The sequence below is a fragment of the Podarcis gaigeae genome (assembly GCF_964106915.1).
Source record: "Podarcis gaigeae genome assembly, chromosome: 9".
In the NCBI taxonomy this organism is placed as follows: Eukaryota; Metazoa; Chordata; class Lepidosauria; order Squamata; family Lacertidae; genus Podarcis; species Podarcis gaigeae.
Genome location: NC_139685.1, coordinates 33,662,741 through 33,951,098, shown reverse-complemented (window position 1 = coordinate 33,951,098; position 288,358 = coordinate 33,662,741). Strand labels below are relative to the sequence as shown.

General features: G+C 42.6%; 5 protein-coding genes and 4 long non-coding RNA genes across 22 annotated transcripts in view; 3 read left to right on the top strand and 6 right to left on the bottom strand.

Moving 5' to 3' along the window:
* Positions 1-3,912, bottom strand: part of LOC310852536 — an 84,198-nt gene extending 80,286 nt beyond the window's left edge. For both annotated transcript variants that reach the window (XR_014568226.1, XR_014568227.1), the window contains exon 1: positions 3,793-3,912. This is a non-coding gene — a long non-coding RNA (uncharacterized lncRNA). The remainder of the gene's footprint in view (positions 1-3,792) is intronic.
* Positions 3,913-4,601: 689 nt separating this feature from the next.
* On the top strand, positions 4,602-49,423 carry GALNT7 (polypeptide N-acetylgalactosaminyltransferase 7). 6 transcript variants are annotated; one of them, XR_014568067.1, is made up of 13 exons: positions 4,602-4,905; positions 28,057-28,517; positions 33,963-34,129; positions 35,843-35,973; positions 36,220-36,299; positions 38,320-38,502; positions 39,603-39,720; positions 41,197-41,319; positions 41,917-42,135; positions 43,248-43,346; positions 44,961-45,089; positions 46,661-47,647; positions 47,685-49,423. XR_014568067.1 is itself a non-coding variant. In XM_083755715.1 (12 exons), the coding sequence occupies exons 1-12, from the start codon at positions 4,780-4,782 to the stop codon at positions 46,796-46,798; spliced, it is 1,974 nt and encodes a 657-aa protein (XP_083611841.1). In that variant the 5' UTR covers positions 4,772-4,779; the 3' UTR covers positions 46,799-49,423. The 6 variants fall into 6 exon arrangements, 3 of the variants coding, with proteins under 3 accessions (XP_083611841.1, XP_083611842.1, XP_083611843.1); XR_014568068.1 differs by lacking the exon at positions 38,320-38,502 and adding an exon at positions 37,981-38,163 and having other exon boundaries at positions 4,772-4,905; XR_014568069.1 differs by lacking the exons at positions 4,602-4,905; positions 38,320-38,502 and adding exons at positions 4,947-5,234; positions 37,981-38,163.
* A 2,484-nt stretch (positions 49,424-51,907) lies between these two features.
* HMGB2 (high mobility group box 2) lies at positions 51,908-56,048 on the bottom strand. 2 transcript variants are annotated; one of them, XM_083757256.1, is made up of 5 exons: positions 55,805-56,048; positions 55,200-55,383; positions 53,814-53,956; positions 53,507-53,681; positions 51,908-53,016 (listed from the first exon to the last, which is right to left on the bottom strand). In XM_083757256.1, exons 2-5 carry the CDS (start codon positions 55,347-55,349, stop codon positions 52,849-52,851), a joined length of 636 nt encoding a protein of 211 aa, XP_083613382.1. In that variant the 5' UTR covers positions 55,350-55,383; positions 55,805-56,048; the 3' UTR covers positions 51,908-52,848. The 2 variants fall into 2 exon arrangements, with proteins under 2 accessions (XP_083613382.1, XP_083613383.1); XM_083757257.1 differs by having other exon boundaries at positions 55,907-56,004.
* Positions 56,049-66,354: 10,306 nt separating this feature from the next.
* SAP30 (Sin3A associated protein 30) lies at positions 66,355-73,332 on the top strand. The gene is made up of 4 exons (XM_083756047.1): positions 66,355-67,334; positions 69,487-69,609; positions 71,248-71,346; positions 73,039-73,332. Exons 1-4 carry the CDS (start codon positions 66,996-66,998, stop codon positions 73,159-73,161), a joined length of 684 nt encoding a protein of 227 aa, XP_083612173.1. The 5' UTR covers positions 66,355-66,995; the 3' UTR covers positions 73,162-73,332.
* A 5,244-nt stretch (positions 73,333-78,576) lies between these two features.
* On the bottom strand, positions 78,577-153,889 carry SCRG1 (stimulator of chondrogenesis 1). Of its 4 annotated transcripts, XM_083756124.1 has the most exons (6): positions 153,554-153,884; positions 130,143-130,396; positions 126,675-126,823; positions 85,997-86,210; positions 82,164-82,434; positions 78,577-79,149 (listed from the first exon to the last, which is right to left on the bottom strand). In XM_083756124.1, exons 5-6 carry the CDS (start codon positions 82,397-82,399, stop codon positions 79,095-79,097), a joined length of 291 nt encoding a protein of 96 aa, XP_083612250.1. In that variant the 5' UTR covers positions 82,400-82,434; positions 85,997-86,210; positions 126,675-126,823; positions 130,143-130,396; positions 153,554-153,884; the 3' UTR covers positions 78,577-79,094. The 4 variants fall into 4 exon arrangements, 3 of the variants coding, with proteins under 3 accessions (XP_083612250.1, XP_083612248.1, XP_083612249.1); XM_083756122.1 differs by lacking the exon at positions 85,997-86,210 and having other exon boundaries at positions 126,675-129,425; positions 153,554-153,889; XM_083756123.1 differs by lacking the exon at positions 85,997-86,210 and having other exon boundaries at positions 153,554-153,887.
* A 4,041-nt stretch (positions 153,890-157,930) lies between these two features.
* LOC310852586 lies at positions 157,931-166,987 on the bottom strand. Its single transcript, XR_014568292.1, has 3 exons — positions 166,496-166,987; positions 164,769-164,858; positions 157,931-157,983 (listed from the first exon to the last, which is right to left on the bottom strand). It is a non-coding gene; the product is annotated as an uncharacterized lncRNA (long non-coding RNA).
* A 3,169-nt stretch (positions 166,988-170,156) lies between these two features.
* On the bottom strand, positions 170,157-175,239 carry HAND2 (heart and neural crest derivatives expressed 2). Of its 2 annotated transcripts, XR_014567965.1 has the most exons (3): positions 174,656-175,239; positions 170,642-170,990; positions 170,157-170,538 (listed from the first exon to the last, which is right to left on the bottom strand). XR_014567965.1 is itself a non-coding variant. In XM_083754766.1 (2 exons), the coding sequence occupies exons 1-2, from the start codon at positions 175,235-175,237 to the stop codon at positions 170,892-170,894; spliced, it is 681 nt and encodes a 226-aa protein (XP_083610892.1). In that variant the 5' UTR covers positions 175,238-175,239; the 3' UTR covers positions 170,157-170,891. The 2 variants fall into 2 exon arrangements, 1 of the variants encoding a protein (XP_083610892.1); XM_083754766.1 differs by having other exon boundaries at positions 170,157-170,990.
* An 822-nt stretch (positions 175,240-176,061) lies between these two features.
* Positions 176,062-183,325, top strand: LOC310852054. Of its 3 annotated transcripts, none has more exons than XR_014567966.1 (4): positions 176,062-176,179; positions 176,916-176,978; positions 180,314-180,466; positions 182,343-183,325. It is a non-coding gene; the product is annotated as an uncharacterized lncRNA (long non-coding RNA). The 3 variants fall into 3 exon arrangements; XR_014567967.1 differs by having other exon boundaries at positions 176,064-176,179; positions 176,913-176,978; XR_014567968.1 differs by lacking the exon at positions 176,062-176,179 and adding an exon at positions 176,180-176,262 and having other exon boundaries at positions 176,913-176,978.
* Positions 183,326-268,853: 85,528 nt separating this feature from the next.
* The window catches only part of LOC310852042, a 25,292-nt gene continuing 5,787 nt past the window's right edge, over positions 268,854-288,358 (bottom strand). Inside the window, exons 3-4 of the long non-coding RNA XR_014567961.1 lie at positions 275,160-275,277; positions 268,854-269,042 (exon numbers count right to left, since the gene is read on the bottom strand). This is a non-coding gene — a long non-coding RNA (uncharacterized lncRNA). The remainder of the gene's footprint in view (positions 269,043-275,159; positions 275,278-288,358) is intronic.

The window sequence follows — 288,358 nt, the reverse complement described above, 5'->3', positions numbered from 1 at the left end:
CAACCTCGTACTTGGTGTCACTCCAGAATGCCAAGAAACCAAAAATAAGTGCAGTTTTGAAAGTTTCAGTCCATCATTCAAAAGGTGTCCAATTGTATCCACAGACACCACTGATCTCAGGAACAGTACTGCAAAATTTGGGTTGCCATATTTCAAAAAGTGGAAATCGGCACACACAAAATGTTGAGCTTTTCTAGTTTTGCCCCAAGTTATGGAGCTTTTTTGCTTATGGATTTTCCCAGACATTTCAGCTATTTCTACCCAGGCGCTGTTTACAAGGGCTAAATGTCTAGGAAATTCCAGACGTTTAGCAACCCTCGGTTACGTTATCTTACGAGGTGTCAAAATGTACAGAAAACAGCTTTCGAAAATATTTAGTAGATTGGTAACCAATGGATTGCTTCCCAAATATATCATAAATTGAAAACAATACCAAGTTAGGGTTTGGACAGTTAGCCTAGATAGCTAGTTTAAGGCTGCAGTCCTAAACCTGCTTCTTTGTGACTAAGCCCAACCATGTAGCTTTACAACGTTAAGGACAAGCCAGGCCTGTGATCAACACATGGCATCCCTGTCCGGGGCTTTGTGCCATAGCAAGGCCCATGACTTGCTGAAGCCAGCCCTTTGGTCCACTTTCAAACCATTTCCTCCCCAGTGGTCAGTGGCACAATCAGGAGCCCCAAATTTAATTTCCCCAATGCAGTGTTTCTCTACTTTACCAAGGGCATCATGGGAAATTTATATGGCAGCCGCCGAACTGCCACTAGGGATACCCAACGCTGACTAGAATAATGTTTCTACTGCTGCAACTAGGTTAGCCTGTTGGATCATTTGCCTCTGGTGTCAAACTAAGCTGAGCAGTCTTGGATAGCATGCACCTTGACCTGAGCAGGGTGGGGAAACACCAGTTCCTGCTCCATCTTAGGCAACAAAAGGTATTGGGCCAAACCTTTACATGATGTCAGACAGCTACTAATGCCAAACCTGATTTTTTTAAAGCTATACAACAGAGGCTGAGGGTAACACACAGCTCTGGATATGGCAAAGGCAGATAATCTCCCATAACAAGTGGGACCTACAGCAAAATATTGCAATGTAATCTCACCTCCTAATAGGAGTGGTCCTGTTTAAGATTTTATATATATAGAATACATATTGGGTTGAGATGACAACGTATCTTAGCACAGCATTATCTATTGAATGAATAGATAGATAGATAGATAGATGATAGATTTTCAATAGATAATGCTGTGCTGATACAATTGTCATGGACTGCTGAGTAAAATTACAGTGAGAGAAACTGAATCAGGAATAATTTGATGTGCACTGCAATACAATCATATTTACTTGAAAGCAAGTCCCATTATACTCTGGGGCTTACTCAATAGTAAGTGTGCTTATTAAGACTGCAGCCTTAGCCAAGTATTGTCTTTAGACGAAGCCTGTGAAGATTTATACTTTTATAATCTATCTCAATATTCAATAATCTGTACTCTCAATAAACTCATGTAAAGATGATCACCTGCAATATCTGGGGTATTTGTACTCTGTGGAGAACTTTACAGCAGCTTAAACCTTTTATGGAGAGATACACAGCAATTTTTACAGACAGCAGAAATAGCTCCCATTGCTGGCAGAGCTCAGCCAGATTTGGAAAACAAATTAAGATTTTGCTTTTCAGATGTGTCAAGCTGAAGCTCTTACAGGGCATATTGTTCTTCACACAAAACTTACTCTGGTTTTAAAATAAAATATAACCTGGAAGGGATTTCCAGGTGTATCAGATACCACAGATTTCTGCAAGGTGCATAAGATTTAAAAGTACAGCACATACTCTACCCCTCTACTAATGCAAGCTAAATATATTACTCCAAAAAACACAGAAGCAACAGAGCAATAATAATAAGTTGGCATAGCTACATTTCTGAAAATAGATTTTTCTAAAATACTGCCTATGAATTATTGGGGAGATTGCTACCAAAATGCCAAGAATAAGTATCAGGTTAATCTACAAAAGAAAAAAAAAGTAGTCTATAATAAAAGAAGTGAGCAATGGTTTAATTTTGCTTCAGCCTGAGCTTGCTGAGTTTTGACGCCACGCTGCTGTATTGTAAAGACTGCAAATATTAAGTTAATGGGGGAGGGATTAGTTGGATCCCCAGGACCATCAGCAGGAAACTGAAGAGTTGTAAGGTTCAATAATATACAGCACAATCCTATACAGAAATAAAACACAGTGATATCAGTAAGGTTTAATCCCAGGTCAAAGTGCTTGCAGCTGGAACCTGTAAAATTTGTTAACTCCATGGCACAGAACCACAATGCTGACCTTGATGCCATAAAAACACTTTCACACTGGCCAGATCCATCTGTAATGCAAGTTGTATCCAATATACAATTGCATCATGGGCAGGGCTGGATTTAGGTTTGATAAGGCCCTAAGCTACTGAAGGTAATGGGGCCCTTTATATGTCCAGCTGTCCTTTGTCAACAACAAATTGTCACTGTTTTTGTGTTGAATATATGCTATATGGTAATTTATGGACCTAATAGGTATCTAAAGCCATTTGCACATAAAAAATATGTATTTTATCAAAGTAATGGTTGAACTGAAATACAATTAAGAAGTACCGGTATATTAATAGTGAAATTATTAAGCTCTAACTGTATGTAGGTTTTATTTTGTTTATGATCTTATATTTTGGAAAATGTACATCCAGTGGTTTTTTTTCCTTTAAATTTTTTTGGGGGCCCCAAAAGCTATAGCTTGTTTAGCTTATATGTAAATCCAGCACTGATCATGGGAGCCGGGTAACTGTTCCTTAGCACAACTTTAACATATACAAATCCAATCTGCCTATTTGCATTACTACAGCACAGATATTTCAAGCACCAAAACAATTTATTGACAAATTGTTACCACCTCACTCAGCAGTTTACAGGTATTTGACCAAAAAATTGTCTCAGATGTAAGTCACACACATAAAAAAGGGACAAGGATGGAAACAGAGGAAGGAACCCACAGCAGTTTTGAATGCTATTCTTTATTATGATGGGTTGCCTTCCTACGATCATAGCATCATAGAATTATAGAGTTGGAAGGGACCCTGAGGATCATCTAGTCCAACCACCTGCAATGCAGAAATATGCAGCTGTCCCGTATCGGGAACGAACCTGCTACCTTGGTGTTACCATTCTAACCAACTGATGCTGTCAATTTTACATCCATGATCAGTATTGGGATGACGGCTTGCAGATGTTTAAAGAACAGAAGTAGAGCACAAGGCCAGATGACCAGATGAAACTTACCACCTGCAAATGTCCTAATATATTATTTGTTCTGGACCTGCATATAAAGCTCACCCTTCTGAGCTGAAAGACAGCCTGTGTAGGAGAATCCTTACTGATGGTTTACACCAGTTCAAGGGGAGTAAAGATCCATTTTGGGCAGCTGCCTTTTTACTATATATGGTAAGACCACATCTTACATGCACATTCAGCTGTACACGCTTGGCAAATTTAAAAAAGGAAAAAAAGAAAAAGGAGCAAACACCTGAGAAAAAGACTTTGGCAATACCACCCGCCATTGAACCCAATGTGTTTTGACTATATGAGATTTTGGCTTTAGGCACGATTTTGGGGCTTACTGTATTCTCCCATAGGCATTGCTGTGTGACAAAAAAAGGTATACATTCGGGAGGCAGATCAAACGCATTATGAGCTAATTTTAAGGTGACTTTACCTTCTTCCTTTGAGACAGAGGCATGCATGCATTCATACATGCAAGCACACCACAAAGAGATCTTGGGCTTTCTGTGACGGCCATCGCCGTTGTGCTAAAGGTATCACGGGGCATTGCTACTCTTTCCCACGTTGCAATTCTTGATCACACCTTTTACCGCTGGATTTGCTCCTGTGCCAGTCCAAAGACGAGCAGAGAGAGACAGAGAGAGCAAGCAAACCCACACTGATCCTCGTTTCCACCTTGCCAAAGCCAGGAGCCAAGCAAGCAAGCCTCGTATTTGCATAGCTTCTGCTGGGTTTGCTCTTCGAAAGCTACCTCCGGATGGGGACGAATCAATCTCTCTCACACACACACACACTCACACCCACCCACACGAAAAGCCGCCTCTAAAGTCAACCTGAAGCAACCCTTCGGGCTGTAAAGCAGCCACGTGGAGCCTTTGCTTCTGGGGGTGGCGGCGGCGGCGGCCGTGGCGACTTCCTGCTTCATTTTAGCAAGCTGGGCTGAACATTAGCAAGGAAGAAGAGAGCGGTGGAAAAAAGGGGGGGGGGAGTGAAGACTCAACACGGGAGATACAAAGAGAACAGGAAAAACCAGAAAGCGGGGCGTGTTGGAGGGGGAGAGGAAAAAGAGGTTCTTTTAAAAAAAGAAAAAGTTTCTTTGGGGGGGTTTGCAAGGAGAGAGCAGAGCAAGCAGGAGTCGAGGAAGGAGAGGAGGAGGAGGCGGCGGCAGCAGCAGCAGCTCGAAAAAGGCTGAGGGGAGGAGTGAGGAGGAGAAGCGAAGCTGCAGGGAGGGAGCGCGAGTACAAGCGAGGCTCGGCGCCAGGCGCCTGCTGCCTCAGAGAGAGAAGGAGAAAGGCGGCAGTACAGTAGTGAAAGAGGGAGGAGGGGAGGGAGGGAAGCCACGCAGAGCGCAGCTCGGCACAAGTGAGGAGCAACAACAGCAGTCGCCGGGAGGGGGGTGGGAACGGCAGCGAGGAGCCCGGCGGCTTCGGCGGCGGCTTCGGGGAGCTCGTCGGGGGGCTGGCGCTGAGGATGCGGCTGAAGCTGGGCTTCCTCCTGCGCGCGGTGCTGCTGCTCGGCTCCTTCCTGGGGCTGCTGCTGCTCTGGTCGTCGCTCTCGCCCCGCGCCGAAGACCCCAGCCCGGGGGACAGGATCCGGGTGAGTCGCTGCTTCCCGGCCGAGGGAGGGCAGAGGGGGCGGGCGGACCCCCAACCCCCGGCGGCCCTTCTTCCCTCGCTGCCTGCAGCCCGGGCCGAAGCCCTCTTTCTCGCTGCCTGTGTGCCTTCCTCTTCAGCCTGGGCCGGCGGGCCGGGAGGGGGCGGCGGCGGTGGCGGCTGTCCCTGCCCAGGCTGAGGCCTGTGGCGTTGGCGAGGCCTGAGAAAGGGGGGCTCGGGCGGCTTCGGACGGGGGGTCTGCCGTAAGCCGCGGGCGCCCCCTCGCCGCCTGCTGGTAGGGGAAGAGCTGCCTGGCGCCGGCTCCCCAAGCAGGTGGGCAGGCACACGCCGTAAGTTAGTCCCGGCTCCTTCAGGTGCGCTGCCGCTGCGCCCCAGACCTTTGACCTCTCAATTGCGCTTAATTGCGCCCTCCTGTGTGAGCTGGTTGTGAGGAGGCGAGCGGTGAACTCTGGGCTGGGACCGGCCCCCCAACTGCCTCACCCACTCGCAGTAGAAGGTGGCTGGGGCGAGATGTGGGCATTTCTATAGGTCTAGGAGTGTGTACCGTTTGCCCATGGAGTAGGGTGGTGGTGGTGGAGGTCCGGTTTTCACATTAATGTCTACTTTATATTCTGTTTTCTCTGTGTTTATTTTACTCCCCAAAAGATGCATAATCCCGATAACTATCACGGATTAGGAGCTCCACTATAACTACCGCAAGGATAGTTGAAACTTCTTGGACTAACTGTGGTGTGAAGCCCTGTGTAAATGCCATACCTGGCAGATAAGAGGAACAGAACATGGCATGCATCAGTAGCTCATTTAAACCAGGTCATCTCACCTGCTTGTGTACTTGCAGCATGTTGGGAATTTGAACTCAGCAGGTGTTATGTTGGCACCAAACACTGCCAGCTGGCAGTCCAGTCCTGTGCACTTGTTCAGAAGTCTACATGAGTTCAATGGGACTTTTAGGTGTTTGTGTGCATTTGTAGTGGTTTAGAGCCTGGTCCAAATGAGACAAGGCAGATGTGCAAGGCTTCACAGCTAAGTTCTTCTCGTGTGGTGTCACGTTTAAACTGAGCCTGCGTAAGCAGGCCTGGTGGTGTTAAGTATCAGTGAATATAAATTTTGTAATGCCAACACTGTAGAGTTGCTACTCATTTTACAAGTCCTGCATCTGCTCCTTTTATTGCTGCCGAAATCAGGGAAAAAAATAGCTAGTGAAGTTTATTGCAATGTGTTTTTCAAAGTCAGAAAAAGTTCCACGGTTGAATTTCTGTGTGTTGGGTTGCTGTTAAAGGCATACAGTAAGGGCCATAAAACAAGATAGTAACCATGTTTAAGTTTGGGTAATGTTGTAGATGCAGTTCTCTCCTTACATTGTGACTTTGCATGATATGGTTGAAGAAAACGTTCCTTCTTGAATCAAGTAGTAGAAGCAGTGCACTTCCTTAACTGTGCTTGGTTATTTCCACATCAGCTAGATTTAGCCTTCTTCACATTAGTTACTAGGTGGCAGTGTGTGTTTATTTTTAAACTTAATGGCAAGGCGCTGACTCAAGTACATACAGTCAACATAATTAACACAACATTTAACTGCTAATGGTATACACTCTCATACATCAGCCCCAGGGTTGCTTTCCATCACCTCTAGAATATGCTCCCTCTGGAAATGTATATAAGTGCCCAAGTTTAGAAGGGTTCTGTAAATCATCACTTTCTCTTGTCTGGCCTTTTTCCAATTGACTCCTTAATGATTTAAGCTTGCTTTGTTTTCAGATTAGTGTATAATGTCTCAGTGAAGACTTATATTTAACTGTATCATAAACCTAGAGCAGAAATACAGATTTAATAACACACACACACATTAGTAGCACATCATTTATGAGAATATAGGAGCAACTATACATGTGCAGTGCTCTGATGCCACATGAGCCACAATGCTTTTGACCTTGTATTGTGAGGCATTTCATTTTCAATAAACAGTTCTTCCTGAAGTGCCAGCTGTGGAGAATTTCCTTCCACCAACAAAATATTCTAGTTCAGGGATAGCCAAAGTAGTGCTCTCCTGATGAAGATGGATTTGAAATTGCTTTGCTAGTGGGGAGAGGAAATTCAATAACAGGTCTTTCTCTGGCATTGGAGCGGCTCAAGGGACCATAGAACTGCAGGGCCCATCTTTTTATTTGCTCTTTGACTTATAGTGGATGAATTTTTAAGCTTTTGACTAATGAGATCTGCAAACTTACCTGAAAACCCAGAGTCATAGGATTCTAAAGACTAAAGTTTCATAGGTCACATTTGTTTGAGCAGTGACTTTAGTTTTATAAACTCCTGTACTGTTTTTGCTGGCAGAATAATTATATTGAGGAGGTGCTTCCATTGCCTCATTATTCAGACTGAAGGTGCTAAGGGACAGAAGAAAAACCTAAGGCTTTCTCCATATGCTCTTGCACTCATATTTGGCCTCACTGCCTGTTAGTCCCTAAAGAAGTACTTAGCAGTGTTTAGTTTTGTTTGCTTGAGTGAACCCAGCCGGATATTGCTGCAAATGACAATGCTGCATTTACAGCATAGAACAGTTAAAGTGAGGTCACACTTAATGAGCTCTAGGGTTGAAGTAAGTATGGAAATCAGTTTCTAGAGAATATTGCATGCAAAAATTTATAGGTGCCATTGTTTATCGTGTACTGTTCCTTAAAAACAATTTGGACGTTAAATGTGATTTTCACAACCCTTAACATCATAGATCAGTGGAATTTTTAAAAAATTGGGCATGGGTCCTCAATATAAACATGTTCTTGCTTTTAAAGCCAATAAATGTTCTGACTTTCTGTTTTCAAAATGTTAAAGGCTCCTTTTAACCATTGCAAAAACCATGATCTTTATAAAGTTCTGCCTTTATAATACTGAAAGACCTATAGGGTAGAGAGCAAGGGCTTGAATTGCCAGGCTTCTGTCTTCTTTGCTCTGTGCCAAACTGTACTGTACTGTGGTACCTCGGAAGTCGAATTGAATCCGTTCCAGAGGCCGTTTGACTTCCATAATGTTCAGAAGCTGCGTCGGACATTCAGGTTCCAAATAAGGTTCGCAAACCGGAACACTCAATTTCGGGTTTGCAGCATTCGGGAGCCAAAACGTTCAACTCTCAAGGTGTTCAGGATCCAAGGTGTGACTGTGTAAAATGCAGCAGGACAGTGAAAGGCAAATAGGAACATAGGAAGCTGCCTTGTATTGAGTCAGGCCAAGTAGTCCATCTAACTCAGTATTTTCTGCACAGACTGGCAGCAGCTGTCCAGGGTTTCAGACTGCTGTATTTTCCCTAGCCCTGCCTGGAGATGCCAAGGATTGAATCTGGGACCCTCTGCATGTATGAATGTTACAAAAACTATAATTTGAACATTCTGCAGAGAAACTTCCTTTTATTGTTGTTGATTGTAGTTGCAATCCTACACAATAGGGTTTTATCCGAATACTGGACTGTAGTCTGTGCTGGACTATAGACTTTGTGTAAAGAAGCATTCGGTGCTACAAGGCTGTTTTCTAAAAAATGATTGTTTAGCAGTGAACTGTCTGCTTTTGGGGCAGTGTGCCATGAAATTGGTTTACATGTAGTTCACTGAAAAAATAACATCCTCACCAATGTGTTATACATATGGACAGAGCACAGATTGTTAAAGTGAGAGGTGCAATTCCAGCTGTATATGGAAAATATTGCTGATAGAATATGAAAAAATGGAAGGAAGAACAAGCCTCAAACACGGCCATAAATCACAGCTTTCTGACACTTGTATGGCTTGTGAAATCCTGGACAGCTGAATACCTTGGTTGCAGAATTTCCTCTTAAACATGTGTTGCCGGTAGCTTGTAAAAAATAGTATTCTGTGAGGCCAGGCCAAAGAAACAGATTTGCAGGTTCAACAACTCTGTGAACTTTTATAGAGAATCTCTGTAGTTTAGAATCTATATTAAACTAAGCCAGTTCATTGTAAGCAAGAAATGAGCTATTTCACCATAGTGACTGGATGTTGTAGGCGCTGCCTCAGGTAAGTTAGGGTTCAGAGTAGAAAATGTCGTTTAAAATAAAATTGCAAGTTGTGAGAACACGGAAAGGAAGAATAATAAAGCAGCTACCACATTAAAAGGCTGATACTGTTGATCCACCTAATCGTGCCGTTAAGGGGGATTGTGGAAGGGCTGCTGAAGGGGGAGAGGGTTTGGCATAAGGAAACTCCAGCATGTTTTGTGCATGAATTCATGTTTCAAACCCTAGGGGATCTTGCTTTATCTCTGTTCCCCTCAGTGTGAAGATCTGTTCCTGTAAACTCATGACATTTCCATTTAAAGTAGCTGAAATCTGTTTCTATAATAGGGCTTATTAAAAGTGTTAGTAAGTTGTACTGTGTGGGGGGAAAAGAAATTATGATCTCTGCCAATGATATTAAGTAGGTGTAATGTCTTCTGAGTAAAAAGTGTTTCTCGGAAAGCTATCTGTGGCTCTGAAAGTAAGCTTATGACTAGTGCTCAGGGCAAAGTGAATGTTACCATGGGAATTTCATATTTGGAGTTCCCCACAGATTTTTCCCTTTAAAAAAATCAAAAAGATGCAGAGAAGTAAAGGGTAATTTCATCTCTGTGTGTTAACCCTTTGCCCCATAGTGATTCTTTGACTTAATTCCCCTTCTACTCTGAAGCTGCATAAAATCTAGGTTGGCTCCTTCCTCCTTTATGGGTGACTAGCAAAAATGGCTTTTTTAGGATCAGTCAGAGAAATTTTTGCAAACTGAAAAAAAAAAGAATTGGCGCTATTTTTCTTGAAGGTAGATCATGTGCCATGAAAGGTGTATCATAGATATGTGTGGGCAGACAAGGTGCTAAGCATTTTTACGGAATTATTTGCAAGGCTAGAATGAGGTTTATTAGAGGTGTAAGGTAATATATGCTAATTTATGTCCATATACTACACATTATAGAGAAGAAAATACAGGATTGTAGTATTTTCATAAGTGTCATATTTGCTATAACAGCCTTCAGTATTCATTACATTTTCTCTATAAAAGTGATCTGTCAGCTAAAAATCGAGTGGTGAGGGGTTGTATACTTTGGGGGATGATAACACTGATTATGAAACACTGAAAAGTCTTTTTAACTTCAGCATCAGGGCTGTAATAAATTTGAGTGCCAGGCAGAAAAGCAGCAGGGTTACTGATGTGTTTCCTTGAATGCACACTTTCAGCTTCATTCAAGCAGTGAAAGCCATATCGGGTCATTTGTAAGAAGTCTCGTGTGACAACTACTCATAGCTGAGATTTCTTTTTTCTTACAAAACCTGTAAGAACAGGTCATAAATGAGAAGCAGTCCTTATGCATTTTTTCCTGGTTACTTATAGGGTGTATACATCATTGCCTTCTGGTTGCTTGAATAATTTGATTTAGCCATAGGATGAAAAACTCTCTTCATTTCTTAGAAGGGTGGTAGCATTGGATTGTCCACATCAAATTCTCAAATGGATTAGCCATGGTTGGCAACTAGATTTCAGGAGTTCAAGCTGCCCCTTTGACACATGTCTGTCCTTTCTCTCAGCCTCCTTGGAAGTGAATCTGGACATGGGAGGAAAAGAGGAAAAGGAAGGACAAAGAACGTTATGTCATAAAACTAAATTCCAGGGTGGATTAAAATCTTTTCTTTAAAAAAAAAGTAATGATGAGATTGCCTTTAAATAATCAGGTTAATACTAAATAATATTGATATAAGCATGTTAGCCCTGCAGTTAATCTCTACACTGGCTCATTGCTTCTCCCAGATACATTGAGGGTGTTGAGCAATCCTAACTTTAGCCCCAGAAAATTGCAAGCTTAACTTGCTCATGCTGCCCAGAGCAGGTGGTAGGTTTCCTGATTTTTTTCAACTAATCTGGTTCCAGTCTGGTATGGCTGAGAGGCCCAAGGATCTGACCTCTTGGGGGGTTCATGGGGCTTTAGATCCAGCCAGTCCAAAGCATCTGACACCCATCCATCAACACCCCATTGAAGGATTTTCTGCTGCCTACTTCCAGCAGAAGAAATGTTGGTGGTAGCTTGCCACCTGAATGGGCAAAGCTAGGCCTCCTCTGTGGTCTTTCTGCCTCTCTGCGAGTGGTAGTCAGCAGAGAGCAGACAACACAGTATCCAAACCCCCCCCCCCAGCCATTGACACTGGGTATGCGTAGATTAGGATTGCATAGCTAAAGGTTTTTCTACGCAAAGGAATCAATTTGAGCACTTCTCAGATGTAAGTATATTTACTTTTCCTACCAAACATAGCCATTACATTTCACCTGATGAAAATAAAGTGAGTGCTCTAGTCTGGCCAGCAGCTGTCAGACTTTGCTGCGACCTTGTCAGTCACAGTCATTTCGTTCTTGTTTGCCACTTATTTTGAGGAGGGTGGGGCTAGACCAAGGCAGAATTGCACAGAAAGGAGCCATGCTACGTAAAACAAAAAGAGGAAATTCTCCAGTGCACAAGTTTATGGTCCCCCCCCCCCCCCGCTTAACCATACAAACTGCCATGTGTATGAAAAACAATAAACGAATGTTTTAGACATTCCATTTATAGGTCTAAAGAAAGAGCAAGTTGGAAACTGTAAACAGTGCAACAAAAAGATGCAAGACCTGGTTATAAGAATGAAACAACAGTATAAATCATACGCTTCTTAGTTGTGCAGTAAAGTAACATTGTGGTTAATTTGTGCCATTGTTTTAGGAAAATATGACGTATCTGTGGGAAACTTCAGTTAAATCACAGCTTTAAATTAGTGGTTTTTTTCCTTGCAGATTAAAAACATTCTTTATGCCTTAATCAACCCACCCTAATAAATGCACTGGGTGTTAGTGGAATAGAATTCTGAGATCTGTATGCAAATCTCCAACCTGTCCGCCATGGCCTAACCTTGGGCTAGTCACAATCCCTCCAAATAACCTACAGGCAGCAAATATTTTGCACAGGAGTTCCGTTCCTGACCCCTGTACATGGTGGCAGAGCACACATAAGTCCGTTCCGCCTGCTCCATGTTTGGGCCACTTCTGGGTCAGCAGCGATGGGTATGTGCATAGTTGCACATCAATTGGACATGTGTAAAATGGTTGCTGCCTGTATTTTACATGTTGTTGTGATAATAACTTCAGGGGAATAAGGAAATCTAGTATCCAGTTTCCAAAAGTTCCATGGAGGGATACAAATTGGCTTTTGATATTTTAGGAGCACCTGCATATGACCTAATTACATTAGATCAGGGGTGTCAAACTCAAATTCATTGGGGGCCGCATCAGCAGTTTGGTCACCCTCAAAGGGCCGGTTGTATCGGCCTAAAATATTTGAGCAGGCTGAGACCCCCGAAATTGATGGGCTTTGAAATTTAAATGGGGTGTGTGTGGCAGGTGATAAACTATGTGAGGTTCGAGCTGGTCTTTGACCAGTAATAAATTATGGTGGTGGTGGTGGTGGTGATGTGAGGTGGGGCCTACCTGCCCCCCCTCAATATTTTATTCAGGCTGACACCCCTGTTATGAAAGATTACTAAAGTCTGCCCCTGTGGTGATGTATCATAATATTGTGCAGGCCCAGTCTGGGGGCACCTTTACCGGACTGCGTTTTGTGGCTGGGGCTTGTCTGCGCCTTCTCTTCCTTCTCCGCCTGTTGCTGCCTCCTCCCTGTGCCAGGCGCTGGGGGGGGGGAGATGTGCCGGTTGCACCCCAGTTTCTGACGGGGGCCAATGCTGCTTGCTCCTCCCTCTGCTTTTCAACACTGCAATATATCGCTACCGTATCACAACATCACTATCACAATGTTGAAAAGTTGGTATCGTCTGCTTTTAGGGGCTGAGGGGCTTACTCAGTAGGGACAGGGGCACTCCTAGGAATTTATTGGATTTCAAATCCCTGGATTTCAAATCCCATTGGGGGGGGGCAGGGGCGGACTTTGGTAATATGGCACCCACCCTGAGTGAGGACAAAATTTGGTGCCCCCCCAATAGAATAAATAGGCATCGTTATCATTATTTTGTGCTCCCTTGGCTCGGGGCGCCTGCACGGCCCCCAAATCTGGCGCTGGTGGAGGAAGCACATTTTCACGACGGGCCGAGCTGCCCCGTGGATCCTGCTGCCTGAGGCAGCCGCCTCCCCTTGCCCTCCGTGGCAAGCCAAGGCTGAGGGGGACGTTCGCTTGCCCAGGTACCGGGCTCCCGTCCACTTGCTCCGGTGCGGCCGATGCAACCTTGCTGCAAGCAGCCGTCGGGGAAGGCAGCCAGCCGGGCTCCGGGGCTCGGTGGGGCCCACCGGCAGAAGGCAGCGCTGCGCCTCGCCTGGGTGCGGAAGCCCTGCTGGCACATTGTTTCCAACGCCGTGCTCCCACCTCCATCTTGGCTCACCTACGCACCTCATCTGCCAGATTCGCATCCCTGCCCGGCGGCGCAGCGGAGGCTGAGCATGGCACCAGCAGCGGCTGCCGGGGCGCGTGGAGGAGCGTCCGGCCGGGCAGCTCCGTTCCGCTTGCTGCTGCTACTTGCGCTGGGCGGCACGGCCGCCGGACCGGAGCGGCCGCCAGAGACGCGGCAGCCCGCGGGACGAGGCGGGCGGCCTGCGGGGTCGCGCTGGCGGGGGACCTCCGGAGGCGGCCTCTCTGCTCACCACCTCCTTCGTGCTGAAAGGCGACACGGCGCACAACCAGGCGATGGTGCACTGGACGCACGAGCACAGCAACGAGAACGGCGGCAACACGGGCCACATGACGAGGTCTGGCGGGCCGGATTCGGCCCGCGAGCCTTGTGTTTGACACCCGTGCATTAGATGTTGCTCAAGAAGCCTTGTACATGAGAATACTGAAGTTTCTTAATTTTACAAATAATCCAGAAAAATACCTTTGAGGTATTTGAATAGTAAGTCCAATTCTAACTGCTTCTGTTTATTTTGGACTATATAGCAAAACATCATTTGTGAGCTTTACAAAATCAGTAACAGTGAATCTTAATTGTGTCAGATATCACTTGGACTATTGAAGAAATGTCTGATACTCCTGGAACTGCATGCATGCCATTTCCATCACATATCATAATACATTGGAACATACTAATTAAATATGTTCCCAATATATTTGTTATGTAAAGAAAACAGTTTGCTGTTCTAGAGCTACATTGTTTATGTAGGTTATCACTCCATCTAAAAGTGAATTCAAGAGGTGTGCACTTACAGAATTGTAGCAGACAAGAAACAAAAGCACATTCAAGAAGACTCCAAATTTTACAAAAATACAAATAAAACTTTTAAATAAACCCCCATAAGAAGGAACACACCCACAAAAAGCCTAATGTGTCAGTGCTGGAGCTCCAGAAGCTGTGAACTGTTGCATGTCAGATTGAAAAGTAAAACCAAGGTTGGGGGAGTTGGCTTGCTAGAATATCTAGTAGCTCATAGGGTCCAGAGGATGGCATGACTGTCTGGGTTGAACCTTGAACAGGTGCAGGCGTGGTTGTGAGTAAAGGATATACTGCATTACAGGCAGCAACCATTTTAGGCACATCCAGTTCACACATGATTGCCAACATGCATGTCCTTTTGGACCCGGAAGAAGGCAAAATGGTGCGGGGCACACATAGACGCACTCTACTGATGTGCACAGGGGCTAGAAAAAGAAACCCTGAACAAAATGGTAGCCACCTGTATTTTCTTGCAGGTCTCAAATTTTTTTGCTTGGACTGCACAATAATTATTTGGATGCCCCAAACAAGCAGTCAAATACACTGAAGTGTATCTGGCTGTTGATTTATTTTTTTAAAAGTAAAAACTTGGAATAGTAGACGTGGCTCTTGATGCAATAGATTTCATATGCAAAGATGAAGCCTGACCAAGAGGAATGGTGAAACAAAGACAAAATGCATTGTGCTACTTCTGAAGTAGGTAACAAAATGAGGAAAGTAAAAGTGATTATTTAATAATATTACTTAGTATTGATATATTACTTCCCCTAAAATCCTGCAGTATTACATGTTCTCCAATTAATCCTTGCAACAGGCCATCATAACTGTCACCATATTAAAGCTGGACTTCTGAAGCAGAGAGATAGTGGCTTGCCAAAGGCCATCCAGCGAGTTCATGGCTGAGGTCAGATTTGAACTAGGTCAGACTTAAAAACATTGGTAAAATGCTGGGCCACAGCTCATTTCCAGAAGTTTTCCTTTAGAGTAGGCACTCAGTTATTTTATTAAAGTTACTATTTACATTCTATAAACCCATCCCTATTAGCATAGCAACCAGGCTAAACTCATTCTAATTTTACAGGCTCATCTTAAAGCTTATTTAAAATTTGGTAAAAGAGGACACAGATCCTGTTTTGTGTTAAGAAGCGCTAGCTCAGTTCAGTAAACTTGTGACTTGCAAATAGGCAGCAAAAGTTACTTAATGTATTATCCTTCCACTACTGTACTATGATGCTAGACTATTATGCAAGGCATTGGTTTCATGCAACTTCCCTCTCTCTGAGAGTAGCAGTCCCTATAGATCAAACTACTGTATTGACATTATAAAGTTTGTTAGACACACAAAATGTGAATTATATTAAGTTTCACGACATTATACATAAGTTAAAGGTAATATTTTCAAAGGACATTGAGAGCATTTGGAAGAAACAGCAACCTTCTTTTCACTGGATGCTGAGAAAGGTTAAGGAATCCACAGGCACCTTTCTGTTCTTCTGAAGTTGCTGCCAAGTGTCCATTTATAAGCTCTTTAGCACTGTGTTTTAAAATGTCAGAGCAGAGAATGATGAAACTCGCCCTAGAAAGCTTTTCATTTGCTTTTGCGAGATTTGTTTATATGCCCTGTTTCACAATCAGTGAAGAATTCTTATTGAACTTAAAATATTGGTTTCGATATTTTTTGGGGGGGAAATCACCAACATTTTGCCTTTTAGAAACAATTGAATGCTAGATAATGCAGAAAGGTAATTCTTTTTTACAGTGAGATTTGAGTAATGCTATGTGGAACAAAATGTGATTTATTTATTCTGTTGTATTACTAGCTTTTTAATACAGTTTCTGAACAGTTCTGCAGCCCCGTCTTTTTATCTGTCTGACTCTGTAGGTATTGCATTTAGCTGTTGTATATGACCTTGGGCTGTTAATACTGCGTTGTTGGCACCTGTCTATCTTGAGAGAAAATGGAGTGTGGCTTTGGGGGTGAAGTTAGAACTGCTACGTTAGCAGCACCAAAGTGACCTCCCCAGGACGCAAACCTGGGCAGTGTGTATGGAGGTCCTGGGCCGCCCAGACAATACTGCCCTCTCGGGATCTTGGATGTGGTCCAATGGAAAGCAGAGCAATATGTTTGGCACCAGCTTGGCTGCAGGACTTGCCAGAAGTAGGCATACAAGGCACCATCCAACCATCTTAGAGACTCCACCCCAGATTTGTGTAGGGTTTACTTCTTAGGCAAGGCAATGAGTATGGCTTTTTCCTTGAGTTTTCTCCCAAAGCCTTTCTCACGGATGAGTATAGCCAGAAGACAGCAAAGGTTTAGGACCAGAGTGTTCCTTCTGCTAGATGTGCTGTCTTCCCAGGTTGATGAGCCTCATCTGCCCCTTACTTCCCTTTGCACCTTCCTGACCGTTGGACCCACTATTGGTCTCGTTCACTCAGTCCACCAGAGCCAGTCTTTGAATGCAGGGGAAATCCCAAACTCACTGAAGGTTTGAGACCCCTTACCTGGTTTATCCATCCAGTCAAAGCTCTTCCTGGGGGGGTGGACACGGTTGCATGCTGGCAGCTTCTAGGAATCAGGTGAGAGCTGAATGCAGGGTGGGAACCAAAGCTGGACAAACTACCCCAGAAGGAGCACAACATGTCCCCCCACCAGAGGTAATGCCCTCCCCTTTACACCTTAGTTTAATACTCAGTATAAGAGAATTCCATTATGTCCTAAAATCCCTGCCTTTGATGTAGAATGATGAGTTATGCTTAATATTTTTTATGTGAGGCAAATAAGTGACCGTCAACCTTCTTCAGCCTGATGCCTTTCAGATGATTCGGACTGCGGCAGCTTTGCTAGAAGGAGCTGATGGGAGTCCAAAATGGTTTGGAGCACATCAGGTTGAGAGTGTTGTATGAAAGGGGAAACATTGTGAGGATTTGAGGCTGCAATCCTAAACACAACATTATGTTGCTCTGTGTTTCTCCCCCGTGCCCACTCAGTCCTTTGACCCTGTTGTAAGATTCAACCATTTAGCCTGGTCAGGTTTTGTACATGGAATGGGGGAGGTGTCGTCATGACTTCCATCTTAGGCCATCGTGTCTTGGGCTGACCCTGGTAGTAATAGTCACTGATAGACGTGTCCTCTGTAAATGCGAGTGGTTTTCCTCACATCCTCTTTGCAGCGAATTCTGTATATTAAATATGTGCTGTTTGACAGACTGAGTTCTTTTGTCTGTCTTCAGTCTAATGTTATCTGATATTGGATGACCTTGAGCTGCTGTATTCTATCCGCTTTCTCCACCCTATGCATAACTTTATCTATTTTCACTAATTAGTTCTGCCAGGTCCCCATCGAAAACTTGCATCGAAACTTGCATTAAACAAATTACTTGCTGATTATGCATATCATTAATTGTGCATTTTATACCAACATTTTTTTTTTCTTCCCCCAGCAAGTACCACATAAAGATGGGAAAGGAGCAATGGAATGATCTTCTTACCAGCCCATTCACGCATAGGCCCAGGAAGCAGTAGATCTTTAATCTCTGCCCTGTCTGCATGTTGCAAGGGGGTGCATATTCCTTTCCTTGATTCTGATGCTCCAGTAGCTTGTAAATAGCATTACCTTTTCTCCTCAGTTAATATGGGAAGTTGACATTTCAAATATTAGAGGGACCTGCTTGTGTTAATCCTGAACCCCACTTGTAGCTGAGTAAAATCTTATAGTAAAACTTTGTTTTTAGTAGTAGAGTTAGAATGACATGTGCACATAGTTTGCAGAAATGAGTCCTAAAAATAAAAATGCTGCTTGAAAGTAAGTCCTGTTGATTTCAATGAGGTTTTATTAATTTCAGAATATACAAAACATGTGCTAAAGATCAGTAAATGGAAGATAATCCAAAGAATCAAAAGCAGATCTTTCTGAGCCCAGTGCACAGTTCACCTCCAGCCTCATCAACCTCAGCAGTTTTGAGTAAGACTCAGCTTGGCACCTGTAAAATGGAAATAATGGATACTGCACAGTTTTGTTATGATACTGTAATAAATATGGTGAATCCTGGTAAAATGCACAGCTTAGTTTCAAACTGAGCACTACAAATCAGAATATGTGTATATACGATTGTACACAAAAGTAGAGTCAGTTATGCAGAGCATTGAAACAAAACAAAAAACTGCACTGGAAAGAACCCAGTTTATTAACATCCAGGAGAATGGGATTTGACTCTATCTGTATACTGCAACAACTGGAAATGTCACTACTTTTGAGATAAATGGGCACTGTAATTTTCAAGCCTGGTGTATTTTTAAATAGTCTGAACACTTTGCATTCCCAGGATTGGGAGAAAGAACAGAAATTTCAAAAACTAGAGCAAAAGGCAAATCTAAAATTCAAATACGTGTATAAATAAGAAACCAGAAATGATGCATGCATGCATGCCGCAGAATATGTGTTAGTGGAATCAGTCCTGGTTTGCAATCTGTTGGAAGGGATTACTCAAATTCCAGCTTGCTGGTTCAAATGTCAGAGCAAACTGGTTTGATGAACCAGAATTTTTTTTCCTATTAAATTGGATGCATAAGAGTGGGCATGTTTTCTGGTTCTACAGTACAGACAAGAATGACAAACCTCAGTCATGTATTTCTCTTAGAAGGCATAAATCTAGGTCAAACTGCATGTGAAGTGTATTAAAGTAGAAATTGATTATTTCTTCTGCAATCCTTGAGCATGACTGCACACAGTTTTCTCAGTTGCTTGTTGTCTAGTCTACCATTCTAACTTTTCATGAAGTTACATAAAGTAGGTTGGTTGACTGATTTGAAATCTGAATTCTGTTGGGGGGGGAGTCCCATTTTTGCCCTTATCAGTATTGCCTTAATTAACTGACTGTTCTCCAGCTCACCGCCTCCAACCCCACTGGTGTAGAGCTATCAAAACGTCTTATCGCACATGGAAGATTGTAGAAGGGGTGGTGTATTTTCAGGAGGAGACTGAAACCTCCACAAGTATTTCTCACACAAATAGATATTTTAAGTTATGTATTTGAAAACAGACAGAAAACACATTACTTAACAATAAATTAATCTCCACTGATGGAAGACTGCCCAAGAATCATATGTAAGCTGCATTGAGTTCTGTAGAAGAAAGGCAAGATATAAAATGACCTGCATAATTATGATGCTTCATATATAGTCATTAGTAGTCATCAAAAGTATTCATAGAATCATAAGTTAGGGAGACCCTCATAGGCCATCTAATTTAACCCTCTGCTGGATGCAAGAAATTAAGAGTTGAGTATACTCAAGAGATGGCTGTGCAGCTGCTGCTTCAAGATCTCCAGTGAAGGAGAGAGACCCCACCCCCAAGTAATTCAGTCATGAAGACTTCCATGTGGTATGAAATATTTCTGTAAGGGTTGGAGAATTTAATACTTATCCAGAACACCATAAACGTATTTCTGGAAGACGATTTGGGAATTGGATCTGATTCTAATATAGCTGCATTCTATTGTAACCTTATGATTTCACAGACACTTTCTTCTTTCTACTGCCCAAGGTTATCTGTGACCTGTACTGTAAATAATACGCAGGATAAGTAGATCACTTTTGTTACATCATATTTCATATGGGTTGCTATTGCTATCTCAATCTCTTCCTTTATGGTACTAAAGTCTGGGAAGCTACATTAGAGTTGGCAGCTGCCTGTGATGTGCAAAACTAGTGGCTTGCAGTTTTATATCTAAGGTGTCAGGATTCTACTCTGCTCTAAAATTACATGAATTAATTAGTTGAAGGGTAAGCCTTTTGAGCATGTACAACTTTGAAATCTCGCACAACTTGCTTTAGTCTTCGGATGACAAATGGATTGTTATAGGTCACATTCATTAAATATGTGCTCTATGTTCCCCATAATGTTTTCAATAGTACTGCCGAAAGGAAAGCTTAAGATGCAAATTCTAGCAGCTGCCTTAAGAGAGCGGCTGAAAAATGAGCAAAAATAATGTCAGGGCAGTCTTTTGGAGAGATGAGACACAAAATCATACGCCTTTTTTTTCTTTTTTTGACAGGCAAGTGCTGAAGAGTTGAGTAATAAGCCTCTTCCTTGCAGGCAAATAGATAGTAGCAAGCAATGATATGTTTGACTTATTGGCACCAACCAACTCTCCCAAGGCTAGAATCTACAAAACCTCATGAAGTAAGACAGGAAAAGAACAAAGCTTAAGGCTGTAGTCTTGAATACACTTACAAGGAAGCAAGCACAGAGGAACTTATATTGAGTAAACTGCACTGTTTGAGGGTTTTTTTTAAAAAATCTCTACAAATTAATTTGCATGTTCTGTTGGATTACTTGTTAAAGTGTTGCACAGAGGGTTCCTAGTTTGCTTTCCAGCAAATATGTTTCCCAAGCTTCAGCTTGAAAGAATATGTAGCCTGCAAACAACAGGGAACAGACAAACCTCAACATTTAAATAAAATATCCGCAAATATATTTCTGAGGCGTATGTAAAAAGGAATGGCAATTTGATTGGGGAGGGAGAGCTTGATGCAAAGGAAAGCCAGAATATGAATGAGTGTTTATATTTTGTTAATACTAGTTTTGCCAACTCAGCATGATGAAAGTGGCTTATTTGTGGAAGAACTGGGATTTTCTGATTCCTGCCTTCAGTTCTGCAATAACACGTCTAACACAGTAAAGAAGTCTCTTCCCACCATGCAATATAAGCCATTTTGAAGCGGAGAAAGATCTTAAAAACAGATAAAGCCATGAAATGCACCAAATAGTCAGTTCCAGGTAGTAATAATAATAATAATAATAATAATAATAGTAATAATAATAATAATAATAGTAATAATAATATTATACCCCGCCCATCTGGCTGGGTCTCCTCAGCCACTCTGGGTGGCTTCCAACAAAATATTAAATTTCATAAAATTTATACACAACTTGATTATTTAAGAAAACCAAGAAAAAACCACAACCATACTATGCAACATACAAAAGTTATAACACTAAAACAGATTAAAATTACCTCAACTTTCTAAGCATCTGGGTAGGCTTGTCTAAGCAATAATGTTTTTAGCACTGAAAAGAGTACAGTGAAGGCGCCTGCTAGATCTCAACAGTAAGGGAGTTCCAAAGTGTAGGCGCTGTTCTTATATGCTGTTATATTCTGACAAGGCCTCACTCCTGTCAGCAGTCGTGCTTCGGAATCAAGCACAGGGGAAGCCCCACATAGAGCACATTGCAGCAATCCAATCTTGAAATAACCAACACATGAACTACTGTGGCAAGGCTTTCCTGGTTAAAGAATGACTGTATCTGTCTACCAGTTGCAGTTGGTAAAAGGCACTTCTAGCTACTGAGCCTCCAGTGACAATCTCCGTGACTTATATGAGTGACCCAGTATAACTGGTAATATATCTACACTGGCACAATGATCTTTAAAGGGTAAAGGGGACCCCTGACTATTAGGTCCAGTCGTGACCGACTCTGGGGTTGCGGCGCTCATCTCGCTTTATTGGCCAAGGGAGCCAGCATACAGTTTCCGGGTCATGTGGCCAGCATGACTAAGCCGCTTCTGGCGAACCAGAGCAGCACACGGAAACACAGTTTACCTTCCCGCCGGAGCGGTACCTATTGATCTACTTGCACTTTGACGTGTTTTCAAACTGCTAGGTTGGCAGGAGCAGGGACCGAGCAACGGGAGCTCACCCCGTCATGGGGATTTGAACTGCCAACCTTCTGATCGGCAAGTCCTAGGCTCTGTGGTTTAACCCACAGCTCCACCCGCACCACAAGGATCTTTATACCCATTTAATTGCTGGCAATGCAGATATTACAATCAGTATCAGAAGCAACGTGGTTAAAATCTGTTTTCCTAATCTCGCATGGTAGTTACTTCTGCCCAGTAAAATAGCTTGCTGGCCAGTGCCTCCCATATTCAGAGCCTTTATTTCAGAACAAATGCTTTGATGTGCATGTCTAAAGATGTTTCCTTTACATCTTTACGTGTTAGATTATTCAAAATGGCTCTGCGTATTTTATAATAATAATAATAATAATAATTTATTATTTATACCCCGCCCATCTGGCTGGGCCTCCCCAGCCACTCTGGGCGGCTTCCATAAAAACCAAAAATACAGTAAAATATCACACGTTAAAAACTTCCCTGAACAGGGCTGCCTTAAGATGTCTTCTGAATGTCAGGTAGTTGTTTATTGCTTTGACATCTGCTGGAAGGGCGTTCCACAGGGTGGGCGCCACTACCGAGAAGGCCCTCTGCCTGGTTCCCTGTAGCTTTGCTTCTCGCAATGAGGGAACCTCCAGAAGGCCCTCGGCGCTGGACCTCAGCATCCGGGCAGAATGATGGGGGAGGAGACGCTCCTTCAGGTATACTGGACCGAGGCCGTTTAGGGCTTTAAAGGTCAGCACCAACACTTTGAATTGTGCTCGGAAACATACTGGGAGCCAATGTAGGTCTTTCAAGACCGGTGTTATATGGTCTCGGCGGCCGCTCCCAGTCACCAGTCTAGCTGCCGCATTCTGGATTAGTTGTAGTTTCCGAGTCACCTTTAAAGGTAGCCCCACGTAGAGTGCATTGCAGTAGTCCAAGCGGGAGATAACTAGAGCATGCACCACTCTGGCGAGACAGTCCGCAGGCAGATAGGGTCTCAGCCTACGTACCAGATGGAGCTGGTAAACAGCTGCCCTGGACACAGATTTGACCTGTGCCTCCATGGACAGCTGTGAGTCCAAAATGACTCCCAGGCTGCGCACCTGGTCCTTCAGGGGCACAGTTACCCCATTCAGGACCAGGGAATCCTCCACACCTGCCCGCCTCCTGTCCCCCAGAAACAGTATTTCTGTCTTGTCAGGATTCAACCTCAATCTGTTAGCCGCCATCTATCCTCCAACCGCCTCCAGACACTCACACAGGACCTTCACTGCCCTCACTGGTTCTGATTTAAAAGAGAGGTAGAGCTGGGTATCATCTGCATACTGATGAACACCCAGCCCAAACCTCCTGATGATCTCTCCCAGCGGCTGCATGTAGATGTTGAAAAGCATGGGGGAGAGGACAGAACCCTGGGGCACCCCACAAGTGAGAGCCCAGGGGTCTGAACACTCATCCCCCACCACCACTTTCTGAACACGGCCCAGGAGGAAGGAGCGGAACCACTGTAGGACAGTGCCCCCAGCTCCCAGCCCCTCAAGACGGTCCAGAAGGATGTTATGGTCGATGGTATCAAACGCCGCTGAGAGATCCAGCAGAACTAGGAAACAGCTCTCACCTTTGTCCCTAGCCTGCCGGAGATCATCAACCAGTGCGACCAAGGCAGTTTCAGTCCCATGATGAGGCCTGAATCCCGACTGGAAGGGATCCAAATGGTCCGCTTCTTCCAGGCGTGCCTGGAGTTGTTCGGCAACCGCTCGCTCTATCACCTTGCCCAAGAATGGAAGATTTGAGACTGGGCGATAGTTGGCCATTGTGGCCGCATCTAAAGATGTTTTTTTAAGAAGCGGTTTAATAACCGCCTCTTTCAGTGGGTTTTAATTACTTGCTGTATGCTCTACCATGTTGCTGTCTGTATATCAAACAGCAACAACTCTTGTGAAGAAACTAATACTCATCCATTAAGATGATGATTCTATTTTTTTTCTGTATTGCTACTTCAGAAGTGTAACAGAGAGGCTTCTGTGAAGCACTTCCCTCAGTCGAGATAAGAATGAAATACATGACATGAAGTGATTTTCTTTTACAAATTTGTAAGAACTCAGTTCTCACTTGGACAGTCTTGGGAATCATCATAAGCCTGGGAATCAAACCAGTCAAACAAACAAGTGATTTATGATTCATTGCTCTTCCTGATGAGTGTGCTAATGTTAATGTAAAATTATTACAGCCCAAGTTATTAAATACTGTAGCTCAGTATCATATCAAATAAAAGTGAAATTGTACTCTTATAAATTAAAAATCTTAACAAGAACATCAAAGGTATAAAAGCTTTTCCTATGATCACAAGGGAATGTATAGATGGTTTTTGTATTTCTAATTCATAGGATCCATTCAGCTGTGCCTACGATTTCCACACAAGACTTTACTGGGAGATTTGGCTGGCCTGTGTGGAGGATGGCAAAATATACTGGCTTGTCTACATTGCTGCCTGCCCCAATTTTAATTTTGTCGTTTTGCATTCATATTTTATCCAGGCATTGTCTTTGGGAATGTTTTACCATTCATATTTTAAGTCTGATAATTCAGCTTGGCCATTCCTTTATTTAAAAATTTACACCCTGCTTTTAAAAAAAACAAAACTCCAAAACAGCTTCAGAAAAAACTGTGAAATGCATAAAATAGCAGGGTGCCCCAAGGAATATGGATTATGCAGAACTCATTCTCCCCAGCAAAGGGAGATCTGCTGGATCCCAAGCCCTCCTGTTCTTTTGGCATGCCTCCAGCATTGAAGGATTTTCCCTCTTCCCATTGGAACAGGGGGGAATTATTATTATCATTAATATTTTAAGAAAAGGAAATGCAGTCCCCCTTCCCCCAGATTGACAGTTCATCCGAAGTGGCCTCTCCTGACATGATAGGATTGCTCTGTACATTAAATGCTATGAAAGTTTTATGCTGCAAGTGAAATTCCCACTATTGCAGTTGTGTGTGCTGAGTAGATTCTCGTATATATCTGTTGATCATGATCATATTGTTCTACATTCTTGCCATACTTGGTTGTCTCTTATTTTTATGTTTTTGATGAGTTGAGAGCTATATCATAACCTCTGGAGTTGTCATGAAGTTCAGCAGCTAACTATGTAAGGAGCAGTAACATTATGTTCTTAGCTTTAAGACACCTAGTGAAAATTATTGTTATTAATTGATTGATTCGTTAGTATACAGCAGGCATAGGCAAACTCGGCCCTCCAGATGTTTTGGGACTACAACTCCCATCATCCTTGACCACTGGTCCTGTTAGTTAGGGATAATGGGAGTTGTAGTCCCAAAACGTCTGGAGGGCCGAGTTTGCCTATGCCTGGTATACTGCCTTCCATCTGTAAATCTCAGGGCAATTCACAACATAAAAATACAAGATAAAAAAGCACAAAATACACAATAAAAACAAACCAATAACCCCCTCCAAATTCCTTTTGTTGAATAGATAAACATTCCCAGATACAATCTAGATACCTTTGTTTATGTTACCACACTGTTTGTGCTGCAGTTAATGAAATCTGAAAGTACAAACTGGCCCACATAGTATCCGTATCTTCATTATCCATCACTGATTGAAATACAGATTGTAATATGCTGTGTGAATGAAAAAAAAGACAACTGCTATCTTTTCAGTTTGGGGTGATAAAAAAATCAAGAATGCCCATGGGCCAACATTCTAGTCTGTATTTTATTGTGGTTTGAAAGGTTTGGTTTAGGAAGAAGTAACTTGATCAGTATTCAATTGTATGCTAGCTTGCATAGCATAGCATGTTAGAATATGGCATCTGTCTTGCATGTTCATGGATGATAGTCTGCATTTCGTCTCTTGTATTCAAGGCAATATACCTCTGAACACCATTTGCTGAAAATCACAAGTAGGGAGAGTGCTATTGCTATCAGGTGTTGCTTGCAGGCTTACCATAGGCATATATGGTTGACCACTATGAAAACAAGATACTAGATTAGACTGGCCCTTTGTCTGATCTATCAAAGCTTTATTCAGTTCTTTTAATCTAAAGTATCTAACACATTGATCCTCACAATTCCTACCATAGAGGTTGCCCAGCTAAACAGGTGTCAAAGGGCATCAAAAGATTGGATGTGATGTGACATTTATTCTGTGATTGAAGGGATATAGCTAAGAACAGTGAGATGGAGGGAAAAGGGAAGGATGATGGAGTTTTCTGTTAAGTTTTTTTACTGTGTTCTGAACTTTTGATATAAGTCATTTTTAATTATGAAGGTGCTAGAGCAAACAATAATAACTCTTCGGGGCTCACCATTTTGGGGTTTTGAACAGAGTGCGCAATGAATCCTCTCGATATGGCATGCTTTATTTTCTCGATTCAGGAAATAATGCTGAGAGCCAGTGTGGTGTAGTGGTTAAGAGCAGTAGACTCGTAATCTGGTGAACCAGGTTCGCGTCTCTGCTCCCCCACATGCAGCAGCTGCTGGGTGACCTTGGGCTAGTCACACTCAGCCCCATTCACCTCACAGAGTGTTTGTTGTGGGGGAGGAAGGGAAAGGAGAATGTTAGCAGCTTTGAGACTCCTTCGGGTAGTGATAAAGTGGGATATCAAATCCAAACTCTTCTTCTTTATCTAGTACACAATAGCTTCATGTAGGCTGGTCTCTCCGAAGCCACTCAAAGGTGCAGATTCTGTTAATCTTAGTTCTGTTCTTAATGCTCATTTCCATTGTGTTGTGGAAATGTCTCATTCTGAATGAGTTTTAAAATACCTTCCCTCAATGGTTTCAGTGCTTTACCTCAGTCCTCAGACAGTTCTTTTTTAATTAGAGCAACTAAAGCTGCTGTGTCACATGAAGTTTGTGGCCTCTCTGTTGTTTTTCACTGCATTGAGCCCTGGCAGCCATTTTGGAAATGGCTCTGGCCTGCTTGGGATTCCCTGATGATCTGAGCCAGAAGTGAAAATTAGTCATTCAGAGTGCTGCTTTGTGATTCTCTAATTCTGCAGCTCACAGCCCACTTGGAACTGTTAAAAGTTTGAACAAGACTTCATTTTGGAGCAAGCTTAGCTATTTTTGATTTTGGGAAGGAAGGAGCAGCAGATGATAACACCATATTGCCTCGGTGGTGATGTCGCCACCCCCTTGACTGTTTGAATTTTAGTTGCAGAGATTGCATTGGCAGTGTAGATCATTTTAATCGGGTCGGTGAGACCCACTTCACCAATTGCAGTTTTCTATTTTCAAGTGACATGGCCGAAATGATTAGTAAACAGTAGCGATATCTTGGTTCTTAATAATGCCTTAACCTCCCTTGAAAACCAACTGCAGTTTCTCCTTCTCAGCTGTTCATCAAACACTGCCTTGCGTGTTATTTTTCATTTTCAGTAGTAGTTCTGGCTTGTGAGAAAGTGTGATAATTCAGCATCATGTGTTGCTGCCCCCCAATGTTCAAAATCATTAGCTAGACATTCAAGTATGAGACACTTTAGTTTTCATAACTTCCAGTTTAAGAATTTTTGTGTTTGATTCAGAACCAAAAATCTTTTTTAAAGGCATCTGCTTATGTATGTATTTTTTTTTCTTTTAAGGAAATAGAGCTTTTCAGGGCTCCAGATCATATTTGGCTTCATAAGTCTTAAATTTTCCATCTGCTACTGGTGCTATATGACGTCCTCCTGATGCCTCTCTTGTTCACAGACATGTCGTAAAATTTGTGTGTGTTGATGATGTGTGTGGACTTTGTTTATCACAAAAGTTGCAAATCATAATATTCAGTTAATTTATGGAATTTGGTGCCCACCTTTTGTAGGGTGCCTTTTTTGATGTGTAATATTTAATTATGTTGTTTTTAATGTATTTTTAGTACAGTGGTTTCATATTTTATAATGGAGAAAGGTAGGGTTAGATGGAAGGCCACATGGTGAGCAAAGAGTGAGGAGGAGGATCAGTTCCATAAATAAATCAGAAATGCAACCTTTTTATATGTAAGTACTAGCCAGCAAGACTCAAATGTAACAGTATTAGCAGCTGCACAGGTGGGTTTCAAATATTGACATTTGTTTTTAACCTTACATTTACAGATAAATTTATTAAATGTTTCAACTTGCTTAAAGAATACATTGACTTGAACAAATTCCACAGAGATTAGAGTTACACAATTGTTAGTAAAAGGGGCATAGAAAGCTGAAGTTGGGCCAGCAGCTCTTCCAGTTTCTTTGTTTTATAATTTTATCTCTCCCTCTTATGTAGGATAACAAGGAAAACAGCAATCTTTTGCCAAACAATGGAGACCATGGCCTGGTTCCTGGAAATGACAAATTCAAGCCTGTGTTACCCTGGCCTCACGTCGAAGGTGTGGAAGTAGACTTGGAATCAATTCGGCGGAGGAATAAGGCCAAAAATGAAGGGAATCCTCTTGGTGGCAATAATGATCAGCAGAACATCATGCAGCGACAGTATCTCACATTTAAGCCACAGACACTGATCTACCGTGATCCCGTATTACGACCTGGAATTCTTGGTAATTTTGAACCCAAAGAACCTGAGCCTCATGGAGTTGTTGGTGGTCCTGGTGAGGAAGCCAAGCCATATGTTTTAGGACCAGAGTATAAAGAATCTGTTCAAAGCAGCATTAAGGAGTTTGGGTTTAACATGGTAGCAAGTGATATGATCTCACTAGATCGAAGCATTAATGACTTGCGTCAAGAAGAGTAAGTACCTGATCTGCCTCTTCTTTCCCCCTCTTTTAATTGTGTTTTTGTTATGCGATCTGTACACTGTGACAATCATCTTATATGAATATATATTAGCGATAGTAAAGGAAAACAATTCAGCACTTCTTTTTAAAATGAGCTTTCCTTTTTCTTTTTAGCAGAGATGTAATCATGTGCATAACACTCCTGCTGAAATTAGCAGAACTTAAAAAATGCATAACTATAGCTTGGTTAGTTCCCAGAAGTATTCTAGCAGGCATTCAGATAATGAGTAATAAATTACAGTTGCTTAAACCTTGATCACATTTGATAAGAAATCATTTTTCTGTGGTGGGTAGATAGGATTTAGCCTGATATTCAAAAGGCTTATGCAATTTTCCTACCCCCTTTGATCTGCTGGGTCTTTGATATATGACCCTTAACTCTCCAATAAGGCATGATGCCAGGTTCAGATGACCATATTGCCTTCATCTGAACCAATGTGTGTTAGCTGTTGCAACTGAGCTGTTTGTCTGAGGCAGGCTTTCCACTATGTGATCTGTGAACAGAACTCACCAGCTTGTACTTCTGCTTGTTTTTGTTCTTTGCATTTACTGTCTGTTACAGAATGTGTTCTTTCTGAGTGAATTCAAGGGAGAACAGTACAATGGCTCCTTTTAACAGTTATGAAAAAACATTCTTCCCTCCATGTTTCTGTGGTAACTACTAAAATGTAATTGTGTTGTGCAAAGATTTTGTACAGAGTTCTCATTTTGTGTTCTCTGTGTGCGAGTGTTTGATGTAAACCATCAGGTTTCCCCCACTTTCTCTTACCATCAGTAACTTAAGAGCCTTAGAATTGGAGTTATTTGCTTCTCTACCCTTAAAATGCATAAAACCTAAGAGAGACGGGGTTTGTTGGCAAGGGGAGAAAACCCTATCCTCAGAAGATGTGATTTCCATATCGCTTTTACTGTGCATAATTGTCTGTGAGAATTCTGTGCCCTCTATATCTTATTTCTGTCATTACTTTAGAACTTTTTGGAAGTAATAAGAAGGATCAGTACATTTTCATGATCAGTTTCTTTGACTACATAAAAGGTGCTTATGATGTTGGCATTAATGTGATTTGATTGTGGTATCAATAAGGTTTTTTTTTCTGTAGATAGCATGATCTTGGCTTTACATCTAGATGGGTTGATTAAAGCAACCTTTGTTGCCTCTGCCGAAATATCTTACAATACCTTTGTACTCTATTCTCAGTCAATTTTATTTGCAGGTACAATCCTTTTCAGCAGTGTGTTTTGTATATCTATGAAGCACAGGTGGTAAATATTATTTATTCCATATCAGAACTGTCCCACTGCTTCTAATTCTAACAATGCTGCAGACCCTGAAGCACATTTGATGATTAAATAAGCAAGCAAGACCATGGCAGCTGTTCCTGAAATATTTGGCTGATTTCCCAAGCATATGGGCTTTCCCCCCTTTGAAATAACATGGCAAACATTTTATGGAGCTCAGGTAACATGAGAAACGAAAACAGTCCTTTAATGCTAGAAGAAGTTGAGAACCCTTTCATTTCTTGCAAAGTCCATTTTGAGAAACCTGTTAGAAACAGCTGACTTGATCCAGTTAGCCCATGGTTCCAACTAGCCTAGTGTAAAAGGGAAAGGTACTCCTGACCATTAGGTCCAGTCATGGATGACTCTGGGGTTGCAGCGCTCATCTCGCTCTATAGGCCGAGGGAGCCAGCATTTGTCTGCAGATAGCTTCCGGGTCATGTGGCCAGCAGGACTAAGCCACTTCTGGCGAACCAGAGCAGCACACGGAAATGCCGTTTACCTTCCCGCCGGAGCGGTACCTATTTATCTACTTGCACTTGACGTGCTTTCGAACTGCTAGGTGGGCAGGAGCTGGGGCCAAACAATGGGAGCTCACCCCGTTACAGGGATTCGAACCACTGAGCTTCTGATCGGCAAGCCCTAGGCTCTGTGGTTTAGACCACAGCGCCACCTGCGTCGCCCTAGCCTGGTGTAGCTTTCTATAATTAGGAGCAGCTCTCACGTAAAGAGAGACGCTCTGCTACCTAAGGTACTAATAAACTTGAAATGACGGGATTGAAGCTGGCACCTTATATACACACACTTCATGTGTTCTGACACATAGCATTGACACTTCCCCATCAAAATATTAAAATAATAGTAAACGCTGTATAGAGGAGCATGCTCAGATATGTGTGACTTGATCTGCTTCAGGATTATGTGCAAACGTGGTGTCCTCTCACTTTTGGGGGCAGATTAAACTGGTTAATTGGGGGTAATGCCATAGCTCAGTGATAAAGTACATACTTTGCAAATGAAGTTCCTGTTTCAATCCCAGTTATCTCCGTCTAGGACTGGAAAAGACTCGCTAGCTAAGGCTGAAAGCCTGGACGGTCATTGTCAAGTGTATAGACCAGGCGTGGGGGAACCTCAGCCTCAAGCATCAAATGCAGCCCACCAGAACTGTCTTTCTTGCCCTCAAGACTCTTCCCAGGCCACGTGCCCCCTCTTCAGTCCTAATCTACACCCCTCTTAAGTACTCTTACATTATTGGAATGTGTCCTTGTACTGTAATGTCTCTTGGTTGCCTTTAGGGAAGATGAAGAGATGTGTGCTTTGCACATGTGTACGTAGAAACCTCTGAATTTTGTGTGGCAGGATACTGCCTGCAGAAGTAGTCACATCCATTGTCCCACTTTTGCTTCTGACCATGCCCCCCCCCGGCCCCCATCATATGGTCCCCAGTAGTTTCCCTATATGAGGGAAAGCGGTTGTCAGGCTGAAAAACGTTTCCCATTTCTAATGCTAGGTAGTCTAATTGTCTGAATCCGCACAAGACAGCTTCCTATACATACAAACTTAATTTTTACATATCAAAAATGTTTTGTTGGGTACACTGTTTTGTGTTGGTGGGGCAGTGAAGGGTTCCAGGCTATGGGTCTTATTCAACTAAGCTTTAGGACCATTTAAATCATGATTAAGTTAATTTCAATGGCTCTACTCTTGAGTAAAACTGGCTGAATACCATCCAATGATAGCTGCAGTTTTAGAGGGTTGCTAGGCTAGGATCAGCTATGATTCGTACCATTATATGTGTGGTGAGAGACTGTGATTGAAGCTTTCTTTTTTACTATGGTATCTTAACGTGACCTATATAACAAAATGAAAGAGGTATCTGGTGTGCAGATGTTCTCATCTTCTCAGAGTTGCAAAACAGCAACAACAACAACACAGATGCTGTATGGAGACAGGAATATCTGATAATGTCTTTGCTCTGGCAGCTATAAAGATAAGAGCTAAAGTGCTGCTAAATCGGCAGCTTTGCGATATCAAGTAGAAGTACAAAAAAATCAAGTAGAAACACTAGGTGGCAGGATGCATTTAGCTTTAAAGCAAAACACAATTTTAAAATGTATCTTATATATATCAAGGCTTCCTTGTTTGCAATTAGAATCACTGCCGTTTTCATACAACTTAAATAGTTATTAACACTGTACAAGATATATTGGAAGTACTTTGAGAATTTTCACTACTGACCAATAACGTTTAATATATTTTCTGAAGCTTGAACCCAATCCAAAACACAAAAATGGGGTCCATCTTCAGAAAATCTTTTCTGAGTCCTTTAGCACCTGCAGTAAATAATAGTGAATAGCATCAGCATCTTAAAATTCTGCTGTAACACTGCTCACAAGGGCAGAGATTGTCTACACTTGGTAGCTCAGTATTGTTCCCAATATCAGACAATGTGCTCTATAAACTACCCTTGTTCCCACTGCCCAGTGTGCAATTTTTTAAAAGCAAGAGCGAGAGTGGCAGCCCTGGAAAACATAATTTATCATCATTTTTAATACTGAAATTGTTCAGTCTGAAACATACAGTAACTGAGCTTCCAGCATCTTATTTTTCAGTCTTAAACTCTACCTTATTTAGATTAAGGTATATTAAATGATGACTAACAATTACCTTATTTCTATATCTTTAGTGGACAAGTTGCTAATTAATTTTATAGTACAGTGCTTAGTTGATATTTAATATTTGCTTGCTGGTGTTAGTTAGTGAACCACTGGATGTCACTATTGTTCTTTGCAATAGCACTTGGTGTTTTATCTGGTAAGTTATCTATCTGCTTGGGAACGTATTTTGGAACAACAGTAGGTCATAGCAATTACAATGGTACCTCAGGTTAAGTACTTAATTCGTTCCGGAGGTCCATTCTTAACCTGAAACTGTTCTTAACCCAAAGCACCACTTTAGCTAATGGGGCCTCCTGCTGCTGCCACGCTGCCAGGGCACGATTTCTGTTCTCATCCTGAAGCAAAGTTCTTAACCTGAGGTACTATTTGTGGGTTAGCAGAGTATATGGTATACAGAAAGCTAAGACTAGTTGATGCGACAGAAGCACCTGGTACTGCAAGTTGGCAGAAAATCATATCGGCCATGGGCTGAAAGAGTCATGCAAATTGGCCCCAATTCTACAGTTAAACTTAGAAAGCAGTTAGGAGCAGAATGGGTATCATAATGTGATTGCAGGTTATTGAGAGGGTGTTGCAACAGAGGGGAGGCTTATGACAATTCAGAAGAGTGAACATTCTGACAAATTATAGTTTTCTCTGTTGTGATTATAACAACCATGTGATAACCTTTCCTTCTGAAAAACTACATGAAGGAGAAGGCTGCAGAGATTGCTGGCTATATGATGTGAAAACATTGGGATTGGTTTTTTCCCCCTAGAAGGTACAGTGGTACCTCGGGTTACATACGCTTCAGGCTACATATGCTTCAGGTTACAGACTCCACTAACCCAGAAATATTACCTCAGGTTAAGAACTTTGCTTCAGGATGAGAACAGAAATTGTGCTCTGGCGGTGCGGCTCCATTAGCTAAAGTGCTTCAGGTTAAGAACAGTTTCAGGTTAAGAACGGACCTCCGGAACGAATTTAGTACTTAACCTGAGGTACCACTGTACAATGTAACATCAAAATGTTTAAATTACATACAACTTTCATGTTTGTCCTTGTGGACTTAGGTTTTGTTTTTTCATGGAACAAAAGAATGTCTTAAACATGGTTTTCATTCTGAAAACTGCTTCAAGATCCTTCAAAAAGTAAGAAGCAGCAATCATTACCGTCCAATCATTACTGTAAGCTTAGCTTCTAAACTAGCTTCATAATCATGCTCTATCCTGAGTACTGTGTATATTTTAAGTCCTCTCTTGGGGGTGGGGAGCACTTTAATTAACTAGGTGGTACAAAAGGGGTATTATAAGAGAATTTTCTCCAAATGGTCTTATTTATTGCAGCCATAACTAGTGCTCTAGTTAATTCTGTTTTTTCACTGATAGTGGTTCTGATAACAACCATGTTCTGATTGTAGATATTTCAAAAATGTTAAAATATAACACACATATCTGTTGCAGGTGCAAGTACTGGCATTATGATGAAAACCTGCTCACCTCCAGCGTTATCATTGTCTTCCATAATGAAGGGTGGTCCACACTCATGAGGACAGTTCACAGTGTAATTAAAAGAACTCCAAGGAAATACCTGGCTGAAATTGTATTAATTGATGACTTTAGTAATAAAGGTAAATACATTGAATATCAATATTAAACCCAGTAAGAGCTGAATTTGCCGTTCTACAGGGAAGTTGAACCAACATAAAGAAATACTGTGCTGATAATGCAGTGGTTTCTGCTCTTAATAAGAAACCAGCCTGCAGATTTAAGAATATTGATCTGTGGATAGAGTCGGTAGCATGGTTTTCATTATAGATCAGTTTTTTTAAAAAAAAAGTTTGTGAATTGATGTAGTTTGTTCTAGCCTATTGAATGAAGAAGCGTAAGTGCTATCACATTCAGCAAATATCTGTCTTTCTGTTTCTTTCAATGGAGACTTCGCAGAAAAATTCAATCCTTCTCAAAGAGTAATCATGACTCAAATCTTCATTCAAGGCTACATCTGTTCAGAGATAATGCAAGGGTTCCCTTGAACAGGAATCAACACTCCTTTCCAACATATGGGTTTTTTTGACTGAAGGGTTTGTCAAAATGGATAGTGTAGGAAACTTCACCTTTGCCTCTGTAGGTACTTCATCTGCCAGCATTGGATTTTCATTGCATTAAATGCTTATTACAGTAGCAGAGACTTTAGATATAGTGTGAAATCTGACCCCCTGCTCACGCAAATTGTTCCGCACACTTACGGAAAGTTTGAGACGATGAAGTGCTTAAGCTGAAATATGGGTAGGGGGTTGGATTCCTAACAGATAAAGTTAATGTAGATACAAATGAAGGAGCAGATAATCAGGGTAATATGTAATGCAAATGAACCAATATTCCTTCTATTCTGTGCTATCTTCCCCTTTATTTCTGATGTATATAGAGAGAATGCTACTGTCCCTTATTTTCCTTTACAGCACCTATGGCAGAATGTAATAGAGTTGCAGATGAGCATCTTAAACGTGTGTGTGTGTGTGTGTGTGTGTGTGTGTGTGTTGCATAGTCCTAAAATAGCATAATGCTGAGAAAATGCTATAATCCACAGCAGTGTTTTCCTGCCACATTTGACTGTGGTAGCCTTAAATGTTAATAAAAGTCATGAGTGTTTTCTTGAAGATATTTCATAATCCTTTTTTGCATCCACATCTGTCTTCAAATTCAGACATTACTAATATTTATTGTGGAGAGTGAATGCTACATCTCCTGCACCACCTCCTGGATTTTGTTGCCTATAAATGTTGACATTTTATTATGTGAGTTTAAAGACTTGATTATATTCATTTTTGGCATGTCAGGGAAGAGCTGTGAATGTGTCACTCACCCACAGTTAGTAAAGCAATAAGGAATACACAGGGAAAAACTGGAACACTTATGACACCAGGACAACTTCCATTGTTACATTTCCTTACTCATGTTATAAAACTATGGGGGGAAGTGAGTGGAAAAATTACTGGAGGTTTGTGCCTTTCTGTTGTCAAAAGAGTCTATAGTACGAGTTCTGAACTTTTCCACTTTCTTAGGTCTGACCTTTCCAACATTAGAAGGGCACACATCTTTTCTACTTCCATACATGTATTTTAAAAATCCAAGTATTGTTGGTGGTAGTTTTGAAGTGAGGTTACAGTTGTTATCAGCAAATATGCCAGGCAGTGATTTATGTAATATCCTTAACTTCTGAGTATTTAGATATTAAGTCAATTATATTTAGTTTGTTTTTAATATAGATTTAGTTTGTGTTGTAAGCTCTAAGCTAAATATTTTATAACAAATATGGAAACTTCTTTTTTATTATTTGATAGCACACTTAAAAGAAAGACTAGAGGATTATATTAAGCAGTGGAATGGCCTTGTAAAGATTTTTCGAAATGAAAGGAGAGAAGGTTTAATTCAAGCTAGAAGCATTGGAGCCCAGAAGGCTAAACTTGGACAGGTAGAAAACCATTTGCTAAATAAAACCCTTCTTTCCCTACAGTCTGAATTTTGCTTTTAACAGATCTTAAACCACTTGATTATTTCAAGTATAGTTCTTAATTGCAAAATGGCATATGTAGTCTTTTAAAAGATAGCTATAAACTGATGTCAACGTACAATGCAAAAAGCTCAATTAAATCAATGTGTTGTTTGTGTAAGGAAATCTCAAAATGAGTTGAAATCTCCTTTCCTCTTTGTTTTAAAGGTTTTAATTTACCTTGATGCCCACTGTGAGGTGGCAGTAAACTGGTATGCAGCACTAATTGCTCCTATAGCTAAAGACAGGTAATAATAATCTGCTTACTTTTATAACTCAGAAAGCCTTTAACAGTAGCCTTTACAGTTAGTAATTCACCCAGGGCAAGTAGCAGCTCTTTCTGGGTGAGTAACTTTTTAGCTCAGGGTGGTACAACATTCAGTCTGGGGGTCACACATGGCCCTTGGTGCCTTTTTTGGTGACTCCCAGCCCACATGCTGCCTTCCCAAAGCCAGGTAAGTGAGACGCTAGTTAGCCTAGTTAGTACTTTCTCAGCTTTGGGAAGGAGGTGGGAGAGCTCTAGGATCCTGCCAGAGCTTTGTGCTTCCTTCCCAAAGCTTTGCTTAGCTGGCTTTGGACAGGCAGTGCAAGGGCTAGAGGGGTCAAATTTTGGCATTGCTCTCCCCCCCCCCCTCTTCCACAATAAGTCGTGTGCGGCCTACAGGTTCCATGTCAAAGTACGCTTGTGGCCCACTTGGTATGAAAAGTTGGGCCGCATCGTTCTAGCTCATTCTCCAGGCTGCCTGAATAGGCATGATAAAAACTTGCCTGCAGTGCTGTTCTAGTGAGAAAAAGAACTGCATTAAGAAACTTGATTTGTTTTTTAAGCAGTAAAACCAGTGTAAACATCTGCCAAGGTTTGAAAACACTAAATGCACAGCAGATTACACTTACTATGCAAAGTTTTTAATCAGAAAAGTTTTAGGGGGTTTGGTCAACTTGGTAAATTGAAAAGGAACAAAGTCTGGAACAGTATACTTTGGGGTTCCCCCCCTCCCCTTATGACTTTAAGGTGTTGTGGATTGTTAATGTGACCATATAAGCAAATCAAAGATACTTAAAACAAGGTATAAAATAATAAACGTCTGTTATGATAAATGTCTACATATGAGGATTTCCTCTCAAAAGTACAAACCAGAACAGTATTAAAAAAGTAAATTCTAGCATATGATGTTCTAACATACTCTTGGTTCTATTCCCCCCCCCCCCTTCCCCTTTTTAAATAATAGAGAATTGTAGTTCGGGTCCTACAGTAGGAGAGCTGATTCTGGCTTTGCCACCTTGCAAGCAAGAAAAGCAGACACCTTCATTTGTGAAATGTTGAAACACATGCAAAATTAAAATGGTTTATTGCCTGGTTTTAAATCATACCTGGCCTTTCAAAAACTCTTTCCCGTGGATTGAAACCAGTGATTGCCAAACTTGGCCCTCCAGCTGTTTTGGGACTATAACTCCCAACATCCCTAGCTATAACAGGACCAGTGGTCAGGGATGATGGGAATTGTAATCCCAAAACAGCTGGAGGGCCAAGTTTGGCCATCACTGGTTTAAAACAAGCCTTCTGTAAACAAGACGACAGTCCTCCTTACTCTCAAAGCTTAGGAGAGACAAATATATTCATATTTGCAAAAAGTGAAACACATAGCTTCCATCATTCACCTTGATATTTTGTTATCAGAAATCTTTGAAGGAAGAGGTAGATTGGTGTGTTGATGTTTCTGCTTTCAGCATTAATATATTCTTAAATAAATTTGACCTCATCCTGCTCATTCATAATCCCCACTCCCCTGCTTTCCTTCTGTAAGAAGAGCACTGTATGTATATGCTATATTTATTGAAATTATATTGGAATAAAGTGTAAGAGATAGCAGATGACTTATTGGATTAGACAGCTTAATCTTCTCTCTTCCCCTTCCATAAATGTTTCAGAACTACATGCACTGTGCCTCTAATAGATTACATAGATGGGAATGACTATTCCATTGAACCACAGCAAGGTGGGGATGAAGATGGCTTTGCCAGAGGGGCCTGGGACTGGAGCTTGCTATGGAAGCGTATTCCATTAAGCCACAAGGAAAAGGCAAAAAGAAAATATAAAACTGAGCCATATCGGTAAAGAATGCTGTTTCATTCTATTGATCTTTATAACTCACGCTTATCTAAATGCTTTCATTTTTCCCCTTTCTTTTCCATGAACCATGTGATTCGTTTAAATGTGCCATGTACCTGCTTTCATCCTCACCGCCACCGCCATCCATAATCCTGCAGAACCACATGCACTGTGCCGCTTATAGATGTCATAGATGGCAACACTTATAACATTGTACCCCAAGGGGGTGGTGACGAAGATGGGTTTGCTAGAGGAGCATGGGATTGGAGTATGCTCTGGAAGAGGGTGCCCTTGACCAAACGTGAGAAGGAAATGAGAAAGACAAAAACTGAGCCGTATCGGTAATCACTAAACCACTTACACGTTTCTCCTTTTCCTAAGGATGTACTGAACTATTAAATATTTGCATGAACTCTCCAGACCTTTAGAACAAAGCTAACAAAAGCAGATGCTCTGTGGAGATACATCGTTCTTTTCACTAATCTGTGGTCAAGCTCTTCTAACATAGCCTTACTAACTTCTTTTGCTCTTCTGTCTCTTGTACTTATATACTCAAGTTCTTTCAGCAAAATGTAGGGTGGCTGCTAATCGGATTGTTTAAACGAAACCTGTGGTCTGCCATTATAACTTGATTGTGTTAGAAATTGCTTAGTATCCTTATTAGGTGCTGTTTTGTCCTGCCCGGACAGGTGAACTGACATATGGAACTAATTGATAGATATTTACAGAAAGAAAATGCATCGTCCATGTGTCTTTTGTCTAAGTAACCTGTTCTTTTAATGGCAAAGGGAAATGTTATGTTTCTCTGAATTTTTGCCTTTACCTATAAAATGATTTGTTCAAAAACAAAATTTGGCCAGAAAGGACTGAAAATGTTCTAATATACCTTCTTCTTCCCCTAAACTAACTAGGCTGCGATTCTGCTTTGGTTCACTTGTGCTTCACTAATCCTGCAACTAGAATCCTTTTCATTTCAAAATTTCTTTTTTCCTGTAAACAAAGTAAATGTATTTTTGTGTTATTTGAATATGCAATAATGCCATTTTAAGAATTCTACTACTTTCATTTTACTCTCACTTTATTGTATTTTTGGAACTAATATTCCAAATTATTTTCAAGAAATTATGAAGCTTTGGGCGACACGCACACATTTTTGCTCCCTGACATAAAAAGTTGTAGGTCCTCTCACAGAAATGAGCATATTTTTTTGCATTTATACTGTTAATAAAACAGTTCTAGGAAGGAGGAATCAAATCCAAAACGGTTTAGCCTGTTATCTGAACTTTGGAGTTCAAACAATTGCTATAAACTTTTTATTAAACACCATTAAAGCTTTATAATTTCTACTTATCAAAAACAATTGTCAGATGATTCCTACATATAAAAGGGATTCCTTCTGGCCCATGGCATACAAACTGTTAGTTCCTCTTCTCGTTCCTAGGTCACCTGCAATGGCTGGTGGATTGTTTGCTATCGAACGTGATTTCTTTTTTGAGCTTGGTCTCTATGATCCAGGTCTACAAATCTGGGGTGGTGAAAACTTTGAAATATCTTACAAGGTAAGCAACCATACCAAGAGTTGATAACTATCATATTTCAAGTAAATATATGACCATCATTCAGCTCAGTTCTTACAAGTTTTTTTGTTTGGCCCAGGGACAGCAATACTTTCCTTGTTTTCCATCAGCCAACTCCTGATTAGTGCCATACAGACAACTATGTCTTGCTGCACTTATTATGTTTATTGCTTTTGAAACTGTTGGGCCTACACCTTGTTTTCTGTGGGGCTCTTCATTTTCAGATGTACCTTTCTCAGCAAGGCCATAATGCTGCCAGATTCTTGCCTCCTCTGAACCAAAGACTCAAAACCACTAGAGGACACATCTGCCTCACATTTTGGCACATTATCTGTTGACTTAGTGGTTGCTAAAGTAAAGTCTGAGACCTGATTTTATAGATCAATAAGGGTGTAGGTTTTAGTCACTGGCACCTTATTCACATCGCCCAGTTTTGCTTGTAATTCGGAGGCTAGAGCAAAATTGGGTTGAATTATTTTGTAGCATGGATAGCCTCTGAAGATTAGATGAGAGAGCTTCAGGTTTGGACTTTGAAAGTTGCAACATTTCAACTTTGTTGAAATGACATTGATAGTATAACACAATTCTTAGGGGCTAAGCACCACTGTACATAGTAGGACCTGCTTCTGAGCAAACATGCATAGAAGGAAGATCTTCATAAATATATTGGAAATCTTAGACCTGTGTCTGTTCCAGATGTGGCTTACTGGGTGGAATAGAGCAGCTACCACTAGCTTCTTGGTAGATGGGTCATTGTTGTTTACTGGAAGGGAGAGGGGCCAGGTGGCAGGGAGATTGGCCAACCTCCCTGCCGTCTCACTTCTCCCTCCCAGAAAGCAGTTCACCTGCTGGGAAGCCAGCATAGGAGCTCTGCCCCATCGGCCAAACTGCTTCTGTTCTGCTTTGTTAAATAATCCTGAATAATATCAAGTTCTACGCAGCAAAGCAAAATGTTTTGTTTAATCCCTCCTAATAGAGAAAGAAGGTTTGAAATCATACAAACGATAGCTGAGCTTACTGCAGTTTAAGGGATTTACAAATACCACCAACAAATTCTGAAAAAGTGGTTAAAATTGCTCAAGGTGTTGAAGCGAGTTATTTAATATTTCAATTTAAAACTTAATGGGCACCCTAAAATGACATGTAATATTAAATGAAATTAGTTCCTAATATTATCTGCGGATATAACTTCTAAATTGAATGCAATCCAGTTAAGAAATTAGGCAATTGTGACTACTTGTCAGTGGGTGCACTAATTATTTGACATTTTTTCTTTCAAATGATATGTAAGGTGGTGGTGGTGGTGGTTAGTGACATATTGCAATGATGCTGAAAGCTTTGAAAAATAATAATAGCTAGTACTGTAATTTAATGTTTACAAGTGTTTTATGAGGTTTTGAAAGTTGTGAATGTGTAATTCTCCCGTTCTCATCTCTTTCAACATATAAAAACCTGCAGATTTGGCAGTGTGGAGGGAGGCTTCTGTTTGTGCCTTGTTCTCGTGTTGGACACATTTATCGTCTCCAGGGATGGCAAGGGAATCCACCTCCAGCATATGTTGGATCATCTCCCACTTTAAAGGTGAAGTTTTATGTCTTTAGCATTTGATTCCTAAATTAAAAATCTTAGACACGTTCAAATCTATACCTTTTTCTCTTCCCTAGATGATGAGTTTTATTCCAACTGAATGAAAACATGTAATTTGATTTTTTAAAAACACACCTAAGTTAATCGTTTGTGTGTGTGCGTGCATTTGTGTATCTGTAGAACCACTCACTAATCCCATGGTTTCATTACTGGATAACCATGTTGAGGGCTGCTCAGTGTTCTTTGCCTCCTAACCAAAAAGAGCAACCTTTTATTTTATTACTAAACTTGGGAGCTTTTAAATTATACCTGTATTCCTGAAGGTGTCTTTATTTTTTAAATATAGAAAAGCACACACATAATACCAGCATTTTGTTCAATTAAAGTTGATATAAATATGAATGCTGTATAAGAATTTTCCTTTAACGTTCTGGAAAATGAAACTACAGTGTGTTATCAAAAGATTTACCCACAAATGAAGTATGTGCACACATAAAGTGATAAAGAGAAAGCCTAGCCACAATTACCCATGCTCTGGTGAACTCTTGTTTGGGTTATTGTAAAATGAATTCGGTATATTTTTTCCCACAGAACTATGTCCGAGTTGTGGAGGTCTGGTGGGATGAATACAAAGATTACTTCTATGCTAGTCGTCCTGAGACAAAAGCACTAGCATATGGTGATATATCTGACCTGAAGAAATTTCGTGAAGATCACAAGTGCAAAAGTTTTAAGTGGTTTATGGAAGAAATAGCTTATGATATAACTTCTCACTATCCTTTACCACCTAAAAATCTGGAGTGGGGAGAGGTAAGTACAGTGTTTTTGCAGATCCATTCCTTGATACAAGTCATTATTTCAGGTGTCCTGAGCTACAGCAGCCACAAAGAGTCCTATTCCCCTTGTTCTTCCAGTCCAGAATTAATTATAGGAAGGACTAGTGTGTGCTGGAAAAACAAGGGGGATAGGAATCTCTTTGTAGCTATATGCAGGGAAGGAACCAGCACATTCAAACTCTAAAGCTGTTTAGTTAAATCTGCATGAATTACTTAAGAGTACCAGGGCTTAAGAACAAAACAATAAGTTGATGTGAAATCAGTACAGATTTCGATATAGGAATTGGCAAAAAAAAAAAAATTAGTACATATGTACATTTAACTCAAAGTTGACTGGGTTAAATGTGAACAGTGGACACAGAGAAGATAAAAAGTTGCAAGAATGCAAAAAAAAAGTGACACTGTTTAAATTGCTAGCATGAAGATGGAAAGAGAGAGAAGAATCCAGATTATTTTTCTCAGTGTTGTAACTTCCTGTGTGCTAATCTGCTACTGACTCACTTGAAAGATTCGTTATCTCCTCATTCACTCGGCAAAGCAGGGAGAACTCATCTTCCTTGCTCTGGCATGTGTGCCAGCTTCTAGCGTTGCTGATTTTCTCCCCCTCTCCCCCCCCCCGGTGTGCACACTGCACCATACCCAAATCTGCTCCAAAGATTGGGTGAAACTCCCGTAACAGTGTTAGGGAATATGCAGTGGAGGGAGAGGTACCTCCATACAAGGAGAACTCCTTGCAGAGACAACTGAAAGATTTAGCTTTATGTGGAATACAATCCACTGAACTCTCCTTGCTAACTGTATTTACTTATAGGAAGGCTATGTACCCCAAGCTCCAGTTCTGCTGTACCTTTTTGTATAGTATACCAAAAGGGTGCCCATAACATCCATTGGTATAGCAGATTTTTCCCCTTCTAATAGTTATCAGTATTTTGACTCCAGCACATTATGCTGAGGTCTTTGGTGAGCTGTGTGTGTCATTTCGGAAATCTCTGTACAACTACATACTTTTTTTCATAAGCAAGTTATTAGCTTCCTAATTTTATTTTGAAATGTTTAGCTACAATATAAATTATACATGTGTTTCAGATCAGAGGCTTTGAAACTGCTTACTGCATAGACAGCATGGGACATTCCAATGGGGGCTTTGTGGAACTTGGACCATGTCACAGAATGGGAGGAAATCAAGTAAGTAGTCTCAAAGCAAGATCTTTGGAGTGCCAAAAGGAATGCCAAAAGATTAAACTTTTTGCCTGTGGATTTTCCATCGCTGTAAACAGTACTAAATTAGTTGAAGCACAACTTTACACACACACACACACAGAGAGAGAGAGAGAGAGAGAGAGAGAGAGCACATTGGGAGCTGTCATGTGTGTGAAGTCCACTACTACATTATCACAATAAAATTATAAATCATATTACTGAACTACCCTGGGTTCCTTAGGGAGGGAGGACAGGATATAAATTAAATAATAACCATTATTTTTAATTGTCTTACATAGGGAACTGTTGTGGATCACAAAAGCATTGTTGATGGCTCAAATTTAGATACTATTTGAGCTTATTTCTATGTTTCCCTTGTACCTTCTGAAAATCTGCATGGGGAATTAGGGGCGCCATATTTGCTAGGCAAAGTCCAAATCTATATTCATAAGATTTATTCATTTTATTTAAAAGCATTTCTAGACAGCTTAATATTTTAAAATCCCCAAGGGGTATACAAATATGAGAGTCTAGCGTAAGCATATTTCCAATCAGTGTCACTCAGCTAACAGTGAAAAATTTCCATTGGCAGAATGGGAACGAAAGCAATTTTTCAGCATATCCCCCTATAGCCTCCTTGTGACATCTCTAAATCTGCTCCAGAGAGACCTCTAACTCTCTAGAGCCAATTTAGCAGGGTGCTGCTTTGGGAAGAGAGAATTGCTGAAAATTGCTTCCTCTCCTTTCCAGCTCATGGGAGCCTCCTATCAGCTAAGCATGAATACATCCCCATAGTCAGCCTTTCATGATGGGAGTTTCAGCAACATACAACTCCTTTCTTCTCCTTCTACCATCACTTCATACCATAGCTGATGAGTGCTGTTGGGATTCAGACCAGTAGCACTGACCTCTGTGATTCATTCAACTCATTACTGGTATTGAAGGCCAGTGTTTGGAATGCTGATGTTTAAATCAGAAGACATGTGAGCAAATCTGGCTTCTGATGAACAATGCCATTTTCCCCTTTTGGCCCTAACATTTGCTCACAGTTCCATGTTGTCTGACCAATCCAAAACGTATTGTAAACCGCTAAGAGGCTTTATTACAATCAAGGGAAATGTTGTTGTTGTTTAGTCGTGTCCGACTCTTCGTGACCCCATGGACCAGAGCACGCCATATATTAGTTTTGTTAAACACAGTAAAAACATTACGATTATTGGTGCTCAGCAAATTTTAGCTCCTTCCAGTTGCACAGCTTACTGTTTCCAAATCAAGAAAGCAATATTGGACCCACTTACCTGCAGACGTAAGCAATACCTCAATCACTGATAAGCATGGCCACATGACAGAGCATTGTGATGGACCTTGTGTATCCTTAGGTCATGCTGGGACTTACTTCTGAGCTGACAATGTACTTTGCTTTTCTGTAAAAGTCTCTTGCCTTCAGTATACTTCTAAAAAGCAAAAGACAAGTATATTGAATAATTGCAATATTGCTTCTGAGCAGTATCATTTTTAACATGTCATTACTTTAGCATTTCAGCAGTTACTGGTATAAAATATATAGCGGTTTTTAATGTTATATTTTTTTCCTGTTAGTTGTTCAGAATTAATGAAGCCAACCAGCTCATGCAGTATGACCAGTGCTTGAGTAAAGGACCTGATGGCACCAAAGTTATGATTACACACTGCAATCTAAATGAATACAAGGAGTGGCAGTACTTCAAGGTATCTAATCAGTGATATGAATTTTCATCTTCTCTTGTGAGCGATCTGTGTACTGAAGAATCCTAATTACTTTTGTTGCTTTCAATGATGGAGAAATAAGATTTGGGGATATCTGGCACAGTTCTTTCTTTCAAAAGTATCTTGCTCAGGCAACAGTGCAAACTTTATTTTATTGTAAACATAGGAGTCATATTGGAGGACACAAAAGATGGAAACTTAAGTGCACAGATGAGATAATATATCTTACCTCTTTATTGGGACGTTCTCATCTTCTACCAGAAAACCAATACATCGGGATAGACTAGCCAGGGAGTATATACAGAACTTAATTGACCTCTAGCAATTAATGAACAGAATCTCTCTGAGCACGATCAGGTGGATTTCCTTCCCAGCTGAATGAAAACAGCTCTTCCACCTTCACCTCAGGTTGAGAGTCAAGATTCACACTGTCTCAACTATGAATTTAATTTCCAAAGAGACTTGAACCTTAACATATAGAAGGATGGTGGTAAGGGAAAGCATGTTAATAGGATCTGGGCAGGGGGTGAATGAAGGGGCACAACAAGAAGAAAAATTGCTAAACAGGAATACAGAGGGGGGCATTAAAATGATATTAGGTAAGAGTGATTGATATATTGTCTGAGACATGATTGGGGCAGGGGAGCAAAGAAGGGTACAGGAAAGAATATTGGAGTAACTGATGGCCTACAGTACATAGGGGAAAGGTACCAGGAAAAGAGAATGTTGATGTTCTCTCCCCACCACCACCTTCCCTTTGTAAATACATTTCGTAACATCTAATAAAAGGTAAAGGGACCCCTGACCATTAGGTCCAGTCGTGGATGACTCTGGGGTTGCAGCGCTCATCTCGCTTTATTGGCCGAGGGAGCCAGTGTACAGCTTCCGGGTCATGTGGGCAGCATGACTAAGCCACTTCTGGTGAACCAGAGCAGTGCACGGAAACACCGTTTACCTTCCCGCTGGAGCGTACCTATTTATCTACTTGCACTTCGTGCTTTTGAACTGCTAGGTGGGCAGAAGCAGGGACCGAACAACGGGAACTCACCCTGTTGCGGGGATTTGAACTGCCAACCTTCTGATCGGCAAGCCCTAGGCTCTGTGGTCGAATTATGTGGAATTTGAGGGGATGGGAGAGATCACCAGCCCATGCCTTTTGAGCAGTTGATAGCCGTGACCTATCCCAGACGCTGTGGCTTCAGAAACTGTTGTGACCCTTCCTCTCTCCCCCTCACACCCCCTGCTCAGAAATTTAAACCCTTAGTTATATATGAGCAAGGTTACCACAGATACCCTAATCATCTAATGCGTTGATATCTGCATTATCTGAAACCCTTTATATTATTCAGATAATGCAGATATCAATGCATTAGATGATTAGGGTATCTGTGGTAACTTTGTTCATATATAAATAAATAAAATGTATTAATCATTTTCAAGGCAAACGATATAGCAACTGATAACGGTAGTTTCAGTAGGACTTGGACAATTTTTAAGAATTGGCAGATTGTTCTTGGGAAGTAACAGCTTTTTGCTTGCTTCTTGTTTTGCAGAATCTACATAGATTTACCCATATCCCTTCAGGAAAATGTTTGGACCGTTCAGAAGTTCTACACCAAGTGTTTATTTCAGAGTGTGACTCAAATAAAGCAACACAAAAATGGGAAATGAACAATATCCTTAATGTGTAGACAAAATAAGCCCAGACCTACCTATGACAAGTTGAATTCATATAGGACTGAAGATAGCCTGAAAACTGCTGCAACTATTAACTTCGTACAGCTGCGAGCCTGGAACCTCTTGATCTAGATGAAGGACGTAGATGGACAGCGATAGATTTATCAACTTGCAGTTGATGTTTACAAAAACTGCTCTTACCTTAAACTTTAATAGATGTTTACATCTCTCTCTTTTTTGTTTCGTTTTTAGGATGTTTTTGTTTTATGGTGCGTTAGTTAATAACTGAATGTGCTTTTGACTTTGTTTCTCTTTTACTAGGAGCAAAGCTAAAAACTTGGATCTGAAGTAGCGGGAAGTTGTTTGCACTCATGCAAAGGGTGCTTTTCTGCACCATCTTCTGGTGACAGCCTCCACCCCAAAAGCCCCTCCTGGTGGCTGGAGGAACTTCTGGAATGGCTTTTTGAGTGGCATAAAGGGCTGCGAATTAGCAGCTTTCCATGTGTGCATAAGTGCCATCCACTTGCACACAGGCAGGGGGATTGGATCCAAGCATGTTGTTGTCTTCTTTGGGATTACACTCAGGGGTCTGCAGGCAGTTTTTATTTTTTTAAACACTCACACTTGAAAAAGGTTGGAGTAACCAGACTTTGCTATAACGTGGTGATTATCAACCTGTTGTACCTTGTTTTGATTTTACATCTTACCAAGCACTGCCACAGGTTTTTTTAGCCAGGGTGGCCTTCTTTCACAGTCATGCTGCTTTTTTGAAAGGTGAATTTTCAATGTATTTAGTGCCTCTTTAATTTTTCCTCTGTAGTTCACAAGAAGAAGAAAAATCATCATAGAACAAGTTAGTCAAAGTGTCTCCTTTTTTAAAATAGGGATGAGTTGGTAAAGCTCTTGTGGTTTAGGATATTGCCAAATTTACAATAACGCTCCTTATTTCATATGGTTAAGGGCAACAAATTGAGACACAAGTCATAACAGGGATACTGTGAGAGGAACCTGAAATAGTGATGCTAAAGCTTCATTGGAACCTTTGGAAAGAAGGTTGTAGTTAATATATACTTAGTAGCACTTAAATCCATGAGCCACTTGTGTAAAATAGCATTGAAGCAGCTTACATCTTCTGTGTTACAGTATATAGCTGAAACTGAAATTTAGCACTAAGTGATGCATTCAGTGGAAGTGAGCACTCCAAATTGCAACTAAAAAAAATTCAAGCACTAACTTCCCTGCTGTATCATGCCTTACGAAACTTCTGTATATGTCAAAATTGAAATATGTGTACATCTGCGCAATGTAGAACAGTAAAATTGATCCAATTCACTTTCCTCGTGATAAATGGGAATCTCAGAAGAACTGGATTTAAAAAAATCAAAATTATTTTACAAGCACTCTGCATGTAAAGGGATATTGTCAACTAGCTAAAGATCCATATATAGATTAGAAATGAGCAAATGGGAATTGAAGGTGAATTCAAAGGCTCTCTTCCTTCCTCCAAAGAATTAGAATGTTTAAACCTCAGGAATGTGTTATGACTCCAAATTATACAATGACGCCATGGCATGAACAGAAAATGGAAAATAAAGATACTGAAAAGATAAAAACTAAGGGAAAGTTTCTAAAAACATTTGTGCTGAATATTACCCTAAACATGGCGGGGGGGGGGGGAGGATAATAAATGATACCTGCTTCAATATTTAATCCAATTCAAAGGCAGAGATACTAAGAGGTTTGGTATTCGTTTTTGGCCCCTGCTGTACAGTTATGCACACCTGAATTCTACTGAAATCATCTAGGTTCGTATGCATGTGACTCTGCAGGATTTTTAGCTCAAAATTAAACTCGGTGATTTGATTAAATTCCTATAGTATTAACTCCTTGATCTTCACTCAAGCAACTCCTAAAAGTGAGCGATGGAGATGCTTTAGTTACAAGGCCAAATCTTAGTTTAGGTGTAGCTTAGTGTTGTGTTATAACATTTAGTGAACCCAAAATTCTGGCCTTAACAAAGGCCTGCTACATATAGTTTGGAATCTTTAATTATTTCTTTGGTGTTTATCTTTTGGGCCTCCTCTGAAAGGTGTGAATAATTAAATTAGAAAATGGAGGAAGAAATAAAAAGGATTATAAGGGTGTAGGTACATTTTTTTGTTTGTATGTATGAAAACAGATTTTCATTTTCTTTGTTGGACAGAGGTTAATTTAATCACATTACTATGCATAAATGAAAGATTGCACATCGATTGTGCAGGCGCGTGTGTGTATCAAATGGGTATTGTGTGCAATTACATTAAAATCCAATACTGTATGTGAATATGGATCTGTATTTTTAAACTCCAAATCTTACAAAACAACATAAGCTGTTACTCCTAATGACTTTTCCTACTGTAACCTGCTTTTTGAAAAGTAGATTCCATATCCTTGCTTTGTAAGTTGATCACTATGCATTTCTACACATTTTATAAATTTGATTTATGCAGATTTTGATACACTGTATGTTTCTGTAAAGACTGTATAAATCTTCAAAAGTTTTAATAGGGATGAAACTTGGGTATCTTGTGTATATCTTAATTCTGGGTTGCTTGTTTTTTAGGTGAAGAAAATAAATTTTAACTTGTGGGTTTATTATATATTTGCACCAAAAACTTATTTTTCTAATCATGTTCCTATTGAATCAAAACGCCTTTAGAGTGTACGTATGTAGTGCATACGTAATTGTTAAATAGAATCCTTTCATTTTTCTTGCTTGTTCCCTAACATAAGTAAGCAATCCTTACTCTCAGCTAGAAGAGCAGTGAGACTAAACAAAGCCAGAACCACAGCAGCACCTGCAGGTCTGCTTTTTGTGCTGAGTGTGGCAGGCTGGGAAGAAATAAAGAAGTTGGGTTCCTGTGTGCCAGCTTCAGCAGAGCAGTCCTGATAGGCCATACCTGAATCAGATTAGCATCCAGTGGATCCTTGAATGGTCCAATTCCATACACAAAATGCCCCATTCCAGGGCTTTCCACTGGTGGGAATACCATTGTTAGTAGCTTCTACCCACCTCTGTCTTTGATAGGTGCAGCGGTGGCCTCAAAGCCTAGATGAGCTCAACAGAATTAGGCAGCGAGATACTACTGCCACTTTCTAACCCCTTATGCTACTACAGATCAGGGGTTAGGATTGCTCTGCTTATCTTGTAGGCAATAGATAATAAAATACCACATATTGGTCCACCTTATAGGCTCAAGTAGTTAGCTGCATGAGGAAATTCCTGGAAAAAAGGATGCTGCAATGAAGATGTTGACCTACAAAAGCATATAGTATGATTTCTCTTAAGTGATGTGGCAAGGTTTATGGTGCCATTCTTCTGCCAACCTAGCAGTTCAAAAGCATACCAGTGTCATGAGGCAACTTGCCAACTTTTAGTATGCACACTCTTCCTCTTCCAAAATTTAAGGTATGAAGACACAGTAACACTGCAAGTCCAGCAGGTCAGATCAGATACCCTTGAGCAGCTATGCTGTGCACAAGATTTGATGCAAGTTGTAAAATCCTGTAGTAGAATGACAGATTTAAATTGTATGTGGGGATCACATTTTTGAGTGCTCTAGTTGACACATCGCTCTCAACAAGTAGTAGCTAGCAGAGCAGGAAACTAGTTCTTTTGTTCTGAATTTTCAATAAAGCATCAAAGTATGGCATACCTTCACCTATAATCTCAAATTCAATCTTACCACCTCATACAGCTTTGTGCAAAGAGCAGATCTTATGTAAGAGTATAAGCTGAAGATCACTTAAATGCTATGGCGTGACACCATTGAACTTTTGAAGTGGCATGTAAAACAGCCATACCAGTAGCATCACCCAAGGCCTAGAGATAATATTGCCAGCACTATTCACTGCCAGAACCTTTAACGGATGCTTTGTATCTACTGTGTCAATGCAGTAACGAGGGCCCAGGCTCTGTATTGAGGACCTACAGAATACAAGGTCTAGCTACTACAAAACAATATTCTTAACTAGGAAAACAGTTTCCAATACATGAACCAGTAACTTTGCATCATTAGCAAGCTATGAAAATGTATTAATGTAGTTTTGAAGGCAATAAATCAGCCAAATAGTTAAATTTTTCATTTAAAAGATCTGATGTAAACATCAGTGCCAACTAGCTTTGCACAGGGACAGGAAACCTTTTCAACTGCCCCATCCCTTTTGTAGGCAACCTCATAGGGGCTGCATGTTTGGCTGGAGGAAAGTGAGTTTTGTACAGAAACTCTTACTTCCCAGCCACAAGAGTGTCTCCGAGCAAACTAAGTATTACTGCAGTTCAGGATCCCTGTTCACTGACTGATTCCAGTCATGCAGAAGCACTCAAGGAGGGCATGGAGCAGATAACGAAGCAGCATGACTTGGAATCTGGAGGCCATTTAAATCCCAGGCCTGAAGTTCCCCAATCCTAGTCTAGAATCATGTAGTCTTTACACCACTACCTATGAAAGCTTGTCTACAAGCAAGAATGCAGTAATAGCTCCTGTACTGCACTATATCGAGGGGTCCCCTAGCCACAATAAGCCAGTTTTAATCTCCAACATCCCCCCAAAGTTTCTGGTAAAAAAATAAGACTAATCATGCAATACAGTATTTCTGGACAACTTTGTCAAAAGAAAGGCCATGTATCTGATTTATAGGAATTAAGTGTTTTCTTATACAACTATGGACCTGACACACAAGCAATATTTCCAGTTACAGATAGGTAGCCGTATTGGTCTGCCATAGTCAAAACAAAAAAAATAATTTTCCTTCCAGTAGCACCTTAAAGACCAACTAAGTTAGTTCTTGGTATGAGCTTTCGTGTGCATGCACACTTCTTCAGATACACTGACTTCTGTTTGTAACTTAAAATGGGAAGCCGCCAACACAGAACTCAGTGCAGCATATTTCCAAGAACATTTTCAAAAAGGTGCACTTAATGCTAGCCCCCATTAAGCCTGTAGTATGAAGGGAGAAGCTTAGGTAGTTAAGTGGCTATTCCTTACCTTTTAAATGTGCCACACTAACCTCAAATCAAGCAACATCCAAAACCAACCCATGGCTGTATCATGCCATTGCTGCACAATAAATCAACTCATCTCTAATGTGGCCAAATTTGACATTTTAATTTTCTCCTACAGACTTTTTAGGTCTGAACTTACACAAGATTTTTCATACTACAAGCCCCACTTCAGAGTACCACTTTAAGAGGCATGTGATACACAGTCCTAGTTACGCAGAGGAACATTTGCAATGCTGTACAACTGGGAGTGGGGAACCTCTGGCCCTCCACTTGTTCCTGAATCACTACCATCAGCATAGCCAGGGAAGGGAATTGCTGTTGAACATATGAAGGGCCACAGGTTGCCCACTTCTGCTTTATGTGAAAGTTGCTTGTAATTACTCCAGTCTCAAAAGTTGCAACATGAATTAAGTCTAACATGGCTTCTCTAAGTCAGCCTTCTCCAACCTCATGCCTTATTAATGTTCTGGACAAATGTCCTTAAATCCAGAAAGAGTAAACTGTCAAGGAAAATGAGTTGCAGCTCAAACAATTTTGAGCGTACCAATTGAGAGAAGGCTGCTTTAAGGTTACCTTACCCTTCATGACATTACCACAGGCATATACTATAATTTCCAACTGTTTAAGCAAATTAACACTACAGTATAGTAACAAGAATAATGTACATCATTTTATTACAAAATTGTTAAAAAAGTAATACAATGCAATAGTATGCAAGACAAGGTTGACTACCAATTTTACTACCATTTTTTTTAACTCTGCTCAAAATCAAGCTGTCACTGAATCCAAAGAACCATTAAATATGCCTGAACATTTGACAATATCAGCTTTTAAAAATCTAACAGTAGTGGCATTCAGCTACTACTTACATTAGAATACAGGTCTCCCTACAATCACATTACCTATACACAATTCTGTACAGTTTTTATACTGAAGCTAACAATGAGCTGCACTCGACTTCACATTCTTAGCAAAATCATTGACTTTTGAGCACAAAATCTTTACAGCAGCTTTATAACTTCACTCTTCGTCTTCGTCTTCCTCCTCCTCATCATCCTCCTCCTCTTCTTCGTCTTCTTCCTCATCATCATCTTCTTCAGGCTCTACTTTCTTCTTGGAGCCTGCTGGCCTACCTGGACCTTTCTTTCCTGCATCACCCTTCCCCTTGGCACGATATGCTGCAACATCCTGCAACAGCAATGCAAAATTTAGTTTGAAAAAACACATCTTCAGAAAGATAAATTGGGATTTCTTCCCATTTGTTCTTTGGGTTGCTTCCCGACACTTTCAAAACATGCTCACAGCATCTATCACTCTCCCCATGGCAATCATCCTTGCTGCCATGTCCCTTAACAACATATAATGTAAGACTATGAACCTTAAAAACAGCAAGCGATGCTACTGGAAGACTTTTGCTTTTTACTGAAACCAGTTACTTTTGCATAGTTTTCCGCCAAGGGAGCTGTTCCCTAAGTGGTCTTCTAGTAGTGTTCTCAGGGCCAGTACCATTTAGACTCACCAGTAGAAACTGTACCCTCAGGCTATTTTCTAGGTCATTACTGTACCAACATTAACTTTTGCCAAATAATCAACACTAATTTTCAGTTGGCAATTCAAGGTCCCAAATAGTAAAACCATAATGCACATGATTAACAGAAAACTAAAAGGAACTCATTACCTTCTCATACTTCTCCTTTAGTTTTGCTGCCTTCTGCTCAAAGGGCTGTTTGTCTTTTGCTGTTTGCTCAGACCACATTTCGCCTAGTTTCTTTGCTGTATCACCAATAGACAAACCTGGGTGGTCGCTTTTTATCTTTGGGCGATGCTCAGAACAAAACAGGAAGAAAGCAGATCTACAGGATGAACAAGGACACTGTGTCAGACAACTTGGCATGATTTCAGATTAAGGGGATGATAGAAATGTTCCACTCATTTTGAAATTAACTTACATGCAGACCAAAAAATCATATCTTTGATAAACTTACGGTGGTCTTTTGGGGGCGTTGGGGTCCTTCTTCTTCTTCTTCTCCCCTTTAGGAGGAATATAACTTTTCATCTCCCTATCATAGCGAACTTTGTCACCCTTTGCCATGTCTTCAAACTTGCCCTTTTCTTTTGCTGACATTGTCTGTAGGGAGGGGAAAAATGGGTGTTAAAACCACATATATTTAAGGTTTGGGGGCCTTGGCAACAACCATCCACTAAATACTGAGAGCAACATGTCCACATATTATGTACGTTAAGAAAAACTGCAACAATATACTGGAAGTCAACGATACTGGAAGTCAACCATATCCAAACAAGCCAATTTGTTTTTCCACTTTGTTTTTTCCACTATGCTACTTCCTATTTTTCCAGATTTGCTTTAAAGCCTTTTGTTTAGCTACAGACACTAGAAAGGAAAAAAATGAATTCCTGCCAAACAATGGTTGTAAGAATGAGTTGGGACTTACAGAATTCTCATACAACCGATGAGCACAAGCATTTATTACAAGTCCAAGAATGGGCAAAATAATATTCTGTTCCTCCCACAGACCATACAGACGACATTCCTTTTTCGATTTAAAGTGGGGAAGGCTTAAGTAAAACTACACTGCCAAACCTACAGTTGGTATGTGAACCTCTTCATAACATATTCCAGTTCCATTTAATTGTAGTTTAATGAGAATGTGAAGGAGGCACGGGCAAGAAGGTGCAAACTTTAAGACATTCCAGTAGGTGGCCATTTTCAATCTGCTTAACTTTAGCAAATTTGCTTTTGTAAGCTATCCTGGCAATCTGCAAGTTTGTCCCAAAGAGCTGAGGAGTTCAAAGAGTATTATGGAAATACTCAGAACATCCAATAGTTTTCTGTAATGTACTGTAATGAAAAGTGAAGCATTTTAACATGTGGAGTGGGAGACACAATTTGGCAAACGTGGTTTAGAAGTAGCTTAAAAATGCACAGCAGCTTTTATTGTTGCAACATTTCAAAGAACTCTCCTTACGAATTTACGGGCGGGGTTTCACCATGCCTTTTTAAAAACATGCTAACAGCCTAGTAAACTTTGAACTTGCTCTATTCCTTCCATCCCAGCTTACAAAACCCAGCCGCTCCTGCAACTTCGCACTGCTAGAAACTGCGGCCGCCGAAAAAAGCTCGGCAAGGGGGTGGAGGAGGAAGGGAAGCTGTTCATCAGGCGGGCCCGCTGGCAGGCCCGACTCCAGCTCCGTTCCCGCCTTTTAAGTCCTTGGGCGGGCGCGAGCAACTGCAACGCGCGCCAACGCCGCTGGGAGGGGGAGGGGGGAGCTTGCTGGGAGGCGGCGCCTAGCCGAGCAACGCCAGGCGAGGCGGGCCCTAGCTGGGCCTGGCCGAGCCGCTTCTTGCTTACCCGCCATTTCTCGGAGCATTTCTTGGAGAAGTCGGAAAAGTTGACCGAAGTGTCCGGGTGCTTCTTCTTATGCTCCTCGCGGCACGTTTGCACGAAATAAGCGTACGAGGACATCTTGCCCCGGGGCTTGTTCGGGTCGCCTTTGCCCATGGCTGCGGCAACGGTCCCTGATCGGTGGGGAAAACTGGGGGGGGGGGGGAGAGGAAAAGAGGGGAGGAAAATTTAACGAGTAAGCAACGAGGAAAAGAGGCAGCGACCGCTTACAATGAGGTTCGCATTCCGGGCCTTCCTCCCCTCGCGCCCCCCCCCACGGCCTGTAGCGACACTTTCCCGCCCAAACTACTTCGCCCCCCACCCCGCGCCTCACCACCAACCGCTCTTTCGAGGCTTCTTCACAGGCCTCGGAGAGGCTAGAAATTAATTCCTCCCCTCGCGCCTAGTCTTTCCTACCCGAAAAAAACCCGACGCCTTCGCCCCCTCAGCCTGCCCCACGGCTCCCCGGTCGCGTCAGCCCCAAACAGCCCAGTCACCGTTTCTCAGCCGCGCCCCAGAGCTCAAGCCGCCCCAGCCCCGCTTTTCTAAGAAAGGGTGGGGGTAAAAATTACACGTTTGTGGTACTTAGCCCCTCGCCTGGTGGAGCTGAGGAAGAGAAGCAGCGGCCGTTGGCGACGTCGAGAGAGGGGGGTCAAGGAAAACGCACGGATCACCTTCCTTCGCCGCAGTCGAATGGGTCGTTTCCAACGCACTTGATAGCCTCTTGTTTTCCACAGCCCTACCCGCCACAGCAACTTTACCCGCAAAGCTCGCGGCGGGGCCCGCCCCTTCAGCTCTCCGGTTGGCTGCCCGGCTGGTTTGAACCTCGTCAAGCCTCGCCCCCGCGCCTTTCGGAGCAGGCGATTGGCTATGGGCTCATGCGACGCCGCCAGCAGAAGTCGCTGTGTTCGGTCGAGAAAGGGGGCGGGAAGAAAAGAGGGCGGGGGGAGGGGATTGCTTGCGCTTCATACCCGTTGAAACCGGTTAGGGAGTGTGGAGAGAGTGGGATTAAGAGCGCGCCTCCGATTGGAGGGCTGGTAGGGCTGGAGGGAAAAACCCGCAGAAACCACTGCCATTGGCCAAGGCATAAACCAGGAGTTGCTATTGGTCCGAGGGAGGTGAAATCGCGTGGTTTAAAAATACAAAGGAGGAGGGGGAAGGGAAAAGAAGTGAGAAAAACAAGAAGAGCTCCATAGAAATGGGGGGGAGGGGGGAAACATCTGCGGGTGGCAACAGTTTTACTGTGTTTGAGAGGGAAGGAAAACAGCTCGTATATGAGTTTGTGCTTTGCTCCTTGTTGTAAAGCTGTTGGAAGCTGCACTAGCCTCTGGCTTTAAAGAGAGGGCTGCACAACATTTGCCCTTTAAAGCGGGCGGGTGGGGGCGGGGAGAGAAATCTTGTCCTCAGTTGTCCATTCAGTCCGACTTCGAGGGACCTTGGACGCCCAAGTAACCGTGCCCAGGCTCGCCGGCCGCCTTTATCTATCGCATGTCTACTCAGAAATTACTTTTGTCTTCTGCAAACCTTGCTCTTGCTGGTGTGAGGAAGCGGCTGCAAATCATCCGTGTAGATGATTTGCTGCCTTTTGAGGAAGTACCTCACACCCCTCTTCGCCATTCTTGCTATAGCAGATGGAACACGGGTGCACGCCTTGCTTCTTTCCCGTGTTCCTGCCAAGCCTTCCCGCCTTTGCTTGCTTGAGGCAACTTGAAAGTTTTCGCATTGCCGTCGCCACCTGTTGCTGCTTGTCTTCGCTGCTTCCACGCCGTCTGCCTCATGGCCGCTTAGCCAGCTGTCCTTTACTGTAAAAGGCTGTTGTCCCATAGTCTGGCCAGCGGTGGCTGTCCCTCATCGATCCTCTTTAGCCCCCAAGCGGGGGGGGGGGGGGGAATATGGTTTTTGAACATCTCAAAAGCAGAACAGTCCCTCGTCGTAACTTTCAGGGCTGTTCTTGTGTATGGGGTGGGCAGCAAGAGGAGACACGCACCTTCCCCACTGAACCATAATTGCCAGAATTCATTACTATTGTTATTTAAAAGGAGTAAGTTTCTATTGATTGTAGAGCCTGAGATAATAAGCAAAAATCTACAGGCACCTCCCCCCCCCATACCCTAATTCCACCTTTCAGGGTTTTACCATGCTCCTCCTCCTTTAAAATTTTCTACAGCTGCCCATGATTGACAGACTCCCTTAAACATAAAGAAGAGGCCTTTGGTACACACACTTACCTACTTGTTAGTTTTCATTTATTTAGTGGATGTGGACAAGATCAAATATTGCCAGTCCTCTGTTACGTTTCAGAATGGATAAAATGTAGATTTATGTTCTGGCTGTATGTGCAGTATTTTTTTCCATCATGTGCAAGAATCACATTTAGCTATATTGATCTGCCGTTTGATTTGATGGGCCTAAGGGATAGCATCCAAAAACATTGGGAATACTCCAAGGGCACCTGTAACAACAACACAACTACGCATTCCCCATCCTCTGATGAGATGCCTAATAAAGCATTTTTTTTAAAAAAAGACTAGTGTTATGTGTTTGATTATAAGTTCCAATATAATTCCCCATATTTACTGTGTGGTGATCTTAAGGGAATAGCTCCTCCGAACTGTGTGGAATGTGAATGTGCTGCTTTCATTTGGTACAGTATTGGGTCCCTCCAGAAACAAAATGGTTAGATTGTGCTCAAGTGAGTCACAAAGGAATGAGTATAGCATATATAGCATATATTCCTCAAGAAACCCATGATCATGGATATAATGTGCTACTCCCCTAAGACAACCTCACTGCTTGTTAATCTTGTGTTATACGACTATAAATTCCAGCAGTAAGGAAGAGCAACTAATGTTGCAACAAGTTCTGATTTTGCTGAAACACAGAAATCAAGCCTGCTTAATTTTTTATTTATGGTAGCACTTAAAGGCACAGCACCTGGGTTGGAAGGGGGTGGAGGAGAGGAAGCAGCATTTTTAAAACTGTTAGTTGGTTGTTTAAAATTTTAATGGCTGATCTATTAGAGTACAGTACATATCTAAGTGGCTTTTAAAAGAGGGTAGCAACCAGACAATTTCTCTCATCCATTACATACAAAAGCAAACTATGCTACTGTGGTAGGACTGGGGCTTGTACTGATGCTGGTTGCACAGAAAGGCCTTACTAAGGTGCATAAGGTGAGAAAGGGTTTTACTACTATGTCTTACCCTCACACATGGCTACTATCCTCCTCTTTCCATACACGCTATACAGTGGTATCTCAGGTTACATACGCTTCAGGTTACAGACTCCGCTAACCCAGAAATAGTACCTTGGGTTAAGAGCTTTGCTTCAGGAAGAGAACAGAAATTGTGCTCCAGCGGCACAGCAGCAGCAGGAGGCCCCATTAGCTAAAGTGGTGCTTCAGGTTAAGAACAGTTGCAGGTTAAGAACGGACCTCCGGAACGAATTAAGTACTTAACCCAAGGTACTACTGTACATCCTTTCCCTCAAAGAATTTGGGGCAATGTAGTTTGTTAAGGGTTGCTGGGAACTGTGGCTCTGTAAAGTACAGTGTCCAGAATTCCCCGAGGAGGGAAATAATGTACTTTTAAAGTATGGTGTGTACACATTAAGTTTCAAGGGGATTCCCCACCCTGACATATTTTTAAATCACTTAATGTTCTTTTATAGAATATGAGACAGCGGAGCAAGGGAAACTAATTAAACAAGTAACCATGATTTGTGTTCCCTGAGTGGGAAATGATCCATGAATGCAACACTTCCTAGCAACAACTTTTTAGACCACAACCCTTTAAAGTTTCTAGGTTAGGCCCATGCATTTTCATTTGCTGCCTCTTCCTCAACTCACTGAAAACTGCTAAAACAAAGATGCATTGTTGTTCATTCCCAAATGGGAAATGGTTGTTTAATTTCAGTTCACTAACCAAGATCTTAAACCATGTATGTTGTTTAAGACTCTGGTTAGAAAGGGACCTTAAAGGGGCATTCCGTATTTTGGAGTATTGTCATTTAAGTTAACCAGGATTGGTGGGCTGCTTGGAAGAGGCAAGGGGGAGCACATGTTTCTGACTATTGTTTTCAGCTTCTGTGATCACACTCCCATTAACTGTGCACTCACTGCATTTCCAGTGCCAGGTGTTTAATCTGTGTTCACAGATGTTATCTAAAATGTGTATGTATCCTGCACTTTATTATAAAGTACAGCCTCCCCCGCCCTCAATCAAGTCCAGCTGAGCAATTAGCCTCTCCTAGAAGCAGCTGTGAAGGGAGAAGAGGCGTTCAGGGATTATTTTTTAAAAATAATTATATAAATTGTGTGTGTTTCATATTAATTAAACTCCCCCCAGTATACTAGTGTACTTGCTTAAAAAAAAAAAAAAATCAAAAGGCAATATGTGTTTTATTGTAGCATGTGCATTTTCATATAAATTGATATAATTATGCATTGCATGGGTATTTTGCAAAGAAATAAACTAACATACTCTACATCAAATTAACCAAATAGGTTTTGTCAAGGTATTTGCCATTGGCGTAAAGAAAAACATGCTAAGGTTGCAATGCTTTATATATATAATTGGCATATCTCCAATTAAACACAAGTGGGTCTTAACATGCCTAGGATACATAATGAAATGAGTTTGATTTTTTAAATATAATATCTATTAGTATAAGCATTCAAATTTCCTATGGTCCTCAAGTCCTTCACTAGTAAATTTTAAAAGTAATATTTAATAGACCTTTCCACCAGGCATTTAAAGGCTATGTGTGAAGAAAACTTTTTGAAGTCCCATCAGATCTTCTTTTTTAGAAGTATTCTACTTTGCTGTACTTCAAAACAGCAGCCCTGGAGCTGTGATTAAAGAAACAGGCTTGCCCTTTATATCTTGGCACTGGGATTAAGCCAGATAGTTTCTTAAGGGAAATAGTTTCATTCTGCCTTTATATTGTGGTTTCCTTCCCTGCAGAGTTGAAGCCATCACTGAAAGATTAGAGTAACAATAAGACAGTAAACTATTCAGAAAGAATCTGTCTTTTGCAGCAGAAAGTGCTAGCCAACATTTGGCACAGTAGCTTTTGGAAGAAGAGTTATATGGGAAGTGAATATAGAAGAATTAATCTTCATGTAACAGAATGATCTGCTTCAGGGCACAAGTTGCTAAAGAATGTTCCTCTTTCAGATGGTTGGGATAGAAAACAGGGAAAGCAGAATAAACAAGGGATGAACATAAGCAAATGCTGTTACACATATTTAGGCTTCATCTCAGCCAGTGATGGGGGTTTTAGCACTTACAAAGTATAGCCATGAAATGAGGTAAGAAATGAGTTTCTGAATTTAACTTCCAGTTTGGCACTCTGATCCTAAATGTGACTTTCTAAACTTATTTGCTTCAGTGAAATTTACTTTCAATTTTATTTGTATTCCCAACCTAATTGCTACAACTTTTAGAGTTAACCACCCCACCCCAAACAGACAACACTCAATGAGTTTAATTCTTGCATGGGCAAATGCATGATTTAAAAGTCTTGTCTGTAAAATTAGTATTCCTAATGCAAAGTAACATTTGAGTGACATCCAGCAAGTTTTTATTTTCCTACCAGCACATTGCATTACTAACAACCCTTTAAAATTGTTCAGATATAGCAGCTGGTTAAGAAAATATTTGCATTCCTCCTGACAACAGTAAACTCTTGGAAGCATGTGTTCCAGGATGTATACTGACTCTTGTTGACTTTCAGATCCAACACAGACATTGGTTTGGAGTTTCCAGGGAAACATTTGTGCTTATTCTAAAAGGCCCTACTGTATACCTCCAACATGGGTTGCTTGTGTTGCAACCAGATGCTATGGATGTAACTTGGGCAGTCTACACCCATCCTTCAAATTCTTACTGAGTTGCCATTGCTCCCCTGCTGGGCACATGTCCCTCTCCCTTTGCTTGGTTTGGAGGAGAGGTAGGTTGACACTGCTGCCAGACTGCTTCCAACCTACATCAAGGAGGATTTGTGCCCAGCCAGGCCACAAAACTAACTTGGCATAGCTGTAGTCATTATTACAGTGCCTGGCCATCTCTGCTTCAGATTCAGAGAAAGAAGGAAGAACTCAGGTGCTGAGAAGGCCACTCAGGGCCGTGGTGCAAATATCCCTTCGGCGCCCACCGCTTCCAAGTTGACCTTTTTTTAAGGCAGGAGGAGGCAGGCAGTGGCTGGAGGGTGGCTCCTCCGCCTCCTGGCTCAGCCGGCCGCTTCCTGCCACGGTGGCCATGGCAGGCAGCACACTGAGTGAGCGAAGGCGCGTGCACCACTCCCACCAAGCATCAGCTTGGTTTCCCCCCTATTAGCCTTCTGGCGCCCCACAGAATTCGGCGTCTGCAGGCTAAAAGGGAAAAAACTGAGCCGACGCTCGGCGGGAGCGGCGTATGCAGTCTTACTCACTCAGCACGCTCATTCGGTGTTCCCCAGACTCTTGCCTGACACCCTCCAGAACTTGGCACCCCATGCCACTAGCTTCAATGGGTAAAACGGGCTTTAGGCCAGTGCACAGAAGAAAAATGAGTTAAACTACAATCCTGGCTCCTCACAGTGAATAAGCCCCACTGAATTCAGCAGTGCTTTATTCTGAGTAGACATGGTTAGGATTGTTCGGTTAGTTCATTAATGAACTATATGGCACTGTCAAATGAGTAAGGGGAGGTAGGTACAGTGGTACCTCAGGTTACATATGTTTCAGGTTACAGACTCTGCTAACCCAGAAATAGTGCTTCAGGTTAAGAACTTTGCTTCAGGATAAGAACAGAAATCGTGCTCCGGCGGCGGCACGGCAGCAGCAGGAGGCCCCATTAGCTAAAGTGGTGCTTCAGGTTGAGAACAGTTTCAGGTTAAGTACAGACCTCCGGAATGAATTATGGTAAGTACTTAACCCGAGGTACCACTATATTGATATATTCTTAGTGATTGTTCCTTGAGTTTGGAATTTATTCCACATACCCTGGGGAGCCCTGATGAAGTATAGGAATTTCCTGGAAGTGAATTTGTAGGTTTTACAAGTAGGCTTTTAATGGCTGTATATAGATATAAATATATGGTATCTATGTCTTTAATCTGATGTGCACATAGCAGGACTTCTGAGTAAACATATGTAAGATTGTGCTTAAGTCTTTGAAGTGTGTGACTTCCCCAGGTTTGAGGGTAAGGAGGCGTCAGATTAGGTTTTCTCTCTCTTTCATAAATATAAGTAATTAGAATTTATAGAAACTAATTCAAGTCAAGCTCAGGTAGTTTTGTGTCCACAGGATTCGAGGAGCAGGATGGCCTTGGTAAAAAGGTAAAGGTAAAGGTACCCCTGCCCGCACGGGCCAGTCTTGACAGACTCTGGGGTTGTGCGCCCATCTCACTTAAGAGGCCAGGGGCCAGCGCTGTCCGGAGACACTTCTGGGTCACGTGGCCAGCGTGACAAAGCTGCATCTGGCGAGCCAGAGCTGCACACGGAAACGCCGTTTACCTTCCCGCTGGTAAGCGGTCCCTATTTATCTACTTGCACCCGGAGGTGCTTTCGAACTGCTAGGTTGGCAGGCGCTAGGACCGAGCAACGGGAGCGCACCCCGCCGCAGGGATTCGAACCGCCGACCTTTCGATCGGCAAGCCCTAGGCGCCGAGGCTTTTACCCACAGCGCCACCCGCGTCCCTCCGGCCTTGGTAGAGTCAGTCAATATATTTTTATGGTGTGGATTGGGCCAAGTGAGCAAACTGAAAGTTATTCCCGACAAGACAGAGGTGCTCTTGGTCATTTGGAAGATGGAACAGGGAATAGGGGTTCAGCCTGTACTGGATGAGGTCACACTCCCCCTGAAGACACAGGTTTACAGTTTGGGCATACTTCTGGACTCAGCCCTGAGTATGGATGCCCAGGTCTCTGCAGTGCCCAGGAGTGCATTTGCACAGTTAAAGCTCATGCATAAGCTATGTCCATTTCTTGAGATGTATGATTTGGTCACAGTGATGCTTGCCTTAGTTACATCCTGTTTGGATTACTGTACTGCACTCTATGTGGGGCTGCCTTTGAAAAGTGCTCAGAAACGTCAACTGGCTCAAGAGCTGGTTATAGGAAGTGTACAACTCGCTCCACTGGCTACTGGCCTTTTTCCTGGAACAACTCAAAGTGCTGGTTATCAGCTTTAAAGCCCTACACAGCTTAGGTCCAAGCTATCCAAAAGACCATATTCCCTTATATAAACCTGCCCAGGTTTTGAGATCTTTAGGTGAGGCCCTTCTTTTGGTCCTGTGTCCTCACAGTCATGCTTGGGAGGGATGCAAGAGAGGGCCTTCTTGGTGGCTGCTCCCAGACTTTGGAACTCCCTCCCTAAAGAAGCCAGATTGGCTCCCTCCTTGTGCTTCTGCTGGCAGATGAAGACTTTCTTGTTCCAATAGACTTTTGGGAACCAACTGGTTATAAATAAGGATTGGTGGTGCCGTGCTGTTTTATTGTAATTATTTGTTTGGTCTTAATAGATGTTATATATGTATATAGCTCTACTTGTTTCAAGGTTAAATTACTTTTTTAAAAATTCATTTTATTAAATTTTCCCAACAAAATATACCATAATCAATACTAAATAAAAAACACACACACACAAATTGCATTTTACATTACAAGTGTTTTAATCAAATCCTGCAAGTGAGTTCATTTCAGTACATTGTTTCTGTATATACCGTACATCATAACAGGTTTAATTACTTTTTAATTATAGCTATTTCTATTATTATTATTTTTAACAGTTCTCATTTTTATATATAAGCTGCCTTGAGTCCCTGTAAAGGGAAAAAAGCAAAGTATAAATAAATATATTATAGTAATGCTTTTTTCTTATTGAATGGGATAGGCAGAACATGAAAATTCAAGGCTCTGTATGTTATCACCAGAGTATCCTTGAAGAGAGGTGTTATCTGGACAGAAAGTGAACTAGCCAGTTTTCAGCTGTTCTTTGTCTTTTATACGGAGAAAATCAACAAAGCACACTATGCAATGCCAACAGATAAAAGCAGAGACATATAATAAGTATGTAATGCTTGCAGAATATTGGGATGCAGCTGCTCTGTCCTTAGATATTGCTTTGTCTACATTTTAAGTGAACTTTCTACTTTTGACATGGAAATTAAATACATTTGGTATGTGGGTGTTGTTGTCATTTATGCATGTCACCCCTCGTTTCTCTTTCATGTCCTTCTGAAGGTCTCCAGGCAACTGCCTGTGTAAACATTGCTGCTGCTGCTGCTGCTGCTGCTGCTGCTGTTGTTGTATTGGACAGTGTACAGAATTCTTCCTTCAGTCAAATAAAACCTTATTCCAAGTACTAAGAACCTTTGAAAGTGCTTTCAGTTGCTTTTTGCGCAGCGAAGAGATTGAGCAGGGATGACCATCTTCAACACCTTATTATTTATTCATTGCAGTTATTAATTACTGTACTTTTCAGGGGTCACCCCCAGCAAAGCAACCTACCAAGAGAAATAAAAATATTAGAAACTCAGAGAATAAGGCATTGAGTTGAATCAGATGCAGACTCATAAGAATGGATAACACCATCAAGTTTCTCTTAAAGAAAAGAAATGGTAAATGATAAGTTTTCAAGGCCTTTTTTTGCAATTGCCAACCTTGAGGGATAGCTCAGCTGTTAGAGCATGAAACTCTTATAATCTCAGGGCTGTGGGTTCAAGTCGCACATTGGGTGAAAGATTCCTGCATTTAAAAAAGCAATTGTACATTATATATCCCAGTGCTCTGCATGTGTTGCTGCTATTTGGTGGTGGTGGTTTTTTGAAGAGAGAGTGAGAGAAACCGCGGTGCCTGAACATCTGAGTGGGTCCACTGATTGAAGTAGCAAATGCAGTATGTACAGAAGCGGGACTTTGCTTCTCATTTTAAATTGAAACATTGTTGGGGGTACCAGTGTATCATGAGTCACCCTCTTTTGGTCCAGATATAAGGGTTTTCTGCTTCTTTTTGTGAAGCCTCTTCAGTCATTCCACTTGAGTACACACAAATATTTTTCACAAAGAGGATTTTGTAGAATCGCGGCCGCTTAAAATCTCCCTGGTTTCAAGTGTAACTCTCCTCAGTGCTTTTATCTAAGGCCTACTTCTCTCCCCCTCGAAATGACGACGATCTCGGAAGCAGCGTCATTTTAACTGCAGGGAGATTATCTGCTCGAGTTTTGTATTTAACTCCAGACACGTGACAACACAAAAGGAGTTTCTCTCCGAAGCGAGAACGTTGTGACCAAGGCGTCTGCCCTAATGGATGTCTATGAGGTGGGGAGGGAAATTTCCTAAAATTGACCCCCAGCCCGAAGTCTAAAGGCTCCCTCCCCAAATACGGTTCTAAATGTGCTTCTCAAACATGCAGCAGGCCCCAAGGAGCTGTTGGTAACGATTACAAAAGGTGTCCGTGGAGAGGAGGGGGGCGGGCGCGCCGCGTTGCTCGGCTTTGCACGGTCACCGGAAGGCAGCAGCTGTAAATTCGGCTGCGCCGGGGCTTCCATGAACACAAATGGGAGAGATTACTGCGGCTTGAGCTGCAGCAGCACGAGGCAAGCTGCTCCATTTTCAACTTTTCCGAAGCATATCCGTTTCAAATGCGCTAACGGCTGCGAGGGGGTTACTGAAAGCGCCGCCTCTTGTGTAACTAATGCGCCCCTCACGTCCGCGGCTGTGGAAGGAGGAACGCGGTGCTTGCTGCGTATACGTACTTGGACTGCGTCTTTCTTCCTTTAATTTTGCAGCCAAGCTAACAAACGCATTAACTCTTCCCCGTTGCACACATCCTCTAAGGGAAGGCGAGCGGAAAGACCTTTCTGGTGCGTGGCTTGCAAGCATCTCCCTCGCTACGAGCCAGTAAAATGGCCTGTTGTGTTGGTGCGCGCGCGCCCAGGCGAGGAGACGCTTGCAAATTCGTCTGCTCGCTCCCTCGCTTGCTTTGGTAAATATACTTAACCCCGGCGGAGGGGGCTTTGCGCCGCGGTGCATTTCGGGATCTGTAGTCTCTGTCCCCGTCCGCGACCTGAGCGAAAGCGGTGCCGAAAAACTACAACCCCCATGAGCGCCTGTGGAAGGCGGGGGTAAAAAGAGCAGAAGGAGCAGGAATGGGGAGGGGGGCGGAGAACACCCCTAGCGCACACAGTAGGGCAGGTTGCTGCTGCTGCAGTAGCAACAGGGAAACCGCTGAAAAGTCCGCCGCACATGACATGAGAGGGAAGGAAGCGGAGTTGCTCTGCCCGTAGCCCGAAGGAGAGGGAGGCCAGCGCTTTGATTGCTCGGAGAGGGCGGGCGGCTGCGCGCAGTGCGGGACCCGCTGCTCGAAGGGAAGCGATTCCCTCGTCCTGTCCAGTCTTTCCACACACAGGGAGGAGGGGTGTTTGTGTCTTTCCTCCCTCCCTCCCGGTGTCCAACAGAGGACGGCAGCGGAGCGGACGTTTTCTGCTTGCCGCCCCCTCTCCAAAGAGTTGGAGCTGCGGGGTTCAAGCCCCCTACTCTTCCCTCCGCGCTACCCCGAGGGGCGGCTGCAAGGAGGGGATCTGGGTGGCTCTCGCGCCCTCGCCCGCTGCTGCCTTCCCTCCCCTCTGCTCCTTGACAAAAGGAGCGACAGAGGCGGCGTCTGAGCGTCCGCGGCGGGGCGGGGGGCAGCAGCAGCAACACCGCCCCGTTGAGTTGTACTTTACTTTCGAGGCATCGGCTGCCGCCAGAGAAAGCCCGCAGCCCGGGCGGAGGTAGGCGATGAACGGCTTCGGCCCCGACGAAGTGACCCGCGGCGGGGGAGAAGCTGCCGCCGTCCCGGCCGTGGTGGCCAACGCCGCCGCTGCCGTGGAAGTCCTGCCGCCGCCGCCGCCCCTCCCGCAGCCGCCGGCCGGGCTAGGAGCTGCTTCGTCCGCCGCTGCGGCCACGGCGGCGGGCTCGGCCGGACCTCCAGGCGCGGCGGGCCCCGGCGCGGGACAGCTGTGCTGCCTGCGGGAGGAAGGCGAGCGGTGCAGCCGAGCCGCGGGCAACGCCAGCTTCAGCAAGCGCATCCAGAAGAGCATCTCGCAGAAGAAGGTGAAGATCGAGCTGGACAAGAGCGTAAGTGCCGGCTCAGGTCACTCGCTTTCCTTTGCCGGGATAGCTTTGTCGCCTCCTGCCTGATCCCACCCGAAGGCGTCGCAGTTCTACGCCGCCTGCTCTCTCTCATTTCATTTCGCTCTCCCCCAGCCCCGCTGCAAGCACAGAAAACATCAGTAGCCCCCAGATCTCCTCGCTTAACATTGCACGCTGCGATGGAGGAGGAAACAAAAGCGAGCCGAGGAGGGGGGAAATGAATGGGCGAGATGGTCTTCCTTGGGAAGCCCAGTGTTACGCGGCATTCCTTGCCTTTTTGCCTCTTTGTAACTGGGCGACCTGGCTGGCGTTCAGTCCCCGGGAAATGCCCTGGAAGGGGGAGCCCAGCTAATAGTCATCGATCTCCCTGCCTATTCCCCTTGCAGCCCATCCATTCTCGGCCCCGAGTGAGTTAACAAGAAAGAAGGAAATCAATGATAGGTGTTTGCGTGGATAGGCTGTTATAGCACCCCCGCTCTCTTTACCCGGAGTACGGAGGCAGTAAAAGGCAGTTGGATTTGTTTTTTGCTCTGCTTTCTTCCCCCTGGCTGGCCGTTGTGGGTTTCTCCCTGTTTCTGTTGTGTGTGCCCTTGCTATATAGTTGGCTGCGTGGCTGACGTTGCAAAAGCTGGGCTACTGGTCTTTGTAAGTGCGGGTGGAAGTGGCTGCTCTCTCCTCTCCCCACCCCCCTTCGGTTTGGCTTTTGCTTCTTCCCCAACCCCCTTTACAAATCGTAGTGATCGTGTGTGCACGTCTCTTCGTAAGAAATCCCGGTTCTCTTTCGCTTTCTCCCAGGACCAGTCGTGTGTGTGTGTGTACGTGTGTGCTTCATGGAGTGTTTGTTTCTCTAGAGAGGGCAGTACTTGGCTGCTCCGCCTCGTGCTGCAGTGTTGCACGTCCTACTTTTGCCACTGTGTCGTCTTCCCCTTGGCAGCCATCAGGCTCTCTCGTTATAATCCTTTCTCTTTCGGCGAAACACCCGCAATCGTAGGAAACCCTGAAGGCTGGTCGTCCGACTTGTCTTCCTCATTCTTCCCCCACCCTCACTCCCTCCATCATGTTTAAAGGAAAGGCGGAGAGAGAGAAAACCATTTAGTACAACAGACATTCCTCAAGTCGGAGCACGTTAACCTGCGGAGTAAATGTCTGCCGGCTCATGGCTCCCTATTGCATGGCTAACACTCTGCTTGCGCTTTTTAACTGGAACGAACAAGTACTGTATTTTGAATCTCTCTATTTTACCGACTCAGTTAAAAGTGCATTGTTGATGCCTGGCAGCAAATAAAGGTTGCTAATAACATACTGCAAATATAATACCAGCAGGTAACTTGAAGGGTTGGTGGGGGAGGTGTTCCTCAGTTTGTATTATGAAAGCGATATTTCCAAGTAGTTCCTAGTAGATTTTCAGTCAATCCTGCAGGGTTTTTACTGTAAATCTATTGATAGTTCTATATTTAGGATTGCAGCTTTAGGATGCTGTTTCAACACACTTTCTAGGTAGTGAACCCAACTAGAAGCAATGGCTTAAGTAAATATGTTTGAGATGTATGCTGTTAAGTGTCTTCAGGTTGGCATTTACATTCTCTATTTTGTTTGTTTTTTTAAAGACAGTTTTTGTGTACAGATGTATTAAATTAAAAAGACCCCTTTGGCCCTGAATCTTGGCAGCTGCTAACTCAGTCACAGCATCCTAAATTTTGGATTTCCAATCCAAAGAAACATAAGTTTGTATAGAAAATCTACTCTTGAAAGGTGGAAATAGTGTTTACATCCATTAACATACTAAATCTTATTAGAAGTAACAAAAAAGATGTGACTTTTGTCACTTTCCTATCCTTGCATTCTGCCCACTTTTGTGAAAAGGCTTTACTGAGTTTCTGATAACTGTATTTTTACTTAGCCAATGGGAATAAAATAGTGGTAAAAGACATTTCCTGAGCCAAGCTGGTAACACTGCAGTAGCTTGTTAATGTAACAAGATTTCTCTGGCAGCTTTTGGTACCCTTGAAAGTGTTTGTGGCAACTTGACCCCTTTACTGAAAATCACTGGTGTCCTTTAGCTTGTGAGTTGTGAAGTTTGGGAATGTTGTTGCTGCCCAATGTTAACCTGTTGTTTTTTATTTTAAAAAACTTTCAGGCAAGGCATCTTTATATTTGTGATTTCCACAAAAATTTAATTCAAAGTGTCCGAAACAGAAGAAAGAGAAAAGGCAGCGATGATGATGGTGACTCACCAGTGCAAGATGTTGACGCTCCAGAGGTAGATTAATATTCCTGGTATTATCTCCATGTAGGCAAATGTTTTGTAGAAGCCATACAAAATAATGTTATAGGTTGTTGTTTTTTAAGCGCTAGGTGATACAGACATTTTTAATTACTGAATCCCACATCCTTTTGTATGTTTCCTTTATTGTGCCTTGATTGTATTGACATTTAAGCTCATCCTTTCTAAAAAAAATGAGGAGTCGGGAGCATGAAGGTGCAGACCAGTCTTCTCCAGTCTGCTGTTCTCCAGAAATGTTAGACTGCAGCTTCCATCTTCGCTGACTGTGGTTGTACTGTGTGGGGTTGATGGGACTTAGTCCAAAACAACTAAAGTGGGAATCAGGTTGAGGAAGCTAGTGCACTAGATGGCCCCAGTGTATGATCTGTACAAAATACTTGTCGTGGAGTTGTCTATTTGAAGTTCCGTTTCATTTGCTGTGAAGGTCCTTACTAGGCCTGCTTCACAATGTGTGTCTGCGTTTTCCCACTGCCTCAACGTGCAGTGTGGATCATTGCATAGGCAGCTGCTGAATACTGCATAATGGCTATTAGTCCATCTAGTTAATAATTTTGACAACATCTATCCAATGTTCGAAGCAGGCTTTTCCCAGCACCTACTACTTCAGCTGAGGTACTTTAGCTGGAGTTTCTGGGGATTGAAACATGGGCTTTATACTACTACTACTACTACTACTACTACTACTACTACTAAAGGGACGCGGATGGTGCTGTGGGTTAAACCACAGAGCCTAGGACTTGCCGATCAGAAGGTCAGCGGTTCGAATCCCCACGACGGGGTGAGCTCCCGTTGCTCAGTCCCTGCTCCTACCAACCTAGCAGTTTGAAAGCACATCAAGGTGCAATTTGATAAATAGGTACCGCTCTGGCGGGCAGGTAAAGCACATTTCTGTGTGCTGCTCTGGTTCGCCAGAAGCAGCTTAGTCATGCTGGCCACATGACCCAGAAGCTGTATGCCGGCTCCCTCGGCCAGTAAAGCGAGATGAGCGCCGCAACCCCAGAGTCATCCACGACTGGACCTAATGGTCAGGGGTCCCTTTACCTTACTACTACTACTACTACTACTAATTTATTTCTACCCTGCCCATCTGGCTGGGTTCCCCAGCCACTCTGGGCGGCTTTCAACAGAACATTAAAAACAGAATAAAACTTCAAACATTAAAAGCTTCCCTAAACAGGGCTGCCTTCAGATGTCTTCTAAAATTCGGATAGTTGTTTATTTCTTTGACATCTGATGGGAGGGCATACCTCAGGGTGGGCTCCACTACCGAGAAGGCGCTCTGCCTGGTTCACTGTAACTTCACTTCTTGCAGTGATGGAACTGCTAGAAGGTCCTTGGTGCTGGACCTCAGTGTCCGGGTTGAACGATGGGGGTGAAGATGCCTCTTCAAATATACATGCAAAACATGTAATCTACCATGTTTAGAGTTTAGGATTTCTGACACTGCCTGTTCCAGGTGGTGGCTGTTGCTGGCATAGAAGCTTCATGTAATGCAATATACTTAAGAGGCCAAGGGAAAGCACATTGCCCAGAAAGTTCTGTGCAGCATGCACACTATAAAATAACTCGTTGACATGGCCCTCGAGTTAACAGAATCTTGTTATTCCCTTGCAGGTTGATCTGTTTCAGTTGCAAGTAAACACACTAAGAAGATACAAAAGGCACTTCAAATTACAGACCAGACCGGGACTTAACAAAGCACAGCTTGTTGAAGTACGTGCAATTTCATTTATTTCTACTTTAGTAAAAAGAAAGAAACAATGTGCTAGATTATGTGGCTCTTTTGAACTAGAGTTCTCAAATCCTTGCATTCTGATGACTTTCTTCTTTCTTTTTTGCTGACTATTGCTTCCTTGGTACACTTTCATACTGATGATTATGCAGCTTTCTGACAGGGTTAGGCTGTAATCCTATGAACATTTTAAATGGGAATAAATCTTGTGGGATTTGCTTCTAAGTAGGCATGCATAGGACTGTGTACATGAGATGTAACCAAGATTGCACATGAAACAAAATCATTTGGGATGCTAAAGCCCTAAGCAGGTAGTGAAGGACCCTCAAGGATACCTGCAAGTTGGATGGCTGGGCAACATAATAATGATGATATTTGTTATCGCTGCAAAGAGCGTGAGACAAGACAGCACTAATTCACATAAATGCTGGTGGAGGTCTGAATTGACTTTAACCAGCTAAGAAAGAGGTCCTGGAGACATAGTGGAAAACTAATCGAAAATGTCAGCTGAGTATGCTGCAACAGTGGAACAGTGTATGATAATGATTCTTTCAAGCTTGTTGCTTTGTGTGGGTCATCTTAGATTCTACAAAGCTAGAGGAAGCCTTCAGCTTAAGGCAGACAGGTAGTTCTTCATGCAACAACTTTCTGGAGTTCACTGCTTACCAGATGATTACTGGATGTTGTAATGTAGACAAAGCAATGGAGGGTGGCTATTAAGGCAAACACTGTTTTTGAGATTCTTAGGGGTGTTTCAGAAGTTTGGAGATCCTTTTGGAATGTTTCATTTGGTTTAGCATTCTCAGTATTTTGGTATCATCTACAGACCTGGCTACTTCGCTGTCTGTTTTTATTCTAGGTTGTTTTTGAATAATTAAATACCCAGTCCCAGTACTACTTTTTTGTAGCCCATTGTTCTTCCACAGTTCAAAATGTTGAACTCTTGAACAAGTTTTCAATAACAACCATTACCTTTTTGTATGGACTATTTTGTCTTGCTTGGTAGAACTATATCTCTCTCCCTGTTTAGGGACCAGACAATCCAGTGAATTGGAACTATGCTCCTTCCAGTCGTTTTTTGCTGAAATGGACAAATAGAAATAGTTCCCAGTGGCTCCAGAGTTTCCAGTTACCTTCACTGCTTTGGCCTCTGTATTTGGACAGTTTAGGACAGACTTCACCACTCTGGTGCCCTCCATATGTTTTGGTCTACAACTTACACCAGTAACTGTTCAGGTTAGGGCCAGTGGAAGTTGTAGTCCAAAACATATGGAGGGCAGCAGGTTTTTAACTGATTTAGAACATCTCATGGGTTGACTAGTTAAGTGCTTATGTGATATGTTTTTGCATTGGATGAATGTAAGAAGAGCATTCTGTATTCCTTGGAAAATAGGGTAGAATGCTTTATCACTGATATTCCTAAACTTTTCCGGGAGTTTTTTCCACAAGGAAAGTGAGACAACAATTCTTTAAATCAGTATAAAATAAATGTAAATGTGCTAATACAATACTGGTGTCTTGTTCCTTGTGTGCCAATTGGCACCACCTATTAAGTTCTGATGGTCAAGTTCTAAGAACTTGTGTTTGAAAGCCAGGCTAGATTCTGCTGTTTTCTTCATAAATAATCTGCACAATACCTACTTATGTTCAAGGATCTATATTTTTTCATGCAGATAATTGGGTGCCATTTTCGGACGATTCCGGTGAATGAAAAAGACACTGTGGCCTATTTCATCTACTCTGTGAAGAACGATAAGAACAAATCTGATCTAAAAATGGACAGTGGTGTTCACTAAATAAGCAAACTTGAAACTGCGGGTGTAAAGACTGTTTTGGATTTGCTGAAGATTTCTTTGTAACTGGTATTCAGATGGAGAATTCTGATATTTTTCTTGGGAAAAATACTGCTCATAAATGATATTTCCATGGTAAAAATATTTTAAATAAATACTATTGGTGTTGCTGCACCTTCTTGTGTATGGTGTCTGGCAAGTGTATAAGGCTATTACTGTATATTGCTTTTCAGTTTGTAAAAATAAGCTGAAATGTGGATTGCCCTCCAAAAATATCTCCTATAAATCTCTCCTGGGCTGGGAGGGAGACAGCTAATGGTGTCAAGGTCGTGCTTCAAGATGAATTAATTTGTGCTTCAGTTGCAAAGATGAGTGGTTATATTTGAATAATACGTTAAGAGACCTTTGTGTAACACAGCTCTTAACATACTTTCTGAAGCTTTTTTCTCCTCAGTATCATCTTTTGTTTGGTTCAAAAATCATGCCAAGCCATGGTTCAGAAATATTTCTTGGGGGGCTGATATGATGTCTGAATTGGCAGACCATGACATATGGTTGGGTGGCAAACCAGACACAGAAACCATGGTTTGAAATGAGTTTTAAAGCAATAATTTGTGCTATTTGATGGTTTTAACACAGTGCCTGAACTGACAACCTATTGGTATGGTTGTTGCTCCACTGCCCAAGGTTGCTTTGCCATAAAAGAGGGGAATAAACTTGTAAGTGCTGAGAACAGAAAAAATGAAAGCAGACAACTGACTATAAGGCAAGGTTTGAATATGTGCATGTTTAGAAGCTCCAACTATGGTTTGGGTTCTAAACTATGGTAACATAATCCACAGTTTAGCAGGATGTTCAAAATGAATCTTAATATTTGCTGTTGAGTCTTGCATACTTCCAAAAGAAGGTTTGGTCGCAGTTCCATATTGACTACCACAGTTATAAACAGCAAAATTGTTTCTTGTCTAGTGCAGAGCTTTCCAAACTGTGTGTCGTGACATGTTAGTGTATCTCGCGAATGCTCCCCACGCTCCTCCCAGGGCTGGAAAGGGGTTAGTTTAACCTTCGGTTTGCTAGCAAAACTGAATTACTATGTTGCGAAATGATACATGTCTAAAAAGTGTGTCACCAACATGAAAAGCTTTGAAAGCTCTGGTATAGTGCTTCTCCTATTGGGGGGGGGGGGGGTTTATAGCTGACAAACCATTGATGGTGTATTTCTCCCACAAATTTTAGTAGCTTTAAAAAAAGAGGACTCAGTGGCTTGTAGCCAGTATAGTATTCCCACTGGGGAGTAGTGTTTTGTATTGCTTTCTTAAGTAATGTATTTTGCACTGTTTGACTTCTGCACTTCAGTAGTAGAAAAGAAAAACCACTCCTTTTGCCTTACTAAATATAACAGCTATGATGTGAAAAGTGACTGTATCTGCTGTTTGTAATACTGTGCAATATCAGAAGGTGGTCCAGCGGTTTTCAGCACTATAGGTGGACTGTCACATGGGTCCAACAAGCAATTTCCAAGTTGATCTGCTTTTCTGTTTAGGATGAGGGGGTGTATATACAGCATCTGGGTTGCAGATGCTCCAGTTGCCAGTTAAAATAGCTGGGATCAAGCTTCTTCTAGATAGAGCCATGACAGGTGATTGGGGTCCTAGAAACTAACTGTGATAATTGGATATACAGTAGAAGTGGGTCTTTGTAAACGCATCTTCAAGTGTGCAGCCTAATGTACTCTCTTGTTTCCTGGTCTTGGGCCCTGCTGTGTAGCATATCCTTTTCCTCTCTTCTGTGCCAGTGCACAGTATGAGTAAGCCCAACCCTACATGCTATCTTCAAACCACCTGCTCTTCTCAAGGCCATCACCTGTACTGAAAGTCACATTTGATGTTTTGTCGCTCCCAGTTTAGACAAGATGCAGCCTGCAAAAGGTAAGTGATACCTAAAGGTGCTGTTTTATTGAAAACCACAACCAGTGTTTGACAATTTGAGAACTTGGGTTTGAATTTGTGATTAGAAAAGCAACCGAAATCTCTATTTTAAATGCAGCACAAATCTACGCGTGTTTGCTCAGTAATATGTTCCACTGTGTTAAGTAGGGCTTGTTTCCAGCAAAGTACATTTGTATCTTGGAAGTCGGATGGAATCCATTCCAGAAGTCCGTTCGACTTCCAAAACGTTCAGAAACCAAAGTGCGGCTTCTGATTGGCCACAGGAAGCCTCGTTGGACATTCGACTTTCAAAAATAGTTCGTCAACCAGAACAGTCACTTCCGGGTTTGTGGCATTTGGGAGCCAAAACGTTCGAGAGCTAAGCTGTTCGAAAACCAAGGTACGATTGTATGCCTAGGATTGCTGTGAGGCTGAAGTTATAACACTGCCATCTTCTACCATCTGATTGTGAGTATAAATCTTGTTTTTGGGCCAGCAGTTAAGGCCAAGAGTTTCTCCAACATTGTGCTGTTACGTAACATTTTCTTAGAATTTAGGAATGAATCCCACTGACACAAAAGGCAAAGCTGTTGAAAGTTAGAAACCCTGGTTGAATTGCATGTAGTTATTAAAAAAAGTTGTACTGTAGCGTTCGCCGTCATGTGAAATCTTTGCCTTACGGCTGAATACCGATTACAACAACCTACATAGAGGCACCTGGGAGATAAAAACCTATAAGCCTTTTCCTGCCCTTTTGTATGCTTTTGTATCAGAAGCAGAATAGTGCGGAAACATTGCCAAAAGGAATAGATTACCAAAGTTAGGCTGAAATCCTATACACACGCTGGAGTAAGTCCCCTTGAATTTACAGGGACTTGCTTATGAGTGAACATGTAGTGTAACCATAACTTTTTGGTGGGGTGACTTCCTATAATAGCCTTCTAGCCCCCATGTGAGAAACCTAAATATAGCTGATTACTATACAGGTGTGTTTGTTCCTGTGGCCTCATGACTCTATGCATACCTAAATAATAACTAAATAAGAACTGCTCGATTCAGCTGCAAAAAAGCATACTTTGGACAAGTATGTGACAGTGGTATTAAACTTTCTCAAGGGGAGATACTAGTATCCTTACACTGTACTGTTCAACATCATGATTAGACAGAAGACCGTAGATAATACAAAATTCAGAGCAGTCGCAGACATAATAGGCACAGCATTCAATATGACCTCAGACTGCAGAGATGGACTGGTGCCAAAAGTCTAGTTCGAGAAGGACAAATGAGCACTTAGGGGGAAAAGGACTATATGAGTGCTCAAAGCGATATTTAAATCAGTCTTGGTATGTAGGCAAGCATTACCTTCTTTTTGAACTGACCATACACAAATCATTATTACAAATGGGGGGAAAGGGGCTGCCTATAAATAAATTTTAAGGTATTTACTGCATAGGCAGCATTTGTTTTGTGAAATACTTCAGTATGTAGAACAATCATAAATTGTGTTGTGATACAAGAGGATAATATTCTTGTGTTGCTAGAAGCAGACTTGGCTTAACACTTAGGAAGTTAATTCTGCTTTGTTTCACAGTAGCGTTAGACTTCATTGAGAGTACTTCGATTGGCTCTTGAGATTGATAAAGGTAAGATGAATGCAAAACACAATTATCATATTGAGAAAATTGAGCTAGGTGTGCACACTGTTGAATGAATGGCTGAAATCCCCGCCCCTCGCTGCTCTAAGAAAGCTGCCTATCTAGCTTCTAATTAAATACTGCAAAAGATAAGCCACAACAGCCACAGGCAGCTTATTTATTTGCTTCCCTTAAACGTTGGGACAGTTTCGCAGTGTTTTATCATTAATTTTCTGGTAGCTGAAACATATTTCTTGCTCCAGTCTCAGGAATAGGATTGAGCAATTTTTCTTCTACCCAAGAGCCTTTTAAATATTTGAAAATTGCATTTCTGTGCTTTTCCACCCCAAGCTTTTATTTCTCCATAGTAAACATACCCATTTTTTTAAAAAAACATTTCTTCCCAATTAGAAGACAAATCGTGGCTGGCGCTAAGGAGATACAATCAGCTCAGAGCGTCACAAGTTGTGCAGGCATGTCACACTAACCGTGAAATGTAAAATGCAACCCTATGTATACTCTGAAGTATGGCCCTCTGTGTTCAGTGCGGCTTACTGACCCATTCTTAAGCAGTGTCAAAATTGTTGGATTGTCCCCTGGTACATAAGTATGAAATAATTTTACTAATGGGCTACCTAGAACAATTTAAGAGCTGAAGATGGTAAGATTAGTCTCCTCTCATTGTACTTACTATGCAAAAATAAAATACATGCCAGCAGCATTTAAATACCTTAATGGGCAGAATCCGTAACAGATTATGAGTTATTCAATGTGCCTTCAGTGCAGGCTAGCCCTGTTAATAGTTTATATTGTATTTCCCGGCAGTTTTTAGGTGAAACACATTTGGAAGCTTCAGGAGTTTTCATATGCTTGCTGTTGTCAAATGTATCTGTTGCTTTTCCTTTTCCTTTTTTCCCCTCTCCAGGCACTTTTTATTGACCCTTTTATCATTTCCACAAAGAAGGCTTTGTGTTTGTTAGTGCTTCCACAGTTGCACAGAATTTCTTCTCTTTTATCCTGTACTTGGAATGAGAATTGCTGATAAAGCAAAAGAGGTCTGCCCATGCCCTGTTCTACATATCCAAATACTTCTGTCGCTGAACACTTACTCAAAATCCCCCTGCAGGAAGGAACATTAAATGGGACTTAAACTGAAAAAGAAAAACACGTTGCTGTATTTTATTTTGCTTAAAAATGAATTTGCATATCTGCACTCATGTCTCCGTGTTCTCCTTTAAAGATGAGACGCATTTAAAGTTATTAATACCATGTATTTTTTTCAGACGTGGCCTGATCTAAACCAGCTGAAGTTATGTTGTGTTCATGGAGCTTTGATTCAAGTCCATGCGTGATCAGCTGCTGTTTGATTGTAAGTCTGTTTTTATAGCAGCTGTGTCTCCTTAACCACATAAAAGCATAAAGGTGTCTTTAGAATTTTATAACTGAAATGTATGTAGAAGCTTGTAAAGTCCCACTAGTTGCAACAGCCCCATTTTCAGAGAGATGGCAAGAGACAGGGAGAGAGGGCACGGGGAAACCAAAATGTAAAGAATTGCCATCAAAGGGCTCCAGGGTAGATAATATAATCAGAATTGTAGAGCTGGAAGAGACTCTCTGAGGGTCACCCAGTCATTCCCCTGTAATGCAGGCATCTCGACACACGGTCCCCCATCCAATTTCAAACCATGTAAGACCCTGCTTAGCTTTGCAAATGTGCTAACAGTTTCTGTGAAGTGTGCAGTAGCTGTTTCAATGGAAACTACATCACTTTAAATGACCATTGAACTCCTTAAAAAGTAGTATGATGGGATTAATTACGCTTGCAGTTCAGTGTCTTAGTCTATTAAATGAGAGAATTGAGAATTACATCTTGCTTTATTTGTGTAACAACTGATGCTTCAAGTTGCGTACAAATAGTTAAAACACCAAGAATTAAAGAAAACAGTCATATGCAACACTTTAGCTAAGTCTTAGTTAATTTAGTCTTTGTTATTAAGACAATCCCACCCAAGCAGCCCTGAGAAGAAGTGTATCTTCTATGGTATGTTACTTAGGTCAGCTCAATGAACATCAACATCGCTACCAAATTAGATTTGAGAGCTCTGCTACATATGGGGTTTTATTAACTTTAATTTTACTGTCCCTAAAGTCTACTTCCTTGGAGGTAATACCCATGCAATGAATGGTAAACATGGTGCTGTTAGTCTTGTTTAAACATAACATTGAATGCCTAAAAAATGCCTAAAAAGCTATAGTAGCTTCCGTATTGCATTCAAAGTCCATCTTCTTTAGACCTGATGACCACATAAGCTTTATTCCAGTCTTCATGAACAAAGTCCTGCATTTGCCGTCCTTTCTCAAACGCAATGTTTCTTCATGGCTTGTTGCAGGGAATCACAAATGATATTTTTGGCCCAAAAAAGATACCCCTGAAAGAAATTGGCAGAAATGCTATAGGTATTATACTTTCATTCTTCTTGTGTTTCTTAAATATGCAAAGTGGCTTACAAGAATAATGAAAACACAATAAATGAAAGACAGACTAAACAACCATAAAAGCAGACACTTTATAAAGCCAGCAATCAAATTAGAAGCAGGCAACTAAATGTAAAAAGGAAGTTGGAAATAATAATAATAAAAGTTCTCAGCAACTGTCTGAAGACTAAAAGGGAAGGAGCTTAGTAGGTCTCCATGGGGAGTGTATTCCCACAATTCAGTGATCATTCCATTTAAAAAGCTCTGTCTTGAGTTCCTCCTACTAGTCTAATTCCATGTAAAGAAGGAATGAGCTACTAATGCTGACCTTAACTTCTGGCCAGACTCTTGTGGGAGTAGGTAGTCTTCCAGGTAACCTGACTTTAAGCCATTTAGGGATTTAAAGGTTAGAACCCATACTTGGGTCAGGAAATAAGTAAGTAAGCAATGCAGATCTTGCAAGAGAGAGGTGACAATAGTAATCAGGCAGCCACATTTTGGACCAATTGAAGTTTCCAGGTGGTCTTTCAATTTCCCTACTGCAACTGGAGGCAAATCATTTCATTAAATGCAAATTACCCAGGCTTCTACCTGAACTTTAGGTTAAAAGGCTCAGGACCACATGTGAGGTTTTAATAATATATGGGTCCTAAAATATACTTACTTAAAACTGCCCCGTTAAAAGCAGTGGTGCTTCAGAATAAGCTCCATTAGTATTCAAATACTTGTTTCATTAAAAGAACACTGCTAAGTTCTTTTTTCCTTTTTTTATTGCAAACCATTTTTTGTTCTTTGTTTGTATACCAATTATGCTTAGTTATATTGGCCACTGTCTCTGTATGGTCTATGAATTACACCGAAATGTAAAAATTGTGGCCCCCCAGATTTTGCAGGACAGCAAATTCCCATCATACTTGTTAATTGACCATGCTGGCAGGTGGTTGATGAGGACTGTAGTCCAACAACAGCTGGACAGCCACAGGCTCCCCATCCCTGAATTAGATAGAGCTTAAAGAGCTCAGTTTTATCTGAATTCCTAATGTCTCTGGAAATCAGGGTTATTGACCAATTTCTAAATACCAAGCCCATTTACTTTCCTCCCCAACAGCACAATGTTCTGCATGGTTATGTTGGGCTTTCTGCCAGATAAACAGAATAGGGTTGAAAGGTACTACTGGAGAAGGGAAAATGTGAAGCATCTATCTCCTGAACCTACCTGTTACTTATTCCATATAACCTGATTTCATGGTGTTGTGTGTTCCAGTTACCATACTGCCACCACCTCAGTACACACACTGCTACCTCCAAAATACCACCCCCTCCCTTTGCCCCTCTTGTCTATGCTGCTCATCTTTGAAATTAGCAGCAACAGAGGTGCTCTTGTAATAACCAGTGCTGTCCTCAGAACGGCCGTTTCTACCCCAAATTCCGTGATGAACAAGTGGACACACCTATTGAATCAGTGGCCCTATGTCCTATAGTTTGTATTACACCAAAGACTTAAGTGGGCTTACATATTGTTAGCTATCCTTAGGTCCAAAATATCTGAATATTTATTAGGTAAGGAAAACAGTGGTGGTGGTCTAAAACAGAAGTCAGAATCCACCCGGGGATTTTACAACGAAGTGCAGTATATAAATCTAATAAATAAAAATAAAATTAAGAATGACCCATCATGAAACTTGACATACCAAGTCAGACCATTGGTCTGTCTACTTCCATATTGTCTAAACAGACTGGCAGTGGCTCTGGTTTCAGGCAGGGAATATCCCCAGCCCTTCCTGAAGTCACTGAGCGTTGACCTGGGGACCTTTTGTATGCAAAGCAGATGCTTGACCACTGAGCTACAGTGCCTCCCTCAGACAGTGTACATCCAGGTTCTGACCTGTCCAAGGTTGCTTACTTTCGGCAAGATCCCTGTGCCATGTCTTCGGACCATAGCACTCCTATGTCATATTTTGGTTCTGAAGCTTTGAAACGGGCTTATTTGTCTTTTCATCATTTGGGACGTTAGATAATAATAGATGGAGGGTTTTTCTGCTTTTGATTTCAATGAAGCTATGCAATCCTATGCATATCAAGTCACAAGTAAGACCCGTTGAGTTCAGTGGGACTTGGTGCACATCATTAAACATGTATAACTATACACTTTAGTTTTGTTTGACAGTCTCGCCAGAGTGGTGCATGCTCTAGTTATCTCTCGCTTGGACTACTGCAATGCGCTCTATGTGAGGCTACCTTTGAAGGTGACCCGGAAACAACTAATCCAGAATGCGGCAGCTAGACTGGTGACTGGGAGCGGCCGCCAAGACCACATAACTGGTCATGAAAGACCTACATTGGTTCCCAGAGCGTTTCCGAGCACAATTCAAAGTGTTGGTGCTGACCTTCAAAGCCCTAAATGGCCTCAGTCCAGTATACCTGAAGGAGAGTCTCAACCCCCATCGTTCAGCCTGGACACGGAGGTCCAGCGCCAAGGGCCTTTTGGCGGTTCCCTCACTGCAAGAAACCCAAGTTACAGCGAAGAAGAAGAAGAGTTTGGATTTGATATCCTGCTTTATCACTACCCAAAGGAGTCTCAAAGCGGCTAACATTCTCCTTTCCCTTCCTCCCCCACAACAAACACTCTGTGAGGTGAGTGGGGCTGAGAGACTTCAAAGAAGTGTGACTAGCCCAAGGTCACCCAGCAGAGGACCTTCTCAGTAGTGGCACCTGCCCTGTGGAACGCCCTCCCACAGATGTCAAAGAGAACAACAACTACCAGACTTTTATGAGACATTTGAAGGCAGCCCTGCCTTTAATGTTTGATGGACTACTGTATTTTAATATTTTGTTGAAAGCTGCCCAGAGTGGCTGGGGAAACCCAGCCAGATGGGCGGGGTATAAATAATAAATTTATTATTGTTTTTGTTGTTGTTATATCTCTCCTTGCAAAGAAAAGAAAGCAAGAGTCAAAGAAGTTACTTACTTTGGGCAGCAGAGCAATTCATTAAAATTACAATAGCAGACCATCTCACAGCCCTTTCCCTCCCAGAAGTGATCTTGAAGAAGCCCGTCAATTGGACGAAGACTGGCCACTCCCTCTGGGACGCTGTGACAGTTGTGGTCTTTTAATATTTTCCTGTAACAGGAGAGGCGGCCAGATGGTGTTGGGTTGGTCCCAAGCAGAAAGCTCAGAAATAGAAGAGTGGAGAGCATCGTCATTTTTGTGCTATCTTGGCAAGAGTTCGCGAATAGTGCTAGTGAGAGAAAAGAAAAGGCGTTTAGCTGGGTGCCGACATAAAATCAGTCTATTTATCAAATTCATCCCTTTAGCTCTGTTTTTCCACTATCCATGGATAGGAGAGGTTTGATTCCATTTGCATTTAAAGCCAAATCTTACCAAATTGTCGCTTTCTAAAAGAATATGAGAACTGAAGCACAGCCATCCTACGAAATTCACACTTACCCAAAGTTCGCAACGCAGTTCCCTAAGCAATGTTTGCAAATATGCATATGCTAGGGGAATGTGTGCATATGAATGCATATATTAGTGAAAATAACATACAGAAATGCATACTAGGGAAAACTGCTCACAGAAATGGGCACATTTGTGAAAATGGTATACAAAAACTAGGAGAAATTAGCAATTCCACGATGTGATGGTCTTTGCAAGGTGTTGGGTGGAACTACACACATGCCCTCCTTTAGATTAAGTTTGGCAGGAAAAAACAGTGAAATTATGTGAACATGTTAAATTGAAGTGATTTTTTCAGCAGGTTGTTTCAGAAAACGTTCTGAGACTTGCACAAACAGATGATGAAACTGGAAAATGTGTTGCTAAGGCACAAATCATTGCTAGAGCAATCCAGATTCTCATTCTGACCCAGATTGTCACATCTGCCAGAAGCAGAGGGTGTTTTAAAAAACACCGTATTTTTTGCTCTATAAGACTCACTTTTTCCCTCCTAAAAAGTAAGGGGAAATGTGTGTGCGTCTTATGGAGTGAATGCAGGCTGTGCAGCTATCACAGAAGCCAGAACAGCAAGAGGGATTGCTGCTTTCACTGTGCAGCGATCCCTCTTGCTGTTCTGGCTTCTGAGATTCAGAATATTTTTTTTCTTGTTTTCCTCCTCCAAAAACAGTCTTGTGGTCTGGTATGTCTTATAGAGCGAAAAATACAGTAACTTTAACCATAGCAATGGGATTTAACAGAGCTATACAGGCCACTGTGTTGTGCAGAAGCCAATATTCCTGAGCCACTCTTTTTCCTAGCTGCTAGTCAGCCCTCGTTTCCAGGTTGATGCCCATCTTTGACTTCAATCAGCACAGGATTTGAACCAGAAAGAAACTTTTAAGCCATTGTAGCTATCCCCAGTGGTATAGATGTACATCAGGATCTCTCCAGCACTTTGATCCCTCAGTCAACACAATAAGTAAATATTGTCTATGTTCCAAGTGTATCTATTGTTGTATCGTTTACAGTATTTAAGATGGTGATGGCATGGTGTTGCCAGTTTTAAAAAAACAGTGAATCCTAAAATTTGTCCTCAGCTGTAGTGTGGATTAGAACTAAAGAAGCTTGTTGATGTTCTTTGAGGAAAGTCCAAATGATGTACCAAATAAGGTCCCAAATAAGATATTGAAGTGTTTACTCTTGGTATCCCAGCATATTTTCTGAGGCCTGAGGTGAAAGTGTGTGTGCAGAGGACCTATTGTTTTTATGCTCTAAACCAGGCACCCCCAAACTCGGCCCTCCAGATGTTTTGGGTCTACAACTCCCATCATCTCTAGCTAACAGGACCAGTGGTCAGGGATGATGGGAATTATAGTCCCAAAACTTCTGGAGGGCCAAGCTTGGTGATGCCTGCTCTAAACAATATGATAGGGTTTGTACTATAAACTTATGAAGGGAGCGTTAATTGACACCACATTGGTACCTCAGAAAGTCAAACAGAATCCGTTCCGGAAGTCTGTTCTACTTCCAAAACGTTCGGAAACCAAGGCACTGCTTCCAGTTGGCTGCAGGATGCTTCTGCAGCCAAGCGGAAGCCTCTTTGGATGTTTGGGTTCCAAAGAACATTCACAAACTGGAACACTCACTTCCGGGTTTGTGGCATTCAGAAGCCAAAACATTCGACTTGCAAGGCTTTCATCAACCAAGGTACAACACTACTGCTTTAAATTGCTGAGTGTTATGGATGATACACTACCCAAATGATGACTTCAAAAACACACTCCCTGTGCAGTGTTTTCAAGGCTCCTTTCTGTTCAAGATTAGACTCCATCTGTTAGAAGAATTTGATCCTGTACAAAAGCAACCTAATTTCTCATATCAGATGTGCACATAATCTAAGATAGGCAGTCTTAACAGATTTTCCCCTTTGTTACACATTCTCAGCATTTTAAATGTTTCAAAAGAGAGATCTGAAAATATGCTTTGAGTTAACACACATTTATTAATGTATTTAAATATGTAGTTTTAGGAAATATTTTTCAAAATCACAGATTAATGTGAAAATGGATTGTGGTGATGGATAAAAGCATGAGAAACAGACTCGGAGAAGTTAGTCTATTCTTTGGGCTTTTTGGAATGACCCTGATAAGAAATGACAGCAAAGTAACAGAGGAAGAAGAAAAAGTTTTAGGAAAAGAATCCAACTTACCTGTAAATTCCTTAATTGTGGGAATTTGGACAATGGAAAACTGCCCTCAATTTTTTCCAGTGTGTTTTGCCTCCCATCTTACTGCCCAAGCTCCCTTGTCTCCCTCTCTGCTGGAGTACTGGTCTATGTTCAGAGGTATATTTCACATCCTGAGTTTTAACTGTTTCATGTCAAAAAGGTTCTATTTCCCAGTAATAAATGTGACTTGGACTGTGTGGACCAAATATCCACGTTCTAGCTACTATGGAAGCCCATTGACAATGCTGATGTGCACATCTTGTCACTTGTGTCTTATTTTCAGGCTTCTCTAGTAAGTGAGGTAATGTGAATTACACCCATCTGTTTTCTTGGAATCAGAAAGGTGTGCTAATCATTTTTGGTACTGCTGTGGTTCAAGCAGGCAGACTATCTCCTCTCTCTCTCTCTCTCTCTCTCTCTCTCTCTCTCTCTCTCCCTCCTCTCCTCTCTCCACTTATGAATCAAAGAAAGAGAGTTTAAAAATACAGGGTATGCAATACTACAGAGCAGTGCTGGAAATTATTATTATGGAGCAAAGAATGGGTATGAAGATGACAAATAAGAATATCCATGTACATTCTGGTTTCTTTGGAGAAATTAAATGGGGGTGTAATGTAAAACAACAACCCTAGTGCCTCTAAAGAATCATGGAATTGATGGTCTGTTTTCACAAAGAGTCAATTCATGGAATCTCTTCTTGGTGGATTCGCTGCTCTGCTCACCATCTCACGCATAGTGGTACTGTCTGTCTTGGCAAACTGGCAAAAATATAATTTTAAGATATTTTAGTTCAATGAATGCATTTGTTGCTGACATTCACTATATTAAACACATCAAAATTTAATTTTTCCAGCACTGCTCTGTAGTATTGCACACCCTGTATTTTTAAGCTCTCTCTCTTGGATTCATAACAAAGAAAAGAGATTATCTTTCCTCAGCTACTTAGTCAAGGCTGTTAAGCAAATTAATACCTCTTTATATCCTCCACCACCTGAGATGCAGGTCACCTCCACCTTCTTGGGCTGTTTTCCGCTTGCCTGGGTTCAACGCACATGTGGCTTTAGTTTTAGCTCTTAGAACCAACCCAGAGAAAACTAATTAACTAGGATCATTTGCATGGGGCAGGGAAGAGACATACCTTATTTGTTTGCTTATTTTTCTTGCCTCCTTGCCAGTTGTGTCTTTTCAAATGTTGAAGCAAGCTAAAGGGAGATTCTGCGGGGAAGGAGGGCTGGAAGAAAATCCCGGATAAATGCTCCTTTGTTTGTCCTGACTCTTGATTTCCCAGTGGTAGACTGTCGCTAAGGAGAGAACGACAAGGAAGCTGGCAAAAGAGAAATGAAGAGCTCTCCCTTTCCAACAGAAAGCAATTGGTCTACACATACAATTTCAAGCAAAATGTAAAATAAAAATAAAATTACCAAAGACAGGAAGGGGAAATATATCGCAGTGTGAAAGCAAATAAATAGCAAAGTGTGTGCATCAGAGTTGGGCAGCATGAGCTGAGGTATGTTTACTCACAAGTAAGTCCACTGAGAGCCATGGTGCCCTTTAAGCAACCTTAGGCTACTTCGTGCAATCATCTGTCAATGTGAGCAGACCACAGTGCCCTTGTGGGGCATATTGGGTGATATTTAGCTAAGTTTTACTCAAGAGTAGACTTACTAAGATTAGCCATGCCCATTAATTAGCCATGAGTACAGCTTAATTGAATACCACCCATTACTTATGTTACTTGGCAAGTAAGGAAGCCTCGTGATGCAATAGGTCATTGCAACTGGCATTTTTCCATAAGGTTGGTGGTTTGAGCCCACCCAGGGACAGCTGTGCACAGGATTCCCTTCCAGGTCCCTTCCAACTCTGATTCTAACAAGTGCATTTAACTTGGTGCACATTCAGCTTTGTGAGTTTGGCAAAAATGTATTTATTTAAAATGTAAAGGGGGTGGGGCTCCAGGAAAAATGGCTTTGGCCATCCCACCCACCATTGAACCAAATGGGTTTTTACTATACACAAATTTGACTTTCGGTGCAAGCTCCAGAATGCAACCTCCTGTAAGTTATGGGTTTACTGTATTACTACTTCAGTAAAAAATATTGTAAGACACTGGTTTTCAACTTGTGGGTTAGTAGCCACTCTACTGGATCATTTGCCTATTCACAACAGCAGCACTGCTACCATACAAATATGGGGTGGGGGTTAAGAAATGGGTCTCCAGATGTGGGTCTTGGTCTCAAAAGGTTGAAGACTACTGCTCTACCAAGTGGTTAACGTAAAGCAATCTAAAATACTCATTAAAAAAACTGGTAGTACCAATCATTTAAAATAAAATAACCTAATAAATATGAATAAAGCACAAATAATCCTAATAAAATTATATGTCAAAATTACAGATTATATGTGCTCACATGCTCATAGGTAATCATGTGAACTCGGCATTTATAGATCCAGTCAGGAAGAAATGACACTGTTTTGGTCTCTGGAGAAAGCTGTCATGTTTGTCATTGTCCCCCCCCCCCCCCGTACATGTCCATTTATTTTTATTTATTGCTTTTCAACTTTGATTCCAGCTGGTTACAAGGTTCCCATCTCCCCAAAATGTACAAATGCATAAAATTGCAAACAGACTATGAGTTGGCAGATGAAAGAACAGTCAAGAATACTTAAAGGTACATCAAAAGCTGCCTGAGCTATTTATGAAGTATTGAAAGTAAAACAAATAAGAATATTTTCATCTAGCACCAAAAAGAAAGAGCCATCAGGCAAGCGGCCTGGAGCAAGTCCCTTCCATAGCTGGGGTAGCTGAGCTCAAAATGGCTCTTTTCTATGGAGGCACTTGAAGAAGGCCATCAGCAGATGAACTATGAGCACAGAGAGGTGGTCATGGAAGATGGAGCTCCTTCAGGTGTTCTTGCTATTTATTTGATTTCTTACCTGTCCTTCACCAGGAGGACCCTGAGCAGAATACACTAGCATAAAAGTAATTGGTTAAAACAATTTACAATCCAAAGCAGAAGGTGGTCCTAAAATATATACTATCTCAGGAGTCAAAGGCCATGTTAAAAAGGTACTTGTTTCCAATAGGGTTTAGAGCTTTAAAAGTGCGCATCAGTCCTTTGAATTGGTTCTTTTAAAACTGCCAAGAAGGAATCCAAACTAACATGCCCAACTGTGTATGTTTGTTTCAAGTATGTTTATCTCACCCTTCACCAAATGGTCCTGGGACAGGACTGCTTATACATTAAAACCATAATTTGTGAAATAATGCGTTAAGGTAAAGGTACCCCTGCCCGTACGGGCCAGTCTTGCCAGACTCTGGGGTTGGTGCGCCCATCTCACTCAAGAGGCCAGGGGCCAGCGCTGTCCGGAGACACTTCCGGGTCACGTGGCCAGCGTGACATCGCTGCTCTGGCCAGAGCCAGAGCCGCACACGGAAATGCCGTTTACCTTCCCGCTAGTAAGCGGTCCCTATTTATCTACTTGCACCCAGGGGTGCTTTCGAACTACTAGGTTGGCAGGCGCTGGGACCGAACGACGGGAGCGCACCCCGCCGCAGGGATTCGAACCACCGACCTTTCGATCGGCAAGCCCTAGGCGCTGAGGTTTTACCCACAGCGCCACCTGCGTCCCTTGAAATAATGCATTACCATAGCTGAAATCTCAGTGGAAATCTACATGGCAGCAGGAAGGGAATAAAACAAAGAAGGCGAGTCTTCACTCATCAACGCCACACGCATCAATGAAATGACACGCCTCAGTGGAGAGTTTATTCCATAAGTGAGGGGCTCCCACTGAGAAGGCCCTTCAGGGCATCCAGGTACCACAGCTCTCACTTGAGACAGGCCCATAAGCAGGGTTCCTCTGCTGATCTAAATGTATGGGCAGGTTGGTAAAGGAAGAGGCTTTCTTTCAGATATTTGAGGCCCAACTCATTTATAATTTGGTCCAGAAGTCAAGATACTTGAATAGGGTCCAGAACAAAATTGGCAATCAGTTAACAAAGCATGGATAATTGTGACCAGGCTATCCCAGTCTAGGAAAAGCCATAGTTGGGAACAGATATTTTAGTCACTGAAGCAACATGGGCCTGAGGTTTCCTCCTCCTTGCTAGCAACCATGTCCTGTGTCTGTTGCACTTTCAAACAAAAGGGCAGAATAGCAGCAGGATTTGATTCCAAATCTCTAATCAGGAGGCCATGCTTGGACTAGAGTGCACAATCCCATCAGAAAGAAAGCTGTGAATGGAAAATATGCAGGAAGTGAACTATAAGCATGTTGCAATGAGTTTCTTCATCTCCTGTCCTGTGCTTTTCGTCTTTCGTAAGGCCTGTAAAGCGATGAAGGGAAATATTTGACCTGCTGTCTTGGAGTATTTCTTTAGTAGAAGGATTTCTAGCCCGCCCTTCATCGAGTGAACAATGCCAAGGTTGGCATACATTAAAACAGAAGACAATGCATTTGTAGGTAAAACAACATCAGCAGGGCAGGTTAAACAATGAGTCAGAGCAGCAGACTGATGGGTATTAGTAAGAGGATATATGAATTACCGTATATTTGATCTTCTACAGACCCACTTGTGTGGGTTAACACAAAAGACAAACAGCTTGTGCCTGTTTTTAAAGCGCAGGGTTTGCACATAGAGGGCCCCAGTAGCAGAGTTTAAATCCCATTGTTAGGCAGATTTAATAGATGCATAGGAACAGGTTTTTAAACCACCTTTTTAATATCCCTGTCTAGGAAACACTGAAACTGAATAACCAGTTGAAGATGGTGAAAGGAACACTTAGCTACTCAAGCCCCTTGGGCCTCCAGTGACAATGAAGGAATCAGTAGCATTCCCATATTATGGGCCTCCTCCGAGAGGAATGCAACTTCATCCAGAACAGGCCTTCTACCTAAGTTCCATACTGGGGCACGGTCTCTCCTTTGCCAGGTGTCATTTTATTGGCCCTCATCCAGCTTCACCCAACATGGTCCATATTCTGCGCAGCCTCATTTGATTCAGATGTCAAAAAGACATCTAGGTGTCGCCAACATATTGATGGTGCCCAACTCCAAACTACAGTGGTACCTCGGATTACAAATGCTTCAGGTTACAGACTCTGCTAACCCATAAATAGTACCTCGGGTTAAGAACTTTGCTTCAAGATAAGAACAGAAGTTGCACAGTGGCAGCGGGAGGCCCCATTAGCTAAAGTGGTACCTCAGGTTAAGAACAGTTTCAGGTTAAGAATGGACCTCCAGAACAAATTAAGTTCTTAACCCAAGGTACCACTGTACTGACAATCTCACCTGTGACTTCATATAGATGTTCAGTAGCACAGGGGACAAGATTAAACCCTCTAGTACCTTATAGGACAAGCACCATAAACCTGAACAACACTATTCTACCATCTGATCCTGGAGTGGAACCATCATATCAGAGTCATAGCTGTCAACTTTTCCCTTTTCTTGCGAGGAATCCTGTTTGGAATAAAGGAATTTCCCTTTAAAAAAGGGAAACGTTGGCAGCTATGATCAGAGTGCCACCAGTTCCCAAACTACAGAGCTGGTCCAGTAGGTGCTTTGTACCTTGCCCCAAAATATGGAAAACAGCAAAAAAAAACCCAACAACAAAACACCAACCTTTAGAACCATATTTATGTATTCAACTACGGCGGCTAGAATTTTAGTAGCAAAAACCTGGAAATGAGACTCATTTCCCACGAAGCTTGACTGGTAGATGAAGATGATAGAATATTTGGAACTTGCGAAAATGACTGGGAAAATAAGAGGAAACTCAAACCAGAAAGTGTGTAAAGAATGTATAACATTTAAAGAATATCTAAATATTTTAAAAATGCAAATCTGACAGGTCTAGATTGAATCTTGAATATTAAGGAAAACTATAAATGTAGAAAATTTTCTGGATATGTAATAGATAACAGGAAATGTGTAAAGGTTAAGAATATGTAGAAAGCACAACGAGGTGAATTGGAAGTCAAAAGTGTGCGTGGTGTTAGACGATGTGTTGTTAGTTAACGTTTAGTTGTCACTGAGGTATTGTCTTGGTTTGTCTGTGTTGTTATATGTAAATTGTTTTGCAATAAAGTTTTTTTAAAAAAAGAATATATATATATGGAAAACAGCATTTTTGTAGGACACCGCTCTGGGAAAATTAATTTTCTTAGCTGCAATGAGCAAATGTAAAGGTAGGATATAGGTTGGATGGATGAAGACATGCACTTAAGAATTATTTTCCATCGTTGCCTGTAGCATTGCAAAAGGTTCTGGGGGTGACATTTAAGTGACCAGGAGCTGCAAAAAGTTTTAGATCACCACTAGCACAGGCAGAAGAGAAAAGGAATTGCCTGATTTACTCTTAGTATCGCCGCTTGAAGCTCACAATTTCAGGTTACCTGGCGCCACCTGGTGCTATAATGGAGCATAGATTGTGTGTTTTTAAATCGTTTGCACATCTTTTGACTCCGTCAGGAATTATTGCTTGTGTGAATTTGCTTGTAGCAGCTAAAGCAGGACTCTTCTGCCAGCAGAATCACAAGCATGCCATTTGCTACAGGGCTCTGTTACCACATATTTTAATTTGATTTATGTGTGTTTCAGCTTCAGGGAAGCATGTAACAAGGGACACAACAAACTTACAAAACGTATCAGCAAGGATCTTAGCTTCAATATTTCCAAATAAACTTTTTAGACTTGTGTCATCAAAGATCTCTATTAAAGCATCATATATGCTACCAAGATAATATCTCAGTGGTTTCAAAGCATTGCTCTGACTCTTTCACTCAGTGGCTTAGCATTTATGCCTAAGGCAGATACATAGATAGAATTTGCCAATGCAATAATTATTTCCCTGTTGATGCAGGTAAATAATTATAGGTCTGTTAAATCGAAATGAAGAAACTAGTTGCTTCCAGACAACACTTTTAATGTATGAATTACTTTTTAAAAAATGATAAAATTCTTCAAAATAGAAAATAAAATTTAAATATTACTAGAGATGTGTAAGTAAAAGTAAAGGTAAAGGTACCCCTGCCCATACGGGCCAGTCTTGACAGACTCTGGGGTTGTGCGCCCATCTCACTTAAGAGGCCAGGGGCCAGCGCTGTCCGGAGACACTTCCGGGTCACGTGGCCAGCGTGACATCGCTGCTCTGGCGAGCCAGAGCCGCACACGGAAACGCCGTTTACCTTCCCGCTGGTAAGCAGTCCCTATTTATCTTCTTGCACCCGGAGGTGCTTTCGAACTGCTAGGTTGGCAGGCGCTGGGACCGAGCAGCGGGAGCACACCCCGACACAGGGATTCGAACCGCCGACCTTTCGATCGGCAAGTCCTAGGCGCTGAGGCTTTAACCCACAGCGCCACCTGCGTCCCAGAGATGTGTAATATATAAGAAATACTACTCTGTATGAAACTGTGACCCTCAAACGTCAGTCCTGCACCCCTCTGAGGTCTGCACACTTGCTGGCCTTGTGATAGTCCTGGTTCTGCCTGTGAGTCCTGATGACTTCATAGATATAGTGGAAGGGGACAATTATTTACTAATTCCAGTCCCATATGATCTGATATTTGCACCTTCCTTTGATGTTGTCATGCTACATTTTTGTTCCTGGGTCTTGATAGTTCAGTTCTGCCACACCAGGTCTCTTCCGCCGCACTGAAGGGAAGAGTGAGGTGGAGGAAGCCGGAGTCTGCTATCATCTAGCTGTGTGGTATCTGATGCTCCTTTTGAGGATGAGTGGTGTGTGTGTGCAGTGGTTGCAATGTTCAACTGGGAAAACCTGGGTTCAAATTCTAACTCAGCCATTGAAGCTCACTGGGTGAACTAGGGCCAGTCATGGGCTCTTAGCCTAACCTACCTCACAGGGTTGTTGTGAGACTATATTGGGGAAGAATGGGAGAACCATGCAGGAAAGGTGGGTTATATGTGAGTGGCTGGAGATGCCTTGATTCAAGTTCATTGGGTGACCTTGGTCTAACATTGTTCACAGAGCCTGTTGTCAGGATAAACACTGTCTTGGGCAACTTGAAACAAAGGTGAAATATATAACTGTACATATCATTCTGAGCTGAGGCCGTAAGAGTTGGCTTGGACAGGTCTGTATCCATCAGAATTAGTAGAAACTATTTTTGTTTCCTAGTCATTGAGGAAGAGACAAGTGGGATCACACAATGTAAGATACAACCACAGTCACTCCGGCTTAATCTGTTGTTCTTGGAGATCAAGGTGTTAACCTACACAAGAATCACGCCAGACAATTTGGGCTTCTTCTTTTTAAAGAAACATCCCTTGCCATTCACTCACATAGCCAGAAGAGGTCACTAATGAACTCTCTAAATACCACTGTAATTGTCCCCCCACCACAATAAATATATGCACTCGGAATCACTTTGAAAATGACCTGAAAATCGCTGCAGTACAAACCAATGGAACCTCTTACAACAGAACCAGCACCACACACACACACACACACACACAAATTCCACACACAGAGACTCACAAATGCAACACAAACTGTCACCTTTCTCTGTTTTGTCTTACTTGATGCAGCTATTTTTTGATTTACAGAATGCCCACTGAATAACAATACCACAATGATGGAGATTATTCCCACCCTTTTTCAAGGAGTTCAGGGGATGTGCTTGTATATGGGAGAATACCTACAAACTTCAGAATGTGGATTTAGGAGAAGCCACATTAGTAAACACTGGTTAGTCACCCAGGATGCAAAATATCAAATACCAGTTGGCACCTGTGGCAGCTTTATTCAATAGTGAAGGAAGTGTTGAACCTCCTTTCCCCATGCACTGTGGTTCTGGTGAAAATGGGAACCCCCTCTATTATTAATTGTAAAAATTGCAATGGTGCATTAGTGTTATGTGCGGCTTGGTCTGGGCACTGAGAAAATGGCAGTTTTGCTATGTTCTGTAGCTGAAATGTGATTCAGTCTAGGGGCTTCTTCCATTGTAGCTATCTCCTTAGCCACTATATGCTATAACCTTCCTTCAAGAGGTACAGAATGGCATTTTAGTTTCACAACCACCCTGTTGGGTAGGATCACCTGAAACAAGCCCCCACCCCCCAAGACCTAGATAAGCAAACAACTGAATCTGGGTTTTCCAAATGCAAAAAAGTCCCTACGATTTGGACTTTGTCTATGACTTCTGGGCACTGACCCAGTTCTACAAACTGGTTCTCAGTTTAATGTCGGCAGGAAAGAGAAGGGGGGCATGAATCACAGTGAGTAGTTATGAGCTCCAAATGATTTCCAGAAGTGTGTACCTGGGGGTTTCAATGCTTTGAAATTGCATTCTTAAATTAGTGCCCACCATCATACCTTAATGCATGACACAACTTATGTTTCCACCCCCCCCCTTGCATACTGTTTCTGCACTCTTAAAGTAGAACAGACTTATGTATAACTCCTTGAAGGTGTAGCAGTAAATGTGTTAGGAGGCCATTAAGCAGATCTTTGTTCCTTAAGATACTCAAGGTGTGTATTAACAGCCTTGTAAAACATGCCGTTTTGTGCACAAATACAACAGCCCCATGTCCCTTGGGTCTCAGGTTTTATCGTTTGGCCAAATAAAATGGGTAACTTTAAGACAAAAAGGCAAGGCTCTAAAAAAATAATTCAAAGGGGATGTTTTCCCATGTTTTTGTCAGTATAATTAAAATAATAATAATAAGAGACGACGAGATTATGGAAGGAAGTCCAAGAACTCTCCCAGCTCCCAGAGATCTCCTTCCTCTGTTTTTTATAGAACCACACAGTTGGAGGGGGCCTCAGAAACCATCAAGTCCAAGCTGCTACTCCATGCAGGAAACTGAAATCTGGGTGACATTTGCACCATACGTCTAAAGCATGATGAGACCACTTTAAATAGTTGTGGCTTCCCCCAAAGAATTCTGGTAGCTGTAGTTTCTTAAGGGGGGCTGAGAGTTGTTAGGAGGCCCTCTGCCCCCTCAGAGATCTAGAATTCCCAGAGTTCCCTGTGAAGAGGAATTGATTGTTAAGCCGCTCTGGGAATTATAGTGGCGTGGAGGTTGGGACAGTACAAACACAGTGGTGGAGCCAATCCAGTGGCCCTGCTGGCATGTTTGCACCACGACAACTTCACAGTCATCACCCAGCTGCCTGTTTCTGTACCAGTATGCTTCAGCAACTCAGCTGGATGGAGGTTAGGTGAGTAGCATTCACTGCTGGATGGGAAGCTGGTATGTACTCAATACTTTACACGTGGATTCATCTGACCTTTAAAAAAAGCACCCAAGGTGGGGCATCGAGTGAAGACAAGTGGCTACAGTTCTCACTTGTGTGATAACCTCCCTCCCCATCTCTCTCTCTCTCTCTCTCTCTCTCTCTCTCTCTCTCACTCACACACACGCACACACACACACACACACACACCATCCAACCTCTTTTCAAGCCCAGGTTCTCATATCCCCTCATGGCAAGTGCTGGATTTAAGAGAAGAACAGGCTACCCTGGCCTCCCACAGTACCATTGGCACAAACTGACAGAGGCCTTGGCTACTACTTCATGAATTTTATTTCATGGGGAATACTAAAGTAGGTGACATCATTCTAAAGACGGCAGCAGTAAAAAAGAACTAATGGAACTGGATTGTAACACTGAGCATTCGGTGTTTCTCCCCGAGAGGGAAGGCTCAAAAACAGGGAAATGCTGGCTTGCCATTGAAGTCAATGGCAAAAACACTCACCGACTTAGATTAATGCAGGGCCTTTTGCAAACTCGGCTTGTAGGCCCCAATCCAGAAAAGCACTTAGGTGTTTGCTTAATTTTTGGCAGCTGACTAATATTATGAATCAATGGAATAATCAGAATGCATCTCCTGCTAAGAAATATATCTTCTGATTTAACATGCTTTTGCATGGTGACTCCTCATCATGCAGGCCCCCACCTGGTATCATTGCTCAGAGGAGGGTAAGACAGAAATATCCAAACCACTGCCCTTGTCCTCCACATTGCCCTAGAGCACCACCAGATCAGGCACTGAAAGGACTCACTTCTGCTAACAGAGCATGTGTCTGGTCAGATGGAGGAAAGAGAGTCATGTGTCTGCCCTCCATCAAACTTATTCATCACAGTTTTGTACTGGGGCTGCAGCCAGATCCAAATGGCTCCATGTTGAGGCCAGCAGCTTTGTGCATCATTGTTTTTTTCATATACATGGGCAGTTATTAAAAAAGTGGCAAAAGAGAATGATACGATGTCCACTCCTGTAAGCTCAGCACCTGTGAATTCAAGCAAGCAAGCAAGCAAGCAAGCAAGCAAGCAAGCAAGCAAGCAAGCAAGCTTAAGATAAGCTTGTTAGAGCTGCTTAGTAGGCAGTGTATAAATTTAATAGTTAATAGTAAATTAGTAGTAGTAGTTCTAAATTGGTTGGGTTGTATTCAGTGGTGGCTTTGCATTAGTAGAAACCACTTCTGCTCACCCAAGTTGGGGCAACTGGTGTTTGGTGATTCCCACCTTAAAAAGCTGCTCCGGATTATTAGGGAGCCTTCCAGAACAGATGGAGATATGGCACAGAAGTAAAGGGGATCAGTGAAAACTGGATGCCGTGACTTGCATGGGGGCAAGGGCTTTCCACAAAGGCAAGGCTAGCATTTGGATGCCTGCAATTATTATTATTTTCTTAAATTAAAAACATAAGCAAAATAGAATTACCTTATAAGTAGCTCTAAATTAGCTTGCATATAGAGTTTGCTGAGAGTTGGAGAACAAAACAGCAGCTCTTTACCACTAGACCTAGGAAACCCTGGAAACCTTATTATCTGCCTTAATAACACACACATTTTCTCCATATCAAAGGAGTTGCAACGTTTTTAGAACCCAATCTAAGACTGAATCGTGGCTTCTGGAAGGAAACAAGAAAAGTGAAAGTAGTGTGGAAAATGTGAGAAGAATCTGAAACAGAATAGCAGGGGATTATATGGACAAGAACATACAATTCCCCCAACCCACAAAAGCTCATCAGCCGCAAAGCAGCCAAACCAAATTTAAATCAAGCATGGTAAGAATTATGTCCATAGTTTCAGCCAAATGGAAAAGAGAGGGATGTTTTTATTAAGAGAGATATTTGCAAAGCTTCATCTGTATGTCCTAGTGGATAATAATGAGATGCAGACAGACATGTGTATATTGGAGATATAGCTATAGCCATGTATATGATAAGGTGCAAGATACGCAATACTCACTGTCCATTATTTCACAGTCATCAGCATCGTAATATTTCTGAATAAATAGTCTGACTATATTTCCTATTCCGATAATAGACAAACTTACTGCTAGAATATATTGCTCATTTCTCCTTGTCTATCTCATATTGTATTTCATTTTGCTATATCATTCCCTCTAGTTCCAAGGTTCAGAGGCGAGTGCCAGTGGATATGTAGCCAAAATAGTGCCATGAGCACATGAAAGGGAGGTCTCAGAAGGCTCAGGAAAATCCAAAGGTTTCCTTTGTACAAGCAAATAAAAAAAACTTGTTGGCCAACTGGATAACTCAGTTGGTTAGAGTGTTGATAATGCCAAGGTTGCAGGTGTGTTCCCCAAATGGGACAGCTGATTATTCCTGCATTGCAGGGGGTTCCACTAGATGATCCTTGGGTTCCCTGCCAACTCTACCATGCTATTATTGTAGTGAACGGGCAATCCCAAAACAGCCCATCCTCCCTAGACCTTTTACATTCACTTCTTTCCCAGTTCTTGTGCTTTTTTAAAAAAAATATAAAATATGAACCTTTTATCTCACTTTCTAATTTTCTCCAACACCCTCTCTTGTCCCCAGTGTCCAAGCACAAGGCTGTTTTTTAAAAATGCATAGAGATTTAGCCACGGTGAAATGGGGTCTATATTCCCAATGTCATTGTTAAATTTCTTGTGTATAGAAAAAACAACCACCCAGGTATGTGTTCCAGCATAAATGGTCAGACACCAAGTTTGTTATATTTGATTCTCCATTTTTAAAAGCAGTCTAGTGCTTGGACAATGGGGCCCTAATTATTTAAAAATTATTTTTGCCAAATACATTTCTCAGGGACTCCTCATTTGGAGACAAGTCTTTTGTACTTCTCCTCCTAGTCAAAATAGACTTCTAAACAGCTTAAAAAACACCTTACTTCTTTGTTGGGTGTTATTCTCTCCCTTGTTTAGTGTCAAGCTGTGAAACTAGGTTAACTGTTATTGCTTTATAGAATGTTTTGTGGATTTAGTATGTTGCTGTGAGCCACTTCGGGAGCAACTGCTGAGAAGTGGCATGCAAATAAATCAAAGAGAAGGATGATGAAAACCAGTTGCACTACAATGTTCAAATAATTACAGCATAATTAAAAAATGTGCCACAATTAAAGCACACAATAAATTAACCCCAAATTGATACATTAAAATATAAAGTTCTGTAATTATAATATTCAAAAAAACCCAACAACAACAACCCAATCCCATGGGGGTCATGTTTGTGTGGGGCCTACCCATCCTTGTGAGAACCATCCTAGGCTTTTCCACAACAGGTTCAACATGGCCTCCATCAGACTAGCAGAGGTTGGCCTACCTACTTTGGTTCTAAAACGTAGAAGTTGTTGATGTCCTCAAAGCTGCTCCATGATGTGCCCTCCTTGCCCTGCCCGTGTCACTGACCTCCTCTCCTGTTTTGCCCAGGACCTGTGTCTTAAAGCAGAACAAGTGAGCGTAACAGCTTGTAACTTTTCAAACAGCTAATAGTTGGTTGCATAAAAGAGATAATTTCACTTGCTTGACATCTCCCCGAAGACAGATTATTAAAGACAGATTAAGAGGTTGCTGCGAGCACGAGCTTTCGTTTCATGAGGCACCAGCCCTCTGCATTCTCCCTGAGTTGGATTCTATTGCAGGGCATTTCTGCCAAGCTTTAATTAGCAGCTGATTTCCAAAGCATCTTAAACTTTAATCAGATTATATAGTTCCCAATGAATTTAGGGGATATAGATGTCTGCTTCCCTGACAGTTCACTTGGATCCCTGCCTGTTTCTATTTATAGGGCATTTTTATGTGGAGCTGCTTTATTTCTATGACTGTGCCCTTGTCGTGTTTCGACAAGAGGGAGCTCTTTCTACAGCAGGATTTTGTGCTGTGTTTCCTCTCCTGGAATTGCATAGTTCAGCAATAGGAAGAGAGTAAGTTGCCTTATACCAAGTCTGACCGATGGTCCATCTAGTTCACAGCTGTGCAACTGATGTTTTCCCAGGCGTTCAAGGATAAGTGTGCCATTTTAGGGCACCTCCAGACTGGTGTCTTCTCCAACATGTCATTGACTTAATAATAGTACATTGGTGGTGGATTTATACTGAACCGTCCACATATCATTGTGTTTGGATTTTTTGCTCTGCAATGCTTAGTCTTATGACATTATCACCATCTGGAGGGGCACTCTTGCACTATAGCACAACAAAAGCAGGACAACTGCCCGCCCTGGAACATTTGTGCTATAAAAAGCAACAGGATTTCAGTTGCAAGATACAGGTTATGCAGCAATTGGAAATGAAACAGTTTAGCTGCCCCCCAAATATATTTGCAGGTACAAACACTATTGAAAGCAGGATGATCACGTATCACCATCCCAATACCATTGCGAGCACAAACCATCATGTGCAATACAACAGGTCATCTGGAGGGGCTGCCTTTTCTTTCTCTATGGAGAAATTGCTGGTGATGCCTGACAACTGTGCTTCTAGTCTCTGGACTAATGATGAGAACAAAAGCTGGAGAGGAAGCACAATTTATTTCAGAAGATGACATTTTGTTTTGTTCATAGTGCCCCAAATGATGAAACTTCTTAAGGTTCTTGATTTCAGGTTTTGCTACGTCTTTTTCTTGTAACTATATCTATGCCCTTTGCAGGCGACTTGCAAAATGCTTGGCCAGCAACTTACAAAGTGCATGGCCAGTAACACACCAAGTTCCCCTTCCCCTTGTTGAATTCTATTTCCCTTTCTCCCTTCCTATGTGCCCTCGTTTTTGTTGATTGAAAGGCCTAATGAAATTGAGCTTGGTGGCAGGAAACCTAATTGTGTTGTGATAGGTGCACTAATGGGGGGATGTGTTTGATCAAGAACACCTCTCCTTTATGAATGAGTATATTTCCCTGGCCGCCCCCTTCATGGGTTGACAATCTATTAAAAAGGAAGTTGAGAAGACTTTGGGCCAGGGAGACCTTTCATTGCATGTTAGTCCTACCACGATTGCCGTTGTTGATTCCGGTTTGCAGTAAATCATCTTTCAGTTCATTATTCACTTTTCCCATACCACCCACTCTGTTTCAGGTCAGGCTCCATTTTCTTTTACCCATTGTTCTGTATCTTTCCTAAGCCTGCTCTGTTAACTGCAGAACTCTACCGCCGGCAGGGAGGGTGAGGAAATGGCTCCCTCAAGAGCAATTTATCATGGTCATAAATGTTGTACATTTTACTAGGAGGCCATCAAAGGTCACCAACAAGTGGAAACAAACCAAACATTCCCTGTATTTGGTATTGCTACATCATATATTGTGTGTACACACACACACACACACACACACACACACTGATAGACACAGCAGAGAGTGAGATCCTTGCAGGAAGATCCAGAAATACTTTTGATTCTTCTGTGCAAATCAAAATGTGTAACTACTTGTACTATTGGTTTATCCTTCTTTTAATGCAGTGTCTCTGTTTTCTACTTTTCTTCCTGGGATATATTAGTTTTAGTCACTTGGTTTGGGCAGATGTCCACAAAACTGGTGCCAGCCAAATACCGTACCAAAAGCGGCTCAGCCTCCCATGCTGCCTTTTCTCAGCTGCCTGTCACGTTCCTGTTTATACCTAGCAGGAACAACTGCAGCTCCTCTAATTCATCCCAGAGACTTTGGGTTTCAGGAATGGTTCGTGCCTAGTAGTGCTTTGGTCCAGTGAAGTTCACAAAGCATGTGCTGGATGGTACAACGCCCTGTAGTTCTTTCCAGTTCTTGCTCCATCCCAGGACATTTCCCTGGTGTCATAAATTCTAGGGGAACTTCTGGCTGTTTGAAACACCCCAGATGACCAAAGAGAGCCAGACACAACTTTTTACATTATCTACTATCCATGCAACTTTCATTTCATTTCATATAGCATTTAGTAAGACATGGATCTCATTCATTCCCAATATTTATATTCACCACACTCACACTACTGGTGAGTACAAATATTTGGAGAGTCTTAGATTAAAAGATCTAGAGAACCTTTCAGACAACCCTTTTGGAGAAAGACTGGGAGACCACCGTATACACACCTCTGGGGTCGAGTGATGGTTCTGAAATAATGCAATGGCATCCTTTTCTTATATACATTCCTTGCTTATCACCTCTTCTTCCTTATTTGGAATTCTAATTCATTCTCACACTTCACCTTATGACCAACGCCATGCTGACCTTTAGGACTAGCCAAATTAGTGTGCTGTTTTGAAGTTGGAATCAGAATCCTCCAACATTTGGAGGCGGGGGAAAGTTCCTAGTCTTGTTTCTACAGCTGTTCTCTAGATACACAGGAGCATTCAGATCCCTCTCCCTTTTAGAAACATTGCTTTCTCCAGCTTTTGAGGGCTGCGTGCCCAGTGTTTTTTTCCAGAGGACACTCAAGGGTATGCAATACCGGCACCTCTTTTTGTTGTTAAAAAGTGTGACACTTACTGTAACAACTTCATTGTGAGTACCGGCACCTATTTTTCTAGGGGGGGAAAGACACTGTGCCTGCCTTATTATATTCCATTCACATCATACCAGTTGCTGGAAACTGCAGGAGGGGAGAATGCTCTTGTGTTCGAATCCTGCTTGCTTTATCACAGGCATCTGGTTGGCCACTGTGGGAAGAGGATGCTGGCTGAGATGGGTCATTGGGCTGACCCAGCAAGCTCTTATGTTCTTATTGTTTCTGGGCCAAACACCAACTGAAGCTTTTCAAGGCAACTTGATCTGCTCAATAAATTCTGGCATTGGGGTTTGTTTTGTTTTTCAGCTGGAACCTCTATTGATACCAAAACGGAGGGAGCTCAGACCAGAACTGAATCCCAAGAATTTCTAAACAGGAGCTCAGGATATATGGCAAATTAGCACCAGGTTTCCTGGGTTTTTGGAAGGCGGTGGGAATGTGCTTTAAGCATATGGTGTGTATTCAGCCTTTGCTCCTTTGAAATTGCTGTAGCTAGACTTGGACCTTGGTGCTGAGGTCCAGGTCACCACTGCCTAGGGACTCTCACATGGCTACCCAAAGAGATACAGATTATGAAGGCAGTGGCAAACAGGATGCCCCCCCCCCCAGCACTTAGACTGGCATGGGCATGATGTGTGACACAGGGCCTGGCTCTTGCTGCTATGGGATCCTTCCTTCCTTCCTTCCTTCCTTCCTTCCTTCCTTCCTTCCTTCCTTCCTAAAATACTTTATAGTCAGGCAGAATGCACATGCACACACACACTGTTTCTCCACAACAAAGTGGTATTTGTCAAGTAAAATGTGTTTAGTGTCAGTATAGCAGAAGCAAACCCAGTTTGATTCCCACAGTCACAGCAGTGCGTAAAATGCAAAACTGTACATGCTCAGAGTATTTCTTTCTTTCTTTTTCTTATTGGGGTGGTTAACTGCTTTTTTGTTTGTTGCTCGAATATAGGAAGAATGTAGAAGCGGTTGTAAAGCACGGAAGTGTAGTGGGGGAGAGAGAAAAGGTTAACTGTGTGCTTTGGAACTGAATTAATACATAATACACATTGTCATCTAAAACCCACCCACCCCACGGCAAGGCCAGTAAGTCCACGGTGTAAAATTAACTAGCTGCGCCATTGCCAGTTAAACTAATGGGACAAGCTAGCCATGACTAATTTAGCCTGGATTCAATCCACTGAAGATTCCCTCCCCCCAGATAATTAACTGTCTGGTTTCTAACCTATTTAGCCAATTAACTCACTTATTACCTTTTTGAAAAAATGTGCATATTGCAAAACCACACTGAAGGTCTGTCTTTGAGGATCCTGAAGGAATACGCAAGATAATTTCATAACCAGAAACTGCCATTCACTGCTAGAAGGAAAAGTCATCTTTAATCATTCATTTTTCATAACACTTGGAAAGATGGACTGTTGCCAATAATAGCAACATACCAAAATGGCTATAATAGCAACATACCAAACCAAATGATTCTGAACGTTCAAATTAAAGGGTTACCAAAACTGTATCTACTGTATTTTCACAGATTGGGGAGGGGGGTTCTCACTGGTGCTCTTTGGGACTGGTAAGGCAGAAGAAAACCAGTGTGGTTTAGTGGTTAGAGTGTTGGACTTGGACCCGGGAGCCCAGGGTTCAAATCTCCACTTGGCCATGAGAATGTCCTCAAGAAGGAAAGCACACTGCCTGCACTTTGGGGTGTGTGTGTGACTTTCTAAGCTTTGCTGTTAGCTTTTGTTTGAACAGGCCAGGGGGCCTCCTAGTCCACCATCCTGTTCCCACACTGGCCATGTGTGCAGGAAGATGGGTCAGGAGGAAGCACCATGAGAACTGAAAGAAAGAGGAGGAAAAGGTCCAGTGCTTACAGGTTCAAGACAAGACTCCTCCTCCAGGAGCTTCAAAAGATTGAAAGGCCTCTATATTAGGGTTACCAGATGTCCCCGGTTCCTGGGGACAGTCCCCAGATTTGCATATCTGTCCCTGGGCAAATTCTGTTCCCGGAATGTCCCCAGATTTGTAAATCTGTCCCCAGGAAATGTGGCAGCGGCACCTTTGGCCCTGGCTGGCTTCAGGAGCTGCTTGCTGCCATGGCGCCCACCATTTTTCCTCTCTGGAAGTCCCCATATGATGTGTCTTGTGTGTGGTTTTTCTGCCGGGCAAGGTGCAAAGCAGTTCTTTCACACCCTGTGAAACATAAATGTGCAGTTTTTAAAAAACTAGGCTACGGCACGCCACCGGCCTGCAACTCCCAAGCCTCCCCCCAATCTCCTGCCCCCTTCCTCCTTTGTTTGGACAAATCAGGGGAGGCTTGGGAGTCATGGGCGGGCGGCCGTTGTCCAGTTTTTAAAAAACTCTGCGCATTTATGTTTCACAGGGTGCGAAAGTAGGGCTTTGCCCCTTTATACAATATGCATGTGTGCTTGGGCCCAGGGTCTTTTGCCTCACTATCCCCATTACTGACTCCCTGTTGCTACTCAGCTAAAAAAAATAAATAAATAAATCTGGTAACCATACTCTACATTCAGAAACAACAGATCTGGGGGGATGGGACCCACCTTTAAACAAGTTAATAAGGCACATTTTTATTCTCCCCACATCTCTTGAAGAAGAGTGCTGCTGGATCTGATCCAAGTCCCATCTAGATCAGCAACCTGCTCCATTTGTGGCCAACCAGCTCCTCCTGGCATTGGCTGATCCTCCTGAGATTGAACAAGAGCAAGGACCTCATCTCCCTCCCTCCTAATTTCACTGAAGGTGGAAGGAGTTGTGCTGTGAGTACCAGTGAAGTAGCAAGTTTCTGTTTCATTCATGCCGCTTACTTGGGGGTGTAAACGCAGGTACATCTAGGAGGGCAGATTCCTTGGGTGTAGGGATTGGCAAATTCACCCACCCATTAAGGCTTCTCTTTTTTCCAATCTTAAATCAGTTCTCCACATTTATACATCAGTTTGTGGTGGTCGTTGTGTATGGTTTTTTTTAAAGTCCTAATGAAAATTCATATAAACATTGTATGCAATGCTTAATATACACATTTTAAAGCAATTTTTCCTACTATAACACATTTGACATGCTGTTTTCACGAATATATTCATTTTTATGCTCACTGTACCCTGGTATATGCATGGTTGGACTTGTACACATTATTTGGCAGGAGGAAATTCAGAAAAGCATGAATTTCCAAGGAAGGTTGCATTGTTTCAGAAGGTGCAAATTAGGTAGGTTGCCTTTAAATGCAAGCTATGGTATTTTGAAATTATTCCCCATCTTCACTGGTGAGAGGAGAATCTCTGCATTCTTGGCTGCGCAATAATTGGCTGGGTGTGGGTGTATTGTTTTGCTTACCTCGCTTTCCTCCTTACTTGGGCAGTTTATTTTCTGTGTGTGAACAGAGGGGAGTGGCAGATTGGGGAGAATCTGGATTCCAGTTCTCCCTGATTTATGTAGCAGGGCAAACTGTTGAGGCAGGGGCAATTATGTAAAAAAATTATTTAAAAATAGATACACAAAATATATTTTTCTATTTGTTTACTACAAGTCAGTTTCAAAGTGGTGGGAGAGAAATCCTTTTTCAGCCCTAACGTTTTGGTTCCACTTTCCTGGAAATCTGAAGTTGTCAGTAATGTTATAGAAAGCCATTGGAATTTGACTATTAAAATGTGCAGGGTCTGTAACAAACTAGGCATGCTGGAGGTTTGAAGAAGCCTCTGGAAAAGTGTGCCTCTTGGTGGGTTTGCCTGGTAACAGACGCTAGAAAAAGTCTCTATAGAGTCATTGCTTGTTGCTGGATTGCAGGGAAGATAGATGTTAAATCTCTGGTGAAAGCTTCAATTCAGGAATAGGGAGCCTCTGACTCTCCTGATATCCCCACTATCTCTCACCAGTGCACATGCGCACCACCTTGCCCCCGTGATTGACGGGACCCAAGGCTGTGCGATGTCAGTGCACCATACATGACGTATGTGCATGATGTCAGTGCGCCCCACCTCATTAGGAATTTGGGGGGAGCCTTGGCCCCCACAGCCCCCCATACTTAATGTCCATGCCATTGAGTGGCTGGGGCTGAGGGAGTTCGATTCTAACAACAGCTGGACCCATCTTAGTTCATCCTCATTGTTAACTTTATTCCTCAGCCTTATGGGTTGAATCCAATGTTAGTCCGACTCAGAGAAGACTGATTGAAATTAATAGGTATGGCCAGCTTAAGTTTATTAATATCAGTGGGTCGACTGTGAACAGGACTTAGCTGAATATAACCTTGTATGTTTCAGTTTGGAAGTAAGTTTTGTGGAGTTCAACAGAGCTGGCTCCCAGTAAGTGGGTATAGGATTGTTGCCTAATTCTCTCTCTCTCTCTCTCTCTCTCTCTCTCTCTCTCTCTCTCTCTCTCTCACACACACACACACACACACACACACACACTGACATCATAATTGGATACAAGTAAAGGACTGTATTTCTGTTATAGGGGCAACTTGCAAATGTGAGGCCAAGAACTTGTAAAAGGGGAGAAAATGACAAACATTCAGCTGTTTTTGGTTTGCTTTAGAGGTGATGGAAAGTGGCTTAGGGAGTGAAAAAGTGCAATGTGCTTTTTGAAACAAAACAAAGCTGATATCGTAGTTACACTGAAGCCATTTAAGCACACACCTATTTGGCACCCTACTCTACAAGACTGATTAACTCATATTATCCAGAGAAGAATTAGATACAAATGAATTTAGACGAAATAGCGGAAGACATTGAATGGTTGTGAATCTATAGCAGAGCTGGTAAGCCAGTTTCATGTTCACTATCAGCACCAGAAAGGAAATGTTTTAAAAACAAGGCTACTCCCTGCAAAGATTTTGAAAACACTAAAAGTACGAGATGAAAACTTATTATTATTATTAAAGAAAGACTAATCCCCTCGCCATTTCAATATTACAGCTAGCTTTACATACAATTTATTTTATTTGCATTTATATATGCATAGAAATGTCATTCATGTCTTAGACACATTAATTTTCTCTCTCTCTCTCTGTAACGCTCTTAATTGGAAGAAAATATGTTGCTCCTGATTTATGAACTTCAGTAGTGCCAGGGATCATTTTAAATGTACACAGCTGCTCAGCAGTAGTTTAACTTGGCAAGATAGTATTAAACCATGGAATTGTGTCATTTATTTGTATATGCATACAATGCATTCCTTGTGCAGGTTCTTCAGCAAGAGTTGCACTGTAGATTCGGAAATGTGGCCTAGAAACCAGCTCAGAGCATGACTCATGGTTTGGCTGATTGTTTCCAAAGAGAACATCAAATATGAAGAATGAGACACTTCTAGACCTTGTTGATAACTGTCCCAAAGCAAAATCATCAGAAAAGGACAGGAGAATTGGCCAGGAAGGGGTTAGGGGAAAGAAGATACAAAATAGAAACGGTCTCACTTTCAGAAGTCTGATCCCTTCACTCACTGGACAAACTGAAGAGCATTGCACATGTTATCTTTGGCCTGGCTCAAATGTGTACAGCTCAGTTTATTAAGTCAAGATTTGCTTGCGCCTACATGGCGCTGTGGGTTAAACCACAGAGCCTAGGACTTGCCGATCAGAAGGTCGGTGGTTCAAATCCCCATGATGGGGTGAGCTCCCGTTGTTCGGTCCCTGCTCCTGCCAACCTAGCAGTTCGAAAGCACATCAAAGTGCAAGTAGATAAATAGGTACCGCTCTGGCGGGAAGGTAAACGGTGTTTCCGTGCGCTGCTCTGGTTCGCCAGAAGCAGCTTAGTCATGCTGGCCACATGACCCGGAAGCTGTATGCCAGCTCCCTCGGCCAATAAAGCGAGATGAGCGCCGCAACCCCAGAGTCGGCCATGACTGGACCTAATGGTCAGGGGTCCCTTTACCTTTTTGTGCTCCATCCTTGTGCCACACCTTCCTTCCTTCCTTCTTCCAGTGCTGTGAGAGTCAAAACTATGAGTTAATTCACCATAGTTTCCTATTACATCTGAACCAGGAAACTGTGGTTTCCAGGTTTAGAACAAGTCAGATTTTTAAACCAACATCCAATGTTTCATTTAGATCCTGGCCCGTTCCAGTCCTGGTATCCACAGTTGACCAGATTGGACACAGCTAATGTAGAAAGTGTTTAGTTGTGGCATACTGAGAAGGAACAGGAGAAAAAGGGTGGATGGAGATGGACCATGCTTAGAGTTCATGCATATTTTGGCTTTGAAAGTTAGAGTGTGTATGTCTGAATTCTGTCAATTCAGTTCTCTTGCACTGGAGCCAGGGATTTTGCTAGCAGCCTTGTAGCATTTCCAGCAGGCAGAATTTGTACGACACTTTCCTAACAATCTAAACTGTTAGCCAGCTGGAAGCTGGAGGTTACCAGAGTTGTAATAATTCCTCTCCTGGGTACAGATGGTGGAATGGTATAGAATATGTATGATGAAAATATTAGTGCAACACTACCCTGGGGAGCCTTACAACAATGGCCAATGTCTGAGTCATGCTGGAAAACTGTCCAGTTTGAACAGATACTCCATCCAGTTTTGAAATCCATTTTCTTGCCTGTTGGCTTTGTTTAGTTCAAAATCATATTTATTGCAGTTTTATAAAACAAGTGGCAATTAAACTAATTTTTCCAAGAATTAAAATGGCTAGTTCAACATAAATCAGGCTGCAGGACAGATTCTCTGCAAAATTATTAAAGTCAGGCTTGCAAAACTTGAGCTGCTAGTTGGAACTTTCTTAGGGCCCTCTTTAAGCTATACTTTGCTCAACCTGAGCTACTAATCATCTCAGATCTAAGGTCAGGTCTTGCAAAGAATCCTTCCAACAGTAAGCCAAACAGTGTTGCATAAGAAAGATTGAAATCTACTGTTCAGTCTTAAAAGTTTTATTATTAGAACCATCTTAATATCCTCCCCAAGCACCATCTTTCTTTCTTTCTTTCTTTCTTTCTTTCTTTCTTTCTTTCTTTCTTTCTTTCTTTCTTTTAACATTTCACAAATTGAGATACATGTTGAGGTAATTTGCACTGTCATAGACTGAACAGTGGAACAGCAGATAAAACATTTGCCGTCTCAAATGCTGTGTGAATTATCTTGGGAACAAATAAGTCCTCCGTTATATGAGAGAGGGAGAGAATCTCAGCAATGAAATATTTGATTAATGATTGGGTTAACATGCTTAACAATCTGACCAATAACCTGCAAAAGTGCAATATTTTTAATTAAGACTGTAAAGTAGCCATGAAGGCCATCGTAGGCACCCTATTGTTCCATGTGGTTTTAGAATTTGCTGGAAGCCGGCCCGAGTGGCTGGGGCAGCCGAGTTGTTGTTGTTGTTGTTGTTGTTGTTGTTGTTGTTGTTGTTATTGCTAATGGATTTGGAAACCTGAAAGCCCCCTTCTTTCTCTCCATCCCTTGGTGCTAACCATATAATAAAAGAATCTCAAAGGGGTTTCAATTAATTCAGGGCAAACTGTGACTTACAGTTGTGAATAATGCATCTCCTTGGAACACAGCAACTCAGAAGGGGGCATTTTGAGCAGAAAAAAAAATAGCAGGAGGGAAGAGGTTAAGCAGCCCCTCTTATGCCCCCGCTGGAGCCTCTATTGAAACTTCCCTCATCCAAAGGCCATTTACAATTTTTAAAAAAGAAAACATCCCCTATAAAAGATGCACACGGCTGAGTGTAATGTGTTGCTTAGCCCTTGGAGATCTTTACTGGCTGATTTAAGGACTGATTGATAGACATCGCCTCCTGATGATCATAGCAGAACGTCTGAGGCTGATGATTGCAAGTACAGGCCTTCTCTAAGGCTGAATTTATACCTTGGATGTTGGCAGCAGTAGTCTACTTTTGCTGTTATTTCCCTCTCTCCAAATAGATCTCTGCTGCTTGACAGAGAACTCAGGTTCTGAGCCAAGAGGAAAACTAGAGGCCTGAAGATCGAGGAGACGGTGCTCAAATACAGGGGAATCCGCGTTAAGGAAAATGAGGACATAAACAAATAAACCAAGCCTGAAAGTATAATTCTCATACAGTTAAATATATATCCTGCAGTAGGTATATTCAAAATATAAAAGCACTGCAGAAACTAAAGATCAAGTACACATGTTCCACTTTGAGTGTTTTCACCTACTGTTGGGTGAAACAATGAAATTCAGATTTTAATGTTCCTGTAATAGGTTTTTAAATAGACTGATGACCATGTAGGAAGGCGGGTTGCTGATTTCTTGCCTTATTTCAACCCTGCTCTGCTTTTGCATCTCATATGAACAGACGTGTTCTGTATGAAGCACAGTGTTGTCGTCTGCTTGCTCCTCAAGTTGGTCATATTTAAGAATGTGGGCCTTTTCATATTGTTTTGAGTTTGGGGGTCAATCTGGATGATACCCTCGGCTAGCTGCCTTCCAATCATTGGGATTCTAGATCCATGAGGGTAGAATGTATGAGAGGAAGCTTGCCAAACCAGTTTATTTGTTAAGAGCTTCGTCTGGCAAGTTAAGTACCACAATATAGCATATCCACAGAAGTTGTTCAAAGGGACCTTACCTGGCTGGTACTTGGTAGAACAATACAGAGTTGTTGTGCGTGAGAGAGCTGGAAGCTGGAGGACATAGAGACATGTATTGTACTGTGCTGGACTTTGGGACTCCCTTGGAAACCTCTGTGGGACTGCTAATGCTGTGAAGGCCTCCATCCTATGCTTGGGTTATGTGTGTGTGTGTGTGTAAATAAAACGATATATACTAATGACACCACAGTCTCTAATGACCTTCATTCTAAGGAAACTCCACCCTGGGAAAGAGCTTGGAACCCCTGTGATGTCTCACTACTTGGAAATTAGGGTGTACCATAACAATACTTTCACTCCTTTTCGTTTGTAGATTTGTGAGTTTTGCTCACAAATCTCTTCTCTCTCTTCTCTCACACATCTTCCTTCTCTGCACCTCCAAATCATTTTTATATAATCTATATGAATGGATTTTCAGTTGTAAGTACAGATAACCTGTCTAATTCAAAAGAACCCCATACCTTCTCCCAGTTCATTCCATGTGCCTATATCATTCACGTGGAGGTAAAGTTATTTAACAAACCATGTGTAAATGCTGAGATCAGTTATTGGCATTAAATAATGTCACGTTCATTGTTTCAGCAGAATACTTCAGAGATTGCCTGGGCTTGACGGTGGAGTCGTTGTCCTGTTACTGTTTCTGATGTGTTGAATAAAAATATACCATGTTTCTGCAAAACCCTCTTCGTTTGGTGTATTTTTTAGAGCCTTAAGTTGCAGAAATAGTTTTTCTGTGAGCACAATGTTCCAGATCTTCTTGTACCATGCCTCCAGTGTCATATTAGCAGCTGTCTGGCAGCCACCATAAAAGGATTAATAATTCTTTAAACAGTAAGTCCTTTAAATCTTCCTGCTCTCCAAAACTGACAAAATACTGGACAAGCTTCACCTGGCCATCTCTCTTCCAAGCTTTTCTTGCTGCTGTTGCTCTGCAGAGCAGAGGAATAATTTTTGTTTTTTATTTTTCTTAAAAAGGAGATGTATAGGGACTACAATTGGTGTACTCAATACTGCTTAAAGAAGAGTGAAAGTCAACCAGTGAAACTGACAATATCTTCCCATAGCCTTATCAGCTTCACTGGAGATATGGATATGGTGGCAAAGGAAATGGAGGTTGGGTGGGGGCTAGGAGGATACCTGAGGGATGCACCTGAGACTAATAATCATGTACGTCAGGTAAGGGGGAGTCTTTCTCCCACATTAGCTGGAAGGCTTGTGGCAACATTTAAAATGACAAAGATATAAGATAAGACACATATGATAAAACCAGTGTCATTATATCATGCCGGTGGTGAAAATATAGCCTTGCCTATTACTAATACTATTCGTGTAGACATGGAGGATAGGAAATGGTATGGTAGGAGAGGTCTGGGCCAGAGAGGACATGGGCATCATTCAAAGTGCTTCGTGGATGCAGGTTCTACAAACTCTTTAAGGGGCAGGGGCATAGATCAGAGCATGCATGTGTCTTGCACCTACAGAAGGCTCCAGGTTCAATCTCTGGCATCACCAGGGATAGCTAGAAATGGCCACTCCCTGAAGCCCTGGAAAGCCACTGATCATCAGTGTACACAGTATTGAATGAGATGGACTAATGATCTGATTTGCTCTACTGATACTATCTATGTTCTTAAAGTCCATGTGCAGACTAGGAGATTAACTGACATAGGAATGGGAAAGAGAGGGCAAACCATCCACTCTTTGCCCTGTATCTCCCCACCAATTGCAAGTTCCTTGTAGGCCCCCATGACTTGAACATTCTCATTTATATGGCCCTGTTGCCATGGCAATTTTTCTTTTCTTTTTTTTGCTGGAGGCAGATAGCAAAAGTGTTCGTGATTAGAATCTGCTTTTACTTAACTTGACAAGGAGCAAAAGGAGAAGCCTTTAATGTCTACAGCAGATGTTCCTCAGCCCCTCATGTTAGTAGACATATTCATTTATTATTCAGGATTTCTGTAACTGGATTTTGACAATCCTTAACCTTAAGATTTTATTCAACACCTCCTGAAAGTACTCCCTTTCCATGACTGCATCTTCTTGATTGACTATGTTTATTTATTAAAATACAGGGGTTTAGTGGAAATTTTGAAAATGACAAATTCCAGCTGTGTTAGTCTGTTGCAGCAAACACAAAAGAAGAATCTTGTGTCACCTTAAAGATTAACAGATTTATTATGACATAAGCTTTCACAGACTAGAGCTCTCTCCATCTGATGCAGTGGGCTCTAGTCCAGAAAAACTTATGCCATAATACATCTGTTAGGCTGCAGTCCTAAGGTGGAAGGAACAAAAACCAAAGGCACTTCAGCCCCTATATCCAATGCCCTGTTCGGCTCTAGCAGGCAGGGGAGACGTGAATGCATTTCTTTATTGGTTTTCTGGTTTAAATTTCTAAGAACTTTTTTCTACCACTGGAAATAATGAGAAGGAAATGGGAGAGAGAGAGATCTAGATACCCTCAGGTTGGGCGTTTGTGTGTGTCAGGGGTCCATGGCTGTGGACACACTCCCATTTTACTCTGTCTCCAATCCACTCCCACCATTGGTTTGTGAATCCATGTGCAAACAACATTAGCCCCAAGTCACACCTATCCTGTAGTTTCTTACGAAATACTGCATTTTGATGCATTTGCCTCCCACCCATCTTCAAACCAAATTGAAAACATATGTTATATGAAAAACCTCCGTGTTCCCTCTCTGCCCACAGGTGTGAACAGAGAACAAGCAAATTAAGAGACACATTCAACTGTACTGTACTGGTGGGTACAGCAACACACAAAATGCAAATTGAAATGCAGCATTAAAAAATCAGTCTTGCTGCATTTTAAGCTGGTAATGTGTTACAAAGGCTAAGATAGCTCTGAATCCTTTGAATTCAAGCTATTCCCTGCCCCTGCCCCAGCGCACTCACCTTTGACCTTACTGATGTTGAAGCTCTGGTGTCAGTTGGGACAGGGTGTTGACGGATTCAGTAGCAGTGGGAAGGGGGAATTTAACATCAGATCTCCCTCTCTGGCATCAGAGCTATTTATCTAAAATTGGAGAGGAATAGCCAGTGATGACTGGCATTCCCTGCAAAGACCATAGGATTGCACCATTAAGGTTTCTGTTAAGTGTCATGATATTCTGTTTTCCATTTTCAGAAATGAATGAGAGTTGTGTGCTAAAGCATCAGACTTAGCCCAGGAAGATGTAAGTTCAAATCACCACTCAGCCATGAAGTTCACTAGGTGACCTTGGGAGAGACTGTCTTGACTCTTCACAGTGCTGTGAAGATAAAAATGTGGAGAAAACTTGCCTGCAATCCTGATTTCCTTAAAGGAAGGGAGGGATGAATGATACTAAATAGACTGCACCATACGTCTTTCCCCCTTTTCCTTTTATACAATGCGTGATAGTATCTAATTAGAAAAGCAATACTTTGTATATAAATGTCTCATTGCATAGCTGGTGATCTCCTTTGCTGAAATCCTCTTTTTTGTGAATAAAAATGTTACACAAGAGAATGAAATCATTCAGCTGTGGCCTGCCATCACCTCTAAAGTAGAACAGATCTGAGGCTCTGTCTTTTGGATGCCAACTTTACAGTGTGGTAATAATCTTCTTGCAGTCAGCTAGTTGGAAATGACACTTCCCTGCTGCAGGCATTCAGTATCCCAAAATGTGCAATGAAAAAGGCAGGTGTGAGTAATTGATTTAACTGTTATGCTGTTTGTTCCCAAAATAGGTCTTCAGCCCCAATGGGGAAATGCTATGGTTTCATTATTTGGAATTTTGCAGTCTAAGAAGTGTGCCCATCGTGCTTCCTCCATTTTGAAGCCCTAAGGGACAGATCAGTTGGTGGAACATGTGACTCTTCTTTTAATTTTAATTTTAATTTGTTTTATTCAAGCATGTGACTCTTAATCTCAGCGTCATGGATTGAAGCCCCAGGTTGGGTGAAATATTCCTGCACTGCAGGGGAATGGACTGGATGATCCTCGTGGTCCCTCCCAACCCTACAATTCCATGATTCTGTGATTCAGCAAGGGAGATCTGCAAGTAAATACAGGCTTCTTCAATCAAATTCATTTTCTGGGCTTGGAAACAAACATGGAGATGGGATGTGAATGTACATCTACAATGCAGTACCATTCTGGATGCAGAACATCAAATGCGATCTCTATCTATATTGTAAGCATGAGTAGAGATGTGATTCCAATTGGCTTGCACTGCAGAAGTGCAGGGGCCTTCAGACTGAGAACCCTCTTGTCCTGTCCTGAGCTCCTAGACCTGCACAACATAATGGCCATGCATGGTTAACTCTGAGCTGGGGCTGCTTTGTTTCAAAGTTACCTGGAGCTCTGTAGCACAGCACCTACATTAGAAGGACTTCCATGATATGTACCCCTCACTCACACTGTGAAATACAGATGGATGCATTAGCCATGTGTGTGCATGAGAGTGTACTTGTGTGTGCATATAATATGGGGAGTTTTTTAATGACTGATGTTTTAATGTATTTTTAATCTCCTGTTGGAAGAGTGGCTGGGGAATAATAATAATAATAATAATTGAAATGTAACACATAAAATGATCTTCAGAATGTCCTGGTCATTCCAATATTTGCATTAACCAGAGAAGCAAAGAAAAACACTGTGCCTGTGCTTGCATTTCTCTCTGCTCAGCTTTACATATGGATTTTAGCAGATGAGAAGCTGCAGTTAATGTCTTTGATACAAAGACTCACCCTTTGGCACAGAGTCAACAAGTTCTTTAATCTGACCACATCCAAACTGGTTCAGACCGATACATTAGTCTCCATAGGAGCATAGAATCTATGTAGTCATGTGTTCCAAGGAATTTGTTGCAAGCTCCACACTTCAAGCAGAGTAAACAGAAAAAGTGGAGTAAAATTTTGCATCCCCAATGTGACTTGAATGACCAGGAGTGCCATCTTCCTTAACCTGGAGTCCCAGGCAAGCCATTTCCAACCTTGGATGCCCAGATGTTAGACTACAATCCCCAACATCCCCAGCACGGCCAAGGTTCATGGATGGGTGGGGGTTGTGGTTCAAGAACACACTGGGAATGTCAACACAGATCATTTTAGGACAGAGCAGGCAGGCTCAGAACAATATTTGACTGCTAGTGAACTTTGGCTGCTGCTTGGCGTTTGGCCCTGCCACTAGAGTATGCCTTGACAGGGAGTTATGGCATATCCTATGTTTGTACCCATATGATTCATGTACTTGCAACTGTGCATTCATATGTCACATGGGGGGCACATAAAATATTTTACGTGTACATGTGCAGTGCACTTCTACACATGGGTACTTGTAAGTAACTCCCATCTAGTCCAGTGGAGTTTACACCCAAGTCAGAGTGTACAGGACTGCAGCCCAAATGTGCAAAGCAGCCCTTACAGATGGAAGGAAAGTGAAAAGTGGTTTAAGCTTATGAAAACAGTCTTTATAGTCAAGGCCTGGTAGCCTCAAGACTTCGATGGAATCCATCCAGCTGAGGTATTTGACATTGTTCTGTTGAGGCAAATAGTGATAAACGTGGTTTAATGTGGATGGCGAAGGCAGTTTATGGTGACTTAGTGTTCCCAGAATAAAACAGAGAAACAAGAACACTGGGCCATTTAATGAGGCCTTTTCTTGGAGCAGAGAGAAGGATTTTCATTTATCCAAAGCCAAAAAATGAAAGTATTGCTCTATAGGTTGGGATGGGGGGTGGAATCCAATTGTTGGCAGTAATAGGTACAGTAGAATATTCAGCTGCTTCGCATGCTTAAGCTTTGAGTACTGTTAGTTTAATATTAATGTAGAATTTTGATTGCCAACAGCCTGTTTCCCACCTGCTCTGAATCCTAAAGAGGTGCCTGTGTTCCGATGGTTGGATCCCAACTAGCGAAACCATCTAATTTGAGCTGGAAGTTGTTGGGGAGGGATAATTGGAAGCCGCTTTGAAGAGAAAACTGCTTTTTAATTGGAAAAGTGTGATTCCCTCCCCATCTTGCCCTGAGTAGAATGATGGGGGCATAAGCCCAAGCTTTACAGGGACTGTGTCATGTGCAAATGTTTGCAGAATGATGTCAGGGTATTAGCAAGCGGCTCAGGCTTTCATAAGTGGAAAGTGAACATTTTGGATCTCCCAAAAATGTATTTGCACCCCACTTAAAAAGAAATCTTCCCAGGGTTTCTTATACCACATCGTTTTGTACTTCTTTATTTGCTTAACAGATTACTCTTCTGCCCTTCTAATGTCTATGTGCTACTTAGGGTGGCTTAAAACAATTTAAAATAGAAAAATAGAAAATTACAAGAAAAAAATCATAAAAAGCAATACAAATTAAAATTAAAATACATTAAATAATAATTTATTGTTTTTAACAATTTGGTTTTTGTAGCAGATGAACTGGCAAAGAGACTATAAAGAAAGTATGGTCATTATGGCTGATAGCAAACAAAAGCCTGCTGGAATAATCATGTTTTCACCAATTAGTGAAAGACAGCCAAAGAAGAGCATCCATGTTTCACAGAGCAAGGTGTTCTGCAATAATGAGAGGTGCAGCCACTGAAAAGTCCCTGTCTCTTGTTACTCTCCACCCTTTGTGGGACACAGAGAATGGTCTCTCCTTCTGAGCTTCGAATCAGGCAGCATGGGATGGTAGGAAGGGATCCTTCAAGTATTTTGGAACCAAGACACATCACCAAGATTTTACAATCATACTCTTTGTTAATTAATCCCAGAACAAAGAGCATGTCTCCTCTTGTTCACATTGATATTAACTAGTGCAGATTAGAACCACTGTTTGCTGCTTAAGCATATTTATTTATGAAATCCTTGAAAGATTCCATCAATGGTGTCTCTGAAATTCCCAAATCACTTGGGAAGACAGGCGAACTAATGTCACCAGTGTCAAAGCAATGATTCTTCAACATCAACTTCATTGGACTGGTCATGTTGTTTGGATGCCTGATTGCCGTCTTCCAAAGCAGCTACTCTATTCCAAACTTAAGGATGGAGAGTGAAATGCTGGTGGACAACAAAAGAGGTTTAAAGACACTCTCAAGGCAAATCTAAAAAGATGCAGCATAAGCATGGATAATTGGGAAACACTGGCCTATGAGTGCTCCAATTGGAGAATGGCCTCTACCAAAGGCACAATGGACTTTGAAGAAGCACAAACTTGGGGCGAAAAGGAGAAACGAGCTAAGAGGAAGGCACATTTGGCAAATCCTCACTGTGATCAACCTCTGCCCGGAAACCTATGTCCCCACTATGGAAGGATATGTGGATCCAGAATTGGTCTCCACAATCACTTACAAACACACTGTTAAGACCATATTCATGGAAGACAGTCTTACTCAACTACAAGTGATCGCCAAAGAAGAATATTTATTTATTTATTTATTTATTTATTTATTTATTTATTTAATCGTTTTATTCCATTACATCTTGTCTTTCCAGTAACAACAAATTCTCCAAATGGCTTACAATTAAGAGAAATAGAAAATGAAAGTATGGAATACTTCAGAAATAATTTATTAACTTTCTCATACACGTATCTTCTTCTTTCCCCCCAAAATGGCTTTGGCTGAGACTATATTTTAAAACCTCTCCAGCCTTGTCAAATCAAATCAAATTTTATTAAACGGTCACAGACCAGATTAACTCATACAGCTAGTCAGCGAAGCATAACACCGGAAAAAAACAAAGGACAAAGGACAATTTCAATACAGATTAGGCCATAACAGCAATTTAAAATTAGACAGCATAAATAAAATTAAGTATTTGCCTTCACCTGCATATTGACATTGGAAAGCTCTTGTTTCCTACGCCTACCAGCCTTGTCATATTTGAAGTACCTACATTCATACTAGTCTCCAGAGCATAGCAACCTGACTCATTTATAGGGGTGGGAAGGAGAGAGGCCCATTTACATTATACATTTAAAGCATTGTTGCTCTTTCAACACTTATGGCTTCCCCCAAGGAATCCTGGGAGCTGAGAGTTGCTAGGAGATTCCTGTTCCTCTCACAGAGCTACAGTTTCCAGAGTTCTCTGGGAAAGGAGTTGCTAAACCACTCTTGAGAATTTCAGCTTTGTGAGGGGAAGCCATGACTGTTTAAAGTGGTATGATAAAGCTTTAAATGTCTAGTGCAGTTGGGGCCAGAGTTTGTCTTTGTCACTAGACTTATTTGTCCTTCTGGACTGCAATCCTGCAGCCACTCACTTGGAACTTAGTCCCATTGTACTTAGTAAAAACAGCAGTGGCTAACATGTGGTCTTCCAGATGATGTTCCACCAGCTCCAGCCAGCATAGCCAATGATCAGTGATGATGGGAGTTGGAGTCCAGCTACATCTGGAAGGTCACGTGTTCCCCACCCCTGAAGTAAACAGTTCTGACTGGTCTGTGAATGTCTGCACTGAAACTACGTGGTGGGCACTTTCCCCACTGCAGGATTGCTTGATCTCTGAGTTTTGATGCCATGGAAACTAGAAAAAAATTGCTGCAGATACCTACTACTCTGGCTATACACCAAGGTTAAGGCCCTGATCTACAATTTTCACTACAGTATTCCAAAAATCTACAGAGGCAGAGCGTTTTGCTTTCCAACTCACTTCATAACCTATTAGGTCTACTTGAATGGTTCCCAGATGTGTTGCAGTGTCGAAAAAGGTAAATTGAGTTTTATGAGATTATCTGCTATACTTGGATGCTCTTCATGTGAGGGGCGGGGGCGGGGGATAAAGCAAAGTTGGGGCCAAGTCATTTTATGCATTTATCGTTTATTTATTACATATATAATAAATTACAAACCTCAAAACAAACATATTAAAAACCATATGAAATATCAAATCATGGCAATTTTTTTAACCAAAAAAATCTGACAAAAGTTAAAGGCCAAACTTAGACAGTATGAGAGATGTGTGGCTAGAAACTGTGGGTATTGTTTTGAAAAAAGGAATAAAGTCACATGGGGGAGGGTTAAACCTGGATTGGTACCTTTTCATGTGGGAATTGGAATTTAATCCTTCCATCTGTGCCTGAGCATTTAAGAACATAAGAGCCCTGCTGGATCAGACCAAAGACCCATCTAGTCTAGCATCTTCTTTTCACAGTGGCCAGCCAGATACCTATAGAAAGCCTCTAACCAGGAGATAACTGCAACAACACTCTCCCCACCTGTGTATCTCAGAAACTCTCTCTGACACTGTAAGGTAGCACATAGTAAGAGTGGGCACCAGCCCTGATATTCATCTTATATCTGTACCATAGCTGTCAACTTACAGATTTGAAAATAAGGGACCAGCAGCCTCGAAAATAAGGGATCAGCAGCCAAAATAAGGGATTTTTAGAGCACAGGTATGTTCAACTTCTGAGCCCCTCTGAGCCAAAGGCAGAAAGCCCAGCCAGCAGCCAAATGAAGCCTCAAGCGGTGGTTCCCACAGGGCAGCAACCCAGCAAAGGGGATGCAGCAAGGAAAACCACCGTCACCTCTCCGCTGGGAAGCGCTGAGCAAAGGCGAGTCCCCAGGCAACACGGCTGATTTGATCGGCACAAGGCATCCAAGCTGCACCCCTCAGTCGTTCTTAGACTCCTTATTGGGTGAGCAACGCAGCCAAGCAACACAGTTGGAGCCTCCCTCCTCCCTGGCTGGCAGGGAGGGAGGGAGAGGAGCTGCTTCCTTTGAAACCCGGGAAATTTAAGGGACATCATCAATAAGGGACAGCAGCGGGACACGGCGCTGGGATAAGGGACTTTCCCGCCAAATAAGGGACGGTTGACAGCTATGATCTGTACCAATGCTTTTCTTTTAAAAATCCAATCTGCTTGTAAGTCACTCTGTGCTCTGGCAACTCCATTCTGTGAATCAGGTTTTAAGCTGCTCAGCATAAAACAAAGCTCTGTATTCCCAATTCACTCTTATGGGGAATCTAAAGGTGGCTATACATTTCCCCCCATTTTGGGCAAAAGCAGATGAAATTTCCAGGCACAGGAACCCCTCCAGAGTGAACTGAGCCTACTAAATGACAGATAAATTGGTCCAGGGGCTTTTGTGGGGGAAGCAAAAGGATTTCACTTTCATCTATATTAGGGCAATACTTTTATTACACCAACTAAAAGTCCAAACTTCATATTAGTTTCATATTTTTGAAGTGGGGAGTGTTTGTTTCTTGCTCTTTCTTACCTTAAAATTAGGTGGCTGAGTGTGGTGTCTTCTTGATTGTACATTTTCAAACACATTTGCAGCTTCACAATGGCCAGCCTAACTTTCTGGGACTTGTTTGTGTTTGGAGAGAAGGCACATCTTTCCAAAAGGCATTGCAAACTGAAGCTGTGCAGAATGCTACCCATGGAGTGCTGAAGAGCTCTAGAGGATTTTATTTTCTACCATAGAAATGCGTGGTTTTAAAAAAGTTAAACCATCCACACCTCTTCAGAGCTCTGAAGGCATCATTCTGGACAACCTCACTTTATGCAAAGTCCATGGATCTAGAGATATATAGGAAAACATAAAGATATAGTATCAGGAGAGGAGAGTGTACAGAAAAACAGTGACAGACCAACACAAGCCTTACTAGGGGCCCTGATCTGACTTGGAATGCTTTGTTCACATTGCAGAAGTAGCATTCACACCTTTAGGCAGAGCTTTCCAAACTTTTCATGTTGGTGACACACTTTTTAGACATGTATCATTTCATGACACAGTAATTCAGTTTTACTAGCAAACTGGAGGTTAAACCAACCCCTTTCCAGCCCCGGGAGAAGCGTGGGAAGCGTTCACGAAACACATGTACACACTGCAGCCGACACACTAATGTGTTGCAACACACAGTTTGGAAAGCTCTGCTTTAAAGGTTAAGAACAGGATCAGTCCTAAATCAGCTGCCATCAGTTTTTCATCTGATCTGCATGTTAATCTTGACGTTTATTTGCTCACTTGGCAACCCAAGAGCACATATCAACACAGGATCCTTGATGTTTCTGTGGCTGTACTAGCTCAGCAGACCCTTTCAGAAGTGACACAAAGGGCACTGCTATAGGGATCCATCTCTTGTGAAGATCGTAAATATGATAGAGCAGCCTTGCCAACCTGGTGCCTTGCAAGTGTTTTGGAGCTGCAGTCCAAAAACATCTGGAGGGCATCAGGTTGGAGGAGACAGTGAAACAGAGAGGGGTAAAAACTAAAACCATTTAAAAATCAAATGTGCATTCTGTCTAAGGAAGGTTTTTTCTTTCACCGCAAAAGCTGTCATAGTGTGTCCCCCAGTCTTACTGTTTGCAGTTTCCCCTCTTCATTCCTAGGTCTAAATTGAACTGGGGCAGGGGGGTGGACAAACAGCTAAACAATGCTGAAATGTGGGCAACCCCCTAGAATGTGTTCCTAATTTCATTTGCATATCCATCAGTAACCACATGAATGCTTGTGCTGTTCTTCATCAAATATCCCATATGTTGTGCCGAGGCATGGGAAGTCTCTGCTTTCGAATGTCGAGAAATGTTGGTTTCTCCTCAGTCTCTCTGAATCTGCTTTCTCCCTTTCTGATTGAACTGTGGAAGTTGCATCATTGCATTCTTTCTTGAAACAACTAGCGTTCTTCACATGGCTTAAAAAGCCCTTTCCCTGTAGAGTCCAAATTACATGTTACATTGTGGGCATCTGTCTTTCTCAAGAGACAATGGAGCACGCCTCTGGGGTGAAGTCAAACCACTGTGTTGGCAGCATTTAAGTGACTTCACTGGGGTGCAGTGTGTATAGAGGTCCTGGGTTCACTAGCGATTAGAACATATTATGTTAGTAACATTTTTATTTTAAATGTGTTCTTCACATTGCAATTTTTTCCTTTTTAAAAAATTAAAAAACCATTTTATATACACACACACACATATTCAGGATGCAAAAACAAATTATAAACAATAAAATGAAATTAACAACTGCTTTACAATATAATCAATATTTCATAAAATGGCACCTTATCCTGGATATTATTGTTGCTACACAAAACAAAAATGTTTGGAGAAAGCTTCTATCTCCTTGTCTCCCATCTCTGATCCTAATAAAGTCATTGAGTTTTAATATAAACACAAGATCCAAAACCCTCAGCAATTATACAAACCTTCTTAATCTTTTGGGATGCCTCTAGACATCCATTTGATTTAGCGGTTATACGCAATCACAGTTTCAATACCATTGCACAAGTCCTGGCTTATGCTGCTTCATTTGCAAAAAGTCCATGACCTGTACTTTCCTGGAAAAAAAGACTGTAACTTTTCATACCATAAATGTTCCAGGAAGCTTTCTTTTTTGTCCTGCTTTTACTGCACTGTATAAACAACCGTGTCGTGGCAAATTCAGAAGTGCAGGGGTCCCTTCTTGAGAGTGACAGCTACTGTATATCCTCTCACAGCCATGCCCCCTTCTATGTTCTAAGATTATTATTATTATATAATTATAGCTCCCAGAATTCTTTGGGGCAGTCATGACTGTTTAAAGTTGTATAACAGTGCATTAAATGTGTGGTGTCCATGTGGCCTCAGACTTCTCAAATGACTGTGGGCACTTATTGTATAATATGACTTGCCTCGCAGATCCTGAAATCCTCCTTCCATCGTGCTATTTAGTGCACATGTTCCAAATAATCTTTTTCTTTTTTCTTTTAGTTGCTACAAAGCATCTACTTGGGGTTTCCTTCAATTCATAGTGTATTTTTGAAATGTTTCCTCATTGGTTTTTTACACACAGACTTTTCTGAAATTTAATTATTGTATCTTTGCTCTGCTGTCAGAGGTGATGGTGACACTCCCATATGGTGCAAGGACTTAACAAAAAACAAAGCCTCCAAACCCATATGTTTACTTCAACAGCTATTAATACAAGTGACTTTAAAGGCTTCTCAACATATGTTATCCATATTTACCATCTAGCATAATATAGCAAGAGTGTGTATGTTGTGAGCCTCAGATGTCATTGGGAACCACTGTTTAGCATTCATGTCACGTTGGCAAATGTCTCTCCTTTTGCTCCTCTTCCCTCTGTTGCCTCCTCTGCTCTCGAAATGAAGAGTGTAAGTTCCTTGAGGCAGAAGCCCTTTCTTCCACATTGCTGCACGCCAACCCAATCTCCAAGAGGTGTGAGATTCCAGGGGTTTCAGATGCTTACCTAGGGACCATGTTTCCTTTGGAATTAGATATAGCAGAGACTGTGGTGTCTTTATGATATATGGTTTATGTACACACATATACAGCCTGAGCCCACGATGGCAGGGTTCACCCTCCCAAGAGGGTCTTGCTTCACTCATAGCACAGCCTTCGATTCAAATAGAGATTAGGCATCGCTCTTCCACACAGGTTTCAGCCTGCTTATTCTCCAGCTTCTAGCTTACACACTCCTACTCTCTGCTCTCAACTCTGCCTTTCCCCTTCCAACTACCCACAAGTTGAAGGAGGGGGTGTCACACAGAGCCCCATTCCTTTGTTCCCCTTAATGGCCCATCACCCAGACTAGCACCTCCCTAAGAAACTAGCCTGGTTATTCCAAGAATTAGGGTCCAGGCATTAAGCCTAACCATCACTCCACATCCACACCACCAAACTCATGCTACTTTGTAAAATGCTATGCTATTTATTTATTTCCTGCATTTTTGTAAAAAATTAAAGGTGGTGTGTACCATATACAAGAATTATAATATTAAAACATCAATAAGGTATCAGGAAAAATATCAGGCCAACTCACTATAAATAAAGGAAAATTCACATTTCTAAGGCTTGTTTCATTTTTAGGCAATGCCTAAAAGAAGGCAGGAATAGCTTCTTCCAAACCTTTACTGGCTAGGAGTTCCACAGGGCAGGGCCTGCCACACTAAAAGTTTGGTCCCTAGGAAAGGCTAACTAAACCTCAGGGGTGTGAGCAACCATAGAAGTGCCCCATCAGAGGATCTCAGTGACTGAGGTGGAGCATTGATGTGTGTGTCTGGCTACTGATCACATTGTTGTATATGTATGTATGTATAAATGCATCATCATCATTTTATTATTAATATGACTTTGCTTCTACCCTGCCTTCTGAAGAGTCCTGGGCAACCATGCAACATCCTAATTAAAACATTCTAATTAAAACAATGTCAAAAGTTTAAAACAACCAAAAGACCATGTCAAAACATGTACAGCAATTTCCATCTGCTTAAAACCTACCCACCATTCACATACTACATGCCTTGGTGGACAAAAATGTTTTCAGTTTGTGTTTAATTGATGGTAATATAGAGGGACAAGCAGACTTCAATAGGGAGGGTGTTTCATAATCAGGGCACTGCCCTCTAGTCCATGCTCATTGATGACACTGTGAGCAAGGCCACCCCTGTTGCTCTTAAGGCTCAGGTTGGTTGAAATGGGAGAGGGATGTTTTAGGTACCGTATTTTTTGCTCTATAGGACACACTTTTTCCCCTCCAAAAATGAAGGGGAAATGTGTGTGCGTCTTATGGAGCGAATGCAGGCTTTCACTGGAGAGTGAGAGGGGTCAGTGCGCACTGACCCCTCTTGCTCTCCAGGCTTCAGGAAGTTCCCGCCGGGCTCCAAAGGCTTGCGGATTGCAACCTGCAGCCCCAAGGTACTTGTGCCCCAAGCTGCCTTCTACCACCAGATTGATTTTGACCCACCAGCTCACAGGCTGCCAATGCATTGCTTCTAGGACCAGCAACACATGGCATTACCTCACTGCTTAGCTCAGCAGTCTGACTGTCGTATTTTGCACCACCAGCAGTTTCTAGATTGTCGTCAAGGGTGGCCCCATGTAGAGCACACTGCAGTGGTCAAAAGGGGAGGAGAAGTAATTAATCCATCCGCTGAAAATATCCCCCTGATTTGGGCCCAGAAGTTGACATCCTGGGATTTGATGATCTTGCCTCGAATGCCTTTATTTGTTGAGGATATTTATATCCCACCTCTTTTGCATCATGGAAATCAAGGCAGTGCAATGTACACAAAATCCCCAGGCAATCTCCTGTCCAGATCCGAATGCACTTCGCTGCAAGTGCAAAGTTGCTGCCAAATGTCAGATAATTTAGTTGTTGCAGGCAAGATCTGGAGCTGACTCAGGTTTCCTCAGCATGTCATAGCCCCATCCTGGAATCAACTTCTCCAACTTCTCCATGACAGCAGGGCAGCTGTCACTTTTTAAAGTGTGCAAGTATGTGAATAAGGTCTATCATGCAAGTCTTTCCTCTAGAATAGTACTCATGCTCCTGGTGGTGATAGTGGTGGGTAGTGCCTATTCTGAAGGAAAGATCCTGACGCTAGGCCTTGCCCATGTGGTTGCAGGCTTTTAAGTATGGCAGCAACACTGTTGGGCGAATTCATAGAAAAGCAGCTCCCGTGATAGGCTGGAATATGTAGCCAGCACCTAAGGGATCATCTCTGGCTAAGTGATTCTAGTGTGCCTGCAGAAAGGGAGATCCACTTGATCAAGACATTTCTTTGTGCATATGTGGATTTCCTTTAGGAGCAAGGGTTTTTCACTTAGTGGAAGCAAAGACTTTGCTAAGTGGAAGAGACAGCAAAAGGGTGCCTGTCTATGAACCCATCCTTTCTACTGAACCCCAGAAGAGGAGACGGCCATTCTTGTAGGAACCTCATAGATGCATGGAGCAGTGTGTCAGCATCTGAATGTTGTTTTCCTTGGCTTTTTTTTTTTATTAAATCCATATATCAGCTGCATCATGTATACTACAGCTGGTTCTGCGGTAAATAAATAAATGCATATGGAATGATATGTTGAATAAAACATAAATCTGAGTGATATGAATAGAATTTTAATCAAATTAAAAATATTGGCTTATAATTTTAATCATTTCAAAAGTTTTGGGCACTGACATCAAAACATTCTGGATCTGGATCTCACTGCTTCCCCACCAAGATGTAGTCAAGATATTTTTTTATTATTGACATATTCCCTTTGCCAGTTTATAAATTGGGTGTAGAGGCATTCAGAACATGACATTTGTATTGGAAAAATACTGTAATGTGGTTTATTCTCTCCCCCCCCCCCGCTGAATATTCAAACAAATAAACAAAACGTGACATTTTTATTAAAATTCACCAGGTCCCTTGGAATGTCCTTTTGCTCTCTACAAGTCCTGATTTAAAAGAGAAATGTGTGTTGTTTGAAAAATACTTCATTCTGACTACAACATGTTCATATTAGCGAAATGCTTGAAAAGTTGCTTTTCAGCATCTATTTAGCCTCCAAGCCCTGAGGAATAGCTCCATCTTCTAAGAGTTTAGAAGTCCTTAGGACCCAGCAGGAGAGATCAGTTATAACTATGGAGGAACAAGCTCATCTCTAAGTTGACTTAGTTGGTGTATTTAAAATGTTTTCATGTATAGCAGGTCATTTATATAGTAGGCATGAAATTAAAATGTGAAAGAAAGAAGAAAGAAAGAAAGAAAGAAAGAAAGAAAGAAAGAAAGAAAGAAAGAAAGAAAGAAAGAAAGAAAGAAAGAAAGAAAGAAAGAATTGACACTGACCTTGGTTGTCTTGTGCTTCTGATCCATGCATGAACGAAGACTGGTGCCTCTCTCTCCCCACTGAGTGGCATCCTAGAGGCACTCCAGGTCTCTCAATCTTGACAGATTTTTTTTGGGGGGGTGGACCCACCTCTTCTGTTTTGTTTAACCTATATTGGAATTGTTTTATTTATCTTTCCAATTGAATGAGCTTTTTAAAATTTCATGATAAGTTTGTTGTAACCCACCCTGTGGCAAAGGGCAGGTAAGAAATCTTACAAATGAATGAAATCAGTACAGTGGTACCTCAGGTTACGAACTTAATTCGTTCCGGAGGTCCGCTTTTAACCTGAAACTGTTCTTAACCCGAAGCACCACTTTAGCTAATGGGGCCTCCCGTTGCTGCCAAGCCACCGCCGCACTATTTTTGTTCTCATCCTGGGGCAAAGTTCTTAACCCGAGGTACTACTTCCAGGTTAGCAGAGTTTGTAACCTGAAGTGTATATAACCCGAGGTACCACTGTATCTGTTATTTGGAGTCTTTTCTCAGCCATGCCCCTCTACCTGTGCCACACCATTCATCATCCCTGCTTCACATTGTCCTTGAATAATATTTGCCTAGCTGGAATGTGCCCTTGAACTCTGATCGCGCTTCTTGCTTGCCTGGATGGACAACAGTGAGAGGGGTGTGTAGAAAACAGCCTGGCAAACAAAGGTACAAGTGTGACCTTCAGAAAGCTGGCAAGAATCAAATGCAACCATATGGCTGGGAAAGTCCATCCCCCTCCAGCTGCCAGCTGCTGAACCAGCTGTTGTTGCTATGCCTCAGTCAGCATAACCAAAGGTCAGGGAAGAAGGGAGTTGGAGTTCAGTATCTTTCGGTTAGCCACAGATTCCCCAATCCTGCCACAGACTGTAGGGACAGAGGTAAAAATGTAAAGGTAAAGGGACCCCTGACCATTAGGTCCAATCGTGACCAACTCTGCGGTTGCGGCGCTCATCTCGCTTTATTGGCCGAGGAAGCCAGTGTACAGCTTCCGGGTCATGTGGCCAGCATGACTAAGCTGCATCTGGCGAACCAGAGCAGCACACGGAAATGCCGTTTACCTATTTATCTACTTGCACTTTGACGTGCTTTCGAACTGCTGGGTGGGCAGGAGCAGGGACCGAGCAATGGGAGCTCATCCCGTCGCAGGGATTCAAACCGCTGGCAGGCAAGTCCTAGGCTCTGTGGTTTAACCCACAGCGCCACCTGCATCCCAGGGACAGAGGTAAAGGCTGGCAATTGGGGCAGCTAATTCTACATCTCTCTCCAGGAGTAGAACTGTGTTTCAAGATGTGTTGCTACTTGTGTATTAAGCCGCTTTCTAGGATCAGGTTCATCAGAAGATATTAGGACAGCCTACCCCAACCTGCTGGCCTCCAGGTGTTTTGGACTACAACATCCATCAGCACCAGCCATCACAGCCCTTCTGTCTGAGATTGGTAGGAGTTGCAATCCAAAACATCTGCAGGCCACCAGGTTGGCAAAAGCTGCACTCGAACAACAAATTACTATTTACATGCAGTATATCCTCTATTGTAGAGTGATCTTCCATTTTGCTTTTGCTCCTGCTGGCCCCTGATATGAATGGAGATAGACCACCTTGGTTATATACTCAAGTTCTTTGGGTTTGTTGGGCTGCAGCTGGAGACTGATTCCCAAACTCACCACAGGATGGGACCTGCTTGTTGCTGTCCTGGTGCAGCAATCTTGTTGTACAAACATTGCTATGATTTTGTGTCATTGCAAAGGTCCAGGAGCAGGGTGTGTAGCCTTCCCCCTGTCCACCCTCAGCCTGTTCTGATTAAATTCCTTTTCACCTCCACCCTTGTTGAAGCGTCAACATTAGTATAGAAGCCAACTCCTAGGGGCCAAGGTCCCTTCACCCCCCATAAAATATTTGAGGAGGCTGCCCACACAAGCTGATGGGCATTGCCATTCAAATGGTGTGTGTGTGCGCGCTGTGTGTACTGGGGTTAGAACTGCAGAGGCTTCCATGGTATTAGGATGGGAACCAATGAGGTCAGGTCTCCAGTACTGTACTGCTGTACTCACTTGATATGGCCATGCTGTAAGATCTGGACTCCTTCCATCTAAATTCAGGTGTCAATTTATGAATAAATCCTATTTCTTGAAGCTATGACAGCCTCCACCACATATTGATTCTCAAAGGAACACAGACCCTTGGTGAGCACCTGGAACCGACTGAAATCTTGCCACAGCTCAGCAGAGATTGGGAGTGACAATCCTTGTAACCATGTTTTCCCCTTATATTGCTACAAGTTAAAGGTATGGGCGGAGGTTGAACATGAAGGGAGAGACATAGACCATCCCTGTGGCGACCCTGCCTTTGACTACAGCCCTTTCAAATTGCTCCCTGTAGAAATAAAGTTAAATGGCTATAGTAGTTTCTGTACGTGTTTTTAAATAGAACTGAGCAGAACTATATCCATAAGATATCTGTTGTTATCGGGACTGTGAATTTAATCAAAAGACCTCTCCTTCTCTTTTCAAAACATCACACCCTAAAAATAAGGGGTACATGTACATATTTTGATGTTTATTCCTACTGGATCATGAACAAAATGGATCTGACAACTTTTCCCGAGTGCCTCTTCAATAGTCACTTAATGGAAACGTTGGAACGGAGAAGTCTGTCTAGAGTTCTTTCCTTCACTTGCCTCTGAACAAAACCTTAATGGTGTGTTTACGGCCTTGAGCTATGCTGCCTGTGAAGAAAAGAAATCGTGGGTGGGTGGGTGGGGTGGAGGGAGAAGCTGGAAAACTCTAGGAAACACGTTTCTATCGGTGAGGCCTCTGGAGCTGCCCATGTGCGTCCCACATTGTGCCTTGCGCAGGCTTTGATGTTTCTCCCCCCCCCATTCCCACATGTAAAACATACCTCATGGCCATCTTCCTCCCAAATAGGTGATCTGAAAACTCCCACTGATTTCGGGGGATGGGGACAGCAGGATTGCCTCTGAATACACTATACACCAGAGATGTGTGTATGTACTTTTAAATCCGGCATGCTTATTCAGAAACAAGTTCCGCTGCCTTCCGTGGGGTTTCTGTTTAGGATTATTGCTGCTTCAGTGTATACAGTGGTACCTCGGGTTAAGTACTTACCATAATGCATTCCGGAGGTCTGTACTTAACCTGAAACTGTTCTCAACCTGAAGCACCACTTTAGCTAATGGGGCCTCCTGCTGCTGCCGCGCCGCCGGAGCACGATTTCTGTTCTCATCCTGAAGCAAAGTTCTTAACCTGAAGCACTAGTTCTGGGTTAGCGGAGTCTGTAACCTGAAGCGTATGTAACCTGAGGTACCACTGTATTCAGACTCTTTTCTTCATTGCCAAATATCTCTTAAGATGCTGCCACCATGCGAGCTAAGAAGAGTCGGTTTTGATTGTCCATTAATGAATTAATTGCATTTCTATCTCACCTTTTTCTCCAAGGATCTCAAGGTAGTGTGCATGGTTCTTCCCACTCCTCATGTAATTTCCACAACAACCCTGTGAGGTAGGTCAGGTTGAAGGTCACCCAGTGAGTTTCATGGCCAAGCGGGGATTTGAACCCTCGTCTTCCAGGTCCTAGTCTGTCATGACACCACACTACTTTCTGAAGGAGCGTCTCCACCCCCATCATTCAGCCTGGACACTGAGGTCCAGCTCCGAGGGCCTTCTGGTGGTTCCCTCGCTGCAAGAAATGAGGTTACAGGGAAGCTGTACGCCGGCTCCCTCAGCCAATAAAGTGAGATGAGCGCCGCAACCCCAGAGTCGGCCACGAATGGGCCTAATGGTCAGGGGTCCCTTTACGTTCAATGTCTACATAGCCTAGCAGAGTAGTCTTCCACCCTTCCTTCTACCCTGCCATCTCAAACACAGCAAGGTACAAGGCTAAGACACTAGAGCTTTCTTCCTATTCCCCACCTCCCTTGGATTTGCAGCCTTAATTGTCTGCATTTTCCCCAAAATCAATGTGTTCTTTTGAAAGAATATAAATTAATCAAAAGAACCGCACAGATATTGCTCATATGCACATTAAAATAAATATGCAACCCTGTACAAAAAGGAAGATGCACACTCAGACACACGCACACCTATACATATTTGTGTGTGTGTGTGTGTGTGTGTGTGTGTGTGTGTGTGTAAAATACAGAGTCTGCTTTTGCCCATTTATAGTCATTCTCAGTCATATTGGGATTTCTGGCTCAAGCCCGCAGTTAAATAAGACATAACATTCGAAATGTGATCCTCTGTGGGACTACTTTGGAATTATGAACAGGCTGTTCTCATTGCTATCTTTCCCTAATGAAGGGCAGGGGACCCCAGTGGTATCTGGCTATCCGGTATAGATTTCTCTTTTGGATACAACATTTGATGCCTTCCTGGAAAGCTTGTGAATAGCAAACACATTCCTCACTAGTTCACAGAGTTCTACAAATTCCAAAAATACAGTTTGTGTACTGATGATACTGCCACCCTTTCTCTAATAAGTTTAGAAACTCATCAGGCTTCTGGGAGGTGAGTGTTTGAGACAATTACGTTACATAATAAGAATGAATTTGTGGATAACAAAAGTCGATTGACAGCAAGTACTGAGTTAGGAGCCTTCTGTCAGTCTTCAGGGAACCTGTTAGAAAATATTTATTATTCTACCAATGCTCCTACTACTAAATACTTCTTGAATTCCAGTGAGATGCTACGTCAGGGCAGATGGTGTTGTTTGTATGGTAGTTGTGCTACCCTGCAGTATTTAGCATTTATATAGCACTTTCAAATGTCCACAGCATTTTGCATGACTTCTCTTGTTGTGATGCTTACAACACCCCTGCAAAGTAAGCATCAGTGCTCTTATCCCCATATTGCAGATGGTGGACTGGGGTAGATAGAGAACGGGCTATCTCTTTTTCAATGCCTATCCTAGGTAGGTAGGTAGACAGTCCTACCTTACTGCTGTCATGGAATGCAAGGGTTCTGAAGTGGCTTTCCATTTATGCACACTGACTAGGCCCATGCCATACCTTACTGGGTTCTACAAGGACAACACAGAGACTGAAGAAGAGAGAGCTGAAAGGCAGTGCCACCTACTGGATGAGGTGTAAGAAGGGAGACTGCTGGGGGTGGTGGAAGGAAAACAGATTGGTAGGGCATTGCTCCATCTGCCCTAATGGACCAGGTTCCACTGCCACCAACCCTGACTGCAGCCCTTTGCACCTCCTGAAAGCCTCTCTGAAGGTCTCCAAGCATCTGGAGGGGGTTTTCAGGGCAGGAGGGAGCTGCTTCCAGGACATGGTAGCACAAATGCCCCATTCCATAAGCAAAATTAACTCCATGCTGCTTTAAATCCAAGTCCATCTTTCTATCCAGCTGTTCTCAAAGGTGATCATAGCACTGGCCCATTATATTTTCCCATCAACCCTATGAGGGAGGTGGAGAAACCATGCTGACTGGGGGGGGGGGGGGAGAGAGGAACCAAAGGAAAGAAAAACTTACCATGCACCCCACTCCCATCTGATTTTTGGGAGTATTAAGTAATAGAAAGCTGTGATCTCATGCCCAAGCTGGCCAGATGATAAACACAGAGAGAGAGAGGATGGAAGACCATGCAGGCTGAAGCGGCCAACTATCTTTATGGACTTGCTACATAATATCACTGCCTAATTTATGGCATGCCTTTTCAAGCTGACACTGCCACCAAGTGCTCATCTGTAGGATGAAAGGAAAAAAATAGAAATAAAAGAAACCACTTACAGTCAGAGTCTACTTTGCCATGTGCTTCATAGCTGGGCAGAGGGTTGGCAAAGACTTCAAGGTCACATACAAGTCCTTCTTACATTGAGGAAAGTTCTTTTTCAGATCCTACCTGATAGCCAAGTTCCGTGTGTCACGGTCTTACTGCGTTAAACGTGCCATGTTGTTGTAGGTATTGGATGGGGTTCAAATCATTTAAGTGTGGTTTTTCCAGAGGATGCTAGTCCATTAAAGTGAATGGGTAGTTTTCCCACCCCCATCTCCCTCCCTCCTTACTTACAAGCCCAAGGGTGGTACTGCCTCCCAGCTTCCTCTTCCTCAGCCATAGCATTGTCCTTGCAGAACTTGGTGGGAAGTGGGGAGCAAGAGAGAGAAAACTAGAATATGTATGTATGTATGTATGTATGTATGTATGTATGTATGTATCTATCATTGGCTCTGACTCCACCTACTGTTGGCCTCCCAACCTTCCACCCTACCAGCATGAAGTGCACCAGCCACCACTGAGGTTTTCTGACACCTACTCAGAAGGTAGGAATGATAAAAACAAATTCACAGTAAAATGCATGCAGTTTTAGAATTGGCAATCTCCTAAACTAGAGGTTCCCAAACTGTGGTCCACGAGCTTCATTCAGGCAGTCTGCAATGTGTCTGTGGATTTGTGGCTGAACATGGGAGATGTCATATGCATCACCTTAAATATTGCTTGGAGCTTCAGGGATTCAATCGGAGACCTTCTGCATGCAAGGCAGATGCTCTACCACTAAGCAATAGAGGAAGAAAGTCACAACAACTGTTGACTTCGCTTTGAACTCTCCAATGTAACCTTTTCATGGAGTTACATTTTCAGGGTTCGAACTTTGAACATTGCACCAATTCAGCTTAGGGTGGTCATGTGATAGCATCTGAGTCAGCCTGAAGAGGGAGTTCTCTGGAACCGAACAGCTGGCACACTCCTATGGCAACTTAAATTAGGGTTACCAGATGTCCCCGGTTCCCGGGAACAGTCCCCAGATTTGCAAATCTGTCCCTGAGAAATGTGGCAGCGGCAGTCTCAGCAGCCAACCTGGTAGCGCTATTGGCTCTGGCTGGCTTCAGGAGCTGCTCACTACTTGCTGCTGCCACCACTGCCGAAGGAGCAGAAGGGACGTACAGTGGGACCTCGGGTTAAGTACTTAATTCATTCCAGAGGTCTGTTCTTAACCTGAAATTGTTCTTAACCTGAAGCACCACTTTAGCTAAAGAGGCCTCCTGCTGCTGCCGCGCCACCGGAGCACGATTTCTGTTCTCATCCTGATGCAAAGTTCTTAACCCGAGGCACTATTTCTGGGTTAGCGGAGTCTGTAACCGTATGTAACCTGAAGCGTATGTAACCCGAGGTACCACTGTACACTGGTATAGATCTCCTTCCCCCTTCCCCTTCCCCTTTCCCCCTTTGTTTTGACTGATTGGGTGGCTGTTGCCCAGGAGGGGCGCAAGGCATGTGGTTTCTCTGCCAGGCAAGGTGCAAAGCCCTCCTTTTGCACCCTATGAAACATAAATGCGCAGAGTTTTTTTAAAATACTGGGCAACAGCCACCCGTCCGTGACTCCCGTGACCCCCGATCAGTCAAAACAAAGAAGGAAGAGGGCAGGAGATCAGGGGAGGCTTGGGAGTAATGGGCACCATTGCCCAGTTTTTAAAAACTCTGCGCATTTATGTTTCACAGGGTGCAAAAGAAGGGATTTGCACCTTTATACAATATACAGGTGTGCTTGGGCCCAGGGTCTTTTGCCTTTCCATCCCCACTACTGACTCCCTGTTGCTACTTAGCTTCCAAAAAAAAAAAATGTCCCCGGATTCATTGAAAAAAAATCTGGTAACCATAACTTAAATGAGTTCAAGATCTGCTTTAGGGATGCCCAACTGGCTATGATTCTATGTTGCCCTTTAACTCCATATGCAAACAGTGAAACATTGGGTGGAAGACACTTGGATGCTATGAGTTCCAAATTAAATCTGTCAGGGAAGAGGAATCCCATCCCACAGCAACCCAATGAGGGTTGAATATGGACATAGAATGCAGACTGGCTGCTGAAGGAGGTCAGGAGCAGAAAACCGGAGAGAAGGAGGGAGAAGTGGATGGAATTGTTGAAACTCTGAACAGAAGCACTCCACACTGAATTATATTATATACTGAATATTACAGAGGTCCTCTTGTTCCTTCAAGTTCCGACGTTCAGGGTATGAGTGATGCTGCTTATGTAGCCGAAACAACACCACCAAGACAGGAGGGAGGTACCGTCTGGATTTGGTGAACCCCAAGATTTGGAGAAGAATAAAAAATCAGGGGAAACCCCCAAATGGGAGGGGAGGATCTTTCAGTTCTGTGGGTTTGCAGCCCAAACACAACTTTGCCAGCTCATCAAGAGCAGGGCCTTATTAACAGCCAATCCTGCACCGAGTTTGGCCTCCCTTCCTAAGCCTCTGCTGATTGGGAGGGGTTTACACAGGAGCCGAACTTTTGACAGGATTGGGCTCAGAGTCAGACCTATCTCGTTCCTCCTGCCTTTCCCAACAGCGACGCTCTTTCGCTTGGCTTCCGCATAAGAAGATCCACCCCCATCTCTCTCTCTCTCTCCCCCGGCCCCAATTCCCAACCGAACCGTGTCTTCTGGTATTTGGAGCAATTATGCGGTGTTTTCCCCCTTCCTATTGGGACGATCTGTCAACAGCTTCTGGAAGCAGCTTATTCATCTTCATTAGGGCTCCAGCGATATGTCATTCCGGAGAGGAGGGGAAGACGACGAAGCCAATTTGGCTGGGACGATCAGGGAGCGAGGTCACGCTGCGCACCGAGGACTCGGTGGGTGCGAGCAAGGCTGGAGCGTGGGCCCGGCCGGGGGAGTCACTGGGGTGTCAAAGGACCCGCCGCTCCCCCGGGGAATCGACGACCCCTCACCCCCCGCCCCGGGCTCTTCACATCCTCGTTAGCCATCGCGATCAGAGGCCGGCTGTGTGAAGGGCTGGCCTAGGACTCTTTGCAGAGGGAGTTTTAGGCTGCATTCCGAAGCAGGAAGAAATCCCGCTGGAATGAATGGGACGCATTCCAAGGAAATGCGCGCAAGACGGAGAGGAAGGGAGAAGCAGGATTCAGAGGGAAGGCAGAGCCAGGGCCGAAGGAGAGCCTTGACGGGACTGTGGAGGGGGACGTGCAAGGGCATCGACGTCGGATTTCATGGGAAGCTCTTCGCCCCCCGCCTCAAACACCCCCTGGAAGCCTAAACCAGTAGACTGGCTTCTGTCAAGATGGGTTCAGCACTTGGCAGAGAGCGGGACACCACAATTCTCTGCGTACATATTGTTAGCAAACAATTTTTTTAAAAAAGAAAGCCATGTTAGGAGCCCCAGTGGCACAATGCGTCTGGCTGTTAACCAGAAGGTTGGTGGTTCGAGCCCACCAGGGACTGCTTGTGGGCAGGATTCTTGGGGTTGGACTAGATGACCCTCGGGGTCCCTTCTGTGGTTCTAAGTACACACAGAGAGTTCTTTGGCACTTTGCAAGATTAACATGTTTACTGTCACACCAGCTTATCTTGACCTAAAAAGACAGAGAAACACACACTCCCCGCGCGAAAAGCGGGATATGAAAAGCGATTGCTGCAACCATAAACCAGTGATGAGGAATTTTTGGCCCTCCAGATGTTCCAGAACTACACCTCCCATCGTCCCTGACCATTGGCCATGCTTGCTGGGGTTCATGGGAGTTGTAGTTAAGCAGCATCTGGATGGCAAAGGTTCCCCACCCCTGCGGTCAAGAGAAGAACTCCCAACTGCAACATTTTATTGCAGTGTCCCAGTTGCTCCCTAAGTTCCCGATCCAATCCCGATGAGGGTCCTCTAGGCCAAGACACCGCTTGCCACAATCACCTGCCCTTTTGGCAGTCCTATACTCATTTTCCCGGGAAAACGCCCTTCCATTTGAGGGCGTGTAAAGGGTGCTACGATAAATCGGCTAGCCTTGAAGGGGCCGCATAACCACATAGCACATCTTGAAACAGTATATCAGGCTGTTAATTAAGGGCAAAGCCACAAGCATGGATTTGGGATTCTTAAATCATTTCTCGTGTTATATGTTATATACCGCATAGATCACGGCGAAGACACACGTTCCTAACTCAATAAGGTTGCGAGTCCAAGCACATTTTCTGAGAAGTTCATTCAATGTGCCTTCCTTCTAGGAAAGGGCTTCCAAAAACACAGGATTTATTTAAGTGTCCATTATGTCCTGTTCACCTTATAGACCATTATCCTCTTCTTAAATCTCTTCCTCGCTCCGTTTTGGAAATTTCCATTCACTTTTGTCGGTTATTTATACCTCCATCTTAAGTCAGAGTACTGATGCCAGAATTTGGCAAACCGCAGCTTCGCCATTAACACCTTTTTGCCGAGTCTTTCCCACTGATATTTGCCGACAGGGCGTTTCGAAGTGATTATTGCAGTCCATCCGATGTATTTCCCATTCAAATCGCTCTCTGGAGAGCCCCTAAGAACTCTGGAGTTGGCAAACTCGGCCCGGTTGGAGCCCAGCCCTGAACGCTGCCAAAAGTATGTTCTGCGCGCTCTTCTTGCTTTTCCAAAAGAAAGCGGTGGGTGGCGCTCGAGTTCCCTCGTATTATTAACCCGAGGGATGCTGTGCGCCACAGGCTGACTCAGGCTGGCTGGCACACGTCTCTAGGAGAAACCGAGGCAGAGAAATGGGCAGCTGGAATGTTTTTAGAATAACGTTTTTAATTTTTTAAAAAATGACTGCTATTTAAAATGGTTAAAATGTCTCCCTAGACAGAATTAGGGATTCTAGGAAAGGCTATTTTTGGTCAACCAAAAAATGCTTATATTCCCAAACCGTTTGAAGAATCCCCGCGTAAAGGATTGGATTAGATCACATAAAACAGTTGGCGTTCCTGTAATATTCAAAGAATGGAGATTTTCCCTGATTTAGCAAGAGAAAGAAAGATCAAATCTGTTATGCTTCTGAAGCCAATTGTTGTTGTTTTTTAAATCACATTCATAAACAGACATTTTAGCAGAATAAGATTGTGGGCGGACACATAAACCAGGGGATCGTATCTCTGAATGCTTCCCCCATTTATTGTTCCTTAAAAATATCGACCTATAGTAGAAAAGGCTGAGCTAAACTCTTTCACCCTATATGGTAGATTGCAAGACTCAAGCCTAAGGCATGTGCTACCCCAGCAACAGAAAGAATGGGAAATGAAGTGGTTGCATAACAATGTCACTTCTGACAACAGATGAGGGGCATTTAAAAACAAAACAAAAACACTGCTGTGTAAATATATCCCTGCAGGTAGAATAGTAGTGCATCAGGGAGTGCTTTGGATCAGAGAATGTTGCACTATCTCACAGCCAGACAAGGCTCCTAACCAAATATTCATTTACCAAGGAATCACACCCATACACTCAGGCTCCCGTTCCTTATATTGTGCTTGTGCACGTCTGTAAAGGTGTGCGCAAAGTAAAGTGCCCTCCTCAAAGTCAAGGACGACCAAATTGATTTTCGGAGACAGTCAAATACAATTATCCCCTCGCTATGGGACACAAGGCAACGCTGCGCTGGAATTAACCTCCTTTCAAGATTCTCTAACGATCACACGATTCATTTGCTCCCTTAATCCTAATAACCTTGCCAGCATCAGTCTCAATAACAGACTCCATTGAATAAGCCAACATCTGAATACATTTATGAGCTTGCTGAGATAACATTGCTCGGCCCCTTGTGCTGTCCATTACAGACAGCCTGCGAAAGTGTTCAGACGGACTGGGAGACAGAAACGGAAAGCGCTATTCCACACGGGCTGATAGAACACCGGGAGAGTGACAAGAAAGCGACACCCGGGTCCATTCCTCTCGTCTTTGCTAGTAGAGTTGGGTATCCGTCCTTTGCTCTGGTTGAGTTCGCTTCTCCACGAGGCAGGAGTAGGGACTGTCCCAGAGCAAAACGCCTGCACGCCGCATCTGAGCAAAAGCCCAGGCCGTGCAAGAAGATTCCAAAGCCTTTCTTGGGCAACGTTCACGGACAGGTTTCTCTTTGCTAAGATACCACCAAGCAATCAGAGACTCAAAACCGAAAGGCACCGAGGTTAGAAGGGAAGGAAGAAAACTTGTTTCACGCCAACGTGAACTTCGGAGACTCTTTTTGTTCGACTATTCGGGATTACTCTAACAGAAACTGTGCAGCCATGCCCCGCGATCAGACTAAACTGGGGCAGGATGGAGTCCAGAGGCCAGTGGCATCTTTCCCCATTTTATCACGGATAATGCACGTCCCGAGGCTGAGTCCTAGATCAAATCGAGCTCTGAGGATATTAAGGCACGCCTTGCGTGGAGGACAATCCTTAAGCCGAAGAACAAACAGCACTAGACACCCCCTTTTTTTGGAAGTATTAGTCAGGGACAATACTGTCCCCCCTAACTCAAGTAAATAAATAGAAATACAGTGGTGCCTCGGGCTACAGGCGCTTCAGGTTACAGACTTCGCTAACCCAGAAATATTACCTCGGGTTAAGAACTTTGCTTCAGAATGAGCACAGAAATCGTGCTCCGGAGGCGCGGCAGCAGCAGGAGGCCCCATTAGCTAAAGTGGTGCTTCAGGTTAAGAACAGTTTCAGGTTAAGAACGGACCTCCGGAACGAATTAAGTACTTAACCCAAGGTACCACTGTACTTAACTAACTGACCAACTGCGTCACAGATAACGAGGTTCTGCCACCTCCCAACATAAAGCCTGCCCCCCCCCCTAAATCCTGGCTTCACCCATTGTATGAGTCCCCTTGGACAAAAGGCTCCACGTTTAGAGCGGGGGTGTCCTGTCCCCACTCTGACCACAGCTCCATTAATAAGCCCGGCTCTTTCCTTTCATCCATGATGTTTTGGGAGTACACTGATTTCAAACAAGCGGTGTATAAGATCGAAATGTCAAACTGCAATTACAGCTTTGAATGTGCTGCCCTTTCTCGGTTTCCTCACCTGCCACTGTGAGGAGCGGGGAATCTGTTTTATACCACGTGGTTTCTCCTTCTTCCATCTAGTCCAGAGTTAGCCACCGTGGTGGCTTCCAGATATGGCTAGACTACAGTTTCCATTAGCCCGAAACCAACGTAGCCATTGATCATCAGGGAAGATAGGAGCTGTAGTCCACATTGACTGCGGCTGCGGCTAATGTGAATTATGGTTCAGCCCCATCTGGAGGCCACCGTTGGCTACCCCATCTAGCCGAACATTGCCTTTTCAGTCTTCTCCAAACTGGTGCCGGGCAGATGTTTTGGGCTACAACTCTTTATCAAGCCCCAGCTTGATGGCTCTATATTCTGACTAGTCCTCCCGAGGCTGCTACTTGATCTTTTTTAACCCTAAATATGCCACTAAGGGAACTTGCACGTGTTTGCCCATTGAGCTAAAGCCCCGGTTATTTCACCTGAATATTCCCGTGGTGATTGACTGGGCAATAGTCGGTGCTGCAAGCGAATAACCTCATGGTAGGATCTGACCAAGGCCACCCATGGAAACCTGTGGCAGAGAGGCAGGAGGCCTGCGCTCCAGATGTCCTGCGATATCAGACACATTCCAGAAACCGACACCACCCATAGCCTCCCTCGGCTTGGAGCACACAACAAACAGCTGCTGTTTGCACGTTGTAAGCCACCGTTTCCTTACAGGCAATGTATACAGTTTTCTGTAATACACCCTCCCTTTTTATCAGTGAGATATTGCAGGGATGGCTCGCAGCTCCTTCAGACGTCCCTCTCTTTCTGCACTTACAGCCAATTAAAATAAAGAGAGCAACCCACGCCAGGATGGATTAGATCCAAGGCTGAACAAAATCTCTGGTCTTAACCAACTGTCTCTCATATATTTGCAAAGAATATATTTGCAAAGAAACAACAACACTGCTCAAGAATTAAAACGCAGGCACGTTTACTCAGAAGTTTCATTGAGTCCCATTAGCTGTTCCAAGGACCACTTTAAAAATCACAAAACGGTAAACTCCCTTTCCAGTATTACAGGAATCTTCTCCAAGTTCGATGTTAACAACAGGAAGTTGAGGGGAAAGAAGAAAAGAGTCGAATAAAAGATGCGTTAGTTTAGACGACGTAGCGGAAGCTCCATCTCTTGCTTGTTAAGCTGGCGTCAGGACGGCGATTTCTGTCAGTTGCAAATCACTCTTTGTCCCAAAGCAAAGCATCCTGGCCGTGAAGCATTCCGGGAGCAGGGAAGGCTGTGGCCTCTCTCTCCCTCTGAAAACATCAACGCCAGCAGTTATTGGAATCGGTCTTTGGTAGGAATCGGAAGTCTCAAGTAGCTTGAAAGTCAGAATATGGGAGGGTGGGTGGAACCAGAATGAGAAAGAAATATCAGAATGCGGTGTGTGTGTGTGTCAGAATGAAACACACAAACACACACACACACACACACACACACACATACACGAGGAAAGGTGGCAGTCTTTGCTGTTAGAAGAGCTGGAGGTTTATTTTAGATGAAGCAGAACTCATCAAAGCCAAATTTGGTAGTATTGCCTAGTGGTCGGGAAAGGCATGTCCCTACGCCTTCAGACACAGCGCTAGCCCTAGCTAGTACGTGGCCTTTAGGATTCGGCTCCTGCACAGCTAAACTCTGGGTATCCTCAAAAACGCAGACGGGTTGTTAATGTCAGAAAGAAGAAAAATAATTTCCACTTGCTTTGGTGCAGCCAGTGGTCTCCTGCATTGAGAAGAAACAAAACTAACCGGTCTGCTAAGAATGTCGTTGAATCACCCAGACTATCGTGCGCTGCGGAAGCGGCTTTTATCATGACCCCCTAGGAGCAACCATTTGAAAAAATATACTTAAGACACACACACACACACACACACACACACACACCAGTTTTGTGTAACAGACAAAATGAGAGTCTTCCGCAGAATAGCTGTATTTGACTGTTGCAAGGAGATCTCGTGGCACCTTAAAGACAGTAAAGTAAAGGTAAAGGTACCCCTGCCTGTACGGGCCAGTCTTGACAGACTCTGGGGTTGTGCGCCCATCTCACTCAAGAGGCCAGGGGCCAGCTCTGTCCGGAGACACTTCCGGGTCACGTGGCCAGCGTGACATCGCTGCTCTGGCCAGAGCCAGAGCCAGAGCCGCACACGGAAACGCCGTTTACCTTCCCGCTGGTAAGCGGTCCCTATTTATCTACTTGCACCCGGAGGTGCTTTCGAACTGCTAGGTTGGCAGGCGCTGGGGCCGAGCAGCAGGAGCGCACCCCGCCGCAGGGATTCGAACCGCCGACCTTTCGATCGGCAAGTCCTAGGCGCTGAGGCTTTAACCCACAGCGCCACCTGCGTCCCCCTTAAAGACAGAGAATGAGGCAAAGTTTTGCGAAAGGTAGCTACAGTATTCTCATACGTATCCTGTTCGGTACTGTTGTTGTTTTTAACCGACTAATGTCCACCCAGCCCTTTTGCATTTTTATTTTGCGTCTCTCTTTTTTTGCTTTCTGCGGATCAGAGGACGCTCCGTCCTGCGCATAGCCGATCCAATTCATCTCAACTGCATTCCTCGGATTGAATAGGATTCTCGGTCCTGCTGCAAATCCACACACAAGCCCCCTGAGTTGCAATTGCACAGCCAGAACTTTAAACCCACCGACCGAAGCCAATGACTGGCGTAGCAGTCATGCCTAAGGCGCCTTCTTTGGCGCTACGTCCAACTGAAACGAAGGAGAATGTGTTGAGAATTCCAGCGATGCCCACGTGATGCCAATCCTATGTGTGGGCAGCAGTTTAACAGGGTTGCCGAATGGGCCTCGGTTGGTCCTGATTCTGCGTTGTTGCATTATATTTTAAGTACAATCCTACGCATGCCTGCTCGGAAGTAAGTCTCAGAGTATCCAATGGAACACACACACACATTAAGTGAACATGTGGAGGACTGATGCCTTCATAGTGGTGTTATACACACACACACACACACACACACACACACACACACACACACACACATGCTTCTATGTCGTATTGAGAAGGGAAAAACAAAGAAACGAGAAGCTCAGAAAATGCAGTTTAGGCTGCAATTGTATACTCAACTGTATACCCAATTGTATATCCAATTGTATAATGGGGAAGCAAGCCCCATTGAACTCAATGGGAGTTACATCTGAGCACAGAGGAATGTGTTGCTGACGTTATTGTGTAAGGCCATAGTCCGAAACCGTTATTGTGACGTTATTGTGTAAGGCCATAGTCCGAAACAGTACTCCCTTGGCTTTTCTGGCGGTTTCTTCAGAGTAATCCTATTCAGAAATGGACTGCAACCCTATAGCTTCTTTGATATGTTGCCATTGATAACAAGGAGGTTATTTCCTAGATTTGACTGAAATCTTTAAAGTCTTGAAGGAGTCCCATTTATTTCTGAGCAAACGCCTTGAGGATCACTGCATCCCTGTCTTCGGATGTATAATGGCATACTTCTTGAATATGGCAATCTGGTTTAGCTGATGGACCAGTTAATCATTTATCTTACTTACAATTGGGGGGGAGTGTCTCCGCGCCAGCGATATAACTAAAATCCGTGGACTATTATGGAGGCACTCTTTGGAAACTGTCAGTGTCTCCATTATAAAATGCTTCCTTTGAAGAGTTTTATAACACATAAAAATTTGCTCTGGGCAGAACATTAACATATCAAGTCTCACGCCAAGAGTGAATTTTATGGATATGATTATTTATTTACATTTAGGGGAGGCGGGACTTCGACCTCATTCTTTCAATCCTTTCTCAATGTTGTTCATACTTTTATCAACTTTTTTAAATTTTATTTTAAAATAAATAATTCTTATCATTCTTCTGCATTCATTTCAACCCACAACAAACCCTGGCCTTTAACACCTGACAGATTTATTTTAGGACACACACAATTCTCTTGAGTATAGCCTAATAATGTATTTTAAAGTCATTGGAATTCCTCCTCGCTTCTTACCTGGGGGAGGTAAGAAATCTAATTATTAATTTTATTAAGAATAACTATTCTTCATATTTCAGCGTGCTGCATAAAACGTCTCTCTATTTTTTTATTAAAGGGTGGTGTAAATTTTATTTTAAAAATCATTTTGTAATAATTTGTTATGAATGCAAATAAAATGGTAGCATGTCTGCCGTTGATTCCTTCTTCCCTTCTACATACCTGACGATTCCTTTGTATGAAGTCTTCCCACTAAAAAAAGATGTGGCGGGACTTCAAAAACCCCAGACTAACAGGGCTCCAGCACCTATGTAGAAGATCTATGTTGTGTATTCAGACATTTCAGAATCTTAACCGGACACGGGGCGAAAAAAACACGAAGAATTAGAAGAAAAGAGAAAAGGGGGGATGTTATAGTCAATGAGGACAGCGCTGAATATTTAAAATGTGTCCTTAGGCCTTTTTAATGTATTTTAAATGGTTACGAAAGTAATTAGATTACGTATGCTGTGCATTAGTGTTCGCTGATAGTGGTGAACTTGAGAAACAACTTAGACCACACCACAAAACAGGGATGAATGCCTGAGCCATACATAGGCCATCGCTCATCATAAATCCCGAGTGCCCGAAATGCATGGTTTTAAAATTGAAGGCAAGTGGTTTTTACATGGAATCTTAAACAGGATTTAGCGAAAGAGTATAACTCATAGACATAAACACAAAAACAGAAAGATTAATCGGGATCCCAAGCACCTCTTAAAAAAAAGAAAAAATCACGAGAAACCATCGACTCCATGGCAGCTCAGTCTAGAATGTAATATCAGAATTATTGAGTCCTATTTCCCAGGATGTGAGTTTTCGAATTGGGCATTATCGTTTCCTTCAACAAGCTGGAACGAACAGTTGATTAAATAATTAACTTTTTTTTCAACCAGCTGCCAGCTGTTTTATTAAAAACAAGCCAACAAACAAAAACTCCCATCGATTCACTGAACTAGAGGGGAAAAGGGGGTTGGCATTGAATTAAAAATGCTTTGTCCTGAATGAATGGTTTCAAATACGTGGGATTTTTTTTATGTTGTCCAGAGCCTTTCCTGCATCCCTTACATCCGGTAAGAATAAAGCCCCCGCCCAGAGAATCGGAGCTAGAGGATTCATCTGTCTGCTCCTGGCTGCAACTCCCAAGTTACTGGGAAGCAAAAATCTCATTGGATCCACATCGGTGCTCTGCACACAGTTAAGATCACCCGGAGCGGCCCAGTTAAGTTTTACAACACTTTAACCACGAAAAGGTGGATTTCTTCTCCATTATTACATTTCAGGTTTATGGGCGGCAGGAGCAGGTATTCTACACGCCTTTTGAAACCAAGATGGCAAAACATAAAAGTCTCCAGCCTCCGGGACTGGACAAAACCTTCGAAGGAAGAGCCGGAGGATCCTCGAAACGACGGAGTTATGAGCCAGCCGCGAGTAGGAAGCCATGCGGGGATACCCTAAAAGAAGACGTCATCTGCTCCAATGTAGTCCACGGAAGATCAGGTTATAATACTGCAATAGGTCTGCAGTAATGCAATAGGGATGGGCATGGATGGACTATTTTAAAGTGGTGTCAGCCTGCCTACTTGGGAGTCTCAGTTCTGTTAACCAAACACAGGCATGTGTTAGATTAACAGAAAACAATGGGGATGTTTGGGGGGGGGGGACATAAGCTGCAGCTTATTTTAAAACCTTTTTTGTTTTAAGCAATACACTTCCAAACAGGCTGCAGCACAACTCCTCAGATATATACCAGAAGAATATGTTTAGCTCACCTCATGGTCTGCGTGCTTAACACAGATTAAGTGCCCAGGAGGAGCCACAATGTGACCGCGGTTTCTACCTTCTTCTTGAGTTAGATTGCCGCGGTGGTGGAACAGTTGTAAGAATCCTGTTGTTGGCTTTTGTCTGCTGACTTTACCATTAGGCAGTTAAATAATTAACTCTTATTTAAGTCAATATTATAGTCTTAGCGCGGGGTAGCATTCGGATTTCCTGCCTCGGGCAGAAAAGACATCTTGATCCTTTTCTGGTTGTTGATTACTGAAATGTTTGGCGTTGGCAGCATCCGGTGAAGTTTAATTCCAGTCCTCGGGTTTGTCTGTTGACTGAGGCGGCCTCCATCTCCTGAACTTGAAAGCAGTGCTTTGAAAAGCAGCGACCCTATGCATGCTTCTTTGAAAGCAAACGCCGCTGAACAAAGTGAAACTTGCTTTCAAGCAAACGTATTTGGAATTGGCCTGAATCATTACCCTTGTGTTGGGTCCTATGCTATGATTGTGCCAGGAAGGGAGAGGGAAAATGAAGAAGCATCTGAATGACATTGCTATTGGGAAACTGAGTTTTTCCAGGAAGGGTTCGATAATCTGCCATAAACGAGGGGGGGGGGGAGGGAAGTGGGTATAGTACAATGGGGGGGGGGAGAGCACACACCCACACATCAAGAAAACTGAATTATTACAATGATAGCAATGCGCCACTGAAAGAAAACAATTAAGGAGTTTTTGCAGATTTTCGATCGTGCTCTTCTGTAAAGCAGGGTGCGTGTGGATGGCCCGATCCGAATCAAGTGGCAGTCGATTCCACAGGAACTAGCAACCCCCTCTGCATCCTCTTCGCTTCGAAGCTCCGCCCATGAGTTGAGTGATTGCGGATCGCAGTTATGAAACGGACGAGAGGCCATTCTGAAGGAGAATAACTCCGGTAGCCCGAGCGGACGCCTCTCTTCAGACCTCGCCTCTGCGTCGCGAGCGTTTCCCTTACAAGTTCTTCATATTTCACAAGTTTCTGACATTCCTAACTCCAGTGGAAATGCTTTCAAGAGTACTTCCAGGAGGGGCGGAAGGAGAGCGGGGGTAGTTGGGGAGAGAGGTCTGTAAATGCGCAGCCCCTTGAACTACATAGCATTTTATGGGCACTCAAAACCATCGAAATTGCCCATAAGGCTCCTCGATTTGTCTGTATACAGTCATGATATAGAATAACGACGCATTTAATGTTTCAAATCGCCGGCGGAGTAAACCAATTCTCAGGTGTAAACGATTACAAAACGCCTTAATAGCCGCCGCCGTTACATGCAATTTACCGCACTCCCCTAACTCCACCCTCTTTGTTCCTTGTTCGCACAGTTGTGATTTACAGACCCGCTCGAGCGCCAGGGTGGTGGCGCTTTGATTCCAGCATTAAGACTGAGCCAGTAATTCCCTAACTAGCCTAGACAAGGAGAGGGAGAGGATCTGGCTGGGAAACGATTGCAACAACGAGTCCCCAAACCTAGAGGTTCGTCTCAAGGAACTGCTGCAATTTCTGGTTTCGAAAGAAAGAAAATTCAGTCCTTGACTCGGTGGTTGCTCTTTTTATTTTCTTGGGCATTGCTACAGACGAAGTACAGCAACCAAAAATAGAAGCCCGGCGCACTTAAACCGAAGTGCCTGCATTCTAGCAGACTTCCAAATAACAGCTGAATTTTGCACACGTCTCTTGAAAAACGACATTGCAGTCCTAACCAATAATGGTGGTTTTCTGGACGGAGCTGTTGTATCAGTCCCACTGATTATTCAGAGCAAGAAGTTTCCAAGGAAGTTTCCTTCGGATCCTCTTGCAAAACCTTTCTAATCAATGGGATTTATTCCCAAATTTGTGAGGTGCAATGCTAGTTCAGCTCACTTCAGCATGGGGGACGGGGGACGGGCATGAATCCTTGTCCTTCGGCTTATCAGGGCTGTGGATCGGTTGTTTACTAAGAGCAAATTAGCGGTCAGATGCTTGTACTGCTATTCAGATCTCCATACTTTGCTCTCCTTAATTCTACAAAGCCCATTGTAGAATTTATTCCAGACTCTGTATTTCAAATGAAATAGAATTTCAGTGCATTTACTTGGAGGTGCCCCCGGGATCTGCTTTCAAGTCAGTCTGTTTGTCTCAGCCTTAGTGACTTTAAAAATTGCACTTGCGTTTCTAGTGGAAATTTCGTTTTAACTCAAATGAGGAACTTGGTATTGTCGCATGACAGTCCCAAAGACCTCCTGCCTTGATTTGGGCTCTGGTTAGGCCTATTATAATCAATGAAAAGTTTTTAGTGATTCATTTCCTCTTTTTTTTTTAAAGCAAGCTAAGGGAACACCCATTTCAAACAAAACTAGGGATGAATTTGAGGGCAGCTTTAAGAGGCCATGTTAGTAAATTTGTATCAACTGAACTGTTATAGGGATTTGCTCCACTAGCTACCATGTCTTTAACTGATCAATAGATTAATCAACCACTTCACATTAAAGTTTTCTCAGTCTTTAAGTGCAGTTCTGAGGATAGGGCAATCTGAACAGTAGATAATTGGAATGAAGATGACTTTGTAGTTGCTACAAATAGTAACCTGCTTGCTTATAAGGTAATTTAAATTTAAATAAATTGACCTTCACTTGGAAGAAAAGGGTGTTTTTTTAAGGAAAAAATCGGCATGTGAGCACCATTAAATGATGGGCCACCTTTTTTCAACTGAAATTCATTCGATTTGGCTACAATGGGGGTACTTGGGAGAAAATCCCATTGAACTTGGCAGGGCCGCTTTTTTATGAAAATCTTTCTCTGGCACACAACCTGGGAGTCAGTCCATCTGAAATCATCCCGAATAGCAAAGAGTAGCTTGTGCCCACTTAAAGGCCAACGGATTTATTGTGGGATGAACTTTCGTGGACTAGAACCCACCTCACCTGGTAATATGCAAGGTGCGTTGTACACACACTTGTATGGGGGGTTGGGATGGTGAAGAGTGGAGCCAACGTAATCTAAGAGGTATAGCAGATCTGTGTACAGGACAGGAACAAAACATCTCATTCATAAAATCCACTCTATTCTGTTGGGTACCCATCAAAACCTGAGGCAGCAAACATTACCCTGTCCCAGCCTCGGTTGATTGGAAAGACCCAAGGCGGCTCCAGAGTAACTAAACAGCGTAAGCACAGCTAAATGATGATTTATACGATCTTTCCATTGGAAGGATATTGGTACTAACCTTAATAACCATCGACGGCTCCTGGCCTAAATGCCATGCGTTTTGATTGAGCTGGGAGTCCTAGGGGATTTCACAGGGCCTTACTTGCAAGTAAACGAGTTTTGGATCTCAACCTGCCGAATCTGTGCTATCAGCTACTATTTATTATTATTATTACTTCAATTTGCACAACACTTTCAAGCAAGCCAATCCATGTGAAGTCTCTATCTATCTATCTATCTATCTATCTGCATTCATTTTAAAGGCAATTTGATCTCAGTGCTAGGAATGCTTACTCAGAAGTAAGTCCAAGTGCTTTCCAAAGCGCTTTCCCTCAAGTACAGAAATGGGAGAAAACTGTGCACGCAGGATTGCAGCCTCACAGCATATTGATGTTTCCTCAAAACTAAGTACAGTATGGCAATCCTACGCACATTAATTTTGGAGTAGGTCCCATTGAAAAGAATGGAAAGTTACGTCTGAGCAACCCTAATCAATTCTGGGCAATGATGGGCACTTAAGATTCCCCACCGCCAATTTGGTAATCATCACTATCAGGGATGCTAATTTGAATGAAATATTGGGGGGGGGGGGGGCAGGTAAGCTCCGCTTCGCATAACGGATCATGCATGCACACCATTTGAATGGCAATGCCAACCAACATTTTGGGGACGGGGCGGTAGCCTCCTCAAATATTTTGTGGGGGGAGGGGACCTCGGTCCCTAGGATACTGTTGGCTCCTAAACCCACTATAATCCTATATGAAAAAGAAGCGTATCGGCTAACAACAACAACGACAATTTTTTCCTTCGCGCGCACGATAAATTATAGTCACCTTGTCAAACCAGTGGGAAATCTACATCACTCTGTATCCTCAAAAAGTTAGAGGTGGTGGGAGGAACGATGTAAGATTTTAGATCTCTCTGGAAATGGGAGATCGCTCAGGCCAGCTAGTTTCTGTGTATGTGAGAGAGCGCGCTCGCTGTGGTGTGGATTGGGAAGGGAGTGGCGGGAGCGGGCCTGGCGATTGTTTACTGTTCTCCTCGCCGCCGCCTCCGAGCGCGCCCTGCAGGCTCCTCGGTCCGGGGGACTTTGATGGGAGCGCGACTGGACGATGAGCAGAGTCTCCCTTTCTCTAGCACGCCGGCCGGAGCCACTTGGGAGGTCCTGCCCAACTAAGGCAGCCACCGCTAACAACTCCCAACAGGAGACTTCGTGGACCAGCCCAGGGTCACAATTAAAAACAAGCGCTTAAAAGAAAAGAAAAGAGACCTATCAAAGGCTGTGGGGGCAAGGGGGAGCGAGGAGTCTGGAAAGAAAAAGCCACTTTCATTCATCAGAGGCCAGGAAGGCCGGAGCCCGCTCCCCTCCCCCTGTCCCACCCCCCACCCCGGTTTAGTTGGAGCCTTTGCCAAAGCTGTTTGTTTGTTTGTTTGCACCAGGGGCGTCTTCAAGCTGGGGCCATTTAAGCCGAAGACTAGCTTGAGAGCAAGTCCTCCTGAATCCCGCGAGGCTGCAGGCGAAGAGGGTGGGTCAGTTGTGATGAGAAGAAACTCTCCAGCTTTCGGGAGTGCGGCGAGGACTGTCAAAACACATTCGCAGGAGGAAGAGAGAGGCATCGCAGAGGCAACCTCAGCCTCCCCCCAGGGACCCGCTAATGGGAGTGGGCGAAGGGTTGTCTGAAGCACCCACCGGCTCCTCTGCCTGAGTACAAAACCCTTTTTGTTATTTTCCAAAATTCCCTCTGGAACTTGCTTGCAAATAAGGCGCCAGTCCTCTTGCTTCGTAGAAAGTCCTATTGAACTTAATGGGGCTGACTTTTGATGAGCCATCTCTGACCTATAGATTTGCGCTGCAAGTGTTGCGTCACCACAAAACCATACAAAACTAAGCCACGATCAGTCACCGGTTCTTACTCTCTAACTGCCTTATACTAAAAGTCAAGGATTCCCCTTTAATTGGTGGGATTGCCTTGCACATAACAGGAGCTTCTAAGGAAACGTACTGATAATAATAGAAATAATGATAATTTTACTATTTATATCCTGCCCATCTGGCTGGGGGATATTCCAACAAATATAAAAACACAATAAAACATCAAACATAGAAAAACAAAGAATATATATTTTGTGCCTTGCAGCTGTGCAAACCCGATCCGAAACACCGGGAAGGCTAAGAATCCTATGTAGACTTATTTTTTATTAAGTCCCATTCAGCTCAATGCGACTTACTTCCGTGTTAACATGCACAGGCGTATAATGATAATAATAATTTATTATTTATACCCCGCCAATCTGGCAGGATTCCAGCCTAATCCTTTGTACGTTTACTCAGAAGTAAGCCTCGTTTCCAGGTTACTGTGCACATGATTACTAAAGCCTAATAGATGCTTCAAGACCCACCGGCTTTCGGGTCCAGCCAGATAAACTGCGTTGTGGATCTCCTGCACAGTCCACAATCTAGGGATCCTGCTTGGATCTGAGCTGAATTCAGTCCCCATTAAAGTCACGAACCTGATCCAAGAACATCTCACTGGGCCGGTTTGTAGTTTGGGCTGTAATTATATGTAATGATTCTAGATTTCAGGTAGGTAGCCGTGTTGGGCTGACGCAGTCGAATGTTTTTTAAAAAAATAAGATTTAAAAATTGTCCAGTAGCACCTTATAGACTAACTACGTTTGTTCCGGCATAAGCTTTCGTGTGCATGTATCTGAAAAAGTGTGCATGCACATGGAAGCTTATACTAGAACAAACTTAGTTGGTCTATAAGGTGCTACTGGACAATTTTTTTTATTTTTTTATGCAATAATATTACACACGGTTTTATGAACTAAGGAAGGAATTTGTTGTGGCCGTATTTTATCTACAGGAACAATGACAAATGATAAAACAAGCCACATCTTTTTGAAGATTGGATCCCTTCCGTCGCTAAAATCAAGCCATGACACCGGCCGGTGATTTGCACTGGACTATTCCGATTTATTTTGTTTCACGTTCATGCGATCATAGAGAAGAAACAAAGCGGCGCATCTGTCCATCGGGACCTCGCCATGCTTGGATCAACCCTCATGTGAAGGAGCAAAGACGCTTTGTTTCCAGATTACTCCGGTTTAAGAGCCGAGGGACCAAGTGGTGGCAACCGCTCCCTTGAAAGAGAGCACGAACGAAAACGCCTGGGCGATCCTGCAGTGTAAACCCTAAGAAGCTTCCTCATCGCCTCTTTCCATTTCCCCCCATATTAAAAAGAGTATCTAGGAACCAGGAATTAGAAAGCTCCCGTATTGGAACGGTAAGAGACTGATAACAACTCCCCACCAAAGATGCGATTAATAGGGTGATCCTGAAATTACCCACAAGTAAGTCGCACTGGCTAGACCTTTCTGCTTAGGAAGTGTGCTTAAGGGTGGGGTGGGGACGGGACAAATCCAGGCTCAAATAAGCCTCATTGAACATAGTGGGAACTAACGTGATACAAAAGGGTGACGTTGCAGGGAACCAGGAACCAAAGAATGACCATCCATTGGATTTTCCTTCCAGATAAAATGTTCCGAGGATCGGGGTGCAAGCATATATATAAAGTCGCCACTTACTTGGAAAGAGTGGCAAAACCTCCATTCATTTTAGTGGAACTGGATTGCAACGCATATTGCTAAGGGCATTTATTAAATAAATAAATGGAACTTTTTCATTTTCTTTTACTTATTCCAATCAACAATAAGTGCCAGCTTTAAAACTGAAGATATCCTGGGAGACTGACACCTCTATTTAAAAGGAAGAAAAGTTCAGTAGGGTTTCATTAGTAAAATCTGTTTCCCAGTAAAGCCAACAGCCAAACCTTTGTCACTCTGAATGAATCTGATCGCTCACCAGAATTATAACCCTAGCCCATTACTTTCTCAAGGCAAGGATGGACTCTTCCAAAACACTGCCTTCGAAGTAAACATGTATGATCTGGGTATCAAGATATGGCGTGTATATGACACACAGGGTTGCGTGAACACACGAACCCAACAGCTTTCTGATCCCAAACCCGGTTTAAGCGCCTCTCATTGGCGCTTGATTGTTCAGAAAATCTAAGCATGCCAATTTAGAAGACAACCCCGTTTAAATCAGTGGGATTTACTTGAGAGTAATCAGCCATAGCCAGGATCCTTCCACTATAGAAGCCTGACTCTCCACACTCACCGTCTGCATCTTCAAGTGGTCCTTGAACCACGCGAGTAAACCCTAACATCCTGAGGACTACATCCTTGGGCCAGTTTAGCAATCTAAGCAGAAATCAATTTACAACCCGGTCACTAACTTTTGCTAACTTGGAAGTGAAGCTGCGTGGCTCTGGAAGGCACTAAGGGCAGCAATCCTATGAATACTTTACTTGGGAGGAAGCCTCAGAGAAGGCAGCAGGACTTCTGAATAAACATAGGATTGTGCTAGACAGCGATTTAAGACGCTTTTTAAATTGGGAGGCGGATCCCGCCATAAAACAAATCCGAGTCATAACTAAATATTCGGCTTAATTATTTTTGGAGCTCGTCGAGAGCGCAACAGCAGGGGCGGAGAAATCGACCTATCCGGACTGCTGGTGCCGACACCTCAGTTTTTCAGGGTGTGGAATGAGGGATCGGGCCCCGCATTCAATCCAGATTACCAGCTCTACTGCCTGCCCATCTCAAGAACCTGCAAGTTAAAGAGTAGTGTATGTGTGTGTGTGTCCGGGTCCGCGCGCGCGCCTTCCCCGGGATAACTGAGTGCTCCTAACCACCCGCCCCCTCTCCTAGCCTTGTGCGGGAAGAGGCCCTCGCTCCGGAGCAGGAGATCACAGAGAAACGCCGAGCCCCAGGGACTACTCCCTTTCTTGGCTGCCAAATATGCTCAAGGCCAGGCCCTTTCGGCCTCTCCGGGGCTCGGTGGCGCTGCGGGAGGGGGCTGCGCAGAGCTCCAGAGGGGCCAAGGGAGGGAGTCAAGTGCCTGGTCTGGTCCTAGTGGTTTGCCGACACCGCTTTCGTGTAAACGCGTGCCAACAGGACGAGGACTCCCCCCTCCCCCTTCCCAGCGTCTCCCCAAGGGCCCAGTTGCTAGTTACCTGAATTCCCTTCCCGGTGCGTTTCAGCGGCGTCGATCTCTCGGCGTCGTTTGGGGGAAAGAGGCTGAGACGAGGAAGGAGAACTCAGACGGCGGGTTGTTCTGGGGGAGCAGAGGGGTTAGGAGGGCGGGGAGAAAGTCCCTAAACTGGAGCCCTGAAAGACGGCCTGGACTTTCCCCGCCGGAGCTGACGAAGTGGGGCTGCAGCAGCAGGATCTGGGGAAGGTTTCTCCCTGGTTGGGGAGGACGTCTGTGGAAGAAGGGAGGGCGGAGGGCGGAAGGACGGGAGGTTTCGCCTGAGAAACTTAATCTGCCCTACAGTAGCGCCGGAGTCTGGGATGTGTCACCGCTGACAGCAGCCTCGACGGGGCGGGGGGGCGCGCTCGCTCCCGTGCGCGCGCGCGCACTCACACACGGAGGCAAGTTGGTCAGTCAGGCGAGCAGCAGCACCGCCACCCCACCTCCCGGTTCCTTCAAAAGAGGGGAAGGGGCTGTGTGTGGGAGGGGGCGATCGATGACTTTTTTGCGGGGGGGGGGAGATTAAGAAGAGAGGGCGGCAGAGAGCCCTCCGACGCTAGCTGTTGAAGGGCAATGTCATGTTTCAAGGCCACCAAAGGCCATAAACTTCAAGCGCGGCTTTGCTGGGGCTCCTCGGAATGACTTTAATGAATAATTTCGGAGACAGTTACGGCTTTGAGGTAATTGCTGCCGCGGCTCTATGAAAACCAGACGTGGCGGCTGGCTCGGGAGAGGGGAGCTCTTCCAGCCGGGCCACTCGCCTGGCTCCCGGCAGAAGCCGCTGGTTCAGCTTGAAGAGCTGCCTGGCAACCCGCTCCGTCGGACCTGGAAATCGTACAAGCGCAGGCGGGGAGGAAGGGAAAGGCCTTTTTGCGCATGCGCGGTCTGGGAAGTTGTTCTCGACCCCGCTCTTCCAACTCTTAACAGTGCAACTCAGAAGTAAGCTCTGTGTGGAGTTCAAAGGGCCTACCCCCAGGAAAGTACAGTGCTTGCAGGACTGCAACCCAACAGTCAGTGGAGGTCGATCCATTAGGGTGCTGCCCCACCCATCTCAATTTTCCTTCAGCCAGTCAACAGCTTAATCCCATCCATGTATATTTAGAAGCCCACGACCTTTTGAATGGGAAAGGTTTTACTTCAACGTGAAAGTCAATGAGATCCAGGGGTGCCAACTTGAATAAAATATTGGGGGGGACAGGTAAGCCCCACCTCACATAATCAATTACATGATTCATGCATAGTAAAGGGTAAAGGGACCCCTGACCATTAGGTCCAGTCATAGACGACTCTGGGGTTGCGGAGCTCATCTCGCTTTATTGGCTGAGGGAGCCAGCTTACAGCTTCCGGGTCATGTGGCCAACATGACTAAGCCGCTTCTGGCAAACCAGAGCAGCGCACGGAAACGCCGTTTACCTTCCCGCCGGAGGTATTTATCTACTTACACTTTAATGTGCTTTTCAACTGCTAGGTTGGCAGGAGCAGGGACCGAGCAACGGGAGCTCACCCCGTCGTGGGGATTTGAACCGCCAACCTTCTGATCAGCAAGTCCTAGGCTCTCTGGTTTAACCCACAGCGCCACCTGCGTCCCTATAAATGGCATTCCCTGACCGGGAAATGAACCAGGGCCGCGGCAGTGAGAGCGCCGAATCCTAACCACTAGACCACCAGAGAGATTCATGCATGCACCCCATTTAAATGCCCAGGGCCAGATTTAGGTTTGATGAGGCCCTAAGCTACTGAAGGTAATGGGGCCCTTAATATGTCCAGCTGTCCTTTGTCAACAACAAATTGTTGATTTTTTGTGTGTTGAATATATGCTATATCGTAATTTATGGACCTAATAGCTATCTAAAGCCATTTGCACATGTTGCCATGCAACCAGTCCAGGCAAAATGTAGGCACCCTATATATAGAAATGAGCAAACCAGTGATATTTTAGGGAGCAGGCTAGCAGGCGGGGCCCATTACTTACATCACAGGAGCCAACACAAGACAAAACACTGTTGCTGTATGTAGGTTTTATTTTATTTGTTTTTTATCTTATATTTTGGAAATTTACATCCAGTTTTTTCCCCTTTAAATTTTTTTGGGGGCCCCAAGAGAGTGGGGCCCTAAGCTATAGCTTGTTTAGCTTATACGTTAATCTGGCACCGGCAATGCCCATCAACTTTGGGAGGGTTGGCCCCCTCAAATATTTTATTTATCAGCCCCTAAGAGTTGACTCCTATGGTGGGATCTGTCTAAAAGGCATTGAAATTAAGTTCCTGGTCTTCAGTTGTGTTCATGGTAGGTTGCACCATATCCATGAGATAGATGGTGAATGCTCCACCAACCTTGGGTCAAAGACCCTTTGTAGACATGAGAAGGGAGAGCCAGCGTGGTGTAGTGGTTAAGAGCGGTGGACTCGTAATCTGGTGAACCAGGTTCGCATCCCCGCTCCTCCGCATGCAGCTGCTGGGTGACCTTGGGCTAGTCACACTTCTCTGAAGTCTCTCAGCCTCACTTACCTCACAGAGTGTTTGTTGTGGGGGAGGAAGGGAAGGAGATTGTTAGCAGCTTTGATAACACAGAGCCTAGGGCTTGCTGATAAGAAGGTCGGCGGTTCAAATCCCCATGACGGGGTGAGTTCCCATTGCTCGGTCCCAGCTTCTGCCAACCTAGCAGTTTGAAAGCATGAAGTGCAAGTAGATAAATAGGTACCGCTCTGGCGGGAAGGTAAACACATTTCCGTGTGCTGCTCTGGTTCACCAGAAGCGGCTTAGTCATGCTGGCCACATGACCTAGAAGCTGTACGCCGGCTCCCTCGGCCAATAAAGTGAGATGACCACCGCAACCCCAGAGTCGTCCGTGACTGGACTTAATAGTTAGGGGTCCCTTTACCTTTACCTTTAGGGTAGTGATAAAGCAGTATATCAAATCCAAACTCCTCCTCTTCTTCTTCAACAACTCTTGTTCTAAGGCAAGGTTTGCAGGGACCCCTGTTGCACTCCACCATCAGCCCCAGCCAGCATAGCCAATGGCCAATGGCCAAGCAACATCTGCAGGGCCCCAGATTCCCAAACCTTGCTCTGAAGGCAATGTATACAAGCTGCAATCCACCACCCCGCTAATGTCCACAGGCTCAGCCAACACTGACTTGGGAAGCAAGCCGAACAGTTAAATCCAGCACAGAAGACAATGGTGCATTGGCTTTACAGAAGATCTTCTATCTATGCTGCCTAAAGCTGGGGGTGGGGAAATAACATTCTTCCCCCTGCATATTACATCTGATGCTGTATGCTCTGTTGTAAGGGTGGGCCAGGCAGAAATGCGTTTCATCTTACAATAGAATGTTGCTTTCATTTCCCATGGACACCCTCGGCAAAGCTAGCCTGGGTTAGAAGCTTCCGGCTCCAGCTGTTTTAAGGTACAGACAACAGAAAGAGAGAGAGATCTGGGAGCAACATCGCCCTCTTGTCTGACAACCACGTGTTCTTCAGTGGGCGGAGGCTGTGGCGTCAGTGGGTCTTTGGTCTCCACTTGCAAAATGTGGCCTAGGCGTGAGTCGGATCCCGTGGCCGCACAACCGGATCTGGTTCTGCCTGTCAAGGGTACGCCCTATTATAACAATTTCGCGTGGAGGAGAGGTGGGGCGCTGTTTGTGGTTTCTTATTATCTTTATTGCCACTGTTATTACCACAAATAACTAGTTTATTCAGGACTTCCATCATTTCCTGGGACGCAGTAGCAGCATTCCCTCTTTGCTCCCTTCTATATAGTTCTCTTACCGCTCCCCCCCTCAAATCTACCGTCGCAGGCATTTTTCTTTCACATTCTGTCATTTTCACACGTTCCGATACAAAACTGCCGTGCTTTGGGAAAGTAAGTTCGCGATCCTCTACACCGTTACTTTTTTAAAATGTCCCACTTAAAGAAGGATCGGCCCACTAAGGAGTTTCGTCTCAGTTTAAGCATATTTACTCGGGGGCAGGGGGGGGGGGAGACAACTTTTGTGGGGGTTCAGTGAGGTAATTGCAAAGGAAGTGGGCTCATCAAGCTTAATGACTAGGGATTAATTCCTCATTGAACGGGCAGCGTCCGAATCATCTTTACTCAGAAGTCCCACAGTGCGCAATGGACTTGCTCCCGGGAGAGTGTGTGACTAGTACTGCAGCCTAATTTAGGACTTACTTCTGAGTAAAATACTTAGAATGCAATCCAACTGAGTCATAGTACCATAGAAATCGATGGATTTGCGTGAAGCTACTCTTGAGTATGACTTGCACACTCCTGCACACCGGCTTAATTGGACATAATTCAGAGGGACTTAATCCGGTGAGCAGGATATTCTTTTTCTGATTGCAGTCCTGAATGGACTAAATTCATTGCTAAATACAGTTCTCCAGTGCTCTTTCTGTAGTTTTTGTGGGATATCTAAAATAAGGAAGTCAAAACCAACAACTTCTGATTGCTGGAAAGGCACGCACACACAGAGGAAGTTGGCTCTCACAAGGTCTACTCTACAGGAAGTCCTCCAGGTGAGAGCCTTCCCCAATTGTATCCAGACAGGTAAAGGGGCACAACCTATATAAGCTGCTCACAGCCCAGCGGCCTGCTCTCTCTGATCCCTGCTATCTAATCTCTTCTCTTTGATGCTTCATCAATGACTAGGGACGTAGGACATGTGCTGAGCCGCAGCTCAGGCTCCAATTCTAATCTAAACTATAGTATATGTCTGTAACTACATTTTAAGCCAGCCTCAAGACAGCTACTGTGAAACTGAGTGAGTCTAGCTTTACTTATAAGAAGACCTTTTTGAGGAATTATTGTTTTAGGGGAGCGGGGGAAATACCAGGAAATTCAGTCTGTAGCAAAGCATCCTGGATAAAAATGAAAAGGCTAAATCTATTTTATCAACGGTTTCCTTATTTTTGCTGACAAAGGGATGCTCTCTGCTGAACTCACAAATGTAAGGAAGGATGAGATCTAATAAATATATCCTCTCCTAGTTTCTATGCACATCCCCAAAGTTTTCGCTTCAGACACCGGATTCCTCCAAGTGCAAATTATTTGTGTCGTCTTTTGAGGAAAATTGCGCTCCTCATCTAGTCTCCTCAAAGCATAAACCTGACGTCTTCATTTTGATCAGGGTATTAATTGCACCAGCCGTTTAAGAATAAGACTCGGAGCACAATCATGTCTGCTCAGAAGCAAGTTCTATTGAATTCAATGGGGCTTCCTAAATCCATGTAGTTGCTTGCAGCGCTTCTCTCTTGCGTTTAGGGTGCGATGCTAACTTTGAAAGACAAAATATTTTTAGTTCCTGAGAAACGATTGCCGTTTTAATCCCGCCTATTTAGGAGTACACTCGTTGACACCAATTAAGATTTATTTACGAATTAATTTGTTTTAGGGTCTGGGTATAGTTATCACGTCTGCTTTCTTGCTTGATTTCAATACTTGGAAGTAAGTGTTGCTATTTCTCTCCTCCCCCACCCCGTCAAAGCGCAAACGCCCCATGTTTTCCTTTCGGATGTGGTTGGAGCAGAACCCGAAGCCTCAGCTCCGCATCTCCCTTGGTTTAACGAGGAATTGTGGCTTTCCTTTTGCAGACAGTGAATCTTGGCCGTGTCATTGGCTGCAGCAACGAAAGCCTCTCGTCTCTCAGGAGTCAGGCCAATCAAAGCTCGGCCCCTGGCCAGCCTTCGGCGTCTTCTCTTAATCCGGCGCACAAATAAACCCAAGATTCTCTCTCTGCCTCCTCTGGTGAATATATTATCAGTCACCCCGCCTCGCTTTCCCGGTCCCACCATTTTAGGGCGACTCGAAAGATCCGCTTGCTGCACATTCTGGTTGAGGGATATTCTTACACGAGGATCCCCACAGCTCTCTTAGAGCAAGTTTCACAGGCTGCTTTCCTGGGGAAGGGGAAATAGATTTTGGATCTGGAGCCTGAGGAGCGAAAGAGGGCTTGATATGAGACAGAGTTCCGCCCAGGACCGGCTCTTAGATGTGTAAAGCAGGATTATCGCACTTTAAACATCTATGGTATCCTCGCAATAATCCCGGGTGGGAACTGTAGTTTTGAAGGGCCCTGAGAACTGTTAGGAGACTCCTCTTCCCCTCACAATTCTCAGAGTCAATTACTCTTCCTAGGGAGTTCTGGAAATTGTAGTTCTATATCAGGAACAGGGGCTCTCCTAGCAGATCTCAGCACCCTCAACAAACTACAGTTCCCAGGATTCCCAGGCAGTATGCCATGGCTACTTGAAGTGGCATGATACTGCTTTAGATGTATAGTGTGGATGGGGCAGAGCTGAGAACGGGTACCCTGGATGGAAAGAAATAATGTACAGTATACAATAGAATGCATTTAGATTAAGTGCAGGAGGGGTGGGAGGTGCAGAGCTACATTTAGCCACAGGGGCCTGAGGTTACCAGTCCCTAGACTAGAATTTCCAGGGAATGTTGCAGCTTCTAGGCAAATCTTTCTTCAGATACTTCTGGTGCAGAGTGGAAGAGTGGTACACAGCAAAACAAGAAAGTGGTTCATCTATGTTCAGCAGTGTTGTGCTATATAATCTATCAATAGGTCTGTCTACTATGATATCTGTTTGTCCTCTCTAGCAGTTAGTATTTGTGCAAGACCATTTAAATTTAAGGGGGAAAGCATCCCATTCACTCTGGATTCATAGAACTTTAGAGTTAGAAGGTATCCTGAGGATCATCTATTTCAGCCGCCTGCAATGCAGGAATATTCAGCCGTCCCATACAGGGACTGACTCTGCAACTGACTCTGCAACCTCGCCATTATCAGCACCATGCTCCACCAACTGAGCTACCCGGGGTGGGTAGATTACATCTATTGAAATGGGGGGGGGATTGAAATGAAGGGGGTTTCAGATCACTGTAGGCTTCAGTTATGTTCCTCCTCTTACCTGGGCAGCTGATCAGCTGTCTTCAACAGAGGAGAAAGAAAAGGAAAAAGATGGGTGTAAAAGAAGCACTCTGCCCATGCTTTGACCAAGTTGCTTGCAACGTATGTATGTCTCTAGATTTGCATTGTGCACATCTATTGAAATATTTCCATCTCACTCTCTAATGCAACTTATTTGAAAATGAAGATATTTAACTGTGTAAACTGGAAGCCTTTAAAACACACAAATGATCTCAGGATGTTTTTATTTCTAAGGGATTGTTTATTTTAAAAGAATACCAGCAAACCCATCCCCAGGTTCTGGGGAGAAAATATGAACTCCTCTATACCCTCCCCAACCCATACCTTTGTGATTTTTGTGCACAGGATCAGTAAGTGCAAGGAATGCCCAGCAGACTTTGAGATATGGCAAAGTACAGTGCTGTAAATATCGAAGTTTGTGCTACATTGTGAAACCTGGGCCAGCCCTACCATTAGGCGATTTGAGGAAGCTGCTTTGGGCAAGCAGATTTTGAGTATCATGAAAGGGCAGCAAGTTGCTTGCTGCTTAATTTATTATCATTGCATTTCCCCCAATGTCAGCAATGGGGAAGAGGTGGGGGGGCGCTTCTGCCTAAGACACCAAAATAATTCGACGGGACTTCAGTAGTATGCATCATATGCCAGCCCTGTTTTGAAACCTGGTGGACCCCTTAGGTGGCAGCCCAGCCAACCCAAGTCTTCCTCTGGTTCTGTCCATTGCAGATCCCTGGCATCTATGTCGATTCTGGAGCAGAGTTCCAAGCTGAAAATGACCCAAATTTTGAGAAGAGCATTGCCACCATTGTATCCAACCAACTTCTCCTCGGAGTAGAACCACTGAATGGAATGGACATAAATTAATCACGTCTATCAATTTCAGTGCATCTACTTTGAGTCGAAGTAACTTTCGATACAGCCCATTGTTGAGGGTTAAGAAGACAGACATTCCCAGGTCCCTGGAAATATTTTCCAGTGCTTCCATTATCTGGTCATCAGGTCCCCCCCCCCCCTGCCTTCCAAGAGATTTGCAGCAAAGCGAAATGAATCCAGCATGCAAAACCTCAAAAAGACAAAAAGGATTCAAAAACGCGAGGTTTTCTTGGATGAAAAGACAGAATTAGGAGAGAAGAAAGAAAAGAGAGCAAAGAAAGGCTTCCTCTATATCCCCTCGCATTCCAGCTGGTGGCCTGGAACTTCAGCTGGTGTTTGGAAAGCGGCTTGGTGATTACACCCAAGTCTTGAGCAGGATGGCTCCTCGCCGTCTGATCTGACGTCAGGGTGTCCATAGAGGCTCTCATTGCAAGGCAGGAGGGAGGGAGGGAGGGAGAGAGGAGAGTTCTAATCACTGCCAGATGTCCTTAATAGCAAATATCAAGACTTATATGGTGCCTAAGAATAAATTTGTAATCAGGGCTCCGCGCGAGCCCGTCATCAAAGCAGTGGCATTGCTGAAGGAATAGGAGGGAGAGAGAGACGCTCAGCTTGAACGGCTACCTTTGGGGGTGAAGGGCGGGGGTGGAGGAGAGAGAGGAGAGGACAGGCCCTCCAGAGAGTTCCCTGAAAGGAACAGGTCTCTAACCTCGCCCCGCCCTGTTCTCGAGGCCCTCCAGAATTTATGTGAATATATAATTCAGATAACCATTGCGCTTTAATCTCCATTAAAAGGGGGGGGGGGAGGTTTAAACAGCTGAACCGTAATCGGCCAATTAGAAATGGAAAAGATTTGAAGGTGCTGGGGTGGGGAGTGTATATATTTTATAGACTGCAAAGCAGAAAGAAGAGCGTGAGAGAATGATAACCCTGAGTTATAACCGCAGAAGAGGTTACAACAGCGGCAGGAACGTGGCCATCCGTTTATTTTCCACTGTCAAGCTCCATTCACAGGAAAGAGACACAGTCCAGTTAAAAAGGGTCCCAGTTTTCAAGTCCAAAAGCACTTCCACCGCCCATGGTAGGGCTGGACTGCAACCTTACTTGGAAGTCATTCGCTTTATTTCAACGGAATCTCCTTCCACGCATAACTGGGATCGCAGTTTAATGTTGCAAATCTCCTGGACCTATTGCCAAGCGTCAAAGACAGGCGTAAAAATCAATGATACGCACGTTTTAAACGGCTGCGGGGCTGGAGGGTGTAAGGAAATCCGAATAGTTTGACAGTGTAGGGTCTTGCAAACGCGATCCCCCTGTCCGTGCTCACTCAGAAGAGAACCCATTGAAGTTCCATGGGGCTTACACATATAGGGATCCCCAAGTGACATGCGGATCGCAGCCAGAGGAGGCCAGCGAGACGCTCCGCGCGTCATTCTGACGCCAACTTTGACGGAGAGGCTCGCCATCGTTATCTGGCTCGAAGGAAAAAGCGCTGTAAAGTTCAGGAACAGGGCTGGGGTGGTAGAGTGAGCAATTCCACGGAACATGTGACAAATCCACAACACAGAGAAATCTCACGGAAGAACTACCGACAAGGGCGATCGATCCCAGTGCTCGAAATACACTCTATTAATTCCTAACACGTTTTCTTTCCAGTTCCTACTACTAACGCCATCTGCTGTTTTTGGAATAAGTACCGAAGAAAAAAGGAATGAATGAAAGGAACGAAAAGCCTTCTTTTTCAAGCCTGACCTCTTTACCTAATCATCTAACAAAAGTAAGATTATAGAAATCCTGGAATACATCCATACACCCCATTCCATAAAGTATAATCTTTAAGACTGGGGAATTTTCATGGATTATCAACTCAGTCCGATAGACGTCTTCTAAGCAGCAATCGCTTTGAGTTCAGTAGGGTTTACGCCCAAGTAATTGAACTGAACACAAGGGTTGTTTACAACAGCATTGAAATTCCTTTAACAGATGTATGTCCGCGAGTGTCTGGTGCTTATGGGGGTGGGAGTAGTTCTCATGAACTATGATTAGGGGAACTTCAGCTTGTAATTGATGGGTGCGTTGCGTAGATTAGGCTGCAGTCCTCTCGTCCGGGGTTAGGAACCTGCGGATCTCCATTTGTGGTTGGACTCCAATTCCCATCAACCTCAGCCAGCGTGAGTGATGGTCAGATATGATGAGCCAAATTAATGGTGGGTCACATGTTTCCTACCCCTCGGCTATAGGACTTCAGGCAAGTCCTCGCAGCTCGTCTGTTACAACTGAAGGTACCCTATAGTTCATGAGAACTGTCCCTCATCATCACCGCCAAACATGCACAGGCGTAAGTCTGTTAAAGAGGTTTCAGTGCTGGTGTAAACGTCCCTGGTTCAATACAGACAAGATAATTTTCAACCGAGGGAAATACTGATTTCAGAGAATTTGTTCTGTCATTAAATATATTCCAACCCATCACTTGCACTGAGGAGCTTCAGTGTGAGTTTGGTAATGGTAGGCCCTGTTCAGACTAGTGGAGACTGATTTCCATGCAAATGTAAATCAGTAGTAAAATAACAAGTGTCTACTATACTAGTACTACTTAAAACAAGCTATTCTGACATATGTGGACAGGAGGAAACTATCTGTAGTAAACATGCAAGCAAATCAACATTATCTTGCATTCCTAGGGTATTTGAAGCGCCCTCTTGAGCACAAAATATATATTTGGAAGCATATATTCCAAATATTTGGAAGCATTTCAAATTTGAAACGAATGGTACCTCTTCCAAGCAGATGTATTTGGAACAACAGTTGTAAGAAGAAATATGTGGAAAGGATAGTGGTACCCCAAATTGGACAGGTTCGCTTTTAAGTTACTTTTGGAAATCTAAGATGTGGGTTTGTACACTGAATGAAATCCAGGTACTTTATTCCAGCTGTGAAAGCGGAAGGCCGTGGAGAGGGAATATATTGTGTGGATTGAAATAGCAAACGGTCCACACATTTATATCTAAGACCGGGCAAGCTGAATGGGAGAGACACATAGTACAGTTCTAATATGTGTCGATTTGGAAGGAAGACCCACTCTGCTGAATAAGGTTTTCTCTCTGGTAAAAAAATATTTATGTATCTTGTGAACCGCCCTGAGATCTTCTGATGAAGGGCGGTAATTAAAAATAATAAAGAATAAAGTAAATAAATGAATAGGCCTGTAATAATTCAGACTTTCGCCAGATTGTGGACAATAACCCCGGAGCGCCAGAACCTCAGCAGTTATTCTGAGCTGCATCTTGTCCACAAACGTAGCTCAAAGGTTAAAGAAAGATATATTTAAATAACTTTGCATGTTGATGGAGAGAGAGACAAAAAGATGGCCACAAACAAAAACAAAACATACTGGTTGGTCGGCCTTCGATGGCAGATTCTGAAATCCGATTCACGCAGCTGAATCAGGGCCTTTTTCTAGTGTGCAGCTTTTAAACAGAATCTAAAGGGATATGAAGTCAGCACGTAAATATTGTGGATAGTTATTCTTTTCACTTCTTCAGGCTGTGATGCACTGCGGCTTAAGCTTCTCCGCAGGAAAATGAAAAGCAAATAGCGCATTCTCGGTGGCTCCCAACAAGGGCCGACCTCCTAAAACTTTGCATTTCCCACCTATTTCAATGCAATCCACTTCCAAACAAGCAAACCTTCAGATTCCCAACCTACAGTTTACCCCTACACAAATAAACGATTTTCGCGGGCTCTTAAAATAAATCACCGCAGCACGGCTGAAGCTGTAGAGAGAGCAACACCCCATACTGAAGACATTATAGATAAGTGAAGTCCCATTGAAATCAAAGGGAGCTAATTCCAAGCAAATGTGTTTAGGATCGGGGCGCCTCCCTGCAATCTGGAAGCCAGCTACTCTCGCGTAGCTCCAGTTGCCTATTTAAAACAAGTGATGGGAAGGAACAGAGTCCAAAAGGCACATTCCTGTCCCACATTCACATATGTGAGATGCTCACCCGACAGAAGTCAGAGGGGCTTCATTCTCTCAATGAAGGGCCGCCTTGTTAAAGAAGTCAAACAGTAGATTCCACGGCCCCAATCCTGCGCGCGTTTGCTCTGCAGGCCCCACTGCAAGCCCGCAAGGCTGGAGCTCAAGAAAGCGTGCAGAGTACTGCAGCCTTAAAACTATTCCAAATAATCCTTTCAAAACAAAACAGGGAAAGTAAGTAAATATAATTCACATTAATAAGGAAGATGTTCTATAAGCCTTCCAAACACGATTCTTTTCTTTATGCTAGTAAGGGAAAGGAGAGGCAAATGCTAGTTTTGAAGGCCATGATGGAGAATTAAACACACTTGTGAGCTATACTGTATCTGAAAATCATTAAACACCATGGCATATGCTACTATCACTTTATTTTTAAAAAAAGTATATTCCATTCTCGCAAAACTGTTGCCCAGAAGCAGAATACATTTGCATGGAAGCGAGTCCCTAGGGAGTTAATGCTGCGCGCCAATGCTAGAGGATGGGGTGCAACCCAGGTTCGCACGTGTTTACCCCCAAGTAAGTGATCATAGACAGGCTTAAAGGGCGATCCGCAGCCGATAAAAACCATCCAGGGATTTCAATTATAATGTGGACTGTTTCCTGGTCCCATTGCACTGGGCCAGAAAACCAAATCTATTTCGAGGCAATTTGCTTCCCGAAAAATGTATTCGGGATCATGAGGCTAATGACCGCAGCCTGGCGTGGCATCTCATCCTGGGAAGATTTGCTGGGAAGCAAAAGTTCCACGGATCAGATAATAATTCCCTGCCTTGTTCACTGTAGAAAGTCGCCCTCGCCACAACTCCCCAGATTTCTGCGTCAACACGCAGGGGGATGGCTTTGCGAGGGTGATCTGACGGAGGCTACCAACCCGATCCTATGCATGTTTACTCTCAAGTGAAGAAACGCGCCTAGCAGAGAGGGGAGTGGGGTCTCCTCGAGGATTAAAGAAACTTCAGGGAAATTCCCGCCTTGCATCCAGGCGCTTCGTCCTCTCTGCGATGCGCGTTTCCAAACCAGTTGCAGAAGATTCTCTCCTTGGCTGTGGCTCATTCATTAATTTCCCCTCTCGGGTTACCTACCAAATAGTTGCTGCGGCCTCTTAAGCCATTATTGCCAGCCAGGAGGCGACGCGAGAGAAAAGGATCCTGATCTTTTTCTCAGGCCTCTCTATCTCTTCCCTCCCCGTGGCGCTGGTTGCGCAGCGGTTATCATCCCAGGGAAGGGAGTGGGGGTGGACAAGGCGACGGAGAAGTTCAGGCCTGACCTTAGCGAGAACTTTACAGATAGAGAGGGAGAGAGAGACGTTGCCAGGCTCGTCCCCAGTTCCCAGCGAGTCGCTGCCCGAAAGGACCACGTCCCAAGAAGCGAGAGAGGGCCTTATCAGGCTCGCAGCTCCCGCGCAGCGATCTGGGGCCAGGGCTCCTGACATCCCAATCGACCATCAATTTACCTTCCACCGCCCCGCTTCCCCATTTAGCTTTTAACGTCAAAAGCTACATTTTTGTCGGCTCCGGCCTGTCTAGGGCTCTTGCGATTTAGCTCCAGGAATGATTGCTCCTGAGAAAATAGCAACAGCCCCATTACCGAGCAATTAAAAAGGATCTCTCCCCCCCCACCCTTTCTCTCTCTCCCTCTTTCCCCTCTTAACCCTCGCCCGCCCACCCGCCATCACCTTTCAGTGGGTCCGATGGCCCCACTCGTTTAGACAAAGAGAGGGAGGAGGAGGAGGACTGGAAGCCAAAAGTCCTATTGATCATCTGGTGGAAAGGGGAAAAAATGCCGGTCAGTCAACCTGGTCTGTTTCTATGGTTGAGATCCTCCGCGCACACTTAGAAATACCTCTTCACGGAAGTCAGAGGATTTCTTGGGTTTGGGGGGGGGCTTGTTGTCTGAGAGCTTAGATCGCTAGCGATCGGTACACAAATTTAAGCCCCGGTCGGGCAGACACTGTTATTATTATCGTGCTGGACTCTTATTTCTAGCACCAGGGGTCGAAAATAGTGCAACCGAGCTAGTATCTATGATTACTTGGAAGTCAGCGCCGCGGATTTCAGTTTATCAAGTAAACGTGGGTAGGATTGCAGTCTCAAAGTTCTTGACTTTGGGTGGGATCCTGACGATTCTGCAGCATCTTTCCATTCTAGGGTGGGGGAAGCTTTAAAGTAATGCATAAACATGTTCACACGGAGTTAACAGTCTCTCTCTAATACCACCTAAGCGACTGGATGATCGACTATTTCGACAATACGACGGGCCTTATTCCCTAGGAAGAGTGGCATTGGTGACCCTGTGAGCTCGTGCGTACACGTGTGTGAGAGAAAGCGTAGATCGCTCAAGTATGCTCTCTACTGCAAACAAACAAGTGCAGGTTTTCCTTTTCTGCTGCTGTTCGGGAAGGAAGCGTTGAGAAGTTTGAATGAGGAATAATTTATTCATTAAACTGGGGGGTTCCTAAAAGAAGAGGTGGTGGTGAAGAATCAACCCTTCAGCACTCGCCCCAGCCTCGGAACATAGACCCGCTTCTTCTAAAATCCTAGTTCAAAGCACTGCGTGGATGTAACAGTGCAAACATAACATAGAAAGACTTGCCAGTCGATATTCTGGGCCAGAAATCTACAAACACGCGAGGACGGGCGGCGTCTGGGAGTGGGAAGTTTGCGCGATCCTTGAACCAGTTGTTTCTCTTTTCTATCCAGAACTTTGGATAGCGTTGAGCAAGATCTACGAAAAATCGTACTGGGTTGGAAAGGAGAGATTGGATCCAGCTACAACAGCAGCTAGAGTTAACTTTTTTGAAAAGAAAAGTGTGAGGTGGTGGTGGGGGGGTAGAGGGAATGTTCCTTCCCAGGCAAGTGTCTGTAAACACAGCTCTTCCAAGCCTCAGCTACCTGACCCCGGGACTGGAAGAGGGCACACCACGTTGGCCTCGTTGTTGTAACCTCGCAACCTTCCTGTTGTCAAGGCGGCCTGGACAGCGGTGTAAAAGGCCCCTGCTTATATTTTTATGGGCAGCTGGAAATCTACCTTCTCTCTTCGTCAGAGCACGGCCAGGGCGAGCCATTTAAAAGAAAAGAAAAGAAAAGAAAAGAAAAGGGGGGGGGAGGGTTTCAAAAAACAACAGCCACGCACATCAGAGACATCTGGGGCAGAGCCAGCCAGCCTGCGCGGATGTCTTGTTCCACTCACGCCGGGAGCCCGGGGGCTACAGATCTATAAAAGTGAGCTCGGGAGAAAGAATGAAAAATCCTCTCGATTAACCTTGAAAGCCCGATTAAGACCAAAGCAAGCTTCCTCAGGGGACAAGCTTAAACCCCACGCAAAATGACGGACGCCATTCGGTTCCTATGTCCTCAACCTCAACTCCGTTAGCGCCGCTTCTCTTTTCAGGCCGGTCAAGAAAAGGCTGAAAAGAAAACTCAGGACTAAGCAGCAGTATTGGGAAATTTTGGGCAATGCTGTTGCGAAGAGGGAGCGAGGTCCTTTGAAAAGGGACGAGAATGACGGGGGTTTTCCATTTCGCGACACCAGCGTTTCTTCCGGTTGTTAGAAGCCAGCGTCGCCTTATCGAGGCGGTTTCCAGCCCTGGTCAGTTTCAAGGAGCTTCAAGGCAGGGGAGTCTGTTTCCCGGCCTGGTGGCGTTTCCATCCCAGATAAGTTTCGGTAGAACAAGCCCATTTTATTCTCTTCCTCGCTGCTCCCCTTATGAACATTACAGAGCCCAATTCGGAAGCCCTTGCCAGAGTAGGACTACACTTACACACACACACACACACACACACACACACACACACACTTTAAATAAATGGACTCGCTGCAGTCAATTGGAAGGAAAAGTGCAACCCAGGAGAGTTTTAGGGAACCACAAAGTTAATATCCAGGTCACCGTATCTCACTGTAAATCTTGCATTTCTCCCCTTTCCGAAATCCCTAGCCTTGCTCCCTGTTTCATACTTGACATAAAGCTCCAAGTTACATAATCACTTACACGGTATACCGAGGTTTCCTAAACCATCTTTGGCCTGGCCCCAGCCAAAGCACGAGGGCGCTTCCGCAGCACAAACCTTTCCCTGCAACGCCCTGCCGGTTGCCACCTCTGAATACAACACGCCGAGAAAAACAGCTCGCTCCGATAAGCACGAAATAAATATCCAGATTACCTCCCGTCCGCAGTATCCTCCCCCATTCGCAAGCAAACACCTTTAGAAATCACTAAATTATTACAGCTTCAGTAAAACTAAACAACCTCTCTCTCTCACTCCTCAGAGAAAACAAAGCAAAATTTGTTTCTGACTTGATCTAGTGCTCTACTACGGCCCATATAAAGTACTATAAAAACATCAACCTGAGAAATAGTATTTGGCTCAGTGTAAATGCTTCCCTGCCCCCTGAGCACGGGTGGAATTTACTTCCGCGGAAACGTGGTCAGGATCGCAGCCAAAGTCTCGGGGGAAAAAAACATCTCCCGCCTTTGATATTTCTCTTTTACCTTTTCACCAGGGTCAAAACTAAAGGCATAAGCTTGCTATCCCAATTCCTATGCCGCGCGTTTACTCGGAAGTAAGTGTCACCGCTTCCAACAAGGCTTTCGCAGGCAACCCCAGCCCACAGGATCTCACCTTGATATGTCATCCTGGACATTTACTTCCAAACGTTAGCTAACGTTTGGAAGTAAACGACCAGGATTACAATAGCAAAACTCAGGAAGGAAAGGGGTTAAAAAACATTTCAATGCATCGAACATTTTCGTTTTAGAAAACACACACACAGTGGTTTATTGAATACGTACAGCGTTTACACCTTTGCGTTATTAAATTCAGCTCCACGGACTATTCGTTTTTACTTTTATTTTAATTTTTAACGTTCGGTTCGCTTCCTTAAGGACCGAAGTGCACTTGAACAAAAGAGCTGTCGCAAAATCTCTCCCAGCTCTCTGAGCGACCGCAATGGGGAAAAGGACAAACCTGGGAAGCCCCGGACTTGGCCCAAGACGCAGAAATTGTGGGCTCCTGCTTTGAGATCGCCATCGACACGTTGACCCCACGGGGCAAGTATTAAACACATACACGTCACATGACACCCTAATGCCTGCGAGATTTCTTTCTTTCTTTTTGTCCCGTGTGTTCTATACAAATAAAGCAAAAATAACATTCAATGAAGGGGAGAGAGGAGGAAGGAGGGGAAAAAAACAAAACAAAAAACTATGGAGACGCCATTATCCCCCTTACCACGCCGGAGTTTTCTTCTTCATATATTCAAATATGGAATGCTTTTCTTCCAAGATCCGCGGTTTTTTGGGGTTTTTTTTTTTAAAGGCGAGACTAGGGGAGGGAAATTGCACATAAATAAACCAGACGATTCCAAAACAACAACAACAACAAGTCCTCAGCTCGGCAGCGGCTCTCTCGAAGGCGCAGAGAGTCCCCCGGCAAGACGAGGCTTCTTCGGGCGCTCCTTCCCTGCAGTCCTGCGAGCGCCTCATTGCTTGAGCTCCAGAGCCCACACGTGCTGCGGCCAGCCCGTCCTGCCTTTCGTCTTCTTGTCGTTGCTGCTCACTGTACTTTTCAGGATCTCGTTCTGTTCCGGGAGAGGAGACGGAGAAGAGAAACAAAGAGATTATCTCCCTGCGTTTTATCTGGGTTAACCTCCTCCCGCCCGCACCTCTTTGGCAGGAGGGAGGCGTAAAAGGAGCCTCGGTACGTTTGCTGAGAGGCCTCCGAGCAAACGGAGCAAGCTCTTTCTCTGAAACGGGCTTTCTCGCAAAACGTGGAGGGATCAGATCCGCACACTTAACACAACCCAGCTAGGGCTGCGGAGTTGGTGCAATGGAGTACGCTTTCCTGAGCCTTCTGAGCAGCCGCTGTTTGTAGAGGATCGCCGGAGGAGCTGGATGCAGCGCAAAAGCGCAACCCTTGGGAAGGAAAGCGGCTCCCACGGCGACCCAACACGCGTCAACTCAGTTAAAGGCCTGGGAGTTCTGTGGGGTTTACACCCAAGCGAAGCGTGCACAGAATTGTAGCCTCGTCTATAGTATAGTATTTGTTGTGGCCTGCTTATTTTTCCAGGCTTAACGGTTTTCTGAATCGGCTCGCCCTCCAAACGCGAGCGAACAGTGCTTCTCCAAATATAGGATGAACTTTATTTTAACTATAAAAGACTTTCATATTTGCAGGCGTTGGACACACACTTTAAAGCAAAGCAAAGCAAAAAAAAGTCCTTCGGCTCACTGAACAGCCCAATAGTGTATAAGCTACCCAGAATCTCAGGTTGCTGGACAAATGGCCTGTGAGGTTGTGGGATATGTGTCTAAGTAAACACTGAACCTACAAAATAAATCAGCCCCCCCCAAACGACTTTGCATCTACTCATTCATCATTCTCCCCCCCCCCCCCACATCTCAATACTGTCTACACAATTTCTTTCTCTCTCTCTCTCTCTCTCTCTCTCTCTCTCTCTATCTCTATCTCTCTCTCTCTCCAACTGAATGGAAAACGAATAGATTTTAAATTCCCCTATACACACACGTGTTGCATATGTTTACTGGTTATAAATGGGAATTAATGTATGAGATGTGTTGTATAGCCTCGCCTCCCCTCCCCCCATGTTAACTTAGACCCTGAGCAGACCTGGAAGCACCGACTGCTGGTTTTCTTGTGAAATAGGCATGCTTAGGATCTGAGAGTACTGATCTACTGAGTATTGTATATGGGCAATAGCCGAGTCCCAAAATACTTGGAAATATCTTCCCACCACCACCCCTTGGGGGATCGTCTCTTTCGAATATTGTGCACTCAAACCTTTTTTTTAAAAATTCCAGTTCAGAGTGCTAAAATGCAATTATTTGGATATCCCACCAATTTCAACGGAAGATGTTTCCTAGCGCTTTAGGATAACACAGCAAATGTATGGGGTCTACTTCGGATTTTTATTTTATTTTATTTAAAAATGCATCCCAAGTGTTTTTGTTCAGGATTGTTTGTAACCTTAACCATTCTAATCCGGGTTGAGATTCAATTTCCAGCTCTTGGTCCCTTAGCAACTGCTGTTTTTTTGTTGTTTTTTTGTTTAAAAAACATCCTTCCCGATTATATTTAAAGAAAAACAGAAAACTTGTGATTGTAACCGGTTTCCTCTTCCCGCTCGCGATTAACTAGGCGTATTCTATAGGTTAAATTCTTGGAGGAAAGGAAGAGGGCATGATATTTTGAATTACTGGTGGAAGGCGGAGCTCGCCCCGCAATACATTTGCCTGATAAGTTCAAAGTGAATAGAACTTTCCTGACTTACTGTGTGATCAACGCGTAGCTCAGGAACTCCAGTTAAAGGGTTCAGTATTACTATGTGACCTGCAGATTACAGCCTTATGAGGAAGTGGGTTCCAAACACACACAACCCTCCGCTGGACTGCAGCCTGCAACAGCACATCTGAAACCCCACTGATCTTTTTTAGTGTGTGTGTGTGTGTGTGTGTGTGTGTGTGTGTCCTACTCCTTCCCCAAAGGGATCTGTCTTTGTCGACGTTTCTTTAAACCGCAGGCTCTCTCAGGAGATTTGCTGGCTGGGGCCTCAATCCACAACTCATCAGTTCCAATCCACAACACACTAATTTAAAGGCAATCCCGTTTGCTTTAAGAGAGAGTCCCTTGAAATCAGCGACTTGTCGATTAGGAGAGCGAGCCGGTTAGAGTTTAGCTCAGAAAGCGGAGCCGGGACATTTCCACTCGGATCCGCAACTGAGGGCGAAAGCGAAAGGCTGGCATTGAAACCGACTAGAAATTTGTCCCTAGCATCAAGGGAGTCTCTTGCGACATTTTGGTTACTCTAAGAAAGGCATTGCCCTAACGTGGATTTTGGAATTTGTTTCCAAATGGATACGTTTGAAAATGGTCCCTTCGGTTTTCACGGCGACTTTACTTTGGAAGGGAGTCTGCGTTTAGGGTCAAGCGTTTAGGGATGGCCTCTGAAACAGCTTCAGTCCAAAGCCTACCAGTTTAACCGGTTTGCGGAGCTTTTGCCTATGCTGCAGAAATTAAAATCACTCAAGAGGCTGGTTCAGGGGTTTACGGGCATCTCCCACGCCCAATAAAGGCCGGGGTCCTTAAATTTAGAGCGTCAGAACAATGTTCCAGCGAAGTCAGTGGGAAACACCCCATTCCGTATGTTTTGAAGGGCCAAGAAGGATTACTTTGGGATAGCCAAGAACAATCTCTCTAAACCCGTTTGTGTCTCCCCTTGCCCCGCGATGTTGCTGAACTACAAAGCCTTGGCCCTGCTGGCTGAGGCTGCCGGGAGCTGTGGACCCCCACCCCTGCCCTAAGGCCTCTCAAGTCGGAGAAGGAAAGTGATGGAGTGGCTCCCGCTTGCGCGTTCCCTTCCTGGAATCTTCCACGGATTTACGGATTCACAGCCTTTCTATCAAATAAAGAACGTGTGTGCAAGAGGGAGCCTGTAAACGAGTCGGGTCCTACCTACTGTGCTCCCATCTGGAAGAGGATAGGGAAGTATTTCACGTGTCCAACACGTTGGTTTCCCACAGCCCAGAGAGCAACCTTCGCAGGCTGCGATCTTCCGTGGGTATGAATGGACTTGGAGCTCAAGCCAACGCTTTAGCAGAGGCTGCCCTCAGAATATTTCCTTGGAAATTAAATCCCATGGAAAGCAAGGACACGGGACGCTCCTTTCCCCCACAATAAAGTGGAGGCAAACCTTCCACAAGTTAACGGGATTTCCCCAAAAGCAACTAACTGCGTCCTTAGGTACACTCTACTGGTTTCAGTGGAGCGTTGCTCCCCTTCGAGAAGCTTAGATCTCCCTTTCCATTCCATTCTCTCGGGACGTAGCCTTGATCCTAGACGTGTTTGCACTTCACTGGGCTATGCTTTTCAGGGGCTCCACGAAGTCCTCTTTGGACACACTTTCCCCAAAGTACAGGGGCGGGAAACCTGTGGTCCTCCACGGCTTGATGGGCTACACCTCTCATTCCCAACACCCTTGACCATTGGCCATGGGGCCGAGGAAAACTGCATTCCGACAGTCGCTGGAATAGGAGGAGAAGGCCGCCTCCCTCTTCTTGACTGCTAAGGAAGCAGACTTCGAGAGCAGCTACTTCTGGGGGAAAGAAGGCCCTGCTCCCAACTCAGGAGAAGAGCGTCCTTCTTCGGACTGGGCTTGGGAATGTGTGTGGTTGTGCTCCAGCGCTCCCTCCCCACTCCCTCCCTCCCTCCCTCCGGGGCCGTACTGACCAGCTCCTTCTTCCTCTTGTCCTCCTTGACGTCGGTCTTCTTGATCTCGGCCTTGAAGGCCTCGGCCTCGCCGTTGGCGTCGTCCTTCGCCAGGAGGTCCATGAGGTAGGCGATGTAGCTGGTGGCCAGGCGCAGCGTCTTGATCTTGGACAGCTTAGTGTCGGCGGGCACGTTGGGGATGCACTCGCGCAGCTCGGCGAAGGCGCTGTTGATGCTCTGAGTCCTGCGCCTCTCCTTGCGGTTGGCCGTGCCGCGCCGCTTGACCGGCCGCGGGCCGCCCCCTAAACCCGGCGGCCCGCCGCCGCTGCCCGGGGGGGCCACGCCGCCCACGTAGTGCGCGGGGGGCTCCAGGCCCGGCGCGCCGTTGGCGTACTCGGGGCTGTAGGAGAGCGCCATGCCGTAGTCGGGAGGAGACATCTCCGAAGGGTGGCTGCTGATCAGCCAGCCGTGGAAGTAGGGGTTTTCCTCGTGGCCGCAGCGGCTGGCGGCGGCGGCAGCTGCGGCGGCTGCAGCGGCGGCGGCGAAGGGGTAGCCCTCATGGTGGACCACGGGGTGGTGCGGGAAGCCCCCTACCAGACTCATCGCCGGGGCCCCGGGAGCCCCGCGCCCCCGATCCGGTCCCTGGATCTGCGCTGCCGAGAAGAGCGTCTTAACAGAGGCTGGTGGCCATCGGAGGAGAGCTGCAGAGCCCCCCGAGCCCCCTGGAGGCAGCAGGATCAGGGCCTCCCTCGGCACTCATGCGGCCCGGGAGGTTGGGACTGAAGGGGCGAAGGAAGACAAGAAAGGGGAGCAGGGTCCCCCCTGAAAAGAGGGACCCCTCCCGTCTCCAAAAGGTGAGGTGGGTTTCCCTCGCTGGCTTTTTTCCTGTGGCGTCTTCTTAGAGGGATTTTAAAGATATATATGAACACAACTTGGCGGGGGGGATGTTTACTTACACCTGCATTTTCCTCCGACAGCCTCCCCTTGGTTGGAATGTCCCCCCCAGCTTGCCCAGTGGGTCCAGTTCCTTCTCCTCCCTGGACGGGAAGCGACTCCTGCGGTTAAATCTGACCGGCTCCCATCCACTTTGCTGGCTGCTTCGCAGCTGCCCCACCAGGGAAATCCGCAGCTCTTCCTCGCCCCGAAGGAGAAGCTGAGGAAGAGGACGAGAATGAAGAAGATGGTGGTGCTGGCGACGATGGAGGGGGAAAAAATCAAGGCTCAAAAAAGGCTTCCCGGTCTCGGAGCTGCGCAGGGCACTGGTCGAATTTCCCAGCCGATCTCCATGTACAGCTACATGTTTAGGGCAGCTCGGGTTAATATATGTCGTCAGAGGCTCTCCGGGCCAATCCGGGCAGCCGGGAGGCGGGGCCTCCCTCTGCGGGCCATAAAACTTTTTTTGATCTTCGCGCTGCTAATTGTTCGGCTTCTCTTTTAGGATTGGCTGCGGTTCCTATCCATAATATAATTAAAATAAACGAGGCAAAGGGTCCCCCCCTCCAAGCATCAACAGAGGTTAACGCGAGGGTTTAACAACGTTTCGCTGTAAGTATGCGGGCGTGCATGCATTTATTTGGGTTGATGCTATGGAGAGCCAGATGGAGGAACAGATAGACAGGCTGATAGATGTAAGGACTAAAATAGCTGATTATCTCAATTAAGGTGTTCTATGGTTCTAAGGTTTGGCATATACTCTGCATGCAATATAATTATGTTATTATAATTATAATGCACCCGTATGTGAGTATATTTTCTGTCACTGTATGCTTGTTTATGATCTTGCAATAGGGACTGTGTTACTCAAAGAGTAGTGACAGCAGTAGCGGAGAGGTGATGGATTATGAAGTTACAAATGTTTGTTAGGACTTTTTTTCAGGATATATATATTTTTTTAGGGTAGTGTGGGACAATCAGAATATTTCCCCCCTAATGAATGCCACAATATGCTATCACTTGGAAGTACCCCCCCAAAAAAAATCAATGAGATCCATTTCTACTGACAGTGCAAAATGAGTTTCCTCCCGCAATTCACTTTACAGCAGACTTCTAGTTTGCTTAGGACTTATCCGGAGTTGTCAATCGCACTATGTACGTGGCAAAAAGTAAACAATCAAAAACTAGATCGAATCAGTTGCAAAGCGGGGGAATTTGTTTCCTGTCTGTACAAAATAGTCTGTTGCCCAAAAGGCCAAGCACGGGGGTCGGGTGCAAGAGAGATTTTAAGGAATAAATTACTTTTCAAAAGAAAGCAATGTGAACCCGAATCAATTTATTTCAGCAGTTTGGGCGTTCACACAATCCCTGCCTGAACTCAGCTTCCCCTTCACTTAGCCAGCCCAACTGGGTAAGTAACCAAATCTTTTTAACAGCACGTCGTGACCTTATTTTCTCCTTTCACCAAAATTTAAAGATCTGCCTGTCTTTCTCTTGTTTCACCAATAATCATAATACTGAATATATCTATCTATATCGAAATGCCTAGGCAAACTTAAAGTAAAAGGGGTTTCACTTATGAGCAGGGAGTTGTTAAAAGAGATGTTTAATAGGCAGGCCCGGCACAACGCCAGCAGATAAAGGGATAGATTTTTGTGCTTGGGAGATGTCGAACACATTGTAACAGGAAAAAGGATCCCTGACTGCATTTCACAGAGAAACTGGTAGCTCGGAGAAAGGAATCTGAGTACATTCCCTGTCTCCTTCCTCCACGAAGACTCAATGGCTGGGCAAAAGAATCTTTCCAGTCTTGGCAAGAGAACTGGTAGGATTTGGAGCAGATTAGGACGCGGTTCCAAAATCGGAGTTCAACAAATCACCGATCCAGGAGAATCCTTGGAAGGAAATACGATTTCTTTATTTGTGGTCGCTTCCATGGGCTCAAATCCGAGCACATCGGCTTAACTGTTTGCACATCGCAGGCTTTTGCAAGGCCCACAGAGGGGGGAAATGTTCTTGGTTTCCTGATATTTTGAGAGAAGGAAGGGCAGATTAAACATGGAGATGAGGATCCATTCCAAGGTCGCTTTTCTTGTTTTCCAGTTTATTGGTTACAGTCTAATCTGAATGGCAAAAGTGAAGGGAAAATATTAAGGCTGCGGTCCCGTGCGCCCTTACCTGAATTATCCTCATTACAACCCTGCGGCGTTTACTCCCGAGTAAGCATGCTAGGACCGTGCCGAAAGGCTTATAGGTTCTCCCTGCCATGCTTCCTCACAGGGACAGCGGTACTGAACCTAATTCAGCTGGTGCATTGCAATGCATAGCACACCTAAGACCGGAGCGTGCCCTCGGCTTTAGTACGAATGGAAATTGAATGAAAGGGCGTGGTTGCTGTTTTGCAGCTTTGCTGTTTGCTTAGGGTAAAAAAAAAAAGTAAATAAGTCTTATACTCTTATCCTGTTGTATTCAAATGGGGGTGCAATCTGGTGTACAATTGGATTATGACTAGGATTGTGAACTTTTAACATCAGAGTGTCAGGAACGGTCTGCCGCCGGCGATGATCCTAACACCAGCGAGATCCTACATAATTTTAAAACCGTTCCTCTCGTTTGCTCCGAACAGAATACTGTGCGTCTGAAATAAACCTAAGTGCACGTTATATCCCGGTGGCGTGGGTGTGTATGTGTAGCTCAGTGCGGGAGTGGAGAGCTGAATGAAATATGCAGAGTAAATAGCGGTAGTATAATGGAAACAAACAGAAATATAAGCCACATGAATGTTATAATGGGACGTGCAGATCTGTTTCCAGTATATTGCGGCGTGTTCCTGTCTCAATCCAGGGCGCTCTCGTGGTTGGCTATTATTCTTGCGAAACCGTGATGTACAACGCAGGGAAGAACACCGAATGCAATCCTAACCATTCAGTCACACGAGAATTGGGCCATGGCTTTCGGTGGGACTTGGGTCGCGCCCACTTACAGTGAAGTATGCAGTCAGGAGAGCAGCGAGGACGCGAAAATCCGAGTCCTCACCAGGACCACGGGTTCATCCAAGCGTTTGGCCCGGTTCCGCTTTTCAGGTCCAGGCATATGTTGGTGGCAATCCTATGCCCACAGTTATTCTGGGAGCAAGGCCCTTTGAATTCAGTGTGACTCGCTCCCGAGCAGACATGCAAGGCATTGAACTGTAAGACGATTAGCACCCAGATCTCCAAGCAAAGTGATCCCGCATTTGGCCTCAGTTGATTTTGTTTGCAAGGAATATGCTTCGTTATGTGTTCTGACGCAGCAGTCCTGTACTGGGAAATAAGATCCCTTGAACATAGGCAGCGGGACTCATTTCCTCCTAGAACAAAATCCTTTTAGACTTTTAGATTAGGATCTGAGTTGTTTGGACCACAATCCAGTTTTGAGTTTGCGGGTCCGGCTGTTCACCAAAGTTTAGCAAGAGTTCATTGCTCCAGAAAAAGCTGTGAGGGGATCTGAATAATAGTTGGATGCGTTGTGGTTGGATGCATGCGTGTGCGCGTGTGTGTTAATTAATCAGTCCAGAAATGTGGGCTTTGCAGAGGCTGAATGGACCTATTTGTTTGCAGACAATTTCGAGTGCAAATAAATGGCGTGCCATCTCTCAGGCGGGCCCCCAACGCAAGCCTGAAAAACTTGAGAGCGGCTGTGGTGAACCGCTGCAGCTGGTTCCCTAATATCTCCAGGGATAAAAAGCTTTGGCAAGCAAGCGGCAGAGCGAAATGCGACCAGAGCCACCTGAGATACTGATCAGAAGAGCAGCCCGCAAACCGTTTAAGGAATGCCATTTGGGGTGGGAGGGAGCGGCTTCCCTTATCTAGACGCCCAAACCGCGGCCTTTAAAGCGCCACTTCTTGATTTGCAAAGCGCGCCAATAGGACGCAGCGTCCTGCGGTTCTCAGAAGTTGTGGCTTTATTTATTTACCCCAAACCGCCAGGCCGACGCATCCTGCGCAGGATCACTTATTTTCCTTTCCCATAGTCTCCTTTGAAATCTTCTCCACACACCGGCATGCACACTCTCCGTGCCTCAAACAGATACACACCCTAGGAATAATACTAATAAAAATTGTATGCGCTTTCTTTTCCACTCAAATCCTAAAGGTGTGACTTCGTAGAAATGCGCACTGAACTCCATTACAATGCAGCATTGATTTCTATTTCTTCGAGAGGTTTTATGATAATTTCCAAATATTGGTGCTGCTTATAAACTGTAAAACAGACAGGAGCTCACGTTTGGTGATAGTAGTATATATTATTAGCTCAGACTGAAAATCTGCACACTTATAGGTTGCTTAAGTAAATGACGGTTTGCAGGAGAGCGGTTGTGGGATTCAGTCGAATTAGAGCAGGATTCTAAACGCTTTATTGCGGATTAGACGTGTTTAGGAGGATGGATCCCAACCGGTTTCAGTTCCAATATTTCTGCTTCCTGGGATGCAGGATAAATAAATAAACAGAGACACAGATGGAGGATGTTCAGAGTTATGGATTGCGAAGCAGGAAGGGGAGAAAAGGAAAGGTGGACGAGCAAAGGAATAAAGGGAAGAGAAAATTATAAACTAGGAGGATGGCTACGAGGAAATGCGCGGATGCTGATCTGGAGGATAAAGAGGAGAGAAGGAAAAGAAGAAGAAGAAAGAAATAAGGTTGCTCTCTTTGCCAGATTCTAGTCCCAGCAATACATTCATAACTGCTTCTTTGTTGCCTTTCAAGGGAGCTTCGTTGTCCTTCTGGCCTGAGCCTTCTCAAACTGGTGTGGAAAAGTAAAAGCAGCCTGGGCGGAACTGGAGCACGGTGGAGTGGATATTCTGCAAGTCCGAGGGAGGGCGCAGTTCAGTAAAGTGTGTCACTGAATCGCAGGTCAAGGTATGTCCCGGAGAGGGTCCTGAACTACGGGTGCCGGGAGAGCTCCGCTTCGTGGACGCGGACAAGAGTCCTCCGTGCGCAAGGCCCTGGACAGGTGACATAGGCGGGACCGGCTAGATGGCTGCGTTGGGACCCTTTCGGTCCCCGTGTTTTCAAGCCACACATTTATTTCTTGGGAACCAAATTATTTCCCTTGCCTTCTAACTTCCGTTTCCCCTTTTGCTTGGGTTTAAAAATGAACCCAAGTAGGGGAAAATATGTGCTTATATTATGCGTGTCTGTATCAGAGGAGGGGGGGGGGGCGCGAGAGGTGCACTCTTTTGCAGGCATTTGTTTTCGCTTGCAAAACTCATACCAAAGGAGCCCCAAAGACTAACTGAAGGGAATCGAAAACAAAACGCTTTTTGTGTTTTAAGAGTTAGTTTTTATTCGTCCCCCTCCCAATTTATTAACAATGAAGGAGCCGGCACACGGCTTTTAAATTGCCACTTAAAAATGAGTTCTAAAGTCACGTAGCCAAGCGAATGGAGGAAAACAGGAATATAATGTAAGCTGTACAGTTGTAGTTTTGATGGGTAATACAAGAGCGCTCTCCCCCTAAGATTAAAAAATCAAAACCCTCTGCAAGCACGGCGATCTGATTCATACTGACTCGGAAACAAATTCTGAGATATACTTCTGTGCCAGTTTTTGTTCCCCGGTATTGGCTCCTCCGCCTCTAAAGCCGCTCCCAAATACAATCAAACAACAACAGGATGAATGGGACTTGCTCCAAAATATAAGCGTCCGTAGGACTGCAATCACTGACTTGTACTCCTAAACAGCTTCTTTGGGCTCCCAGTGAAAACAGCAGATACACCAGGAGACAGGACGGTCCCCAATAAGACCTCTCCAAACCAGGCATCGTGTGGCCCTCGTTCTAATCTACACACTTCGGCACCTGATGTTGTCCTTTTCTTTCTTTCTTTCTTTCTTTCTTTCTTTCTTTCTTTCTTTCTTTCTTTCTTTCTTTCTTTCTTTCTTTCTTTCTCTCTCTCTCTCTCTCTCTCTCTCTCTCTCTCTCAATCTCTCTCTCTCTCTCCCCCCCCCCCCCCAATCTTCCTAGCGGAAACGACCGCATGCATTTATAACCTGAATAAGGCGCGGATGCTAAACAGTTTTCTTTAGAAGACAATCGCCACTTTCTCTCCCGCCTCCCTCTTGTTCGTTCCTACCCAAATTGGGATTCTAAACCGTAGTGACTTTTCGTATCCCAATCAAAACCTGTGTTTAGGATCCGGCTGCCCTGTGCTCTTTACAGCCTAACCCCGAACAGGTTGGTTCACCTGGAAGTAAATCGCAGTGAAATGAAATCAAGTCCTGGGTGTATTAATCGCCTTTGAAATCGTCCTCCTTACATTAGCTGGTGGGTCTTGCGAGCGGGTTCTGCCAAAGTTTCAACTCAGCATTAGCTCAGCCATAGTAAGGCCAAGGAGTAGTAAATATTTGCAAGGTGGCACCTGAGGTCGTGCGCCCTTCTCTTTCATCCCCCCCACCAGCTGTCATCACATGATGTGTTGTTTGTTTGCTTGCATGTTTTCAACCCCTCCCTTGTATTGCAATAGCAATTCTTTCTCGTCCCCTTTCCTGGGAACTGCACCCCACGATTTTCAATGGAGGCAAATCATTGCCTTTACCTCCTTCATCAGAATTCGCCACGTTCATGGAGAGAGAGAGACAGACAGACAGACAGAGACAGAGACAGACAGAGAGAGAGAGAGACAGACAGACAGACAGACAGACAGACAGACAGACAGACAGAGAATCCTTATAGGGAAAGATCATAATGCTGATATATTTCTTATAGCTGCATATTTATATCCCGCTTTTCTCTTAGATGCGCTCCATTCGTGTCACGCCCAGTTTTTTTGGATTCCCTTCCACTGCAGAAGGACTTCGAGTCATTCGCGGGTCGGGGCAGCGAGAATGGTAACGGAACAGTCTACTTCCCAGCTCGACCGGAGGCGCTGGATGGATTTAAAGGCTGTCCTGTGACTCCAGCGGGTTTGTGGTTTGCATCTCCTCCTATTAAACCGATTAGAGGCAAGCCAGGAGAAACGGTTGGCTTAAAACGCCACAGAAACAAGTTTCACTGAAGTCATGAGGATACACTGGCAAGCAAGCTTGATTGTGTTTTAGGGGGGTCAGGCTACAGCTTGACAGGTTTATTCGCAGAGGCTTGTATCATCTTTCCGCCAAACCTTCTTTTTCTTCAGATAATTAATTTATGCAGAAATCCGGGAGTCTTGAAGGCCAGCTGACATCTGGCGGGCTGCATCTCCCCCTCCTCTTCCCTCCCGCCCCCACCCCAGCAGTTCCAGTTACACAAATCGACCAGGGGAGTAGAAAATACTTGTTTGTGGGTGGGTGGTATCAATAAAGTGTCAGGGCTGGCTTGTTCGACGCGCCATCGAGGCACTGGAGCGCTCCTAGCCATTTCCCAATGTTATTAGTCGACAAACTAGAGAACTATTTGAATGCATGAAGGAGTGCCCATGCTCGCCCCAGATTTAAGGTGCGACGGACCCAATTCCGATCTCAAGTCCTGTTTGAAATGCACTATGGTACTTAAATCATATGGGCAGAAATTTCTGCCCTGCTGAAGAATCTCTAAGAGAAGTCTTGCTAGGGTGACTTTCGCATTTTTCTCTCTCTCTTCCTGCCCCCCTATATACAACAAATATGGACACTATATTTAAACAGTTGTTATTTGCATAGTTTCTTTCTCATCTCTACTGTAATGTCGTCGCCCCCCCGCACATTTTATAATTTGTCTTGGGCATATTTAAGGTAAAAATAAAAATAAACATCTCTCTGTGATCTTCGTTCTATGTTATTTTCTTTTTGCGTTTAAGAGTCTACAGACCCATGGCACAAAGTCTCTAGAATTAAGCAGAGTAAATTACATGCGATTTTGTTGCTATTCCGTGTCGTCTTTTTCTTTCAATAATCAAATTTTAGCTGAAGGTGATAGCCTTGGAAGTAAGGCTGTCAACATTGACAATGTTTACTTGGTGGGGGTGATTCATGGACTTCTTCCTATAGTTGCGTACATCAAATATTAGTTGAAATCAAAATGAGTTGTAAGCAATGTTAGTCCTACTCAGAGTTGGCCCATTGGAATCAATGTGCCTAAGTTAGTCACATCCGTTCATTTCAATGGGTCGTCTCTGAGTTAGGAGTAAGGTTGGACACAGCCTAATGGATCTTGCAACATGATGCGGAGATCCTAAGCACGTTTACTAGGAAGTAACCTCTTCTCTTCTGAACAGAGTGGGACTTACTTCTGAGTAAACATGCAAAGGATTGCACAGTAAGACTGCTCACTCCATAGGATCAATATAAGATTATTGTTCTAGTCAAAGGCCATGACAAACTCCCAGCAACAGTACCAATAAAACAATGCAGATCATACAGCCATAATATGTGCCAACATCCATGAGGACCAGAGACTCAAACAAAATTCAATTTGATTTCAAATTAAATTTCCGAATCAGTACAACAATTTAGGGATTTTATCTAACCCCCTTTTCCGGATTTTTAAATTCCATTTTATTTTTTGCAGCCACTGCATAGAGGGCCACTCTGGGTGTTACCAAGTTAATATTGTTACTCAAAAGAAACCGGACCATTTCTGCCACGGTGTACCTGTTGGCTTGTGTGAACGAAGGTTTCAGAGTGCTCACTCAAAATAAAAAGGGGGCTGGCTGGTATCTCCATTTCACATTCCCTAAGGATTATTCTGGCATTACAGTGAACATATGTATTATGTACAAGCGACCCTGAAATCTTTTGATGAAGGGGTGCCTAAGAAATATTTCAAATAAATGAATGAGTGAATTCTGCCCCAACTGCAAAACGGGGGTTGTATCACTCACTGATGACAATATGTGGATCACGTCTAAGGTTGCAATACAAACGTTTGTGTGAAAGAGGATGCACTTGTGGATTTGTGCAGCTCAAGCCATTGTAACTGCAGGCACACAGATTGTACACTATATGAAATGTGTGAAGACCCCTGTATTCATACATGCCTTTGTTGATGTTTTTACTGCTAATCGTCTTAAGATGTTTTATGAGAAGGAAGTTAGAAATATTATTTATTTCATTATTATTTATCTTCGATAATTAAGGACTTCAGCCTTAATTAATTGGGAATTACTTCCAAGTAAAAGTATATAGGATGAGTGAGTCTCGATGACTTCCATTGGGAGAAAACCACTTTACAGATTCCTAGAACTTTAACGTGGGCTGGTGGGTCAACCTGCATTTTACCTCTGAGCAATGAATGCCCATTGCTTTCAAGTGCGTTTGCTTCCACTCATGTGGCTTAGTAGGTTTTCTTTCGACCCCAGATCAACCAGTGGTATAAAATTAAGTCTAACCCAAGCTCTCTTTGGGAGTTGCAGATGAAGTGGCGGAGGAATAACCATTCAACGCCAAAGGCCCTGAGTCTATGGGAGCAGAAGGAAGAGGAACAAATTAAGACTCAAACTCTAAATATATTCACCAAGAAGTATATTCCAGAAAGCCAAGTGGAAATACTTCAGAGTAAGCATGCTTAAGGGCGGCCTGCAAGGTTGCTATTCTAAGGATAATTGGTGCCACACTGAGAGAGAGGAGGATGCCTACGAATGCCCAGCCCTCGGATCCATAGCTTCTACAAGATTCTGGGGAAAACTCATTCCCACCTAAGTCCAGGGCAAATGAGCACCATTCTTATGGGACGATCCTTCTGCAGGCAGCCTGAGCCCAACCCTTTGGGTAAAGTCAATAAGCTGAAGTGCTTGCAGGGTCAGACTAGGGCCGAGGGACACAACCCAGGTCTAATTCTCACTCAGCTCACTGGGCATGGGCGTAGCCAGGATTTTTCTTAGGGGGGCAGACCTTTTGTTGAGGGGGGCGCAGAACCTCAGTTTGCTATGTATTTTTATTGCCCTTCCCTGCCCCCCCGGCCCATGTCACTGGGTGATTATGGACCAGTCACACTCATAACCTAACCTACCTCACAAGGAGTATAAAAATGGTGGCTTGGGAAAATCAACTAGCTCCTCTGAGATCTTTAGTAGAAAGGTGGGATCTAAATGTAATAAATAAATTTATCTAGAGGAGTGGATGACTTTCCCACTGCATGGTCTAACAATTTCTGTGGGAGAAATATTAAGTATCTGAAACAAACTGCCTAAGCCATCTGTATAATGATCCAAATTTTATTTAATGCTAGAAAAAAAATTTTTTTGGGGGGGTTATTGGGTTGTTTTTATTTTGAGGTTTTATGTTTTGATTTTTTCTGTGAACTGCCCTGAGACCTCCTGGTATAGGGAGGTATTATAGAAAGAAAGAAAGAAAGAAAGAAAGAAAGAAAGAAAGAAAGAAAGAAAGAAAGAAAGAAATGGGGCAGGCCGACCGATCACTTTTTTGTTTTTGAGATATGGATATGTAGTCCCCCACTTGATTGACTGAAAACTTTTTTTAAACCTTGCTCTTCAGCAAAAACAAAACAACAGCCACTCCAGAACTAAAGAAATAAACTTGCAGACCAATAAACACAAGACATGTTCTCATATTGGGAGGAGGGGGGAGGCAGGAGAAAATAAGTACTATATCTAGGGACCATTTTTTAGTGACAAGTTCTTCTGATGACCAGCTGGGATGGAAACCGATCAAGAGGAGGAGGAGGAGGAAGCGAGAATTGCTGGTCCTTCAGCTGCACCAGAGGAGTGGTCCCTGGGCCCCTGCGCCCCTCCTCTTCACCCGTTGCTACAGCCTGATGGAACTGCGTGACAGCGGATGGAAGGCGAAGCCTGGCTTCTCAGCCGTGCGGACGACGGCCTTGCTCCCCTTCTCTCCATCCTCAGAGCCCTGCAATTGTTAACAAATTGAGCGCGCGTTACCTCATCTCCCCTGCCAGGGTTCCTGTGCCTTTAAGGGGCGCGCTGTAGACAAGTTCTGCCTGCCCTGTAACTGAGTGATGGCAAGAAAAAAAGTGACAACCCTAGCTGCAGATTTTGAAGTTGACCTCTAGGTAGATCAATATTATGTGAGTAATGGTAATAGCTAAGAAAAGTAAAACATGGAGAGTCGCCGGAGTCAGACGCCGACCATCTTTTGGAAATACTACAAAACTGTCTTGGGGTGATGGGGGCTCCGATTACAGTGGCGGTTAAACTCTTAGGGAGGATTGGCAATCCTACATTTGTTCTGCACTACAATATTTCCTTGCTTTTGGCAAGTTTGTATTCCTACACGACTTGATACTTCATAAGAGAATCCCTTGCTCTATACCCGCCCCCCATGACACATCTCACGACTAGTGGCTAACTGGGCGCCTTTTGACGTTTGCTTTCAGACCTCGTTTTTGGATGAGCGCGGTCTCCTTTGGGTTCACACTAGCCTTCTAGAACAGGGGCGACTAAACTATGAATTCCGAACCTCGGGGCACGTGAATACGGTACATTTTTACGCAAGTAGCGCCCGCTTCTACCTGCGCGATCCCATGGTGCTCAAACCGACGTGTGTTTTTTAGGCTGAGCACGTTGCACTGGCGAAAGTGAAAGAGAGAGAGAGAGGTGTCGGCATGCCTATATTTGCGTATCCAACCCCTCCCTCATTCGCCCCCCTTCCTCAGTCTCTCTCTCTCTCTCTCTCTCTCTCTCTCTCTCTCTCTCCGTATCTAAATGTAATTGATCTGGCTGAGTGAGGCCGTTTTGGTAATTTGGATACACCGAGTCTCCAGATAATGACATATAATCAGACTTCGGGTCACTTGGTCATTCTCTCATGACAAACCCCTCCTGCTCTCTCTGATCTCCTTTCAAACTAAATTTCACACAAACAAATAAAGCAAGACAGGGCAAATTCTTTTTTTTTTTTAAAAAAAAACAAAATAAAAAAGCGGACACACCAGGGAATGGCAGGCTGGGGCGTGGGGGGGGGGAGGGAGTTGGGAAGAGGAAGAAATATTAGAAAAAAGTCTGTTAATAAAGAGTAGTAAACACGCTCGGAAAAAGGGAAGAGGTGGGGGAATATACCAGGGGGTATGTATATGTGTGTGTATGGAAAAGGACATACTATCATGAAGAGAGTCACTGTGTACAAAAGGCGAAAGGGGAGAGCAATGGTCTGGCTCATGTTAAAAATGACATAAATTAAAATAAAAAATAATTACAAACAGAAAAATGCCATAACGTAAACACAGAGAGGCTTACTGGAAAAGCGGCGGGGCGCGCTGGGAGTCCTCGCTCCTTCCCTAGCCTGCCTGCGTGCGCTTTCTCCTTTGCAAGGCGCCAGCAGAAGGCGACCCCCTTTCTCCTCCCTCCCCCTCAGTTGGAAGCCCGGGAGGCTGCGGACCGAGCTGAAGTCTTGCCGGGTGTAGGTTTGTAGAGGGGTTGAATACTGCTAGTGGCGAAGAGGGAAATCCGGAAACTAACCCCTGCTCCCAAAAGGAAAAAGTTGGACAGGTAGAGAGAAGGGAAACAACAACAACAAGAACAACAACAACAACACTTCCTAGAGGGTCGTTGGGCCTAAACTCAGTAAAATCAGAAAGAAGAATTGGCCTTTCAAGCTGTGTCGGTGGGTGAACTGTGGCTCGCCAGATCTTGTTAGACTGCAACTCCCATCATTCCTGACCATCGGCCATGCTTGACTGTGGGGCTGATGGGAGCTGGAGTCCAGCAACATCCGGCAGGCCACAGTTTAGCAATCCTGCCTTAGCAGTCCATCCCTCCCTGCATGTACACACCCACACCCACCCACTCAAACCCACTCAGAAGTTAACCCCATTAAGTTCAATGGGACTGACTCCCTGGAAAGGGGTTGCTTTTTTTCTTTTTCTTTCATGATCTTATTGTCTAAATTGTGCCAATAAAGGCTAGCTGGCTGGCTGGCTGGCTGGCTGGCTGGCTGGCTGGCTGAATGAATGAATGAATGAATGCACAGTTTCCAGCCTTACCAGCTTATGATGGCATGAAGTACTGTAGGCAAGAGACTACATCGTCAGATTGGACCTTGAAGATACCAGTGGATGGACAGGCGGACATACAGAAGTGGAGAAGGATTGTATTGCAATGTTATAGTAGTAGTAATAATAATAATAATAATAATAATAATAATAATAATAATAATAAAAAAAAAAATCAATGAAGGCACACTGGCATCAGAAAGAGCCTCCAGCCACGAGTAAACAATTGCCACATGATTTCTTAGCTGCATAGAACAGAATAACCTTTTTGAAGCGTCATGAACGAATGTCCCAATGAACGGCCTTCTTGAATCGTGCTTCATATTTTCATTGTCAAAAAATATAGTTCAGCTGGTGTATTTCGACCATCCTTTGCAGTTTTAGCTTTCCATTTCTGCTTGTTGGGGAATATCTTCCTGGGATCGAGCCGGCTGGAAGCATTTAGGCAAAACAGGCAGGACTACTCCCAGGAGATATTCTGAACATACGAGGGGGGAAAGGAAGTCCCATTATTCATAAGTCCTACTTAGGATCGGGATGTTAAATTTCGCTAGAGGAGAGAAGTGAATCAGTGAAATGGCAATAATTCTACGCCCAACAATAATGGCAAAGTACTGGTGACATCCAAGTAAGTCATATTCAGAGCAGACCCACTGGAATCCATATTCTAACGTTGGTGATCACCCACACATAACAAGAGAGAGACATTTAGATAATTTACTCAGTTCTGATGGTCCAGCCGTAAACAAACTTTATTTGTGAGAAAGTTCAAGCGGATGGAATCTCCACTCTACTGTGAAATCCTGACAAAGGTGCATTGACTGAAACAGATCAGGATAGTTCCCAAATAAAGTAGTCTATAGTATCTACCAACCTACCAACCCCTGTCTCTATCTAGTTACTCCAGAAATAGTAACTGTTTGCTCTCAATAAAAAAAATCCTCGTGTCAGCGTAGGCAAAAAGTGAGCAGTAGATAAAAGGCAAGGAAAAGTTTGGAGGAGTCTTTTATAAATGCAGGCATTGATACATGCTTTAAGTAGTTGCTTTTAACTGTTTTAATTGATCATGTCATTGTTTTATTATTTTTGTAAACCGCTTTAGTTATTTATAAAACAATCAAGCGGTATATAAATTTTAATAAAGATAAATGAATGCAGCTGTTTACTCCTCTGTTTTCATTTTGAACCTGATATGAATGTTTCTATGTATGTATCTAGAGAGAATATCCACTAGAAATAGTAACTCTTCGCGCGAACCAAGTGTGGAAAATCAAACGATAACTTTCGCAAATGAACTACAGTATGGTCGAAATTTATATCTATATGGTCGAGATTTGTATCTTCAGACACACACACGAGTTTTTGCTATTCCTTTCCCAGAAAGGCTTATACTATTTAATCCCTTTATTCTTTTCTGAACAATTTCAGGAAAGTCAGACTCAGCAGAGTCAACCTCCTTCCCTAGATCCCGACGTCTTGAAGGCTTACTCAGTGGGAGTAATTCTGCATTAAAACCATTGGGAGAGGAAGGCAAATTCATTACGAACTCTCCCTCCCCCCAAAAAACAACCGAGGAAGCAAAGGTGCGTGGGCAGAGGATGGCGTGGGAGTGGTTGGGAGGTCAGTAACCCACGTAAAGATCACGGTCCTGAAGGCAGTTTGAAGAACAATCCTGATATCAGTAATCTTGAACTTGTTTCTGCACCGAAATCAACAGGATGGATCAAGGTTGGAAGAGGTTTTCTCCTGCTCCGGAGGGTAGGAGCCAAACCAATGGCTTCAAGTTGCAAGAGAAGAGATGCTGACTAGACACCAAGGTGAACTTTCTGACGGCAAGAGCTGTTGGACAATGGGACGGACTCCATCGGAAGGTGGTGGACTCTTCTTGGAGGCTTCTTTGGGTGGCCGTCTGTCACGGATGCGTAAGATTCCTGAATGGCATGGGGTTAGACTAGATGACCCTCGGGGTCCCTTCCAACTCTTCCATCCTATGATTCTATGAGTACCAGATGCTTGGGGTTAGGCGCTGGCTACGCCATCGGAGAGCGAAACGCACTCCGCGTTCATCTTACTTTATTCAAACAACCACAACAAAGAGTTTTGTGGCATCTCAACAAGTAACAGGTTTCTTATGACATAATTATTATTTTTTCTGCATAGTGTATGCTTCAATAGTTATTCTCAGTTGACAGGGACGTAAAATGGGCATATGAAAGAGACAATATAAACAATGGGGCCAAACCGCCGTAAAACGCCGAAAGCACAGTCTGTGGTAATTCTATGAAAAGGTTCACCTAAGTAAACTGACTGCAGAGTTAAGCTTTACGATTGAGGCAGACTGTCTTTTTTGTGTGTGTTTCACGGCCATTTGACCCCACCGCTGATTACAATCGTATGTATTAATTTCCCCATATCCATATTTATTCCATGACTTTCCCATATTTATATGGCAGGAGGCTATCACCTGGTGCATCTGATGAAGCGGGCTCTGTCTAGTTCGAGGTGCGCTACACTAAATCTTTAAGATGCCACAAGCCTTGCTGCTTTTCTTGCAGAAGACTAACGCGGCTGCTCTTACTGTTCACCTATTGAACATGCTGGATCCTAATACTTTCCAAACAAATCCGAAGGGTGGTTCAGTTTGAAGCCCCGTTTTTTTTTTTTTTACTCGGCGCCATTATTCCAGGAAATACGACGAAGACCCACCTACGTGCGTAATCTCGTTGAGGAGCGCCTTTGGGGCTGGTGATTCCGAGGACATTCTTGCTCAAGCCCCGCCCACCGCGTCCTCTGAGCCTGGCCCGGGCTCTTCGGCGCCCTCGCGTTATCTAGGCGCGCATGGAATGAAGAGCAGGCCTGTACTTTCGAGGACCTGTTAATCCCTCCAGAAACCTCTCAGAAAGCTGACCTCGCTGGGTGGAGTAGCAGGTTCTGTGGACCGGGAAAAAGTGGGCATGCTCATCATTTATAGGCATTTTTCACAAATGACACTCACCTGCAAGCCTTTGAGTTTTTTTAATTGGGCTGTGGAGCTGGTTAACCTATAACCTATAACGTACTTTATAAATGCATGCACTCCAGTGTGCACATGTGATATCATGGCTGGCACATGTATAAATGGGCAACGCAACTAAACGACTAAACAACATTCTCACAGTTCAAAACCACTTTTAATTTCCCCTCCATTCTCGCCAATATTGCAATGCAAATCAATTGAAGCAAGAACCTTGCTAGCCTTCTGTGTAAAACTGCCCTTGACTTTCATGTATATTATATCCATTGCAATACCATGTATATTAAATCCATTTTATTTGTATTAATTATGCAGAAAATGTTGGAAAACTGATTTAGGTATTCATCGTGAAATCAGTCATATGTTTGAAATGCAAAACTCAGCCTTAAGCTTTCTTTGTCCCAGTGAACTAAAGCAGGGTCTTAAGAATTTGAGGTTGTAATCCGAAACAGATTTACTAGACCACAGCGCCACCCGTGCTGTCCCCATTGTGGGGATTTGAACCTTCTGATCAGCAAGCCCAAGAGGCTCAGTGGTTTAGACCACAGTGCCACCTGCATCCCTACCAGGGGGTAAAGTGCACTGAATACTGTACAGTCATACCTTGGGTTACAGCTGCTTCAAGTTGCGTTTTTTCGGGTTACACACCCACCGAAACCCAGAAGTATCAGAATGGGTTACTTCCGGGTTTCGGCAGTTGTGCATGCACAGAAGTGCCGAATCGCGCTTTGCGCATGCACAGAAGTGCCGAATCGCAACCCGCATGTGCGCAGATGTGCTGCTGAAGGTTGCAAATGTGCATCCCGCATGGATCATGTTCGCAACCCGAGCGTCCACTGTACTTGTTTAGGGTTGTACTGCAAGACAAGGGTTGCAACACTATGCCCACTTGCCTATTGAACTCAATCTATTAAAAACGAATGGTGTTTAATTGGTAGCTGTTTTCATCATACAGATGATTGCATTGGCAATACCTTCTTTTGCCACTATACTTTGATCACATCACTGCTTTCTGTTACTTTTGTATATTTATTCAATGTTCTTTATAACACAGTTCCTGGATGGAGATACTGAGCTCTATAGAAGTATATCTGAATCCTGACTGGTTTCAGCAGGATTACTTCTATGTACATTTATAAAGAACTGGAAGCTTTAATTCAGGTAAATCCTAGGATTGCTTGCTCCTCCACACTCTATTTTAACTGCTTATGTTATAAAACCAAGCAGCAGTGTGAGATGCTCTGGGTTTGAACTGAGATGCCAAAGAGAAAGCAATCTTTGTCAATGAGAAAAAGAAGAAGGCAGAACAGAAGTAAGAAAATGGAGATTCAATGACAGTGAGAAAAATAAAGATAAATGAGTGTGTTGATGAAGGAGAGAAAGGAGAAAATAAGATAGCTGTCATTTGTCAGAGGAGATATTGGTGGCGTCTTTGCAATAAAACTGGGGAAGCTGGGGAAAAGGAAAGAAAGAGTATAGGAAACTGATACCGTTGAAAATAAAGATGGAAAGGAAGAGTGATGGGAAAAAAGGGAGAGGCACCTATTTCTGAGATGAGATGCTCTGTGTACGCATTATACTTTTAAGGCAAATGTGAAGCACATTTTCCTCTTCAAAGAATTCTGGGCACTGTAGTTCATCTGTCACAGAGTTAGCATTCCCAGCAACTCTTAACAAACTACAGTGCCCAGAATTCTTTGAGAGGTAGAATGTGCCTCAAATGTGCCTTAAAGGTATAGTGTGCACAAAACCGACAAACAGGATGGATTTTAACTCCTAGGGGCTTAGTTCCCATCAGCGCCCCTCAATAATATATTTGAGGGGGCCGCCTCCCTAATTTGAAAGGCATTGCCATTCAAATGGTGTGTGTGAACAATTCAAATGGTGTGTCTTGTGAACAATTATGTGGGGTGGGGCTTACCTGCCCACCCAATATTTTATTCAAATTGACAGTGACACCATTGGGATGGATTAAAAAGAGATTAAATAGCAGATACGGTAACTTCTTTTTCTTCTTGGTAGATTGTGTATTCCAAACCACATTAGTGATAGTTAATGGAAAAAAATCCAACTGGTTTGCATCCCCGCCCCCCCCCCCCCCCGTGAATCAATTCTGGTTCAGAGAGTGCTCTTGCATTTGGGGTAGAAGATAATAAATGACATCAGCTGGATGTGAAGCACCTATCACAAAGCCCACCCACAATAATAGTAAAACTGAGCTGTGAACATGTCTAGGCGTTGCTGTGATTAAACACTTTTGGATATTTCCCCATGTTCTGTATATCACTCCTTTAACTTAGTGTGTGAAAACCTTTCTTCCAGGAAAGGGTTAAGTCCTCTTCCCCACCCCCTTGCACTACTCCATTATTTCTGACCCCCCTGCACACCATTGCTTTCCTCTAGAGGTCTCATTAGGGAAGCCCTAACTGCTATTTTCAACATTTCCTCAATCAAGTGCCAGTTAAATATAGCTACACAAACAAATGGGCGGCAAAGAAAAAGCGAGAATCTTGTCACTGGCAGGACCAATCTAATATTTCACCCCTTGTTTCCTTTGTAATTACTGCTTGCCTGGTGGCTACCTTGCCCTCCTGGCTATAGTTGCACATGGCAATCAATGTTGAGCACACTTTTTTCAAGGGTTCTAGAGGCAGACTTTCCTGAGAGTAAGGCCCATTGTACATAGTGGGAATTACTTTTGAGTAAACATGCATAGGATTGTGCAGTGAGTAAATATTCCATGCAAACATATGTACATAACTTTGGTGTAAGAGTCTCTCATCCCCAACCTCTGCTTAATTTCTAAAATGAAATAGATTATGACACTTGAGATGCCATCTTGCTTGAAATCCTTATCCAGAATGCCTAAGGGATGGTTGTTGTCACACCCTGGCTGTCAAAAACACATTTTGCACTTTCTCAAAACCACTGTTTTGGACAGTTTTGGTCCACATCTGGGTTCAAGAACTTTCTCTCTCTTTTTCTTTGCGCAGTGTGTATGCACAAAAGGGTACACCTGAGACATGCTGGCAAAAAGCATGCACTGATTCAGCGCGCAGACCATTTTGCTGATCAAGAAGCTGAGCAGTGTTGCATTATGTGAAGTAATTTAGCTAGAAAAGAGTTGAGCTGCAATGTAGAGTGTTTTGTCCTGATCTTCCAGGTTCAGCTCTTGGGGTTGCTTGCGAAGCCAACCTTTGTGAACCTCATCAGAACAAAGGAGAAATGCAGGGATCAGATTTCAAAGTGAAGAAAGGGAAAGGGGGTCAGCCCTAAAATTGAACACCTCCCATTCAGCAGGGCAGAGGTATCCAAGTTAATGTCAAGTTCCAAGAAAGACACTACTTATAGATTGTGCATATACCGTAGCCATTACCATGAGCTTCCTCTCCTCTTGCCTCTTCTGTTGAGCACTTCCGGTCAGGTTCATGTCCAGATAACCTGCATCCCAAGCATCCTCCGACTCATCTGTTCTTCTGCTTCTAGGCTTTGTCCATCGCACTGGCTATGCCCTGCTGTGTACCTTTCATCTGCCAGGGAGCTACACTCACCATTTTTAATTAGATCCTTGTGTAAGCATCTTAGCGGTAAGAGTATGGACAGAAATAACGTGAGTGGAAACATGTGGAGAGCATTTGGAGAATCTAAAAAAGTTCCCTGGCATTTTTAGGACATGTTCTTTCCAGGAATGGTGTAGGCAGTGAAAGTGTGGGTCCAGATGCATACATTGCAGAAGACTAATGGATTGGGGGATAGACTAAGATTTTGGAGTGGTCCCCTCCCCTTAAGAAGGTGATAATGTATTCAGCAGATACAAGTTTGCAGCTCAACTGATGCTCAGGAAAGCCAGATACAAGTCCACAAAAAGAGAAAACAGTATCACTGCAGCCTCAAAGCTATTTACTAATATTGTTACGCTACTAACGTCTGTGCTTTCTCTGCAGCAAGAAGGTTTTGGACAGAAGGTATATAAAAAATAACTATTCAAAAAGGAAATATATATGTATATCAGACTCATTCTATTAAATGGCCTAGTTCCAGAGTTGAGCGCAAACAACACATACACAGCTTTCCCTTGTAATTTTTTTTTTGGGGGGGAACCAGAATGTTTATTGCAGAGCTGGACTCTAAAACAAATTGAAAATACATATTCAGTTTAATTTCTCTTCATTGACCAACTCTTCATTGACCAAGTATGGTTGAGAGGGAGGGTAAGGCAATTTTGCAAATGACAGTAAGCCCAATTGATGTCAATGGGACATTCTTCTGAATAGAAATGTGAAGCAGGGCTTTGTTGTCCCACTGAGAAACAGCCTGATCCCAAAGTCCCTGAAACCAGAGTACATTGATGCAATACATTTAGTGCTGTGGTACATAATGGCTAAAATTCAATAATCTGTTTTAGCTGAGATCTTCATCAGGCTCAAAATGGCCTGATTCACAATTGTAGTATCTGCTGTCTAAGTAGTTTTGAACAATATTGTTTAGACCCCTGGAACTGCCCTGAGATCCCTGGATATAGGGTGGCATCATCATCATCCAGTAGGGCTGACTCTCATAAGAACCTGTACTACATGGTAGCCAACTGAAAAGTCTGTGCATATTTGGATTGCTGCAATGCTGCTGATGGCAAGCTTCACAGTTGTGATTAGCACCATGCACAATAGAAACTTTTGTGCAAATGGGCAGTCACTCCACTCCAAACCCATGAAAGGGCAGTGGTACATCTCAGCTGAATTCTGCTGTGAAGCAGAATATAGTTAAATATAACAATAGGCATGGAGCCTATATGTTCACACACCCCTCGTAAAATGTAACAGACATGAATGGTTATCCCAAAGCAATAAAATTAAAACCTCCTATAGCCATTTGGTATTGGATATTCATTTCTGCAAACATACCTTATTTTGGCAATGTAAGTGTACTTTTAGATCCAAAGGAGATAACATCCACAATTAAGATCAGTGTTTTACAAAGCAAAGTTAAACTCAAAACAGTGGGTTTCTTTCAAACAGTAGCAAGGGGAATGATGCAGCCCTCTAATGGTTTAGTTGTCCAAACAACAACTGGAATTGGATAAATGCTTTCAGCTGGGATCACTTTCCTAATACCTTTGTAGGTAATGGGATTCCCAGAGAGGGCTGCTGTGTGAACATCAGACAATATGCATTGGGCAGGAAGTTCCTCTTCTAGATAAGACAATATTAATTTTTTTTTATTACAATATAAGATTTACGTTTTGTAAATCACTTATTTGCTGGGGCATTTATATGACAGTAGTAGTGTAGAGGAACTGTGGTGGATTTTTAAATTACATATTTCCTGATGTTTTGCCTTGTTCAAATATTAACAAAAAAGATCTAAAATGCTAGCAGCTAGCAGCAACCAAACCATGCATTTCATTTGTAGCATGGAATTGTAGCCTCAGTTGCACAATTACTTCAGCTGTATAGACTCCATGTGTCTATGCCAGTGAATGGACAAATGTGAGTCTTTGGTCCACCACTCTGAAATTAACAGCCATTCAGTTCTACGATAGTGATAAAGCTGGAACTAACCACAGGATAATAACAATTGCTTATCCAATATTGCCTAAATAGCATGCCTGTTAAGGCTGTGGCCCTTAACAGCTGTAATTTCTGGGCATTTTGGAGCTTGGGTGAATACAGAGGGCCCTTTACACAACACGTGAAACTGATTTTCTTTTTTTCTTTTTTTTAAAAAAAAGATTGAGTCAGTACAGCAGATAAGTTTGTTACTGTTCTGGAAAACAAAGCAATTCATTTTCTGCTTTAATGTGCTACACACACACACACACACACACACACACACACACACTGCAGAAGCCTCCCAATTCATTCTCAGAAAGCTGGAGAAAATATAATTTCTCCCAAGTCAAGCTAGGAAAAAGTAAAAACAAAAACACACAAAAGCATCAATTTATGTTTATCCAAAATAATAATAATAGTAATAGTAGTAATAATAATAGTAGTAGTAATAATACTAATACTGATATTAATACTGATACTAATACTAATACTGCCCTGGTTGTTCTGAAACTACATAGAAATGTTTGAAGGTACATAGAAAGGGTGAGGAGATATACTTTATTAAGCATAAAAAGTGATGAAGACATGATCAGGGATGATGGATCTTTGATGGGATAGAGGAATAGAGCAGACAGGAGGCATCAGAGGCCATATAAAATGAGATGTGAGCCCTGGGCTGCAGGGATGGCCACCTATTGTTTATTGCATGTTGATTTAATAGTCCTAACCCCCCCCCATTAAACAAATGCTAAGAGTTTGTTTCCCAATAGTCTATTTAATGCACAGTAATCAACGTGTTGCCTTATAACAGAGCTCTGTGTTGATTTGGTATAGCAATTTTGGCATACAAGTATACTTATTTGAGAATGGGAGCTATAATGTTGATTTAAGGTTTCACTGAGCTAGGATGCCAAATTTTATTTTTTAAATTTAAATCAAATAATTTAATTTTGCTTCTCTTGCTTTACATTTACTGGATGTGTATGCTACAATTCTTCCCCACAACAAAGCTTCCAATGGATCCCAGAGAATATCGTTCGGTTTTGTTTTCATTTGAATCACATCTGATGTTCTCATCTAAAGGCAATACAGCATTTTTTTACGATGGCCAGTGTACAGTGTGTGGTATTGATAGGATCATTTATGTATGTCACAGTAGTCACATTGGATTGTAGTAACTGGCTAGTTAAAAATAAAATGAAATGGAATCTAAAGCTGATCTAACTTGCTAGTGAAAAAATTAAAATCAGTTAAGAGGAGAAATAAAAGTTTAACTTCACCTTTTCAAGGTGTAATCTACTTCAGATACCATATGCATTTAGTGTTCCATGTATCCTAAAATTTCCTCTCTAATTTTAGCAGATTACTTCTCGAGAAACAATTAGGTACCTCCTTAAAGTCTCCTCTAGTAATCACAAGATGTGCCCCTTCCCTAGTCAGTTACAGCATAAAAAACTATGGAAAATGTCCAGAGAGTATATATTAGGGGCATAAATATTCTATCATATCATTGGTTGACATTCAATTGATATTTTTAATGGGTGTTATTCAACTAAGTTTCACTCAAAGTTGACCTATTATTATTTATTCAATTTATATACCACCCTTCATCTGAAGATCACAGGGCAGTTTACAACATAATTGAAATTAATGGCCAAAACTTAGTCATGTTCATTAGTTCCAGTGGATTTACTTTGAGGAAAACTTAATTGAGTGCCATCCAAAATTTAGAAGTTTCCTCCTGTACCAGCTTCATAATCTAATTTCTGATATACCCAATAATTCCACGTTCTTGGTAAATTCCCATGATCAAGAACTATACAAATCTATCTGCTTTCTAATATGGATGGCTGTGCTCTCTCTGTGTGAGTTCTTGCTAAAATATAACAGCACCCCAGTTATTAAATTCTGCAAGAGGCTGCAGATGCTTGCTGGGACCACTAATATATCTGATATTCCACAAAACATACTTGCCTGTAGTCATGACATAGCTGAAAAAGATGTGCTTGCATCACAGATATTACAAAGCATTAGTGATTCCCTATACTTTGTATGACAAGAATTTTCTCTCAAAGTCTTATTCTTCTTAGCAAGAAAAAAATAAAGAAAAAATGGAATATCAGGAAGTGGGGAGGTGTGAGGGAAGAAATAACTAAAAGTTAAGAAAAAGATTGTTTTAGAAAACATTTAGAATAAAATGGCATATATAGATGTTGATTTAGGATTATTGCAGCACTTCCAAAAGTAACAAAGAAGAATTCAAATGTTTGCATTCAGTAGCAATTTAAAACAAAAACATCACCAAATCAATCCCCTATGTTTTCACTGTTCTAGCCCTCCATAATAACAAACTGTAATTCATTCTGTCTAAAGATGTATTTGGGAGGGAGGGACAACCCCCGCCCCAAAAAACACACAGTGCCAGGTGTCTTGAGAGAGATTGTAGATAAGTTAGACCCACTCTCTAAAGTTTTATAGTGTGGGAGTTCGACTTGAAAAGCAAAGAAAGATTAGATTGTAAATAAACAGTAAAACAATGTGGAAGAACTTGAAGAAGATTGCAGAGTTGTGGATGGCTGTTCCTGGGAGCTGTCAGTTTGAGCCTACTCCCCTTCAGTCAAGTAACATGTTTCTAGGTGCTTTATTAACATTCTCTGAAGTTGGAAGATTGTGTTCTGAGGGGTCTTGCTCACCATTATCACTGGATTGCATCCAACTAATTTCAACTCAGAGTAAACCCACTGAAATTAATGGGGCCAAGTTAGTCATGCCCAATAATTTCAATGGACCTACTCTGAATAGGACTAGCATTGGATACAACCCGTTATACTTATAAATCCCCACTTTTCTGCAAGAAAACAAACATTTAAAAGTGACTACATCTGGTGATGCTAGTAATAAACAGACCCATAATATTTGTATGTGCCCTTTGTTTGTTCCAAATGCATCATGGCTATGGAAATATTCAGTTCCTGAGGTTTCCAAGAACTATCCTGAGTAGTTGCCCATTCTTAGCCTCTCCCCAAAAGAGGAGGGGGGGGGAGGAGGAGGAGGCAGGAAATAAAGACAAAGCAGTCTAGCTCTCTTTGTCATGTAAGTTCACAGACCTTTCCAAAAGACCCCTCTCTCCTTGTCAACTACTTCATTGGCCAGGTTTTGAAAGATGGTGTCATAGGGTGGTATTCAGCTAGTTTTACTTAGAGCAGGCCCACTGAAATTAACAAATATCACTAAGTTAGGTCCATTAACGTCAATGTATTCTAAGTAGAACAACATCCGTGTCCTGTGAGTGGGGGCCCATGGGGTGCAATAGAGACAGCATCAGGACCATGGACAGCTCCAAACAGAACCCTCACATGACAAGTGAGGCATTTTATCTCCATTTGGTTAGATAACTCCCTTCCTTGCTTTGCCCCATTGCTCTCTTTGCCAGTAGTACAAAAAAGAGAAGAAATTGTCAAAAACAAACCAAGTGGAGTCATCACAATCAGAGGAACATATTCCAGGACGTATCCTTTTATTGAACTAGGTGAAAAGATCTTTTGGAAAATGATACATAATTTGTCTGTGAGTTAGTTAAACCTTTAAACCACCCTTCATCCCAGAGCATCCCACGGTGGTTTCCATTCTTTTTTTTTAAAATATAAGAACATACGTGCTATAAGGTCAGCACTAAAATATTTTAAAGCAACAAGAACCAACAGCAGACAGCAATTCCCATACTCTAGAGTTTAGCCAACTTCACCAAATGCTTGAGTGAACAAATATATTTTAATCTGGCATCAGAAGCCAAAGTTGAGGCCATCTGCACTTCTAGGGGGTGGGGTGGATTCCACAAAAGGGGTGCTATTACATAGAAGGCCCTATTCTTCATCAACATGCAGCAAGCTATTTTTGTCAGGGAGAACAATGAGAACATTGCAATTAAAACTGTGATTATGCCAGTACAAACAATTCAGGAAAATGATCAGCGATCCCTGTTCTGCCTCTCTGCTCTTTTGAGCTCAATGCGCCCAGTACTGTTTATCCAAGGATTATCTTGTTTATCTTATGGTTATTGCTCTTCATAGACTCTAATCATACTTCATTTTATAATGATGAAACGTGGCTGTATTTGTTGTACAGTTGTACAGCATTCCTCAGCTTGAGATAGTGTGATGTTTAATAAAGTGTTTATAAGAGAAGATTAAGATAGTTTATCAGATCTTGGAGTAATCTCATAATAATAAAACGTCTCTGAACCTGAACGCCAAGGAGTGCAATTTATAATTTTACAAAGCAATGTTTCCAGAGTTATTAGACATGGGCAGGCTGCCTGCTAAGACAATAGGGTTCTAAAACCTAAAAATTGCCTCTAAAATATTGGAGGTTTAATGGTTTTGTACATACAGTCATGTATGTATTTTAGTCCCCCGATCAGTTACTAGTTTTATAGGAGTGCTGCAGTGAGAAAGGGTTGAAGGATGGTGCACCAGTCTCTCTCCCAATTTCTCCAGTTCACCCCATTTTGACAGACACAATTTTCTCTTCTCCCCTTTCGTGCATCTGGGCTATGAGCTATGGGTGACACATGTGTGCTGAGCCAAGGGGACACATGTGTGCTCAGCCAAGGGGACAGCATCTCAAAGCCTGGCAAGTGACAGGGTCCTAGAGTACTCCCACCTCCTTCCCAAAGCCTAGTTGGTGGTTTCCCAGCTTTGGGAAGGAGGACTCTAGAACCCTGCCAGAGCCCTTACACCTCCTTCTCAAAGCCTCATGCCTTTGGGAACATGACAGCTGCGAGAGGGTCGTGTGCCAAATTTTGGCCTAGCCCAGAGCATCATAGTACCTGAACCTGCCATTGTTTGCACTTGCGGATTTTTATGCTCATCTGCCCCTTCCACATAATCTAATCATGCATTAGAAGACTTGGATGAAACCTGTCCTTGCATTCTATTTCAGTGGAGCATTTACAGCTATCTCAAAGGGATTGTTCATTTGTTATGGGATCCTGATTCCATGGGAGGCCTTGATCCAGCTACAGCCTGCTGCAGCTCATTGAAAGTGTTGCTTTTGATTTATAAAGCCACTAACAGTTTGGGACCAGATTGCCTGAAGGACTGCCATCATCAATACAATCCTGCCCAAGAATGAGGTCTTCTAAAGAGGCACTTTTCTCTCTCTCTCCTTTCAGGTATTTGTAAAAAGCAACACATGACAGAGCCTTTTCTGTGGCAGCCCCACTGCTGAGATTCTTCACTGATAGTGTTTAAGAGGGCAGTCAAAACTCTTCTTTCAAATTGGGCTCAGGAGGCCTAGATATTTCAGCTACTTTGAGTTTAGTTGTTTGCTGCTTCCTCTTTATATTCTTTTCATTTTTTTTAAAGCAGGTACTACTGAGGGAGTAAAGACAGGAAACAAATTATAATCAAGGAAACCTATTGCTTGCAATGGGATTTAGTAAGGATTAACTTTAGCTGAGGCAAGTGGATTTTTACTCTGTGATGATAGTCCTTCTGCATTTCTCCTCTTTCATCAGCTAGCATTGGCTAGATTCCAACCTCCCCATGCTTCAGGGAAAATATCTACCACTATACCTAGTCAAACCCCTAAACCAATTAGCAATAAAGGTAACCAGGCATGAGGGGTCATTTGTATAATTAGATTGTTAATTTTGACTTGCTATCCTAGTATTGTTAATCCTGAAAAAATAAACTATCTATATAAACATGAAATTCTAAGAATTTTAGCCACATCTTATCTCTTGACTGTTTGTGAATTATGAACTTCATCCATTACAATCATATGTCCATTATAATCCTATATTGTGGAATGAAAGTGTGGTAAATTAAGGTATTGCCAAGTTCCTTAACCTTATTTCAACATGCTTGGAATAAATAAGTTCCCTTTGAACCTGCAAACTAATCAAAAGTGCATTTTCAGTGAAGATGGAGTAACCAATAGGGTGCCCTCCAAATGCTGTTGGACACCAAATCCCATCAGCCCCAGCTAGCATGGTCAAAGGTTGGGGATGATGGGAGTTGGAGTCCAACATTTGGAGGACACCATGTCGGTCTCCTCTGCTTTAGGAATTGTGATCATGAAACGACTGATCATGTTTAAAAGGTCTCAACAGAGTCTTACAATAGTTTGTTCACAGACTAAGCATGAGTCACAAGATAATGTCACAGATTCACAACAATATTAATCTCAAAGCAAGGGCAGCATCATAGAGCTTCTGCCAGTGAACTCCAAAACCTTTGCACTGATTTTTATCTCTTTCCAGCTAAATTCCAATCACTGCCTCAAGCTTTCTTTGGCACATTTTAGTTCCCATCCTGGCAAAAGGATATCTTCCATAAATTCATCACGATATATTCTGGGACCAGGAACCTGTATCCTTCCAAATGTTGCATCTCCCATTATCCCCCTGATCACTGGCTAGGCTTTCTGGGGCTGATGGGAGTTGAAATCCTACAACATTTGAAAGGCCACAGGCTCACTGCTGCTTGACTCATCAGTTTTGGTACATGGCCAATTTGAATTACCAATTAGTTACTCAACCCACAAGCTTGAGATATAGGGCTCCCTCATTTAGAGGGTATAATATCTGAACTGCCCAATAAATAGAGTTGTACCTATAATTATTGGGCAGTTTGTATATTATACCCTCTAAATGAGGGAGCCCTATATCTCAAGCTTGTGGGTGGAATGAAGAGAGAATAGTAAACATGAATATAGAACACCTTTTCAAACAGCACTCAGGGCTCCGCAAACTTAGAACCATTCCATTTTTTCCCTTCATCCCTAGGTATAATGGGACTCAAGCTCTACATTTCAATAGGCACACAAAGAAAAACCTTTATCCCCTACACAGAAGGATAAAAATATGATCAGGCTAAAAGTTAAGCTGTGCTTTGTGAGGTTGAATTAAGGTCAGTAGTGGTGAGGGGAATCAATTGCAACTTTTGAGATGAAAACATCATCAAAGCTAAAGGAAGCGTTTCAAAGTGGGGTTTAATAGCAGCTATCATATTGCCTTCAGTTCCTTGACCATTTCTTATGCAGCTGTTTTATTTTAGAAAGATCCAACCCCCACCACACATGTACCGTTCTACACGCTGACCTGAGTACACACATCCAAGCACTTTGGTCACTCACGATAACTATAAACCCTTCAGTGAACTACTAGAAAGCTAGTTCAAATGGAAAGGGTGTAATTCAATCTAGCGTTTAACTTGGTCATTGATGAAGGGTTAAGCCAAAGGAACAGTCAGTAAGGAAGGCAAAGGGGGCAAGAGACAAATATGTCAATTAATTGATACCTGGATGTCAGATAGATGACAGGGGTGGTTTTGTTTTAAAAAAGAAAACAAGAAAAATGTAATCGTAGCAACATTTCCATTGAATATGGGAAATGCACAAAATTAGAGAGAGAGAGAAATGTTTCAAGCCTTATCTGGGCAAAATAAATTTGATTGAAGATCAAATTGCTTGAAGATGGCATTGCATTTTGAAATTTGAGTTTAAGTTTCACAAAATTGAAAATGCAATTGCAGCAGAGCAATTGAAACAAAGCCTAGGTATGTGCTTTCTCATATTTCATTCATTCATTCATTCATTCATGGTTAGTAGATGTCTCTTTCCTCCCTTCCTTCCCCCTTCTTCTGTCCTCTCTTTTAAATTTATATGATCAGTACTTTTGGCCGGGGGACTGTCTTTCCTGTGCTCATAATTTTATTTAATTTCATTCCTTGCTTATGTCCCACTGCTACCACAAACGACTTGGTTAACATAAAATATCAGAATAAAGGTTGGTTTATTTAAAAATTAAAAACAAAGTATATATCAAAAAACCCCCACAAAAAACCCACAGGTCAAAACCAAATTTGTTTCAAGACAGTATGAACAATACAATAAATCCATAAGAATCAATTCAACAGCAAGGGTCCTCCCTCTGGCCTTCATTTCTTCACCACAGGCTTTGTTTATGAGGAATATAAATTATACCATCTTAGGATGATGTCATATCTTTGTGTCCTTCAATCTTTTATCATACCTGCTTTTGTACATTTTCAAAAAAACTAAAAATGCAGTTGGAGTGCCAGCCTGTCAAATGCGGAAAGACAAAATGTCCTTGAGGTTTTCAAGGCTTCTGTGCCTTTAATTAAATGTTTCTTGCTTGCCTGTTTTGCCCATTTTATTGCTTCCTCTTGAGTGTCAGTGAAATTAGCAATAAACTGTTAATAACAGTCTTTCTTCATTTCTCATTAATATTCATTCTTGTTTCTCTGGGTGTGTTAATCATTGATTTCCTCCCACTCACTTTCATATCTCAAAATAGCCATAAATTGGTAATACCTCTTCCACACTCAACAGGAAACAATAATATTGATAAGTCTGGTTAATATTATAAGACACTTTTGCTGAATGAGTACGTGATAAACCTAGCTCCTACTTCATATCCAGTTCAGCCCTACTAATAGTTGGAGAACATATAATCTGTTTGCGATTGTGAGTGAAAGTCTTAAAGAATTCTATAGTATGCAGTTTCTTGCAAATATTGTTGCAGGCCTGCTTTTCTATTCTGTTAAGTAAAATGGTACTGCATCCATTTTCTTGGGGGCATGGGAAAAAGGCACAGTTAAAGCGTAAAGTGAGCTCAGTTTGGCCAGAGAAACTGGCTGGGAAGAGGTTACGAAGACATTTCTTGGTAACTTAGTAAGATTCCAGTACTTTCTTCCGTCTGAAGGAAAGTGACCTGTTATGCTGCTTTCAGATTTTCTTTCCAGTGACAGCACAACCCGCAGCTGTTTTTCCTCTAGATGTTGTGGTATAGAAAGCATCTTTTAATAAACACTTTAAACAGTATCTTTGTGGTTTTTCACGTGAATAATAAATTTCGCTTGCGAAGCGTCGATAGCGATCTGTGTTCCTAAATATGTAAGTATACATACTGGGCTACATTTATCAAAAAGGCACGAGAGAGATGACATAGATTGGAATGTTTTGAATAAGATCAAAGAACAGAATAATGATGCAGGAAACAACAGCTAAAAAGGAAAACCTCGGAGGCCAAAGAACTCATTTATTAATTTCAAGACTCCCTTACTGCCACCTGGTCCTCCCCACATGACCAATCAGCATTTTACAGGGTTCCTTTGTTTCAGTGATGAGAATCTCTATCTTAAATAAATTACATGGAAGAGCCAAATCCCATAGGAACTTTTTTTTTTTTGGGGGGGATGGAATCACTGGAAGCCTGTTTTTGTACACACAGTCAAAAATAGAGTGACTCTCTTCCACTGTGCGTGCTGGCCTAGAAAGTGAGCTGGTGCTGCCACTTTACAACACACACACATATTTGGCGATGTATGCTGAATTCTAGGATAGATTCACCTAGTGCCACAGCTACATTGGCCCATCTGCCAAGCATTCAGTGGCGTAGCGTGGGGGGTGCAGGGGGGGGCAGCCGCACCAGGCGCAACATCTGGGGGGCGCGCGCTCGAACTCGCAGCTCTCTGCCCCTACCTGGCTACCACGGGTTAGGGGGCGCAAATTACTTGCCTTGCCCCGGGTGCTGACACAAATGCATTGATACACCCAGAGACAGGCTAGCTCCCACCTACTTTATTCTTATCTTCTGCACTGCAGAGCTTTGTCTACTCCTGATGCTGGCTGCTTCATAAATGTTTTCTATCTGCATTCCTATGTAAAAATGGGCACTGCTTGCCGTCAGCCTCTGTGCTATGAGTTGCAAGACTTTTCAGCACACTCAGAGCAGAAACAAGGCAGCCATAGTTTCTTCACTGAGACGTTCTCTAATATTTAGATTACAGCACTGTCCTAGGCTGCTTTCAGGTCGGGACATAATTTGCATGAATGCCATTGAGGGGCTACTGGCAACATGTTCTTTTTACTTACTGTGTTTTCTCCAGAAAGGGTATATCTAGATCAAAAGGGAGGGTGGGAACAGTCTGTGGTGGTGTAATGGTTAGTTTGTCAGAATAAGACCTGGGAGAGACCAGGGTTCAAATCTCCACTTAGACATGAAGCTCACTGGGTGACCTTGGGCCAGTCACTATTTGTCTCAGCCTAACTCACCTCACAGGGTTGTTGTGGGGATTAAATGAGTTGGGAGGAAACCATGTACACCCCCTGGAGAAAAAATGGTGGGATAAAAAGGAAATAAGTAAATAAATCAGGAAGAATGTTTGCTAGGATAAGGTTGTCTGGAAGTGACATAAGCCAATGCTCTTTTCTCATGCAAAATGTAAACAAACTGTGAAAGACTCTAAAAATAAAAAAATGGAGATGTTATATGTGTTAGGATATAGTTCCATTCCACCTTAAAAGGGTACATGTGTGTCACATGCCTGTTTACTTCCAGCAGCAGAGTCTTCTGGGAACTTCTGTTGCATGTTGCTTTTGCTATACTGCTGTTTTTGCTGGACACAAAGACAAGCAGACATGTCTTCCTTTGTTCCTGAGCTATGCTGAATAAAATGCTGTAAATATGCTTGCACATCTCTCTCTGTCCGCCTCTTCTGCTGTGAGGTGATTTACACACTCTGCTGACAGAGTGTGCACGGGTCTCTAAACGAATCTGAGGCTTGTGTCGCTGACTGACTGATGCTGTTCCATGGGAGACAGGCGATCGTCCGGAGCCTGCTGGGGGCCTCCTTGATGCCCCTGACTCCCCGGAAGTATCCCAACAATATGTACTTTCCCTTATTTATTTGTTTGTTTTGCAACACAAGAAAATCTCTAAGAAAACTATTTTTATTTTTTTAAAAAAGGAAGGGTGGGGTACCAGCCAGCATTTTGATGCAACAATGTTGTTTGGATGCTGCAAAAAAATTGCACACCCAAGGAACACAGATCCAGCTATAAACACTTGTCAGGAAGTGCTCTCAGCTCATAGACCAAAGTCAAGCAGCCTGTAGCCCTCTAGATGCTGTTGGACTGAAGCGCCCACCATCTCTGATCATGCTGGTTGGGGATGGTGGAAGTTGGAGGCCAACAACACCTAGAAGGCCACAATTTAGCCATCCTCACCAAAGCTTATTTAACAACCTTGTTAATTCCTCCTTGCCGATTACATTGGCCTGGGTATAAAAAGATACAGCTTGGTCATCAGCCTAAATCCCCCTTTAATTTTTAGCTACAATGTTTTCCATGTCAGTGTGTTTAGGATTATGACCTAAAACTTTATGGGGAATGGTTGTTTATGTTCATTTCCTTTCAGATTCTTGGCACAAGTACTGGGCAGAATTCAAGCATCTGATGAGAGTTTCGGATTCTAGTTTCGATAAGTCCAGTTTCCCAGAGTTCTGTGTTTGACAAGGGAAGATTTATTCTGCTTTGATTTGCGGAGAGCAATTGCTTTATTTACAAAAGGTCAGAATATTTGCTACAAGAATAACATAACGAACACGTCTTCAGCTTTATAGTCATTCTTTGTCCCTTTATGACTAGACGCATGCCTACCATGTAAATGTCTGCCAGAGAACACTGCTAACACCGTGCCATTTGAAGGTTTGGAACTCACAAGACATTGTTTCAAAAGAAATGAAGGACCCTCAACTAACCTGCAGATGAAAAGAGGCTCACAGAGATCTTTAATTAGATTGTGCTCTTGGAAGACAATAGTATGATAAAGAAGATTTAGTAAAGCATTTTGTCATTTTATTACTTTAATTTCAAGCAAGATGCTTAACTTCAAAGGAGAGCCAAGCTACTCTCCCTCTATCCAATGAATAACTCCCCAAGGAAGAAGAAGAAAAAATGTCCTCATAGCTTGGCTGATGCTGTTGAGGGTAAAAAGATCTATCATAGTCTTTCTTCTTGTAAGGATGGGCATAATCCACATGGACGTTTTGCACAAGCTCTCTCTCTCTCTCTCTCTCTCTCTCTCTCTCTCTCTCTCTCTTAAAAAAAACATTTTTATTGATTTTCCAAATCATTACAGATCAAACCAAATTACTTAAATTTAATACAATTTCTTAAAATCAGGTTTCCTGCTTTCGTTGCAATCATATGTCCAAGATTCCCCCCCGTAGCTGTTTCATTTCTTATTTACTCTCCAGTTGACATCCTTCACTTACCATCAAACCATTCTTCAAGCTGTCTGCTTTTTCACCTTACAAAACAGCACCTCAGTTTCATCTTGTAAATACGGTACTGTCTTACCTCACTTTGCTTTGTACCATACTTTCAATTTCATGTACGTTACATTTGCCGTAAAGTTGCAGAGTTTGTTCCACACAGGAGAGCTATTTATTATCACATTAGATTGGCTGCCAGGTGGTTTTTACCAACTTTGTCCAACTTCATCTAAGACTGGGTGTTGTTCCCCCTGCACTTTGGTATATCCGCTGCTTAAGCTGAAGCATAATTTGTGACCAACCTTAAACTGTGGTTTATTTTATTTTAGTAGCTCTTTCGTGACTAATTTGAACTTACGTTGGAGTTTAGAGAAATATTTACACAGAAATAACCTGAGATTGTGTGGTGTAAACGCAGTGCCATTCAGCTATGTAAATAGCTGCAACAATGTTTAATTGAATATATAACACTAGTAAAATGGAAATGCCATTCTCGTTCCACTTTGGTCTATGCCCCAGCTTTGATAGCACACATGAACAGGGCTAATTGATAGTGGAAGTTATAGTTTTAAACAGGGGCCCATAACTCTGCTATATGTCTGGAATCCTTTATTGTTACAGCCTTTGCCTTTTGTCAAAGTCTTTTGGCCAGCTTCAAGCATCAGTAACCTGTTGCATCCAAGTTATTTGTTCATCATTCATAAACAGATTGTTCCTAAGTTTGCTTTTAACAGCAGATTTATCTACAGCCGGGCTTTCTCGCTGTGGTTTTCACCGATGCCATATGGTGATCAAATGTGGCTTTTTCTCTCAAGTAGACTTGGAATTGTCATTCAGATATTTACAACCTCATCTTGTCTTTTCTTTATATCAAGTTTTTCATTGGTCAGTTCCAGATGACTTATTTATTGTCCATCCAGATTGATTTGCGGAGAGGCAAATTTGCAGTTGCTGTAATTCACAGAAAGGCAGAGTGCTCTTGCGCTTTGGTTGTGTTTGGGGGTTTCCATGGGCATCTGGTTGGTGACTATGAGGACAAGATGCTGGACTAGATGGTCTATTGGTTTCCACTTTCAAAACACTGCACACAAGGCTATGCATGGTCTTTGCAGATGCCCTCAATCAGCTGAATGCCAGCACTTGCATAATTCTGTGCACAGGGCTTTGCAGGTGCTACCAATCAGCTGATCAGTCATACCTGTAACCCCCCTTTATCTCCAGCCATGTCTTTTTTTCCTGTAGGGCAGGTGTGGATAGTCTGAACAAAACTGTGGACCTGATTAAGCCCAGGTGCTGGAGGTTCCTCACTGCTGTTCCTGTTCTTTAAGCCTCTCCTTGAATTTGGAGACAGCAGTGAAGGGGACAGAAGACATTCTAATGGCCAGTTCTCTCTGGCACTGTCTCTTCTAACTCTGAGCCTTCCTGTAACTCTCCCCCCGCAGAAAAAGCAGTTCATCTAGATAGAGCTTTATGAAGTGACTGATGGACCTGACACTTAGGCTAGGACAGATCTTCCAAGTGTCCCTATTTTCCAGGGACAGTTCCAGATATACAGAAAATGTCCTGGATTCTGATTTGATCACAGAATGTCACACTTTTCCTAAGGACATCCCTATTTTTCATCGGAGTAATGTTGGAGGGTACGGTTATGTGACCCTGAGCCAAAGAGCCAAAGAGATACAACTTTTAGAATACATCTGAAGGCAGCCCTGTATAGGGAAGGTTTTTAATGGTTAATGTTTTATTATGTTTTTATATATGTTGGAAGCTGCCCAGAGTGGCTGGGTCAATCCAGTCAAATGTGTGAAGTATAAATAAAATTATTATTATTATTATTATTATTATTATTATTATTATTATTATTATTATTATTATTAAAATAGGATGTCCCTATTTTCATCAGGGAAATGTTGGATATATTCGATTGGATGGAGTTATGGGCACATGCAAAAATATCCTAGTTATAAATATACTTTAGAAGGCACATACTTTGGGCAGTAGAATCAATTGTTGACCTTGAGGTTGTTTTAAGTAGTCACCCAGCCCTTCCACAAGCCTCTATATCTTCTCCATGGATGCAAATATCAAATTAGACCTTCATACATTTGAAGGCTTTCCAACAGGAGAGAATGAAATAGTTTAAAAGTTTACTTCCAGGGTGGTTAATACCAAGTCTCCATGCAGTTTGACCAGCGCTTTCTGTTTCCTGTTGAGAGTGGCCATTTGAGTGTGGCCACCAATTCTGGTCAAAGAAAACATTGCCATACAGGTCAGCAAGTATGGAGCAGTTTCCCGTGCCTGAATCACGACCTTGCCACCCAAGTGGTGGCTCTCAAATAAAACCTTGAAACCAAGGGCTGCATGCTGCTTTTGCTTCCTTTCCCCTGCTCCTATCTCTATGGTTTAATCTATGGATTTGTCTGCATTTTAATGGCAGACAAGTTTTAAGTTGCCTGTCCTTTGAGATGCCAGTCACAAGATCCTTCCTGGGATTTAAAAAAACAACTATGGTTTAAGGGAGTGTATTTCTTTCAGCCCTTTGGCTTGGAACTCTCACCATCCCATCTAAAAGAAAGTAATTGAGCATGGAGAGACAACACATTTTTATATGGTGCTAAACTGAAAAAGACTTTCCTTTTCAGTCTCAAAGTGCCCAGACGGCGTTAAAAACTAAGCAACTGAAAGTTTCTCAAAGTTTTGTTGAACACAAAGAAGTATTTTTTAAAGTGTCAAGAATATGTAAATGTTGCCATTTGGCTAATGCCCAAAGTGTTGGCTGCTACTTGGCATTAATATAAATTAGTATAAATTGCTGTTTAAGTTCTGCTTCTTACGTCTCAGAGAGTATAAACATTGTAAATTACAGTACAGTGTTGTGGATCTATATGATTCTCTTTAAAGCTTAAGCCAATTTTTCCTGGGGATTGGTGGGGTAGCATAGGACCAACCCTTTAGAAGTAAATTTTGGATTTTTTTTTACTCAACCCATTTCCCAATCACTATATTATTTTTATGATAGGACCACATGTTTGACTTTAAGCTGCTCTCCCTCTTTGGCTGCAAGTCTTACACTATTCACTACGGAGTTGGCCAATTGAACTAAAAGGAACACAGGATTCTGTCTTGTACTGAGTCAAACCAACTGGTCTATTGAGCTGAATAATATCTACACTGACTGGCAGAGACTTTTGGACTGGGGACTTTGCCAGACCTAGTTGGAGATGCCAGGGATTGAACCTGGGACCTTCTGCATGTGAAACAGATGCTCTGCCACTGAGCTACGACCCTTCCCCATTTTGGAATGCTCTTTCAGAATAAAGCAGTGGAGGACTACTCTATATCGTGCACATTAATGACTGGGCTACAAAGGCCACTGGAGTTTGAGAGTTGCAGAAAAGCTGCTGCCATCAAAGTATATGCTCTGTCTAATTTAATGAAGTCAATTCTAAGACTGTGGCTTACTAGGTGAAGGTTATGTGTGTGTGCATGTGAGTGTGTGTGTTCAGTATGCACAAAAAGGAGTCACTATAGCTTGGAAGTAAACACCCTTTCTAGATACAGGTACTACATCCTAGTTCTCTTTCTAGTCAGTGCATGTTCCACAATTTCTGCTGCATTTCTGTACCCTTTTGAACCTCAGATGTTCCGAATTGTGTTTCTTTGGCCCATTTTTGTGGTGCTTTAGTGCAAGAGTGTCTCTCCAGATCGCAATTGGGCAATAACATGGGGAAAGCACTGCAGAACGGCTAATAAGAACATAAGAAGAGCCTGTTGGATCAGGTCAATGGCCCATCTACTCTAGCATTCTGTTCTCACAGCAGCCAACCAGATGCCTGTGGGAAACCATTAATCAGGACTTGAGCAGAATACCACTTTGCCCTCCAGCAGTTTCCAGCATTCAGAAGCATTACTGTCTGCGACTGTGGAAGTGGAGCATAGCCATCATAGCTAGTAGTTGGCATCTTTCTCCTCCATGAATTTGCCTAATGCTCCTTTAAAGCCATCTAAGTTGGTGTGGGAGTGAGTTTCATAGTTTATTCAGCATAGTGGGATGATGCGTGGGCAGTCCAGGAAAAATCTACCACTAATGAATGATTATTGCATCAATGCCATGTTGCAGAATGCACCCATGAAAAACACATGTGGTGATGCTCATAGACAAGCAGTCAAACCTAGCAGCCAGCAGACTGTTCCAATGGGGAATTGATGGCTTAACCACAAGAATCAGGGCTGTTGTAACCCATTTCTGGATTGGACTGCTAATGAAACCAAGTATTCTAAATCACCAAAGGAAAAATGAAAAGGTGATATTGTCCAAATGACACAATTCTAGAAAATGTTAAGAGGTATATTTATGATCTATTTTGGACCATTTTACTTTCCTGTTCATGAAACTGTGCATACTATTGTAAAATTTCTGTGGAGGAGTGTTAAAAGACTGAACCAAAAGAATAGCAAATAGTAAATCTACTGAATCATGTGGTCCTTCTTTGAAATATTTTTCTGAAGGAGTTTTGCCTACACATTCTTCATTCGTAGTGTTTAGCCTAGAGATGTATTTGTCAGGGAGCCTTGCTCCTTCACTGAAGGCTTAAAAGCCACTAAAATCAATGCAGTATGTTTGCACTGGAAATATATAGTTGCAGCTCAAACACACAATGATATGTTTGTACAGCTTTAATCAAACGGGCTCTCACACAGTTACCAACGTGATTAAGAACATTTTGAGAAACCTGCCACTTCACACAGTAAAGACTGAATGTGACCTTTAAGGGGTAAATCAGTGTGCCCAATAAACAGACTGGCTTTTTAACGCTCTGTGCAGATGTTTCATGTTTACGATTTTATCTTTACTACATTTTAAATATTCTTAAATGCATGCTCTTTTCAGTTCTGACAACTCTTTATATAGCAGGATGATCCTTGAAATGTTTTAAACACGATCGCAATGGACGCTGGGTAGATCTGATCCTTAGCTTCATGTTATTGAATGTATGGAATTTGCCACCAAGATGGCTTGGTACATTCTGATGCTAAGCATATTGATTTGAAAATAATTTCCATTGGTTCCTGACTTCAAGAAAATGTGCGACTAGCCTTGCAGCTTTTCCTATCCATGCTTATCCACAAGATGTCCCACTGAGTTCTAGAAAGCAATTATATTTACTATTAGGATTTAGCCATTTCACACAGCCCTAGAATTTGGAAGTAGGTCACAATTAAATGCATAAAAGTTGGGGCTGAGCAAAAAGGGCACCCCCAAATTATCCACAATGTTTTTGGACAGTGAACTTGAGGTAGAGTTGGGCAGGTGGCATATTGCTGAGTATTTTCCAGGGGATGACTGAAATTCTACAGATGTTCAAGAGGATTTTTTTAAGAAGAAAAATTTAAAAGAACTGTTGGAGGGTCAGGGGGAATCTGAGAAATTATATATCATTTATAGTAATACAATGAGAAAAAAATACCTTTTCTCCTACAACATACAGTGGTACCTTGGGTTACATACACTTCAGGTTACATACGTTTCAGGTTACAGACTCCGCTAGCCCAGAAATAGTGCATCAGGTTAAAAACTTTGCTTCAGGATGAGAACAGAAATTGTGCTCCAGCAGCGTGGCAGCAGCAAGAGGCCCCATTAGCTGAAGTGGTACCTCAGGTTAAGAATAGTTTCAGGTTACGTACGGGCCTCCGGAACAAATTAAGTACTTAACCCAAGGTACCACTGTATATCTAAAACTGGATGCAGAGAGACAGCCTGGAAAAACTAAATGATCATGCAAAGCATGGTATTTGTTTCTTCCCCTGTGCCATGAGATCCCATATGAAATACTGCATTCCAGAAGGTACAGCAATAGATAGGTCTGTTTCTGTGTGTCTGGGGTTGGAGGAATCCACAAAAGGGGGTTTGCTATGGAGCTGAAATCAGAAGAGTAGATGGAGATTCATTCGTTGCTCAGTGTACACTGAAATGGTGTAATTTCAATTTAAGTGCTTATTTTTTCATGAATGATGAAGGTCATTCATTCTAAACTAATCTAAAGACCCTCTAGAAGACAAGTGCATTCAAAGCTAAGATGCTTCTATTCCCCCAAGTTTTGTCCTGTTGGATTTTGAAGTGGAAGGTCACGGGCAATGTATGTGATGACAACCAAATGGTACATTTCTCAGTGACATAGATGGATTGGTAGCATTTGTGTGTTATAGTCAGTGAGAGTGCATAAAGTAACAGTAGCATTGGTAATGACCGCAGGTGTCTGGGCATGCATTGCAAATCAATAGTGACAGAAGCTGTATAAAAACACCCCAGGAACCACAGACCTCATGGGACCCACATTTCAAACCATAACTTAATCACAACTGTTTATCGGCAGCATTTACCTAATGGATGAAGTGTCAAAAAGTATCTTTGACATTATGCTTCATACTGTTCTCTGATTTATGTATTTATGAAGGCTACACATACAAAGAATGACTAATTTTTTTCCGGTGTATTTGAAAGGTGATTGGAAATATTTGCTACAACTTTACATCCATATAATTCACACTGTGCAAAAGACTCCCTCTTGTACGTGCAAGCGTATTACCTGAAAAAGAGAAGAATTTGCATTGCCATTGAGTAGAAGGAAAATTATTGGAGGGAAATACTGAAAATAATATTTCTATTCATTGTAAAAAGGTTTATAGCTACTGCTGCTGGACTTGTGCTTTAGTGTTTGCATCTGCTCAATGTGAAAGGTATTGCATCGTGTACTTCTACAATTCAAGCTCCTTGTCCTTTTAAAACAAATAAATATGCACCCCATTTATTTGTATTAAAAATGAATGGGGAAACAATGAATAGGGGAAAAAAATATCATTCATTTCATTTTCCCATTTGTTTTGTTTCATTTTTAAAGGCATTGGAAGAACTTGCTTGCATCAGATACTTTGGGATGTATTCAAACAATCCTTTTTGTTGGCAGAAGGCAAGACTCCTGCTAGTGCAATGACATTTCTTCCTCTCTCCATTCATGCCTCCCCTGAATCACTCTGGAGGGTCAAGAGAAATCCAGAACGTCACACAGAGGAAGGAAAGGGGAGATTGTTTTCTTGGGCAAGTAGAACTCATTGTACTGGAGGAACAATCTTCTTAGTGCTACATTGAATTCCACCCAATGTCTGGACACATTTTATAGTTCACATAAAAAACACAGGGAGAGGAGGAAGGCAGACAAAGCAATGACAGTTATGCTGTATGGCATGGGTAGGCAAATTAAGGCCCAGGGGCTGGATGCGGCTCAATCACCTTCTAAATCCAGCCCGCTAAATCAGCGTGTTTTTACATGAGTAGAATGTGTCCTTTTATTTAAAATGCATCTCTGGGGCATAGGAATTGGTCCATTCCCCCCCCCAAATATAGTCCAGCCCCCCACAAGATCTGAGGGACAGTGGACCGGTCCCCTGCTGAAAAAGTTTGCTGACCCCTGCTGTACGCACATTTGTGTATAGAAGTAAACCTGTTCAATCACAAGTCCTAATACAGTCTGGGGAATCTGTAGCCCTCCAGATGTTGTTGGACTACAGCTCCTATCATCCCTGACCATTTGGCATACTGTCTGAGGCTAATGAGAGGTAGAGTTCAAATGTTGTCTGGAGGTTACAGGTTCCCCACCCCTGTCTTATTAGATCCTCCAATTCCAAAACAGTGTTTCGTTTTGGTTTTTTGGGAGGCTCATCAAATGTTGCTGTAGAAAATATCTTTGAAGACTACAGGTATGGATATTATAATCCTTGGAGCCCTGCTTTTTCATACAAGTATTTTAGAAACAAGCAACTGAAAGATGCAACATGACAGCTAGGATGTATATCACAGGAAAGTCAATGGAACATAAGAACATAATGAAAGTCTGTTGGATCAGGCCAATGGTCCACCTATTCCAGCATCCTGCTCTAACAGTCGCCAACCAGATGCCTGTGGGAAACTCAAAAGTCTACCATAGATTACAGTAGCTAGAGAAAGCTGCCCCTGTTATTCACTAATATTCTATAAATTACATTCTGGGAGCTAAAATGCAGAACAGTTAAACCCTTAAAGGATTGGCCCACATATCTGAGAGCTAAAGAAGGTTGCATGATGGAATATTGGAGAAGGAACTTCTGCTTCCAGATCACTTGTGCTGGTGGTGGGACTTTAAAAAAAACCACAAATGTCAAATTTCTCATCAGCAGGACTTGACATATACACTTTTGCAGTAAAGCTTGTTAGCCAAACCTTTCATGTCCATCCAATGGGCAAGTAGCTGTACCATGCCTGGTTTTGGTGCATGTTAAAATGGATTTGAAAAGAAAGAGCACGATTAGCAATTATGAGAAATACCAGCTGAACTGTACTGGCAAAGTGGAATATTTTCCTTGAACTTTGATGACTCACGTATTGTCTAAGGACAATTTTGCTTCACTATGTAATCCCCACATCTATCCCCCCCCCCTCAATATACTGAAGACCATATTTATCCTGCCCTTCCACTGTAGTCATATTGCTGAGATCCACTAACAACAATTTAAAAGCTACAAAATAAGGACAAATATAAGAAAACACAACAAAACGGAGAAAGGCCCAGCAGATAAAAACAGCTTTAAAAAAGCAAGGAGCCATTCCACTGAAACACCTTAATTTAGAAGAGCAAATGCTTGCATCAAAGCAAGTGTTACTCTATAATTTCCAGGGCATTTTCTTATCACCTTCTTTATCACAAAAGTCCAGTCTTTTAAGGAAGCAGGTTTGTTGTGCAAAACCTCCCAAACAACCTGAATTTGCTGGCATGTGATTGAATCCCACCCCAAAATAATGGCAATCTGAAAGTGCCCGATCTAGGTGCAGCCACAGAAAATCCTTCTCATATCCCAGCTAGTCATGCTTCAGTTACCTCTGGGATGAGAAGCGGTGTGTAAACAAGCTGGTTTGGGAGGAGAGGAAATCTAGAGAAATCTAGTTCCCACATTCCTCTTTTCCTATGCCATGGTCATGGGTTCCCTTCCCTAAGGATCTTAGTTTGATGAGAGCACTAAAAATCTTGGTTAGAGGTCCCAAATCTATTAAAGCACTATAATGCTCAGTGATCTTTGACTGGGAGACATGGGCAGTTAAACAGATTAGAAACAAGTTTAAATCCATAGTTTATCACATGTTCAAAGCATAATGTATAGGCCGAAAGCTCATAGGCATTAGGCCAAGGGGGTGGAGCTTGGAGAAGGTGGACCAGAGGAAGAGACTCATAATGCTTCAGTTCACCTCTGGCTTTTGTAGGACCAAGTTGCTAACTCTGAGTAATCTATGGTGTTGCAGCCATTGGTCTGCTTGCCACTATGGATACCAGGTACAGATAGGGAACCATAACAGGGAACTTAAAAATGGCCATGACTTTCTCACCTTTGTACATCAGTGGGTAAAATTTGAAGGCAAATTATCTCCTGGAGACTGAATTAATCCAATCAAATTTCAGGGTTTTTATTGAGCTGATACCTTCTGAAATCCTTCCCTCCATGCCATCATGGATGCAAATTGTAGGCATAGTAACTTCTGGTGCAGCAGTTCTCCCAAAGGGGCATGACTGATGGGAAAATAGAAATCATATTACCATCACTAGCTTTTTGGGGGAGGCAATCAGTTTGAAAACTGGGGGCATGAGGGACACACCAGAGAGCTATGACAGAATGGATTTGGGGGTGGTTGTGTAAAAAGGGAGTGTCTGAGAGAAGCAAATGGTGGTTTTATATGGAAGGCTGAGCCTTTGATGGCACCTTGAGAGTGTTTCCTTTCCCCTTCTTCCTTAACAGAACATTTTCCTCCAAAGAAACACAGGAGTTGTAGTTAATTAATCACAAAGTTATGATTCTCAGCACTCTTAACAAACCACAGTTCCCAAGAATATTTTTTTGGGGGTGTCACTTAAATATATGGTATGTACACAACCTGGGATGTTTTCAGGCACCATCTGCTGCTGTTGTTTACTTATCATTTTTAATGTTGCCTGATATAATGTTGGGCTTTCCTCCACTAATCTGAAAGCTCTGCTGCTATCATTTTTGGCAGCAGGACAGCTTAGGGAGAAAACCCATTACATGAAAAGTCTGGCATTGATTGCTTACTTGTAGATTAACACAAGGAAGGCATCACATGCATGGACTGCAATAATGCAGCCTAAAAGGCAGATGAGGACCATTCAGTATCCTTTGAGGTTACTTGCAAAATCCAAGCTATAAAAGTCATACCATAGTTCTTTAGATGATACTGTTGCAAGAGCTTTTGTATTATCTGCCATGTGTGCTCAGTAGTGATTGTAGTGTGCGTATATATTGAGGGGAGAAGGAAAGAGCAACATCTCCCTAGACTTCGATGCTACCCACTGTTAAATGGGGGGAAATGTGGTTGATGTGCAATGCATATCCACTCAGAAATAAGTCCCATTGAATTACATGGGACCTTCTGCCAGGTAAGTATACAGCAGGGACAGGGAACATATGGCCTTCTAGATGTAGAGTACAACTCCATCATCCTGATCATTATCTTCAGAACTGCCCTGAGACCTGCAGGTATATAGGCGGTATACAAATTTAATAAATAATAAAAATAAAATTATTGATTATTCTGTGAGTGGTTGATGAGAGTCCAACAGTATCTGGAGGACCACATTTTCCCTGGTGTGCAGGATTGCTGCAATCCTATTTACTTTGGAGCAATGCCAGTGAAATCAACAATGCTTACTTTGGGCAAGACATGCCTAGGAGAATGAATAAACCAACCAACCAACCAACCAACCAAATCCTATGCATGTCTACTCAGAAGTAAGTCCCACTAATTTCAACGTGGCTCATTCCCAGGTAAGTGTGTATAGGATTGGTTTATTTTAGCATGTGTTTTCCTAGGACACCATAAACAGGTTTAGTCACTAATGTGCAAATGTGTCTTTCTATCATAATAAAATTTTGATCTACTAGAGGATATTCTCCAGTTACAATACTGAAGGCTGATATACAGATTTTGTTCCTGGCACTGCTCAAAATGTGCAGGGCACATACAAAACCCCAAAGCCCCGGCGAAGGACCTGTGATCTCACTGCTAAAGCCTAATAAGCTGCTCCCCTGGAAGACGAAAGCTCAAAGAGAGAAGCATCTTTGGCAACAGCTCTCCAGTTCTGATATTTCCGTCTCCTGAAGGTCTGCCAAAGTTCAAGCCTGACCATCTTTCAGGGATATAAGACAGTTTTTTTTTTAATAAAAAAGAAACCAAAACAAAAAGTTGACATTTAATGACTATGAATAAGCATAGGCTTATTTTAGCTACCTATTCATCTTCTCCAGCTATCTTTGAAGAATGTTCATTGTGCTCTGTATTGAAGGGTTAGCATGGCATATGAATATGAGTAAGGACCAAACTCTAGTTATATGGTTTGAGGCAGTCATATGTGTTTTATTTAGGATTCTGCCCTGTTCCCCTACAAAGCAGGGATAAGAAGTAAGTAGGTTTGTAGGGATCTTTAAAAACAACAACAAAAACCCTTTATTTTAATTGAATTGTTCTCAAAAATAAATGTCCTAGTAAGATCTCATTATCCAATGCATATTTTATAACTGCACCCTTAGTCATGTTAAATCAGCAGGTGGGGCTGTTTTTAACATGAAATGGACTATGAGGGTGAGGGGAACTAAATCCTCTCTCACCCCTCCCTCCTTTGCTATGATCTGATGATTCAAGAAATTTTCTGTCTAGCCCAGCTCACTTCTCTTATTGGGCTGGAAGAAATTTGCTTTAAGCAACAGAGTACAACGAGGTAGAGTTGGAAATGGGGAAAAGGTTTGACTCCCCCTCACTTACATCCTCTTAATCAGGCTTCCTCAACCTTGGGGCTCCAGATGTTTTTGGCCTACAACTCCCATGTTCCCTAGCTAGCAGGACCAGTGGTCAGGGATGATGGGAATTGTCGTCTCAAAACATCTGGAGGGCCGAGGTTGAGGAATCCTGCTCTTAATTATGTGTATGTTTTAAAAAGTGCTCACCACTTCGTTGGGGACTCCAAATGAATGACAGGAATATAAATCAGCAACTTGCTTCTAAGGTAGAGCAAAGTTTTTCATGTAAGAGTATGGTGATATGTCAGGTTCTGTGAAAATTTGCCTCTGGCATTTGATCTGCAACGTCTCATTCACACAAACAGTTCATCATTTGATGCTGCCCCACCTCACTGTAGTATAAGCACACACTAATCACCCCTAAGAAAGGAACAAATAGCCGTGTTCTGTGAAGTGACACACAAATGGCTAAACAGTGAGGTCTGCCTGATGGATAAATAGATACGCTTGCAAACTCGTGTACAAATGCTTCCAGACTTGACAATGAAACTGTAAATGCAAGCAACAAGCCTTGCTCTGCTTGGAATGTATTCAGATAGCTGGCCATTTTCCAGGCAGGGCTGAAGGGGGTAAGGTGCAGTGATGTGATCTAAATCCACTGGTTACATGCAGAGGGGATTAACATCTGCTAAAAGTATTACGGACATCATGCAGGTGTTTCAATATTTGTATTTAGTATGTGCTGCAGCAACAGTCTCTGAGAAAGCGTTCAGGCTGCAATCTGGTCATTTTATTGTCTGAATCTGTCAGGACAGTCATTTTGTTCCGCAAACTTTGTGATCCCCTCGCAAGTTGTAAACTATTTAATGAAGTGAGTATATTGAGAAAGATGACAGACTTTCTAACTTTTGGAAGAGGGTATTACATCAGAGACATTCGTTTTTACTCTGGGGAGAATGTCTTAATACAAATATAACGAAAAAGCTGAATTAGATTGAACGTTTCCAGAATTCCAGTAAATTCCTGTGGGCTGGTCTATATTTGACATAGCTTTCATTATGTCAATAAACAACACACTTTGGTTCCAATATTAGCAAGATATAAACAAATGCTTTGGTGAATTACCAAACTGAAAGTGTAATTATAGCAGACTTTGAAGAGCTTTGTCCCTTGTGTCTGTTAAGATTTTATTGCCCTTTGAGAAAACTTGCACATTGTGTAGCTTGCAAACATAAGTTGTTTGCAGAGGTTAGCTTTTTTAAAAGGGATGTTGGAACTCAGCGCTGCATAGAAACTCTAGCCTCTGACAAGGACTCTCCATTCCAAATAAGTAAGGGTTGCTCGTGAAGCCCTCTGCACATGTTTAGAGACATTGGCAAAGATGATCGCCAGACATTCAGGTCCACAGCTTGAACAGAATCTAAGTGTATACATCTGCATGTGTGTAGGCTCCAATAAGCTCTATTTGATATCTTAGAAAATTGAGTGTTCCCATTGCCTGTATCCTAGAAAACTGAGTGTTCCCAGTGCATGTTTCAGTTTGCATAGGTAGGGTCTATGCAAAATAATATTTGGAGGCAGGCCAGCATGCATAACCCCAGCCACCTCTTTCTACACATTTGTTGGTAGCAAAAGAATTGTCTGCAGGGATGTTAACCCCTCATATGAAGATGGAGAGAGGGAACCAGAGCACTTGCTCTGCCCCCGCCCCAATGCAGTTTGGAAAACCAGTCTCCCAATATTCTAAATCACATGAGGGAAGCTTCAAAAGAAGAACAGTCCCCATGTTGCAGATGTTCAGCCCTAAACAGGGTGTGAAAGCAGTGATGGTGACATGAGGGATGGCCAGGAACATGTTGCCTTCCTCCCCTCACACTGTGGTAGTCACAACTGAGAAAATGTTTGAAGAGTGCAAATGAACATTAGAAAAAGGGCTACAGCCATCACTTGCATTCTAAGGTTGGATCCTGGCATTCAACGAAAACTATAAATGGGGAAGGGCCATAGCTCAGTGCTAGAGCATTTGTATTGTATGTGGAAGGTCCAAGGTTCAGTTCCTGACATCTTCAGTAGGTCTGGAAGAGAATCCTGCCAGAAACCCTGGATAGCTGCTACAAGTTGTTGCAGAGAGTACTGAGCTAGTACTGAGCTATTAGGATAAGGCAGCTTCCCACACTCCTTTGTAAACTGTATTCCCAGATTGGACCCAAATGAGTTGATTCACATTACATCCTAGTTATTCTCCATTAAACTAACTAAAAACCCATTAAACTATCAAGTAAATATTGCATCTTCTGGTGTGCTGAAGGGCAACAGCATCAGAATAAAAGGTTTAGGAAGCTCTGCTGGTCTGTAAAATAAACAAATTCCAAAATCCGTAGTTTGGCAATACTTTTATTAGGACCAACAACAATGCCACAAAATAGTGAGCAAAAACCTGGCTTGATGTTCAGCTCATAAAGTCTGCATTTAGCTAGAGTCTTCAAGATGGAATATCAGCTAAGGAATAGCTGTGAAGCGAAAAAAATGAAAAAGTAAAAAAAGTCCACAATATTTTGCAAACATATCCTCAGTAAAGATATGCTCACTGATTTCTGAGGTTTCAGATTAGGCCCAAGAGAACAAATTTCCTCCCTGGTTCACATCTGTTCAAATCCATTGTTTTAGGGTTAAAATAAAGCTAAGACTTCTCCATAGTGTAGATAGTTTTCTGTTCCAAAGAGGTTACAGAACAAATTAACATCAGGCATATGTGCACGTATTATGTATTTCTCATCTAGATATTTGAATATGTTTGTGCAGCATCAAAAAGTCCAGAATACATTCTTAACAATAATATCCCATAAAAGAAAAAAGATAAAGAAAAAAAATCACCACAGAACAGTCACACTTTTCAGCTGTTTCTTCAGAAGCGTGCATAGTTTAAGAAAAGGCATAAAAAAATTCTCAGAATCACATAAATTGAAACTTTAAGGGAATATATATATATATATATATTCAGTGGATTGGGCTCACATGCTTGAAATTAATTTTATTGGGGAGACATCACGTAAATCTGGCCTCCCATGTGAAATGACACCTGTATGGTTTCCTGTTTAAGCACGTCAAAGTGCAAGTAGATAAATAGGTACCACTCCTGCAGGAAGGTAAACGGTGTTTCCGTGCGCTGCTCTGGTTCGTCAGAAGCGGCTTAGTCATGCTGGCCACATGACCTGGAAGCTGTACGCCGGCTCCCTCAGCCAATAAAGCGAGATGAGCGCTGCAACACCAGAGTCGTTCACGACTGGACCTAACGGTCAGGGATCTCAAAGTGATCATGTGAACCAGGCATTAGCACTAGAACACTGAGAAATAGCACAGCTCTGTCAGGAAGTGAAAGGTGAATTTATATGTACAGTAATGAAAACTTCACCCAGGGCCAAGGGACAGGAGGAGCTTTGTGTTCTTACTGTGTTGGAGGGGAAGGGTAGATTGTACAAGGGAAAACCAAGGGAACTACAGCATCTGAGGAATTATGGATTGGACAGAAAAAACAGATAATGGCAATGCGACAAGGAAGTAAGGAATTTCATGTACACTTTTGAACTAACTAGCAAAATCTTTTGCTGTATAGGTCTTGTCAATTCAGATTTCTAGAAACAATCTGAAAACACAACACTTCAAAATATGTGCATAAATCTGTCTTACACCGTCCCCTTCATCGCTCTTTCTCTCTTTTTAAAATCATTTTTATTTGATATTACAAATATAAATTTATAACAATACCTAATAAATATCCATATAAAGAGATTTCTCTGCATCTTGAGACTTGCCCGCCATCCCCTCCATGGGTCCTAATGTCAACATTTTCAACTGCATATTATTTCATAATCTATATTTTATATCTATCCATATTGTCCATAGCATTTGTTACATTACAAGTGCGATTAAAATCTGGCTAATGTTTTCATCTGCTTACAGTGGTCTCCTAAATAAATTATAATTTTTTCCCATTCCCTCCTGAAGTTTTTGTCTTCTTGGTCCCTGAGCTTTCTGGTCAGTTTTGCCATTTCGGCGTAGTCTAAAAGCTTTGTTTGCCATTTCTCTCTGATAGGGACTCTTCCTTCTTTCCATCTCTGGGCTAGTAGCATCTGTGCTGCTGTTGTTGCATACATTGTCTCCTTCATATCTCACTTCTACTTCAGGAGGAAGAGAAGCTGGATGACCTTAGTGTCCTTGATACTAATCTCTGCCCCAGCAGGGAGAATCTTTGAAGATGAGGATGGTGTTTGTGTGTATACAGTACAAGAAAATGTGTGGTGCCTGAGCATCCACACAAGGCTGCATGCAGTCCTCAGGGGAAGGCAATCAGGTTGCCTACCCCCTGTTTACACATGAAGATCACAAGTGTGCTAATTATTAACTTCTAAAGCAATTTCAAAGTGCTTTTCAACATGTGCCTCTTGCTTTAGCGGCCATCAGATGAACACGAGGCATTTCTTTCTTTCTTTTGCAACATCTTATGCTTTATTTAGATCTTCCGAATAAGTAACATCTGTTCCTGCTGATGGAAAATATCCTTTTGGTCACAGAGGGATCGCAGTCACATGTTACCCCGGGAAAAGCCTGTGTGTGAATCAACAGTCAGATAGACTCATCACTCTGCACCTAATAGATATATACCGAAATGAAGCCAAGGCATTCCTGTCCAAAGTGGGAGGTAACAACTTGCTCTCCAGTGGATGACAGAATCAGACAGCTTGCGGGGGGAGTGGGGGAGGAAGAAAAAAAAAAAAAGCCTCCATAACTTCTTAAAGCCAGGACTCTTCCCCCTCCCCACTCCACATGCAAACTTGTTTATTGTTAGCTCAGATTCATCATTGCTTTATTATATATTACAGCTTTACAAATGATGACTAAAACAGGAGGCCCATCCCAAATGTGTGGGACAGTTTTAGGCACTTACGGGCTAGATTTAAAACAGAGCTGAGTTTATTTATTAGATGCATCATTGGATGAGCTTTTAATCTGAAGCATCAGTAGCTTCCTACAAAGAGCAGATGGGGAGTTTTACTCTTAGTTTTCAGAGTTGTTTGTTTTTATTCTCCTCTAGCGTGTTAGCCGGGATGGGCCAAAAAAAGAAAGAAGCAAACAACAGTGGGTGGGTGGATCTGTTGCTATAGGAAATTTTATTTTGGGGGTGCAACTGAAATCCTGCCTCTGAAAAAGAAGGGTTCCACACCGAGAAAGTAATAACTAAGCTAAAATCATAACATCTTTAGGTAGCACTTTTGTGTCTGTGTTTGCATTAACCAGCTTATCATATATTTTTTTCTGCTACAGATGCTGGTGCAATTTGTATCCACTCCATGACTATGAAAAGGCAGATGTTCACCACAGACCACACTTAATCATTCAGTGGTGCAGGTGGCTAAACAATACGCCATGCAGCAAATAAAAGGCAACCCATGGCAGTGCACCAGATCTCTTTCTCCAAAGGCAGATTGGAAGTGCTCTGGGGAAGGACCTGAGGAAGCCTTAGGTTCAAAGGATCCAGTGTTTTCCCAGTCCCCTGACATCCCCACAAACTCTGGAGTTGGCATATTTGTCTCCCATTGTTTCCCATAGGAGGGGAATTTTGTTGTTGTTGTTGTTGTTTAGTCATTTAGTCGTGTCCTACTCTTTGTGACCCCATGGACCAGAGCACGCCAGGCCCTCCTGTCTTCCACTGCCTCCCGCAGTTTGGTCAAACTTATGCTGGTAGCTTCGAGAACACTGTCCAACCATCTCGTCCTCTGTCGTCCCCTTCTCCTTGTGCCCTCCATCTTTCCCAACATCAGGGTCTTTTCCAGGGAGTCTTCTCTTCTCATGAGGTGGTCAAAGTATTGGAGCCTCAGCTTCAGGATCTGTCCTTCTAGTGAGCACTCAGGGCTGATTTCCTTCAGAATGGATGCATTTGATCTTCTTGCAGTCCATGGGACTCTCAAGAGTCTCCTCCAGCACCATAATTCAAAAGCATCAATTCTTTGGTGGCCAGCCTTCTTTATGGTCCAGCTCTCACTTCCATACATAACTACTGGGAAAACCATAGCTTAATTTAAAATTCTGCTCTCACTTCTGTTCTTCTGGGAAGTGTAGATGTAGATGAAACCACTTTAAAATCTCCTCTGGTTCCCCAAAGCCTTAAGATGTAGGTTTTCATGTATTTGATCCCATTGCTTGAGCAGGAGTACAACATTCCATGAACCTTTGGAATTCACTTTCCTTAGAATGAGAGCAATGAGACTGACCACCTTCAGCCAGGCAGTTTTTTGGCTCAGTGTGCTGACCATGTCATGAGTCTTAACAGCAAAGCTCTGCAGGCTGTACCTTTGTATTAACAAGCTGTATTGATTTTATATATGGGAACCAGGGGCTTATGCCCCTGCTCCTGTTGCTTGCCTACCCTGCACCCCATTGCTAACTCACCTCATCCTTTTACATCTCACCCAACCCCGCCCCTTCCCCTCACAGTTCCTTCACACCCCTCATCCCCTACTGATGGCCACACACACTGCAGATTACCATTCAAAAGGCTGCCTCTACAATGACAAAACAATAAAGGATTGAAGTACATGTCTGTCAGTGCCATTTGAGATTTGCTCCCTTCTCAATTCCTTATCAGTGTACTTTGCCAATGTGCTTTCTCTGCTTTCACGTGGTGCCCTTCTGATCTGACCTCCTAATAATGTGTTTGCTATTAAGGGTGAGCTGCTCCAAGCTTTCTAGAGGAAGAGCAGAATAGAATAGTCCTCGTAATTGTAATAACAACAGCACAGTTAAAGTGTTCAAGGAGCTTCGCATAGACATTTTTAGAAATCCTGGCATGCATGTGATAATTCAAACTGGACATTGCCAGATTGAGCAATGTTCTTGCGATAGTGCTATAAAGGAAAATGTGTAATATGTCCTACAAATTATGGGTGGCTACCACTGGAAGGGGTACAATGCATCAGGGTCACACATGGTTCAACTGACACAAAAGTATAAAGCAACCTTTTTCAACCTTGGTTCCCCAGGTGTTGTTGGACTACAGCTCCCATCAACCTTGACCACTGGTCCTGGTAGTTAGGGATGTAGCCTGTCTTCTGCCAGGGTTAGAACTGGAGTGTGAAACCTACGTTGGCTGTGTGCCTAACAAACATTTCACCTCCTCTGTCTTTCACTTTCACAGAAACCTAAACATAACATAAGAGGATCCAATATTATTTTAGCCTCCTGTGTGGCAATGCTTTGCAAGGTGCTTAAAGAACTGAGGCAGAGACCCACAGCATAAAAGCTGCATAAAAATCTGCATAAAATTGCATAAAATCTGCATATGCTAATTTATATGCATAAATGTCTTTGGGAAATTAAGATAATAGAAGCAATCTCTCACTCTTTCTAACCACACACACACACACACACACACACACACACACACACATGGGCAGAAAATCTAGAAGCTGCCACAAATGTCCATAGGTTCCCCTACTGCCTTCTGCCCCTTGGAATGTTTTGCAGTCATGTAGGGTCAGGTTTGTTGTTGTCCTTTTATTGTTTCCTTCCTCTTCAGTCCCAGTAAAATATATGCATTGCATTGCCACATATCTCTTGAAGTTGTTGCCTTGACTAAAAAAACAAAACCAAGTATCTTTTCCCTAGACCTCAGCAAGGTGCCGATCAGTGAATGCTAATAGAGAATAAGATAGAAGTCCAAAAAAGTGAGTATGTGCTAATGAGATGAGACTAATAAAAAGGGGATTGTTTAAAGTAGACAGAATGGAGCTGGAAACCAGCTATCAGAGACAGCCTTGACAGCGAGCCATAAAATGGAAATCGTACGTATAGCTTTAGCAGGCATTAATGTAGCAGCCAGACTTTTCTAATGATCTATGAATAACAAAGAAAGATTGTCTTCCTGACATCTGTGAGTTACGGTTACCATTAAAGATGATAGCACAATCGGGAAGGGAAAGTGGCACAGCTCCTCAAATATGGAATACTCATCCATCCCAGCCATTAGCCTCTCACAGAAACGAGATGAATATGAATTAAATGCAGAACCTCAGGTTAACCTCGCCAAAGTTCAGGGTTGACACTATCACCAACTTGACAAAAACAAAGCAGAAGAAGAGGTTGCCTTCATTATAAGGTATTTCTGGGAGGAAAGGGGAAACCTTGGCTCATGGGTGCCTAAAACCAGTTCCGTGAAACAATGTTTTCTGAACCCTTTATTGGTCTTAATGCTGCTTTAATATCAAGCACTCTCTTATTCAGCTGGACAGACCAGAGAGGTCACTGCTGTCCCCAGGGCCCATTAGAATGCCACAAGGAAACAAATCGTCTCTCTTTACCAGCTTCCTAATATCCTTCTACATGTTTCCTCCTTGCCAACTTCCTTTTGTGTATATAATCACATCATGGCTCCAGTTCTGGCTTCTTTAAAGAGCCTGCTGTGCAGCTGGCAAGCATGATGCCATACGCCACTTTTGCTCAGAGGTCAGATGGCCCTTCTCTGAGGCCTTCAGATTGCAGTCCTGGGAGTGAGTCCCCCTGAAATCTTGTAGGATAGCTCTGCTACACTTCGGCCAAAGCAGCAGTCGTGCCATCACACCTGAAGTCTGACTGTTTGCGCCAAGCAGAGCACAAGCTGCAGGGAGAGCTTTTCAGGGATTTTTGACCATGTCACCTCCAGACATGAGCTAGACAGACTTATATCAAAGATCCTGTTCCATGGCAGGTCCAGTTCTGTTGCTGCCCCACGTTTTGGGGTATCATTGGTGATAGTGTTGCAATCTTTCACACTAGTTTCTGTGGCTGCGGTGGAGGCTTCAGCAGCAGAATTCCAAACCCTCCAAGTGTCCCCATTTTCCAGGGAGATCACGGTCATTTGATCCTGGAATGTCCCACTTTTCCTATTTTCATTGGAGAAATGTTGGAGGGTGTGGAGTTATCTGACCCCCCAAGCTGTCTGAAGGCATTCCTGTATAGGGAAGTTTTAAAAAATGTTTAATGTTTTATTATGTTTCTCTAGATCTTGGAAGCTGCCCAGAGTGGCTGGGGCAACCCAGTAAGATCTGTGGGATATAAATAATAAATTATCATTATGGAAAGGGATGTCCCTATTTTCATCGGAGAAATGTTGGAGGGTATGGAGTTCCTCCCTGCCAGCTGAGACCAGTGGAAGCTAATAGAGGACAGCGGATGGGGGGGGGGCGTGTCTGATAAATACGATACAGATCAGAATTGCAGTCTAAGTGGCTCATCCCTAGTATAGATTTTTTTTAACTCAAAAAATTAAGATGATCTCTGCTTTGCTAAGTTTTCTTGCACAGAAAAGGTGCCAATAAAGCATATTAATGTCCCCAGTTTTAGCTTCTGTGGTTTTTACATATAGGTTTGTTGTTGTTGTTGTTGTTGTTGTTGTTGTTGTTGTTGTTATTATAAAAAGGGAAACTGAACTAATATCCCCCCCTGGAATTTTACATCAGTACTCTTTGTTCTTCCTAAGAGTTAGCAACATAGTCAAACTTCTATATTTTGAATATATATATATATATATATATATATATATATATGGAAGATCATAGTCATTTTGCATATTTTGAACAAACATATATGAAAAATCAGAATTCAATTCTGCTGATAAACAGAAAGGCATGGAGTGAGCTAACTTGTTTTGAGGTATTCAAACAAGGTGATTTTTTTTTTTTAAAAAGAAACAGCAAAGATCTCTGTAAAAACCCCAGCTTTTAAAAAGTTTTATAGTTAAATCAGCCATTGTTTTTGGCCAATAAAATGGAAAATGTGTGCTTTTATGGGTTTATAAAAAGGCAAACTATAGTTGCATGAAAAATAACTTTCACCGATTGAGTACAGGTGGAGACTTGTTTAAACTCCTAAGACATAAAGGCTTAGTATGTATGACTGAAAAAGGTAACATGGTACAATAAAAAGTCTTCCTTTCTTCAGTCATCAATCCACCGGGTATTCCATGTCAAATAAACGCTGCAACAATTTACAGTAAAAGTACACAGTGGAAGTGCCAACGTTAACACTTCTTAGGTTTGGAGGGCGTCCAGATTTTTCACGCCAATATTTAACGCGGACTGCAATGTCTTTTCCATTGGGAGTGTCAGCTGCAACATGCTTTGCTATATTTGGCAACCGGCGTGCGCATGTGGAGCATAGAGTCCAGTGTGCGTGATGTTCATTTTTATTTCAACCATGATAAATTGTGGTTCATTTGTTTAAGTGCACATGGCAGTTTTAGTGTTCCTACTATAAATTTTGGCTAACTTCTATTGACATGCTGTATTAAACTTAAGAAAAACAAATTACACTTCAGCCGTTTTAATTGACTAAATGTGTCAAAAACACAATAAGGATAACATTAGAGGTCAAGGCCTCAGACTGCACTATAATGGGTGTTGTGGCAAGTGTCCAGGTCTCCCCCCCCCTTTTTGGTACATTTCATTTTTCACAAACGTTTAGGGGAAAGCTAGGCATTTAACATTCTTGGGCGCTTCAGGTCTGATGCTAGAATTCTCTCGTGGTCTCTAATCAGGTTATTTGAAGTTTTTGTCTTATTTAAAACACTAATCCTGATGATTATTTATGGCCACCTGTAAATAAACCGTACAAACAGATACTGGCATTTGGAAGAATGAAATAATGATTTATGCTGCACAATGCAATTGAAAGCAGAAACCATGTTTAGAAGATATCTTCCCTTTGCTAAATAGATGAGCAACTCCATGGTTCTGAGCCAGAAAAATCTTGGCAATACCTCACTCCTAGGAGACTTTACTGGAGTCTGTCAGTTTTGACTCATGTCTTTTATATTAAGTGCCTGACACACATGTCTTCCAGAATTTTGAACCTGGTTGGTATAGCCCATCCTTTGCCAGCCGGGTGCCAGCCAGATGTTTTCGACTACAACTCCCAGCATTGGTTAAGACTGATGGGAACTGTAGTCCAAAACGACTGAAGGATGCAAGATTGGCAAAGGCTGATATATCCTAACAAATGAAAACTAAGACTGATTTTTACAGTGATCTGACATCAGAATTAGATTTTTTAAATTAAATTAAAAAATCATGTTTACATCGTTATTCAGCAATCCGGACAATAACCCTGCTAGTGTTATTGTCCCTGAATTGCAGGTTGGGAAGATACTGATTAAAACCACTCAATGTCTTCATGGAAGAGAAGAAATTAAACAAGTGACTTATCAGATCACGGCTTAGTTTCTTAGCTACAATTCTGCAGTAACTTTTACTTTTTAGAAAGCAAATGCAATAATCCTTTAGCTCAGTCAATCACCAGTCTCATTCATAAAGAGAGATTCATGCCTTCTCATTCTTGTGAATAGTACGGTATATCCTGCTGGCATGAACCCAGATCTGTAAAAGATTGCATGGTTTTTCCCTGACTCCTTTGAAGCCAATGGGCTTATTGCCATTCACTTTGACAGAGGCTGGATTTCACCTTGTGCTTATAAAGCATCATGGAGCTTTGTGGAGGCGTGATCAGATCTGAGGAAAATAGTTCCTCAGTTCCATTGTGGTATGTGGTTAAAGGTCACAATAACCATTGTCTATAGTCTGTCCTCCTATTGACAAGCAGTTCCTGCCAAAGCTTGAGGACTGAATGGGGAAATGCAGTGGTCTCAGCAACAGGCTTCTAGTGATGCTTTGTAAAACCCATCCATTTCTACTGGTGGAGGGAATGGTGAAGGCAAATACTAGAAGGGATTGTTGACTATCTGTGTAACTTAGTAAAGCCTAGTGTACTCCAAAGTGGTAGGAGAGTGGATATCTCACTTCCTTAAAAGATTTAAAATGCCCTTTTATAAATCTATGGTGTGCTCACATTTAGAACACTGTACAAGTGGAGCTGCAACAAGACATTGTGGCATGGGGTGCTGCTATTCAGGATTCCAACCACTCTGCTTTGTATCCCTCCTTTCAGGTTTTCCATTTACATCCTCGGCCCCAATAGCCAGTCAACATTCTGTGACCATGAGCACATTCATTCCCCTCTCCTAGTGCCCCCCCAAGTTTTTGTACTTCTGCAAACCTAGGGGTGCCCTCAAGCTTGCTGATACCCCCCCCCTTGTGTGAGGATGAACATTGTACGGTGGTACCTCGGGTTACAGGCGCTTCAGGTTACATACACTTCAGGTAACAGACTCCGCTAACCCAGAAATAGTACCTCAGGTTAAGAACTTTGCTTCAGGATGAGAACAGAAATCGTGCTTTGGCGGCGTGGCAGCAGCAGAAGGCCCCATTAGCTAAAGTGGTGCTTCAGGTTAAGAACAGTTTCAGGTTAAGAACGGACCTCCGGAATGAATTAAGTACTTAACCCGAGGTACCACTTTATATATGATACATTATTGTTTCCCCAAGTTCTATCCATGTCACCTGAAAAGGCTGTGGTTTGAATTCTGACGGCTACTATCTCTTTGCCTTTCTCTCACGCTGGTTGCCCACTTTGTTTTTATTATGATTTTCAAGGAATCCAGCATGATTACCTAATTAAGCATTTCTTATGTCCTTTGCCAAAGTTTTTTTTCCTTCTTTAAACATAAATAAATATTAAAAACTGCTCCAATAAGATGACGGACACAAAGGGGCCAGCCAGTCAGCACTGTGCACAGCCCTGCTATGAGATGGAACACACACACACACACACACACCACACACACACACAGCTTCATGGCTGACACAAGATCAAGCCAATCAGTGACATACAGAGACTGACAATCCAGGCACCAGCCAATCAGCACTGTGCACAGCCCTGCTCTAAGCAGAGCGGGGGCATAGCTTCATGACTGACACAAATTCAAGCCAATCAGTGTGCAAAACCATATTCTTCTGAAAGAACAGAAAACAGGCTTCCCTGGCATGTGCCAAAAATACTGTGAGTGTGCTTCCACAGTAGTCTTGACACTGACATTGCATGTTTGTGTGCACCAATAGAAAAAAAAAACTAGTATGATTACAATGTCGGGTTATCTTCGTAAGAAGAAAGGCTTCATGGGACTGGGGTTTCTATCCAAAAAATTATGCAAACATATGAGGAATGAAGCTCGTCATAGTAAACTGGTGAGCTTTCCAGGAACAGCTGGTTAGTCAGGTTGGAGACAGAATGCTAGATGGAACCAGCCCAGCTGCTCTTATGTCCTTATCTGAAGACAAAAAGATTCCAAAGCTTTCCTGGGAAATTTGTTCCATAGCCCAACTGTTCCTACAGAAAGGATGTGTGTCCTTTAGTGCTGGCGCTGGCTGATAAGCTTTGCATTTAAATGGTAAAATGTTTCCTTTCATCTGTCAGAACAACATATCTGATCCTCTTTCCTTGCCAGAGCACTGCTGCAACAGGTATGAATATCCAAAATCATAATCTGCTAACATTTCCTGCTGTTGTTAAATGGGCGTGATGTTCCACTTAAAGGCTCTAAAAATGTGACAGATCAAACCCACCGCTCAACAGTTTATGGTGGACAGATTTGAACTGATAGATTCATTGAACTTCACTACAGTGTTTGATGCTGGCCTGTGGGGAATACAAGGGCTACCTAGAAGAGCTTTGATTTTTTTCGTTTCTGAGTCATGCTGCCCACTTTGTCATAAACTTGGAAGATAAACTGGCCCACTTTCAGTCTGACATGGAGAAAAAAATAATATCTGAGCCTTTCCTCATCTTTTTAAAATGTAGCATGTGATAGTTACCATCTCAAATGATGCTCATGGGATACGTGGGGCTTGCAATCCCAAAGTAATGGAAATGGGCATGGGAGATCATTGTACATATCCCGTCCAGTTTTATGCTGATTACTCATTACTGTTTTATTGCTGACATTTGTGAGGTGACTTTTTTTTTTTAAAAAATGCTGCTCATCTTTACATTTTGTAATATTGAAAGTTGCACAGAGCAATTCAAAAGGATCAATGGAAAGAGAACAGAAGGCAGAAGAAATGCCATTAACTATACCTTGGTGGGCTCATGTTAGCAGGGCAGAAGCCGGGGAAGCCAATTTCCCATGTTCTCTTTCCTCTTCTTTTTCTTCTTGCTAGGAAGTTTCTCAAAAACCCATTGATTTTAATGCGAGGGCAAGAAACTGCATGAGGAGGTCTAGAGGGTGGCAACAAGAGAATGGGCCTTTTCAGTGGTGGCTCCATTTCACTTGTGGAATGCTCTCTCCAAGGAGGCTCACCTGATGCCATCATTACAAAGCTTTAGGCACCAGGCAAACATGTTTCTTTCCCCCCAAGACTTTGGCTCTCAGTTATCTGTGTCCTCAACTGGGTGGAATGTTTTAATCCTGGCCATTAAAAATAGGATTGTCTTTCAGATTTTTCCTTTATGCTGGTTTCAATGTATGTGTCTGATTGCTTCTATCTTGTAAGTCCCTTTGAGTTTCCTTGGCAAAAAAGACCAATAGATTTAAATAATAATAATAATAATAATAATAATAATAATAATAATAATAATAATTTTAAAAAATCAACTCCAGGTATGGTGTAGTTTGTCCCTCTTTTTACAGATGTGTTGGGGGAGTGGGAGGGCTGTAGATCTTGCAGATCCTTAGTTCCACCCCCAGCAAACCCCCGGAACACTGCCTCCTTGCCCTCTCCAATGCAGGAGAAGAACTGGATGCAGGCTTTTTCATAACTTTACTGAGGAAACATCTGGCACCAGATCGCCTTCTCTGAGAGTGGAGCTCTCTCCACCTTAACAGAAGGGGATTTGATGGATCCTACAGTTCCTGGCAAACCATCACAGGGAGCACAGAATTGCAACATAAATAAAATTTTGCTATTGTGGTTTAAATTGTTGTACGATGCCTTCAGAGAACTTTGTTTGGAAAGGTAGCTTAAAACTTCTTAAAGTAAATAAAATAAAAGAAAGAGTCCGAGACCAGGGAAGAGAGACGGCGGAAGAAGACTGGAAGAAATTTAAGGACTATCTTGGGAAATATTGTAAAATTAATGAATGTTAGAATGATGTTGGTTTAGAAATTAAGTGGTTTTCAGCTGTAATGATTAAGTAAAAAGAAAAGAAAGGATGAAAGTTAAATGAAAACTAAGGGTGAGGATTTGCTGAATTAATAATTAGAATTGGAATACAAAAAGGGGAGGTATGAGGAGGTCGGGGAAGTAAGTTATAAGAAAATAAGGGAATGAAATTTTACTTGTTTTTAAATTGTTTTTAGTTTTGTACTTTTTATATTTGAAATGTTTTTTTTGTTGTTTGTTGTCAGGGTTTTGTTTTTTCTGTATTATTTTTGAAATGTTAATAAATATCTTTAAAAGAAAAGAAAAGAAAAGAAAGAGCAAAGGATTCAATTAAGCTGAGATTTATAGCTGAGCCCTGGATCTTTATTTTTTATTTCATAGATTTCTATGTCACCCACCCTTTAGTGGCATTTTTATTTTATTTTAAATATGCATCAATAATAAAAGCATCATGACATAAAATACATAAAACCCATAAGAAAACAATAGCAAATCTAAAAACTGGAAAGGGGAATGGAACCTGTGGCCCTCCAGACATTCTTGGATTCCAGAAAACCCAAACCAACATGATGATGGTTAGGGATGATGGGAGTTGGAGTCCAATTACACCTGGAGGGCCACAGGTTCCTCTTCCCTGAGTCAACTTAAAAGACCTGGATGAATAAAAATGTACTTGTTCGGAGCGCAAAGGGCAACAATGCAGGTATCAAATAGTCTCTCAGGGGCCAAGTATTCCACAGATGGAGCACTTTTGGTGTTTTATTGCAGGTGTATTCTATAACATGTTCTTGAAATAATAATACTTAATTACTGGTGCTTTAGTTTGTTCTGCAATGGTCCCACAATTCTATCACATTATTGCTGTTTGAAGGGGCTCAGTCAAGACCAACTTTATCTCAGATGAAGATCTTCTGAGGCTCTGGTATGGATACTTTCACTGTAGCCCTACCATGGAAGTGGTTTTGAGATCAAGGATATTGTATGTTTAGCTAGGCCACAGAGATGGTGGTGGTACTGGAAAGATAGCAATCCAGATGTATTAATATTTCCTTGCTACATTTGGCACATGTTCAATGATGGAAATATATGGTATTCTAAAGCTTTTATATCGGTGGCAGGCCAAGACAAATTGCTTCCTTTAAATCTGGACTTGAATATCAACATTGGTTTTGAAAAGTTCAAGAAGTGCAATTTCACTTTAAACCTATATGAATTTATAAGCTGTTGTAGAATAAGGAAATAATCTCTCGGGAAATGTGCACAAACCTTGACTATTTTTCATTAACAGTCTGTTTTCAACATTGACTTAACAAGCCAAAGTTTCTTTTTTGAAGCCTGATTGCAATTTATTCCTTTTTTAAAAACAAAACAAAATCTTAAGAAAGCAGCAGAAGACTAATCTTCACAGTTGATCTGAATTTGTACTTTTAATGTCTGGCATTCCATTGCTACAACTGAGATAAACAATTGACTAAGTCCCATTTTCATTCATAATCTCAAAGAATCCCAGCTACTCATTTGCTTCTTGACTGCTTTGATTCTCATTCTTAGTTAATAATGTAATTATTCCCAAATGGACTCACAAAGGAGTGGAAATATGCATAGCATTCTGGGAAGAAGCATTAAAACAAAAGCTCAACAGGTGAATCCTGTGGATGTCTACTCAGACGTAAGGCCTGTTGAATTCAACTTTCCCAGAAAAGTGTGCAAAGGATTGTAGCTTTATTCTGCTGATATAGTTCTCTGAAAATAGGAATAATCTATCCAGACTATGTGGAATATTAAGATAATCAGAAGATGATTACAAAGGAAGTGAAAATTTCAAGATGAGCTATATGTCTGTTTTTCTTACTAGAAGACTCTGTTTTTACTAAGAATTATTTTTCATGCCTTTTGTCTGTCTTCTGCCATATGGATCTAAAGCCATACTTTAATATCTTCCTTGGATATCCTTGTCTAAGGTTCCCTCATGGTTTAAAACACAAATGTTTGGGTTGTATATTTATCCAGGACAGGGTCTTCTCAACAGTGACTGCAATACTCTTCTGGGAGTAGTTTATTTTGCCCTTTCCTTGCTTTAAAAAATGTTTTTGGGACTTTGAACGATTTCCTTTCATGGATGCTTTTCTTGGTTTCTTTTGCTGTTTTTTGGTGTATGTTTGTTTACCCTTGGTTATTGGTTCATTTTGTGTGTGAATTCTTTCTTTACAGTGGTGCTATTATGAATTTTATCATTTTATGGTTGTCAGCTGACTTGTAGATCCATTTGGTAATTTCCACAGAAGCCAATGCAAACAATCTAGGCTTCCACTTCCATGTAGTCACTTACAAAAACGAGGATGATGTGGAAAGGAAGAAATGATTTCCTAGGGAATGTCTTCTACACCAAGAGAAAGGAAGTTAAGTACTCCAGTCTAATTTCCTTATCTGAGCTTCCTATATGCAGCTATCGCTTTTCCGGCATGGCTTTCATTTTGCTGTAAAGAACAATGAAGTGCCTCTCTATCTATGGAATCCTCCCCACACCCACACACAAAGAACATAAACACATTCATGACATGGAAGATTGGAAGCTCTGCTTTCAGCATCTCCCATTTTCTGCGTATGCATAAAAGAATTGCATGTTCTTAAAACAAAAGGTATCTCTTCCACTGCTTGTATGATATAAGGATATGGGACAGAAAGGCGGGATGAGGATGAGCTATGTTAAGCATGTGTGCCATCATGTGACATGTCAAAGAGGCCTCAGTCACAAATCTAAAGCCACTCCATCCATGCTCTGTCAGCAATCCTGAGCGGTTTGGGGTTCTTGCTGCCGAATTTCAGATGAAATGCCTAGAACAGGAAATAGCTAGAAATGTTATATTTGGAACCTGGAATTAAAATGGTTGCTTGAGTGAAAACTTAAAATGTGTCAGTACTTTCCATTTTTCCAGGTAAGATCTTTTTAAAGTGTAGCATTTTAACTATGCAAAATTCAGCATACGAGTGGTTTAAAGATCAAGGCCTGGGGAGTGAACATTTTCCACCATCATCCCTTGAAAGCCTTCACCAGGACCTCCTGCCTCTAGGAGCAGTTACAAACTTCAGATATATTTATTTATTGAATTTATATCACAGCCTTCCTCACAAGGGAGCCCAGGGCAGCAAGCACACCAGGACTCTGAACAGACCAGGACTTAAAACCATGGAGAGTCCTGGTCTGAACAAAGACCTTGGATTCTTATCTCATTATACATGACAAAGCCATTTTTCACCTTCTCACCCCTTGCTTTTTCCTGTAAGACCTATTGCAGTCGTTAAGAGTCTCAACAGGCTCATCACAGCTATCTGCCAATCACCCATTCCCACCACCCTTCTGAGTAATACCCCTCCCCACCTTCTCACTATATAGAAGGGTCTGGAAACTTCTGTTTCAGTGTGTCTGAAGAAGTGTGCATGCACACAAAAGCTCATACCAAGAACTAACTTAGTTGGTCTTTAAGGTGCTACTGGAAGGAAAATTTTTTTTGTTTTGACTATGGCAGACCAACACGGCTACCTATCTGTAATTCAAAAAGCAGTTGCATTTAAAACATTATTTCATCTAGCAAACAGGATTCCTCAGCCACCAAATGTCTGGGTATACAGGCATGCTCTAAAACTCCTCCTGAAGGTTCATAATAATGAGGGCAGATGCTTCAAGTCCAAACATAATCAGTTGCTTGTGGGAGTTTAGCTTGCAATACATGACACAAAAGCCTGAACGTTACCTGATCTTAGGCAGTGCTTCTCATACCATTGGTTCAATATCATCATCAATATAGTGTCAGTGGCACCCAGGTATTTGAGCACCTTAAACTTGTTGATGCAGAAAACATGGAAACTTTTCATGAAATTTGTGACTGATTTAGTGTGTGAGAATGTTTATCTCTCAATGGGGGAAAAAATAGACAAATGCCATATTAGAGATGTCAAAGGGAAGGTTTAATTGCTATGATTTAATATATGCAGAAGACCTTTTCTCCGGGCTGATTGCTACAGAAGGAGCCAAACCAAAAGCATAAAGTTGACAATATTTTTCCTTATGACCTTATTCACTTCAATTCTTTGATAATTATATTTGTGTAAAAAATACCAAAAACACCCCGTGGGATTACAGTCTTGGAAGTTTCATTGATAAACTAGGTGCTGATCCCAGGGCTGGCATAAAATATCTTGTTTAGGTTGTAAAAATATATTAGCCTGTCATGTTATCTTCATAAATTTCTCTGGCACATAAGGCAGGTAAGGTCCCTTGGATCCCAAGACTCATTACCACTTCTGTTCCCTACGACCATTCATCAGCTGCTTTGTTGCATATTGCAGGTCGAGTTTGGAAAGGCTCTGATTCTGGAAGGGTACATATCGAATGAGTTATTAGCTGCAATGGACAAACTTGTTTCCAAGCACTCTCAAGGAGTTCCTCAACGCAGCAAGGCAACAATTGTGAAGGTGTTTTCGGTGTGATGCCAAGAGTGTCACAATGGAACCAGATGGGTATTCCTCTCTCTCCCCACCCCCACAATTCTCCCACTATGTGTTAATTATGAACTTCTGGAACTTTCTGTAAGCTCAGCATATTCAGATCCCACTTCAAAACATTCATGTTTCTCTTAATAGTACAGCATCCTAGTTCCATTTAAGAGAAGAGACCTACACTGTACAGCTGCATTGCTCTGGCTCTTGTGAGAATTTTTACATGGCCAATGTAAAATGGATCAAAATGTCTATACCAGGGGTGAAGAACCGCAAAGAGGTCTACTTTTCTGCTCTATTCTCTGGGTTTTGCATGTTTCTGAACAGGTGTGGCTTCCCTGTGGCCCTTCACAGGTGGACCTTCACATGTTGGACAACCAGCATGGACAAGAGTTGGGGATGATGATAGTTGCAGTCTAGCAACATCTGGAGAGCCAAAAATCCAGCACCCCTGCGAAGATGCAATCCTATAATATAGCTGGGAAGTGTGGTTACTTATGGAATTTGGTGGCAGGAATCACCTGCTGCCACTGTAGGAGCAATTGAGAAGGGAAGGAAACTTGTGTCCTCAGGGCTGTCCCTACCATTAGGGGAATGAGGCTACTACCTCAGGCAGCAGGTGCTGGGTAACAAGGAGTGACATCAATATGTTGGAGGACAGAGCTGTGTGGGCAGCAGCCTTCTGCCTTCAGGTGCAATGGAGAACGCCAGAGATGAACTTGCAGTCTGGCAGGCTTCTGCAAGTGGAATGGATGGTGGAAGGAACCACCTTGTTCTTTGTCGTAGGCAGCTGAGAGGTTAAGTCTGGCCCTGCATGTCCTTACAAAACATGGGTGGCTGTGCAGCAGGGAACATCTCAGTGCCTTAGGCAAGTGGTAGTTCATTGGTAGAGTATACAGTTTGTATGCCCAAGAACCCTGATCCAACAATTTCTAAATCTATTTAAAAGCATCTCAGGTGGTAGGTGCTGAGAAACTCATCTCTTTGAGACTCTGGAAGGCTACCATGAGTCACAGCAGGGAACCTGGGTCAGGGAACCAGAGGCTGCAGGTAGTTGTATTCCAATAGACCTTCTTGTGCCAGCAATTCGAAGTCAATGGGAGCTTTTCCCTACACAAGTTTCTGTGGAGGGGACCAAACCCATATTAGTACCATGGCTAGAGGCAAAGTCCATATAATAGGGTATCAATCTAGATTTGTTCTTTCCATACTTGCAATGTGTGTTGTGGGGGAACAAATCCGGCACTTAAGGGAACAGGTACAAAACTAACATATTAGCTTGTTTGGCCTTTGGTTGCCCAGTACTATTCAATGCATTTGAGCACAATATCCTGTATAAAAGAAATAGCTTCTATGGTGTATTCCATTTATATCAGTGATTTTTGTTGAACAAACTAGGAAAGCAATGAAAACTGTGAGCATTGTAAGTTTAATTGTAGTCATTGTAAAAAATGGCACTAATTTTAAACCAACATTTTATAATTAGAGTGGGGGAGAGCACATTTCTCTTCCTTTCGCTCCTTCCTTCCCCATTGGATTATGTCAAGATCAGCTGTTATTTAAGGAGCATTGTACAAAGTTTTCCAAAGGATTTTCTTTGTAAATGATTACCACATGTTTGCTCCATTTAATCAGCTTGCATGTTGGGACATATAAGATTGATTGATGGCATTTGTTCAAGTTCATTTTGTGACTCACTTATTCATTAGGAAGAATTTATTCATGTTATTTATTAAATGACTGGCAAAAGACAACTGATTGATTTTCATTTCAAGTTTCTGGGAAGAAACAATTGTATAACAAATCCACAAAATGTAGTACATGTGTGTAGTAGGCATTTCTATTGTATTGGTACATAAAAGCACCCAATTCTCCTTGCTTCCTTCCTTTCTTGATGGGCTAATATAGCACTTTAGTCCATTTTCCTAAGGGGGAAAAACATTTTTTCCTTAGACATTTCCCACCTACGCATGAACTACTAAATGAAATCAGAATTGCATTGCTGCACTCTCTCTCTCTCTCTCTCTCTCTCTCTCTGTGTGTGTGTGTGTTTGTGTGTGTGTGTGTGTGAGAGAGAGAGAGAGAGAGGTGGGGAAGAAATTTGATTCAGTTCACATTTAAAGGTGAACCTACCTAATTCACATATTCTGAAACAATACAAGAACTGGAACACAGAAGTTCACACTTCTCTGAATTTTGTAGTGCAATTCTCTACCAAAATAATGTGTACAAGAATGCATATACTAGTAAAGTAAATGCATATATTTTTGAAGAAAACACAAACAAATGCATTACATTAGGGGAAATTGCTTTGCAAAAATACATGCATTAGGCAAAATTACATATACATTATAAATTTGGATAAATTCACTCTAAATGCTGATAAAACCAAAATGGGCAGATTTGTCCATTACTAATTAAGGGCTATGGGACGCAGGTGGCGCTGTGGGTTAAAGCCTCAGCGCCTAGGACTTGCCGATTGAAAGGTCGGCGGTTCGAATCCCTGCGGCGGGGTGCGCTCCCGCTGCTCGGTCCCAGCGCCTGCCAACCTAGCAGTTCGAAAGCACCTCCGGGTGCAAGTAGATAAATAGGGACCGCTTACCAGCGGGAAGGTAAACGGCGTTTCCGTGTGCAGCTCTGGCTTGCCAGATGCAGCTTTGTCACGCTGGCCACGTGACCCGGAAGTGTCTCCGGACAGCGCTGGCCCCTGGCCTCTTAAGTGAGATGGGCGCACAACCCCAGAGTCTGTCAAGACTGGCCCGTACGGGCAGGGGTACCTTTACCTTTACCTTTTTAATTAAGGGCTGGTGTAACAAAGGGTGTCAGAAGTGACCAGACTGTTATGCTCCACTCTTCTGAGAGTGTCACTGGTGTTGGTTATTTGGCCCAGCATGCTTAAAGAACATGTATATATGTCTTCAAGCTCTTCCATCTTTCAGTACCAAGTGGAATTCCCTTGTACAGTGGGTGGGGTATGCATTTGAGCCTTTCCATATTGGTCATCATACTGTGTTGAATCTATCAAATAGGAAGACTTACTTTGTTCCCAACCCGATACAGTTTTTGGAAGCAATCTTGTGGCATTGTAGCTGATTAGAGTGGTTTGCATGACGTGCTAACTTAAACCTTAGCTTAGCAAGACTGCACGAACATATGGCTTCAGAGAGGATCTCATGGCTGGTTTGCTGCTCTGCAAGAGCCTGCATGTTCATACTGTCTCACTAAGCCAAACTTTGGCTCAGCATTTCATGCAAACCAGACCAGTGTGTTGGATCCAAACATTTCCTTTTGTCAGTGGAAGGAATCTTTCTTCTATGGTCCACCCAGTATTAAAACTTGTGAGCTGCAGTTATCCATTTAGAAACTGTCTCCAACATCTCCTTCATGAGGCTGTTTTTATGGTAGAACTCCAAGGACCACATCACCTTGCGTGATGGCTTGGGATGAGACCTGGTTTTGCTGACAAAATGTTTCATTAGGTGGAAACAAAATTAATAACCTCAGAACTGTGGAAGAATTAGGGAATATGTTGCCACGAATGGCTGAGGAGTAAAAATGGAGAGTGGAACTGATAATTTGTGATGGCTTGTTTACACTTCTCAGATAGAATTGAGTGATTGTGGAAATTTGGAGATGCCAGTTTGGTAGGTTTCTGAAATGAGGTGATAAAAATATTTCCAGTGGCTTAACTATGGAAACAGACAAAGGGAAGTGCTATTGGTGGAGATTTGTAACTAGTAAAGTTGTTCCGCACTGCACCATTATAAGAAGCAATAGCACAATAATTCTAACAATGTTTTATGATTTCATCCTGGAAAAATGTTGTTATAGTAGTTATAAGAACAACTTCTGGCATGATAGAAACATTGGCTTTGTATAGTTTCTAAAGAGAATAGGTTTTGAGATGAATACTCCATAGAATTCATTACATGAGCCAAACTAGTAAAATAACAATCTTACAATCAGTTAAACAGTAATTCAAAATAAAATATTTATGGATGTTATTGAAGGGAAACAATTTTTAATAATAAAAAATCCATACGTTTTGTGGCTTTTTATTTTAATGAATTATTAGAATCTGATACCTGGCTTGGAATACCAGAATTAACAACAATCTAAATACTACAGCATATTAAGGCAAGATATGTTGCTCTTAGATTAATAGATCATACATGAAGTGCAATTGATTATATATATATGGGTAGAGGTACTTTCAAAAATCCAATAAATTTTACAGTCCAATCTATCTGTAAGATAATCTCCATGCAGCTTACATGTAATGATGCCCAGAATATAAAAGTGTTTCCCTTATCACTTCTTATTCCTTATGGTTTTCAAACAACTTCTGATCTTTCTAAATAATAAAAAGTGGGTTTTCCCCCCACATATCAAAAACTATCTTCTGGGTGTGGGGTGAATGGAAGTGGAACTAGGAAACGTACTACTGTTTAGAACAGTTTTTTAAAAATAAATATATATGCATTCTCCACAAAGTGATCATTTCTGGGCCTGAAAACAAGCAATTCAGAATAAAGAGGAAGTTCACATGTTTGCTATAGAAAATGTATCCACACAAAGCAACATATATCTTGTTGTGAAACCAATAAAATGAATGAAATGAATAAAAGTCCATAGATGATGATGAAGACAATAATTAATGCATTACATTTATAATATAGCAAACCTCACTTTGGGGAAGGATTGACTGCACTAGGGCACTCCCAGTCGGCAACTATACAGTGTAACCAGTCCCTGCAGGGGTTGATCTTGATGCAGATCAGCTGATTGGCACTGACAGCAAGCCTTGCTTGCCAAGGAACAACTGGGAGTGCACACCTGCCCCACACCTCAAATGAACATTGTTGTATGCAATTTTGCCTAAGGCATACATATACTGGAAAAATGTATTCAGAGAATACATTTTTTAAGGATGGCTGTGTATTGGTTTGCAGAAAGTTGGTAAGTTTGCCTTAAAATTTCTTTTCCCCCTCCATCCCTACCCCTAGCTTTTATGCTGCCTTGGTGGAAGTTGTTGTTGTTGTTGTTATTAAAATCAACCTTTATTATACAGAAATATTAAAATACATAAAATATAAAACATCACATTTCAGACATTACAAATTATAAATATACAAAAGAATACAGAAGAAGAAAAAAAAGAAAAAAAGAGAAAAGAAATAGAAGATGATTTTATTTACAATAAAAAGGTTATTATTATTGAGGGGAGGGAATCTCTTCAACTCAGGACTGGCAGACTCCATAATGCATCCTTGAATGTTGGTGAATGGAGGGTAGGGAGAGAGGAAGAAAGAGGATCTTAGCCTAAGGGCTAGGAATCTGTAACATTCCAGTATATTTTTATATTCATATCCCATGAGCCTGACCAGCATAGCCAATGATTGGGAATGATGTGAGTTGTAGTCCAGCAACATGGAGGGGGGCACAGGTTCACCATAGAGTTTAGACTATTATCCCTTTGCCCCAGTGGCGCAGCGTGGGTTGTCAGCACCCGGGGCAAGGCAAGTAATTTGCGCCCCCTAACCCGTGGATTTGCGCCCCCTAACCCTAACCCCCAAATGTTGCGCCCGGTGCGGCCGGCCCCCCTGCACCCCCCACGCTACGCCACTGTTTTGCCCTGCAGTCTCCTGTGCCACCTCTTCCAGATAGACTGCTGATGCTAGAGAAAGCTTTTTTAGGGAAGAAAAGGGAGCACATGGGGAAGAAGGAACTGGTAATAACTGCCTCCCCCACTTCCTCCAGCAAGAGAATTCTGCAAGCAGAGCTACATTCGTGGTAACTCTGGATCCAACCACTTGAACCTGGAAATTGGCTACTGGGGACCAAAAACCTCTTCCTGAAGGGGGCCATTTTGCCCTGGCAGCCTTGTCTCCCATTGATGCAAGACACAATAAAAACGAAGGAGGGTTAGGAAGACGGATGAAAGGCAATGAATGAGGAATGAGTCAAATGTGATTTTAACAAATAGCTGTATGAATGAAATTTTCAACAACAAAAATAAATGAATTTTTTTCCCTTGTACTCTCTATGGCAGTTTGGAAGGGTTGCTGTTTGAGAAATACATGTCAGAAGTTGACCTCAAAGAGCTGTTTGTATGGATCTCTTGGTTTTTATCTTTCACTCTGAAAACATGATTTCCTTTTGCATCATGCCAATTGTTGTGGCCAGCATGCCAGCTAAGCAATATTTTGTCACCACAAGTCAACTATTAACCTATTACCTCTTAAGGAGCTGGACTGAAACACAAATATTGCAAGCCAATTCCAATAAAGAAGTAGTTTGCTTTGTTTATTGAGGAACATTTAAGGACAGAGGAAATGAATGAGCATGAAGTAAAGTTGGGGTATTAAAGAGAAACCTAGAGGACAACAGCCAAATACCCTGAAGCAAGGTGGTTTAATAAAACAAACAGAAAAAAGCACCAGGATGCTTTCTTTATTGCATTATTACCAATGGGTAGTAAAAGAAATGAAACATGACACGTACAAAGCAAACTTAAGTGCTGACCTTGTATTGTTAATATTGTTAATCAGTCACACTGATGTCCTGCTGTTAAATGCAAATAAACTGGTCAACATCTAGTAACATACAGGAGGCCCATCAAAAAAAAAAGCTGCTGTATATTCCATTGAAGACAACACTTAGGAGGTGGTAATCAGTGTAAACCTATGGGAGGGAAATTAAAGCAATTTGATACAAGCAGGTGGCATGCTATTTGCCCTGATACTTGCTGCTCTGTATCAGCTTCTGTGCTAATAACCAGGAGTCTGAATAAACAAACAAAACAGAACACATGGACCATTCTCTCCATCCTATGGAATATTAGCCACACACCCACCTTGTAGAATATTGCTTTCTGGGATTACTACCTCCTGACCAGGAGGCAATGCTATTGTTTCAAGAGCCACAGGACATCAGCATTCAGAAATCCTGACTTCTGAAAAGTTGCTGGGTCCAGAAGCACCCCCAAAATGTGAACCTGCTCTTTCCGGGGGAGTGCAACCCCATGCTGGATGGGCCACTGCTCAGTTTCTGAGACAAGGAAGCTACTCACCCACGAGTGCCTCTGTCTGGCCAGGATTCAAGCTCATGCTGTTTTTCTTTACTCATTTCACTACTGCATCCAGGCAACGGCCCAGGGACTGCACAGCCTCTCTTGATTCAGGAGTTATGGAGAAATGGGGCTGAGTATTCTTAGCATACTGATGGTAACCCAATCCCAAAACTTCAAATGACTGCTCCCAATGGCTTCATGTAGATATTAAATAGCACCCGAGTTAAGAGAGTCTCTAAGGGCAACCCACAGGGTAGCATTTGGTATCAAATGCCAATGAGAGATCAAGAAGAAGGAATAAGGTTGCACTGCCCCTGTCCTGCTTTCTACAAAGTTCATCTGTCAGGGCAACTAAAGCCAACTCATTTCCATGGCCAGGCCTGAACCCAGATTGGAATGGATCTAAATAATCAGAAGTTTCTTTACATAACCATGCCAACACTATAAATCTGGTCCAAGAGCAATTGTTGACTGTGCTGTAGATTTCAAGGTACATGTTCTAGGACAGGAAAACAATGACACTAGAATAAAATGCTAAAAGCTACCACTTGCTCTTTTCCAAAGTAAAAAGGGAAAATACATTTCTGTTTGCAAAAGCCTTGCCAAATTGATTTCACCGATAAATCAATTCACCTATCATGTGATAAGAATCTCATAATTCAGGGATGTAATGATAGTATTTTATAAAAGCATAATTGGACTTGGCAATGGGCATGTAGTCCTTTTGGGAGTTTAAATGGAGTTCATATAATTTTCACCTCCCCCGGTTGTGAAAATGCTGACAGCTCTACATTTTAGAAACCAAAATATATATCTTTGCAAAAATAAAATACCATTAAAATTGGCCAGCATATTCAGAAACATTGAAAATGCATGTGATGAAATTGCTTGAGAAGTACACACGAGTTCTCAGAAGTGTCTGATATCTTCTTCCCTGTAATAGAATTAGACTTGATCACTAAAGTATCAGACCATATCACATTGAGACTATGGCAGTGAAGTATCTGACATTGATTGGATGAGAGGATGAGATGGCTTGGAATGTTGAGTCCATCAAGAATTTAAACAGTTTGCAGTCAAGCGAAAGTTCTGTCACCTGAGGCAGCTACCTCACTCTGCTTAATGGCAGGACCACCCCTAGGTAAGACTGGATGGAACAGGGAAAGGAACCAATAAAAAGAGAAGGGCATTTTAATGAGGCATGGTTAAACTGGTTTGTGTTTAAATGGCTCTACCATGAAAATGTGAAATCTATTTTTTCCCCTTATACAGAGAGAGACCTGAGAGGCAAGAGCCGCTGATACCATTTGCCCACCAAGGTATATCAGACTCCTTGTCCGAGAAAGAGAAATGAAGACAAGCTGTAGTGAAAACTTTAGAGTGAAGAAGTTTTATGGCAGAGGCGGGGAACCTGTGACCCTCCAGATGTTGGTGACTGACCATGCTGGAAAGGGCTGATAGGAGCTGGAGTCCAGGTTTTCCACCCCTCTTTTAGGGTGTTTTCATTGCTGAATTTTACTAGGTAACTGCTTTGAGAATGTGCTGTTGGAAGGCAGTATTGCAAACAAACCTATAATAAGCAGTATACATTTGAGTTTTTGAAAATTAAACATGCACAATGATAACACAAGTCAAAATGTTACACCACAGCCAATGACTTGAAATTATGAATGTACGACTTATGTCTTACAAGTCAAATCACCCAGATGAAGACTAAAGATGTTAATGGAATGGCATAATTAGATTTTTCTTCCACCTTCTCCCTCGCATTAACAGTATTCATATGTCACACAAATAGCATGAAAGAGACTTGATTGGGCTGGGAGAATCAGGAGTCTGTTACAGTCCAGACATATTAAAAAAAATGTAGCAATTTATTGTGGCCAAAGGTATGCCATTATAGTGTTTTTGTGGCTAGTGCATTGCTTTCATGCCGAAGCTATTAAATATAACAAAGGCCTATTGTGTTCAATGTGTGAAAGCAAATAATTTTTAAAAATGCGATTAATTGTTCAATCATGGACCTTTTAACTACATGTGGCAATCACTTTGCCATGGGAACGGCACTTATGGCTCTCCCAGCATGTGTCTGATGGGGTAAACAAAAAGTTAAAATGCACCCTATAGTCTCTCTGGCGTTCATTAACATAACTCAGAAAGCGGGAACTAACCACATTTTATATAAAAGAGCTTAGAAATCTGTGTCTACTTACATTAACGTTACTCAGTTGGAGGGTGCCAAGTATGCACACAGCATATTTTATTTATAGGTCTATAGTAGTCAAAAACATTGTATTGTAGAAATGTGGTACTCATTAATTCATATTTTTCACAGGTCCTTCCGCTTTGGTTCTTGAATCTATCCAGGTGTTTTTTCAAACACTGAAGGCGATTTAACATGAAGCAGCATTCCTGTTCACTCTAGCTCTTAAATTCAATGAGCATAATAGTCCTTTTCACTGAGAATTTGATGCTTTGTCTATTTACTGTGTATTGTGCTCAAGCACAACGCAAACTAGAAATGTATTTTTGGAAACCCCATATCCACCAACCAGTGAAATTAGAGATGGGATGAATATTAGAGCTGCTACTTGGGGGAACAAGTGAAGCTGACCCTCTCTAAACCCCACTATTTATTTTGCACACAAAAGTACATGTCATTTGTTCTATCTATGCTGCAGCAATAAATTTCTGCCATGTACCGGTAATTCATCCCGGTAGGGGAGACTCCCTGGCTTCTTTAGCAGCCTGCCTCTACTCTGCCTCTTGGTCCCACCTCCCACTACTTCTCTGCATCTGGCCAGTCAGTGACGCAGGTCTATTGCTCAACTCTGATAGCTGTTTCACAGTTAGAAGCTACTGTGTGATAGCTGCAAATAATTTTTATTCTGTGAACTGCCCTGAGACCTGTGGCAGTATGCAAATTATTATTATTATTATTATTATTATTATTATTATTATTAGTCCTTATGAATTATGGGTAAAATTGGGGATACAAACAGAGCAAAACATCATTTTCTGGTTCCTAGTATCTCTTAGCTGAGTCTAGGGTGGCCAGTTGCACATTGCCCAAAAAGCAAAACAAAACAAAACAAACAGAAAAGAGGGCACAGATTTGTACAATATGTGCATATGCTAATGTTTATGTACACATGCAAATTTAGAAATAATTACCATCATTTATAAAACACATCTCTTCATCACCATCAGCAAATCTGCTCCATCACCAGGAAATTATGTGTTCCCACAAGGACACCCCTTTTTGTAATGCTACAGTAGAGGAACAACAAACACTACAGCTGACATTAGGAATAGATTTCTTCCTTTCCCGCCCTAGAAGCTACTACATAAAAATACAGTGGACCTTGGTTCTCGAACTTAATCCGTTCCGGGGGTCTGTTTGACTCCAGAAACCGTTTGAAAACCAAGGTGCGGCTTCCGATTGGCTGGAGGAGCTTCCTGCACTCAGCTGGAAACCACGTTGGACATTCGGCTTCCGAAAAACATTTGAAAACTGGAACACTTATTCTGGGTTTTTGGCATTTGGGAGCCAAAACGTATGAGTACCAAGGTGTTTGAGAACCAAGGTACAATTGAATAGCCACTAGAAATCATGAAATGTGACTCAGGTTACAGCATGGCCATATGCTCTGACCCTACTTTACAGAGGACTGTCCAATATTCAAAAGTCCATTTTAAAGGTTAAGGACTGTAAGTTGCTTGGAGTCTTGAAGTTGCTCATCAACACTTTGCACCTAGACAGGAGTCTGAACAGGTACGCAGCAGGTTAGCTAGTTACCGTCTTCCTGGCCTTGAATATATTATTTAAATTATAGTAATTCTTTCTAAATTTCCCTATGTACATGTAAATCAGTATATGCAAATGTTATGCAAATCAGTGTCCTTTTTTTAGCAACACATTTAGTGACACATTTCCTCTCTCTCTCTTTTTAATGATGCATGAGCATCTACCGTGCTCAGGTATGAAAGTAAGACTGAAGTAAAAGATCATACCTATATCATGGTGGCTTGGGGCTGTTAAGAATAATGTTTGTAACAATAGTTTGTGGTACTTCTTTCCTGGGATAACCCTTTGAGGAAGGGAAAATGTTGAAAGTCTGGGAATGAAACATCATTTCCTACAGGAAGCTTGGAAAGTAGAAGCCACTAGGATGGTCTGTGCTGGTAGCCCAGCTGAACATTAGGAATTTGCTGTGATACTACTGGGACACTGACAACTTCCAAACTATGTTACCTGGTTAGGGGTGGCTTTTACCTTCCATTCCCTATGTGTAATTAGTACAATTCCCCCCCCCCCATAATTATATAAACACAAAAATAAGAAAAAAGCCACAAATTCTTAATATCACCATAACTGATCAACAGATAACTTCCTTAAACCAATGCAAACAAAGAATAAGCATATTAACAAAATTATCATTAAAAAAGTAATAAAGAGTAGCAATTTCTTAGCAAATTGATCCTTGTTCTCCCTCCAGTCAGAAGCAGTATGCCTCTGAATAAAGGTAAAGGGACCCTTGACCATTAGGTCCAGGCGTGACCGACTCTGGGGTTGCGGTGCTCATCTTGCTTTATTGGCCGAGGGAGCCGGCGTACAGCTTCCGGGTCATGTGGCCAGCATGACTAAGCCGCTTCTGGCAAACCAGAGCAGCACACGGAAACACTGTTTACCTTCCCGCCGGAGTGGTACCTATTTATCTACTTGCACTTTGATGTGCTTTCGAACTGCTAGGTGGGCAGGAGCTGGGACTGAGCAACGGGAGCTCACCCCGTCGCGTGGATTCGAACTGCCGACCTTCTGATCAGCAAGTCCTAGGCTCTGTGGTTTAACCCACAGTGCCACCCACGTCCCTTAATGCATCTGAATACTGGCTGTCATATTCAGGTCCTGCTTCTAGGCTTCCCATAGGCAACTGGTTGGCCACTGTGAGAACAGGATTCTGGTTTAGGAGGGCTTTTGGCCTGATCTAGCAGGGTTGTTCTTATGCTCTTCCTACATTGAGTTTTCCCAGACGCAAGTATGAACTGTTAATGCTAGACGGCTGCAAGCAACTCCCATGGCCGGTTGCCCAGGAAGGTACAAAGGCAAGGAAAAGTTTCTTACCATCCACTTTTTTGTTCAGTATTTACAGAGAGAGGCTTTGGAACACAGCCTCTTGGATAATGGTGTTGTCCCGAGTGAATCTCCACTCCCCTTCTCTCTCACTTCCTCACTTGTCATCATCATCACCTTTTCTATGGGTACTGCTAAGTGCCCTCTGTCTTTGAGCTCTTTGCTCTCTTACTTTTAAGGCTCACCGGGTTCTGGGAGTTGGTGGGTCTGGAATGCTTTCTAGTGATAACGTGTCAGCCAGCTGCTGCTCCAGCTCTGCCTGCTCCTCCTCCCCTATTATTTCCCAACTTCCCCCCTCATCCGCCTCTAAGCTGTGACCTCCCTCAAACCCCTGTTGTGATTCTGAACTGTCTTCCTCTTCTCTGGAAGGGTCAGGCTGGGGAGACGGTCTCCACCATTCCTACTCTGCCCAGTCCCTGACAGTTAATTTATACATCACACCTGTATCCCACATCTCATGAAACTACTCTTATAAGGGGGCTGCTACCTTCTTCCAAAACCTTGCAACTGACATTTTTGTACTATGAATAAAATATGAACCATCTTGACACCTATACTTTCTATGCATTGTTCTCGTACTTATATTTGGGTAGTTAAGGATCTCTCAGCTGAAACTGCCCAGCACTTGAAGAGGCAGAGAGAGGAGTGCTTGAGCTTCTATATTTGTAGTTACTCCACAGTCAACAGAAGTCATCCTGAGGATTCTGCCTGGACAAAATTGTTGTCAAGTTTCATCCTGAGGCATCAAGGTTGATAATTGATCAATAGGACAGAGATGGAAGACTCCTAACTAGGTCCTTCTTTTAACCACTCAAAAACAATTAGGATTCCCTCTCATAAGTCTCAGAGCTTCTGCAACAGAAGCTATTGGTAGAGATCCTTCAGTGAAGGCTGGTCCATTGTGGAAAATGAAGAAGAGTCACACTACTGTCCGAAATTATTAACAACAGTAATAATGCTTGATACCAATATTGCATCATGATCATTCTAGATGAATAGTCCTTATAATAGTGAAGCACTAGACAAGGTTTCATATACCCTAATATCTTATTAGAAATGCTGAATTATTCCTTATAAAATGATAATCTCTCCTCTCTCTATGCTCTGCCCACACAAGGATGCCGAAGACTGCCCTTGTTCCCTTTCCGATTGTTTACAGTCTCCTGCTGTGCTTTCAATATGCTTGAATTGTCCTTAAAACACATAAATTTGCCTTCAAAGGCAGCTTGGGAGGCAGAAGTGTGGCTAGGGAATTTTAAATGGAGGTGACATACAATGTGTACAAAGAAGGCTGGGGTTTTTTAGTAGTAGGTGTTGCAGTTTGTTCCAATTACAGCACACACTCGAGTGTGAAATGTTCATGCCAATCTAATAAAAAAAAAGTGCACGCAATGCTGAAATTAACACCTTTGTAATTGCAAGCATGTTTCTTTACTGCTATGAAGTAGGGGCAGTTGAAACTGGGTGGGAGCTATGGATGAGGATTCCCACGAAAAGAACACTGACTCCCTCACCATACAACTTGCTAATGCATCTCTGATACATCGGTGACTATGCTGTTAAGCACATGTACTAAAAACCCCTCAACTTACCACTGTTTCTCCTATAATCAGTTCTGATCTATTTAATAAATAGTTCCTTGCAATTGAAAGCTTGGAATACAAGCTCACATCTGTAATTAACTTTATAACTGGACTTTTTCCATAATTTATAACATTTTATTATAAGCAAAGACAGTAGCAAGCAGATCTCAGCAACAGACGGCTTCAAATTCACTATCTTGCATTCATAGCAAAATGAACCTTAGGAGGTCAGAACTTGCAATAGATACATTCAGAGGAACATCACATTTCACTTGTGCTTCCACTGTAGCACCATAGAGGTTTTTGACACATGGCAGCTTAATTTTTCGTTAGAGTAACTTGCCAAACAAATCTTTTCCCACATCATCATGTCATCTTCATCCCCTCCACTCCCTGCTAAACGGATAAGATAATGCCAAGGCTGATAGTGTGATGTGTGTAAAAAAAGAATTGTTCTCCCAGAAAAGGGCTTTAAACAACTATTTATATGTGGTTATTTTTTTTTTTGGGGGGGGGGGTGAATCTGCATTGTAGTAGTTAGATCCAAATTACAGGAAATCTACAGCACCTGGATTTAAGCCTGTTTAATTCCACTGGCTCAAATCCAGGTCTTCTGAAGTGAGGTTAGTAGTGGATCAGGCAGCGTTTTCCCAAGCTGAAGTCAAATGAATCAAACACGTGTTTTGAATAGGTCTGTTCACCCCCTTATTGGGCGGGCGGCTTTGCAGCCTCCCTGGTAAACCAGCCTATAACAGGCTGGGTGATCTTCCTGTCGCCAAATAGGCCAGTGGCAGCAGAAATTAGGAGGTGTTCCTCTGGGAGCGGACCAAACAACCAATTGCAGCCCTTGGCACCATGCCCAGAGGAAGTTTAAATGCCTGGTCTGCGGCGCTTTTCGGCCCCTCTCTCACTGTGCCACTTCTTCCACCCACTCTCCCTCAGATTGGGGTTTTTTTCCCACGGATGGTATGACCTTGCTCTGGACAATGTCGGTCACCTAAGTTATAGGGGCTGAGCAGGGATTTTCCCTGCTTGGCTAATTGGCACCACCATTTGGGTTTTCGCTTACCTCATAGCAATTGTCACAACTTTGTAAGGCAGATAGGCATTGGGTAAGCCTAGTCTTGGTTGGAGAGTGGGTTGTAGCCTCCACCTGCCCCTCTATGGGTAAGGGTATCCTGTTAAAAGGATCCGGGAGCAGTGGCTCAAGTCTGATGCCCAGATGGGGGCTAGGGCCATACCACTCCTCCAATGGGGACATTCTAATTTGACATTCCAGCTTCACCCTTAGAAGCACTCTCAGCACATGGGCAGGAGTGACATGCGCCGTTGCTTACCACAATGCCTATGGCCAAACTTCACATCTGTAACCAATAAAGTTGTGGACTTATTTGATCCCAAAACCAATATGCTGTGTGTTGTCTAGTTATTTGTACCTTAGAGGACAGGGTGGTCACAGGGCCTTGATACAGAAATAAATTCTACTTCTGCCTGAGCTGAGCTGAGAGAATCTACACACTGAGCTGTCAAGGGCTGCACCTGGATCACTGATTTATCCTGCAGTGTCACTGTGTGAATGGAAGAATATAGGAACAAGGAATGGAACAAGGAATGGAAGAATATGGGAAGAAGGTAAGTCCCTTTTGATTGATTGTGAAGGGTTGTTGACTGGACACATGCTCCTTACCTTTTCAATGCTGACCTCAGGAGAAGAAGAAGAATTCTGATGATCAGGCACAGCTTGAAACCTTCGAGTGTCTAGCTTACTCTGTTTTATTTTGAATTTTCTTCTTAGAGAAACTATTCTCAATCCCACCCCCTCTGTAGAACAGCCACTGCCTGCCACAAATCTGCACACTGGGATTTTCTGGGAGATGTTTGTGGCTTGTGGCCAGTCCCTGGTGCATCTCCTACAGTTGCTCCGTCTGTTCTTGTTAATCTGATTTGGCTTCCTTTCCTGGAAGTAGCGTGAGACACTACTTGTTAATTTCCATAGCAGCATTGCTTCAGAGGAGGCTTAATAAAATTTAGCATATTTACTGGAAGTATAAGTAAATTAAAGTGAGGACCAGTTCATGCATGAGGCTGACACGTCCCGTCCCCCCCATCCTATATGGATATCCTGTACTGGATGCAGTGTTGATCACAATAACAAGGAGGAAGTAATGAACAGGAAGTAATGCATTTGCTGAAATTCCTGAGCTTATGGTGGCTTCAAAAGGGCTGTAACTTTGGCAGTCCACATAAACTTGTACATATACAAACTAGCATGCAATTTACAGCTTCCTTGATACAAGCAGAATCAAAGGAAACCTAAGGATGCTCATGTAATAAGGCTACTGCATTTGTGGATAGACTCTGACAGCTGATTTGTACTGTACAAGGCACAGAGTAAAGCAGAGACACATACACTTGCATGTCTGTTTTTCATTCAAATTTGTGATGCAAACAGTAACTTTATAGCCAAATGATTAAGTGTATATCACTGTAATCCTATGTCTGGCAAAAGGGGCTCAGCCAACTGCCTCTGCTCTACTTGTTAGCAAAAGTGCATCCCTAGTTGAGTTTATGCACCAGGTACAAGTCACGGTGCCAGTAACACCGATGAACTAACAACTGGGCTGGTGCAGCAGTTAGAGGGTTGGACTAAGAGGGTTGGATTACAAGACCTGGGTTCAAATCCCCACAGAGTTGTGGTGCTCACTGGGCCAAATCACCTTCTCTCAACCTAACCTACTTTCCAGGGTTGTTGTGAGGATAAGATGGGAAGGAGGAGAAGAATATATGCCACATTGAGCTCCCTGCTGGAAATGCAAGAGATAGATGTAATAATAAATACATGATAGGTGGCATAGCAAGGAGGTAGGAAAAAGTTCTGTGTGTGTGTGTCCGTGTACTCCATTGCCCCATTCAAAATTAAGTGGTCTGAAGTCCACGAAACAGGCCCCAAGCAAGTACTCATAAATCCTGCATATCTTTTATGCATCTACCAATTGTCCTTGTTACTATAATTAGCCTATGCAAGCATCAGATAGTCAACGCAAAATTCTTCAAGATCCTTATTAGGTTATTGTAGATCTTTAAGAAGGTCAATGTGCCTTTTTGGCATGTTTCACATACCCCGTACGGTGCTTTGGTAGAAAAACAAAATCATTCAACATCCTGCTATGTGCAGAGGGCCTATGAGACAACAGAGCAAGTGCTTGGCATGTGCATACCTCATATTTGTGGTTTGTTCATTTTGCCATACTTAGGCATAGTACTCCCCCACCCCTCCAATCTCTTGTTTTTAAACAAATGACAGCATTGGAAGTAGTTCCTGGATGATTTATAATTCAACTTAAGTGTCCTAACAGAGCAAACAAATCATCTTCGTGACATTAAAAAAACCAACAGATTAGTATCATTACAACACAGTTTATGGAAACAGCTTTTGTTTGCCATGTTTGAAATCCCCTATCTGAGACTTACAGATACCCATTGTCCAGGTATGGGGAACTTGTGATCCCTCTCTCCCACCCGCCAGATGTTTTTGAACAGCAGCTCCCATCATCCCTGGCCACTGGCCATAATGGCTGGAGATGGTGGGAGTCGAATTCCAACAACATTTGGAGGGTCACAGTTTCCTTGCCCTTGTCATTTCCCTCTGGATGGAAATTGAAAATGCTTAATAAAAGAATGGTGATTATTCTTAATCGGCCCTAAGCTGTTTTGATGACACCTCCTATTATTACTGCAGAGGATGTCATGAGCATTGTTTGAATCATAATCTGAACACTGCTTGTATGCCTCCATTGCAACCTGTATACAATGTGATTCCTGCACATACATAACATCTTGATTCTATGGCTTTCCCTGAAGTTTCATCCATCATTAGTGTAGCGTTAAGAATCATAGATGTGTTGAACGCTTCTCTGCAAGAGTGCTATTTAATGAAAACTTTAAATCGTTTTGACAACAAAAGTAACAGGAACTATTTTACTGGTAAGCCATTTATTGTCCATCTGCCTGTTGGACTAGTACAAGTTAATAAATAAGTATATGTGAACCTTAGAAACAGTATTGTCACCTCTTATTTTAGCTGCCACGTTGCTGGGCTATTGCAGCATAAAGGTGTTAACAACATGGCAATCTGAGTGAGATGAGTGCAGTGTCATCATTTCCAGTATGTTTACTATGGCACATTTGAATGGATAGGTTGCAAAAAATAAAATTGGTTGGCTTATGTAGTTTATATATATTTAGCAGAGTAAAAATAGCTTGGAAGCTGGAGCTAACCCACCACCCATTGGCTATCACATTCACACATGACTATCATTGCTAAAAATGTAAAATAAAATGTAAAAGAGTCACATTTGTAAAGAAAAAAAGATTATTTACTACACCATGAGAGGCAGGTTCATGACTTTGTTCTGTAGGAGAGAGCAAGAGCAGGAGAAAGGGGTGGAGCTTAGGTGTTTAGTGGGAAACCACAAAGTGTATTTTCCCTATCTTTTAGTCTCAACCATGCCCTCTACTGACTGGAGGCTTGCATGTTGCTTATAAACTTCATTCATTAGCAGTCCATTTCTAGGCCTGGTTAGTGTTGGCTATTTCCAGCATCAGTCTCACTATACCATCTTACAGTCCTGATATGATGTTCAGGGTTGGTAGACAAGACCTTTGAGGCTCCCATCCTTAACAACAAGACAATGTACGTAGCAGCTCAGGATCTGAAAGAAGTTCACCCAGTGGCCAAGCCAAGTATTAGGGAAATTTAATTATAAACATATATTGTAAATATTAAGACTAGAGAGCAAGGATAGATAAATTGCAGAGTTATCAGCATCCTTTTAACCACATGAGGAAATAGGCACATTATTTCCTGGAGATTTTAAAAATGAGAATTATGAAGTGAAGCAAGAAGCATCTTTAATTATCTTGAAAGGCATTTCCTACTGAAGTGCAAGGATATTGGGGGGAGGTGGAAACGAGTGTAGAGATTTATAGGCAAATGGAGAATTGTACGCGGGAGCCATTCAGAATTTATCCACCAACTAGCATAAGTTTGAGGGACTGGCATGCTTACTTCTATAGTAAATTTATTGTATCCGGTTTTTAACATCATTTATATGCCGGCTTTTCGAGCATAGCCTACCCAAGACAGCTCACAGCATCACAGAACAACACAATATCAAAGTTAAAAATGGCATACACAGAAAATTGTGTATTTGTTAATTTGTTAAATAATCTCGTACCCATTTATTATTCAATTCAACTTCATGAAGATTTGAAAGAGAGAATTCATTCATTTGGTTAAAATTATTTATAGATCATCTTCCACTGTGAAAAATAACAAGGCATTTTACAAGATAAAATCAGTACAATAATCTAACAGTAAAGCATGCTGTTCAGTAAAAACAGAGTTCAGTAAAGCTGGTGCAAAGGAGCTTAGGAATGCCTATGTGAACATGTACAGTATTTACGTGAATCTAATGCCCCATCAAATCTAATGCGCATCTCAATTTTCAAAACCTTGAAACCCCAAAAATATTTGTTGGCTCCATTAAATCTAATGCGCACCCTAATTTTCATGACATATGGTAATTTGGCCAAAAAAGTGCACATTACATTCAAGTAAATATGGTAAGTTCTTATCAACTGGTGAAACACCTGCACCATAGGTGTCTGCCATATTCCCCAAGTGGAGGTCATTCTGCAATGTGGGGCCACCACAGAGAAGCCTTTCCCCCAACTCTCTGGAGCATATATGAGGATGGCAAGGGGTGTACACAGAGGGAAGAGCAGGGAAAAGTCCCTGCACTACTACACCTATTTAGCTGAATACTGCACAGTCCCCTAGGTGTTAAGTGGTATATAAATTGAAGGAACAATTTAGAAAACAAATATGCTCAAGTCAACCTATTGATATCAATGGGCGCTACATCAGATTAATGGATCTGCATATGTTTCTAAAAAGTTATTTGCTTCCCTAGAACACTAAACCAATTTATATGCAAAGACTAGATCACAATATTAGAATCAAAGGGCACTGAAAGTCCAGAAGAGATGACATGAGATGAGAAGCAGCAAGTCCTTTGGACTAAATATGTGACAGCCTATCTGGTATTCAACTAATGCCTTGTAAAAGATTTGCATTTTGGACTCTCTGAAGTCTAGCACAATTAGTTGCCTAAACCATCATACTTGGTTCCCTTTGTAATTAAGTTTCGTATATGTGTGAGTGAAAGTTCAGCCTAATATTGCTTCATTCAGTGGCAAAATGAGCACATGGTAAATAATGTGCTTAAAGTTGTTAAAAGCTAAAATAAACACTTATAATTATCTCAGGTTAAAAAACCCCCAAACACCTCTGGGTAATGCAAGGGAGAACTCAATAATGTGAAACTCAGCTTCCGTAATTCCACTTTTCCTGCACAATAGATCATAGTTAAAGATTTGTTAACAGACTACTTGCCTACTAAGCTTATGGTTTGCTTCTCCAAATATTGGCAAAATGAGGATTTATGTGAGAGGTGCAAATTGGATGTTGTCTGCTACTGGAGCCACTGCTAAAACAGGAATCGTACTGTAGGGTTAGCAGCATGAAATACATTGCTTTGAAATGACGCAGCAGGGGACTGCACTAGCTGGTGCAGCGACTTTTAAAGACTTGGGCCTTGTATTGTCTGGCTATGATTAAAATCAAAGTGGAGGGCTCTTTTCTGGCAGCCAATAAACTGGGCACAAAACAGAAACAACCTAGATCCTTTACAATTTGAAAAACACAACATGAGCCAAGCAAAGATGGTTTGCTTTTAAAAGCCATTCTTATTATTCTGTACTAATTATTCCTAAAAGAGGCATGTGCTGTGATATTGCTAGAGTTTAGGGCAAAGATTCTCAGTTACAGTGCAGAAGGGAAACGTGCTGAAGTTCCAGCTCTGCAAAGCTCTCTGGCATTATGGGCAAAGTTGCAGACTAAGCAAAAGGTTCATGGGGCCCCACAGAGTACCTTTTCCATGCCAAAGGGAAGACCACAGGAAAACAATGATTGGCTCCCATCACTGCCAGTCAGCATGTGGTGGAACCTAGAGTCCAGCCATCCAGGTTGTCACTTGAATGTTTACTCTCCCCAAATCTATGTCAGTGCTGAGGACAGCTGCCAATAAAAACAAAGATGAAGATGGCTTTTGAGTCAGTCCAGGCAATCTTTCTGACTTCCACTGAACAGGTAAGCATTGTAATAGGTATTGTAGATCTGTTAGGGCAGTGTTTCCCAACCTTGTGCCTCCAGCTGTTTTTGAACTACAACTCCCATCATCCCTGACTAGCAAGACCAGTGGCAAGGGATGATGGGAATTGTAGTCCAAAAACAGCTGGAGGCACAAGGTTGGGAAACACTGTGTTAGGGGACCATTTACCTGAACTGGATTGTTCTTCCTATCTTCTTTACTGGTGCTATGACATAGTTTAGCGCTAAAGTCATGTGGACCAAGTCCAGGTGCTCTTTCCAGCTTTTCCAACGAATGAGTCCCCTAATATAAGGAGAAGAGAAATGGTGCTCAGATTGAGGCCTATTTTGCATATTTAATGCACATTTGAACCATTTTGAATTATACCATTTTAAACAGCTTACCTCAGCTGTTTAAATCCTGGGAACTGTATTTGTAAAGGGTGCTGAGAGTTCTTGAGAGTCCCCTATTTCCCTCACAGACCTGCAGTTCCCAGAGTTTACTCAGGAAGAGGTATTGACTGTTAAAATCACTTTGAGAATTATAGTTCTGTGAGGTATATAGAGCGTCTCCTAAGTAATCTCAGCACCTTTAACAAACTATAGTTCCCAGGATTATTTGAAGGAAGCCATGACTGTTTTTGAAGCAGGCTCTGAATCCGGTCTGGATCCTTCTCTTTGAAAAGATGATCTAGCACAGACCCAGCTGTTCACTGCTGCTTATTAGGGAGTTACCACCAGTGCTAAGGGACATAGAAGAAGGTAACCCTATCCTTGTTTCCTAACTGAACTAAAAGTGGTCCATGGGGATACTGTGCATCTTCTTAGGGTGAGCAAGGGGTTAACAATGCAAAATAGTGGGGGAATGGTGTCCAGGGTTCCACAGGGATCAGTTCTAGGGCTGTTTTTAATTAAGTATTGTATTCACAGTTGGGAAGAAAAAGTAAAGATCACATTAAATAAATTTGCTGATGATGTGGCATTGGAAGAACTTGCAAATACCAGTTGAGAACAGAACAAAAATGCACAGGAACCAGAGTCGTTAGAAGTAAGAGCAGGAAATTAAAAATAAAATTCAACCCAGAGAGCTAACACATCTGGGGGGAAATAATAAAGAAAAAGAAAAGAAAAGGAGGAAGATGCTAGAAGTGTTGCTGCCGAATTCTTGGAATTATATTGACTCGCAAGCTAGATATACCACAGAGTCAGAGGCCATGAGCAGTCCAGGTGGTCACCAAGTCCAAACTCTTGCCTCAAGACTAGAACATCCATATATCAGCTTCCTCCCATCCCCAGAGATTCTCCACCACAACCACACCACAATCAGTGTGCAGAACTACGCATGTAGCTTGCCATGGCCTACCTCAGTTGTTGCCATGTGATGTGAATGGTTAGGGAATGGTGATGGATACAGGCACACACAAAAGCATGGGAGTCAGAAGAAGAAAACTTCCACCTATTTGCTCAGATTGCTTACCTAAATGTGTCTCTGCTCCTAATTGACTTCACTGTGGCTTGTGGGGGGCGGGGATGACAAATTGATCCTATGGCCTTTGAAGCATTTCCCAAGAATACTTCACATATTTAACATGATCAGAAAAACACGAATTAATCATTTGATGTGAATGATTAATTATAGTTAGTATTGGTTACAAATGCAGAGGTTGAAGGCTTTCAGACTGGGCTGTTTCTTAACTTCCAAACAAAATACATTGAGGTCATGCTGTTTCTAAATAAAGCACAGTGCTGGTTTAAATTCCAATATGTTCATGCTTTCCCCATGTTTGGTGGTAAAATATGACTTTTGCCAATGAGGAACACCTTTCCCTTGGGTTTCAGAGCAGATTTGACTCCCACATCCTGCCATGCCCAATAACCATGGCCACCAATCAAACAGGAAAAGTGGGAGGTGGGGTGGTGATGGAGGCTTTGCCAAAGAGTTGGTCTCTGGGCAGGAGCTCTGTCTGGATAGTTGCAAGAACTCCCCTCCATGCTGGCCTTGTTCATGCTATTTGTGTTTCTCTTTAAAGTTACAGCCAATTTTAATCTGGAATCATGTGGAGGAATCTCGCTTCTGCAAACTATAGCAAGGCCGTGGGACGCAGGCAGCCGTATATTTTAATTTGAAAATTGTACGGAGTGATGTAGTTATGTCCAAGTAAGCAAAATTCAATTTAACTAATGCAAAAAGATTGCCTTCATTTGTAGGTGACTCAGCCTTTAGTTAAGGTTCTGATTTTTAAAAGAGATGGGGAACACAAGTCTGTGCTTGGTGGTTATTCAAACTACTATCTGGAAACTACATGTAATATGTAGTATAAACACTGACAACTGGGAAACACTGGCCTGCGATTTGAGAACAGCCTTTACCAATGGTGTCATGGACTTTGAAGACACTTGAACTCAGGACAAAAGGGAGAAACGTGCTAAGAGAAAGGCATGTTTGGCAAACCCTCACCATGATCAACTCCTATCCAGAAACCTATGTCCCCAATGTGGAAGGACATGTGGATCCAGAATTGGCCTCCATAGTCACTTATGGACTCACTGTTAAAACCATGTTTATGGAAGACTATCTTACTCGGCTACAAGTGATCAGCAAAGAAGAAGATGCCATTACATGTATTACTGAATCTTGTGTGTGGCAGTGGATGCATGTAGTGCTTTGCCTTAGCACTGCATGTAGAAGGTCCCAGGCTCAATCCTCAGCATCTCCAAGTAGTCCTGGAAAAGACTCTAGCCTGAAACCTTGGAGAGCACTGTCATGACTGGCAGTGGCAAGCCTCTGGTCTGAGGGCCCACAGATTCATGTTTCCCAAGCCATGCTAATATCAGGTGAGGGTCAGGTAAACACATGGCTCCTAAGGGACAATAATAAAGCATGCTCCCAATTGTTATTGGTAAGTGGGATTGCATCTGGCAACAAATCCAAGCTTCCTGTGAGTGGTTTCACCCAGGGGTTCTGATCAGATATCCCAAGTGGAACAGATCACTATGGAAAGTTTGACCTGTGGCTACTGACAGTTAGTTAACCAGTGGCAACTGCAGCTCCTAGTTCCTTTGCCTGTAGAGTCTGAAATCAAACCACCATGGGTGATGTCTGGTCCTTGACATCTGTCTGGCAGGGTTGGGAGGCAATCAGGTTCTTGGCTATTGGGCTAGATCAAGGATGCGAAACCTGCAACAGAAGAGCCTCTTGATACATTTTCAGGCAGGTGGCAGGAAGTGGACATAAAATTAGGGTGAAAGGGGGTGGCAGAGAGAGTGAAAGTGGGGGTTGAAGAGAGGCAGGCAGGCAGGCAGGCAGGCAAGGGAGGGAGAAAACAGACAACTCCACCCAGTGTTGGCTCCAGCTCTGCTCATTGTTGGTATGCTCTTGAAAGGGGAAACCAATGGTTCAATGCAATGTAAGGCCACTTGCTATGTTCAAGTACATTTGCCTCAGTGGTTATGAGCCAAGTGGTTGTGGAAATGTCTCACAGATGCCCTTAGGCAGATATAGGGAATGTCAGGCCCAAGGGCCAAATGTGGCCTTCTTGATCTTTCTGTTAGGCCCCCAGGAATCTGCCCAGGCCACATACCCCTTCTTCCCAGCCTGTACCCCTCACTGGCCTTGATCCATGTCCTCCATGAATACTTCTTTTTCCTGGCTGTAATATCACCTTGAACCATTTCTTACTTGTGTGGAAGAAGAGATATGTTTATAGAAATACCTGACTTTTGTGCGGCTGCAATTCAGCCCATTATACAGTGTTACATCTGTTCTCGATCCTCTTTTGCCCCTGGCTCTGCCCACTACTGGCAATGAGGCAATGTAGCTCTTGGGCTGACAAATTATTTCCTCCCCCTGCCCTAAGGTATGAGTGAAATCTACCTTCCATATGGTCATAGACACTCTTTCTTCCAGTGATGAACCAGGGCTTTGAGAACAAGTTCCAGGGCTACACCTTTCCAAGCTTTGGCTCCAAGTAAGCCCTGGCTAAAAATGAAAGGAGTTTAATACCCTGCATTTCTGGAAATTGTGATATATTTGATCTGCTGAATCTTTAAATAATTATACATAAAATACAGACAAAATTACCCTGTGTTTGGTTTTCTTCTTCTTTTTAAAAAAGCACAACAACCCTGTGCTTAAAATTGTCTGGATAAAATCATTATCACAATCTGGCAAGACTTTAGCAAGGAAAGCCAGGCCACAAAAGCTACTGTGGGACAATTATAGGGATATCTGGAAGCATTAAAATGTCATTTTCAATGTTTGAAAGAAAATGATTCATCTCTTTTTGTGCTGTCATCATTGGTGGAGTTGCACAAAGCTATGAATAGAACAGAATGGTTGACAGTTAAAAAGAAACTTCAGGGGGTTTTTTTGCCACTGTTGTAAATGTCATGGGTCTGATTTTTATTGTATTATTACATTTTTATCTTAACCCTTCTTTCCAAAGACTGCAAAGTGGCATACTTGGTTTCCTTACTTGTATTATTACATCCTTACAACATGGTGAGGTAGGTTAGCGTGAGACAGAGTGACTGGCCCCAAGTCAGTCATGAAACTTCATGATGGAGGAGGGCTCCAAATCTGGGCCTCTCCCATCTAGTCCAACTATCTGTGCACCACAGTTTGGTGGATCAAATTTCAATCTGTGACTTGTCAAAATGAATATGAAAGAAAGACCCATATCTGGATAGATTCAGACGGACTGAATGCTCAGCCAGTTCATGGTGTTTTGGCACCCGAAACAAAAAATCCAAGTGATTCCACAGTAAAAAATATAAGACTCAAATAGCTGGCAATTTGTCAACCTTCTATGGTGCCCAGAAGCTGCCATCTGAGGCAACTCCCTCGTTAAATCATAGACATACGTTTATTTATATCCTGCATTATTCACAAATACATCTGAGTTCAAGGCAGTTCATGCAATTGAATTGACAGTGAAAGCAAGGAGGAGCTCCAGGAGTAGCAAGACCAGAAGGATCTGAGGATCAGAGGTTGGGTCCCCTCTAAGGGACCTTCAGCAGGTATCTGACAATGCTCAACTCTTACATTGGCTCTGCTGTGTCTAGACTGTGTGCAGCAACATGCAATTTGTTACACATACCTAACCACACGTCATCCTAACTGTGCAGAGAAGAAGAGGGAGAGAGGAGGAGGAAGAGAACTGGAGAATGAAATCAAAGGAGTGATTTGGGAGTTTTAGGAATATATGGAGAAACTGGCACTGTGAGTAGGTTGGTGAGACAAGCACCTGCAACTCAGGGAAGCAAGGTGTTGGACAGGTGCAAGGAACCCATGGGAACCTTGAGAAGTTGCTGGACCCCAACTCCCATCATTCCTGACCCTGGCCCATGCTGTCTGGGGCAATGGGAATCCAACCACAGCCTGAAGGGCCACAGGTTTCCCCATCCCTGGTGTGGATGAAAGGGAGGCAAGCAGTATTACATGTCTTGTTTTTGAGTCTCCAGAGCATTTACTGGAGTGGTGGCCAAACCTGGCCCTCCAACTGTTTTGGGACTACAATTGCCATCATCCCTTACCACTGGTCCTGTTAGCTAGGGATGATGGGAGTGTTGCCCAAGAACAGCTAGAGGGCCAAGTTTGGCCACTACTGATTTGGAGGGATAGGGATAAGACAACCAAGAACCATGGGAATTTGGTATCTGGATTGCAATCCAGGGTGGGCTCCCGAAGCTTAGTATAGGCCATTCCCAGTGACCAGCTCTGGGACATTTAACCCCTCATCTCTCAAAATGCTCTATTAGCTAGACCATGCCCTACCATAATACATCAGCATTATGGGGACAAGTGCTGAGTGTTTCATTGGCTTATGAGAACATTTGTCAAACAAATATATAAGGAAATGACTTAGCCTCTCTGGCCCCCAAATTAATCCTTTAATCCTTTGAACTTTTAAACCAAACTGTTTAGAAAACTCAGATCCTTCTGGAATTAACCTCCTGCCAAGTTTTATGAAGATAAGTTTAAAGGTATAAGGAGTTTTTATCTCCCATTAGTATATGCATGACACAAGCTTCACGTCGCTCTGGGTAATAATCAATATGCGGTTCACCTTGCTGTTGAGCCCCCACTAAGCTGTGAACTCAGTGAGTATTGCTTGGGAGCGGAGCCATATGGCTAAAAATAGTGAGGGGGGAAACGGTTCCAGACTAGACTGGATTTATGTCAGCTCATTAAGAGGCTGCTGTGTTGCTGTTATCTCCCCACACTCTAAAATAAGGAATAAAACGGTATAGGACACCTTCTGATAAACATGCCAAAGACTGGCCTTGGAGGGTGAGGTGATGTGGCTCCCCCAAAATTCATGAGGATGGTGTGACTACATGCAAGTTAGGAATACAACATTGGCAGGGAGGGAGGCAAGCAGGCAACACACTGAGGAGAATTTATGGAGCTCCATTATGTTCTTGTTTTTCATTTGTCCTTTAAAACACAAAGCATGTGTTCTAGGCCTGGCTGTAGGCTTAAGCTTGAGGGAGAGGTGAATGAGCTTTTTCAGCCTGAGGAACACATTCCAAGAGCCTCATTCCAGTGGTGGTGGCCAGAAGCAAAACTGGATGGGGCAGCAAGTGAAAGCATTGGCTAGTTTCTACACACTCTTACACCCCTCTCTTATTTCTCCATCCCAGGAAGCAAGAGGCATTAGGAACAGATTTCAAGCAGGCAAAAGCACTGAAGGAAGGCATGGAGGAGGGCTGCTGAGAGGTGTGGCCTGAAGAGAGTCCCAAAGGATTTGTGGGTTGCATTTGGCCCCCAGTCTGAGGTCTAGGAGATTACTTCAAGTGACTGCTTGCCACATAGAAGTAGTTGTTTATGCTTATCAAAATCACGTGGGGAGCTGGTGGCCTATAGCTTCTAGCTATATGGCGAGGCAAATTTGATCATGAACTGACAATAAATATGGGTAACTGGATTGTGCATTTTGAGGAGGAGCCTACCCTCCAATATGTTGCAGTGGAAAAGCGAGTGCCCGTCTTCCAGGGCTGTTCTCCTGCGTGAGTCAGGTGACCTGCATGAGTCATGTGACCCCAGCCAAAATGGGATGTCCCAACGGATAGTTGAGGGGTATGGGGGTGTTGCGTGGGTGGGTGTGCAATTGACAGTTGGTCTTCACTATCTGCTTGTGTTAAGTGTACATGCTGTTTATCTGTGTATCATTCATTTAAAATATAAGTGTATCTATAAGTGTATTGGTGTATCTGAAGAAGTATGCATGCACACGAAAGCTTATACCCAGAACAAACGTAGCTGGTCTCTAAGGTGCCACTGGACAATTTTTAATTTTTTTATTAAAATATAAAGTGATTAAGGGTCTTTTTATTTTCATTTGTTTATAACCATTCAATAATTTCTGAGGAGCATCACCAAAACTTGACTTTCAGTATCTGTTTGTGAATTAGACCTGTGTGTTACAAATTAACAAGATACTTTTTATCTATTAATGCAGGTGGTGTGAGGAGCTGCTTTACAACTGCAAAAAAGCACAACTAAAAGCTAGCATGGTTCAGCTGCTTGAAGGTGGGAATCTTTGTTATCAATACCCTTGAGGTATTGTCCTGTAAAAGAAAAGAGAGTTAAAATAAAAGGATGTCCTTAACACATTAATTGTTATTTATATCAGATTCAGAAACGAGAAAATCTGTATTTCAAGAAATTCTTGAGATGTGTGCATGAAGGTGCAGGGTGGGATTGAATAAAGGGCCAGATCCTGCTTCGACAATTCAATACATCATTGTTTATACAAGTTAAGCAACACTTAAACCCCAATGTGTTTGGGTATATTGTCAGGGGGAAAATTTATGACACGCAGCCCATAATGCCACATTTCAATATAACAGGGGTAATAACTGAGCCCTGAACATTGCCACGTCTGTTTGTTCCACTTGCCACTTAATTTTGTGGGATTAATGGTGGTGACACTGGAATTTCAAAGCATAAATCATGCAGCACAGTATTAGCAGCTATTTAGACACAGTCCTTTTGGTCCTGAAACAGATTATCTGCAACTAATAATAAAAAAAGGAAGGGAATTAATCCTCTCAAGGTCAGGAGTTACCTGTTAGAACTTCCCCTTTCAAAACTATATGGCTTGCAATTTTGTTGATAGTATCAATTTGGTGCAGTGTTTGTGGAATAAAGTATTCTTCTAGAACGGGTCAATTGGACCAAGGAGGCCTGGGAAGAAGTGTTACTTGCAAAAGTCATATTTTTCATTTTTCATGTCTGTTTGTAATTGCTGTCATCTTTGTTTCTCGGGATACAGCTAGGAAAGGTGATTCTCATATTTATTAGTAGAGGATTTCAATAAACATTGGCACAATATGGTAGGCCCAGGAATGATTTATTGATAATTTGTCACTTATATTTATGGGAATTTGAGACCCTAGAGCCGTACAACTGGTAAATCATGTTATGCATTTAGACTTTTTTTCCTCCCAGGGAGGGGTAATTCTTTGCTGCTTAAAGAGCACTCTGTCTAAATGCAAGCTGCCTTCTGTAGTTGCTAACAATGTACTTGCAAATGCAAAAAGAAAGCGGGAGAGGTATATAATTGGGCATTTATTTTATTTGAGATATGTTTGCAGCAGAATCCAAAGCTACACAAACAATAGCCTGATAAAATACAATTGCAAGGAAAATTACAGTCTAACAAATGCAAAGATAGTGAAAGTGTGCAAACAAAAGGAGCTCTAAACTGGGCTGAGCTTTCCCACTGTTTATTATTGTACAGTTGTAAAGAACTTCCATACAGTTCCCAGGTGGAAACAGCTGTTTTTCTATTGCTGTCCAGGGAGGGTTGGTACAAATGGCTATTGATCATTACGGAAGACCCTAGTTGAGGACTGGCTGAATCTGAGAAGACACTGGGCTGTATCCAATGCTGTCAAGGTGTTTTGAATTCATTTGCTATTTTTGCCACCTATTCTATTCCTTTGGAATATTATTATCTGCGTAGCGAAGTCAGCTTAAAGACACAAATATAATATTCATACTCAAAGGAGTTTGTTTATAAGAAAGGGCTCGCTATCAGCATGGCAGCTGCTTCCTCTTGATAAGTGGATGAGTACTTAATAGCATGCCCATCCAATGGTTCCAGTGCCCTTTAAAAATGTGATAAAAAAGCACGCCAGATGGCCGCATAAGCAAGGTTCTCTATCTCTAGTCCTGTTTCCAAAGGCTTTGTACACCTAAGTGATTGTAAAAGTGAAATGTGAGATATTGTTCTTGTAAAGGGGATCAAAGAGAAAGGAAGACAAGGTTAAAGAGACTTTAATTAACACTGTGTGTGTGTGTGTGTGTGTGTGTGTGTGTGTGTATGTGTATTCATTTCTTATCTGCATTTACCAGTCATCTCATAACACAAGTTCTGTAGGCAATGTATGAGTGTCTCAGGATCAGGTAGGAATAGAGATAGTAAGGGCATCAGAGCCCAAAATCCTAAGAACCTTCAGAACAGAGAAATCGCTGCAGGTGCAACAAGCTGTTGGAAAACCTCCTTGGTCTAATACAGGGTTCCCCAGCTTGCAGCCATTGAGATATTCTGGACTGCAGCTCCCATAATCCCTGACTATTGGGCATGCTAACAGTCAGTGATGGGAGTTGTAGTCCAGAATATCTCAAGGGCTGCAAACTGGGGAAGGCTGTAACTTCCTGGACAACGCTTGGCTCTCTAAATCTGTGTTATTTTTGCTGACACACCACTGAACTGTCACCTGTTGACTGGCATCCTATCTTCTAAAACTTCATAGAACTCTTCTAGCCCATTTGAACTATTCCCCAACCCAGCTGGAAGACTGGGAACAATATAAGAAGACAACATTTTAAAAAGTCATAGGGACAGCTAGAAGCCCTGGCTGCCTGGGTGATTGGGAGTCTTGCTGTGGGAGCCAATGTGATGTAATGGTTACTTGCTCTGGAGGCATGGAAATGAGACGGAGAAGCCCTTTGAGTCACCCCGAATAAGTCACACCATCTCAAACCTGGCATCCAGGGCTGCCCTGCCCATGAGGAGGGTTGAGGCAGCTGCCTCGGGTGCAGAAGCCCAAAAGTGATGGGCACCCTACTTACCCTGCCACTTCTGCCACCAGCAGAGAAGTGGAGCCAGCACCACCAGTGGTTTTCAGCAAGATCTCGCTGGAACCCCCTGTTGTCACTCCGCTTTGCTGCCACACAACCAAGGTAAGGGAGACTTTGATTGGGGTGGGGCGGTTGCTGGGTGGGGTAAAGGTAAAGGTAAAGGGACCCCTGACCATTTGGTCTAGTCGTGACCGACTCTGGGGTTGCGGTGCTCGCTTTATTGGCCGAGGGAGCCGATGTACAGCTTCCGGGTCATGTGGCCAGCGTGACTAAGCCGCTTCTGGCGAACCAGAGCAGCGCACGGAAATGCTGTTTACCTTTCTGCCGGAGTGGTACCTATTTATCTACTTGCACTTTGAACTGCTAGGTTGGCAGGAGCAGGGACCGAACAACGGGAGCTCACCCCGTCGCAGGGATTTGAACCGCCAACCTTCTGATCGGCAAGACCTAGGCTCTGTGGTTTAACCCACAGCGCCACCCGCGTCCCGGCTGGGTGGAGTAGCACCTTCCTATTTCACTATAGCTTGTGAGGGCAAGCAAATACTGTATCAGATGTAGTAAATGCTGCACAGGTTAAATATATTTATTACTAACAGATGGAGGCCCCAGATGTGAGTGTGGAGCTCTCCTTTCCTCAGCCATTCCCTCTATCTATGGCATGTGCACAAGGGGGAACAGTCATGTAGCAGTTCGAGGATCAGCCCAGTTCCAAAAGGAGGAGACATGCCTGGGGCTTGGATGACAGGAGAAGATGATTGTGTGTGAAAAGTTAGCAATGGGGGAAGTTGGAGAGGAGAGAAGGTGAACTGGGGTGGGCATTAATTGAAGGAAGATGTCCAGTTTGATTTTCCCCTCCAAAGAAGTGAGATGATGATGATTATTATGTGGTATGCAGTGTTTAATAAAATGTTTTATATATTAATTGCATTTTACTCATTTTATTTCTAAATGTTGTATGCCTCCTACAGGATTACTAGCAGTAGAAAAAATGACTTAATGAGTTGTATCATAAAAATAAAAAACCTATCATTTCCTCCTTTCATATCTCATTGCATGCTATCTTCATATCTTTTTGCTCATTCATAATTGCATATATATGAAGGCTAGTACGTTCTCCCATCATATATTTCCTTAAGCCTACTATCAAAATAAGACATATTTCGGAATTTGGCTTCTCTCATAGCCAAACATGTTTTAAACATCAACTTTCTTGAAAGATTTAAAGCTGTCATATTGAAACAATCTTGTTGGTTTGTGTGTGTGCACGTGTGTGTGTATGTGTTACAAGTTGTTAAGATAAGCTTCTTACTTACAGTCCAGTCTTAGGAGCAGTACATTTAGGCAGAAACTTTACTGTCAGTCACTGGTTAAAGGTAAAGGTACCCCTGCCCATACTGGCCAGTCATGTCCGACTCTAGGGTTGTGCGCCCATCTCACTTAAGAGGCCGGGAGCCAGCGCTGTCCGGAGACACTTCCGGCTCACGTGGCCAGCGTGACGAAGCTGCTCTGGCGAGCCAGCACCAGCACAGCACACGGAAACGCCGTTTACCTTCCCGCTATAAAGCGGTACCTATTTATCTACTTGCACTTAGGGGTGCTTTTGAACTGCTAGGTGGGCAGGAGCTGGGACCGAAAGACAGGAGCTCACCCTGCCGCGGGGATTCGAACCGCCGACCATACAATCGGCAAGTCCTAGGCACTGAGGTTTTACCCACAGCGCCACCCGCGTCCCTAGCCAGTCACTGGTTGCTTGTATCCAAACCAGAATAGCTGCTAGTTTGTCTCTAAGGGCTTATTTATATGCGCAGCAGTGACAGGCCATGGTCCTCACACAGAACACACCACTTTTGCCTTCAGATCAGTAAGATGCTCTGAGGATGCCTCTATAGGAAAACCATGTTCCAGGTGAAAAACATAGGATGGAATTCAACGTACAAGAGCTAAGGAGGTTGTTCTGTAGGTGCATGTATTTCTGCTCGCCTGTTGGAACAACCTCCCATTTTCTCCTCTTGTATGCTGTTCTGGGGTTTCCCCCATCCCTCCAGAGTGAATCTGTGGGGAGTGGTGGTGTGGAGAGGGGGAGGGAAGCCCATTGTGTTAGCAGTAGTCCTTACGCTGGCTTCTGCTAGTGGAACAGGGTAGCTGAATCTGGCCTATTGGGTTGTATTCAACACATTTTTACTCAGAGAAGTTGCACTGAAATTAATGGACTTAAACTATTAATGGCTATTAATCTCAATGGGCCTACTCCATTTAAAGTTGAATAAACCATGGCACTGAATACCCATACCATGGCAGAAAAAAGGTACTTCTCAAGCCTTCCTTAAAATGCATAACATTTTGAAAAATCCATTTATGACTTTGCCCTGAGCTATTATAACACTGGAAAAGGCTGCTTTTCACCACCTCATATAAGGCTTTTCACCATCCTCATATGTAGCAGTGGTGTCACAGTACATGAATATTAGTAAAAGTATTAGGGTAGATTATTATTATTTTTTAAAAAAGAAAAAATGCTGCTTAAAATCTTATTGATGAGAAGGCTGTTTTGGGGAAAACTGGATATTTGTATAACTATATTTTTTATCAATTCTCATATATAATTAATACAGGCTGCAACCCTATGTACATAGGGGAAATGACCTCTGAAAATCAAAGGGCTTTTGTGGGGGAAAATTGCTTACAGGTTTTATTATAATCAAGCTGCATATAAACATTGTATATGAAATAAAATGTTTAGAATTACTGTACTCTGTAATAACAATAACAAAAAGCATATCTGAGGTTTGTTTGGCAATTGCAGCTAGTGCAGAAATCGGCAGACTAGCTTTTTACTAGAGCCACTCCACATGGGCATATTACATTGGTACTGAAAACTGCTCTGCCAGTACATCAGCAACTGAGTTCAAGGTATTCCTGTTGGCATATAAAGCCCTGAATGACCTACAACTGGGTTACCTGAAGGACCATCTTTTCCCTTTCATACCAGCCAGATCATCTGGAGAAGCCCTTCTGTTTCCCAATTATCACATCTTTGTTTTGTTTCTATGCAAACTAAGGCCTTTGGCATGGTGGCACCAGTACTTTGAAACAACGTTTCTGTTAAAATCAGACAGGCAATCACAATTCTGATATTTCACTGGCTGCCCAAAACATGACTGTTCCACCAAGCATTTTCAGATAAATAATTGGATCCGCTGTTAGTCCCTTGCTCTGTATTTTATTATTTTCAAAATAGTTTAATGATTTTATTGTACACTGCCATGTTGTTGTTTTTAACGACTTGGCTCAGAAATACTCTAATAATTTTTATTTTTATTTTCCAGAAGTAAAAACCACACTAGTCCTACTCAGAGTAGACTAACTGAAATCAGTGGACTTGAGCAACTTGATTCCATCGATTAAAGTACTATTTTTGAGTGCAACTAAGTTGGATATTACCCATAAATTAAAAAAGGGGAAAAAGGGGGGGGAGGAATCAATTTCAGCTATTTAAATTCAATATGCTTACTCTTAACATTTTAGCACCACACTCTCTTTATTGTGGGCAGAAAGGAAATGCCCTCCCAAAAGTAATTACATTCCAATATACATACCTTAAAATGGACCTTTTGCACCTGAGGTTGGAAGTCTGGAGTTGAGCAACAAGAGGGAACTCCAGGGGAGAGGCAGCGGAAGTAAGGGAAATCTGCCATGTTCTCTGGATCTATAATTCTTGTGGAAAAGGAGAATCTATTAAAAGGAAGCATAAACAGTCATCCTAGTTACATTCATGCAGTGCTGAAAACTGCCTTTAAATTCTCTGTCTACATTTCCAGACAAAATCCAGCAATGTAAGGCCAGATTGGGAGGTTCAGTTGGGCTGTGGGTCCTCCGGTGAGATTATGACTTCAAAACTATGCAAAAATTAGCACCACCCAGTGTTTAAAATATGGTCCGAGTTTTGCCGAGTTTGGTCACAGTTCCCCATTAATTTGCCTCCCTTGCCTTTCTGACATCTCACATCTCTAAAGTGCTCAATGACAGCCTGTAGAGGTTTCACCGTAATCCACCTTTATCCATTAACAGACACTCAATCACTAAAGTGCTTACTAGACTAAACATATTTATCCAACCAAATCACACTTTACAATGCAAAACTGCCAATCAGACCTTGGCTATTAGCAGGAAACTGCTTTGAGGGGGGGATTTTGGTGTTTGCACTGTGAAGAGCATGCTTACCTCCAGCAAACCACTAAACCAAATTAACCTAGCTGTATCCTCATAAAAGAAACCAGATATCCTGTTGTGAAAATAGAAAGCTTGGTGAGACAGGCCTTCTTTGATGGCCAACAGTGTGGCAGACGAACAGTTCAGACTGCAAATCTGGTTACCACAGATTCATATCAACCACCCTTCCCCCACCAATTAAGAGTTTTGTTAAGTTTAAAAGCAATTCTCTCTCTCTCTCTCTCTCTCTCTCTCTCTCTCTCTCTCTCTCTCTCTCTCTCTCTCTCTTAAAGTATCATTTGGGTAATTCAAGTAGGCTTTCAGGTTTCCTATGTTACTAGTATAATTGCAATAAGTGCTGTACTTATTGGCCAAGGCTCCTTTAATTCTAATTGCTCTTTTTCGGCGCAATTATGTTGTAAAAGTACTTGCATTAGCCAAATAAAAAATCAAAAAAAATCCAAGAGACACAAATGTGGTAGTAATAATAATTCTTTTTATTAGCCTGGCAAAGAGGAAGAGAACAAAGCTTTTAAAAAACTTCAAAGTTCTGACCACGGAGGGGGGCGGGAATCCAGAACTGGAGAAACATGCCTACATCTCAATCCTTTTATTAGTCTTATACAAACCAAGTGCCATCACCACAACTCTCCTGACATTTTCTCCCTGGGAAATAGAAAAGGCTACAACATCCGCACAGTGGGGCTTATTTAAAGCCCTCTGTCAGAACGGCATAAAATGGCCCTGTGTGTTTTCACTAGGAAAATCTTAATAGCTTTAGACTTAATGGTATTATGCCTCCCTTAAATACCAATAATTTAAAAGCAAAGCTTGACATTTGCTGGGCTTAGTGTACTCTACCACCAGTGCCTCTGTTTAAAATAAGGGAGGAAGAGGCAAAATCTTACTACAAGGAAGGCAGCTAGAGCAGTACATGGAAATTAATGAGGATTTGGGTCCCCCCACCTTTTTATGTATAGCTCTTGACTGCTAGTCACATGACTGAAAGGTGTTTTCCAGAGGCTTTGTGAACTTACCAAAAACAACAGGAGAATTTCTCTGCAGCTAGCTGTTGTGGAGAGAATTTTATGAGCAGTTAAAACGAGTCCCACTTTTGGGAAGTAAAACTTCAGCTGGAATCATTTCCAAAACGATGAAAGCCACAACATGTACCATTTTCCCCAAACATCACAGAGCAGACTTTCTCAGTTAGGGTTGGGAACTTATAAAGTACAAATGAAGTTGTCATGTTGCAGAATGGCAGCGATGAGCCAATGACAGAGACTAACCACTAAAGAAAGCAGAAGGGAGAGGAAGAGAGAATGCAGCTTATCCAAAATAGAAAAGCCTCATCAGCATAATGTGAATGACATGAATTTAAAATGAACCTTCCTTTTATGCACATGTGATTATTAGCATTATTGTAAGTCATCTGAACTGCAGGCATACATTGAAATGAAACTGTATCAGTTCTGTTTAGATGTATTCTATTTAGTACTTCAAAGCCACGCCAACCAGAGAAACTGGAATGTAAAATATCCAGGTGACACTCACATGACTGAAAGGTATTTTAGAGGAAAGAAGAACTGATGTTGATGATGAATGAATAAATGGGAGAGAGGCTGTGCAGAGGCAAGCAGAGGCTGAGGATCCATGCAGTAGGTGGGCTGATGGAGGGGGTGAGGAAATGTATCTGTGTGAGTGAGAGAGTGGATCCTCCCCCTTTTTGGCTTGGGGACCCCCTAGCCACTTTCTCCTAAGGAAATGCAGCCCTTGATCTTCAAAAAGGTTGTTCATTCCTGCTCTCTCTCTCTCTATTTTCAAATTATTGCATGTAGAAATCAATGTAAGACAGATTCTATGTGTGTATCAGACATGTTAGTTATTAGTTGTGGTGGTTTTGAAAATGTGTTTGCCCATTTGGTGTTCTGGTATTTGAGGAATTGAGTTTAATATACAAAATGGACCTCCAAGTTTTTCCTCAACTCGCTTTACTTGGAATAAAGGACATGTCAACTCCACCAACTGCTCATAAAGAACTTGTGATGTTCCTCCTTACAGTGGCATATATGGAAATAGTCATGCGATGGTACACTGCCTTGGGCTTGAACATTGAAGCATGGTACTCCAGAGCATGGACAATAGCCCTTTCCAGAAAAGCTGATGTGCCAGATTCATACAACCAAAGGGAATTCTAATCCCTATCTTTTCTATAATGTGTGGCAACTGTTTTTGGATTATATGTGTCAAGAAGATTGTGCTTATAACCCTCAAGATCTCATGGTAATATGTGAACAGGTTTTCTAGAGTGAATTGTAAGAATTTGATATTTTTAAGCAATGTGGTTGATGTGTTGTGAGCCAGTGTGGTGTAGTGGTTAAGAGCGGTGGACTCTTAAAGGGAGTGAAAGGCGGGATATCTTCTTCTTCTTCTTCTTCTTCTTCTTCTTCTTCTTCTTCTTCTTCTTCTTCTTCCAGTAAATGGTGTTATACTTTCTGTAAGAATAGTCTAAGTTGCTTTGAAACTATACCTAAAGGTGGGAGTTCACATTCCTGAATGCTTCTCTGTAGAAAAAGGTCTCCTGCACATAGATAGCTAACATGTCTTTTTTAAAAAAAATAAATAAATCTTAATTTTCATTTTTTCACATCACACTTAGAAGAAGAAGAAGAAGAAGAAGAAGAAGAAGAAGAAGAAGAAGAAGAAGAGGAGGAGGAGGAGGAGGAGGAGTTTGGATTTGATATCCTGCATTATCACTACCCGAAGGAGTCTCAAAGCAGCTAATATTCTCCTTTCCCTTTCTCCCCCACAACAAACACTCTGTGAGGTGAGTGGGGCTGAGAGACTTCAGAGAAGTGTGACTAGCCCAAGGTCACCCAGCAGCTGCATGTGGAGGAGTGGAGATGTGAACCCGGTTCCCCAGATTACGAGACTACCACTCTTAACCACTACACCACACTGGAGTGCTTTTTCACTGACCTTTTCAAACAGCTTAAACATAAAGTAAAAGTTTTCATTAAATTTCCATCTCAGTTGTAAAATTAATAATGGGTTTTACCAAGATATTTTACTGGCTGAGGGAACAAAGGAAGCACCGCTATGGTTTCACATACAGAAACCAATGGAGTGGCAACTGAATCTACATGGTGATTCATGGGGAACCTGGGAGATTCATGGAGATATACTACACAGCCTCTTCTGTAACCCCTAAGTTAGCCTGTGGGCCTCAGATGAGGTTCTCCCAAGCACACATCTATGTTCCTCTTGTGTGTGGATGATAGCATAGAATGATGTTATTGAAATTCTTTACCCTACTGCTTTGTAATAATGTTTTCCAATTTAATGAACAGAGACAACATCAGCTCCAGCCATGAAAATGCCCTTTTGGTATCTTTCTTCTCTGGACTGAAGCACTACTCTGTGGAAATTCTAGTTCTCAGTATTCCAGTCTGTTGATTTTCACACACCCACCCCTGCAAAAACGACATTTGCTTTTAGACTTACACAATTAGTGAGACAAGGAAACTTTCCTATCACCAGAGGGGTGGTGAGGAAAAGTGAGAGAATATACTGAATGACATTTTGGAACCATTAATATGGAAATGAAAAACACAACAGCAGTGTGTAAACATTTAATGTTTCTTTTAATCTGCAAACTGGCATGTTATGTAAATTTAAATTGATTTCAGGTACATTGCACAAATGTGGGTAGATTCAAGCATACAGACAGACATACACATACACCATAGACAAAAACATGTCACATACCAAGTTTTTCTCTGTCTTCCTTGATACAGTCCTTTTCAAGATCACAGGATTTGTGTCAGTGTAGCAGAAAACTATATAATTTGGCCCACATTCCTATTTCCAGTATTCTTTTCCCCCTTCATCCCACAAGTCACATCTAATTGCAGCACTAATTGTACTCACTGTGCAGGCTTGAAAAAGGGAGAGAATCAAATCCTCAGTCTTATTTTCCATTTGCTTCTTGAAATACATTTTTCCCTCCGCAGTATGAGATGGTAATGCAAACTGTGTCTTTCCCACCACTTGGCTAGCAACAGCCAGTTTGTAAGTTCCCAAATAGCAAACAAACTGGCTATTTGGAAAATTAGTGTATTGGGAAAAATTAACATATATTTTACCAAAACACCCTTCCAAGTGTTCAGTTTTCCACTAAAGATAATGTGAGGAGGACCATGTCTGCAATGATTCCACTGCATGAGTTTTTCCTTTTCAAATGCACCTGAAAACACGTTTTCCAATAACAAAAGAGTCTACTTTCAGTGCTGTCCAGATTAAGCATATTCTAATGTTCAGCATCTTTAACAACTTTGTAAATGTATCACAATGTTTATACCACTAGGCATGGACCATCTCCCCCTTTACGGTCCTTTCCATCAAACTTTGAACTACAGTTATATGACCTAAAAAGAAATTCCACCATCCAGAGTAAAATGTCAATAATAATAATACTTTTTTTATTTATTATAAAAAATCTTGTTCAGACCCTGAAGTCACATATTTTTCATATTTGACAATAGTCAAACCTTTACAAAACAATTCTTAGTATTTACTCAGATGTAAGCCCCATTTGGTTTAGTTGGATTTACTCCCAGAGTCCAAGATAAATGTGCACAGGATTGCAGCCACAGGGTAGAGGCATTGACATCAATGGAATTGCTCCAATATAATTATTTAAGGCAAACTAAAATAAAGATAATACTTTCCTGGAATTATTACAAATACTTTTTTTTAATCTGGAGAAAAACACACAGAAAATGACCATTATATCCTCCTTTGTTTCAGAAAATAAAAATATGTGATTGCTTAATTGTTTTCCTATTTCTAAGAAATGTGTATTTTCCCCTTTAAAAAACAAAAAAGGCAGCATTTTCCATTAGGGCCTCTAGTTTAACATCTGGTTGCATGATCTTTTACTTAACTCACACTTTGGGAAGGACATCACAATCTGATTGGAAGATGTGAACTTTTCAAACTGAACAATGTGACTCAGTCCTTCTTCATACATGTTGAGTTCAGTCCAGAGAAAGCAAGTTGTATTTCTATTCCATTGTGACTTAAACACAATTTACAGTGTAATCCTATACAGGTCTACCCAAAAGTAAGTCCTGTTGAATTTAATGTGGGTACACATTTCTCTGGATCAGGGCCATTATGTTGTTTCTAAGCAACTGTTTCAAAATCTTTAGTAAAATGGTCAGTATTGGAATATACCAAAAATACAAGTCAACTTGCTCCAGTAATCCCATCTTCATATTGTGCAAAGTAACTGCAGCACTGGTTTGTAAAGCTGTACAAAATCACACAAAATGTAAGCTTACACAACAGTTTTCAGGACTTATATTTCCCTGAAAAAAAATGCAAACAAATCACAATGTGAAAAAATATATTCTTACCCTTTTCCTTAAACTAAGTTCCATGTTTGCTTTATACAACGTTTTAAAGCAAATACATTTTGCGATCAAGTTAAATCAATAACAGTTTAGAATAGAAACAGTTTATTTCCACTAGGGATGAATGAATCTGTCAAGTTCAATTTCACTCGGTTTCTCATTTTTTCAGTCTTAAATTTGTTTTCTACTTATCTTCAACAATCTGCACTTCCCTATGTAAATTTGTCAGCATTTTAGTAAGAATTTCTTCTAATGAAAACATCTCTCTCTCTCTCTCTCTCTCTCTCTCTCTCTCTCTCTCTCTCTCTCTGTATCCCTAATGCAATGCATTTTGTATGTGTTTTCCACAATTCTTTCCCTCAATATACACATTTTTGTATACATTGGCTGATGAATTGCATTGCAAAATTCAGAAAGGTGCAGGTTTGAAAGATAGCTATGCTTTGGCTTGCATTTTGAGTCAAGAAATGCATATTATGCAGTTTCTCATGAAAATATAAACAAAATTGAGTTTCTCACCCCATGCCTACTTTCATGTGTACATGTATACATGGCTGCAGGCTTTCACGGCAGAGTCCATTTTTGCTTTTCACACAATTTGACTTCTAAAGATTCAGTAGAACAAGGTCTGGGCTTGATTTCATATTGTCTATCAAAAGGAGAGAGAAGCTCAAATGAAAACTGAAGAGGAAAGTTTTAAACAGAGGTTTAGGGTTGAGATTTTTCTGAACCAATCGGGATTTCCCCCTTGCATGTTGTAAGCCCCACATGCATACATTGGCACAGGCATGAAGTTCCCTTTACACAGCTGTCAAATGCTGGCACATAATGTTATTGTTAAGGGGGCCCAGCAGGTCAGCACAACTGCACAACCCCTTCACGTGTATTTTCAACATGAGGATGTGGTCAGGGAACTTCCCTATGGTCAGGAGCATTCACATAGTCCACTGAACGAGAGATTACACTCAGATGTGGGGAATCACCACTCGGAAGCAAGCTTCCATATACAGTGGTAGCTCTGGTTAAGTACTTAATTCGTCCCGGAGGTCCGTTCTTAACCTGAAACTGTTCTTAACCTGAAGCACCACTTTAGCTAATGGGGCCTCCCACTGCCGCCGTGCCGCTGCTGCGTGATTTCTGTTCTCATCCTGAAGCAAAGTTCTTAACCCAAGGTAATATTTCTTGGTTAGCAGAGTCTGTAACCTGAAGCGTATGTAACCCAAGGTACCACTGTAGTTAAAGTTACATGTAGATGGTCCCTAAGGTAGAGAGACAAATGTTGAGTTAGATGCAATACCTTTCCACCCCCCCCCAAGAATAATTAGTCCCATGCTAGGCATGCCATCATAGTAGGAATCAAGGTGTTTTGTGTGCATGCATGATATTTTATTTGGATCTGGTTTAATTTCTATTGAGGTTATGTTGTTTTGTTTTATGCAAGGATATGTGGTTCCCTTAAACTCTCATTTTGGGATAGTTTGAATATATGAACCTGAATGATACAACAGATCTGTAAAATGGAACACGTGAGGGAGGATTTGGGCTGAAATGTTTCTTCATGTGAAGTAGTTAATAATTTTCAGTTCTATGACAAGGGAAAGAAATCTAGTTTATATTAATGCATCTGGGGCATATACAAATCCTAGAACTCAAGAGTGAAGGAGAATGTGTGCCTTTCATATGTACTGTTTCATCTGGGTGTACGGAATGCTCTGGATTTATGAATCAAAACTTGATTTTAAAATGAACTGTACAGTGGTGAGCTTTTTAAGCAATTAAAGCAATTAAAAGCAGCCACCAGCATTTAATGGTGAAATGTGTCAAAGTGATACCAACGGCAGCACTGCAAAAGGATGAACAGGCTGATGGAAACTGTTGCTTTCAGGAGGCATTTTAAATAGGATGGACGGTGCCCAGAGTCCAGTTTCAAATTGGAATACTAGAGATGATTATTTTTTTTGCTTTAAAAATAATAATAATAAAAATCTTCCTGCATAATTGTAATTGTGCTCTTGCGGGAGGGCACTGAAAATAAATGAATGAATAGGGGAAGCAATTATATGGCGAATAGAAACCCAGAGAATTGAAACCCAGAGACTGAAACCCAGTGCAGAAACCATTTTGATAGCCACTGGGAAGCAGTGAAAGCAGGGAAAGCAGGGAAAGTTTCTAAGTCCTAGGACTACATTCACTTTTGGCCAACCTTTGGAGGGTCACATGTCAGTGGTGGGCGGAGCCACAGGCCAATGAGTCTGAATGTTACCTTTGTACAGGAAGCTAGTTTCTGCCCTGACTCACTCAGCCACCTGTGTCTTCTATCCAGACAAGCATTAGGCATTAACAGAGTTTGATGGCACATTCCAGCCAGGCAAAAATGCCTGTGGTGTAAAGCAAGGTCAGTGAGGGATACAGCCTAGGGATAGTTATGAGGGCAGGCTGAGAGGCCTGGAGGGCCATATTCTGCCTCCAGGCCTGAGGTTCCCCACCACTTACTGAAAGAAGACAAATATGATATGAAATATGCAGGGTATCTGAACATCTAATTATACAAAATTTAAACAATCTTGAATACATATTGTGCATCTTTTGATAAGTAGGCTTTTCTGTTCATCTTTCTAAAAATATAAATGAATCCAGCGGGTCTCATCTCATCTTCAGTGGCATCTCATCTAGGCAGCCTCTGAACTGCATTTATACCAGGAATTTGCCACAACCCGGCAACCTGTTCTGGTGCGGCAGAGAGCAGCGTCAACTCAGTGCAGTACAGAACCTTTGTATATAATTCTTTAAGGCTGCACTCATAAGTATCCTTCTTCGCAAATACTTTCCATTGAAATCAGTGGGGCACACTTCCAAGTGCACACAACCCTAAGGTTGATGTCAACATTAGAAGTTTAGCATTCTGTTCCACCCCTTTCATGGCTAAGTCACATCCTGTGCAAATGCAAATGCATATATTTCATGAAGTAAGACATAATCCACCCTTCATCTGAGTGTTTTCCAGAATACATTTACATAGCTCTCATTCACTTGGGTTGCTGTACATATAACAGGGCCCTTGACCATGCAGGCTGTGCAGACACAAGCTTGAAGGGTCAACAACTTTACATGAATAAGCAAAGAAAGTCCATTCATGAATAAAATCTTGGAACACTTTCTAAAACACTCAAGCAAGGGCTGCCTCATTAAAGCTTTCATTTATACTGAGGTAACCACATTTGTTTGTCTTACAACCCAGTAAATGTACTAAATTCATCTGTTTTATAGGGAGGAGAACTATAAATTGACAAGGTTTCCTGGCCAAAGTCTCTTGTTATTTTATTTTAAATCCTTAAGCTTTTCAAGCAATTGAGTCAAGTAATTCAGCAATGTCCTCCAATGACTACTGGTGGCAGGTTAATGTAAATAATATGAAAACACTGAACACAATTACATCTAAATGAGGTTTTGCGTAATTATGAAAGGGCCTCACAACACTAGCAACCTGGGCATTACAACATGTGATGCCATGTAATATTCATCCTATTTGTTCAAAATTATGAATGAAGGTAAAGGCAAAGGTACCCCTGACAACTCGGGGGTTGAGGCACTCATCTCACTCTATAGGCCGAGGAGCCGGCGTTTGTCTGAAGACAGCTTCCAGGTCATGTGGCCAGCATGACTAAGCCGCTTCTGGTGAAACCAGAGCAGCCACGGAACTGCCGTTTACCTTCCTGCCAGATTGGTACCTGTTCATCTACTTGCAATTTGACATGCTTTCGAACTGCTAGGTGGGCAGGAGCTGGGACTGAGCAACGGGAGCTCACCCCACCACGGGGATTTGAGGTGCCGACCTTCTGATTGGCAAGCCCTAGGCTCCGTGGTTTAGACCACAGCGCACCCGCGTCCCTATGAATGAAGGACAAAGGTAATAAAATAGTTCTAATGGTGCGTACACAATGGTGGTGTTGCAACTCAGCCCACCAAAGACATAAAGGCCGGGTGTCAGACAAAATTATTAAAAGGGAAACAGAACATTTGAAATGGGTGGGGAGGACTCAGGAAATAACATGTCAGTGGTGTAATCACAATTGTCTGCTATCTAAATCTAGTAACCCCACCTGAAATGAAAATGATGTAGTAGAACTGGAAAAGGGGAAAAACACAAAACTCAATAGCAACTATGTTCCACATGTGGAGAAGATAAAAGACGATGACTTTTTTTTTTACATAGGTGTAGGATGAGGGATATGATAAACCTGTATAAAATCATGAATCGTTTGGAATAAGTGAATAGGAAACAGCTGCTTGTCCAGTTTCTTATGGCAATAAATAGGAGTTGCTTGATTAAATTAATACATTGTAAAAGAAATGTTTACAGAAACAGCTGACCAATGCAATTCACTACCGCAGAGCTCCATAGTCTTTTGCAGTTTCTATTATCCTGTTTATTCACTAGTATACTCAAAGGACAGAGTGCACATCTTCCAAGATCAGTGGGTCCCTTCAACATCTTAAACAGCTGGAAGCTACATATGAAAGATAGGAAACAGGTCATTCAGCTGGTGCCTTTAGCTCTTCCTCTTATTTGGTCCATATCACTGATGGAATGCTTTGTTGGACACACAATACCCCTAGGGAGTTTTCATGTGTTTTTATACTTACTAGAAAGAATGAACTTTGAAACATACATAGATGGCACAGGACAAAACCAAGCATTAGAAAAGGTTAAATGTCGAACATATTGTACCAAGGAAGAAAAGCTTTTATAGTAGTCTGAGTAGAATATTTCTATAGTAGACTGGTAGTTTCTCTATAGGGGTCAGTCTTACCTAATAACTTCTATAAAGCAACAATTCATTTATGAATCCACCTTGGTTCAGTAACTAGCAGGCGCAACACACAAAAGAGTACTTTAAAGATTCACTCTTTATTTCAGGATGCTGCCCAAAGATGAAAGTGAAGAAGAGGAGGTTCTAGGTTTTTTTTTTTTTTAAAAAAAGATGCTTGATATAATTTGGACAGTTTGTTCTAAGTATGGAAACTGGTGCTTTTTATCCTCATGTAATTTGTGTACATGCTGTCCCTGACACTGAGAAGAAGAAGAAGAACAAGAAGAAGAAGAGGAGGAGGAGGAGTTTGGATTTGATATCCTGCTTTATCACTACCCGAAGGAGTCTCAAAGCAGCTAATATTCTCCTTTCCCTTTCTCCCCCACAACAAACACTCTGTGAGGTGAGTGGGGCTGAGAGACTTCAGAGAAGTGTGACTAGCCCAAGGTCACTTGGCAGCTGCATGTGCAGGAGCGGAGACGCGAACCCGGTTCACCAGATTACGAGACTACTGCTCTTAACCACTACACCACACTGGCTCTCACAATGCCTTTCATTTAGGTGCTTAGCAGACACATGTACCTAACGAAGCTAATTCTCTTCCCTCCATTCTTCAAACGGCACATCAGCTTTCCAACTGCACAACATTTCCCCCCCAACTGCTCATTTCTTCTTCTCCAAAAAAGCCCTTGTATCTAAGGTAATGGACAAGTTGGTGCCTTCCCATGTACAAAAGCTGACTTTTAAAATTTAGACGGGCAGCTGAAACTTACTTCAGTATTGGCAATGAGACAATGCCCTCCATTACATCTGAACACAAAACTGGCTAGTTTAGAAGCCTAGGGCTTGGCACACACTGCTCTGTTCATTCCCTGCCCCTCAACCTCTACTGTCTGAGGCAGCCATGTCCTTCTGCAGAATGCTAGGGCCGACCAGCTGATTACATTAGGATAGCTGCAGTCATTTCAGTGATCAAGACTGTATTTTTCAGCCGAGCTACCGCAAACACAGAAACCGTTGGTTTGTGTAAACGACTGGTTTGCACTAAAGTTTCTCCATGTGATTGTGGTCATGATCACACAGAGAAAATAAACATTACTAGACTGTGTGAACAAACCCTCAGATTCAAAAAATGAAGGGAAATGTGGAACACATGCTTTCTATGGGGAACAGCTGAAAAATAAGATGTGCTGTTCCTTCTCACATCACCTTGCCTTTTACCATAGCATTGATCATAATAACCAGAATGCCAGAAGTAGTGCCGTGTTTTTGGCCTGGAAGCATGATTTGGCCTTTATTTAGCCAAAAAATAAAATAAAATAAATCACATGATTAATTCTTCTCTTTCTTACAGCATTTAAAGAATGTCAGGTAAGTCAGCCATATAGTAAAATTACTTTAAGAGTTTTCTGAAGCGGTAAAAATAATTCCAGCTTTTTTTGTGCTGGCACAATTAAGAGCCGGTCCAATTATTTCAAACTTCAGATAAATCCAAAACATATTTAGAGTCAAGAAGCATATCCTATCGATGGGTAACTTTTAAAAAAGTACAGTTCAGTGCTTCTGATTAAATTACCTAAGTATTATTATTATTTAAACTTTTGATAGTGAAAATCACATGCTGAGCAAATCTACAGATCACGTTCGCTTTTAGGAAGCTTAAAGGCTCCATTTATGTTATATCTTAGGAAGGTTTCTAAACTTCAGCCAATCCCTTATTTTGAAACAAAATACATGTAACTTTGGCAAGGTTTTGTACCATTTTCATAGTAAAGTTAGCTCTCACTGTCACAAGGGGCTGCCACATGTGATTTCCACATGTGCATAAAATACAGACACGTCTGCTCTTAAAAAGAGAAGCAATTCTGTGATGCGAGAATCTGAGAGTGAAACAGGCCTGAGAAGTGATTCTCTGTGTAATATGTTGCCTACTGATCCAGGTTCCCCATCCCAGCATATTTTCCCCCTCACATGAATTTACACTGAAGGTGAAAGAGGCATTATTTTCATTTGCATCAATAGGAACCTACCTAATTTGTACACCATGAACCAACACACAGTAAATTTGTACACCATGAACCAACACACAGCGACTATTCAAAATTTGCTCTCCCACCAAAAAATGTTTACCTAAAAACATATATGCGGGGAAAGTGTGTACAAACAACTGTATATTAGTGAGAAAAAAACATACAAAATGCATTAGGGAAAATTGCTTGAGAAAACTGAGCATCAAAACATGTATTTTGGGAGAAATGCACAAAAATATTCATGCAGACATTAACCCCTTTCCCCAAAAAGTGCTGGGGGAAAGGGGAAAACTGAATTCAGGATTGGAAAAGCATGAAACACAGAGAA

Excerpts from the sequence above, each read along its gene's own strand:
- SCRG1 (XM_083756122.1), bottom strand. The coding sequence starts at position 126,705 with ATGCATGGATCAGAAGCACAAGACAACCAAG. Across the intron at positions 82,435-126,674 it reads AGAAGCACAAGACAACCAAG|CACTATTCGCGAACTCTTGC; the intron begins GTCAGTGTCAAT and ends TTCTCTCACTAG. Across the intron at positions 79,150-82,163 it reads GAATTGCTCTGCTGCCCAAA|GGGTATCTTTTTTGGGCCAA; the intron begins GTAAGTAACTTC and ends AATTTCTTTCAG.
- HMGB2 (XM_083757256.1), bottom strand. The coding sequence starts at position 55,349 with ATGGGCAAAGGCGACCCGAACAAGCCCCGGGGCAAGATGTCCTCGTAC. Across the intron at positions 53,957-55,199 it reads AATGCTCCGAGAAATGGCGG|ACAATGTCAGCAAAAGAAAA; the intron begins GTAAGCAAGAAG and ends CCCTCCCTACAG. Across the intron at positions 53,682-53,813 it reads AACGCCCCCAAAAGACCACC|ATCTGCTTTCTTCCTGTTTT; the intron begins GTAAGTTTATCA and ends TTCATCCTGTAG.
- HAND2 (XM_083754766.1), bottom strand. The coding sequence starts at position 175,237 with ATGAGTCTGGTAGGGGGCTTCCCGCACCACCCCGTGGTCCACCATGAG. Across the intron at positions 170,991-174,655 it reads ACAAGAGGAAGAAGGAGCTG|AACGAGATCCTGAAAAGTAC; the intron begins GTCAGTACGGCC and ends CTCCCGGAACAG.
- GALNT7 (XM_083755715.1), top strand. The coding sequence starts at position 4,780 with ATGCGGCTGAAGCTGGGCTTCCTCCTGCGCGCGGTGCTGCTGCTCGGC. Across the intron at positions 4,906-28,056 it reads GCCCGGGGGACAGGATCCGG|GATAACAAGGAAAACAGCAA; the intron begins GTGAGTCGCTGC and ends CCTCTTATGTAG. Across the intron at positions 38,503-39,602 it reads ACAAAAACTGAGCCGTATCG|GTCACCTGCAATGGCTGGTG; the intron begins GTAATCACTAAA and ends TCTCGTTCCTAG.
- SAP30 (XM_083756047.1), top strand. The coding sequence starts at position 66,996 with ATGAACGGCTTCGGCCCCGACGAAGTGACCCGCGGCGGGGGAGAAGCT. Across the intron at positions 69,610-71,247 it reads AAGATGTTGACGCTCCAGAG|GTTGATCTGTTTCAGTTGCA; the intron begins GTAGATTAATAT and ends ATTCCCTTGCAG. Across the intron at positions 71,347-73,038 it reads ACAAAGCACAGCTTGTTGAA|ATAATTGGGTGCCATTTTCG; the intron begins GTACGTGCAATT and ends TTTTTCATGCAG.